General features: G+C 36.5%; 4 protein-coding genes across 4 annotated transcripts; 2 read left to right on the top strand and 2 right to left on the bottom strand.

Moving 5' to 3' along the window:
* Positions 1-981: 981 nt before the first annotated feature.
* Positions 982-22,867, bottom strand: PSMC6 (proteasome 26S subunit, ATPase 6). The gene is made up of 14 exons (XM_037054315.1): positions 22,722-22,867; positions 21,422-21,501; positions 21,292-21,331; positions 20,997-21,049; positions 18,836-18,903; positions 18,502-18,616; positions 16,759-16,846; positions 14,620-14,681; positions 14,409-14,532; positions 13,987-14,048; positions 12,489-12,609; positions 12,266-12,346; positions 4,770-4,841; positions 982-2,140 (listed from the first exon to the last, which is right to left on the bottom strand). Exons 1-14 carry the CDS (start codon positions 22,846-22,848, stop codon positions 2,022-2,024), a joined length of 1,212 nt encoding a protein of 403 aa, XP_036910210.1. The 5' UTR covers positions 22,849-22,867; the 3' UTR covers positions 982-2,021.
* Positions 22,868-32,152: 9,285 nt separating this feature from the next.
* On the top strand, positions 32,153-77,859 carry ERO1A (endoplasmic reticulum oxidoreductase 1 alpha). Its single transcript, XM_037054314.1, has 16 exons — positions 32,153-32,484; positions 41,968-42,087; positions 43,115-43,198; positions 46,915-46,953; positions 51,243-51,319; positions 51,409-51,482; positions 56,429-56,549; positions 57,663-57,709; positions 60,038-60,049; positions 67,129-67,155; positions 67,274-67,366; positions 68,201-68,447; positions 68,919-68,988; positions 73,421-73,507; positions 73,595-73,728; positions 74,934-77,859. The coding sequence occupies exons 1-16, from the start codon at positions 32,371-32,373 to the stop codon at positions 74,992-74,994; spliced, it is 1,407 nt and encodes a 468-aa protein (XP_036910209.1). The 5' UTR covers positions 32,153-32,370; the 3' UTR covers positions 74,995-77,859.
* Positions 77,860-78,804: 945 nt separating this feature from the next.
* GPR137C (G protein-coupled receptor 137C) lies at positions 78,805-124,702 on the bottom strand. The gene is made up of 7 exons (XM_037054313.1): positions 123,985-124,702; positions 103,614-103,657; positions 101,471-101,699; positions 83,940-84,089; positions 82,619-82,744; positions 82,140-82,258; positions 78,805-81,244 (listed from the first exon to the last, which is right to left on the bottom strand). The coding sequence occupies exons 1-7, from the start codon at positions 124,426-124,428 to the stop codon at positions 81,067-81,069; spliced, it is 1,290 nt and encodes a 429-aa protein (XP_036910208.1). The 5' UTR covers positions 124,429-124,702; the 3' UTR covers positions 78,805-81,066.
* A 356-nt stretch (positions 124,703-125,058) lies between these two features.
* TXNDC16 (thioredoxin domain containing 16) lies at positions 125,059-203,216 on the top strand. The gene is made up of 20 exons (XM_037054312.1): positions 125,059-125,221; positions 132,771-133,006; positions 134,022-134,104; positions 140,168-140,241; positions 141,325-141,399; positions 151,799-151,920; positions 155,497-155,587; positions 163,595-163,745; positions 167,168-167,334; positions 167,696-167,753; positions 169,233-169,356; positions 170,739-170,882; positions 171,387-171,446; positions 175,362-175,530; positions 175,876-176,012; positions 183,083-183,167; positions 185,046-185,184; positions 193,601-193,761; positions 196,424-196,614; positions 201,410-203,216. The coding sequence occupies exons 2-20, from the start codon at positions 132,844-132,846 to the stop codon at positions 201,673-201,675; spliced, it is 2,460 nt and encodes an 819-aa protein (XP_036910207.1). The 5' UTR covers positions 125,059-125,221; positions 132,771-132,843; the 3' UTR covers positions 201,676-203,216.
* The last annotated feature ends 27,064 nt before the right edge of the window (positions 203,217-230,280 follow it).

Raw genomic sequence — 230,280 nt, 5'->3', positions numbered from 1 at the left:
GGCAATGGAGCAATGGAGCTCCACCCTTTCCACGCAGGTGAGGTCTGTTTGGTACTAAGAATGGTCAAAACACCCTAGCCACCAGTAGCTGGCATCCGCAAGGAAAACTATAGTTTCTCCCTTCTCAGAATGCTGCGCAGTCTGAAGTGAAGTTATAACCGAGTGATGAGTGAAGCGTTCATCTTAAAATTGTTAGGCTACACGGAAAATGAAACATCCATCACTTCTTTGCAAATTTAAATGGTGGACTTGAGTATATGACAAGTAGAAAATCTCAAGAAATGGCAAATAAAAAAAGTCCTAAGAAACAAATGGAATTGGTAGCTCACTCAGTAAATTGTACATAATACTGAAGAAAGAATTCTCCCTTTAAGTTTATTCATATTTCAACATTGTGATAAACTACATGACTTTCAGTATCTTTTAAAAAGGGCTCAAGAGTTAATACTATATTATTAATAAAGATTAGGTATATGATGTTTTCTCTGGGCCTAGGGAGATACTATTACCCTTTTTGTTTAAATGGGTGAGGAAAATCAAGCATAGAACCCACACATAAACACTTAAGGTTTATACACCAAACTGATTCTTGATTGAAAAAAACCACCACCAAAGTAAAAAATAAAGCAAGAGTCGTTTATTAATTAAATTACAAATTACAGTGGATAAAGTAAAAAGAATTACATGGATATTTGACCTAGACCCCCACCTACAAATAGCCTATTATTTTTTATATTGTCATATTTATGAAATGCACTGTCAACATATTATAGAAATGGAACTGTTCAATAATTTGAGTAATAGGTGGCTAGTTTGAGTGGTCTGTTTTCTCTACCACTATGTAATCTGTCCTGTATCTTTTAAGGTTATGAAAAGGTATACAATACTCTGCTAGCAAGATTTTGAGGAATGATTGTAATTACCCAGGTCATTTATAGTTTGTTTTTTTAGTGTTTATGAACCTGAAGTCAAGTTTTTGTATTAACAACACCTTTAATAAGATAATTTTACTTGATGTCCAATGATGATTTCCTATTGTAATTTGTTAAAGCTTTAATTGCCACATGAGCAAGAATTGTGTACAGGTAACAGAATTTGTGTTGTGAATATTTCTGACATCAACATCTCCTACCTACATCAGACACTCTTACTCCGTATCCAGTTGATACCTACAGAGTTTATGGGTGAGCTTGGAAAATAATAAATCTCCTTAACTTTTAGTATTCACAAAATTGTATATAGTCATGTGTGAATTTTTCTGGGAAGAAGGTCCAGACCATAACATTCTAAAAAGGGAACTATCATCTCATATAACTTAAGAAAACCAAGTCACATTTATTAGAAAATATTACTTTCAATCATAATCTTAAAAGTTATATGTGTGCATGTACTATTTCAATTAACTGTTACACAGCCTAATCATAGTAGGTGGAAACTGAATACTTTATGGAAGGAGGAATATATACAGACATAGACATAAAAACACATAACAAGATACTGTTATGAAAACAGGATGGGTACTGTTTTAAATTAAAATTCAAAAGCCAACAATCTAAATATAACTTTACCTTGTTTATTAAATAGTTTACCTACTAAAAAAGGACTATATAGTAAATGTAGTTTTACAAAAGACAGTATGTGGAGAATTGAGTCAAACAGATTTTATTCAACTTTTTAGGATGAGGAAAACAAATGACATAAGTCATAAGAAATGCTCTTTGTACTACTACCTCAAATCATTTTCAGTGTTTTACAAAATGCCCACACAGCAAATACGAAAAGACACAACATACTCTTCTTTTATAACTTCTGCTGCAATAAATGCAGCATTAACAGATATACACATTTCTTCTGTACCAATCTTCAATGTAAAATTACTGAATTACTAATTTTTGTTATTCATCTTTTTATTCATACACTTTGAATGAGATCATTGCCAGTACATACATTATTTTCCTTCACTTCATTTTTACATTAAGCCAATGTCTGTTATGCACATCCATCAAAATCCTTACAGTATGTTACACAGGTTTGTAGTCTAATTTTGACTCTAGCTTCTTAGAATCAGCCACTTTTCTGACTGCTTTCATGAAATCTTCCTGTACTACAAAGTCATGATCAGCACGAATTGCAAACATACCTGTGGAGAACAAAACAACATAACTGCTTTATATAATATGTGGATTATGTATTATAAGAAAACTAAATAATGTAATTCTATGGAATAAATGTGAAGAAGCCTACATTTACTACTTCTGCATCAGTACTGATTTGTTAAAAATTCCTTTCATTGTTCAGTAAATTTCCATAGCAATCATAAGCATTATTTTCTAAGCCAAAAGCTAGAAAACAATGGGACAATTATCTGAATATTTAAAATCCAAATCACACAATCCCTGTATCCAGTGGCATCTTGAAAAAACAAAATCCAACTATAAACAAAATACACACACTTTAAGCATCCGTATCTTTTTTTCAAAATAAAGATTTTATTTATTTTTAGAGAGAAGGGAAAAGAGGGAGGAAAAGGGAGAGGAACTTTGATTGCAGGCCTTAACTGTCAACCTGACCTGCAACCCATGCATGTGCCCTGACCCAGAATTAAAACAGCACCTTGCAGGCCACCAGGGCTCAATCCACGGAGCCACACCAGCCAGGGCTGAGCCGTGGTTTAACTCTACAAGCAGCAGTTCCTTGAAAGGAAGGAGTGCACAAATGGTTTGGGAAAACACAAAATACCTTCAGTAATTCTGACAGCCCTTACTTGTTAATAATCAAAAGCATAGAGAATAGGACATTTTAAAAAGCCAAAAGTGGGCTTCAACAAAACTCAGTGCCATTATTCACATATTACAATCGCCCTATTTATATGCAAATTGACATTTAAATGACTTTCCTATTCAAGTATCACAATTCAATTTTTTCCCTTTAAAGTTTTTGATGTGACTTCAAATATTAATTGACAAAGGGATAAAAGTTTTTTGTTTGTGTTTTTCCTTTTTAACTTTATGCAGTTGTATCATGGATATACATCCCAGGTCTTCAAAGACTCCTAATTTCATGATAAGCTACAGCTGATAAGGTATCACTTTCTACTAATTAAATGCATCCTACTATTTTTATTGAGGATCTGCTTTTATTGAATTTTCACTAATATAAAATGAATGGGTTTGAATAGAAGATTTCAAGGGTTACTTCCTATCTTTCCTCGAAAGATTTCTAATTACAAGGAGCCTTGAAAACAGCTACTCTAAGTTGTCCTGAGAAATGAGAATAGAAAACTTTTAATGATTTTTTAATACTGTAGTTTTAAAATTTGTTTAGAAGACTACAACTAAATTAGGAAAGTTATTTTTCCGAACCTGTGTTTCCAGATTTAGTGAATGAATGAACCTGAGATACATACTAATCCAGAAAGCATGAAAATCTCTACATTTGAAAGGAAAATACAACTGTAACTGAATAGTGTTTTAACTCACAGAATTAACAAAAAAAAGTTTGAAGTCTGATTAAAAATTTTTTTTCAGCATGTCTCTAGATGTGAATGTCCCAACTAAAAAGCTATAATGCTAATCCACACAGAAGTTATAGTTCTTTTTTAGAAATACCTAAAAATAATTTTTATATATGTGGACAAAAAAAGGAGATCATCATAATTTTATGTTATCAGCCGCTGAGATTATGACACTGCTTTTGTTTGGGTTCCATTTTCACTGAAGCAATCTTTTTAATAATTAATTTTGTTGGTGTGGATTTCGGAAAGAAAATATCATAAATTATTTCAGGTAGTTTAAGTCACATGACAATTTACCTCTTAATATAATATTTTTGTTCATTAATAAGTCTTTGTGAGCATGATTTACTGATTCATACTGAGGGTTTCTAGACCTGCAGATCTTTGATTCAGATACTGAGTCACAACATACTCATAAAGATACTCCTATGGAAAAGCCATGCCTGAGGAGCCAGCCCTTTAAATACTATGTTGAATTTACCAGAAATGCTAAAATAAGGCCTAAGGTGATATGAAAAAGAGGAAACCACATATTGTAACCCTTATTGTAAACATTTTTTCCATTTTAAGATTCTGTGTGGAGGACAAAAACTAACTGACTCTATGTAGGGTTTTAAAGCCATTTGGTACCAGAAATAAAAATAAGGCACACAACCCATAGAGAACATTACATTTAGAAACTATTATATTTAACAAGTTGAATGAACACAAAATTCATAAATCAATTTTCAAAGCTTAGTACTGATAGGCTAGCATCAGAAAGCATGCCATCCACCTTGAAGCAGATTCCTCTGGTGCTGTCCCAGTCTCGGGTTCAGCCATGGGCGTGGATAAACAATTCTGTACAGCCTCACACTTATTTCAGGGAACCAGTATCCTATCGCATGTCTGTCTGTCCACATTCTACTCTAAGACGTCCAGAAGTGCAAAACAGTTAACATTCCAAAGAGCAAATCTCATCTAATGGGGGATGAGAGCTAGAAAATAAATGCCCATCTTCCATCTTATAGCAGGGTAATCACAAATGGCATTCTGTATGTTTCTCTGAGGGTCTCATCAAAATCAACACCCCCCTCACCCCCTGGTATACCCTTTCCCCATCTCACTTGCCCTGTTTTTTCCTGCTTTTTCGAAGCTGTCCCCCAAAACAAGTACTCAACTCCTTACAAAGCCCAGGCTCTGTTTTTAGACAAACTCAACACATTTTTGGCAATTTAAATAAAAATCAACAACAAAAATTACTTTAAAGACATACCTGCTTCAGTACAAACATTTCTCAGGTCTGCTCCATTAAAGCCATCTGAAAGCTTCACAATTGCTTCATAATCTGTTTAGGAAAAAAATACTGGAAATTAGTTTTTAAAGAGAGACCTCTTTCTGATTTATGCTCACATGAAAATTTAAACTGAAGAGCTTGCTTTCAATTTGATCAGCTAGGCCTCATCTCTGTTAATATTCTATAATATTAACCACCAAAAGCTATACTTCTGTTAAGTAAACCAGCACCAAGCAGAAATAAACGTACTTCTGAAACTTTAAAACCAAGAAATATGCTCAATATCTGAAAACATCTTAATTTTCTATGCAGTGAAACAGTTATGCCCATGTGAACTTCAGATTATCTGTCAAGTTATAACTCATTAAAACTGTAAACAAATCTTTAATTTGAATAAACCAAAGCATCCAAAACAAACTGTAACAACAGTGGAATTTAATCACATAAGCCAAATATAGATATACCAAAAATAGTCACCGGAAATAATTTTATCATGGAATTTTCAAATGCTGTATCAAGCAATGGGTAGCTTTTCTGGTTTTTGTGTAGGTTCTAAGTGGTATCAGATCTAATGATAATAATTATTAAGTGACCTTTCTAGTCACATGACAGACTTAAAGAACTGCTGGTTTGGGATAGCATTTATGGACTTGCTATAGACTGGGGAGAAAAATAAGAGACAGAATAAACCTCTACAATATAAGTAACTCTTGAGACATCCTTTATGAGACAATCCAGAGTGTGTCAATTTCTATTAGAATTCATACAGATATTAATTAGTCTTCATTCAGATTTCAATTAATAGTAAACTTCCTGAGATTAGGGATTCCCAAGGTTAACACACTATATGGCACCCAGCAAGAGCTCAGTATTGGAAGAAATCTATAAATGGACATTTTTAGTTCAACCCAGGCTTTCCAGCTCAAAATTTTCACATGAGTAATGAAAAAATTAGTGAGAGGCAATAATAAACTAATTATAATTGTTTTGAAAGAAAATATCAAAGACCATTACTTTCTAAAGGGTTTTTAAGAGTTGCTTAGTAATTATACTAGACTCCTTTAGTCCAGGGACCAGCCAACTTTCTGTAATGAGCCAGATAGTAAATATTTTTTAGGCTTTGTAGGCAATAAGGTCTCTGTCAAAACTACTCATTTCTGCTGTTACAGTGTGAAACCAGTCATAGACAAACTACAAGTAAATGTTTGTGTTATAACAGAACTATATTTACAAAAACAGAAGGCAGATAGCATTTTGCCCATAAGCCATGGTTTGTTGGCCTCTACCCTAGTCCAGTCTCTCAAATCTATAAATAACTATTTTATAATCTCTCCCCAGTCCTTAAATCTTTAACAATTCTTTCCCATCTTGACTCTGAGCTTGCTTCCTATTTCAATTAGAAAATAAAAGCATTCAGAAGAAAAATTCTAGAAGTCCCTGCCCTTATTGAGAACCTGTCATCATCAGCATCTATATAGTCTGCCTTCCCTCTTCTTCTTGTAGATGATGTCTATGTGTAACAGAGTGCAGCCAGGTGGACCCCAAAAAAGGATTTGTAATGGGGTCCAGGAAATATAAAAAAATATGTCCTCACCCCCACAAGTCTGAACTTGGGGATGGGACACATGGAGCAGGGCCATTGAGAGTTGTTCTGCATACCAACAGTTGTCCAACTTAACCTCAAGCATGGTCATTTAACATATCTATAACTTTTAACTGGTTTCATGGATATATTAAGTAGCTGTGGCCAAGCTTTGAGCCAAGGAGACAGGAGTGACTTTGACTAATGACATAACTGGGAGGCAACTCCCCCTGGTTACATCACCTGCATGAGAGCTCAGAGATGACTGGCTCCATGCCATACAGGGCCACACCTGCCCAGACTTACTATGGCAGCCCAGTAAAGCTGGAAAAATACGGGAATGCTGGCAGATGTAGCTGAATGTGGGAGGAGTCCGAAATGGGGCTGCAGAGGAACCTAGGTGTGGCAATTATGAAAAAGGGAGACCACTTGGCTTTTGGCAAGAAAGTGAGAGAAAGGGAGATCAGCGCAGCTTTGGGTCTCCCTTTGCCATGAAGCTCAGGTAGCCAGAAGGCGAGATGTAGCAACACGTAGAGCTCTCTCTTAGCAGTTTGGAAGAATGCAGGAGACGGTGCAGGAAGGAAAGGGGTGAAAGGACTCTTTCTTGCTGGTGGACCAGGAGAAGGTGCCACATGGTTGTAGATTAAGAACTAGAGATCCCAGCAACACCGCTGATGGTGCGGGGAACTGAGGGAGGCCTGCTAGCTAAGCTGATCACAGATTACTGGGAAGAACCGGTGACTACAGGAGCTATGGACTTCTATCTCTCTTTTTTTAACTTTCTTTTTTTAAATATTTTTTTAATTTATTTATCTTTAGAGGGTTCGGGAAGGAGAGAGGGAGAGAAACTTCAATGTATGGTTGTCTCTCGTGCGTCCCCTGATGGGAACTGGCCTGCAACCCACGCATGTGCCCTGACTGAGAATCGAGCCGCGATCCTCTGGTTCGAAGGCCCAGGCAGGACGGTCTTCTATTTCTTTTCCTAAGATATAGTACTCCAGACTGGGCAAAAGGAGGAATGAAGAACTGTGTGTGTTTGTGGGTGTTTTAAGGGACTTTGGGATTTTAATGAAGACTCTAAGTCCGTATAACTTTTTGAATAAATAATTCTGTTCCTTTTCACCAATCTCTGGCATTGAGAGCTACAATTCCCTGGCAGTGAGCAAGCTGAACCTAGTACAGGAGGACCTGGGGAGATGGGGGTCCATTTGGTAATAGTATATTTCCCCCCTCTATACATCTGTTCGGTAAGATATGCTAATAGACGGGGCCAACTCCTCTTCAAGAAAAGTGCATTTTCAATTTCTTGCTCTCCTACATTGTAGCATCAGCATAAAAATTAAGTTCTGTCTTAATGAATATTTCCCCAAATCCTTATCTCCATTTCTGCTACAGCTCTTTTTCTTGTCGTCTTTGCTATAGAACTCCTTTAAAGAGGAGTTCAGGCCTAGATGGAGGCATAGGTAGAAACCCTTCGCTTCTTTGCACAACCAAAATAAAGATAACAACCAATCTAAAAACAATGAACAACCAGAAGTGCCAGAAAATCAAACTCCATGGAACCCTGACAAAGAATTAAAAGAAATACTCAACCAGAGTATTTCTGGCAGATAAAGTGCTTCTCAGATAAGGTCAGGTTAAAGGAGTTCATCATCACCAAGCCCTTATTATATGAAATGGTAAAGGGACTTATCTAAGAAATTGAAGAAGATCAAAAATATGAACAGTAAAATGACAACAAAATCACAACTATCAACAACTGAACCTAAAACAACAACAATAACAAATACTAAGCAAACAACTAGAACAGAAACAGAATCAGAGAAATGGGTACCACATGGAGGGTTTTCAGTGGGGAAAGGCAGGGAAAGAATGGGGGGGGAGGTACAGGGTATAAGAAGCATAGTTGGTAGACATAAAATAGACAGGGAGAGGTTAAGAATGGTATAGGAAACAGAAATCAAAGAACTTATATGTACAACTCATGAATGTGAACTAAGAGGGGGAATGCTGGAGGGCTGAGAGGTGCAGGGAGAGGGGAGTAAAGGGGGAAAATTGGGAAAACTGTAATAGCATAATCAATAAAATATACTTTAAAAAAAGAATTCCTTGAAACAAATGTCTAAACTCAATGTCTCTCTTAATCTCTGTGAAACCCATTTGAAGTAGGCTTGCTTTCCCACCTCTCCAAAGAAATTGTTTTTGGTAAGTCACTGATGATCTCTATATAGTAAATCCAGAGATCCATTCTCAGAACCCTTATCTGACCCACTGTCAGCATTTGATAGGGAACTAATCCCTCCTTATAACAATGTCTTCGTTTGTCTTCTAGGATACCACCAGCTCCTGGTTCTACTCCTAACTCTGTGACTGTATTATCTCAATCTCCTTTTATGGTTCTTCATCTCAACTTCTTAATGTCAGAATTAGCTCATTTTTTTAATCTCTTCTCTATCCACATTCACTTCCTCAGAAATCTCATGTAATCTCAAGACTTTAAAAACCATTTTTGTGCTATTACCCATGTTTACATATCCAGCTTAGACCACCCCAACAAACTATTGATGCATACAGGATTACTAATCAACATCTACTTGTGGATATCTAATTAGCACCTCAAATTTAATATACCCAGAATCAAATTCCTTATTCCCTTTTAAAACCAAATCTTTCCAGTCTTCCCTTATTTTTTTATTGATAGTAACTTCATCATTTCAATTGTATGTCAAAAACCTAGGTCTTCCCTGGTTCTTTTTAGCTCACACGCTACATCCAGTTTATAAGCAAATTTTTTCACCTCTACTTTCAAAATATATCCAAAAATCTCATTACTTTAAAACACTGCTACCACTGTGGACCAAGTCATCAGCTTTGCCTGGATCGCTGAAATAACCTATCTAACTCTCTGGTTTCTTTTCCTTTTTCATGTATCCAGAATAATCTTTTAACCTAAGTGAATTTTAAAATATTTACAGATAAAATGAAACATTTACAACTATAATGCTGAGATTTGCTTTTTAAAAATAGAGGGATAATAAAGGGTTGGTGACATTACACATGAAAAGTTTTATCTATAGAGTTAATAATTATTGAGGCTAAGTGATGAGTGAGTACCTGGGGTTAGAAGTTCATTATACCCTTAATTCTACTTTTATTATTTCTAATTTTCTACAATAAAAACTTCAAAATAAGAGAAAGATCATTCCTTTGCTCACAATCCTCCAATGGCATCCATATCTTTAAAAATAAAAGTGGAAGTTCCTACACAGTGGACTTAATAAGGCTCCGCACAATCTGGTCCTCATTACTTCTATGACTTCACTTGCTACTCCCCCATTTATTCTGCCACTAACACCTTGGCCTCTTTGCTGCTCTAGAATGTTCCAGACAAATACTTTCTTCAAAGCCTTCTTATTTGCTGCTGCCTCTGTATAACTTCCCTCCAAATATCCACATTTAGCTCCTTCACCTTTGCAGGTCATTGCTTAAACATTACCCTCTTTGTAAGGCCACCCCTTTCCCACTTCCATTTATATTTATATAAATACACAGGCACACATGCACACATGCATACCCATCCCTGGCATTACCTAGTCCCCTTTTCTTGTTTTATTTTTCTCCATAGCACTTTCCACCATCCGTTACACTATATATTTTACTCACTTTATCTGTCTTTTCGTGACAATAATCTATATTCTGTAACAGCAGAAATCTGTCAGTTTCATTCACTGCTCTATCCCCAGCACTTAAAAAATTCCTAACATACAGTTGATGGCCAATAAATATTTCTGAACTAAAAACCAGATTTGAGGTATAAAGCACAACTTCTGGCCAAGAAACAACATAGATAAATTTACTTTGCCTTCTCATACAACCACAAAAAGGACAATAACCAATCTAAAAACAAAAAACAACCAGAACTGCCAGGAAATCAAACTGTATGGAAGTCCAAACCAAGGATTTAAAGAAGAAACATTCATCCAGACAGGTAGGAGGGGTGGAGAGGACACAGTGTGGTGCAGAGGTAGCTGGCAAAATGGGCAGTCCCACATTCACATGGAGCAGGGAAAAACCAGGAAGGACAACTAGGGAGTGAGCAACCCCAGCTCTGCGCCAGACTATGTAGCCCAGAGTTCCAACACCAGAATATAAAGCCTTATAACCCCTGGCTTTAAAAACCAGTGGGGGTTAGGGTGGCAGAAGAAACTGCCAGTCTCTCAGGAGAGTCCATTTAAAGGGCCCATAGGGTCTTAGAATGCATGCAAACCCACCCACTCTGGGAATCAGCACCAGGGCAGCAGCTAAAAGGGTACCAGCTGCTTTCAGGAAGTGGGGGACATGACTGGAAATGGGGTGAGAGCCCACCAAGCAGCATTGTTTCTTCTCTGATCCTTCCCCCACATACAGAGACACACAGTCACCAAGCAGGTTGCACCACCCTAGCAAATACCTAAGTTTCCACCCCTTACAATGTAACAGGTGTCCTGACACAGAGAGTCAAAGCAGCTCTACCAATACACAGAAACAGAGGGAGGCTGCCAAATTGAGAAGACAAAGAAATATGGCTCAAATGAAAGATGAGATCAAACCCCCCCCAAAAAAACTAAGCAACATGAAAATAGCTAACCTATCAGATGCAAAGTTCAAAACTCTGGCAATCAGGATGCTTAGAGAAATGATCAAGTATGGCCACAAAATAAAGGAAGAAGTAAACGCTATACAAAATGAAATAAAAATATTCACAGAACCAACACTGAAAGGAAGGAAGCTGGGACTCAAATCAATGATTTGGAACAAAAGAAAGAAAGAAACATTCAACTGTAATACAAAGAAACATGAATTTAAAAAAAAAATGAGGAGAGGCTTAGGAACTTCTGGGACAACTTTAAATGTACGAACATCCAAATCATAAAGGTGCCAGAAGAAGAGGAAGATCAAGAATTGAAAACTTACTTGAAAAAATAATGAAAGAAAACTTCCCTAATTTGGTGAAGGAAACAGACATATAAGAAAGAAGTTGAGGAAGCTCAGAGGGTCCCAAACAAATTGGACCCAAAGAGGGCCACACCAAGACACATCATAATTAAAATGCCAAAGGTTAAAGATAGAGGGAATCTTAAAAGCAGCAAGAGAAAAGGAGAGAGTTATCTACAAAGGAGCTCCCATCAGACTATCAGCTGATTTCTCAAAAGAAACCTTACAGGCAAAAAGGGATTGGCAAAAAATATTCAAAGAGATGGAAAGCAAGGACCTATATCCAAGATTACTCTATCCAGCACAGCTATCATTTAGAGTGGAAGGGCAGATAAAGTGCTTCCTAGACAAGGTAAAGCTGAAGGACTTCATCATCAACACCCTTTTATATGAAAAGTTAAATGGACTTACCTAAGAATAAGAAGATCAAAACTATTAACAGTAAAATGGCAACAAATGAAACAACTATCAACAACTGAACCTAAAAAAAAAAATACTAGGCAAACAACTAGTATAAGAATGGAATCATAGAAATGAAGATCGTGTGGAGGCTCAGCAACAGGGAGGGGGGAGGCGGAGGATGTGGGAAAAGGTACAGGGAATAAGAAGCCTAACTGGTAGGTACAAAATAGATAGGGGGAGGTTAAGAACAGTATAGGAAATGGAGAGGCCAAAGAACTCATATGTATGACCCATGGACATGAACTTAGGGGGGGACTGCTAGAGGGTATGGGGGTAACCAAGGTAGAGTGGAGAAAAGGGAAAAAAAGTGAAAAAAACCCAACTGTAATAGCATAATCAATAAAATACAATTAAAAATGAAAGTAAAACCAGATTGAATAGACTATCAATGATGTAAGACAGCATTTTGCTTCATTTACCAAATGTAAATACACATAAAAATAGGGTATTTCCTTACCTATTTCACCATGCTTTGTAATGGGACCTGCATGGATTTTCAATATATCTAATCTTGCTTGTTCATTTGGTAAATCAATATCTGAAAATAAGAAATTGTAGGAAATTCTTTTGTAGTCATTTTTTACTTTAATTTTTAAATAAAATAGGGAGTGAATAAAAGGTACGAAGATAACTGAACAAGGACAAAACAAATGCACAGCAGGTAAAAGGCCTTAACTCACGTATTTTTCTATCTAATCTTCCTGGACGGAGCAAAGCAGGATCCAGTGTATCTGGTCGGTTTGTAGCCATGATCATTTTAACTCTATGAAGAGTATCAAATCCATCCATTTGATTCAGTAACTAAGCATTTATAAATAAAAATCACAAACAGATTTTACAAAGCATCCTAGCCATTAAAAAATACATAGGTACAATTTTTATATGCCTAATACCATGAAATGTTCGCCTACAGACAGCTATGTAACCTTCAAAATGATCATTTTGTGGAATCCTGTTTTTTCTCTCTTATGTTAAGGAACCTACTATCCATCCTTTTTATAGCTAGCAGGTAGTTTTAATAAGTCTGAAGGTTTCCATCTGGTCAAAAATTATAAAACTAAACTATGTGAATCTGATTTCCAATGTTCAACTTTTTTTCATTACTTTTTTAAAAAAAAGCTAATAAAATCTAACATATAAAGTGCTTATGGTACGCATAACAAAATTTATATTAAGATAACCAGACACAATGATTTTTCTACAAATTTAATAATAAATCCATTAAATATCTTTTCAAATATTTCTACTATACATAGAAATAGTGAGACACTAACCATATTTCCTTTGCTTCTTACAGTTTTCTTGAAGTTTAAAAAACCTAACCACATTCAACAAACTCTTTAAAATATAGCTGGCCTCACATGTCTATTTCTTTCTCAAAATACATTAGCTAACATATCAGTTACATGAATAAAACTAGTATCAGTGTTGTCTTAAAATACTTCAATTTAAGGTCTCTAAGAGACTCTGTAACTAATTTTAAAACACCGCATGTTTTCTGAGCAAATGAGTATAACTTATGAAAGTAATTTTCAAATGCCCATACTCAGGCAGAATTTGACACTGTATTGCCTAGGCTACCTAGCTGCTATTTCCAGGCTACCTAGCTGCTATTTCCAGAAGTTGAAACCACAGTTGGGCTCTTGCCAGGACTTTCACAGATTTTGGAGGAGGGAAAGGCTTTATGTACATTCTGATATCCCAGCATTCATCTTCTTCAATTATCAACACTATTCAGTTTCCTCTCATTCTCAGCAATAAAGAAAGGAAAGCGTTAGTGATTTTTAGAGCAGCCTCATACATAACTCGTTTACTGCCACTAGTTTTACAATGTCCATTACTCATAAAATGTCTTAAAAAAACTAGCATGAGATCATATTCACACTGTAAGTAGTACCATGTACAATTTAAATAACTGACTGCTCTGCTCAAAAGACATGTAACAGCTGTACATTAAATGGGAATTTTGTAGATATGCCTATTATTTTCTAATAGTCATTTTCTTACTGGAGAGTGTGGTGGAGAAATGTGTTCATTACTGTCAGTATTTTCAAATTTCACAGTCAAGTATATTCTTCATTTAAACTACTGTACATATTTGACCTTCAAATATCTGGGTTTACTTCTTTATATTCAAGAAGCACTGATTTCTTCACAAGCCCCTTTACCATATATTACCTCCATTAAAGTTCTCTGAATCTCTCTATCAGCTGAAGTGCCCTCAGAAAACCGACGACCGCCTAAAAAAAATGACATGGAAGCTCATATGCATTATTCTTTCCCTCAATAATGATCATTTAAAAGACAGAATATGATAGTGTCTAGGCTCAAAAACATTAAGATGAAAATTAGGTATTAAGAATTATACTGACAAAATTAATGATTTTGGTATAATATTTTTTATTTTGTCAATGTCAAAGGTTACACATTAAAACTGGTTAAACTTTAAAATTTTTTAGAAAATAACGCCCAATTTATTTTGCTACTTCATATAAGTAGCAATTAGAGGAAAAGGGAAAAAGTTCCTTTAGATTTAAAAAAAAATTCCTAACACTATCAAGAAAAGCTTAAGACAAAAGTTTAAAAGATGTTACTCTTACCGATAGCATCTATTTCATCCATAAAAATGATGCATGGTTGATGATCCCTAGCATAATTAAACATTTCTCTGATCAAACGAGCACTTTCACCAATGTACTTGTCTACAATAGAACTAGATACAACCTGATTAAAGAAAAAACATTAAGGTAAACATAAGATAATTCAAATAAAATTTAATCTCAACATCTACAAAAAGAGTCTTCCCTTTACCTTTAAGAAATTGCAGTCTAGCTGGCTAGCAACGGCTCGTGCCAAGAGTGTTTTTCCTGTACCTAGGAATGACAAAAGAAGTCCTAATTAGATGGAGAATAAAAAACTTTCAAAAGCCTTTTGAGAATATAATCCTTTGGCTAGTAAATTCTGCAAAATGGAAGCTAAATCCTAAACAGAATTTCCAGTGAAAATTCCACTGTACTTCTACTTTCAATTTTAAATTTTATTCAAAATGGTCCTTGTAATCTTATTTTAAGCATACTAAATATAACTTTAGAAATACATCAAATCCTATGTATAAATAGACTACAATAGAAACTTGTTACATTAAAATCCATTAATCTGTTCTGTACACTAAATGGTTCTTTTATCCATGCATGACATTGTATATCAAGTATTGATTCTTTGGAAACTACTACTTTAGTGAGTTATGGAAATCTTCAAAATGTTGTTATTTTTCATTATACATTATTTAAAAATCACACTTGTTAGTACCACCACCAATCTCATCTTTTTAAATGTTAACATAGTAGAAAGCTATCAAGCTCACAGTGTTGGATTAAGTTTTCAAGAACTTTAATTTTTCCTTGAAAGGTCCAATTTTATCACTGGCTACAAATGGTGTCAGTTGTTTTATCACAACAGGCTAACTTTATTCATTTTTGAAAAGCTTGTGCCAGGTAACCAATATCAGTATGAATAACCAATAACCAGTCTGATAACCACAGACTACCTGTAAATTATCCTTTTAGCTAATTCGGCTAGCAACTGAAATAACTGCACAAGAGATTAATTATCCTGTTCAATACACAACAAAAGTACTTTATATGTATCTTCCATTCCATCGCACAGTGTAAAGATTTTATTCAAGTATCAAGATTTAATAATACTAGTCCTGGCTGGTGTAGCTCAGTGGATTGAGCGCGGGCCTGCGAACCACACGATCTCGGTTCAATTCCCAGTCAGGGCACGTGCCTGGGTTGCAGGCCAGTTCCCAGTTCCCGGCAGGGGACGCATGAGAGGCAACCATACTTTGGTGTTTCTCTCTCTCTCTCTCTCCTTCCCTTCCCCTCTAAGATAAATAAATAAAATCTTTAAAAAAATAACACTAATAATTTTGCCCTAGCTGGTGTAGTTCAGTGGATTGAGTGCCAGCCTGTGAACCAAAGAGTCGCCCATTCTATTCCCAGTCAAGGCACATGCCTGGGTTGCAGGCCAGGTCCCCAATAGGGAACACGTGAGAGGCAACCACACACTGATGTTTCTCTCCTTCCCTTACCATCTCTCTAAAAATAAATAAAATTTAAAAAATAATAAAATAATTTTTACTACTTTACCAAGGACATTGTAAAGTGAAACTAGCTTTAAAAAAATATTCCAAGTGAGTGGTCAAAAAAACACATTGACTACGAGCACCACTTCATGCCACTGACTTAACTGATTCATGCTACGGCATGAGCAGTTTTACCACATTGGGTTTGCAAGATCAGCACAGACACCAACAAAGTAAAAGAGCAACTAACATCTTAGCATTATGAAAATAAGTTTTGACCTTGCAGATTCCCTGAAAGTGTGTCACAGACACCCAGAGGTCTGTGAACCACGTAGGACCATTACATTAGAATCACATGGCATGTTATGTAGTTGTCCCTTGAACAACATAGATTTGAAATGCACAGGCCCACTAATATGTGGATTTTTCCCAATAAATATATGTACTGTTTTCAGTCCACAGTTGCGGGTTTGCACATGTAGGGGGCCAACTGTCTGCACTGGTCTAGCCATTTTATGTAGGGGACTTGAGCATCCACACAGATTTTGATACCTCTGTGGGTCCTAGAACCAATCCCTGAGGATACTGAGGCGAGTTAAGTTTTGGGGGAATCGTAGGTTACATGTAGATTTTTTACTGTGAGGGGGGTGGCCAGTGCCCCCAACCCCATGTTGCTCAAGGGTCAACTATATACCCCATAAGGCACTAGAGGATGGAGCATGCTGAGAGAACAGCACACACATCTCTTATCTCATCTCACTCTGAACAATGTGGAGGGGGGAAATGCCCAAGTTAAATTTCTAACATATTTTTTTATTCCTTAATTCATTCATTAGTGAGGTGAACATGAATTCAATACCAACCTGGTGGTCCATACAGCAAACAGCCTTTTGGAGGTATTATTCCTACACGCTGGAATAATTCTGGATTTGTAAGAGGCAATTCTATTACCTAGAAAAGAAGTTGCACACTTCTTAAACAGATGGTAAAGATTCTGATGTACTTTCAAATATTTTAAGTAAAATATCAGTATAGTAAGGTATACACATCATAATTCGTAATAGATCTAGAATTCCATGTTATGTAAAGCTATATTAGAGGGTTTTTTTCAGATATCTCTTGCATCTAAAAATAGTTTAATGTTTTTAGATTAATTAAAAACTGTGTGGTTACTTAAACAAACCATACACTTGACTAGAGTGATGGTTACACAGGCATATAATCTGTCAAAACATTTAAATTGTAAACTTTAAATCTATGCATTTTAATGAACATAAATTATGCCTCAATGAAAAAATTAGACCACAAAAAATCAGTTATTCGAAAAATAAAAATCAAAAGATAATACTATTTTGCATTTGGGAATACAACACAAATTATAAAATGGGGAAATATGGTGTTAAAACCACCACTATGAAAGTATATAAAATTGTCACCCATTGGCATTTTGTCATAGCAGACTTAATGGCATTTTGTCATAGCAGACTTAAAAGAACCACATATTCTGCTTTCAAGGTCCTAACACTGACTCAAGGAAAGAAAATGAGAATAGAAAAAGTGAGAGTTTGATTGCCTAATTTAAACTCTTTATAATGCCAACTTGGAGATCAACTTCTATTGCATAGTTGAGTGCAGAAGGTGTAAGACAAGCTGAAAGTGTGAGAGATCAGTATTCTGAAGTGTATGCAGATGGAAAAGGGTACCGTGTGCACATGTGGTCAGTGTGCGTGAGAAAGACAGAGGGAGGGATTCTTTCTGCTCCTGTGCCTGATGCGGCAAATCACTGTCAAAGACAAGGTTTTACTGTTCCACAAAGCACTTTTCTTCCTGTGTTGACCCTTCATTAACTACAGAGTGAGAATAGGCTTTAATTTATACTCAGGCCAGTGCTTCTTCAATCTTGGTCAAAAAACAATTTGGTTACATAAATACCTGGAATGCTTGTTTAAATGCAATTCATTTGTCCCATCCCCAGTCTACTACATCAAAACCATGCAGAGGGCCTAGCAATCTGTATCTTTAGTAAGACTTACAGTAAATTTAATACACTGAGGTATACTGACCCAAGTAACCTATTATGATAATCAAAATCACAAATGTCATGGGCACTGTGCTATACCAATTATTCTTAGCTATTTTCTTCTTTGTCAAGAAGAGCCGGATTTCTCTAACACCAAATTATCTCCACATTAACAAACACCTATAATTTTCACAGCAAGATACTTAGTGCTATTCGTCTCTCGACAAGAATATTAAACGTATAATATTCAGTAACCACCATTTGGACAAAGTAATTTTTCATCATCTTTCTCCCTTCAGGAGCCTTTAAAAAAATTTACTTATTTATTTATTTTATTTTGAGAGAGAGGGGAAGGGAGGGAAAAAGAGAGAAGAAACATCAATGTGTGGTTGCCTTTGGCATGCCCCCTACTGGGGACCTGGCCTGCAACCCAGGCATGTGCCCTGACTGGGAATTGAACCACTGACCCATTGGTTCATATGCCTGCACTCAATCCACTGAGCTACAGCAGCCAGGGCCCCTTCAGGAGTGTTAAAAAAAATACTATTTATCGTTAAGTTCAGAAAACAAAGCATACGCCACCAACCTCTCTCAATTCCCGAATCTGTTCTGACAGCCCTCCAATCTCGGAATAGGAAACATTCCCAGGGTCTTCATGAGACATGTTGTAAACCAGTGGATCCACCTCTCTTGGCAAATATCTGTGATGACAAGTATTTCTCTTTCAAAAATGTATTTTTGCTCAGCCTACAGATAGTGTATAAATGACCTGATTGAGCAAACACCTGTTGGTTATTTTTATAAAAATACATTATTTGAATTAATTAGGAATTAGTAAAAGACAAAAATGACAAAATATTCAGTGATCTCAAATATATCTTTCCTCTCAAAAAATGAACTATACAAAATAAAAAACTTACCTCATGATGGTTAGTGTAGTCATATCCAAAGCAACTCTTGTTCCTGGCTTCAGCTTACTTTTGTCAAGCTAATTTTGTACAACAAAAGGAATTACATAAACACTTAAAAAGGGGAATAATACTCTAACAAGAGCCAAACATTTAGAAGACAACCCTTCAGAGAAAACACTAATATTAGGTTATAAACACCACGCCAATGGAGGGTATAAATGTTACAATTCAATGTTATTTCCATCTGCCCATTTTGCGCAATCGCAGCGTAAAATGTGAAATCACTAATACACAAAGTTTGAGGTGGCAATGACCTTGTTTTTGAGGAAGGAATGGCCTTCAGTATTTTACCTTCAAAAGCTCACTTTTAATATAGTTCTGCTCTTTATTTCAATGCAGGCAAGTAATTGTAGTACAGCAAATTTGGCAACTGGTGCCAAAGCAGTTATACAGAAATCTGTTAGGTGAGCTCTGGCCAGGTATCTCAGTTGGTTAGAGCATTGTCCCAATACTCAAAGGTTGCAAGTTTAACCAGGTCAGAGAACATATAAGAATCAACCAATGAATGCATAAAAAAGTGTTAACAATGAATTGTATTTCTCCCTCCTTCTCTCTTCCTTTCTCTCTAAAATCAATAAATTAAAAAAAAGTTAAAAATAAAAAGCTGTGACCAGTGTGGCTCAGTTGGCAGGGCACTGTCTTGCAGGACAAAAGGTCACTGGTTCCATTCCCAGTCAGGGCACATGCCTGGATTGTGAGCTTGGTCCTGGTCAGGATCCCTGAAGGAGGTCATTTACATCTATAGGAAATATATACTCTGGCTTTTCTTTTTTTATTGTAGATTTAATTCACTTAATTTTAGAGAGAGGGGAAGGGAAGGAGAAAGAGAGGGAGAAAAACATCAAGGTGTGTGATATTTTCATTGGTTGCCCCTCACATGCCCGCAACTGGGGACCTGGCCCATAACCCAACCATGTGCTTTGACTGGAAATAGAACCAGCAACCCTTTGGTTCACAGGCTGGCACTCAATTTACTGAGCTAGAGCAGCCAAGGCTATACTCTGGATATTTTAGTATTTCCCAGTTTTTTGTATTGTTTTTATTTACTGATTTGAAAGAGAGAGGAAGTGAGGCAGAGAGGGGTGGGGGATGGATAAGAGAGCAAGGGGGGAGAGAGAAAGAAACATCAATTTGTTATTCCACTTATTTATCCATTCACTGGTTGATTCTTGCATGTGGCCTGACAGATGAATCAAACCCACAACTTTGACATATTGGGATGATTCTCTAATCAACTGGGCTACCTGGCTAGGGCCAAATTTTCCAGTTTTCAAATATTCCCTTGCCTTCATACAACCATTAAATATCTTGGAAAAGCCAACTTTTGGTACCCAGAGGACCCTATAAAGGACATAAAAATCTTGTGTCAGACTAGGCATCTAATACTTTGATTTGGAAAATGTCATCCTACTTATATGCTAGGCAAAAATCCTAAACTTAGAATTAGTCCCTTGGTTAAATTTCATTCTACACCCATGTTGTATCAATGTTTTAAAACCTAAACACGATATAACAAATACTCAAGAGAAAGCTCTTCCAAATGAACTTGTAAGTATGTCCGAAGGATACTTCCTAGAGAATAAATAGGGTAATACATAAATTGGATTCAGAGGCTACCAATAATTTAAAACCATTTGGTGGCATTTTTGATGACTGCAAAATAAAATGTGCAGTTATTTCAATTTGCCTATTCTAATTGTTTAATTAAACAATTGCTTAATTTAAGAAGTCTGTAAGTAAACAGTCTGTAAGTAACATTTCTGACTATTTAAATATAAAACATAGGTAATTGATAGGGTCTAATCCTTTTAAATCCCCTTCCAAAAAAAGACATTAAAATAAAATGATCTGAGATATTTTCTAGTTCTTAAAGTCTTTGATTTCCAGTTTTATAGAACCAACTGAGACAACTCAGTACACTGGAAAGTAGAGAATACTAAGAGTCAAACCCCATGGGTTGAGTTCCGACTTTGCTAACAGTTATATCTTAATAAATCACCTTTGTGAGTTATGAGCATAATACCTGACCTGCTTACCTCAAGAATTAAATCACTTATATAAAAGTACTTTTGCCAATTATAAAGTAACTATTACAAATGTTAAGTGTTACCTGTCGACGACAGCCCACAACATATCTTGGTCCATTTGTAGCTTTAACAATGACTAAAGAAAGAAAATGAAAGAAAAATTTAAAATAGCAAGTAAAAATTAAATATACCCACACTGATGGCAGGCTGAGTTTTATTTCTGTCCTCCAAGAAGATAATACATAGTTGAAAGAAAATTAAGTCTATGCAAGAATCGAATCTACCTTCACTATTGTCATTAGAATAATAAGCATTTCAAAAGTGGTGGTAGGAAGGAGTCCACTTTTTTCTTTACTAATTAACAATTAATACACTTACATTTTTCTTCAGTTAGCTGCTTAAGTACTTCACCCACAATCTAAGAAGAAGAAAAAAAGGATTACTTTTTGCCAAGAGCTAAAGAAGCAATTACCATTGCCCCTTATATCCGAGAAACTCCATTACCTACCTGCCCAACACTTTGTAGGGCCTTCAGATCATTTTCAGACTTTTCATACTGCTTGGTAAGTTCTTTTAATTGTTCCCTTACTGAAATATAATGTGAACATTTTTAATTAAACAATAATCTTAGTGAGTTAGTTACAAAGTCTTACTTAAGTTTTGTCTATTTCACTTTACATAATTTTTATAGTTACTATATCAAAATACAAAAGAAATTATGAGGTTTGTAGGTGCCATGTAAAAATGAAATGCTGTAAGAGAAAGCATCATGTTTCTATTTTTTAAATTGACAATACTTAGTTGTTTGAGTACATTTTAGGTTACAGTCTTGGAAGATACGACACTGACACTTCCGGATTTGTGATTACAAATTCAAATGATAAAGGTCCGACCTTTTCTTTTCTTTTTAAGATTTTATTTATTTATTTTTAGAAAAGGGGTGGGGGGAGAGAGAAAGACAGGGAGAGAAACGTCAATGTGTGGCTGACTCTCCAGGGCCCCCTACTGGGGACCTGGCCTGCAACCGACATGAACCCTGACTGGGGATAGAACATGCTATTCTTTGGGTCCCAATCTGGCACTCAATCCACTGAGCCACACCGGCCTGGGATAAATCTGACTCTTGCTCGTCTCTTCACCTACCCACATGGATTATTACTCTCTTACTTTCTACCCTAATAAGGGCAACAGGTGGAGTGCTCCGCAGTTACATGATTATTATGGTCTTCATTTAATTCAACCACTCAGGCTTTTCAAAAAGGTACACTATGAAAAAATATAAGTGCCCTTTCAGCTCAGCAGTTAAAGGAAACCTGTGTGCCTCATGCAGTACAACTCAAAGCACAAGAAAAGACGAGGAGCGTTATTATGACGGATGGACCCCTCAAGCTCCGTGGGCGGCTTTCCACTCCACCAACACACCCACTGCCCGAGTCTCATCTCTTGCTTTAACTTTCTCGACCTAAGTCTCTTCCCTTCTCCCGGTGCCGGGACTCCAGCAGCCCTGCCCTCTTTGCACCCCAACCTGGGAAGCATCGCTGGCCCGCTTCTTCCCCAAGCTTCCTCTAGTCCTCTTTTAATTCCATCTCAGGAATGTTCTTTCTGTCACCTGGCCAACACTGGGCCATCTTCATGCCGAAGGGGCTCTGCTTCCCAATCTCAGGGCCCGATGACAAAGCGCCTTGTCCCTGGACCGAGGCCTTCCCATCGCCAGAGCTAGGTTGCCGGGCTCCGCCAAAGGCCTCCGCTTTGTCAGGGACAGAAGAGGTTTCGGGCACGAGATTATGTGGAAAGAAAGATGCACTCACACTCCTTAAGGCGGCCGTCGATCTCCTTGTGCTCCAGCAACTTCTTGCGGTAATCCTGAAGCGCCTTATCTCTAGGGTCCGCCATGATGAGAAGCCGTCGCTCATAGGGGATGCCGGGAATGGCCATGGCCGCCCGGGCGGGGGAAGGGGCGGGGAAAGGGAGAAGAGCCTCCTTGGAAAAGGCGGGTTTGAGGACGATCCCGCCCTTTCCGGTTGGCTCCGCCTCTCTACTCCACCTCTCCCACTACTGCGTCTTCTTTTACGTAGGGCGTCTACGTGCGCCGAAGGAAGCCTCCCGCCACACTGCCCCCGGCTGGTGGGGCTGGGTAAAGCAGGGTGGTGGTGTTTCGGTCATTCTGAGAGACCTTGCTATTCTTGAGTCACCGGGGTCCTGGAACCACGAAACACTTTGTAACAAGCTAAAATAGGAGTGAAGTAGGGAATGTGCAATCTGTCTATACATAGAGCTTTGGTGGCCTAACGGCATAACACAATACTACTGTCCAGTACGTCCAGGGAGGTAGCCTAATCCACAGACGGATTAGGCTATCTCATTCATTTACTCTTTCAGTGATAGAGGTACAATCTAGTGGGGAGATTAAAAAAAATTTCAGAGTATAATAAGTACTATATTTTAATGAAAATAAAACATGGTAATGTTATAGAGCAAGGTGAGGAGAACTAATTTAGAACAGATATCTGAAATAAGGACCCAGTTGAGCAACAAACTGGAGAAGAATCTTCCAGAGGAAACAGCAAGTACGAAGATCATGAGGTGAAGAAGAGCTTGGCTCACTTCTAGGAACAGGAAGGAGGCCAATGACAGCAGAAAGCCATGGGTTGTGGAGATGTGGGCACAAGATAAAGAAGCTGAAGTAGGCTGAGTCGGGAATTTGAAGTCTGATAGTACTGTCTTACAGATTTCTGTACTTTTGGACAAATTACTTAATCTCTCAATGCTCTGTAAAATGAGCATAAGAATTGTACCTATCTCATAGGGATGTTATGAATATGAAATAAGATAGTGTGCCATAGCTGTTAACATAATGTGTGATACATAGTAAGCATTCAATAGTGTTATTTTAAATTTCTTTTTTGAAAATAGTCATGACCTCAATTTTTGCAATACATGTCCCTAATGTTGTACCATTTCCCAGATTTGTTCCTGGGGAGAATTTATCGTTATTCTAATAGAATCAGTCAAATTCCCTAAATACAGTCCATTTGATTTCATCTTATCCACTGGGCCTGAATGTTTTAGTTTAAATAGGTATATCCTATCTATACACATAAAGTGTAAATTTATGTGAATTAAGTTACCAAACTCACATAAACAGTGTCTTCAAATTTATTAGGAAAAAATCTCACGTGTCTTTGTGTGAATGTTCTATTCTGTTTTTCTAAATATAACTGGAAATTGCAGGTGACAATAAACAAGGAAAATGGGTTGAGCAGAAATAGTCCCCTTCCCACTCAGCTGCAACTACTCTGGTCAAAAGAGTCCATCTGTACCAAATACAGCACCGCTGACATCAAGAAATAACAAAGGGAGGATGAGGCAGAGGAAAAAAAGGCAGCTCAGTTTGGTTCAATTCAATAAGTATGTGTAAGCACATACTAATGTGTTATTTCAACATGACATACCAATATTTTAAACTCCCTTGATTCATGTTCTTTTTTCCTCATCTGGCAAAATTCCAACTGCAGATGAACCCATCTATTTTCCCCAATGCTGCATCAGAACAACCCTGTTTCTTCTTTATATGTACTTGTAAGACTGGATTCCTCTTCATCAGAAAATGTAATTCAGTCCTTAATTATACACTCATAAGTGTGATTAAATGATTAATGTCTTGCCCTGGTAGACTATAAGTTCCAGGAAAACAAGGACTGTGACTGTTTCTTGCTCATTATTGTATTCCCCAGAAGATGGTTTATATGTATATATACATATATATATAATTGAATGAGTAAATGTGTATATCAGACACCATGAGAGGGGAGCAGAGATTTAAAAAGACTAAGAAATGTCATTAGTACTCAAAAAAGTTATACCATCATAGAGTAGAAGAGATGTGAGAAAGTAGGGCTAACTTATTTGGGGGGTCATTAAAAGGTCATCAATGATGACATAGATTTAAATCTTTGAAAAATTATTTAAGGATAGTCTCCTAATCTACTTAACTATAAAATAACATTGATGGATGTTGTGGTTTTGAAATATGTACACAATTTTTAAAAATATATTTCCCACTTCAAAAAGTGGAGCTTAATTCCAACCCCCTCCCTCCACCCCCCAGATCTGGTGACTTGCTCTAGACAAACAGAATAAATTGGAAGTGATAGTATACAACTAGAGACTAGATCATAAAAGGCACTGGGGCCTCCTCCTCACTCTCCATTGGATAACTCCCTCTGGGGGAAGCCAGCTGTTATGTGATGAGGTCACACCAGCAGATCTATGGAGAAGCCCACAGGGCAAGGGACAGCCAGCAAGAAACTGAGGCCTCCTGCCAGCAGCCAGTGAGTGAGCCCTCTTGGAAGCAGAGCCTTCAGCTTCAGGCAAGCCTTTAGGTGACTGAAGCCCTAGTCTTGATTGCAACATCATTAGAAACTGAGTCACATAACCCAGTTCAGCTGCTTCTGAATTGCTGGACAACAAAAACTGAGACAATGTGTTTGTTGTTTGCAGCCATTAAGTTCTGTGGTAATTTGCTGTACAGTGATAGAGAACTAATCAGGCAGGAACTGATATTTTTCTAGATAGAAACTCGGAAATAGTAGCAGATAGGCAAGTAGCAACTACTTTTGCTCACACATCAGGCACAACACTTAAGTCTTCAGAAATTTGTCATCCCAAGTATGTATCCCCAAATATCTATCAGAATATACTTAATTAAATGCTTCTGTGGCTAAGCAGTAAGAAGATGTTGAGGTAGAAATAGAAGTTAGAATTCCTAGGCTTTTTGAATAACTCTACATTAATCAAAGTAATGCACAAAGATAATTTCTTAAAAAAAAAAAACAGTCCTACAAGGTCTAGGTTAAAAGAGGGAAGTCTACTACCCCACCCTATCTACACAAATCCCATTCCCCAATTCTTGAACATGTTTTTTTGTATTATCTCCCTATTTCTACATAATAGGCTTATACTGCTATTGCTTGATAGATCAATTTTAGGATTTATCTTCTGACTTCCTCACAAGGAAAATAAAGATTTAGCATCCCTGTGTCACTCCAGGTATCCACTTTCCCTACCTCCACCCTCCATACATACAATATATACAAGCTTTGGTTAAATCACTATCCAATATGTGTCTTACTGTGGGGTGATATAAATCAAGTAATATACTATAGTTAGATCTGCTTTATTGTAAAATTGTTTTGTACTTCCTGGAATGAAATCTGCCTCATTTTTAAAATGGGCTTTTTTTTTTCAACTCACTTTTTCTTCCCAACTTTACGACTGTAAATTTCCTCTGAAGAATGTTTTTCAGGAAGCCGGACCATCAGGTGTCCCTCCAGGGCCATGCCTGACCCAAAGACACTGCTCTGGGAAGCCTCAGTCCTCTGGCTCAAGTCTGGGCTCTCTGGGTCCGTTGCATAGCTCTCTTCTAGAACGTCTTTAACTCTTCTCTTGGGTGTTATGTGTGTTATCTTCGCTTTTCTGATACCCACGTCTCCTCATTTTTGTTTACTCCTTTGTTTGCATAATTTCCTCTCAGTAATTTTTTGAGAAAGGATTTAAAGGTATACCTTGTTTTTCATAGCTAACAATATTCTAATTCTATTCTCAACTTTTACCAATAATTTGACTGGCTATAGAATTCTCGCAGAGTTTTGAAGACCCTGCTCCATTGTCCTGTAGCTTTCAGTGCTTTTGTAGTTGGTTTTCTGAAATTGAATTCTTTGTAGGGACCACGTTTTTTGTTTTTCTTTCTGAAAGTTTTTATCTCTGTGAGGGGCATTTTCCCACCCTAGAATGGCACTCTGTGCACCCTACCACCTAGATAGCCGTCCTTCATTCTTGGCTATTTTCTTGAATTCTAAGATGATCCTGTCTTTTGTTCTCTCTTAGTGGTACTCTTATCAGTCAGACCCTGTTCTCCTTGAATTAATCCTCTATTTGTTCCGTCTCTTCTCATCTATTTCTATCTCTGTCTTTTTCTCCTAGTATCTGTGAGATTTCCTCAATATTTCTTCTAAAGTTTCTGTTGAAACTTTTTTTTATTTTGGCTATCATATATTTAGTTCTAAGAGCTCTTTCTTGTTCTCTGATTGTTCCTTTTTATAAAATCCTATTATGTTTTTGATTATATTGATTACAGCTTTTTGCTTGTCTTCTTTTCTTCCCTTTTTTGTTTCCTTTCTTGTTGCTTTTGGTCTCTATTTCATATTGGAGGCTTTCTCTAAAATCTGGCCAGCCTTGGTTTTCTGGTCAGAGAGGCACTAAAATAAAAATGCAGTAGAATTCTGAGTGTGCAGGTGGGAAGAGTCAGTTGTTTTGTTGTTTTTGATGCCACTGTTTATTCCTAGAAGAATTCTTCATCCCTTTTCAAATGGGAGAAGAGGGGTCAGGCCCAATGGGGGGAAAGCAGGTGTGTACAGTCAAGATCTGCAGTTTTGGAGCTGAGCCTTACAGGTGGTCTGCTGCAGGTAGGGGAGGAGTTTTGACATTCAGCATGGAAGGACGTTACTTAGTCCACTTTTATTTATTTCAGAACTCTCTTTCGCCCTTCTCCTTGGAATTGTGCTAAGTAGAGTACTTCCGTTTGTAGCCACTCTTGTTTCTGGACTAAATAATCCTGATCTTAAAATGCTTGCAAAATGAATTTTAGATAACTTTTATTTGTTTTAGTGAATCATCTGGTAGTTGTGCCCCCACTCTGTCATAGTTTTCCCGCATTCATACTTTTTGTGAATTTTCTCTTGTTGATTCCAGTCCTATTGTGTTCTCTCCCCAATCCACAATTACTTCTGCCCAAAATGATGGCTTTGCCTCTAAGCTGATAGAATTTGTTTGGATCATAATCACACATTGTCCTGTGACATCTCATGCTGTTATTATCTTTTCAAGTTTGTCAGTTAGCTAATTTACTTGTACACTCATTAATTCATTCAGAAGTCATCCTGTAAAGCACATACACAATGGGGAACCTGAAACTATCAAGGCAAGTTCCCTACCCATCTGCTGAATGGGGAAAACCTATACATAAACATAATATTTCTTTCCATGTGATAAAGCACAATTATGTGACCTTGTAGGAATCTAATCCAACTACAGAGGAGAGGTTAGGGAGGGAGCCAAGTGAAGTGAAGGTGATGGGTGTGGGACAGGGTAGAAAACATTTCAGGCAACAGGTTGAGCGAAGATGTGGAGGTTGGAAACAAGGTCCATACAGGACATTGATAACGGTCACTGCCTTGCAGTGAGAGGTGTTGGAGACGAAGCTGGGAGTGGGTGGGGCCAGAGCATGTGGACCTTGAATGTCATGCTGAAATTCTTAAATTTTATTCCTCAGGCAATCAGGAGCATTGAAAATTTCCAGTAGAGGTGTGATGTGGTCAGATTTACAGTTTTGATAAAAAAGGCTAGCATGGAGGCTGTTTTTGGAGGGGCACTAACCTAGAGGCTGAGTGATCAGTTAAGGAAATGTGCAGTAAATCAGGTGAGTGACAACAAGGGCTGAAACTAAGTCCTTGGTCGTAAAGATGGAAAGGATAGATAGAAGACAGAACTGGTAGAACTTGGTGTTCGACTAGGTCATGGGGGGTGAGAGGGAGGAAACTGAAGATGGCTTCCTGCTTTCTAGGTGTCTAGATGTAGATGGTGATGTGACTGAATATGTCTGAGAAAACCAGATGAATGTGTCCAATGGGTTGTTGGAGTTTGAAGCTCAAGGGAGCTGTCCGAACTGGAAAAACGATTTGGGAGTCATCAGTATAGAAAAGTTTCTTCAGGGGCAAATATAGATGGAGGAGAGCACGAAACAAAGGCTAGCATCTGGGAAACACTCCCATCTTAGAGGTGGGCTGGGCGAAAGCTTGGAAAAGAGAGAGTGAGATAATATCAGCGAGAAATGTAAGGAGAATCTGGAGTGTTAGGTACACAGGAAATTTAATTGAAGGAGGGAGGAATTGGTGTTGTCGAAATGCAGCAGACATGTCATGATGTCATGAAAAATGGTCATTAGACTTGGCAATGTGGTCAGGTGAAGAGGAGTTTCAGGAGGGTGGAGCTGGAAACCAGATTGCCTAGTGGATTAAGGTGTGAATGGGAGTTAGGAAGTGAAGTCATTTACTACGTATAGCTTGCTCTTTCAGGAACATCCCCTAAATAATGAAGGTAAAGATAGAGCTTAGGTGGCAAGTCTCTCCAACTCAGATGATCTCAAGCATCTTGAGAGAAAAGTAGAGCAATATACTATGTGTGTATTTATATTTAATAACTTAATTAAATAAGTAGATCTAATCAAATATCAGCACCAAACTTTCAGGTTTTTATTTAGCCTTTCTTCCTCTTTTGTGCCATAATATTCCTTTTCCTTGACCACCTTTTTTTTCTTTAAATTATTTCCGCCAAATCCATTAAATCCACCTATGCCTCCATCTTGGCGGAAGTCTCCCACACAAATCTTTATGTCTCATTTCAAGCTATTTCAAGCTTTGGTCATTAAAAAAAAAAAGCTGTTATTTGCACAGTAATCAGAATGCCATCAAGAAATGCTGTGTACGTTACATCTTATTGTTTTAATGACTAGCATTAGAATAACAAAGTTGTAGCCTTGTTTGTCTCTGAAAGATTTAATGTTGTTTGACAAAGTTATAATGGAAGGGAGGCTGGACTTGAAGAAATAAAAGATTGAACTATGTACCCTGTGGGTGGTCCTTAAAGAGTTATTGAATGACTAATCATTTATTTCATAGCCTCTAACATGAGCAAGATGAGATGGTTGCCACAGTAGGCACAGTTGAAGAAGTCAACTCATAAAAAGGTCTGACTTAAAGGATTCTCTGGGAAATGTCAGGGCTGGTTACAGAATTTGTATAAACTGTATTTTACACATTCTAAAATCTTTTCTAACTCTGAAAAGAAAAAAATATAATTATCAAGAAAATAAAGTAAGATCCAGCAACCTCACTTCTGGGTATGTATCCAAAGAAAACAAAACCGTGATCCTGAACAGATACCTTACTCCCCTGTTCATTGCAACATTATTCACAATTACATGCCAAAGCACGTAAACAACCTAAATGTCTGGCAATAAATGGATAAAGAGGCTGTGGTGTACACACATAAAATGGACTATCATTCACCCATGAGAAAGAAGGAAAGCCATTTGCTACAACAATGGGTGGAACTTGAGGGCCACAGGCTAAGAGAAATAAGCCAAACAGAGAACCCCCTCCCAAATATGACATGGTATCACTTACATATGGAATAATCACTTTGAAAAGTAGAAGTCATAGTAACAGAGTTGAAAGTGGTTTCCAGAAGCCAGAGGATGGGAAACAGGGAGAGGCTGGTAAAGGGTATAAACTTCCAGTTGTAAGATGAGTAAGGTGTGAGGCTCTAATGTCTACCATGTGACTATAGTTGATAGCACTGTGTTGTCTAACTGAAATCTGCTAACAGAGTTGAATTTAAATGTCCTCACCAAGGCGAGACTATGTTAAATATGTGAGATGATGGATGTGTTAATTAACTCTATAGGGGTAATCATTTCACTATATATGTGTATATTAAAATCACCACTATGTACATTTAAATAACTTACAAATTTGTCAATCAGATCTCAACAAAAAGCTAAAAAGGATAATAAAGTAAAAATGTTGTCTTATACGGTGATTGTTTCTGATTATAAGTTTGCTAGCGATTTGTTCTGGGAAAGAGAGTTTTATGGAATAGAGCTCTCATTCTGGGGACACTGATACTTTAAAACTCTTCCAGATTACAGCCTATTGCATCAGGGTGAAATCCAGAGCTGATTCATGTTTGGACTGCTTCCTTCTGCAATTTTTGGCTTTATTCGTTTAACTTCCTTTTTCATATTGTGTCTCATTTTGATGGCCTAATCTTCAGGTATTGAAACTGTGGCTACCTGAAGAACATTCATTTATTTTATAAGCATGTGCAGAGAATCTACTTTCAGTGGTTGACACATAAAGTAGAAAATTTCATGAATCATTACATATTAAGTTCCAAACTGGTTGAGGAGGAAACCAGGGAGTCCACGTAGAAGAGGGAGTTTGAGTTGGGCATAGCCCTAGAGGGATAAGTGGGATCTGTATACATTTATAATGAAAAAGAACTTTCTAGGTAAAGAAGGAGATTGTACTCATAAGTACCTACAGTGGCATGTTGTAGATACTAGAATCACAGCTTCTCAAGCCCACCAGGCTCACAGATGGGAACTTTTTAAACACATGTCAATCTGCTTGGCAGTGGTGGACAGAGTATAGGCTAGGGGGTTTAAGAAAGGAATATGTAATTTTCTATGCCTATTTCTCTCAGCTAGAAAATAGAAACAATACCTACTTGGGGCTTACTATATCCTAAACTATTCCATTAAATGATGGTTTTAAAAAAAAGGCTTAGCAAAAACAGATAATCTGAAATACTTGAACTCTTAATGTGTAAGATGTTGGAAAGCCTGCCAGTTTCACCTTAAAATTTTCTCCTTAAAAACAACAACAACAACAACAACAACAACAAAAAGCTAATAGACTGGTCTCATGACCCGGAAACAGAGTACCTGGTTCTACCCACCACCCAGCTCTCAGCCCTGGCTCACATCGTCTCACCTCGCTGGGCCTGTTTCCTCTTACAAAGTGAGAGCGAGCGTTGTCTCCACCCACCTTTGCTGTTCCATACGGAGCTATGTTTGACTATGAAATGTGGCTGGTTCGTATAACATGCACACCAGATTTTACAGATAAACAGAAAAAAATGAAAAATATTTTATGAATAATTTAATATTGAATATATTTTGAAATGTTTTGTGCATATTGCGTAAATCATTAAGAGTAACTTCATCTGTTTCTTTTGCTCTTTTCATGTGACGAGAACAATCTAAATTACACAGCTCTGGGTCTAGATAATCACAAACACCCCTTTCAGCCTCAAGACTCTGCCAGGGACACGTATTTATTACGGTTCGATTTCCTCGCATTACGATATCGAAGGACTGTCCCGGAGAGCGTGCGGTGGGGCGGGGCCCTGCGGGAAGACACCGATTCCACTGGGTCTCGCTCCCACACTTGGCAGGAAGGACCCGACAACTGCGCGGGGTCTTGGGGCGGGCCAGTCAGGCCTTGTCTCCAGGATTAGAACCGGAGGCGTGCGGGGGCGCGCGCGGAGGCCCGGCGGGACGATCCGGGAAGCGGTTTCATTCGTCAACCTCACGCGCGAGGAAGGAAACCGGTCAGAGGTCCCGGGTGCCGGGCGCGGGTGCCTCGGCACGTCCGCAGTCTCCAAGGCGAGGTGGCCGCCGCTGAGAGGCGGGAGAGGGGAGGGCGGGCTTGGGAGGTGGCCCGGAGGTGGGGCCCCGGCGGGGGCCGGCCCGTGCGGGCTTCATCTGAGGACTCACGGCCTGCTCCCGAATCCAGGGTTCTCCAAGGCGCACGGCTACGAGCAGCTAGAGCGGCTATGGGCCGCCGTTGGGGCTTCTTGATCGGCCTCCTGGGCGCCGTGTGCCTGCTCCGCTCAGGCCACGGCGGGCAGCAGCCCCCGGAGACGGCGGCGCAGAGATGCTTCTGCCAGGTGAGGGGTATGCGTGTTGCTCTTCCCTATGTTTCCTGGCCGGGTCCCGCGCTGTATCCCGCGCGCCCGGGCTGGTGAGTCGCTGGGGTGCATTTTTGCATCTCCATCTCTCAGAATGAATCCCATATGCCCCTGCTCCCTGGGTCCTCTGCGGTTTTCCTGGGTAGGTGTGGACTGGTCGTCTCCCATAGCGTGGACCTCTGCTTGCTCTCCGGGTCTTCGGATCAGGCTTGGGGCGAGGGGTGTGGCTATACGTTGTTATGTTTTTACTGAGTTGATTTATGCATCTTTGTTGGTTTTCCCTACCCAGAGAGGGTATGCAGAGTGTGCACGCACACTCAGTTTTTTTCTGTTTCCGCAGAACCTGGGTCTCACTTCTAACTTGGCCTGGAACTGTGTACGCTGTGCCTGTGCCGGTGCTTTGGCCGGCCTTTCCGGCCAGTACAGGCTTTTGTAAGGGGCGGGGTGGGGGTCGGGATGCGGCTGTCAAATCTCATTGTGTGTCAGGCAGGGGAAGAGCTTCGTGTGACTTTTCTATGTCTAAGCCCAGGGGCGCGTGTCTTTGGGGTTGTTGCACTTCTGTGGCTCCTTGCCCTGTGTGTGTGTTTTTTCATTTTCCTTAAAGCCATGAGCTTCTCTTACCGTGACACTACTGCAACTGGTGTAAATCGGGCGGATAACAAATTTCATATCAGGCATATTATGACCATTTGCTTGTGTTAGTAAGAGATGAGCAAAAAATTCAAAGAAACTTCGAAGTTTCTGGATCTACGGTTTCTCGTATTTTAATGTCATTACTCTTTAAAAATAAAAAAAAACATGATTATCGATTTTACAGAGAGAGGAAAGGGGAGAGAAAGAGAGACATCAACATGAGAGATGAAACATGGATGAGTTGCCGCCCATGTGTGCCCCAACCAGGGAATTAAACCTGCAGCCTAGATACGTGCCCTGACCAGGAATCAAACCTCCAACCTTTCTACGACGGGATGACTGCTCCAACCAAATGAGGCACACAGGGCTTCATATTATTGTTTTTATTTTTAAAGATATTTTATTTATTTATTTTTAAGAGAGAGGGAAGAGAAGGAGAAAGAGAAGGGGAGAGACAGTGGTTGCCCTGGCAACCCTTTAGTTCTTTGGCCCAAGCTCTGGGCTGCCAGGGCTAATGGCATTACTCTTAAAGTCAGCATTTGGTAAGGCTTCCACTGACAAAAATCATATTTGAGGATACAATTACAAAATTGAGGGTAGGCTTTCATTCTTTTAAAGTGGATTTCATTATTTGTTGTCAGAAATGACATTTTATGTATGTAGAGGCAATGATAGTACTTCAGAGAGGATACAAACACTTTAAGGATTATGAGAAGGAGAGATGCCTCTGTCCTCCTGGTTTATGTTCTTAGACTTTGTTGTTTTGCTGGGTGATTTGAATGTTAAGGTGTTGCCTGGAACCGTGTAAGAGAAGTTGTAAAGAAGTTGCTGCTTTATAAATAGCACACAGTACTTAAAAGGAAAAAGGGGTCATTTTCTTTCTGATTACAGACATAAAATAATAGAAAGTTTAAACATTTAAAAATAAGTAAAATAAGAAATGTCTTAAAATAGGACATTTGGTGTTGAAAGAAGATACCCAATATAACATTTTCAGCTGCATTGTAGAATTGGATAATGGAATAAAAGTACATGTTGAGCTTTTCATCTTTCACTTTTCTCCCCAATGACCTTTTCAGGTATCTGACTAACGTTGGGGAGCTTTTATATTGAAAAAGTTTGTTTTTCTTTTTTCTGATTTGAGTTTATGCTTTTTCTCTCCTTTCATGGTATTTTCAAGATTTAAATACTTCCCCAACAACAAAAATCTGTCAGGCCATTTCTCTTCCTTTTAGAACTAGAGAGACTCTCTGGTTTTCCTCCTAAGGTCAACTTTAAAAAATGTTGAGAGTCACACACTGAAAAACAATTTTTAGAAAGATTTAAAATGGTCTCCTTAAATGAACTTTAGAGACCATCAATCAGTTCCAATCCAATTAATGAAACAAAAGTATACTTTAGTTATGTGCTCGTCAGTGCTGAAGGGATTCAGGTAAAGAGAGAACAAGGGAGAGAGGATGGTGATGAAGAGACGTGAAGAGAAAAATGGAAACTAGCATACAAACACACATACACAAACAGAACCGGGGGGAGAGAGAGAGAGAAAGAAAAATGGAGAAAGGAGAGATAAGGTGAGATGAACATGCAACAAACATTTATAAACGCTGTGCATTGATCTGAGTGTTTGGAATACAGAAATAACAATAGCATGATCCCTGCCCTGAAGAACTTTGAGTTTAGGGAGTAATGTTCTTGGGGGCTTGGGGAGAGGCAGGGGTCCTAAGTGTTGGAAAAAAAAACAAGTTAGTAAATATTGATAGAAACAAAATTAAAAGCTAAATTTTCACCCGATGTTTGGAAATACCAGCAAATACCAGGTTCTATTTGCATTATCTGATTAGCTGTCAGGTCCTGCTGATTCTATTTTGTCATTGCATAGTCACATCCCTTTTGTCCCTTCCTGTTTACAGTTCCTCTTACCACTTCTTTGAGTTACCACATTATCACCCCTTACATCACTGTTGCCTGGGTACCTGGCTTGTAGTAGGGGGTCACCTAACAGAATATCAGCTTTTATTTGAGCCGCAGCAGCATGTAATTAGTTATTTGACCTTAGAAAGTCATTGGAGTCAAACGAACAAAAATCTACAATCAGGTTAAATTCAACAGGCACTTATTGAGGCCTACTGTGAACAAGCTTTGAAAAGTCTAAAAATGAATTAAAAAATTAAAAATGTAGTCCCAATTCTTGAATCTCCACAGTTCTGAGCCTGCTACATACTTGGTGCTCAGTGAGTTTTAGGGAAATTATAATTCAGGATGGGAACACCATGCTAGCAGAAGTACATTCTTCTAATTCTTCTGCCTAGCAAGCTATTTACATGTTATTCTGGAATTGATCTCTCAGATGGTTGACAGTTCCAAATGAATCTTTAAACGTAGTTACTGCAGCCCTGACCAGTGTGGCTCAATGCTTGGGCATTGTTCTGCAAAGCAAATGGCTACAGGTTCGATTCTTGGTCAGAAGACTTGACTGATTAGGTTGTGGGTTTGGTCCCTGGTTGGACACAAAGGAGAGGCAACTGGTGGATGTTTCCCCTGTCTTTTTCCTTCTCCCTTACTTCTCCTATCTATCAACCAACCAACCAACCAATCAATCTTTAAACTTACTATCTGTTAGTTGATATACCTGTTAGCTGACATCAAATCCCACTAAAACTGTTTTCGCTGTAGGTTGGAAGTTCTTTTGATAACAGTACTTTACTGTTAGTTGCTGGAAATATGTGATCAATTTTCTGGGACATATGAATCTTCCTTATACACAAACTTTGACTTGTTTTTAATCATTCTAGTTAAAAAAATTTTTACACAGAAAATTGGCCTTTTTTCTCCTTTTGGTGTACAAATCTATGTATAGTTTGTGTAAACAGCCCGTAATTAGGACCCACTCTTTTTAAAATTAATTTATTTCTTTAAATATTTTATTTATTTTAGAGAGGGAAAGGGAGGGGAAAGAGAGGGAGAAAAACATCAGTGTGTGGTTGCCTCTCATGCGCCCCTTGTTGGGGATCTGGTCTGCAACCCAGGCATGTGTCCTGACTGGAAATCCAACCAGTGACCCTTTGGTTCACAGGCCTGCGCTCAATCCACTGAGCCACATCAGCCAGGGCAGGACCCACTGTTTTAAAACAAAATAATATTTGTAGTATTTGTTGTAATAGGTGTGAGCTTGAAGTAAATGAAGACTCTTCAGAGTTTCTTACTTCTTTTTGCCAGTTATTGCCCCATTATGTTCAATGAATGAGAGAGAATGAATGTAACAGAACCTTAGTCCCAATTTATGGAATCCCAGGATGCATTTTAAGGAAATAACCTCATTAGAAATATTGAAGCTCAGATATGAGGCAGGACACCTTTATTGAAATTAATTATAAATGAGTTTGATAAAACATTTGACTACATAGGAGTTTGCAGTCTTAATATGACTAGTGCTAATAACACTCAGATCCACTTATTTGAGTGCAGTAAATCTCTATCAGGCTAATGAATGGGGAGTAGCTCAAGTAATCCAGAATGGCTACTTTGAAAATAGATTATTTTGCCCTGGCTGGTATGTCTCAGTGGATTGAGCGCAGGCCTGCAAACCAAAGGGTTGCTGGTTTGATTCCCAGTCGGAGCAGTGCCTGGGTTACAGGGCAGGTCCCCAGTAGGGGGCGCATGAAGGGCAACCACACTTTAATGTTTCTCTCCCTTCCCTTCTGTCTAAAAATAAATAAATAAAATATTGTAAAAAAAAAAAAAAGAAAATGGATTATTTTTTGTTTGGAGTACATTGTAGATACACCCTGCATACTTGAATTTCAGCAGATTTATTTGTCTAAGTGTCTTGTTTATGTCAATTTTAAAAATAGTTTTTAATTTGTTAGTAAGAATGGCTGGGCCTTGGAAGAGGCACTTGGTAATAATATGTGGGGGGTGGGTGGATATAAGCCCAGAATTAAAATTTTAGGTAGAGGGGTTTATGAAACAGGTCATACTAGAGAGCTGTCCACTGATTCTCAGTACTTGCCATATTCTAGGCTGTTCTGAACAAGGTGTGTGGAACAAACCCCATTTCACATTGGTTGATATGCTTTGGGTAATTTACCAATAATTTAAAGTTCTGGCAAGACCAGGACTTTAATGTAGAAATAGCTCTTAGCATTCATTCCATGTTCTTAGAATGGTACCAAGTATAGGATCTTTGGGGTTTTCATGATTCCATTACCAAGAGTTGTTCCAATCCACTCTGTCAAAGAATGAATACTTACATTCTTTTTTATGGACACAAAACAATGACATTAAATACAACTAAAGTTCTTTGCTAAATAAAGTGCATTTGAGCACTTTAAAAAGGTATTTCATATTTATATGGGTTTGAGGAGTATATTCTTTCAGTGCTTTGGGGATAACAGTGATGATAATCTGTGATCGGACTTTGCGTACTAATGGACACCTCTCACCCGAGGACAGTGAATGAGCAGGCCAGTGTTATTTTCTTTTCTCTGGCTTTTTCTACAGTATTTTGGTATTTGGTCCAAACCAGTCAGAATCAGTAGAGAAAGCAACTGAGGCTCCTTCTACAGCTGACATTTATTTATCTAGTTCTGTGTTCCATTGGGGCTGCAGATGTAAGATTTTGGGGAAATATTTAACTACAAACTTGGCTTTTTTTTTTCATTTAATACATGTCGTAGGTTGCTTTGGGGACTCTTGAGTCCCATTTCACTAGAAGCATTTAAGCAGTGGTAAAGTAATAATAATGATTATTATTTACTGGGCATTTTACTTGTCATTTTAATTTGTTATCAACACTTTGAGATGGGAGCAATTATTGTTTCTATTTTGTATTTAGGTAGGAAACGGAGGCCTGGAGAGGTTCAAAAATGTAGGCAAGGCCAACAATGAAGAAGTAGTAGAGATGGGATTCAACCCTGACTGTGCTCTAACAATTGTTACACGCTGCCTCCTCCTGGAAGGTGTATAGGAGGGAACTGCTATGTTGCTTGAGAGGTTGCAGTAGAGGCCTTCAAAGCCTTTCCAGTTCTTAAGGGATTAGGACTTTAAACTGGGTGATGTTATGTCAGGCCTATACTGGTCCTCATATCTACCATTCCTCAACGGGGGCCTTTTAATCATTACCTATTAAGTTGGGCCCCTACCCATGGCTGAGTGTCACCCGAAGCCTAGAGCAGTAAGCTTCAAGTTTTTTAAAAAATATTTTATTTATTCATTTTTAGAGAGATGAGAAGAGAAGAAGAAAGAGAGGGAGATAAATGTCAATGTGTGCTTTCCTCTTTCTCATCCCATACTGGGGACTTGGCTCGTAACCCAGGCGTGTGCCCTGACTGGGAATTGAACTGGTGACCTTTGGTTCTCAGCCCTCGCTCAGTCCACTGAGCTACACCAGTCAGGTCGAATTTTAACATGTATCAATCACTGTGTGTGTGTCTTGGGGGGGGGTGGTGTACATTGTTAAAAAATTCAGATTTCTATGGTATGGCCAGATTTGTTTCACTTTGGAAGACAGGGAGAGAAATTATTTACATAGCGTTAGTCCATTCTGAAGTACAGCATCAAGTCATCCTTGGTGTCTGTTGGCGCCTGCATTTTGGTTTTAGTTTAGGCAAGAGAACTTTACTTCGTTTCCAAGATTCTACCCTGGGTGTAGTAACCAGATTTCCACCTTAGCCTTTTCCTGAGGCCCTATTCTGGTAACATGCCTGGTTCTCTAGTTGCTAGAACTAGGCCTGGTGTTACACCACCAGATCTCCTGCCAGGTTTCAGGTTCTGCTGCCTGTTGTCAGGCTTTCCCAAAGGGTCAGATGACTTGGATTTCCAGACACCTTCCTGTCTCTTCTTTGCTGGGCTCTCTCCATTTATTGGAATTCCTGCCACCCTCATTCTACCTCCTTAGCTGTCCTGCTACCTGTTTTTGTAGTTGGGGGTACCTCCTGCTCAATTTCTGCTCAATGATACCTTTTAAAATCTACCATTGTCTTGCCTCATTTCCTTTTGAGGTCTCTAGGCTATAAGCCACCTTTGCTCTAGATACATCTTGCCTCCTTTTCTGGTTTGGGGCTTCTTATAGCTTCTTGTAATTAGAATGTGTATCGATGGGATGTTGAATGCAAAGTGTTATTATCTTTGCTGCTTGCTTTCCTTGCTCTGTGATTGCATTCCTGCCACTTGAGCTGGTGTGGTCTGGGGCACCATAGGTGACATAGAAGTACAAAAGTATAGGTAGTGCAGTACTGGTCTCCAGCGAGAGTGACAGTCGACAGCATTCATTCATTCATTTACCCACCCATTCCACAAACAGTTATTGATCGTCTACTGTGTGCTTTCTAGAAGTGCAGTAGTATTAAGTTCATACGAAGAAGAACAAACATTTCTTCCTCAGGGATTTTAAACTCTCGTGGGTGGGAGTGACCTAGATGAATTCAATACAGTGTTGAATTATTCGACCAGTCATGTAGGGGTATGTGGACTGTCACAGGAGAATGTAGGAGAGGCAGTTAACCCAGCAGGGGTTGCGCGGTACCTGAGGGGCAGCTTCCCAAAAGAGGCCATGCCTGACCTTGAGTGTTGAAGATAGATGCTTGCCTTAAAAAATAATTCGTCAGGAGGAAAAATGGATTGCTTCATACCCTCTCTCTCAAGTTTGTGTGTGTGTGTGTGTGTATGTGTGTGTGTGTGTATGTGTGTGAGACACTTATTATCTCTATCCGGCATGTGGCCCTTTAGCCTTTGCAGTCTTGGTACCACTTATCCTTGCCTGATACAGGGTCCAGCAGAAGTGTCGCCTGCTTCAGTGTGGTTGGTAGGGCGTGGGAATGTCTAGCACTAGATGGACAGCAATTTGAACATTTAACAAAAATGTCATACAGTGTGCTTGAGTGTGATACTGTTATGTTACAGAATTACATGTTTATGATTTTATAAGAAAACATTTTGTAATAAAAAAGGGGCATTATTTATACTGGACCCTGTATTTTGTATCCAGTGGCAGAAACAGTACTTACTCCATGTCTTCAGAAGTTCTGCTTTTAAGACATGAAAACGGTGTAAAAAAATCAAGCCATCTAGGTTAGCAGCACTTCTGTTTTCTTGGTACCCAGAAGTGGGACTCTGAGGTTACTGTATACTGGGTGGACTTTTAACAGGAAACAGAGAGATATTTGCATATGAAATGAAAATAGTACAGTGGCAAATATGTAGATCAGATGTCTAGAAACTAAATTAGTTATTCTAAAACAAATAAGACTAGGCAAATTTGTAAAAAAAATGTAGCTCTTGAATACTGCTGTCATTATCCAAAGTATTCTTATCTGGTAGGTGAAAAATTTTCATTACTGTTTTGTTATGTTCTATAATTAAAAGCTAGTGTAGGATTTTATATATTCCAAAAGGTGTAAACATCTAAATTTTAATTATTTCAATAAAGTAGTGTTTATTTGCTTCCTTACCATTAGACTAAAAATTTTTTTTTCTGTCGGCAACATTTCCGTAAAATATATACAAAAGTAGTTTATAATGCCAATATTCAGGCCAAAGTATAACAAGGATCTCTTTTCTGCAGCATACTTTACATTAAAAATATTTCTAAGTACTTTTTAAAAATCATGGTGTATTTGTTACTTTCTTATAGCAATGTTTACTTAATTACTAGGTGTTTGTCTAGCCCCAAATAAACATCTAAGAATTTTATTATTTAAAAAAAATTTATATATTGATTTGAGAGACAGACAGACAGACATTGATTTGTTGTTCCATTTATTTATGGATGCATTGGTTGATTTCTTGTGAATGCCCTGACAGGGGGACTGAACCTGCAACCTTGGTGTGTCTGGACAATGCTCTAACCAACTGGCCAGGGCAACATCTAAGAATTTTTGTTTCACATCTAATAATGCTGTCTGACTATAATATGACCTCCCACTATATCCTACTATAGGTACATTTAGTAGTTTGATTTAGTAAGTATAGTTAAGACATCATTTTTCAGCATTTGAAGATCCAGATTGGCTTTGTGGGCACTTTGCTCTCTCTCAATGTTGCTAATGATAAGTAATTTCTAGGCACCATTTCAAACCTACAAAAATTATTATGGCCTAGTGTTTAAGGGTTGTTAGATCCTTATAATAAATTATTGTCTGTCTCACAAATTCATTATCACTTCACCCATCTTGTCTTGGACCTACACATCCTGTGGGAAACTAAAATAAAGGAAGCAGAGACAATTGTATTATAAGGCTATGGAGTCTCAGGAAACGCAAGAACGGGAATGTAAGTGGGCCTGGGGGAAGACGGGTAGAAGTCAAGAAAAACCCAGGGAATCCAGGTTGCATATGTTTTCTATCTCTTATCTCTTTGTGTATCTCTTAACCTCTTCCCTTTCTCTGCTCACTGGTGATGTGCTCCTCAGTTCACATGACGGAATATAGTTTACTTGTTTACTGGTCTAGCCACAGGGAGAGACATCTCTCCCTCTTAATCTCAATGCCAGCTTCCTGGAGAAGGGAGCGTGACCTGGTTTAGGTCAGATGCCCACCCCTGGTCAGTCCTGGTGGGCAGGGTTACCAGGTGGCTGCAGGGGCCCAACTCTCTGAGTGTGTACATGTCTTTAATGAGCTCAGTACACCCTGGGAAAAGTGCCCACTGCATTTCTCTAGGTCTATAGTAGGAGTAATAGCATCACTAGATTATTGTCCTAACTTATCTCAAAAATTATGGGGAGGAGGGTGGATAAAACTTGGTTGAATAGAGTGCTTTCATTGTTACCATATGAGGAAAAAGAACTCTTGCATTTAAGAATTTTGATTTAGTATTTCATTTTCTTTGTAACAGGTTAGTGGTTACTTGGATGATTGTACCTGCGATGTTGAAACCATTGATAGATTTAATAACTACAGGCTTTTCCCAAGACTACAAAAACTTCTTGAAAGTGACTACTTTAGATATTACAAGGTATTTCTATTTTTAATTTTTTTGTATAAGAATACTTAAAGTTTAAATGGATAATTATTATGTTTTTTAAGGCATTGCTAAGCTTCAGAATTGTGGCTCTTGCTTGAAATTAATCGAGGCTATTAGGAAAATTCAGTTCACAGGAGTGAACCATGTGGTTTTGAGACTACTCATTGTATACTTTTAATTTTAATAACTGAGTTTTGCACTCAAGAGTTAGAAACTGGTTGGTTAAACTGAAGTCAGAAAAGAAACTATTATATGTATTATAATCCAAATTGTGAGTTGATCATAATTTTCTGTCAAATTTTTTCCAGTTAATCAATATTAAATTGAATATTTTAAAGAAGCATAACTTTATTTTGACCTGTATTATTTTAACTAGTCACTTGTCATATTTTTTATAATTTAAAAATTTTTATTTATTTATTTTTAGAGAGGAGAAGGGAAAGAGAGAGAAAGAGAGGCAGAGAAACATTAGTGTGTGGTAGCCTGTCACATACCCCCTACTGGGGACGCAGCCTGTAATCTAGGCATGTGCCCTAGACTGGGAATCGAACTGGTGACCCTTTGGTTTGTAGGCCAGCACTCAGTCCACTGAGCCACACCAGCCAGGGCTCATATTTTTTCTTGAGATAGCTACTGAAAGAGTATAGAAAACTTGATCATTAGATTATGTAGTTACAGTCTGAGCTGACAATTGTCTAACTATTCTATCATGTTAACTGTTACTTGCTTTAAAAGAATATGACTTGAGTAGCAGTGATCTGAGCTAGTTTGGCTGCTAGTTGCTCTCTGTTCAGTGTTTAGTGGCATCTGTGTCTTTCGAGCCAAGTCTACCAGTTTACTTACACCAGCCACACATTTATGTCATCATTGGAACTTGACAATTGGTAAGTAAAAGAAATAGAGTAACTGCAGCCAGTAACATGATCAGGATTTAGCATCACAATGTAACATCTGTCAGTTACAAACTTTTTCTATTTTTAGAGATTATTTTGAAACTTTTTCTATTATTATTTTACAGGTAAACTTGAAGAGGCCGTGTCCTTTCTGGAATGATATCAACCAGTGTGGAAGAAGAGACTGTGCTGTCAGGCCTTGTCAGTCTGTAAGAACCATGTATATATTTGAGAACTGTTACATTTTTAAAATAATTACAAATTTTTATAAGGGGTCGATATAACTAAAATGATATTTTAATTCTTAGGCTAAATATGATATATATTTACATATTAAAAACCTAAACTTACATTGAACAACAATACAACTTAAAGGTATTTTTTAGAAAACCCTAAACTTACAAATATAAAATATTTTGACTTGTACTGCCTTCATAATAATAGAATTAAAATTTTGTGGTTAATCATTTTATTGATTGTTGAGATTGATATAAATGGTCCCCAACTTAATTGATGGTTGAATTTATGGCTTTTTGACTTTATGATGGTGTGAAAGCTCTGTGTATTTAGTAGAAAGTGTAATTTGAATTTTGATTTTTTCCCCTGGGCCAGCGGTATGTGGTACGACACTCATGTGATGCTGGGCAGGGTCAGCGAGATGATTTTGCCCAACTGTAGGTAGATGTAAGTGTTCTGAGCACACTTTAGGCAGGCAGGCTAAGCTATGATGTTTGGTAGGTTAGGTGTATTAAATTTTGATTTCCTTCTGACTTACTATATTCTCAACTTACAATGGGTTTATTGGGATATAATGCTGTCATAAGTCAAGGAGCATCTGTAGTTCTTTTGGCTTCATATTTGTTTTTCTTCTTATGTCTTACCTGAACAAAGTTATGTTTGTTGTATAGTAAATGAAATTAATCAAGGTATAAACAAAATCCCTCTCCTTTTTTTGTGGGCGCATTATTTTCCTTGCATTTCCTTGGGTGGGGAGGGGTTGGACAAAATACCTGGTTTTATGTAGGATTTCTCAGAGCATTACAATTTGAAGTATTCTAATTTGAAAGTAGAGAATTTTACACTTTTCAATGAAGCCTTTTTTTCCTTTAAAAGTATATATTTTTATTCCAATTTTTTATTGTGGTAAAATATAAGTAACATAAATTTACCATTTTAATCCTTTTTAAGTGTATAGTTCATTGGCATTAAGTGCCATGATTAGACCCAGGATTTTGGAAAGATAATTGGCAGTATTGTGGAGAGTGGAGAGGAGGATGAGGGGATGGAGAGGAAGCAGGTAATGGAGTATCAATTAGCAATCAAATGTCATTTGGTTCTGTAGTGGGTACTTTTGGAGGGTCACTCACTGTGCCACAATCTGAATATGTAAGGTGAGCTTTTATTTTGAGGAGCTATGGTTTAGTAGGGAAGACAAACACTGAAAATTTCAGTACAAATGTGATAGCCTGATAATAGATGTACTGAGTGTGTACACACTGGGAACAGAGGGGAAGGCAGAGCAGAGGAGGGAGACATGAGAAACTCCCGTCGAAGAGACAGTGAGGGAATGAGCCATGCACACCCCTCTTAGGACAAGCCTGGGCTCAATTCCAACAGTTCCCAAATAGGGCAGTCTGTCAGAACTAAAGAGTGATTAGACATCCTTTCAAATACTTTGAAATACTTGCTTCAACTTAAATTACCACCTTTCGTAGCTAGTATTTATATTGTACATTACTGATATTTTGGCATTTATTACACTTCAGGCTACATCTTTAAAAGGACATTACATTATGGCACAGTGCAGTTATCACACCTAAAATACTTAATAATTGTTCCTTAATCTAATGTACAAGGTTAAATGCAGTTAACTCACAACTTTTCATGGTCTGTGCTGTTTTGTTAGGACCTTTTTGGGCTCAACAGGGAACCAACACCAGTTGCCTTTCTGTCAACACTGATTTCCTTTTTTGGTTCACTTTTAGACTTGGTTCAGGTTATATTCTGCGACCCAGAAGGAGATTGAAAAATAATAAAAATTAAAATTCTCTTTTTCAAACCTGGTCTTTAAAATCCATATCCTTTTGTTTGCACCCCTGATTCCAGATAACACTTCAATGTGGCTGGTGGTCTGCCCACAGAGGCTGGATTCTCTCTATAAGCTGAAACATCAGTTATTCCTTTTCCAATGAATCAAAACAATGTTCTTTCACCTCTATTATTAATTGGCCAACGTGAAAAAGAATTAACAATACCTGGCTGGTGTAGTTCAGTGGATTGAGCGCAGGCCTGTGAACCAAAGGATCATGGTTCGATTCCCAGTCAGGGCACATGCCTGGGTTTCAGGCCAGTTCCCAGAAAGGGACACACGAGAGGCAACCGTACATTGATATTTCTCTCCCTCTCTCCTTCCCTTCCCCTCTAAAGATAAATAAATAAAATCTTTAACCTCCCCCCTCAAAAAGAAAAAAGATTAACAATAGCCAGTGTTAGTCTGGCATTAAGAAATGATCACTCTGAATGAGCACTCTGGCCCTGGCCAGGTAGCTGAGCTGCTTAGAGTGTAAGCCCAAAACACCAAGGCTGCAGGTTCAGTCCCAGTCAGGGCACATACAAGAGTCAACCAATGAATGCATAAGTAAGTGGGACAACACATTGATATTTTTCTCTCTCTCTCCCCCTTTCCTCTCTCTCAAAAATCAATAAATTAAGAAAAAAGAGCACTATGGTGGTGAAATCTTTTCCGAGATCAATTTGGCAAATGTATCAAAAAATTTAAAAGGTATATATTCTTGGACCTAGCAATTCTATGAGTTTTACTTCCTAAAATAATTCAAAAATTTTTTATTTTTTTTGAGAATGATTTTTTGCTCAGTAAATGGATTTTACCTCCAACAAATCAGAATGAAGAAAGATGATTTTTCTGGAACATTTAAAAGACTAAGTACCCACAGTGCAAAGTTAAAACTGGTAAAGTGGAGAATGGCTAATATGATTTATGACACATATCCTAAAGCACAGAAGACTTGTGATGTAAAAATAGAGAGTTCACAGATCTACAAATAAAAAGTCTCTAACCAATAGCTGCCTTGCATCCACAAATGTTTAAAGATGACTGTAAAGCAGTACTGGACTTTGTAAAGATGTCAGTGCTGCTGAAATTAGTTTATAAATTTGACATGGTTTATTATATGAAAAAATTAGACACTGTCTAGCATATCAGGCCATAGAAAAAGAATATAAGAATATATGTTAACCTAGTTCAAAGCCTGAAAGGGTGCACAATAAAGTGGATATCTCTGTGTGGGCCCTTCCCTTTGAGCAGGCATGATCTAATTCAGTAATGTACTTAGCATTGGCCCCTGTAATTTACAGAGTTCCCCCACATCCACCAGTATCTGTACTCACACCATCACTTTGGCAGTAGTCAGATAGGTCCTATGGTTAGCAAGAGGCTCCATTGAAAACTGGTACCATTTTCCTCTGAAAAGAACTAAGGCTTCTTAAAAAATGATTGATTCCAAGACTGGAACAAGAAATATACTAGATGAGCTTGCAGTATCTGGTCATAACAGAAAACAAAAAATGCTGTTAAAGATTGTTAGGCCAATGGGACACAGGAGCAAATATTAGGTAAGCATTAGTGGGCCCCCTAGTGGCCAAATGTGGACAATTTGAGCATCAAAAGAAGCAAGAGCTAAGTGACTATTTTTACATTTCCATGCCATAGTGTATATATCAGCAATCCATGGAATAATGTTTTTGAATTTTTTGTTTACTTGTGGAAAATAATATAAAAACTGCCTACTTATTCTCTATAAAAATGTTAACTTTGTTTCATGAATTTTTCTCATAAATCTTAGAAATTTAAAATACTTTTTCAGTAGAATAAATGCCATGTAAAAGCATTTTTTTTCTTTTTCAGGATGAAGTTCCTGATGGAATTAAATCTGCAAGCTACAAGGTGTGTGTGTAGATATATATATATATATGTGTGTGTCCAGTATATTAACAAACTCAGAATACTCATTTCCCCTGTCAGCTACTACCCTACTTCTCTGTCCCCTTTACAGTGAAACTGCTTGAGAGTTACTTGTACTCAGTGGTTCCATTTTTTTGTTCAATCCTTTTATGCAAAGCATGAAAGAAAAATAAGAGGGGGACGCCCCCACCCACAACACGTACTTATTACATAGCTTCAGCAATAATCAGTGTATGGTCAATCTTGTTTCATGTCTGTGTACCACTTTATTCTCTCAAGTACTTTAAAACCAATCTCAGATAAATCGTTTTGTTTATAGATACTTTTATATGCATCTCTAAGACAAGAAGATACTTTAAAAAATATAACCCCAATCAGGCTTCAGATATCTCTAGTTGTTTCATAAGTGCCTTAATAGTCTGTTTGAAAGAGGGTTCAAATATATTCCATACATTGCATTTGGTTGATGTGTCTCTTAGGTCTCTTTTTCTCTCTTTTTAAATACTTTTTAAATTTTATGATACTTTTGGATTTACAGAAAAATTGTGAGGATAGTACAGTTTCTATATACTCCACACCTTGTTTCCTCTATGATGAACATCTTACATTAGTATGACACATTTATTACAATTGATGAACCAATATTGATGCATTATCACTAACTAAAGTTCATACTTCAGACTTCCTTGCTTTTCTACCTAATGTCCATTTGTGTTTCAGGGTCCCATGCAGGATAGCAAGTTACATTTAGGAGTCATGTCTCTTTAAGTTCCTGTTGGCTGTGACAGTTTTTCAGAATTTCCTTGTTTTCGATAAGCTGTTTTTGAGGAGTACTAGGCAGACATTGTAGAATGTCCCTCAGTTGGGATTTGTCTGTTTCTCTCATGCTCAGAGTAGGGTTATGTGTTTTGGGGAAGAAAACCACAGTCATGTGTGCCATTTTTGTCACATCACATCATGTCACATCACATCACATCATACACTATCAACATGATTTATCACTGTTAATATTAACCTTGATCACCTGGCTGAGGTAGTTTTAAATGAATTCACCTTTCTCACCCCTTCCATACTGTATTCTTCCATCCTGTATTCTTTGGAAGGAAGCCACTATGCATAGCCCACGCTTAAGGAGTGCTTCATCTCCTTGAGGATATTACTTGGAATCCTTCAGTATGGAAGATTTGTATCTTTTCCTTCTATTTACTTATTTACTACGGATTGTAATTTTGCTCATTTTTGATTCCATGTTTTTTTGTTTAGATACAAAGAGTGAAGCCATAGGCAATGTCTTGGCTCCGATGGCAGAACTTTGTACATAAATGATGCTATCGTTTTTTAGTGTGTGTTTTATTTATTTATTTATTTTAAGACAGCAGGGAAGGGAGGAGAAAGAAAGGGAGTGAAATATTATTGTGTCAATTGCCTCTCTTGTGCCCCATACTGGGAACCTAACCCACAACCCAGGCATGTACCCTGACTGGGAATCGAACCAGTAACCCTTTGTTTGCAGGCCAGCATTCAATCCACTGAGCCACACCAGCTAGGGCTCATTAGCTGTGTTAAATAGAAAATCTTTAAACCCAGAATCATTTTATTTTTTCATTTAATTGATGGACTCAAAGTAAACTTTTGGAAGCTTATTTTGCTGAAGGAAAACATTTGTTACTACTGTGAATGCTAGTATAAATTCATTTGAAGTTAAAAATTGAAGACAAAATATTTATTTTGTGGTGATAATTCACATATAAATTTTGATAAAAACAATGTTGTGGTAAAAACAGTGTCCTTAGCAAATCAAGAAATCTGTGGAGCAGGAATGAATTTGCAAGTGGTTAAAATACACACATAATTCATAATTGTGTCCAAACACACTGTGGTAGTTATCCAATTAAGATAGAAGTGGTAATTGTGAAAATATACAGGTTTTTGCATTTACATATACACACTAATAATGACCATAAAATTTTCGAGATGAAGCGAATGCTGGAAAAAAAAAAGAAACATTTCTTTGGTGTAACAGGAGTACATCATTTGCTGTCCATCATCAATTAGACTTTATCAGTGTTCGAGCCCATAAAAAACTACTTTGTAAAACACTCAAGTGTTCTGCAGTGGTACTGAAAAGTTTTTAGTAAATGAGGCCTCTAAATGTTGATTGCAATTCATTTAAATTCAGTGGAAAATCATTATTTAAAGTATCACTAACTAGAATGCTTAAAGGAAAAAACAAAATAAATTTTAGCTTTTGAAAGTTTAGCAAATTGCAGTTATTGTAGTAAAACTTGTAAACAAAGACCTTGACGTTTATTTCTACAAAAATGAGGGAGGAATTGAACATGCTAAGTGAGGAAATTTCAAATAATGTACTAGGTTTAATTCTGAAATTTTGTAATTGTCTTTACTTGTGGGAAGAGTCTCCTCCTGATGAAACTCTTGCTTTTAATCAGATAAATTTATGTTCTGACTCAAAATGAAATGAATTTAAGAAGGGTTAAAATTTTATAGATCTATATTTGGCAAAACATTTAAAATAATACAAAAAATAAGGACAGCTTTTTTGATGAGTTTTGTCTTAAAATGTTTATTGAAGAAATGTCATTGGCAAAAGAATAGAACTTGTAAAAATAATTGGGCTAAAATATTTTATTTTCCCATCTTTACCTGTAGAGAGAATATTTTCTCAATTAAAAATTATGTCTCCAGAGAAGAGTCAACTGAAGGTATTAGTTTCAAACTGAATAACCAAAACAATTAACTTTCAAGAAGGTCATGGGAAATTTCATGAAAATTTAATGATAAGAACAAGCCGCAAAAAGATGTTTCTTCAGAAAAATGCTAGTGACATAGTACGAGACAGATGTGACTTAATGAAGCTGATCAAATTATTAAATAGAAACTAAGGGTAGTTATTTTAACTTGTGTTTTAATGTTCCAATAGTTACGATAATAAAATTAAAATTTGTTTTGTATATATTGTCATATTAATATTCACAGGTATGTTATTTTCTTGAACAAATTTTATTGTTTGTTATTGTTTTTTTGTTATGTATTTTTAACTTACATTGAAGTAATTTCCGTCTTATAGAAAAGTTACAAGATTAGTATAAATGTATTTTATATACTCTTCATATGGATTCAGTAATTTTTAATTTGCCTCATCTGCTTTAAGATGCTTTTTCTACATATATATTATTATTTTCTGAGCCATTTGAGAATTGGTTGAATATATCACATCCCTTTACTCTTTTATGCTAATCATCTATAGACATTTATTTTAAAAACAGTTTTTGAATTAAGCTGTCTTTTAGATCAACCAATGTTTAAGAAAATAGAGTTATTGAGTAAATAAGTATTTCAAAAAATTGTATCATTTCAGCAGTTAGTGTTTTCTGTTATCCACAAAAGTGTCCTAGTCTGGACAGTCATTTGTATAGCCATCCTAACACTAAGGCTTTGTAGGCACTCAGTGTGTATTTGCTGCGTGATTGAATGCTGGCCTCCTGCTTTAGGTGTTGTTTTTCAGCTGTGTGGTGGTGAGGACTGTTGTGTTGTGAAATCTTAGCACCCATACTCACTTCCCCTGTGCCACCTACACATCGAGCAGGATATGTATATAAAGTGCCTTAGACATTGAGAAGAAATGTGGTTGTTAAAGAACATATTTTAAACATTTGAAGAAGAGAAGAAAATGTGGTTGAGAATTTCTTCTCATTTCATTGAGAAGAAATGTGCTTGTTAACATATTTTAAACATTTGAAGGTATTCCACTATATTTTATAAGACTTGACAGGCTTCAGGACATTTTTAGAAAGAATCACGACATTTAGAGTTGAGATGGACCTTAGACACACATGATCTAGTATAACCACTTTTTTCCTGGATGAAAAAACTGATGCTTACAATTAATTAATTAGGTCAGGAGAAAGTGGAACATTGCTTCATTGCTCCTTGCCTAGTGGCTTGCTTATACATCGAAGATTTTCTTAGTGAAAATTTTGGTGATGAGTTAGAACTATAACCTCTCTTGCTCGCTCTCTCTCTTTTTTTGTGAGCACAATAGTAAATGTGTTCTCCAATAAAAATAAGGGGCAAAGCCTTATACTTATTTTTTTAGCTTCATTGCAATGTGAGGGCTTACTTTTTTAAAAACTTTTGTAGCCACGGTGATGGTGCCAGGTATAAAAGAACTTCAGATAACTTCAAAATTCTTTTTAAAAGTTTAAAAAGTGTGGCAAGGTATATTCTATTTATTCCTCTTTTCATTTCAGTATTCTGAAGAAGCCAATAATCTCATTGAAGAATGTGAGCAAGCTGAACGACTTGGAGCTGTGGATGAATCCTTGAGGTTTGATTTTTCTTCAGCAGTATTTTTATATTTTTTCATGTGAAATGTTAACTAGAAAAAAAGAATAACACTATTATCTTTGTTTGAAGTGAAGAAACACAGAAGGCTGTTCTTCAGTGGACCAAACATGATGATTCCTCAGACAACTTCTGTGAAGCTGATGGTATAACTCTTTATAGCATGCATTTTGTTTAAAATTGCACCTAAGAAAAAAATAATTCTTTAAAAATTATTTTTAAAAACTCGTTCCTAATGGTTTGGCATTTCCTCAAAAAGCAAAACACGAATTAGCATATGATCCAACAAAAGAACTCCTAAGCAAATACATAAAAAGACTGAATACAGGGAAACATATTTTTATACCAATCTTTATAGCAGCATTATTCACAATAGCCAAAAGGTGAAAAAACCCAAGTTTCCATTGAATGGATGAAGGTATAAACAAAGTATAGTATTTATACATACAATGGAATACTATTTAACTCTAAAAAGAAATGAAGTTCTGATACCTACTACCATGTGGATTAACCTTCAAACCATAATGCTAAGTGAAATAAATTAGACAGAAAAGCACAAGTATCATGTGATTCCATTTGTGTGAAATATCTAGAACAGCTAAATTGATAGAGACCAAAAGTAGATTAGAATTTACCAAGGGTTGGTGGGAAGGGAGAATGGGGAATTACTGCTTAATGGTTATAGAGTTTGTATTTGGGGTCATAGAACAGTTTGGAAACAGTAGTGATGGTTGCACAACATTGTGAATGCAGTGCCACTGAGCTGTACACTTAAATATGTTTTAAATGGTAAACTTTATATTACATGTATTTTACCACAATAAAAATGTTTAAAAAGAAAACTCATTATTTTGCCCTGGCTGGTGTGGCTCAGTGGATTGAGCGCAGGCCTGGGAACCAAGGGATCGCGGTTCGATTCCCAGTCAGGGCACATGCCTGGGTTGCAGGCCAGTTCCCAGCAGGGGACTCACGAGAGACAACCATGCATTGATATTTCTCCCCCTCTCTCCTTCCCTTCCCTTCCCATCTAAAGATAAATAAATCAAATCCTTTTTTTTAAAGGAAACTTAATATTTTGAGTTTTCACTTCTTGAGTTCTATAGTTCTATTAATATAATTTATATAATATATACAGGCATTTTTGCATAAATAGCTAGAGATTGCAAAAAGCTGCTTCTGTTTTACTGGCATTGGATTTTTAAATATTTTCCTTAATGATGATCCATGTTATTTTGGAAAAGAGAATAATGATCCCTGATTTGTATCTGCTACATCTAGAGTTAAGCCAGAGGGCTGGGGCTGTTAAAATACAGGAGCTATATAAACCATTAGAACTCTTTGATCAAAATTTACGCATTCTTTAAATGCATAAATTCTTCTTTTCTTTTATTTCTTCTTTTTTTCTAGTGTCTCCCTTTTCCTAAGTTGAATTGTTTAGCCTTTTAATTGGCTAAACAACATCAAATCAAACTGAATTTGAGTATTCTTCTATGGTTCTTTTAGAGCAGATTAATGATCTTTTTTAAAAAAATAGTAAAAAGCCCTGGCTGGTGTAGCTCAGTAGATTGAGCCTTGGCCTGTGAAGCAAAGGGTCACTGGTTCGATTCCCAGTCAGGGCACATGCCTGGGTTGCGGGCCAGGTCCCCAGTAGGGTACACATGAGAGGCAACCGCCCATTGATTGTTTCTCTCCCATTCTTTCTCTTTCCCTTTCCCTCTCTCTAAAAATAAATAAATAAAATATGTTTTAAAAAAATAGTAAAAAGAAGCCCTGGCTGGTGTAGCTCAGTGGATTGAGCACGGGCCTGTGAACCAGAGGATCGCGGTTTGATTCCCAGTCAGGGCACATGCCTGCGTTGCAGGCCAGTTCTCTGCAGGCCAACTCCCAGCAGGGGACCCACGAAAGGCAACCATACATTGGTGTTTCTCTCCTTCTCCTTCCCCTCTAAAGATAAATAAATAAATAAAATCTTAAAAAAATTAAAAAAAATACAAGTACTTTTTAAAAAAATAGTAAAAAGAATAGTAAAAAAGAATAGTAAAAAGAAAGCAGATCATTTTAATTACATGTAAAATATGAAGCCTGCAATCCTCCCCCAAACTCCCCCAAAAAGAAAAAGAAAAATAGAAAGTACTTATTCTGAATTCTGTGGCCTTTTGGAGGGGCAAAAAAAGAGAGAATATTTGCTTTCCTTAATATAAAACACAACCATGTTTTTGCATATTAATGTCTATAATTCTTTATTCTTATTTCTAAATTCTGAAACTTTGAAAAGTATTTCCCCCCTAAGTTTAGCACAATTCATTGTGTAATTATTCATATTTGGTTGCAGAAATATTTATGTGTTTGATCAAAGGTCATTGCCCCAGTACCCGCTGGGCTAATATTTAATATATGCTGCATGTACTGTATTTTGGAAAATCTGAAAAGTTCTGAATTCCAAAACACATTGGGCTTGTGTTGTTGGAAAAGGAGTGTGGACATACTATGATTCAGACTAGTAAAGAAAAGAGGTAAAAAGCTCTCCCAACCCCCTAGCTTTGCCATCTTTCCACAAGGATTCTTTTGCTTAAACATTGCTGAGAGATAAAATTAAACCTATAATATGCAGTACTTTTTGGAAAAAAAGACTTTATTTATTTTTAGAGAGGGGGATGGAGGGAGAGAGGAAGAGACACATCACTGTGTGGTTGCCTTTTGAGCACTCCCTACTGTGGGCCTGACCTGCAACTCAGGCATATGCCCTGACTGGGAATAGAACCGAAGACCCTTTGGTTCCCAGTCCAGCGCTCATTCCACTGGGCCACACCAGCCAAGGCAATATGCAGCACTTTTTTTTAAGGCCTAAAACGTTAGAAAGAATGGTACTACCTCAACTTCTATTTAAAAAGTATCTTTTTGAGACCACATGCTTACATTTGTGTGGCAAGAATTTAAGAATCAATAATTCATTTCTGGTGTTCTGTTAGCTTGGGTGAATCCCTTGATGATTTGTATATTCTGTTAAAGAAGTGTGAATATTATGAAAAAGGAAAGCTTTATAACAAGTAAATAATGTATGTAAATGGTAAGTAGACTATAGAAGGTATTTGATAAATCCAAATTAGGAATTTGAACTTTTGACATCTGGCAAAATATAGTTATAGTAACATTTAAAAAAACAGAATTGGGAGAAATGAAGTATTGATCTTAAGTAAAATTATGAGGTGACTAATGTTTATCTCTAGACAGAATATAAAAAATTTAATCATTTCTTGGAGGTTAGTTTTCTGTCTTCAGTAGATACTGAGCATTTTAAGAATCACAGTCAATTACGAATTCATTATATTTTGCTATATTGTACATTACTTCTGCATTATACTTCAGTGATTTCTAGATGCTGTCACTGTGTGGCTTCTAGAAGCAAATTTCCCCATAATTTATGCCTCCAACATACTGTGAATTGGGATAAAAATAACCGTGCTTAATTTTAGTTTTATGTCTTTGTTTTGTTTGGGTTTTTTTTTGATAAGTAGTAAGTATTATTGAAACCTTGATGGACTCTCATAGCATCTTTTTGCTCATATTTTTGTCATTGATTTGGGTTGTGTTGAGGTCATTTTGCTCACTTCCTCATTCTTTGCTGGTCCATATTTTGTTAAGCTTCCTTTTTAAAAAATATTTTATTTATTTATTTTTTAGAGAGAGGGGAAGGGAAGGAGAAAGAGTGGGAGAGGAACATCAGTGTGTGGTTGCCTCTTATGTGTCCCCTACTGGGGACCTGGCCCGCAGTCCAGGCATGTGCCCTGACTGGGAATCAAACCAGCAGCCCCTTGCCTCACAGGCCCATGCTCAATGCACTGAGCTACACCAGCCAGGGCCGTTAAGCTTTCTTGATGAATAAAGTATTGCTGTACTATTAAATAATTTCCCGAAGCCACTGGAGGACTAGGGGCCTTCTTTATTTTTTGGCTTTCAAGTTATATATACAAATTTATAAAACATGAGAAAGCAATATTCCACCAGTTTTGGTATGCTTTATATATATATTTATATATATATATATATATCTGTAATTGACTTTTCTGTTTCTTTTCATTTTATTAGCCTTTGTATTTAATAGTTTTGACTGTAAAATACTCTATTAAGATAATATCATAATAAGCAAACCACTAATATTTATTATTCTCTTATCATTGTCCTAAGCATTCTACACATATATAAATAACTTAACTTTCACAATATCACTGTGAGTAGTACCCCCTTCATAGAAATGATGACACAAGCCATAGAGTATTTACATAATTTGTCCTGGATTCCCACCCAGGCACTCTGGCTCCAGAACCCATTCTCTGCTCTCTTGGGCATTTAGGTTGCTTCCAATTTTCCCTTTTATAAAGAATGCTAACACAAATGCCATCCTGCATATAACTTTTTGCACATGTAGGATTATACCTTTGGGACAGCTTTGTAGTGGATCCTGATGGTGCTCATGTAAGAAGGAAGTATCTGGTAACAGTGTATGGTACTAACACCTCATTTACCTCTAGTTACCGGTGGACTATTATGGTTAATGTGGAGGGAAAATATATAGTATATTCTTTGTCAATTTATGAGAATTGAATTACCATATTCCTTTGGTTCTAAAATTCACCTGCTCCTATTTTATACCATTTTTTCTTTTTTAAATTTTTATTTATTGATTTGGGGGGTGGGGGGAGATAGAGAGAGAGAAAGAAAAAAAGAGAGAAAGAGACTGACTCTGATTTGTTGTTCCACTTATTTACGCATTTTTGTACGTGCCCTGACCAGGGATCAAGTCTGCATTCTTGGCATATTGGGATGATGCTCTAACCATGTGAGCTATCTGGACAGGGCCATATTTTGTACCATTTCTAAAAGCAGGTTGCTTTGCCACCAGTGGGTACACTTAATGTGTTTTTATTGGTTCTTTCCTCCTTCCCTCTTATCTTTCTCCTGAAAAGTTGTTTTTAAACCCCTGAGGCATTGATACATTTATGATGCCTTAGAATCAATGGAATACAGTCTTGTATACTAGTTTTTAAAGGTAACTAAAGAAAACAAAGGTTTAATAAGACATTTTATTTTATAGATATACAGTCTCCTGATGCTGAGTATGTAGATTTGCTCCTTAATCCTGAGCGTTACACGGGTTACAAGGGACCAGATGCTTGGAAGATATGGAATGTCATCTATGAAGAAAACTGTTTTAAGTATGTGTCATTTCCATTTAGAAGTTTTTAGAAATGTAATGATTTCTCTTGATAAAAAACCAAATGACTTAAAAGTACAAATCAAATTTACTTTGTTAAGGGCTATATTGGCATATAGGAACATATGTATTCATTAATCCAGTTCTCTTCTGGGGAAACAAGTAGATACGTTTCAATGAATATATCTTTCTTCTTCTTTTTTTTCTTTATTTCCATTGTTGACACTGTTGCACATGTCCCTATTTCCACCCCACCTTTGTCCTCCTCCTCCCAGCCCCAGCTCCCCCTTCCCTGTGGTCATCATCACACTGTTATCTTTCTTCTTTAAAAGACTTAGAATAGTTTTCTCAGAATGTCTCAATTAAATAAAAATTTTTAAAAATGGGGGGGCAGGGCTGGGAATATAAGACAGAAAACTATACGTGAACAAGAATTAAATAAAAATTTTAAAAAACGAATGTCTCGACTTGTGCAAACAAAATTTAAATAATGGACATTAAAAAATCTATACATTTCACATAATGATGCTAACAAACATATATTTTGTGATTTAAAAGCACTTTAGTGACACAGTAACTCTTTTTTTTTCTTATTTAAAAAAACATCTTTTATTGAAAGCATACCAAACTTGATGGCCATAGGGCAAACTGATGTACCTAAGATTTCCTAAGTAGAAAATAATCTACCCACCCTGTTTTCCTTTTTAATTTTAATGCTTGTGTTGAGTATTTATATGTTTTGCTTGTTTTTCTTCCAATCTGGAGTGCACTTTGTGGTGCACACACATAGGTGTATGTGATGTATTTAAAGACATATTAGTGACTCTAGGAGAAGAGCTCCACTGGTATTTCTAATCCCTTTGAAGAAGTGATCAGGCAGTGACTTCCTGGCTGCGACCATGGGAAAAATCATAAACCATTGTCATTCAAACAAATAATCACCACCCTCCCTTAAAGCAGTTAGAGAAAACTAAATATTTTATAAGCTCAATAAAGCAGTTTAATTTGGGATACAGTCATTAAGAAAGTTTCTGAGATAATTTTACTTTTACTTAAATAATTATAACATGATATGCACCATTTATGTTTTATAATTTAATTCTTTTGATTCCAGGCCACAGACAATTAAGAGGCCTTTAAATCCTTTGGCTTCTAGTCCAGGTGAGTTATTTATTTGCACTGTTGTATGTCTCAGCCAGGTGAACTTTGAGTAGAAGGAGGGGGAGAGCATGTGAGGTCATATATTTCTTTTGCCATAGAAGTTGTGCCTTACCCTTGCAGAGAAATTGGGGTTTGAGATACACTTCAGGAAGGAGTATTTTTTTGTAATGAAGTTCATGGTATCAGACTACCATAGGATGAAGATTAGGTTATATAATACATATATTCTATGCATTTTCACAGAAAGTGCATGCTTAGTTTTTCTACTCTTTTTACTCATTTTCTAGTTAAATGAATATCCAAAAAAATCTGCCTCAGATCTTTCCCACCACTTGAAATTCTTGTATACAGTGGGAATCTGATTTCAAACTCACATGTCTTTATGTGGCATTAATATTTTTCATTTTCTTCTTACACTTAAGGTCTGGCCCAAATTATTCCTTTTTCCACAAAACTTTCTCTGATCCTCCTCACTGGAAGCAGTCTAGTCTCCTTGTGCAGTGTTCTTATGCCACGTTTTATTTCCCTTATAGACCTTTCCACTGTCTAGAATTATTTGACTATTATTTATATACCTATTGATCTAACCTAGTACTTTGGACATGTGGGCAACATTTATTGGTTTAATCTTTTAATATAGAGCCTGGCACAGGATGGATGAAAATTATCCTTATTTAATGATCTTGTCTATAATAGTAAAAATCACTTGTTCCTTCAACAAACGATTATTCACCATTTACTATGTGCTAGGCAGTATGTAGGTGCAGAGGGTATGTAAAATAGAAAATCACAAACCTTTATCCAATCTATAATAAGCAGTTATAATATATATCCCTATTCTCCAAATATGTGCTTACACCAATGAAATCTTTGATGTGCTTTTAGAAAATTGTGTAAGGTTGTAATTTTTTAAATTTATTTGAAAAGTTGCTGAACTCATACAGTCCATAAACATAAATTTCCTCCTGGAAAGCAATGGATTGCATCATTCCTTAAATGTTGGCAGACTACTCTTTCTTAGATTAGAAGTGAAAGAACATTTTTAAACAAGGCTTTTGAGTTTATGCAGCCATATGGTAACTCTGTGGAAGGTATTGATTTAATATCAGACAAAATGCAAATTCTCAGATGAGAGGGGATCTTCACTATGAACTCGCATTATGATCTGATGAATTAATTAACCACTCTCACTTACCTTAAAGATAAATGGGAACAATTTAAATGTTTGTCATTACAGAACTGGTTAAATGATTTATGGTAGATTCACTTAGTAGAATACAACCATTATAAATGTTGTTGGAAATCTGTATTCATTTGTATCAATAGTGATCAGTAGGATCCAACTGACACTAAAGGATGAATCACAGTTGTACAGAGAACCCTTCTTAGTGTTCAGATCTTGGAGTAGAATTTTAGATTCTTCCCTTTAAATGTCTGATTTGTTGTTTGGAAAAAATAAATGTTTTATTCTTATGAAAAAAATAGTGATCAATAGCATATTGGGAAAAAAACAGGTATCAAAACATTACAGAAGTACGTATAATACATTTTTGTAAAAATAGTTATAATATGTAAATATCTATACACGAAGAAAAAGAACATTTACCACAATATAAATGGTATTTATCTTTGGGCAGAAGGAGTTAGGGATGATGTTTTTGTATTTCATTTGTGTTCTCTTTTTTAAAAACACGTATTTGCAACGAGCCTATGTTACTTTAGTAATCCAACAATGATGGCATTAAATGAAAGTGGGCAAATGAAGATAATTTTTCAATAGTAAATGAGCAGCTGCATACAAACTGTTGAATCGTGTGTAATTTGAATCTAACAAATAGTCTCTAAAAATATTCCTGAATAGAGTAAAATTTTATAATGCCAGTGTGGAGCTTTCAAAGCAATAATACAAATTTGTAGCAGAAACTACATTGTAACTTTAGGATAAATAACTGTGGAAGAAGGCTCTGCCAGCCAAATAACCCTAAATCCTTACGATAATCCAGAGCACTCTCAAGTGATAGATTAGATTTTCATCTCCTGTTAGCCCATATTAAGTCCGTATGAGCTGGAAGAAACTACTCTGCATTTGGGCTCTTGGAGATGATGCCATTTAGTCCTATTCCTGGTAAGGCTGAAGCATATTTCAAATTTTGTTTATGTGGATGAACTGATGGACTTAAATTAACCATTTTATATTTTTAATATAAAAATAACCATTTTTATATTAAAATAACCACTATTTAATGAGCCTTATTTTCACAGAAGTGTAGCATTTTAAACGGGGCATCTGGAAGATTATAATAATAAACATTTTCTTTTGTTTTTCAGGGAAAAGTGAAGGTAAGTAGAATCTCTTTATCATACATTACATATATGAATTTGTTAAATATTGACACTTATTTGGTGTTTTTCTTTTCACTTCTAAGACTCAGAAGAGGTTAATTCTTATTTCCTTATCTAAAATTTGGGAGGCGAAAGCACAGGTTAAGGGAAAAAAATGACTATTTGTGCCTGGGATCAGGCAGTAGGAGACAGCCTGCCTCAGCCTCTAATAATTCACCCCTGCATTTCCCACTGCACATGGAAGCCAGACATTTCCCCCACCCTCTCTCAGGAAAAACACCCTTTTATTGGTTGAACTTGAGGATCTGCTGGGTCTCAAATAGAAAGGTTCTAGGCATGATCAGAGTGTTGTTTTACTGACTTCAAGGTTTATGCTGACTCTTGGGTGCAGGCATCATTGCCAACTCTTTCAGTTAATTGTAATGCTAAATTTTTAACACATTGTAGTTTTACTTCATCTTTATATATATATATATATATATATATATATATATATTATTAATTATACTATTACAGTTGTTCTATTCCCCTCTCATTCCCCTCCACCTGCACATTCCCTCCCCCACTATTCTCCCCCACTTAGTTTATAACCACGTGTCTCAAGTTCTTTAGATTCTATATTTCCCCTACTATTCTTGCCCTCCCCCCTATCTATTTTCTACCTACCATCTATGCTATTTTCTGTGCCTTCTCCCCGCTTCTCCTCCTCCCACTGCCCTGTTGCTAACCCTCCATGTGTTCTTCATTTCTATGGTTCCACTCCTGATCTAGCTATCCTCTTGGTTTGCTTTTGTTTTAGGTGTGGTTGTTAATAACTGTGAGTTTGCTGTCCTTTCACTGTTCATATTTTTCATCTTTTTCTTATATAAGTTCCTGTAGCATTTCATATAATAAGGGCGTGGTGATGATGAACTCCTTGAACTTGACCTTATCTGAGAAGCACTTTATCTGTCCTTCCATTCTAAATGAAAGCTTTGCTGGATAAAGCAATCTTGGATGTAGGTCTTTGGATTTCATGACTTGGAATACTTCTTTCCAGCCCCTTCTTGCCTGTAAGGTCTCTTTTGAGAAATCCGCTGACAGTCTGATGGGTACTCCTTTGTAGGTGACTGTCCCCTTATCTCTTGCTGCTTCTAGGATTCTCTCCTTCATTTTAATCTTGGCTAATGTAATTATGATGTGCCTTGGTGTGTTCCTTCTTGGGTCCAACTTCTTTGGGACTCTCTGAGCTTCCTGGATTTCCTGGAAGTCTATTTCCTTTGCCAGACTGGGGAAGTTCTCCTTTATTATTTGTTCAAATAAGTTTTCCACTCGTGGCTGTTTCTTTCCCCCTTCTGGTACCCCTATAATCCGGATGTTGGAACGTTTAAAGATGTCCTGGAGGTTCCTAAGCCTCTCCTCATTTTTTTGAATTCTCATTTCTTCATTCCTTTCTGGTGGGATGTTTTGTTCTTCCTTCTGGTCCATTCCATTGATTTGAGTCCCAGTTTCTTTTCCATCACTATTGGTTTCCTGTGCATCTCCCTTCATTTCAATCAGTTTAGCCTTCATATGTTCCTCTAATTTGTGACTATAATCAACCAGTTCTGTGAGCATCCTGATGACCAGTGTTTTGAACTGTGCATCTGAGAGGCTGGCAATCTCTTGGTCGCTTAGGGTTATGGGCTCTGGGGCTTTGAGGTCTTCTTGCGCCATCTTTTGGGCTGTTCGTGCCTGTTCCATAGCAGGATGGAGCCCTAGGTGTTCACCAGAGCAGGGCAACTCAGTTGCTAGGTTGTGACGCTATATGTGGGGGCGGGGCCAAAGAGGAGTCTGCCGCCTCCCACCGCCACTGTCACAGGTGCCGCAGCTGCCACTGTCACCTGGGCCCACGCATTTTGTCCCACTGCACAGGAGTGTGCCACCGCCATCAGCCCTCCACCACTGGGTTTGCCCCCTGAGGCCTGCGTGGTCTGTCTCACTGTGCGCAAATGTGCGACTGCGGTCAGTCTGCCCCGCACCCCGACTGAGTCCGAGCTGCCTGCGTGCCTGGGTTGGGGGATCTTTCCTGCCCGACCCAGCTCTACTACTGGCTCCGCCCCTCTTACCGTCCTGGTTGAACGGTTTGTAGTTGTCGGACTTCCGTATAATTCAATTTTCTGTTCTCTGGCTGTGTCTTTGTTCTCCAAACCTTTGTTGTATTCAAACTTGGTTGTGGGAGAAGGCACCGTGTTTCCACCTATGCCTCCATCTTGGCGGAAGTCTGGTTTACTTCATCTTTTTGAGAATCCTTTTGCTTTATGAGTCAGATCAAAATGGTTTTGGTCATTAAGGCCATGTGTTTAACACTATGAAAAGGCTAAGCTGTACTTAGCTTTAGTCCAGTTAGATGAAATTGCTAAATGTGAAGTATCACTTTCCTCTCCCTCACAATCTTCTGAACATTATTTTTATGAATTGCTTTTGCATTGTTTAAAAAATTATACTGAAGTCTGATAACATTGCTATTTTATTGTTATGCTTTATATTAATGGTAATGGTAGTAGCTAAATAAAATACTGAATCTGAACTGTACTATTTGGAAATTTTTCTAGCAGTAACATTATTTTTCCAAAGATGCCTTATATATTATTACCGTTAGTGATGATCCTATAATTCTGTTTTGAGTAGCCTTTTTCTACCATGGATGTCCCTACTTCTATGCTGTATTCCAGCTACATCAGAAGAGGCTGTTTTGCTTTTTTCAGTACTATTTGAAGATCTCAACCTCTCTCTCATCAAAGAAAATACTGTTAACCCATGGAGGCTATCCTTAGAGAAACTGTCTTATTTATGACTGTGTATAAGTATTCATTTGGGCCAAGTATGAAAAGGTTATCTCTGACAGCTGTCATATTCAGTGATTATCTAACTGGATCACCACCAAGTCAAGCTGAGAACAGCTACTTCAGGATCATAAAACCGAAAATTTTATTGAAGGCTAGGTCCCAAACAGCATTACACTCCTGCTTCTCGCCCCCATTCCTGGTCCAAAACTTGAAAGTAAGACTAAAGGTTTTTATACTGAAACACATCACTTGTAATCCCATAACTCCAAAATAATTGATAACGATAATGCTGAAGACAACATGCCAGTACTCTTCTAATAAATTTATAAATATGATTTCATTTAATCCTTCCAACGATCCTAGAAGGTATTATTTTTATTTCCATTTTATAGACAAGGAAAATGAGTTTCAGAGTTGTTTAGCAACTAAGCTAAAATTATATGACTTCTAAGTAGCAGAATTTGGATTCAGATGAGGCAGTTTGGCTCCGGGGGCCATGCTCTTAGTTACTATCTCATACTGCTTCTCTGTTAACATTGGGTAATTACTAATACATGTATGTTTTATAACAGATAAACTACTACAGTTTTGTATATTATTATTCCCATGACCACTTGCTTCCTAAGCCTATGTCTTTGTCAGTTCAGGCTGCTCTGACGAAATAGCACAGACTGGGTGGCTTAAACAAAAGACATGTATTTCCTAACAGTTCTGGAGGCTGGGAATTCCTAGATCCAGGTGTCAGCAGATTTGGTTTCTGGGGAGGGCCCTCTTCCTGGTTTGCAGATAACCCGCCTTCTTGCTGTATTCTCACATGGCCAAGAGAGAAAGAGCTTGGGTCTCTTCCTCTTATTCTGCCTTTTTTTTATTGTTCAAGTACAGTTGTCTCCCCACCCCACCACTCTCCTTCCTCTTCTTATAAAGACGCTAATTCCATCATGGGGACCACACCCTCATGACCTCAACTAAACCTAATTACCTCCAAAAGGTCCCACCTTCAAATACCATCAACTTCAACACACAAATTTTAGGGGGTAAACAAACTTTCACTTCCAAGAGCCTGTCCATTTCAAAGGATATGGACATTTTAGGCTTTTGATAACATATGACCAGATTGCACTGTCACTGAAAGCATGTGCTAATTTACACCCCTTCCTAACAATATACTAGCTAGTTTTACCTAACTCTTGTTAGCATGAAATATTATATATTTCTCTTAAAAGTGATACCTCTCTAGTTTTAATTTGTATTTTTTATTACTAATGAGACAGGGCAATTTTATCTATTACAGTTTGTATTTTTCCCCTGTGAATTCTCTATTCATATTATTTGCCCATTTGTAATGGGCACTTTAGCATTTTTATTCAGTTTATGACCTTTTTATATTTTTAGGATATTATCCCTTTGTTGTATTTGCAGCATCCATTTTTACCCAGTTTCTTGTTTGTATATTGCTTTTATTTGTGAGTTTTCTTACATGTTTTAAGTTTTCAAATAGTCTAATTTATTGCTTATTCTCTTTGTTACTTCTTCCATTACTTTTATGCTTGCTTGGTTCATTTTTAATATTATGATAAGCAACATTAGTCAAAAAATCTACATAGTACATTTGCCATTTCTAGCAAATGTATACTTAGAATCTTGACATAGCTACAATTATTTTATCTTTTTTATTATATATATTTTATTGATTATACCATTACAGTTGTTCTTTTCCCCCCCTTCATTCCCCTCCACCCAGCACACCCCTTCCCCACAATCCCCCCCCTTAGTTTATGACCATGTGTTTCAAGTTCTTTAGATTCTATATTTCCCCTACTATTCTTGCCCTCCCCCCTATCTATTTTCTACCTACTGTATATGCTATTTTCTGTACCTTCTCCCTGCTTCTCCTCCTCCCACTCCCCTGTTGCTAACCCTCCATGTGTTCTTCATTTCTATGGTTCCACTCCTGATCTAGCTGTCCTCTTGGTTTGCTTTTGTTTTAGGTGTGGTTGTTAAAAACTGTGACCACTTGCTTCCTAAGCCTATGTCTTTGTCAGTTCAGGCTGCTCTGACGAAATAGCACAGACTGGGTGGCTTAAACAAAAGACATGTATTTCCTAACAGTTCTGGAGACTGGGAATTCCTAGATCCAGGTGTCAGCAGATTTGGTTTCTGGGGAGGGCCCTCTTCCTAGTTTGCAGATAACCCGCCTTCTTGCTGTATTCTCACATGGCCAAGAGAGAAAGAGCTTGGGTCTCTTCCTCTTATTTTGCCTTTTTTTTTATTGTTCAAGTACAGTTGTCTCCCCACCCCACCACTCTCCTTCCTCTTCTTATAAAGATGCTAATTCCATCATGGGGACCACACCCTCATGACCTCAACTAAACCTAATTACCTCCAAAAGGTCCCACCTTCAAATACCATCAACTTCAACATACAAATTTTAGGGGGTAAACAAACTTTCACTTCCAAGAGCNCTAATTTGTGACTTTGTTCCTCTAATTTGTGACTATAATCTACCAGTTCTGTGAGCATCCTGATAAATAGTGTCCTGAATTGTGCTTCTGAGAGGCTGGCAATTTCTTGGTCGCTGAGAGTTATTGGCTCTTGGACTTTGAGTTCTTCTTGTGCCATCTTTCGGGTTGTTCGTGCCTGTTCCATAGCAGGATCAGAGCCCTAAAATGTTCACTAGAACAGGGCAACTAAGTCGCTGGGTTGTGACGTTGTATGTGGGGGCGGGGTCAAAGAGCGACAATGGCTCTCACCGGTATTGCAGGGCAGCTAAGTCGCAGGGTTGTGACGCTGTATGTGGGGGCGGGGTCAAAGAGGGACTATGGCGTCCTGTCCGCCGCCTGCCGCCACGGCCCTCACCGGTGCCGCAGCTGCTGCTGTCAGTCACCGGGCCCACGCGCCTCGTTACAGTGCTCGCGAGTGTGCCACCGCCGTCAGCCCTCGCCCCCTGGGGCCTGCGTGGTCTGTCTCACTGTGCGCGAATATGCGCCCGCGGTCTGCCCCGCACCCCAACTGCTTCTCGTCTGCCTGCGTGCCTGGGTCGGGGGCCCTGTCCTGCCCAACCCTGCTCGCTGCTGGCTCCGCCCCTCTTACTGTCCCCGTTGAACGGTTAGATGTAGTCGGACTTCCGTATAATTCAATTTTCTGTCCTTTGGTTGTGTCTTTGTTTCTCCAAACCTTTGTTTTATTCAAACTTGGTTGTGGGAGAAGGCACAGTGTTTCCACCTATGCCTCCATCTTGGCGGAAGTCCAATTATATCTTTTTTTTAAAAGATTTTATTTATTTATCTTTACAGGGGGAGGGAAGGAGAGGAGAGAAATATCAATGTATGGTTGCCTCTCCCGAGTTCCCTGCTGGGAACTGGCCTGCAACCCAGGCATGTGCCCTGACTGGGAATTGAACTGCAGTTTTTTTGTTCGCAGGCCCGTGCTCAATCCACTGAGCTACACCAGCCAGGGCCTATGTCTTTTAATATATTATTTCAAATAAACATTTTTATGTATTGTCATGTTAGTAGTTTTAGTCATTTTAGTAGTTTTATATCAGTCTACTATGTTAACTCGTTATGTAGCATTCTGTTATGTTAATTTAGGCGTTATTGTACCTTTTGATTATTTCCTGTTTTAGAACTTATATAACATAATCATCATAATCATCTACAAATTATAACCCTTCCCCATTTTGAGTTATTTCTTTAGAGCATAATTTTAAAAGCATAATTACCAGGTCTATGTATATTAACAGTGATCTTATTAGGTCATATAAGTGATGTTTGGTTTCTCTGACTTTTCTTTGCTCTTTTGAAATATTGAATACTGTATAATACCATGAGCTATATATAAATAATATACTGCAGTTCTACTTTATAGTTCTTATAAATTAAAAATTTATAAAAATTAATTTTAAAAGCATATAATGAGTTCTTAGTTTTCATAGTATGAACTGTTACAAAGGCTAAGTATTTTCCCATGTATTGATTCAACATTTAAATTCTGTTTTGACCTCCTACAAAACACCTTATCCAGAGAGTGACGAGATGGGCTACCTAGGGCGATGCTAAAGGTTCCTTAAAGACTGAGCAGGAGCTTGGTACTGAGCTCGCGTCAAGACTTCTCTCTTTCTTTTGGAGAAATTGCAAATAAAATTTGGACCTTTAGTTAAACAATCTTTAAATCACTGTTTGGCACAAATATGCTATTGTTTTAAACTTTAGAAAAACTTACCTTTGGGCATTTTTATAATCTTGTGATTTATTTTTCTTTTAATTTCAGAGAATACTTTTTACAGCTGGCTAGAAGGTAATTGAAAACTGTTAAGCAAATTTAAATGCTAATTTTTTCCTCATTTTTAAAGACATGAATTTCATAATCTTACAAGTTTAACATGAAATTTCTGTTTCCAAATTACTTTTTTTAGGCCTTTGTGTAGAAAAAAGAGCATTCTACAGACTTATATCTGGTCTACATGCAAGCATTAATGTGCACTTGAGTGCGCGGTATCTTCTGCAAGGTATGTGACATTCACTTTTATTCCCTTCACCATCCTTATTTTCAGGCATTCTTCACATTTTCTTCGTATTTACCTGAATGGAACAAAATTGACCTTACTGAATATTAGGCAGAAAAAATTTATTCTTAAATGGTAGTAATCAGGAATATAGGAACTATAGATACTCTTAAGGAGAAGTTTGGCATTATCCTAGCTCTTCACCTTCTTTTAAGAAGCTTCTCAGAACTTTACACATATCTTTGGAAATGTTCTTTTGTAGTGGAATCAAAATAGCCCCCAGTAGTACACTTCGTTATTTAGGTATGACTGTATCAGAACTCCTTTATCTGTTTGCCTGCTTCAGGCCTGGAGTTCAATGGGGGGAAAGCACTGTCTGGTGTTCCTTACAGAATACTGTTGCAAATGAGACCGTGGTTGATTTTAATCAATAACATATTTCCTCTAGAATTAAAGTATTTTTTATGTTTTAGAAATAAAATATAGTCACCGTAAGGCTTTAAATTCATTAGTAATTTCAGATAATCATTTGTAATTCTGTATTTTGGTTTTATGAATATGTTTACATTCAGAAGTTTGACTTTTTTAATTAGACTGGTTTCTCAGTAAAACATTTAATTTATTGTTCTTTTGTGGTTGGTTTCTAGAATATAAAATATTCATATAGAACTGTTAAGGGCTAAATTATGAAAACCAGTTTTCATGGTTCTATTATTATATACTTTAATATACAAAAGGAAGTTAACTCCTATAGGCTTAAACAACCTAATGAAGTAAAATGAAACTTACTTAATTTTAAAATTCAGTTTTTAATATTTAATTCTTCTTTCTTCTTAGATACCTGGTTAGAAAAGATATGGGGACACAACGTTACAGAATTTCAGCAGCGGTTTGATGGAATTTTGACTGAAGGCGAAGGTCCAAGAAGGCTTAAGAACTTATATTTTCTCTACCTAATAGAATTAAGGGCTTTATCTAAAGTGGTACCATTCTTTGAGCGCCCAGATTTTCAGCTCTTCACTGGGAATAAAGTTCAGGATGAAGAAAACAAAATGTTACTTCTGGAAATACTTCATGAAATCAAGTAAATTATGTATTAACAACTTATACATTAATAGAAGTATGACAATTTTAGAAGTGGTATCTAAAATTAGTTTCTTAAATATGCAGTATAGAGAAAGGAAAACTTTTAAAAATAATTCAAAGCTAATTTTGCCTGTAGGTTTTTAGAATCGATTTATGTTTTTTTTAACCTAGGTACTAAAAAGTATATAATTTTAATTTTAAGAGCCATTCTTTTAGTTTTTAGACACCTGTATCATTTTCACATTTAGTTGAAAAGGTTGGGTTTGTGGCCAAACTTCAGCTATATTTTATAGTTAGCCTTTGGATTTGAGGGTAAGAATTTATTTGGGGGCCTCAGAGTGTTAGTTCTACTGTATTTTCTACTCTTATTTCAATTATGTGATTCTTCACTGGTCATAAAAATGTTATATTAGCAGAACTTTTAATATTTTATAGTATATGAAATTGAATATTCTGTTTTAAAATGCAGGTCATTTCCTTTGCATTTCGATGAAAATTCATTTTTTGCTGGGGATAAAAAAGAAGCAAACAAACTAAAGGTAATTATTATATACTTTAATTTTAGATATAAACTCCTAGGTAGATATGAATATAAGCCCATGTTTTTATACTCAACAATAAATCTTGGTATATACATCCTGAAATTGTAAGAAAAATCAGAGTCATAATGTTTCTTTTCCTAAAACAACAGAAGTCCAAGGTAGGTCCAACTTATGATCTAGTTTGTGTTATGTTCAAAATAACAATGGCTGAAACCTGAGTGTCCCTGCACACGTTATAGATGGCTTCCATACTGATGGTCTCAGGTAATGAGAAGTTATCAATTAAAGGAAAGGGGTCTGGAGCACGAGTAGAAGTATTAGTCTATCTTTAGTTGAAGAGAATTCTGAAAACGTTTTTGGTTGAATTAAAGGATTCTCTTTAAGGGAAGAGGGCACAGTGTTGTTTTGTTTTTAGATTGAATTTATTTTTATTTTTTAGAAAGAGGGGAAGGGAGGGAGAAAGACAGGTAGAGAAACATCAATGTGCAAGAGAAACATTAGTTGGTTACTTTTTGCATGCTCCCATCTGGGCACCTGGCCCACAACCCAGGCATGTGCCCTGACTGGGAATTGAACTGGGAACCCTTCAGTTCATAGGCCGTGCTCAATCCACTGAGCCACACCAGCCAGGGTGCATTATTTTTTTTTCATTTATCTTATTCAGTGGGAATTAAAAGCATTTAGGAATGCCAGCATGTGGTTGTGGAAAGGACAAGACCCACAAAAATGGGGTTTGCCTCGCCTCTTTTTGTTTATTGACTTGTTTATATAGCATTAAAAATTTTCAACTGCAGATGACATACAGTATTGCATTAGTTTAGGTGCATAATTTGCCTTGCCTCTTAAAAGAGGTATAGCATCAGGCAACACCATCTTTGTGTCTCTTGCATTAAATTACTACAAATATAAAATAGTACTAGGAAGATTTTTTAAATGATTACTAATGTGGAGAGCATGATTTTTGTCATTAAAGGGAGAGACAAATTCTATCCTCAAGGGATTTCTAGCCTATCTGGGGACTCAAGTAAGATTATATTACTGTTCTCTGTTACACAGCTAGAGGTAAGTAGAGGCAGGTGGCCTTCAGGAACAATGGGCTTATTCTGATTTCATCAGAATATTTCATCTGATTTCAACAGTCTTCCTCTGTTTTATTCTTTGTTTCTTTCTGTAAGGAAAGAACCTGATTTTATGCAGCTTGCAAGCAAAATACTTTTTGCATTCAGTTTTTTCCTGTTAGATAATAGTTATTTCTGACCTCCCACCTACCTCCTACTTAAAGCATTCTTGCTAGAAATACATAACTCATTGCTTATATAACCTCCCAAACAGCTTCCAGGAACTTAGAAATGAGGGGGAAGATGCTGTAATAAGACTTTTTCCCCCTACTATTTTCAATATCTTCCTCATTTTTAGGATACTTGCTGTTTTATTGGAGAGTGTTTTGGCTTTTACTCTTTTTATATTTTGCAGATTAGAAATATTTTTCACAATGTTTTCATTTTATCAGAACTAAAACACTCAGGTTTGATGTCCTACCATGGCATTTAACAGATAATTTTTCTGAATTGTCTTATGAGAAAAGAGTAAAAAAACAAGAAAACTTATTAATATAATTTTTTTCCTAGAAAAAGTAGTTTATGGTGAACAGTCATTGGATTTGAACAGTCATTTATAAGTTTATTTAAAAATCTCATCTTGTCTCCTTTATACTCTGTCAGTGTTTGGTTAGAAATAGGGGACTTGCATGAAAGAGGATTGTTGAATGTTGAATTCAAACTAGAATATGATTCACTTAAAGGCTTATAATACATTTGAAAATTGGAAGAGAATTATTTTTTTTGGTCAATTAGTTTCATTGACTATAAATCGTAGTATATAACCACAACATGTTTTATTATTCTACCCACCAACTATAATTTTAAGTGTTGATCTAAACTGTACATAAGGAGAATTTGTAAGTGACTTAGATTCTGGTGTTTTTTTTTAAGATTTTATTTATTTATTTTTAGAGGGGAAGGGAAGGAGAGAGGGAGAGAGAAATGTCAATGTATGGTTGCTTCTCGTGGGTCCCCTGCTGGGAACTGGCCTGCAACCCAGGCATGTGCCCTGACTGGGAATCGAACCGCAATCGTGTGGTTCGCAGGCCCGTGCTCAATCCACTGAGCTACACCAGCCAGGTAGATTCTGGTTATTTTAAGGATCATAAATTTTCTAACTGGATATAACTTTGGAATATACTCAGGGTATTGGATACTGATTTTTATTTGTAGAAGTCACAAGGATATTTTCCTATTCTGAGCTAGTAAATTTGTAGCTTATTGATTTGGTTCTAGCACAGTAAGTTCACTTGAGCACTTGTGCTTGGTTTTCATTTTGCATTGCTATTTGGCTACTGTAAGAAACCATGCTTTCTCTCTCTATATGCCATACAAAGATTTACTCAAGAGCTGCCTCTTGCAAGTATTTGAGTCAACAAACATAGATTCAAATACTGAAGTTACACTGTTTACAATAGGCACAATCTTTTATAACAGAGGCTTCCATCCTTTACAAGTATGAGTCTCTCTCTCTCTCTCTCTCTTTTTTTTGGTTGGCAAGTGGCGTGGGTGCAGAGGTTAAAACAACAGAAATGTATTCTCTCAGTTCTGGAGGCCAGAAGCCTGAAATCAAGGTGACAGCACAGTATGAGTCTCTTAAAGTCAAAATCTTTCAGGGCCTTTCTTCATGACAGTGTTATTTTAAATATCATATAACTGCCAAAAAGGCACTATACTTATAGTAATATTCTTTAATGTAAAAATTACATTTTATTTACCATAACATTGATATCATTTGGAAATTTATAGTGCATACATGTGAGCTATTTTTTATTCTTTATGTATACAATGCTTGTCTACAAATGGATTTCATAGGCTGTGATAGCAACTATTAAGTCTTCTTGAGGTCAACACCTCATAGGATGGAACATCTACTTTAGAGTAATTTTACTATTCTGTTGTAAGTGTTAAAGCAAGATTTTTCTTTAATTCAAAGTCAAAGCATAAATTTAGAGGGGACCTCAAATCAAACCACCAAAATCATAAGAGTAATATGAGTAATATTACTGGGTAAATATTTCTTAAAAAGTAGATTTAAAATTAGGATTACCTCTTACTGAGCTCAACCCAAAAGGTACAGAACCATAAGATACAGAATATTGATAACATATGGTAATAACTAATAGTAACAGTTTTAGCTTTATATTAACAGAAAATTTGTATTAATAATGATAGAAGATCTGGGATCCTTTTAAAGATCTTTCATATGTTACGGCTGTTTCAGGGTCTCAAGCTGAATGAAACATCTGGGGACAGACTGAATTGAGTAAATTAGAGTGAACTGAGGTCTGCTTTGAATAGTGGGTTCCAATTTTTGTTGATTGATTCCCATTTTTAGATCTTTGGTCCTGTTTTTTTCTGCTTGAGTCCAGTATGTGATTTATTACATTTAAAAAAAAGGGAGAGAGGCCCTGGCTAGTGTAGCTCAGTGGATTGCTCATGGGCCTGCAAATCAAAGGATCACAGTTTGATTCCCAGTCAGGGCACGTGCCTGGGTTGCAGGCCAGTTCCTGGCAGGGGATGCACAAGAGGCAACCATACATTGATATTTCTCTCCCTCTCTCCTTCCCTTCCTCTCTGAAGATAAATAAATAAAATCAATTTAAAAAGCTTTTTAAAAAGAGAGGTAGAAAACACTAAACACCATATGCTCCCCCAGTAACAGGTCAGTTGGTATACTGGATGTTCCATTTGAAATGTATGTCAGATTTCCTGCCTACAGTACTACAAACTGATTCTAGTATAAATCCCAGCCAGAGGGAGTCACTTGGAGGATCAGTTAATAATTGTGCTTGGAGTAAGTGAAGGATGTGTGCTTGGCTTCTCTTCTTTGTTCCTTATTAGTTAAGGACATATACTGCTTGTAGTGTACTGCTTTTAGAACTGGATGCCTGTTGCCCTATTATAAACAATGTAATACCCTAATGTTCAAAGGTATATACACGTATCTATTAAGAGTATCTATTAAGAGTATGAAAGCAAAGAATTCAGAATGTTCAATTTTTTTCTAATAGTTTCTTTATAAAAGTTGATGAAGAGTACATGGATGTTCACTATATTCTATATATTTCTGAATAATAATAATAATAATAATAATATCTGATTGTTTCACCTGATAAATACCAGAAAGAGGGCTTTAATTTAACTATTATGTAGTCAAAGGTTTTTATTTTCTCTTTTCCTCTCTATTTTTCTGGGGTGGGGTTAATGAGGCCATCCAATCCCTGTCTCCCATCTCCCAATATTGACATAATAGTTAATAATCACTTCCAATAGAACACCTCATAGAAGGCACTCAGAAAATACAATTTTATCAAATTGCTTTTTAGGAGGAATTTCGACTGCATTTTAGAAATATTTCAAGAATCATGGATTGTGTTGGTTGTTTTAAATGTAGACTGTGGGGAAAGCTTCAGGTAAGCAAATCTATCTCAATTCTATTTTTCATTTATTTTTTGCACAAAGAATTTTCTGATTTTCCTTTTTTTAAATTTCTGTTGTAGACTCAGGGTTTGGGTACTGCTCTGAAGATCCTGTTTTCTGAGAAACTGATAGCGAATATGCCAGAAAGTGGGCCCAGTTATGAATTCCATCTAACCAGACAAGAAATAGTATCATTATTTAATGCATTTGGAAGGTTAGTCTAAATATGTTAAAATTGTTTCTGCTAGTCATGTAAGTCTAATGCAACATGTATACTTTCAGATAAAACTGGGTAAGGAATATTCTTTATGGTAAAATTATCTCACTGCAGAATTCTATGATCTTATGAACTACCGTAAGTAGGTAGACACAGTCATTACATGATATTCTTTATTTGTACCTACTGACCTTTATAATCATGATTAATTTGCTGATTGGACTTCAATATTCATCTTCCTAAATTTGTATATTTTTTCTAATTATCTGAAAGTAGTTTTTTGCATTGCCCAAAATTTTTTAAAGATCCTGCAAAAACTCATGTTGTCTAATATAGATGTACATGTAAAATTTCTTTGTGAATTCATCATTTTGTAAAAAGGTTAATAATTCTTTAAAAAATAATTTTATAAAAATGATTGGAAGATGAGCTTGAAAACAGGCCACTTACATTATAAAATTTAAGTATAGATGCATTTCCTTCTGGCCTGTCATATGTAAGAATGCAGAGATTTATAAAAGCTAGTCATTTCCTAAGGACTAACAATTATGATTTAATATCTTGGGTTCGACATAATATACCTTCAAAATTATCCTTTAGTACACAGAAGCTTGACAGTTACGTTCATTGAGTATCCTGCTACATCTTTCATGGTGGAGAGCAGAGCTAAACTACACTTAACATAATGAATAAACTTTACCTTTTGTAAAAATTAGTGAAAACAATTTGATCACGCATTTACTATTCTCATTCTTTAAAGTTGAAAAGCTTTGGTTCTTTCTATAATTACTAGATATATATTGATTAGTTTTTAGTACTCACATACTCATGCATATTTAAAATATGTATTTTAATGCTTATGTACTTTATATATTTCAAACACTAGGTGTATGAATATACTTATAAATACTTAAAATACTTAAGTATTTTAACATTTTTATACTTGGTAGTTCTGTAATTTAAAACTTTAATACTAAGTTATAAATACTTAAAGGTAACAAATTCCTGGGGAATGTTATCTTAGTTTTACCACATCAAGTAAAGAACTAAAGTACATCAAAATATATTAAATGATTTATGTACCTTTAAGTTTGTTGAAACAAATTATTTAAAATTGTTTTTTATGCTCTAAAAATGCAAAGTTGAATAACTTAGAAAAGTTATCTAAGATAGTTTCTGAATGAAATTTTTTTTGGTTACAGAATTTCTACAAGTGTGAAAGAATTAGAAAACTTCAGGAACTTGTTACAAAACATTCATTAAAGAAAAGGAGTTGAAATATGCCTGTTTCTGGACAATGGAGGTCAAAAAGTAGAATTTTGTTCAAAGACATAAAAATGACAGTCTTAAGGCGAATATTTTATAAAGCTGCTTTTGTAAAAGGAGACATACTGTTTTAAGTAAATATTTTTTAATTGTGTTAAGTCTATGTATAATATTGTGAGTAAAAGTTATACTTTGGTAATGTACAAATTTTGAAGTTTGATATTGAATAAAATCAGGATTATTAAATTCAGGTATGGTAACATTAAGTACATGATGTTTTAAGTCTCTCAAACTAGAATTTTATGTAAGATATAATATAAATAAAACTATGGCCATTGTGATAAGTGTTTAATAGAAAAATGCTAAGGAGGCTCATGAATAACCCATAATTAACAGCCTAAAATTCTTCAATGCATTTAAAGTTAACTGGTAATAGTAAATAAAAATACAGAATGACCAGTTAAATTTGAATTTCAGATAAACAGTTTTTAATATAAATGTGTTGCATGCAGTATTCGAGAAATACTTATACCAAAAAACTCCTTCTTATTACAGTTCAAATTTAACTGGTAGTCCTGTCTTATCTGGCAACCCTAAAATACATTGGTATGAAGAAAAGTTACTTTTACAATTACTATTTTGATTGGCTTGTTTTGGTTTGTAGAAAGATACAGTGAAAATTGAAAGGCATAGGGGATTTCTATACATTGTGAAAATTGAATAGATTTATATATTTATTCTCATAATATTTTACCTAATACTGAGTAAAATTTGGGAGAAATTTTTTATTTTTATATAATTTCAAATTTACAGAAAAGTTTTCAGGATAGTACAAAGAACTCTCACCCAGATTTACTGATTTTTCATACTTGCTTAATCATGACCTTTGAAACTTCCATACTTTAGTGTGTAATACTGAATGATTAAAAATAATTTCAGAAAAAAATCTGGAACTATAATAGAATAAGGAATCATTTCAGTTTAACCTAATGTTTTTTAGTTTTGCTGCCCTTTTAATGTTTGATCTGTAAACTCATAATATATATAATTTTTTGTTTTTTGTGTTCATTTCCTTTTTCTCCTTAAAACTAAACTGTAATTTTAGGAGGATTCATTAGTGGAAGCTCTTCAATGACAAAAATATTTGAAGGGGTTTAGGAATTTATATCGCATGATAATTGTAGGGGAAAAACTGTATACCTCAAAATTATGTGCCTCTTTATATGCTTAGCAGGTTAATTATGTTGAGATGTCACATTATTAATAAAACAGGGTTTATTTATATAACGGTTTAGAAATGCCATTTTACACTGCTGTATACTTTTTCTTTTCGGTGTCCCTACGCCCTGGATAGTGCCAAGCACATAGTGGATATCCAGTAAATACTTGTTGGATGAATGTATTAATATACATTCAGTGTATTTTAAATGAATAATCACAGAACTAAGTATAACAATGTGTTGTATTTTCCTTTCCCCCTCATTTGAATAGGGCAGGAAAAGAAAGACTTTAAGCTACTAGTTAAGTCTATACTCTTGGAGATTCAAAGGACTATGAAATAAGCACCATATATAAAAGTTTATGGATTCAAATGGTAATCTGTCTGTATACCTCTCATGCCTCTACCCCTTTTTTCCAACAGCCAGCTTTTTTTGAAAGAATAATCTTATCTTCACTTTGTCACCTCCCACTTACCACTTACCTAAAATCTGGCTTTTGGCTCTGTAGTCCTTAACAATCTCTTCCTTTGAAGTCTAAAACCCCAGTTCTAAATCCACAGTTCAGTTCACGAGGCATTTCTTATTTGACTTTTTTTCTGCATTTGATACTCTTGACAGTTCTCTCTTTAAAAATCTTTTTTTTAAACCATTGATTTCCTTGTATTTCTTCACTTAATCCTGGATGCTTCCTTTTTTAGCTTCTTTTCATTTATTCCTTAAGTGTTATTCCTCAGGCTTTCATTCTTGTTCTCTTAACCACTTCTCACTTTTGGGTAATTCCACTTCAATAATTTCTAAGTCCTTATTTTTAGCCCAGACTTCTCCATTCATCTATCTACTAAAAACCTTTACTTGGTTGTCCTCCAAGATACCAGTGTGTATTTCTTAAAAGAATCATTCTCCCCCAAATCTACTCTTATGCCTATGTTCCTTACTCTGGTTAAATTCAGAACCATTATCATCCAAATTCTCTAGGCTCACTCCTCTTCTCCATCTTCCTCTGATCCAATCAGTGTCTAAGAGCTATGGATTTGATTTCCATCTCTCTGCTACATCACTGTCTTCCCATATTCATTGCTCTTAACTAAAGTACCCTAACCTGTTTGCTTATACCCAGCCTGTGTCCTCTGTATTGCTCTACGATGCTACCAGAGTGGGTTTTCTAGAAGCGCTCTAACAAGGTTCTCTGATGCAGTCTCCCAGTCCCACTCCCCCCAACCCCTATGTTCTGAGAAAATGGGCTTAGAGTTCTTCCAATGCACCATGGTCAGTCCCCCCACACCGTGGTGCATGCTGTACACTTTGCATCAAGTGCCGTATCTATCCTTCCCCACCTGGAAAATTTCTATGTATCTTTGCAGGCCCAGCAAAAGCATCATCTCTGTGAAATCTTCCTTGTTGCATCTAAGGAGGGCCACAACTAACTTCCTTTTTTGTGTGTTACCACTGCAATTACAACCTACCTCTATTGTGTCACTTATTGTACTGTATAGTTTTTGTTTTTTTAAGCCTCCTGTACTAGAATGTGAGCTCCTCAAGGGCAGGAAAAGGAACTTGATCCATTTTTGCATTTCCACAGCATAGTTTTCTGCATATGAACACTTAATAAATGTTTGTTGAATAAATTGCTTTTAAAACTTTGTTTTAGAGGTTTATTAGAGGTCATAATTTCACTCCAAATTTACAGCAAGAGTCAGTAGACTCCCAAAGATTTGTGGACTTTAGGACATCAGTAAAGGTCCTGAAACTGTATTCAAAAGCAGTATGGTTTTGGCAGGTTATGAAAGGGGTCTGTTATGGAAAAAATAGTAAGACTTCTTCTTTCAGGGGAAAAGGTAACATCAGTGAGGAATTTTTTAAATAATCAAAGAAAAGCTGCCCAAGATTATGGGCCAGATAAATTTATTCCTATTTAAGATTCTAAGGGAATGGAAAGAGATGTTATAAATTATTTTATATGAGAGTTTCTAATATTTGAGTAAACATGTACTATATCTAATGTCGTATTGTTATTTTAAAGTAAAGTGTATGGCACTTCCTATGAAATTAGTGTATAATACTAAGGGACATGATAACTAGGTGTAATTATAAACTCAAACAGTACACTATGTTTGTAATTTCTATTTTTTCTTTGGTAGCACTAGGGTTCTTATTCTTATAAAAGAGAAACTCATTTGGTATAGTTTGTTAAGAAAGATTAAGAAAACCAGACCTCCAAATAAAAGCACAAACACTTTTATTTTAACAGGAGTGTTTTGTTACAATTTAGTGAGACAACAAATAAATACATTCGTTGGCCACAGCTATACTTTTACAACCAGTTTGAAACTGATTATATAGCTGGGAAACACTGTTAAACAATAAAAAAGTCAGCTATGCATAAAAAAGCCACTAGCTATAAATTACATCTTCCATAAAATTACAACCAGCTATAATGAGTGGTAAGAGTTTCAAAATTAATGGCCACCCAAATGAAATTATAAAAACAAGTACTGCTAATCACTGTAGAATTAATTACACACTTAAGCAATGAAACACACCGTTCTAATTAATAAACCAAAAAGGAAGGTTTGAAATTGTCATCATGTGCTTCAGTGCAGGATGAACAGGGAATCGGTAGCCCTTTGATTTTATAAACAGTTCCTTTCAAGACCAAACTTAAAGTGCTCCTAGTGCTTTGGAATTTTCAAGCAAAAACTGGGCCAGAAGCTTATTTTTTGTTGTCTTTGGTGATGTATTGTGGGAGATGTGTATAAAGAGACAAATGTAAGAATTCAGGTATCCTAGTCTGTGATAAGAATGAATTTATAAATCTCAAATTTGGAAGAATCAACTAATGCATCTGAAAGAACCAAGTTTCTTTATCTGAAATATTTGTTAAAAGTAGTCTTTGCTTATCTGGTCAAATAGGAACATTATCTAGGGAAACCTTACTAGGAAAAAAATTTATTTGAACCCAAAGATTAACAAGAAAACAGATTTTTTCAGATAGCTATAGAAATTAGATACCTAACATTAGAAAAATAAATAATTGGCATTCTGAAAAGAAATCTATCAACTGAAGTTGTAATCAATATTCTCAGGTGCATAATACACTGTCATGTAAATACCAGGATTAACTCTGTACTATTAATCTTTAAATAATTTGGTTACAATAAGACCTTGCAAATAAACCTAAGAAACATAACTACAGATGTATGCTTCTGACTGAATTCAGTCATTGTTTTATGATTTAAAGAAAGTTTCTTTGGCTGTGTACCAGCCTCCCAAAAGATGGAAAGCATTAAAGTTTTCATTTATTCCTTGGGGTTTCACCTACCATTATAGTTTGTGGAGTTACTGCATCAATTATTAAAAAGTTGAAAGCTATTTTAAGCAAGAGTGGAAAGGAAACATAACTTTCTAATCAAAGTAGGAGACAGAAAAAGACAGTTGTCATAGTTCTAGTTCTAAAGGAAGAGATCAGCAGACAATTGTAGAAAGTTAGGTGTCTTTAAGTACGTTGTGACAACTTTCCAATGGTGCCTGTTCCCTTGGTATCTTGAGGTATTCAGCATCTCCTTCTTTCAATATAGACACTGGTAGAAAGTGCATTTTAAAATTCTGTTACCTTAGCCTACCATATATTTTTTTTAGATTTGAGATAGGACATTCAAGACATTTTCAATATAATTCATAAAGTATTCCAATATTGTTAACCACTGGTTTTATACTTACCTACTTAGTACCTTCATATCAGTTTGCTTATTTATCTAGTGCTGGAATTAATTTAAATTAAATATAATTTGGCTTTGCCCATATACAAGATGAAAAATGTGAAAACTAAAGGTCTTATGTCCTATTAAGTATTGCACTTGAGTTCACTGCAATTATGTATCATGATTTAATTTACCTGAGGACAATCCTGATTTTTAGGTAAAATCAGCTATATCTTGTTTCACCTAAATCAAATGCTTTTGAAAATTTAATCATGTTTTAACTAAGATTGTATATTTTGTGAATAATTCTTAAATGCATCTGTAAACTTGTTTAGTCCCAAGAAGTTTCTACCAAAATCTCCCTATGCAAAAACCACTATTGCTTTCTTGAAGAATCATGCTTAAGCTACTATATATATTTTAGTCATACAAAATAACCACTTGACCAGTTCTACTCAAAGTAGCCACATAATTTTCAATGGTATACTTTCTTCTTGAAGACATAACTGTGGCTTTCCAAAGAACACTGCTCCTCATAACTGTTAAGGTTTACTAGCATTTAAAAAATGATTGAATAATTTCAGTTGGCATTTTATGATCATGCTTAGAAGAAGTATCTTCAAATGATTACATGTTTTTAGCATATTTTTAAAAGAATAATACATTTTTATGCCTTAATTTTGTGCACTTTTCACACTAAAATTTTTATTGGGTAAGAATGCCATATAGAGTACACCGCTGATTATACAGGCTTTAATTTTAATAGGAAACCACCTCCTAATTGTTGAACAACATATCCCAGGGTGAACACTGGAGTTATGACTTTGGGTACTGCAGTGTACTCTTCAGAACAAAGATAAAAGTGCAAATATGCAAATATGCATTTGATGTTCCAAAGTCAGGATGTATGGAGGCCATCAAGTGCCGTAAGATCTAATCTCTTGTTTCTCCCACTTCAAACGTTCCAGTTAACTTCATTTTACTATGAAGAGGTCAAAGTAATAGCCGTGTCCTCTGCTGAACACAGCCACATTTCCAGGTGTTGTTTTCAGTTGCAAATGATAATGGAATGTTTATGTAGATGGCATTTAAGCATGTTGAATATATACACTCATGAAAAACAATTGGAGAATCACAACTTGGAAATGCTGTCAGTTTTGTGGTGTTACATATAAGCCACGGTGATTGTTTAAATCTAAACTACTACAAGTAAAGAGCAAAGGAGCAGTATCTGTCATAGGTCCATTCAGGTGGGGAGAGACTGTGTAACTGTTGCTGCCACACCCTGTCATGGTGCCATACCAGCCCAACCCTTGTGAATTTGATAAACTGCAACAACAAAAGAAAAAGCCATAGGATTGTGATCAGTATATAATAGGTCACATTGGCATTTTTAGTTTTTTCAATGAATTTTATAATACAGTTAGTATCAAATATTGAAATAGCACAATGACTTTCTATAAAATTAATGACTTTAACTAATACCTTTGATTCTGTATCATATAAAAGAATGAGTAAATATCACAACTAGAACCTGTTTACCAGGTAATAATAAATAATAGTGCATATTATATACTAGGCTCTAAGACATTTGGTATACACATGTAGAATTATGTATACATACACATACTCATTAAATCCTCATAACAGTCCTACAGGTTCTATTATTCCTACTGTACAGATGAAAAACAGGCTAAAAAATTGGGTTATGTAACTTGTCCAGATGAAGTGAGGATTATACAAAATGCTCTATCAAGCTGAAAGCATTATGTAGGTGTGTATTATGGCTTTCATTTTGCCCTGACACACAGCTATCGGTATGGATTTGCAATGATTTTGGAATAAGGAAGTCACAAAAATATTTCCTATGGCATCTAATGTTCCCAAGAGTTTTATTTATGGTTTCTCTGTGGATTTTGCATAGCATTATAGATAAGGAAACACACAATCACTACAACTGTATTTCTTCCTGCTTACCAATGATTGCCAGCTTCAAACCAATGAGGGATCCTGAAATGAATTGGTATCATTTTACCCCCAAGGGTTAGAGTCCAATGGGAGATCATTATAGTACAGGTCCTATCATGGGTTTAATAACTGCTCTAAGCTTTAATATTAAATGATTTTATTTATTGATATATACATCACCAAATCACCTTTTTCATATTTGGGTTAAAGCTTAGATTTTTTAAAATCTACTTCAGTATTAATTCACTTCATATACCTTCCTTCTCTTGAACTTCCCAGTCTTGGCAGGTCATCATCACTATCATATCGTCTTGGATTGTCAAAAAAGTAAGCTCTGGAACTATAACTGTGACTATTTATCATGCCAGCAGGTGCCTGTGGAAAAAAGTGTTAGATAGCATATGAAGATTTAGTTTTTTAAAACAACTTTTTATTTATTGATTCTAGAGAGGGGTAGGGGAGAAAGAGAAACATTACTTTGTCCACTTATTTATGTATTCATTGGCTGATTTTTGTATGTGCCCTGATGGGGGAATCGAACCTGCAACCTTGGTGCATCAGGACGACACTAAAATCAAATGAGCTCACCAGACAGGGCCTGAAGATATACTTTTCAACTACAACAGGAGGTTGGGATCTATTTTATAATGCTTTGCCAAAAATAGAAAATCATTATAAACATTCCATTACTTTTAAAAGTAAGAAGAAGAGGCATTAGGGAATAGTATATCTTACCAAATTCTGGTTTAATCGTTGTGCCCGGAAAAACAGTACCACTGACCATGCTGGCACATGTTCCCACAGAAAGAGGACCATTCCAAATACTATATACTCTTCTCCAGTTACGTCTTGTATGTGCGCCTGTAAAATAGAGCATGGCAGAGCAATTTTGAAATCTCTTTTATGTATAATCAGTCACCCTCCACAATTAACTTGCTTCAAGTAGGGTAAGTTAAAATATCAAATACAAACATAAAACTCAGATTTTTCATATCTGTGGTTTCTAATGTAGTGATATTTACCTAAAGGATATAAAAGTGCACTGATGTTAAGTAGAAGAAACAGCTATTAAGTTTCAATGCATCAATATATAAAAACATTTTTAGATACAGATAATATGGAGTGATCTCATTTTTAGTCCCCATAATTGGAAGAGGGTTATAAAATAGACTACTGGTTCCAGCTGCTCCATGGGCAAATAGCACCCAGAGTCACACCTTAAGGAATGTAATATGTAAGCTGCTCAGGTCTTCCACTTATAAACTCCATATTCAGTTTGTTTCTACTCCGCTAGATGTAGGGAGAGAGGAGTGGCAAATAGACTGAAGAGAATCTGTCAAATACCAAAATTCCTTTTCTGTAAAAAGGTAACTGAAATTTTGATATAAGGGGATTCCAGGATTTCTTAAGTTCAGTACAAAGTTAAATTAACATAAATAAAAGCTGTAACATGTAGCCTTGTCAATATGTACTTTTAAGAAGGGTATGGAGAACGATGGAAGGTTAATAAATATGCATAACTAGAGTACTAGGAATTACTATGGCAAACATCTGGCAACCAAGAACTATGAATGCTCTCCCATTATCAAGACTGGTAATGCCGGATTTTCAAAAAAAGTTATTACTTAAACATCTAAAAATGAACAAAATATTTAGGTTATATATACTTCTTGGGTAAGAGAGAATTAATTATATCCTAACAAATTAAAGACATACCCATATTCACTAGCTAATGACAGGCAATCAATTTATCTATAGATATTTAAATACAGTCCTTTAAAAATTAGTAAAATACATTTATGACCAATAGATTTATGGCACTATTAGTATTATTTACAAAAAGAAAGACACATGCTCCTTTGGGAGTTCTCTCTGAAGAATAATTTCAAGTGCAACATCTGAATGAGGATTTTTAAACATAGAATTTTAAGTATGGTTATTCATAGTAGTTAGAGATTCCATAAAAGTGTTTGTAAATATCACTTAAAATACTTCCGTACTTAAAGCTAACTATATTATCCTATAGTTAGATTGGCAATACATGGTAGGTACTTACCTTAGCTGAAAGATTATCCCAGCCATAATTAAATGGACTTTCTAATGTATCCTGAGATATGGTGATCACCACCAAATTATAACATGCTCTTGAAGAATAGAGAAGAATGACTACAGAGCCTACAACAACAGTCTGGCACAGAGACATACCCTAAAAGAAATAAAAAAATCATCATCACATCATTATCTACACATTTGTCATGGCGAGCTAGTCACCTACCTATAATAGTATAGCCACCTGTTGCAATGCACTCCTAGAAAACACTGATGAGTGAGTACCTTTGAAATAAACTCTTTATTATCTTGCTTTACAATTTCTACTATTAGGACCACTTGTGTTTAAGCTACCCTGTTAATACAAGTAAATTCTTTGTCAACTTGTTCAATGGCATGTGGAGGAGGATTTTTTCCTGTCACAATTACCTCACTCCCTTAACTAATGCATAAATAAACAAGTTGACAAAAGATCTAAGCCATGACTGATATTAATCAGAGAGGTAGTTTAGTCATATGAGTAAAGAATGAGGAATAGAAGAAGTATGAGCCTATTTGACACACTTAATTTCCAATAAGATAGAAAAATAGAAATACAGTTCCTATGCTATTTTTTCATTCTATTAGTTCATGTTAGTCCCCTATTGATACAATTTATGCTGAATATAAAATGATATAGGTACCAAGTGTACTTTCAAATCCATAATACTAAGGCTTTTCACCAGTTCCCCAAATATAGAAAGCCATTTTACTTAGTGGTTCTCAACTGGAGTGTGTATATTGGGAAGGGAGAGTGGTATCAACTTTTGCAGGGCTCTTACTTAACCTGGGACCTGTATTTCAATGCAATTGGTTTATATTGTAATCCTATTTATCTTATGCATTAAAAACATTATTCTGAGAAGTGACACAACTGCCAAAGAAATACATTGCAAAACACCCAATCTGGTGTTTTGGAAGGTTGTGTTTTGGTTGTTACAAAGATTAAGGGACAAGGATGGCATTTGCACCCAAGGGCCAGGGCTGCTAGATGACTTTCATACTTTTCATTGTCCTCTTGGACATTCACAAAGATGAAAAACCTGTTTTTAATGATCTGAGTCAAAACCTAATTATGTTATAGTATACATACAAAGTTTATGTTTGCATAGTTTAAATGCCAACATATTCAGAAACATATAAACATGTAAATTGAGGGAAATACGTCTTTTGTTCAGAACTTTGTCAAGAATGGTAAAATATTTCAGAAAATCATCAAACTGCAGCAATACTGCTGGTGGTATATAAGGCACCAATGCAATATACATGTAACAGTATGCATTTGTAGTGGTCCCATTCACAGTTTCTATGTATAGATACAATCTGAGTACTACATTATGCTGCAAAATTTACTGTTAAAATATTTATTAATCACTTCTTTTATTTCCTCTTTCTATTGCAATTAGGGTAATGACACTGAATTTTTGAGGTTATACATGTAGGTAGGTTAAACATTCTATTAATTTCAGGATAGAAACAGGTTATTAAAAATATTTGTGATTAGAAGGTTGCAGTGGGTTTAGTAGGATTAAGAACCATTATTATAAATAACTTCCTTATAAGACCATTGCATTTTAGAAGCGTAAGAAGAAAAAGAATTAAAAGATGAAAAATATCTTAAAAGATTTTGGAATAGTAATAGAGTACCTTCTTTGAGCTAACCCACTCACATTAACAAAAAGTATGTGTGTGTGAAAAGAGCTAAAACTCTAGCAATCTTAAAATTTTTATAAATACAGGGTAAATTTTTATAATGTGCATTTTTATTTTTGTGAATCCAAAAAATGTTAATAGCTAATCTAAAACTAATCCAGACTTAATTTTAAAAGTACATTATTAAAGAAAAGTTAATGAGAAAAGTCAGAATATTCTAAGCATTATCATCCTTTAAAATAACCACAAATTTACATAGTCACTGCTTCAAGAAATAAGATGCTAAAAAATGTAGTACTTTTAAAGGACATCTTATGATATGAGAGACTCTGCTTATACTTGTAAATACTGTAAAAACTTTAAAAACAAGTTGTGAGAAAAGAGCAAAAACCAGTGATACCAAAGCAATTATTAAAACGAAATTGCAGCCAAATTACATACATATAACAATAAAAGAAGCTCACTGATTTAGAAAACAAAGTAAAATTCTTCCTGCAAAACAGAAAATTACAAAACAAAAAATGGGGAACTAGCAACATGGAAAGTGTTGTTAGAAGGTAAAGAAAATCTTCGTAAATGAATAGCCATAACAAACAATTCTACTCAGAAGCAATCCACAAGGAATAATTCTGCCTTCTTCCATCTCTGACAATAATATGCCATTAAAAAAAATTTCATACTTGACAAGTTAGAGTTACACTCATTCTAGTACACATATCATTAACATTTGTTTGCCTGTCATTAACTAGAGTTCAATATTCATTTACAGGTTTTTAGAATGCAGATAGACAGAAACCTCAACCGACCATTTTAGTTTTGACAAATGTGTACACTTGTGTAAATCATATTGCTGCCAAAATAGAGAACATTACCATTATTCCAGAAAGTTCCCTCATACCCCTTCCCCAAACCCTAGACACAAATAATCTGCTTTTGTTTTTACCACAACATAGTGCTGCCTGCTTTAGAACTTCATATAAATGAAACCATAGAATATAAAATATTTAGTAGGTTTCATTCACTTAGCACAATGTTCTGAAATTCATCCATGCTGTTGGATGTATCAGTAGTTAGGTCTTTGTATTGCTGACGTGAATAATTAGAGTGACCAACTCCTAGATCACTCAAGAGTCTTGCAGTTTTAGCACTGAAAGGCCCACAACCCAGAAAACTTCTTAGTCTTGGCCAAACCAGGATAGTTAATTACACTACTTCTACTGTATAATTATCTGCTTGTTTATATGACAGTTAATCCATTTTCATGTTGATAAATGATTTCTATGAACGTTTTTATACAATTATTTTTGTGGACATGCTTTCACCATTTTTTTCCTCGGTAAATACCTAAGAGTGGAACTGCTGGGTCACATGGTAATGATATAAGTTCAGCTGCATAAGAAACTACCAGATTTTTCCAAAAATGGACATACAATTTAACACTTCCAACTAAGTATTAGAGTTCCAGTTGCTTCACATCTTAGACAACATTTGGTGTTGTCACTCTTCTTAATTTTAGAAGGTGGGTGTGTAGTAGTATCTCATTTTGGTTTTAATTTGCATTTCCTTGATGACTAATGATATTGTGCTTGTTGGCCATTTGTATACCTTCTTTGTGAACAATCTATTTATATCTTTCACCACTTCTAAATTGGGTTGTCTTTGTCATTGATTTGTATTTTTATGTATTGCGATCTCTGTATAAACTGGAAATGAGTCCCTTGTCAGATATATTTTGTATTGCAAGTATTTTCTTGATGTCTGTGGCTTCCCTTCAATTTTCTTAATCTTGACTTTTGATGAGAAATTAAAATTTTTAATTAATTCTAATGTACTCTTATGTAATTATTTGCTATGAGCTGTCTAATAAATCTTTACTTAAACTCAAAATGTAAAGAAAGATATTTTCATCTCTGCAAGAAGTTCTATTGGAAAAAACTATTTTTTAAAGTATTTAAGGTCCTTTGCATGTCCATATAAATTTTAGAATCAGGGTGTCAACTTCTATTTTAAAAACCTCTCTGTAGAATTATGAGTAGGATTACATTGTATCTATAGATCATTTTAGGAAGCCCTGGTATCTTAATACTGCAATTTTCAATGCATGAACAATGGTCTTCATTGTCTTGAGTCTTTAATTTCTCTTAGCAATATTTTATAGTTTCAGTATAGAGGTACTGCCTGTTGTTTTGGAAAATTTATCCCTAAGTACTCTATTCATGACACTATTGTATGTAAATGGAGCTATTTATTGAATCTCATTTTTAATTGATTGTAACTGTTATATATAAAAATACAATGTAATTCTATATTTTGACCTTGTATCCTGAGAACTTGCTTAATTCACTTATTAGTTCTTGTAGTTGTTTAGTAGAGTCCTTAAGATATTCTACATAAGCAATCATGTTATCTGCAATCAGAGACAGTTTTACTTCTTAATTTTATACCTTTTGTTTCATTTTTCTTCACGGGAATATTGAATAGAAATGGCAAGAGTGGGCATCTCTGTTTTGTTCCCAATCCTTGAAACACTACAATCAGTACTTTAACTATGACAATAATTGTAGGTCTTTTATAGATTAGATTGAGGAACACTCCTTCTATACCCTATCAGTTGGTTCATTGTTTTTTAATCATGAAAGGTGCTGGATTTTGTTAAATGTGTATTCTACATCTATTCAAATGATTATTTTTCTCCTTTGTTCTCCAAAGGAAGTGAATTATATTGATTTTTAAAATTTCAAACCAATATTGCATTCCTCAGAGGAATTCTTCTTGGTCATAATGTTTTATCCTTTTTATATATTGCTTAAATTCTGTGTCTCTAAGTATAAGGGGTACTAGTTTGTACTTTTTACTTGTTTTGTAATATCTGTCAAGTTTTTGTATCAGAGTAATGCTATTCTCATAAATAAAACATGTTAGGAACTGTCCTTTGTCCTCTACTTTCAAAAGAGTTTTTATACATTGATGTTATTTCTTCATTAAATATTTGAAAGAATTAATCAATGAAACCACCTGGGTCCGGGTGTTCTTGAGGAAAATTTCTGATAAATTCATTTTTTAAAAGTAAAGGGCTATTCAGATTTGTGTTATATCTTCTATCGATTTTGTTACTCTTAAAGAAATTTGTCTATTTGAAGAAGGAGCTCCTACCCTTTGCAACATCATGGATAGAACTGGAAAGCATTATGCTGAGTGAAATAAGCCAGGCAGTGAAAGACAAATACCATATGATCTCACCATTAACAGGAATCTAAACAATAAACAAGCAAGCAAAATGTAACCAAAGACACTGAAATACAGAACGTGCTGACAGGGTCCAGAGGGGAGAGTGGAGAGAATCACAGGGGAAAAGGGGAAGGACTCACAGGAATAAGCATAAAGGACACATGGACAATAATGAAGGTGGGGGCTGGAAATGGGAGGGAGGTGGGGAGCACTAGGGGGAGCAGGGCTGGGAATACAAGACAGAAAACTGTACTTGAACAAGAATTAAATAAATAACTTAAAAAATAAATTTGTCTATTTCCTCTAAATTGTCAAATTTACCCAGTTGTTTATAATATTCCCTCTTTTTTCCCCAATATCTCTAAAATCTATAGTGATAATCCCTCTTTCATTCATGGTATTGGTAATTTGTGTTTTCACTCTGCTTTGTCCTGCACATCAAATTTATTGATATATTGAAAGGATTAACTTTTGGCTTAAATTCTCTATTGTTTATTTTCTGTTTCATTGATTTCTATTTTTATTTTTTATTATTTCAGTCCTACTTATTTTGGACTTGCTCCTTTTTAAAACTTTTTCCTATTTTTCCTGACTTTATTTTTTCTTTTAAAATAGAGCAATTAAAGTTACACTGTTCACTTCAAGCACTATTTTAGCTGCATCCTACAAATTTTGGTATATTTTATTTCATTATCTTTCAGTTTGAAATATTTTCTCATTTCCCTTGTGATCTTCTTTTTCCTATGCATTATTTGAAATTATGCTGTATAATTTCCACATATTTGTATTGTTTTAGATGTCATAGTATTATTGATATTTAATTCCATTATGCCCAGAGATTACTCTCAGATTCCAAGCTTTTAATTGTATTGATACTTGTTTTTGGTCCATTTATGGTTTACTTTGATGACCAATTCCATGTTCAGTTGAAAGGAATGTGTGTTCTCCAGTTGAGAGTTAGTTATCTCAAAGGTTGTTGACAGTGTTGTTCAGATTTTCTATGTCTACTTATTTTTGTTTGTTTTATCGATTGCTAAAGATGGGTGTTAAAATCTCTATGATAGTGGAGATTATTTTGTTTCCTTTTACTTCTAATTATTTGGTAAGGCCTTCCTACCCCTTCATTTCTTACTATTTTGGCCTCATGTACACACTTATGATTTTTATGTCTTCCTGATTAAATGTACCCTTTTATATTTGATAATATTTTTTGCTTTCTGACAAAAGGTACCTTTTCATATCTGGAAATACTCTTTGTCTTGAAGTCTACTTTACCTGTCATTGAAGTGCCTTCTTCATAATCTATGCTCTCACAGAATTTATGATTAATAGTTAGTAGATAAAGTAAGATGGTTTCCAGTAGTGATAACAGACATGGAGAAAATAATGAGTAGTATGATAAAGAGCAAACAAGGAGAAAAGAAGAGTTGTTTTGATAGAGTAGTTAGAGAAGGCTTCTCTGAGGAGGTGGCTTTTGAGCTGATACCTGAAATATGAGAAAAGAGCCACTCAAAATTCTAGATTCCATAGTCTGTAAGATCTTTGTTGGCAGCTGGTGCAAAGTCCATGGGCAAAATGAATTCATCTTGTTTGAGGGACAGGAAAAAAATGGTGTGATTGAGGCAGAGGGGAGAAAAGGAAGCTGGAGAAGAAAGATCCTAGGATAGGCATATCCTATCAGCTATTGAAACTCAAGGTACTGAGCTTATATTTCTTGCTTATTAAAATGAGCAATCACTGGACGATTTAAGTTAAAAAGCAATGTGATCTGATTCACTTTATTACTAGTATGCAGTCAATTTGACCTACATCCTAAAAAAAGTATGTTCTTATGCTTACTGAATACATAGTATATTAGCTTCTTCCTATTTATTGTCAACTTATATTTGTCTTATATTAAAGTACATTCTGGAAGCCAGTCTAACATTTAATATAATTAATGGTATGTTTGCATTTAGATCTTACATTTTACTATTTGTTTTGTTTTTGCCCTTCTTGTGTTTGATTGTTGCTGTTATTTGTTGTTTCTCGATCCATCATTTCCTGTATTCTCTCAGGTTAACTGAATACTTTTTAAAATTCCATTTTAAGCTATCTATCGGACTTTTAACCACACTTGTTTTGTTTTTTGCCTTAAGTGGTTGCTATAGTGAAGCAGTTCTTAAAGCACAGTCCAAGGACCTTACTGATCAAAATCAATATGATTTAAAAATACTAAGATATTATTTGCCTAGTACCCTCTCATTCTCTTTTGAATGTACAGGAGGGTTTCCAGAGGCTACATGCTATATCATGATGTCCACACTCAGTGTGCATGTGTATTCTTGTGTTTTGTATAATTCCTATAATAAAATTATGGTATAAATATGTACATTTTCAGAGATTAACCCTGCTTATTATCTGTACTCTTACTGGGTTCTTGCTACTTTTTTTGGATTATGCCTCAATATCATATCATCCAATTATGGATGATATTATGCCTCAAAACCTCAATATCATCCAATAAGCAGTTATTTTGAAAACCTAAAATTTTCCTTGTAACCCACATGTAAATTACAAGAATGGATATACCTTGTGCATTTGTGGTTTTAAAGAATATTCTCCAAAAACTTTTAAAAATCTTAGTTTGATATTAAACTCATTTTATAAGTTAATCATATTTTACTGAGTTTTTTCCTATTTAAGAATAGATTATTGCTTAGGAGTAGGGAGTGATTGTTTAGTGGACACAGTTTCAGTATGAAACAATGAAAACAGTATGGAGATGGACAGTTGTGACGGCTGCACAACAAAATGAACGTACTTAATGCCACTGAACTATATACTCAAAAATGGTTGAAATGGTAACTTTTATGTTATATGTATTTTAGCACAATAAAAATATCTTTCTCAACACACAGCTCCCCTGTTTACTTTGAAGATGATGGGGAAGATGAAAGTGTTAGAATTCTCTGACTCAACAAAGAATCACCTCAAGGGACTGGATGAAACTGATTTTTTGTTTTATAAAATGAAATATAATAAAAACTATCTTTCAGTGGGCTTTAATGTTAATAATTTACCTTTTGTGTCTTCTGCAACAGAACATCTGTAATAACACTGTGGTCCAACGATCATTTTGAGACCAATCATCATTCACAATTTAAAGCAAAGGAATTGAAGCTTTAAATGTAGGTGTGGTGTTTTTATAACTGTCCATAGTGGAAATAAAAAAGCCATTCAAACATTTCACAGACTAAGTTATTATACTGTATTGGCTATTAAAGTACAAAGAATAACTGAGAGACCAGTAAAGCCTTACATGGTTGACATTACTAAATACCTGGTGGATGGAAGGTCCATAAAAGAAATTATGGCACTGACAATTTCCAATAATTCAAAAATTTACTGATTTAAAAATTTAACTGAAAATGTAAAGCGTGATTTAATATTTTATCTACTGAATTACATTTTTGCCTTATAGATAAATGAATCTGATATAGCGGGACTAATTTTGTTTATATTCACCTGGTGTCAGTACCAACTAATCATTCAAGAAGATATTCTTTTGTGTCAATGCCTGACAGATACAACTGGTACTGAAATAGTCAAAGTTTTGAAAACTCCTCTGCTTGTTCATCCTGGGCTGTGTTAAAATTTTCACTAATGGTACAACTTCTGAACCTTAGCATAAATCAAGGCAGTGGCACCAAAGTGCATTCATTGTATTCTTCACTACTACACATTTCCAGTTAAAAAAAGGTCAGTTTCACTTAAGAAGATACTTGATTGTAAAAATATTTTTAAAATATCAACCCTAGAGGATGTGTTTATTTAATACACTGTGTGATGAGATAAGACATGCACTTAAAGCAATTCTGCTGCATACTGAAGTAAACTGGTTGTCTTGAAGAAATGCACTTATGTGATAAACTTGTAAGCTGAACTTATCACTGTGTTTCATGGAATACCAATTTTACTTAACAGCTAACTATGGTCAACAAACAATGGTTATTCACACTTGGTTACTAGGTATACATTTTTAAAAGAATAAATGAAATGAGCCTACCATTTTAAAGAAAACACCTGACAATATTTATTGCCAATGATGAAATATAAACTTGCAAGTGAAAAAAAGAATTTTTGAAAACTTATAAGCAGTTGTACCCACTGTAAGACTGGCAGCATACCAAAACTTAAACACTTTTCTAATGACATTGCTGGTGATATTAACAAATATCATTTTGGATATTGTTGGTGGAATGAATCAACATTTTGAAGATCTGTGACCACTGTTTTCCAATTATCAATGCATGATGTTACAAGATCATTCAAAGTGCAAGGCAGACCAATGAAGACTACAAAAAGTTCACTAATATTGTTTTAGGTTCCACATGGTAACTAACTTTTAATAAACCTCCACTTCAGAGGTCTGGTATAGAATTAAAGAAGAATACCCACATTTATCTAAAAGACTATTGAAATTCTCCTTCATTTTCCAACTACATCTGTGTATGAATACAGATTTTCTTCATATACTTCAACCTAAACAACGTATCACAACAGATACGCTGTGATCTGTTGTGATAGATAACAATTACTGGGTACACATTTTTAAAAATTAAATTAAATGAGCCTACCACTTTAAAGAAAATACCTGCCAATATTTACTGCCAATGATGAAATATGAACTTGCAAGTGAAAAAAAGAATTTTTGAAAACTTGTAAGCACTTGTACCCACTGTAAGACTGGCAGCAACACTTCAGCTGAAGCCGACATGAAAACCCAGCTGTCTTCTACTGTCAGACATTAAAGAAGTTCTCAAAATGTAAAACAATGTTCATCTTCTCAGTAGTTTATTTTTGCTTTGGAAAAGATAATTATTTTTCATAAAAACATTTTATTCATGTTAGCATATAATAGACTTATTATTGCTACTTTAAATTAATGAGCAGTTTTAGAATTTCTCAAATTTTAGTTCTAAAAATGTATACACAGGTAGATTCAATCTATACAGACAGAAGCTCTCTGGAGTCCTTGATAATTCTTGTGAGTATGAGGTCTTGAGACCAAAAGTTTGAGAACCACTGTCTAGGGATTATAATATATATTCTTCACTTTTCAGTCTAAGCAATATTCAATATTATATCACTTGATGTAAAATATGTAATCATATGGGTGCATTTATCCTCATTCTTTATACTACAGCTGTTTATTATATATAGAATTATACATTATATCTACATATGTATGCCTCATAATTTTGCTTTGCATTTATTTTAAAGAAATTAAGAAATTATATTTACCCACATATTTACTATTTCTTGTGTTCCTCATTCTTTCCTGAAGAGCTGAAATTCAAGCTGCTTTTATTTTCTTTCAGTGTATAGAATTTTCTAATCATTTCCTATATATAGGTCTGTTGGTAACCAGCCTTCTTTGTTTTCTTTTATCAGAAGACACTTTTATTTCTTCACCAATCTTGAAGAATATTTTCACTGGATATAGATTTCAGAGTTGACAACATTTTTCTTTCAGTATTTTAAAAGATCTGTTTCCATGTCTTATGGCCTCCTGGGTCATTTTTCTTTGCTCTCAAGGTTTTCTTTTCTTTTTGGTTTTAAGCACTTTGACTATAATGAACCTAGATGAGATTTTCTTTTTCTTTATCCTGATTGGGGTTGCTGAGCATCACAAAAACTTTACATTTCTGTCTTTCATCAACACTGGAAAATTGAGGTCAGTATTCTTCAAATATTTTTTATAACCATATTTTAGCCCTCTTTTTCTTTGGGTATTACAATTATATATGATTAGGCCTTGAGACTCTGTTCACTATATTATCATCTGCCCCTACTCTTCTCTGTTCTTCAGACTGAATACTTTCTATTGATTTAAATTGACCCTTCTTTCATTGTCCATCTCCTAGGTCGAACTAGTGACTTATAAGTTTTAAATATTGAATTTTTAATTCTAGAATTTGTGTTTTTCACAGTTTCCACATCTCTTGAAATTTCCTATTTACTCATCCAAGTATATTTTCCATTACATCCTTGAGTATATCATAAAATCTGTCTGATAAATCTAGGTTCTTTGGGGAGGATTGCCTCCAATGATTACTTTTGAATTTTGCTTTCTGATTTTAAATCTGAATTAAATTGTTTCTGTTTCTTCAAATATATAATGGATTGTGTTCTGGACATTGTGAGTGATGTTTTAGAAAATCTGGATTCAGTTATCTTCCTTATAAAAGTTTCCATTTTTTTTTCTTTCTCTGTCTTTTTAAGCATAAAATTTGGGTAGGCTCAAATCCCAAACTGTTACCCATGCATGAACAGCAGCTGAAAGGAAATTTCAGTTCAATTCCTTTATCCATATCTGTGCTACTTAGAATCTGTCCTGCACATACATAGTTCAGGTATCAGATAAATGTGGGTAAATTTTGCATAGTTTATAATCAGAATTTGGGGTTTCTTCTATCTGGCTGCCTTCTTCCTAAGATTTCCCACTCACTTTCCATCTGTGGTAGTTACTTGAATTTTGTCTTCTGAATTCTTCAAGCAAGTAAAACATCAGGTTGCTCTCCAGGTTTTGGCTGTCCCATGGATGGGAACTCACCTCAGGCTACAGCTGTAAAAAACAGGAAACTCACTCAGTGTCATTTCCTTCTTCTAAGTGGTTGCTCTCCAGTGCCTTCAGTGTTTTTTTATATTTTGTCCAGAATTTATCATTGCTATGTGGAAGGTTGGTCCAATAGAAGCTACTCGGTCATTACCAGAAGCAGACACCTGCATGTATTTTTTGAAACCATATCACAAATGCTATTTCTATTTTGAAATTAAAATGGTAAACTAAGCACCAAAAATAAGAAAACAATATATATTGACAATTATAGAGCCTAAACAGTTTTAAAAATAGTTGGAACCTTTTTGTGCTGATAAATTATTTTTTCCATTAAAAAATGCATGTCATCCTGGCTGCTGTGGCTCAGTGCATTGAGCACCAGCCTATGAAATGAAAGGTCACTGGTTCGATTCCCAGGCAGGGCACATGGCTGGGTGGTGGGCCAGGTCCCCAGTTGGGGGATGTGAGAGGCGATCAATTGATGTATCTCTTACACATTGATGTTTTTCTCCCTCTCTTCCTTCCTCCCTTCTCCTCTCTCTAAAAGTAAATAAATAAAGATAAAAAACAAACGTCTTCTATATTCTTATATTTTTGTTTTCTGAAATGCATATGGATATTCCAATAAAAATAATTTTATCAGTATGCATTTTTAATGTTAAAAGTTATAATTCTGATAAAAAGTAAATAAAGCAGATGCTCAATGCCACTAATCATCAGAGAAATGCAAATTAATACCACAATGAGCTACCATCTCACACCTGTCAGAATGGCTATCATTAATAAACCAACAAACAACAAGTGCTGGTGAGGATGTGGAAAAAGGGGAACACTTTTGGCGGGAATGCATATTGGTGAAGCCACTGTGAAAAGCAGTATGGAGATATCTCAAAAATTAAAAAAGGATCTGCATTTTGATCCAACTATCCCACTTCTGGGAATATATCCAAAAGAACCCAAAACACTAACTCAAAAGAACATAAGCACCCCTATGTTCATTGCAGCATTATTTGCAATCACCATGATGTAAAAGCAGCCCAAGTGTCCATCAGTAGATGAGTGGACAAAACAAGTATGGGACATTTACATGTGGAATACTACTCAGCTGTCAAAAATAAGAAGATTTTACCCTTTGCAACAGTATGGATGGACCTGGAGAACATTATGCTAAGTGAAATAAGCCAGTGAGAGAAAGAAAGACAAATATCATATGATTTCACTCATATGTGAATGAGTGAATCTAATAAACAAACTGAACTAAGGAAAATAGGGACAGACTCATAGATGGAGAGCAGAATGACAGCTGGGAGGGTGGGAAGTTAGCAGGTGGAGGAATTGAGCAAAAGGGAAAAAGAACTCATGGACATGGAAAACAGTGTGGTGATTGTTGGGGGGAGGGGAGAATAAGGGAGATAAATGGTAACAGAAAAAAATACAGTGAGGATTAAATTAAAAAATAAAACTAAAAAAAGGAAATAAAACAAAATGTACCAAGAATCATATAAATGAAGGGAAGCAAACAGCAATAAAAAAACGAATGAAAGAAAAGACCAGCACTAACAATTTCAATAAATATATAAACTATTTCTTTACCCTATAGTTTATTTTTAAAAATAAAATAGTTTCCCATGAAACTCTATCATATTTTGTCTGACACTTGAAATCTTAACAACAAAAAGTACTGTTTTATACCTGTGCACACAAAACTGAGATTATAATAAATAATATCCTAGATTTCAGAATAAAAATACCTATAATTAAAAAGGCCATTACATAATTTCAACAGTATTTGTTCCAAAAATTTCTAAGGAAAAACTAGTTAAATAACAGATGAAATGTAATTTGTCAGAGATATCAACCTTTATCAAAGTCTGTGTGGGATGGTACACAAATGAGGTAAAATAGTCAAAATTAAAATACAATGTTTAAAAGAGAACTCTGGTCTTCAGTGGTTCCTATTTTTTTAATCATTGTTCCTTTTGAGAATTTGAAAATATATACATATATATATTTCATACATATATATATTTCATACACATATATTTCCTCTCCAGATAAATTTTGCCAACAATTTCAGGTATTCAACAACCTCTTGAAGCTACATTACCATTCCCTAATACACATTAGGATCATAATAACTAACATTTATAAGCACTTCCCAAGTGCTAGACATTACACTAATAACTTTATATGCATTTTTATTTATCTTTTATAACAACCTTATAAGGTAGATACTACCCTTACTCTCAGAACAACCTATGAGATCAACACTATCATTATCTCCTCTTTATGGATTGGGAGAGTATAGCTTAGACAGGCTGTTACTTATCTAATGCCACACAGCCAATAAGAAGGAAAGATGAGATTTACATCTTATCTCTCTGATCCCAGGTTTTCAGCCTTAATCACTATCATATACTACCTTTCAATAAGGGCTTTCCAAATTAATTTTAAAAATCAATATATTTGAAAAAAGAGATATAAACATATCCAATAGTATATCTAATCCCATTCCTTATTTATATCACTCACATTGCAAAAGAGAATTTGGTTACAGAAATACACACAAAAAGAAAACTGAATGTAGAAATGACAGGGGGTAAGGGAAGTGGTAGTAAAGAAGTGAGAAGAAACTAGAGGTAGAGTCAGAACCAAAAACGTGTATTGTAGGGTTATTTATGATTGATGAGCCACATAATTGTTCTGAACAACATAGTAACTGGAGGAAAGAAGGATGTAATCAATAATGTTTTACCTGGTACTTGGAGAAAAAGATATTCTCTGGGGAACATTGTTTGGACAATATCCTCCACAATATTATATAATAATGATTTTAAGATGTTTTGTACAAAAATATCTTACATATTTCTTGATGTAGATCAAAGCATGATGTCAAAGTCTAGGTTGGAAAAGATAACTCTATCCAGGGTACAATGCAGTCTTAGCACAAAATTTTATAATGATTTGGATTGGGCTGAGGGTAAAATGTCTATAATAGGGAAGTGGACAGACTGTACATCCTTTAGGTAATCTTTATGACAATTAAGTTTTTTTAAAAATATATTTTATTGATTATACCATTACAGTTGTTCTATTCCCCCCCTTCATTCCCCTCCACCCGGCACACCCCCTCCCCCACCATTCCCCCTCTTTAGTTTATGACCACGTGTCTCAAGTTCTTTAGATTCTATATTTGCCCTACTATTCTTGCCCTTCCCCCATCTATTTTCTATCTACCGTCTATGCTACTAATTTTCTGTACCTTCTCCCCCCTTCTCCTTCTCCCACTCCCCTGTTGCTAACCCTCCATGTGTTCTTAAATTTAACAGTTGAAGAGTTTATTTTCTCTAACAATGACCTGGAGTTCAGAAATGCTAGATTCTATATAGTAGGCCTGATTCATATGCATGAATAATGAAGCAGAGAGTAAAACTGATAACTTCTTAAGGAAGTTAGATGGCCTGAACTGGATAGATGCCTGAATTTTAGACTTTCTGCCAAAGTGAATTGAAGGAAGACCTTTATAGAAAGATAATATGTAATTCACACTGATATGTAAATATGTAATGTTTGAGACATGGTTGAAATCTAAACAGCCAATGCTCTTTGTTTTTGTTAAATAAGAGCTTGCTACAATATAACAGGATTATAGAAAAGTACCAAAGCAGTTGCTGTAAATACCTATATTAGTTTATGAAATAAATATTAAATATTTATATAAGAACCTAAACATGGAACAAAGTAACCTTAAATGTGTAAGAAAATTAAAATAATGAAAAAGCAAAAATAAATTATTTAAATTGACAGTAACATTTAAAAAACAAGCTAGAATCATTACTTTGGAAAAGTGTTCTAGCTGGTAAAAATAAAACAAAATTTTAAGATAATGTAAAGAGTTATTTCTAAATTTTGTTTTGGAGATGAAGGAGAATGTCTAAAGAGGGGAAACATTAGAGTTATGCCTTTAAAATTAGGTATGATAAGGACAAACAGGTACAGAGCACTGGGAGGGAAAAAGGCATTCCTGGCAGAAGAAAACGGCCAAAGGATTTAGAGACAGGAAAGCATACTATGTGCCATTTACAAATAAGGTAGGCCTGAGTGCTTGAGAAAAATTATGGAGGATCTCATTATCACTAAATATGTACAAGGAAGGAAGGAAGAATAAAAAGAGAAAAACAGAAGACCAAAGTCTGAGCTTTAGGGAAATGCTCTTAGAGATAGCAAGAAACTGTCAGTGAGGAGGTAAATGGCTCAAAAGACATTTGTTGATTGAATAAAAGAAATGGCCATTACTGTAACTGTTATACGATTTTAAAAAGAATGAGTCTAGTGATTTTACAAGGAGAACATAGAAGCAAGATGATATATTCTTTGAATAAAAAAGTATATAACCTAGTTAGGAAAACCAAGAACTACATAACAATACAATATAATACAAATAACCTAGTATCTTATGTTATATCTATTTACCTTTATAGGTATGCATTTTAACATGAGTCTATAGTGTTCCTAGATAATTCTGAATTCATACACCTTTTATATTTAAGAATTAAAAAATAATAATAAAGTGAATACCTGTCACATGATAGTTAGGGAAAGATGTTTGAAATAATTCTGAAGGAATTATCAGATGAACTTTTCTCCTCAGATTGGCAATTTTACTATATTCAGAGAATTATGTATTTCAAAGCAAGTAAAACCAAACTTAGAAAGGTGCTTGATATCCAAAAAGGAAGCCCTTTAAAATCAACCACATTTATTCATGCTTTATTACTAGACAAGCAAGAGGTATAAAATCTATGGTGATGTTACTACATTAAGCAAAGATACTATTATTATACCAAAAGATTATGTACCATAATAGTGACAATATTATTTTTAACACGTAAACTACAGGTAGAATTAGCTAAAATATTTCAAGTTTAGGAACTAATGTCTCAGAACACAAGTTGAATAAAATAATTTTCCAGGTATGATTAATAGGTTTGAAAGTCTAAGTTAGTCTCTCTCCCTTCCCCCACCTCTCTCTATATGTAATATTATATATATTTCTATATTTACTCTGCACTCTACTGATACAATTTGAAAGGTAAAATTAAAGTCCCCACCTAAATTTAAAGACAAGTTGATGTCATACATTTAATAATATTTCACTTTACTAGGACTGTATTAAGTGTAACAACAATATAGAAGTCCAAAAATATTTTGGAGAACTGTTCTGTTTAGGACACCATCTTGCTTATCTTCAGTGAATAGGCAAATGAAAGCAAGCTCATGCACTCATATACAACCATACTCCAATAACCACACATCTATACTCCCACACTCAATGCCACTGTGATGACTGATTCATGGCATTGAATAATCAGCAATAATCAGACATTGTTAATCAGCAAGAAAAACTTCCAGGGTTCTTTGTTAATGGGTTAGCATTTGATTTCCTTTGCTGATCCAAAGTATAAGGAAAGGAAGAAGCAAGGCATTTATTTATAAATTTAGTTACATGACTAGCTGTTTCATGTATCATAGGAACTTCATATTATGGGGTGAAATAACATTTTCTAAACCTTTATACAAATAAACACCACTTTACCAGTATGAAATCTTAACACTGCTAAACCAAATGTATGTATACATAATCTGGTAAATTTGTTTAACGGTAATACTGCCACTCTTACTGAGGCAGTATTAAGTTATTACTGTGACTTTAAGTATTAGGCTATTTGTAATATACTGATATAAATTCTGTTTTTTTTCATTTAATTTGCCCCCAATGCAGAAGATATAAGTCATAGAAAATATAACACGCTCAGTATAAACTTTTAAAAAATCATTGTTTATTAAGTACCAAATTTTGAATACTTTTTAATTTCTAGTGACCATTCTTTCATGCTAAAAAGTGTACTTGACATTCAAAATAAATTTAAAAATATATAAACTTCCCTTAAAATATGCTTCATAAGATGATTTGAAGTTAGATTTTTAAGTGAAAATATAAGAAACATACTTACCTTTGATTCGAGGTAGACATTTGCTGATGACATTTTTGTAATTTTGCATATGTAACTAACTAAAGAGATGGCACAAAGAATAAAGAGGCTATCATTAATTAATGCTCGAACAAACACAGTCCATTTCAACTGATTTTCTGGGACATCTCCATGGACTAGCATTGCACAAGTCAAGTTCACCACTAAAAAGATAAGGCTCGCCAATATAAAGCCCAAATGCAATAGAATTCTGAAAGAAAAAAAAAGTTTATTAGATATTTATAAAACTAATAAATTAAACTTATTAGTGTGTTACTTTAGATATAATAATTCCTTCAGTTTAAAATGTTTGTAATTTCAGCCCTGGCTGGTGTAGCTCAGTGGATTGAGCACGGGCCTGAACCACACAATCGCAGTTCGATTCCCAGTCAGGGCACATGCCTGGGTTGCAGGCCAGTTCCCGGCGGGGGACTCATGAGAGGCAACCATATACTGATATTTCTCTCTGTCTCCTTCCTTTCCCCTCTAAAAATAAATAAATAAAATCTTAAAAATAAAATAAATAAAATGTTTGTAATTTCATTAAATATAAATTCAACAATCACTCAGAATAACTTCAGCTATCTTTGCTGTTATAAAATTAATATCTAAGCCATTTAAAAATAGCATTAGAGTTTAAAGCATTAATTTAAAAATAATCTCATAAGCAGCTGAATTCAATTGCCTCCACCAGGAAGAATGTAGGACTATTTTAACATTAATTCAGATAATCCTCAATTTTTCATTTCTGTAACTACTAAGCATATTTTCATTGATCTTTCCATTTCAATAAATCCTTGGCTTTTATAATTTGCCTGGAAAATTAATGAACTACCTAAATTTAAATTGATTACTAGTATTGATTTTAAGAAGAAAGGGAAATATGTTTTAAACAACATTTAATTTTATGAACTTCTCATTATCCATAGCAAACATTACTTTCAAACATGACTAAAGAATATAGGGAAAGTAGACTTTCAAGCACTTATCAACACCTCATCTTCTTATGAAGTTGCACACTTACTATGCACACAGAGAAAACTGTGAAAATGAAATGGTTAAAAATTTGCCCCTAAGAAAAATTAGACTACCTCATAAAACTCTTCAGGGTAAGGGCTGGCTAGCCATATCAAATAGCTGTAACAGCTATCAATATGAAAGTAGTCCCAGTTCAGGTACATTTATACTAATAATTAACTGGATCCAGAAATTAATTTGGCACACTAATACCTTCTACTTGGAGTCACTTTCAATAGTGGAAGTCATAAAACGTTGTCTGCCTTCAGCTATACTTTATACATGGTAAATTGAAGGTAATGTGTGATTTGTAACAAGTGATCTTTGATAAATGTACATGCAAATTACAAAGATTTTTATTTTATTTTTATTTTTTAAAGATTTTATTTATTTATTTATCTTTAGAGGGGAAGGAGAGGGAAAGAAACATCAATGTATGGTTGCCTTTCATGCATCCCCTGCTGGGAGTTGGCCTACAGGGAACCAGCCTGCAACCCAGGCATGTGCCCTGACTGGGAATAGAACCATGATCCTCTGGTTTGCAGGCCCGTGCTCAATCCACTGAGCTACACCAGCCAGGGCACAAAGATTTAAATTTAAGTTTAGATCTTAATATTATCATAGATTAAATAATTAAATAATAATTATATGGTTCAAAATCCAAAGCAGATCTTGAAATTATCCATATAGCCTGGGGATTATAGCAGTTTAGGAAATCAAAGCAAAGGTTAGCAAGTTAGCAGGAGAACTGGTCTGAAATCCAAATTTACTGGCTCAAATTTTTGAGGTTAATCAGTACTGAAACATTACTTATTTCATGGAACTATACAATATAATCTTTCCCCAAGTAGCATAATCTAACTTTAGTGCTTGTGGACTCTGTGAAACTACATTTGATACCTGAAGGACTATAGCAGGGCAGCAAAAAAGAAGCGTGGTAGGCAGCAAGATGGCTGTATGTCTATGGGTTACTCAATTCACTTCCTATGAACTAATCTAATGATCTGATTTTCTATAGAACTGCTAAGGTATCCTCAACTACCATGTCCTTAGACCTTGAGAAGTCTACTGTGAATAAAATTTAAATCTTGCTACTCATGAAACTTACCTGTGTTTGTCAAGTTCAGTGGCACATCTGACTTTACATATAACCTATAAAGAGAGTACAGAAGTTTGAAAATGTGTAATAAAATATTCTTAAATTTGTTTTTACTTTGTGTTTCAAAGCAATACAACTACCAATAACAATAGATGACATGTAAAATTCAAATGTTAACAGCAAAAGTACCATGAGGTAAAAATAGGCAGGTTTTCCAAGGCTTAAAATAATAAATTAATAATTTTATAGTCCTAAATTTGTCTTTAAAAACGTACACAGAATTAATTCAGTTTAAACATTTATTACACTTTTATTACGAGCCAGACATTGTGCTGAATGGCATGCCACTTATTTTAAACTTACTACTTACACTTTGTCTTAAAATGGAACTGCTTACTATATGAATATGTCTGAGTGTTCTCCAAAGATTATTTTGGAGGTAAACTGAAGTAGTAAGAGGAAACAAGGGACCAAAAACTGAACACAAAGCTAATGAGTAATATACCATACATAGTAAACTTCTCCTTTCTCAAAGCCTTGCGAAGCAGATCCTCAAATGCTTGTTAAACAAAGTTAAGAAGGTAGGCAAGAAGAATTTGAAATAAATATAGAAAATTTGGAGCATAGTGTGGAAGTTTTCACTTCCTTACTAGTGAATTTGGGCTTTATTATTTAGATAATTAAAAGATATTGAAGGTTTTTATGTAGGCACTCTAAATACTGAATTTCATTAATCTGGTGCCAGTGCCACTATAAAGGGACTACAGACTAGAAGTAGGAAGACCAGTTATAAGACTATTGAAATAGGGTATGAACTTTGGGAGTCTGGAAAGAAAAAGGAAAGTATAAAATCTTATAAAGAAAAATACTGTAATGTATTTGATAACTTACTGATTCCAATCATTTATTTATGAGCACACACTATGAAAGCTGTCATGGATTCATAAATGTTGTACATAAATTGTTTCTGCTCTCAAGGAGCTCAGTGTATAAAAGAAGTACTGTCTATTTTGACACACTGTGATATCCGTTCAAAAGACACTATCACAACATCTGGGAAGGGAGGTCTATTTCAGTCTAGGAAATGCTAAGAGGTAACAGGAAAGGAGAAAGACTGTGTAAAGTGTGAAGAAAAGAGATGGGCAAGGGAGACAGACCTAAGATTCAAACTAGTCAAAGAAAACAGCTGAGTAGTTTAGAGGTAAAAGAAAATATAGCCCTTGTTAAATAATGCAAATGTCAAGAAGAATTTTAAAAAACCATTGATCAATTTACTAGTATATCACTGGTACCTTGAAGATAATTGTTTTCAGTGGAGTGACAGAGCAAAAGTGCAGAGTCAACAGAAATGACAAAGGCAGTGATAATACTCTGGCAGATATTCTGAGGTACATTTGAAGAGACTACACTTGGGAAAATTTGTTTTGGGAGACAAGTCTCTATGAATAGTGCATGTTTCTGCACAGTCCAGGTCTTTTGAGTGAAGGGGTTTGTATAACAAACATCCTTGAAAATTAGAGATAATATCTACCTTAAGGTCAGAGGGAAGATTTGTCTCCTATTATAATGAAGACAGAGAACATCTCCCTCCCTGGAGACATTCCAGGGGAGTATTCTCTTTCTCCCTCCTTGGTGAAAAATTTGCTTACATTTAAGAGTTAAGATAATGTGTGTTTGTCTCTCTTCCTTATTTTGGAGCTTCTCTTCTGTAACATGCCCTGCTGCATGCACCGGTAACATGTGGCCCTAACAGTGTTGTCTTACAGCACTTAGGGCTTGGGACATGATGCAAGACATTGCTTTGGTTGTTTTTGCCATGAGTAATAAATGGTCTTTTTCTTTGACCCATGACTCTTGTGTTTTTTGTCAGTATACGAATCAATATATAAAATTGTGGCAGGCTAACAAGCTTTCAAGGAGAGTAAAATCTCAGACCCTTTAGTTTCTGACTTAATCATCCGCTGGTCAGAAATAAACTAACGTGCAGTACAGGGAATTATTGTCAATATTATTGTGATAACTATGTATTATGCCAGATGAGTACTGGAAATGTCACGGGTAACACTTTGTAAAGTATATGATTGTCTAACCACTATGCTGTACACCTCACACCAATACAAAATAATATTGAAAGCAAACTGTAATTTAAACAATGAACTAGAGAGGGTGAAATGGTAGAGGGAGAGTGGGAGAGAAGGGACAGTTCAATTGTTAAAGAAGGCTTTAGATGAGGCAGGTTACCTCTGAAAAGGAAGACACATACTTCTGAGTAAACAGCAAAGGAAAAGATGGTTAAAGGAAAACACGGAGGCTTGCACAGAAAGTTTAATCTACAAACCCCTTTGTTAAAATAAATTTGGACATAACATGGATACAGACATTCTGATATAGAGAAGATAGATAAGAACTTGGCAGATAGATTTTTTATAGTAAGTAGGAGGCAAGGTCATATCCTTGGAATGGATGTAGATTTAAGCAACTGGAATATAGAAAACATTTTGAACACATGACTAGAAGAGTTACATAAGAAAATACTTTAATGAGAAGCAGAGAGGTCCTGTTAAAGTCAGGCAGTTGACAGTGGATTTTAAAATCAGTCAAATTTCCTGACTTTAAAATTGAAACACTCTAATAGAAAAAAATGGATGCCATTATAAAAAGTTCCAATAACGAGGTTGCATTTTTACATAATAATTTAGAACTGTAACATGCAACTAATGTAGAGAAAGAAAAAGTAGGCAAGGAAACCACAGCAGAAAGTCAAAGGATGAAGCATACTAGACTGACCATTGGTTCTAAGTGCAAACAATAAGAGAAGGGAGCTAATAGAGTGGGATAAACAGAAGGAGTAAAGTAATTCAAATATAGGATGAGAGTGAAAATCAGATAAAAGGATAAATTAAAAATGTATAAGGAAAAAGGGAACACACTAGTCAGGAAGAACTGCTTCATTCAAAAGCTGATCCAAGATGTGGGCATGCTGTTGGGTGGCTCAAATAGAAATGGAGAAAACCTAGCTCTGAGAAGCCACTGAATTGAAAGACACTGAGTGGGTTATCAATATGAGCTCTAAAAAAGATCTATATAACAGAACCAGCCCAAAAGAAAGAAAAGTGCTGATTCATACAGGGAAGTGGAAGTTATTATTACAGCCAAAGATGACCTAATCAGATGGCAGAGATTTCAGAGAGATGATGATGGTGTAACACCAGTAAGTAGTACTGGGAAACATAAAATAGGCTGATTATTCTTCCCACAAATTTAGACAGAGGGTTTATAAGGCACAAAATGTCCCCTGGAAAAATAGATTTCAGGGAAAGCATTTAGAAGGTTCAGATGAAAAGAATGGGGACACGGTGGGAAGTATAATCCATAAATCTTGGGATGAAATTATAGGTCTTGGGATGAGATAAATAGTGAGTGTGAAAAGGAGCTGAACCAAATAAGGAGATAATTAAAGGTCAGCTATCATCCAAGATTTGCAGAATATGTTACAATGCAATACACAAACACAACCTGATGCTTTAGTTATTTTTAGATTACAATAAGGTTAAAAACAATGATCTGTTATTAGTAGATTCCAAGTATTTTGTAGAGTTTAGCTAATAGGATATGATTCTGAGTAAAAAAAGCTAGTAATACAAAAAATGTCAAGAAATGATTTATTATTTAAGACAGTGAAGAATAGTTCATGAAACATAACATGTTCTTTATGTAAATTTTTTGGAGTCAATGGTAAATAACATACAACTGAATGACTTTTCTGACGTGAATTTGTATCACAGGGGCCTTATCTTCCCAAGTCTCTCTTAATACCAGAAAAACTGAATAAATGGGCCATTCATAAAAATATTATTATAAAAGTATGAAGAATTATGTGGGTTGATAGATATCCAATGTTTTTCATCATATATGAGGGGACACAAAAACCCAGAATTTATAAAAAATGGTGTATTTATACTTACATGTTTAAACTTCGGTCACCTTCAAAGAACTTTCTATTGAATGCAATACACCTATCAAAACATGTTTTCCACTGCTCAGAACAGTTTTTCAACCAATCAATTTGGATACCTTTTAGTGCTTCAACTGGTTTTTGGTTTCACCTCTTACACATTAGCAAAACATTTCCCTTTGAGGAGTTTGTCCATCCGGGAAAACAAAAAAAAAGGTTGCTTGGGTTGAGATTGGTTGAATTGGGGGGAGCATGGAGGTCATGCCATTATTGGTCAAAAACTGCTGAACACTCAGTGGTGTGGGCAGGTGCATTTGTAAATCACTCATCATGAAATGAGCAAACATGTTGAGTCTTCAAATGAAGAAGAATTCACATGTTGAGAATTCAATGAAGCTGAATGCAGTCTCTCACAACAATACCAGCTGGTATAGATACAGATGCATTCTTAGAATACCCACCTAGTGGGGGAAATCTGTACTACAAGGGCCTGCCCTCAAGGAGATAATTGCAGTAGTTTTTGGGTCACCCCTAGTAATCTACCTTTATCTCATGTGCAAACTAGCACCCCTTAATTTAAAAAATACTTAAAAATTTTGAATTAATAGAGATTGAAAATACTGTTTATCACTAAAATATTTTAAAATTTGAACCTATTTATAAGTAATCTGAAATGATTTTCCATTTAAGAATGCAGACTTCCATATTTTGTTTCCCTATTTAGTTCCTCAAAAATTATGACAAACTTTTTTTGTAAATGTTACCTAATATAAGTTTAATTAATACAAGTATCAAAAGATTTGAGGTAATTCTTCCTCAAATGGAGGAAGAGCTGTGTAAAATTTGTTGTCCCCCATGGCATGTAGGCCATGTTGCTTGAAGATGGTAGGTACCAGAATACTTATTAAAACTGGTGCTTTTCTATAGAATTTTTGGTTGCCTAGTTGATTTCTTGCTTTTCAAAAATTTTAAATATAAACTTAATTGGAGAACATAGGTATATAAAATTCAAAATTGATACAAAAATAAATTGTGGTGAACATAATCTCTTCTCCATGGTGAATAGATAGGTATATATACCCAGCTATGTGGATTGCTTTACAGAAGCAGTTATCCAGTTTCCATCTCACTTGCTTAAGTTGCTATGGAGAGTAGTCCACCACTCCCAAGCTTACCATTGCTGCTGCTTACATAGAGCAATGAGGCTTTTAGCTACTTTAACTATAAAGAGCCAGACTTTTCTCTGATGGTCTCTTTCAATGCCTATCATACATGCATTTTTAAAAGCTCATTTTAAATCTAAATACAAGTATGTTTTCTTTACAGCAGCCATTTCTTCTTTCTAGGACATAATATATTTTTTTTGTCTCTCCCTCTTGGAATACACACACTTTTTTTTAAAGTTCCTTCTCTCTGCTTAGTTGTTTTCTTTCAAGTTGCTTAAAAGTGTTTTTTACATATCTAATTTTTTCTCAGCTGAAACTCCACTAAAGCATTATGAAAGGGATTTTCCTAAAAGGAACAAAACTATGTTTGAGTAAGTGAGAAAAGATATAAAAACAAAATGCTGGAAGCCCCAAAAGCAGACCTATGTGTGTGCAGAAAAGGCCTGCATCATAGCAGGCCTGAGACTGCTATCCTTAGAATAGCTGGTAAGCTTGGTCCTTGGCTGGCATTGGGGAACTTGGATTTTGGGAGGATTCCCACTTCTCCCTAAATGATAAGGGTGTTTCACTGTGCCTAAACTGTTTATGCAAACAATATGGTTTATACTCAACACCTGCTTTCCTTCTGGGAGTTTAGAATTTGGGTATGTATTAGGTAGAGAGTGCTTACATGACTAAACCCCAGTAAAAACTTTGGCACTGTTTCCAATAAGCTTCCCTGGTAAATAACATTTCACATATATTGCCACAACTTGTTATAGAAAAAATTATGCGTATCCTGTGATTCCACTGGGAGAGGACTCTTGGAAGCTGATTCCTGGTTTCCTCTGGACCTAACTTTCTCCTTTTCGTCTTCTGATTTCACTCTATCCTTTCACTGTAATAAACTCCAACCATGAGTGTAACAATTGTGAGTCCTTCTAGCAAGTCACCAAGGCTGAGGGTAGTCCTGAGGATCCCAACACAATGTGTGATTTATCCAAGAAAGATGAATCCCAAGCCAGTCATGAGGAGGGTTGAGAACCAACCTGATATATTTTGGAATATCTAAAAGGTACAGAAACCAAGTGTCATTCAAAGCAAGAGGAGGAGGTGGCTAAAACAGGAGTAGAAAAAGCTGTGTAAGATCAGTTAAACCCCTAAATCTCTTGCCCTAGTCCATGTCTATACAAAAAAACCTAAACAAGAAAAACCCTATCCTCATTAGAGTCAAAGAGATAATATACTTCACTCATAAAACAAAAACAAGATGCTATTAATAAAAAAAATTCAGAAAATAAGAAAGAGCTAAAAGAAGTGAAACATGCTAGTAGAAATAAAAAAGTGGAGAGAAGGGCTAGAAGTTGGGAAAATTTCAAAAAAGTTTAGCAAAGAGACAGATGCAAAATAGGAGAAAAGTGATAAGAAAAGGATCTGCTCTGTAGGTCCAACATTCAAATGTTAGGAGTTCCAGAAAGGGAAGACAAAAACAGAGGAGGAGAGAAAAATCAATGAAAAATTTAAGAATATTTCCCCAAACTAAAGGATACATGTGACTAAATTGAATGGGCCTGTTTAATGCCCTGCAAAATGGATAGAAAACAGACCCATATGAAACACACCATTTCAGAACACAAGGTCAAAGAAAAATCTAATAGCTTTCAGTAAGGGAAGAAAACAAGTCACACATAAAGGATCAAGAATCAGAATGGCTTTCAAACTTAACAACACTGGAAGAGGAGCAACACCTTAAAAGTTGTCAGGAGAAATTATCTTCAACCTAGAATTGCTGCCTAAACTATTAATCAAGTATGACACAATTAAAATATTTCAGACAGAAAAAAAAACCCCTCAAAAATTGCTTATCAAGCACCTTTCTCAAGAAGGTACTAAAGGATTACTTCACTGAAGCAAGGTATGCAGTGAAGGATTAACTCAGCTGGCCTGAGCTGCCAAAACCCTGTACATTCCTAAGAAAGATCTGGCCCTTTCCTGACTCTGGGAAGATAATTTGTAAGACCTTAAAACACCCTGCCTGAGAGTATTTTTGTTTGCTGAGAGCTTTGGGTCACACCAAAGTCTATGCTAACAATGTGATTTATGGTGGAGGGCCGGGACCATGTGGTTATCATTTTGACCTTTGAAGAGGCTATAGACTGAATAACTAAAACCAGCCATGAAGGCACTTCATGCCCATATGACTAATCCCCAATAAAAATCCTGGACACCAAGTCTCAGGTAAGTACTCCTTCTCGGCAATACTTTACAGGTATTGTCACATATTATTGCTAGGAGAATAAGTGCTGTGTGTAAGACTGCTGGGAGAAGACAACAGGAAGCTTGCCTCTAATTTCTCCTGGACTAAGAAAAACCTTAGACATTTAATTTAATAATATAATTTTAGAAATAACAAAGCTGAACTTTAGAGAATAATTTAAGTGGATTGTCCAGGAACACACAGGAAACTGAAAGGATTAAAAGCCAGGTGTCTTTTCTTGACTCCTAATTTAAGCCTCATGAGAATTCTGGTTCTCTTTGATATGTTTGTACATTTAAATCTTTGATGGTATACAGCTCAAGTTAATTCCCTAATTTTTAAGGTGCAAATACTGCTTTATTAATAGTGTCATCTATATGTCACAGCTACTACTTGTTATTTCAAAATCTGTAAAGTTAACATACCCAATAAAAATGTACTCAGAAACCAAATTATCTGTTTAGTAAAATGTAATGACCTAGAAACAATAACACCTCCATTTTATGTTGTTTTGCAAACTATCAATTATTTTTAATTAACTAGAAGCATATTTTAAAAAATGATAAATAACTAAATTATTCAGGAATGAAGCATTAATTTTATGAGTGACAGAAAAATTTGTGAGCTTCATTATTGAATATCACCCTGAAATATAGCAGATTACTATGGACTGCTCATTAGTTTACTATGGACATTCTTTGAAGATAAGCTAACATATTTTATGTTAAAAAATATACAGAATTTATTTCTGAACTGAGTCTCATACATTATAGATTTAGACTCCTTAAGAAACTGATTTAAATTGAATTTGTGCTGAAACTGTGCTATCCTTCAAAGTTTTTCCAACATTAAATCCCTCATTGTATATTACTGATTTTTCATAAAACCTTTCATGCTTTTGAACTAGGATGATAACCGGGTTGCTTTTGTAAAGATAGACAGAGAGCCCGATACATCAGAAATATCTGACTAATGGTAGAGAAAAAAAAGGCAGAATGTTTCAGAAAAAGTAACAGAACATCACAAGAGAGAAAGAAGCAGAAGAATGCTGCTTACTTTCTTTTCGTCTTGATTTCTTAAGGACAATAACAGTTTGAACATAATCAGCAATGATGGTCATACACATTAGCTTAAAAGCTGCTAATTCCATGGTATGACAGAAAAGTTCCCTAGAGTATACAGTATCACATCAAATGTGCCCAAGTCATTCGATCGACAATTACACAAAGTTCTACACAATAGCTGAGGAAAGAGCCCAGGGGTTTAAGAAAATATTACTTAAGCATTTTTACAGTGAGAGATTTAAGGTGAAAAAATTGGCATGATCAATCTGCTAATGAAAAACTGCAGCTATAATTGAGGTTTTGCAAAAAGATAGAACATACAGTTTTTAAAAAAAACACCCAGCTTTGACATACCCAGTTACATTGTATCTTAGAACACAGATGATTCTAAATATTTAAGTATTTGTGTTTATTTATGTCCTAAACTTAACTTTGATTAGTTTTAACATGACATGTACCTTTTAAAAACTGGCATTCATATCTCAGAGATAGAATCCACAGGCAGTGTATTAGATTTCAGAACTAAGCCATGAAGAAGAGCTTTTCTCTTTCTTAACTCTCAATTCTAGTTTGCTTTATTACTGTCAGACCAATAGAATTTAAGGTGTCTCGAATGTCACTGAGACTAATTTTACTAAACAACTGGCCTAGAAAAGTAGTGATTTGATAGATATCTATTAGCCAAGTAGAACTGAATTTCGACTACAATTCAGATCCCCAAATTTCTAGTTCAGAGCTATTGCTGAAATTATACTACTTTAAACACACACCTTAACAAAGTTAAAATAAAAAGATACAAGGACACTTAATTTATACAAGTTTGTCTTTATTTAAACTAGAGTACATACAAAGTTCTAACTGCTTTGCAAAGTTAGACATCCTGATTTTATTTGTGGAGGTGGAGGGAAAAAAACACATCTTTTAAACCTTTTTACTTAACTGTGAGTTTGCTCAACCATTCAAATCATTAAGCATTGACCACACCGATAACAATGCCAGGTGCTGAAGATTATGCAAAATTTCCTTCAAAATAAATGTAACATATAGTAGTTGAGCTAAAACAACACACAGGGTAGTAGAGGAAGGCAGAATCAGTAGTATATCATGTGATATATGGTGCTTTCCTTATATTTGGTTGGACTTAGAACACCATAAATTTCCCGTAACTTAACCTGCTAATTACTCAGAATTCACTTAAAACTACCATTGATGGGTATTAAATATAATTCAGCTTTGTTATATGGAAATTATAAAAAGATTGTATTAGTCTGTTTTACTCCTTCAGGGAACATAATACAGAAGGAGAAAAGGAGAAAATACAAATTAGTAGTTCCTGGTTGGGGTTTGATCCACAAATGTTTTTAGTATTAATAATACTTTAATACCCTGTCATTAAGTTTCTAGTTTAAAAAAATCAAATCAGAATTTCTGATTTCTCTTAAAAAATCAGGTGATTTGGCAATGGTACCTTGCAGCTAGACTGAATTAATGTGACTGCCCTCTTTAGCTATGTGCTCTTTAGTTCATCACAGTCTTCAAATGGTAGTATGCAGGGCCCTCCGGCATCTGAGTTTAAGATCCCTGTTTTAAATCAAGCATTCTTTTTGACAGGGAGAGGGCAAATAAGTGGGAAAAGAGAAAGAAAAGAAGGGTGGAAACTAAATTCCCCTGTGAAATGATATATTTAGGGATTTCCATACCTCATGATATTTGGGATATGGTAAACAAGGGCCTTGTTCATTCTATAAATAATTACTAAACATCTGATACATGCCAGGTATTAATCTAGAGATATACAGCAAGATAGACTTGGTCCCTTTTCTTATAATGCATACAAACTAGTAAGGTCCCACAAGGAAATCACACAAACATAAAATCGCGTTGAAATAACATGAAAGAAAGGAGCATAATGCTCTGAGTCTGTAATTTTGAAATCCAACCTAAATGTATAGTTGGATGAAAGCTTTCCTGAAGAAGGAAAGAGCATTCTAGGCAGAGGGAAAAGAATATGGAAAAGCTCTGTAGCAGAAGGGAAACAGCAAGTCCAAAGAACTGAAAGAATGCTTAGTGTGGCTGGAGAGGCAAAGAACAAGGAGGAGCACAGTAGGAGATGAGATGGGAATCATGAAGTGCCTTGTAGTATGTATAAGAATTAGTCATTAGCCTGAGTAATCACAGTCATGGAGGAATCTTGGAGTGCACAACAGACCTGGGGGAGCCAGAAGTTAACAGACAACAGCAAGTAGGCTAACCGACAGACTAGGCAATAGATGGAAGTAGCTTGGACCAGGCATTGTAGACAGGGAGGAGCAGAGTTAAGAGATGTTAGGAGGTAACATAGGCAGGACTTGGTAATGAAGTAAATGTGAGGTATGAAGGAGAAGGCAGCATCGACACATAGGTTTTCGAATTATATAAATAAATAAATAGCAGTGCATTACAGAATTGGGTAACAAAAGAGAAGGATCAGGTTTTGGGGTAGGCAGATGTGTGACAGGGAGGGAGGAGGAAAGATCATGAGCTCAGGTTTGGATATGTTGAATATGAGGGCTTCAAATATCCTTGAGATGTCAAATAGGTGTAAAATATAGAAAGCCAGAGCTAAGAGGAACAGTCTGTGCTAGGATACGTGTATGAGTCATCTGCTTTTAAGTGGAATGAAGCCACAAATGTAGATACAATTATTGGGAAGAACAGGTAGCCTAGGCTTAGGTGTTCAGCAACTTCAACTTCTGATGACAAGGGAGAGGCAGATGAGCTGGAAGAGAAGCTAGATGGTTATAAAAAAAAAGTTAGGACATTGTGCTAGCCAAAGTGCTATCCAGTATGTATTACAAAGACAAAATATGGAACCTGCTGCTGCTGTGAGATTAGTTTGGGTGAAGATAAAAAAAAATCTAATGAACTTGTTGACATGAAGGTTACTGCAAGCCTTAGGCAACAGCTATTTTGGTAGAGTGGTGGAGCAAAGGCAGATTACAGTGGCTGGAGAAGTGAGATGTTGAGTACACGTTTGGTCACCCTGAAATCTGGTTATGAAGAAAGGTCTGGGGTAGCTTTTGGCTTTGTCAAGTCTCTTTATTGTATATTTTCTATTTCATTAATTTCTACATTCACGTCCTTCTATTTGTTTCCTTTGGTTTATCCTATTTTTCTTTTTCTAACAAATTGAATCTTAGCTTGGAAATTACAGGCTCTTCTATAATTGAAACATTTAAAGTTCTAGATTTGCTTCTGCATGCCAACTTGGTTGCTTCTTTCAAGTTCTGATAAGTATTTTTATTACCAAATACTAAGTATTTTTCAAATTCCACTGTGACTTCTTCCTTTATGTACATGTTCATAAGTGTTTTAAGATTTTCCAGATAAACTTTCATGTTATTTTTGTTACTGAATTAAAACACTGCTTTCTCAGTGAGAGAAGGTAGTCTATGAAATCCCAATTCTTGGAAAATTTCCAATTCTTTTCCAAGAATTTCCAATTCTTGGAAAATTACTCTTAATAGGTAACAATCAACACTATATGCCACTACCTCTAAAGATTTTATATAAATTATATAATTCAGTCCTCACAATGATTCTGTGAGGTAGGTACTATTATTCTCATTTTTATAATTGGGAAATAGGCACAGAGAGGTTAAGTAATTTAACTTTATCAAGTTACACAGAGCTGATAACTGATGGGGTCACACTTTTTAGACCTCTTCCCCACTTAAGATTTTATTCTTGGAATAACTGCAAACACAGTTCTGTGCTTTTTTTTTTTTGAAGGGACAGTCAATTTTATTGAGGTATATGTACTACATACCGCATGCATTTAGGGTGTAAAATTTGATGAATCTTGTAATATGTATACAATCTGTGAAACCACCAGTAAATAAATACACCCACTCAATTTTACCCTGTCCCTGTGTTGTACATCCTCTCTTTTGCCTAGGCTCCAAGCAACTGGGGATCCACTTTTTGTGATTGTAAGTTAGTTTGCATTTTCTAAAATGTAATATAAATGGAATACTGTGCAAGCTCATTTTTGTATGGTTTCTTTTATTTTGCCTACTAATTTTTAGATTCATCCATGTTGTGCATTCCATCGGTAGCTTTTTTTTTTAACTGCCAAGTTGTACTCCTCTGTATGGATATATCACATTTTGTTTCTCCCTTTGCTTTTGGACTTTTGAGTTAATTTTGGGCTATTGTGAACAAAGTTACTAAGAATATTGATATTAAAGTTTATGTATGGACATGTTTTCCTTTCTCTTTGATTTCTAAGGCTATAATGGCTGTGTTTTATGATAAGCCTATGCTTTACTTTTTAAAAACGATCTGTTTTCCAATGTGGTTGTAAAATTTTACATTCAGTGTATGTGTTCCAATTAATTTGCATCTTTGCTGACACTTGGCGTAGCCTTTTTAATTTTAGTCTTTCTAGTCAATGTTTAGTGGTATCTGATTGTACCTTTCACTTTCCTGATGACTAATGATCTTGAGTATCTTTACATGTCATGCATGTATCTTCTTTTGTAACATGTCTGTGATGTGTGATATAAGAATCAATAGGTTGAATGTTCCCAGAAATTTATCCATTTCTTATAGATTATCCAGTTTGTTGGTATATAATTGTTCATGGAGTTGTAGTATCTCCTTTGATTTCTGATTTTCTCTTTTCCTTAGTCTAGTTAAGAGTTTCATTTTGTTTACTTTTTCAAAAAAACACCCTCTTAATTTCATGGATTTCTATTGGTTTTCTATCCTCTAGTTTATTTATTTTGGCTCTGATCTTTACCTTCTTTATTATGCTAACTTAGGGTTTAGTTTTTAGTTTTTTTTTTCAGTTCCTTGAGATGAGAAGTTAGGCTGTTTGTTTGAATCTATCTTATTTTTTAATGTAGGCATTGATCACTATTCTTTTAACAATGCTTTTGCGGCATCCCATAATTTTTGTCATGTTGTGTTCTCCTTTGTCATGAGGTGTTTTCTAATTTCGCTTTTGATTTCTTCTTTGACCTAATGATTTTGCTATTTATTTTCCACAGTTGTGAATTTCGCAGTTTTACTTTTGTTATTGATTTCTAGTTTCATTCCATTGTGGTCAGACAAGATACTTGGTATGACTTCAACTTTCTTAAATTTGTTAAAGCTCATTTTTGTAATTTGACATGTCATGTACCCTGGAGAAACACCCATGTGTGCTTGAAAAAGTGTACTGTGCTGCTGTTGGGTGGAATGTTCTGTGTAAGTCTGCTAGGTTCATTTGGTTTATAGTGCTGCTCAAGTACTGTTTCCTTACTGATTGTCTGGATGTTATATCCATTATTAAAAGTGGGGTTTTAAAGTGTCTTATTATTGATATTACTGTGCATTTCTCCCTTTTGTCAGTATTTGCCTGTGTATTATCTTTCCCAATGAGTTTCATATTTATGCTGTTGTGTTACTGTTTAGTATCCTTTTTTTCAAGTTCAAGAACTCTCTTTAGCATTTCATGTAAGGCAGGGTTAGTGGTGAAACACTTCTTTAGCTTTTGTTTATCTGGGAAAGTCATTATCTCTCCACTTTCGAAGAATAGTTTTGAAAAATATATTACTCTTAGATAAGTTTTTTATTTTAAAATGATATACACTTCAGTTTTTGTGTTCTTCAGGTCTACAATTTATGTTTTGTACTTCTGAGTATTTTCCATCTCTGCTGAAATTCTCACGCCTTGCTGAAATTGTCTATGTTTTATTGAACACTTTAAAGTAAAATTTCAAAGTACCTTTGTCAGCAACTTTTATCTATCTGGTTGTTTTAAAAATATTTGTGTTTGGTATTTTGAGGTTTTACTCTAAGTAGTTCATTTTCATTTAACTTGACTTGAATTTATTGGGCTTTCTGAATCTGAAATTTGATGTCACTTGTAAATTTGGGCAACCTTTAAGTCATTAATCTTTTGAATGATTTCTCTGAAACTCCAAGTAGATATAGCAAATAATGCCTGTTTCTTTTATTACAAAATCATAAGCATATAATTCTGTAACATATCACACTCAAGCATACCATATGACATTTTAGGTGAAATGTTCAAATTAAAACTATAAATTATTAACCTATGTTATTACCTTCCCAACCACACTTAAGCAGGCCTTAATTCTGCTGGATCCTGTATGTTGAATCTGCTCATTATATCTTAATTCTCTTTTAACCCCTTATCCATATTTTTCATTTGTTATCTGTCTGGACTATATTCTAGGTGATTTTTTCTCAGATCTTCTAGTTTACTAATTTTTTAAGCTGTTTATTCTGTTGTTTACCATCCATTTCAGTTTCTAACTTAGTTTTCATTTTTAAATGAGATTTATTTCCAAATGTGCCCAGTTTTGATTATTTCTTGATCATATATCTACACTGCTTAATTCATATATATGAATGTCTCATACTATGTATTTGTTAATTCTGACATATTCAATCTTGGTAGGTAAGACTCCTTAGTGTAATTTTGCACTTTGAGCTCATGTTCTTTAAAATTTTACCTGTCAGGATTCTGGTTTTAATGTATACTCCTCAAAAGATAATTTGCATTTGCTCTTTCCAGGTGCTTGAGGTTACTATCAAGTCAACGTAACTACATTTTCAGGTTATTTTCTTCCTCTAAAGTCATAGAAGTGGTGTGAATTTAGGCTTCAAACTTGTGTGAGAGCTTTATGAATTCTCATGGAAGGCTTTTCTTCCCCTAATTTGTATCTTCTTCACTCAGAGCCAAGGCAGAGATAGGCACAAATCCTACTAACCTCTCAGGATCTGCTTATTTTCCCCCTAATCCACTGAAGATGTATACTATAATGATTCCTTCCAGATTAATATCTGGAAGGAATGAGATTAGAACTCACTACAAGTGAGTATTGCCTCAAATGTCACCTCCCCATACCACCAACACAAAATTAAAATCCAGGCTTTAGGCTAGCACAAAGCAGCTAAAAAGTACCCCAATCCCAAGACAAACATCTATGTGATACTTTATCACTCTATACTCATATCTTCTTTTGTGGTTTCTTGCCTCTGAGGAATTTCCTCACTTATCAGCTCAATCATTCATTGAGATAGATTAAATGCTCTCTGCAGCATTTTAAGGCATTTCTCTGAAATCTGTCCAGTGATATGACTCTGGTTTCTACTTTTTAAAAAAGATTTTATTTATTTATCTTTAGAGGAGAAGGGAAGGAGAGAGGGAGAGAAATGTCAATGTATGGTTGCCTCTCATGCATCCCCTGCTGGGAACTGGCCTGCAACCCAGGCATGTGCACTGACTGGGAATCAAACCACAATCCTCTGCTTCACAGGACCATGGCTCAAGCTACACCAGCCAGGGCTCTGGTTTCTACTTTTATAAACTAGGAGATGAGAGTCATATGCTGAGTATGAAGGGGGAAGAAGATTTCTGGAGAGTGAAAAAAGCTTGAAGTGGTAGAATATGGAAAGTTAAATAATGAAGTACTAAATAATAACATGTTGATAGTATCCAGGAAAGTTCATTGGGAGAGATCACTTGATAAGACTTGATTGCCCCTGCCTATAAGGTAGTCTCATATTTGATACATATTAGCCATATAACCCTGGAGAAGTTATACCCCATTTATTTCTACCTATGTCATGGGGATTGTGAAGACAAGTGTTATAAAGCACTTTGAAAATATTAAATCACCCAAAATATAAGATATTGTAACCACATCTTCTACTACAGAATTATATGTCAACAAACTCTTACATCACAGATGATCCCAGGAAAAATAGAACCAAGTTAATGGATAAAACCGTTTAAGAGATTCAGACAAAATCACGATAAAAATCCAACACTGAACTAAACCACTATTTCAGTAAATAGTAACTGATTTCATGATGTGAGATGTATTTGTTTTACTGGCTTCTCTATTTAATATTTGTTGAAACCAAATTACCAAAGCCCTAAATACCATGGGCCATTTGCCATCATATAAAAATAGTTTTGCTAAGCAAAATCTCATAATATATAAAGTGATTTCATTAAGATTTACCTATAGTAATCAAAATTAAATTTATCTAATTAAACCAAGATAATCTAAGAGAATCTTAGCATTCATATCATAAGCAATCTTTTAGGCAAAAAAATAGAGAGATCTCAGAAAGTACACAAATATTTTCCCTCAAGTGTTCATCAAAATTAACTCCCAAATTTTTGATGGCTAAATACTTTCCAGATTTTCGTCTTTTCAAGTTTCTCCCTCAATAATATATTCCTCATTGTTCTTGTTGCCATGAGAAAAATATATGATGAAATAACTTATCCTTAAAGGAGTTTCCACCTTAGGTGGTGACCCTTTGGCACAGAGATTTTCAACCTTTTTCATCTCATGGCACACATAAACTAATTACTAAAATTCTGCAGTATACCACAAAATATATTTTTTGCTGATAACAAAAAAATAGGTATAATTTTGACTCATTCACACCAGATAGCTATTGTTGTGTTGGCTGTCATATGTTTCTAAAAAATTTTAAGAATATAAGGGAAAAGCAGTAAGTGCCCCTGACTAAATAGTCAGGTGTTGCACTGGGGGTGGGGTGGGGTGGCAGGGCTGGGAATATAAGACAGAAAACTGTACTTGAACAAGAATTAAATTAAAATAAATAAATAAATAAAATAAAATAATAAAATAAAAATTCTTGCAGCATGCCTGTTGAAAATCTTGGTCTAAGGTATCCATGCTGTAACACTGACCCACCTATTAGTCATTTAGTAGCAGTCTTGGTTATCAGATTGACTGTGGCAGTATCACAGTGCCAGTGTTCAAGTTACTCTTATTTTACTGAATAATAGCCCCAAAATGCAAGAGTAGTGATGTTGGCAATTTGGATATGCCAAAGAAAGGCCATAATGTGACTCCTTTAAGTGAAAAGCTATGTATATACTGGAGAAAACATAGTATATATAGAGTTTGGTACTATCCATGGTTTCAGGCATCCACTTGGGGGTCTTGAAATGCATCCCTGTGGCAAACAGGGGCCATTGTAATCTGTTTTAAAAACTAAAGTCTTCTATGCTATAAATACAAAAGTGTGAACTTTTTTCTGGTAAGGTAAAGTTCTATGGATAAAAGTCTAATTATTTCAGAAAGTGCTTTTATCTCAATTCTATTCAAGTACAGTCAACAAAAGAAAGAATGGTTCAGGCAGTCTTAACTTTTTGAAGACATAATGAGTTTTAGAGGAACCACCAAATATGTTCGAAGTAGTAATGGCTATTTTACTAACTTTACTTCTATACTGCTCTATTGTTCTTTGTAACTAAGTCCATAAAGTTAGACTTTTTAATTAGTGAGAAGTGGATACAACAAATGCTTTAAAGAGATCAACAGTAAGATAAAATTGGTATTTAATGAGACAGATAGTGAAGACAGAGTAATTTGGTAATCAAGATGCACATCGAAAACGGATACAGGACCTTTTGTTTAAAAAAATCAGCTGGTTTGTAAATATTTGTTACCACAGATTTTTCCTATTGCTCTGCTCACCAGGAATACGAATAACTCACTGAGAAAGCTTCATTAATTCAGAACAATCAATGGAAAGTGTATTTCCAATACCTTGAAATTGATATAAAAATTTGAATTAAAATATTCTTTTAAATACATATTCTTCTAGATTTTTTCTAATGAATAGGGAAATGATTTCTGTTAAAATACCTCTTTTTAAACAGGTTAAAAATTTGTTCTTTTACATACAGTGATGTGTCGTAACATTGTTGATTTGATTATAAAAAGACAAGCATGGACAACCAACCTACGTTGTTTTTAAGAGAGTACAAAAGGAAAAAGCTTTAGTCCAGTTTCCTTCCAAATTATATTTTCTAGGTTAATAGAGTTCTTTTGCTTTTTAAAAATTACAATACACAAACAAGACTGATTTAACAGGAAGATTTTAGACATTTAAGTTCTTCCTCACTAGCTAGGAATACCATCAATTAAAAATAAATCTGAAAACCCAATCTAGTTATTGTGTAGTTTATGCTGAAGAAGCATATGTTCTAATTTTGAGCTTAATTATAAAGCCTTCCCCCACCCCCCATTGTGATAGTGTTTAGCCACTTTGTGTTTAACTCAGGGTGAAAGATAAGACTGGCAGAGGGCACAAGGAAACCATCTGGGGCACTGGAAATACTGTGTATCTTAAATTGGTGGTAGTAACATGAATGTATCCATATGTAAAATTTCACCTAGCTGCACATTTAAGATTTGTGCACGTTATGTTATGTATATATTTGAAGAGTAGAGTGTTTAGCTACATTATGAAATGCCCACCAACTATTTTACAGTGGATCATTAATATAATTTTTGTAAGTCTACATGTATAGATAGGGTAACTTATTTGTTGCTATGGCAAAGGATTGCTAGTCATGTTCAGGTAAATTAACTATATCTGAAGCTAGAGTAAAGCTTCCATGAAAGGAGGTCATTGGTATTATACCAGAAATGTCAGGAAGAATATATGCATCAGTTTAACTATAAAGGAGAGAAGTGTAATTAAAGTTTAAACTAGAAGATCAGAACATCGTCAAATAGTGATGTGACTGTGGCATGATAATTTGACTTACAATTACCCATTCTTTTTATTTATGCTTCTTATTGTTTGTTTTTTAGTCATTGTATTGCTTGGACTTCCAAAGGGATGAGAAAGGAAAAGAATTAAAGTTCTGTTACTCATTTTAAACTGTTGTTTTCAGCGTGCTAAAAACCTGAAGTTATGACTGGATTTAAAAATTGTGCATTCTACTTCCTTTCTACTAAGCGAGAAAACAGTTGGTTTATGTATGCAGGAAATATAAACACTGATTCTGCATCAAATGTTTTTACTTTTCCTGATAGCTATGTTAATTCTCATCACCTCCAAAAGCCTTTGAGAGGATTAGCTGCAGAGACCAATATTGTTCTATATTAGTATTAAGTATATGATGTCACCTTGTTTCCTCAAGAGATTTTTTTTTTTTTGCAGGATGGGAGGGGGATACTTTTTGGACAATTCTCAGAATTCCGTGGCTCAAATACCACTAGCTGATACACTTGATTGGCAACCTTACATTTCCAAACCTGTATGAAATGGGTCAAATACCTAAGCTCCACAGAACAATGCAATCCAACCAGTAATTCCTCATAAAAAAGAAAGGGGGTGTGATTAGCTTCCAGCTATTAAGCAAGTTATTGCAAAAACAGTTTAGTGGTTTGTTTCTGCAATAGGCACAGGTTAAGCTAGTATTTTTCTCTTAATTAGCTCGAGAAAGAGAGACAGACAGACAGACTAGGATGTAAGAGGTAGGAAAAACAGCCAAAGCACGAAGCAACTGGGGCAAACATTAAGGGCTTTACAGAGGTCTTCCTATTGACCCTCGGTATTGGTTATCGATTATTAACTCTGCGGGAGAACTATCGAACGGAATTTGTGCGAGGCTTATCGAGCCACAGGAAAGGGGATGCAGGAGGGAATATAAGCTTCTAATAAAAGAAACGCAGCAACAATAGCAGAGGAACAGCTCTGCCTGGTGACGTAATGGCTGGCAGCAGTCCAGCTTTAGCAGAGCTGCTGCTACCTCAGCATCCAACCTCTCTCAACACAGCCCAGCTTCGGCAGCGCGACCAGGGCTCGCACTTCTTGCGATGCCAGCAACACCTTACCTTAGAGGGCTAGAACGCCGAACAAAGGGTCGTCTTGCTGTTTTAAGTTGTCAGAACACTCTCTCTCACTCACTCACCCCTCAAGTCCCTCAGTAACCGAGTCAATCGGCTTCTCAAGTTTAGGACGAGCACCCTGGCGCGCCCTCCAGGTATGCCTCAGTTTCCCCAGGCTGGTCTCAGGTCCGCCCATCACCCCCCTCCCCACCCCCCCCGTCCACGACAGGAGTTGATCGCAGCGGCCCCGCTCGCCCTCCTGGCCCCGCAAGCCGGTCCTGCCGCCTTACCTCCGCCAGGTAGAGGTTGAGGAGACAGAGCGTGGAGAACTGGAGACAGGAAGGGAAGCAGTAGAGCAGCCAGTGGGGGAAGAAGTGCAGGTGAGCGGGCGGCCGGAGCAGGGGTAGGGAGCCGCTGAGCGAGAAGGCGGCGGAGAAGAGGGTGGTCCTGAGCGCTGCCCACAGGAGACAGAGGAAGAGGCAGAGGCTCTGGTAACTCAGCCGCCGCTCGCGGTACAAAAGCAGCCTCCACAGCTGCAGGTAGGCAAAGGCGAAGAGCGCGGCGTAAAGCAGGGCGTGCAGGACGCTCAGCGCCAACTGCACGGAGCCCGGCACCGCCGCGCCTGAGGCAGCAGCGACGGCGCCTTCGCCTGCGCCGCCTTCGCCCGGCGTCGAGGGCTCACGGCCGGCCGCGGGAGCGGCGGCGGCCACGGGACCCGACTCGGACACCCTCATGACGGGGCCTGGGGGGCGGGCGAGGGAGCGCGGGAAGGAAGGGGCAGGGCTCGGAGCCGCCGTCGAGGAGAAGGATTTGTGCCTTACCCCCCACCCACCCCAACCTTCAACCCCAGCAAGCGCCGTGACAGGACCCAGAGCCCCGCACAGAGCAGCCGCGGCTCCCCCGACCCCTCCTCCTCTCCCCGCCCCCCGGGGGGTCTCGGCTCCTCCTGCTGCGGCTTCGCTCGGTAGCTGCAAAAAACAACTCTCGGCTGGAGACAATCAGCTGAGAAACCCGAGCATTTGAGGCGCTCGCTCCGCACGGTGGACTCGCGCGGATTGGGCCAGGCGGGCACGCCCCCTGCGCGCCGCGCTCGGAAGTCCACAGGCCGCAGGACCCGTCGCTCCAGGGCTCCAAGATCTGATTGGGCGTCCTCTGTCTCTGCTTTCTCCCTCCCTGAACTCCCCACCCACGCTGCTGATTGGCCCAGCTACTGCACGGCTCTCTTGCACCGGCGGGAGGACTGGGTTGTCGCTTGTCTCCGGGGGCGGATTTCGCTCCGCCCACTGCGCTATCAATTGGTTGGAGAGGTCGCACGTAAGGAGCACGAGGAGAGGGAGGAGCCTTGGATTTTTTTTTTTTTTCTTTTGGCTCGCAGGCGGGTTCTACACAGCGGTGGCCGCCGGAGGCGGCTATTTTTCGCGACTAGGCTTAGAGGTTCGCGGTGCGGGGCGAGCGGGTTGTGTGGAGCGAGGACCCGCCTTGAGTCTCTCCTTCAGGTGGCGGGACCTGTCGGAAGCGCCGAAGCAGGTGGGTGGCAGTGCGGATCCTCGGCTCTAGGGGCTGTGGTCTCTGCCTGCAAGGATGGGGATTGAGACCAAGCCTCTCTCCCCAAGCGAGGGCCGCACCGCTGAGCTCTGGAGATTGCTTTAGAAGGGGCCTCACTTGGATTCTTCTGCGGGGCATTTTGCTTACTTCTTTCCCAGCGTGAGCGGCGAGAAAATCCTGAGCCCTTGGAGGGGAGAGGGAATGGAATGAGGCGAAGGGTGAACCGAAGTTCTAAGGAAGACTCTTCCCTTCCTCGGGAACTGCCCCTGAAAGAGGAGTGGTATTAGGATGAGATATAGATCCAAGCGATATGAATAGGTGGAATGTGACCCTTTGAAATGTAGAATTCGGAAAGATGCTCTCGGCATGAGTTTAGGGAAAAGGCAGAACTAGAATTCTGTTATTGGTGAAGGTCTACAGAGGAAGCAGTAGAATAGTCTGTGCCCCTAAAATCCCACATGTAGTCTTCAAACCTTCCTTCTGTCTGTGGTAAATGGTGGCGCCAGCGGTCTGGGGCTGATAGACACAAAATAAAAGCTTTGTTACTGCTATAAATGAGTAGAGAGTAAATAAATTTCCCAACGTGTATGGGACTAACATAACATTTGTTGACTTTTGTGTGTGTGTGTGTGTATTTGGTAATAAACAGAATAGTGCAAAATAATGAGAAAATAATTCGTGTTTTTCTTAGAATGAGCCGCACACCACAAGTTCAGTATCTGGAAGACTTGGGCGCATTTACTGGCACAGCCAACACCCAACCTTTCCTAACTCACTATCTTTCGCTCTAATGCTTTGCCCAAAAAGAGTGTTTATACCTTTTTTTTCCTAGCTAGTGATCCATAGGGAACTTTAAAGTCAGTTTTGTACTCCCGATTCTGGAATGGTAGTCCCTGCAGGCCCCAGATGCTGGTGGGTTTGGGGTTCTTTTATGGGTGTGTTAATAAACTGTGATAGATATTGAGGCCTAGCACTGTTAGGTGGGTATCAGGTGAAACGTCAGCTGAGCAGTTATGCAGTGCAGCCTATGTATGGTACCATTTGCTGTAAAGAAGTTAACAGACCTAATCCAACAATGCTTTCGAAAAGGATCTCATGTTCATTAGAGTGTAAGAAATTCACCTAATGGATTCCTAGAGCATGTGGTTAGGGCTGTACACAGTTCTACTTGAAAAGGGACAGAGTGCTCATGGCAACAGTGAGTTAACTAATTGCAGTTATGTGCTTAAGCACACAAATTAAGCATGAACTCAAAATTATGTGATTTGAGGCACTTGGCAAAATCAGTAGACCCTCCTGTTCTCTGGCATGTTCACTGTTTTTTATCTTCCATTATCAATGAGGTGTAAAATTTAGGTCATGAATAGATTTTCTTCTCCATGAAGGTTTTTTTCCTTTTTCCCTATACTCTCAAAGTGATAGTTACCATCTGGATAGTACTCAGACTAGTTTTAGGTTTTGCTTGTAAGACTTTTTATTCCATTGTCATTGCAAGTCTGGATAGCCTTCTGTTTTCTTTGGGGGGGGGGTGTTTGTTGCAGGGTATGGGTGGAGAGAAAGGATTTTCCCCCAACTGTCTTGAAGGGGCTGTAAAATAGATGCTGATGCTGTTGACTCCCTTTATTGCCACCTTCGGGTCTTAAATGATAAGCTGTAGTGAGATATAATCGACGTTTTATTTGAGGCTAGTTCAGTGAGCAGGTTCTGTTCTACAGGAGCAGTGTTAAACCATAAGTAAGCTGATTTTTGACAGAATACTCTTACAGAAACTTAGTAAGCATTAAGTGCCCCATTTGTTGCAAAGTGTGAAACGTGTCTTTCCCCAGAGAATGATGCCCACAGATTTGGTATAATTTATTTAATGTTTACAGTTGTTAATTTCCTCTTTTTCTTAAGAGGGAAAACCATTAGTTTTACAGTTAATCGTATGGCAAATTTAAGCCTATAAAGGGGAACTGAATCAAGGGTATTCTAGAAAAGCTTGTTGCTAGATATTTTAAAATTAGAAATGTGTCCAAATACACAATGACTGGATATTGTTGTTCTAGGAGAGCAGATTACTTTAGTACAATGGTTTTTCAAACATTTAAAGCCGAACTGTTTACCAAGTATTATATACTGGACCCAATCCCAGAGTAGGATTGCTCTAGCTGAAGAGGACCAACAGCTTGCTCCATCTGTCCAGAGAATACATAAAGGAAAATCCTTGCCCCCTTCTCTCACTAGCAGAAATGTCTGTGTTTTTCCCTTGAAGTATTTCTTCCTCATTTTCCTGTAAGGAGTCTCTTAGTATTTTGGTGCCAAACAAAAACTTTTGTTACACTTAAGCATTTTATTTGCAACTGTGTGGAATTGCTATAAAAGCTTCTAAACATTCACACTAAATTTCTGTGTTCACCTTATTATCATAGACCAGTAACAGTTCATATTCTGGCACATGGTCTAGAGCATAGTTCTCCATGGACCTTGGCTTTGCCCTGCAAGAGGTCCTTTTCATTTTTTTATTCTTTTAAAAATATATTTTGTGGATTATGCTATTACAATTGTTCCATTTCCCCCCTCCATGCCCCTCCACCCTGTACACCCTCTCCCACCCACATTACCCCCTCTTTAGCTCATGTCCACATGTCATAAGTCCTTTAGCTTCTCCATTTCCCATACTATTCTTGCCCTTCCCCTGTCTAATTTCTACCTACCGTCTATGCCACTTATTCTCTGTACCTTCTCCCCCCCCTCCTCCCACTCCCCTGTTGCTAACCCTCCATATGATCTCCATTCTGTGGTTCTGTTCCTGTTGTAGTTGTTTGCTTAGTTTGCTTTTCTTTTAGATGTGGTTGTTAATAATTATGAGTTTGCTGTCTTTTTCCTGTTCGTATTTTTTATCTTCTTTTTCTTAGATAAGTCCCTTTAACATTTCATATAATAAGGGCTTGGTGATGATGAACTCCTTGAACTTGACCTTATCTGAGAAGCACTTTATCTGCCCTTCCATTCTAAATGAAAGCTGTGCTGGGTAGAGCAATCTTGGATGTAGGTCCTTGTCTTTCATGACTTGGAATACTTCTTTCCAGCCCCTTCTTGCCTGTAAGGTCTCTTTTGAGAAATCAGCTGACAGTCTGATGTTAACTCCTTTGTAGGTTACTGTCTCCTTATCTCTTGCTGCTTCTAGGATTCTCTCCTTCATTTTAATCTTGGGTAATTATGATGTGCCTTGGCGTGTTCCTCCTTGGGTCTGATTTCTTCTGGACTCTCTGAGCTTCCTGGATTTCCTGGAAGTCTATTTCCTTTGCCAGACTGGGGAAGTTCTCCTCTATTATTTGTTCAAATAAGTTTTCCACTCGTGGCTGTTTCTTTCCCCCCTTCTGGTACCCCTATAATCCGGATGTTGGAATGTTTAAAGATGTCCTGGAGGTTCCTAAGCTTCTCCTTATTTTTTTTTAATTTTTCCTTCTTCATACTTTTCTGTTTGGTCATTTTTTTCTTCCTTCTGGTCTACTCCATTGATTTGAGTCCCAGTTTCCTTTCCAGCACTATTGGTTTCCTGTTCGTTTTCCTTCATTTCAATTAGCTTAGCCTTCATTTATTCCTCTAATTTGTGACTAAAATCAACCAGTTCTGTGAGCATCCTGATCACCAGTATTTTGAACTGTGCTTCTGATAAGTTGGCTATCTCTTTGTTGCTTAGAAGTATTGGCTCTGGGCTTTGAGCTGTTCTTCTTGAGCCATGATGTTTTGGTCTGTTCCTGCCTCTTACGTATGAGGAGCGGAGCCTTTGGTGTTCACCAGGGAGGGGTGATCCAGTCACTGGGTTGTGACGCTGCATGTGGGAGTGGGGTCCGAGAGGGGCAATGGCGTGTTCCAAGCGCTCTCTCTCAGATTTCGGGCCCCTCTGCTGCTTCCTACAAGCAAACTGGGCCTCCCTGGTGCCCGTGTGGGCCTATGCACCCTCTAGGACCCTGTGGGTCTTTCCAACAAACAGTCTGTGAGCCTGGGAGCTTCTCCTGGCACCTCAACCCTGAAAGTTTTTCCAGTTGGTGCTTTTAGGCTTTAATTTATGTCGCTGGGCCCTAGCCTGTGCAGTTTGTCTCACTGCTCCCTCCTTCACCTGGTTTATCTGAGTGTGAATGTGTGACTGTAGTCATCCAGCCTCCTTGCGCCCCCAGTGGGTCCACCTATTGCCACCCCACACCTGGGATCTGCCAACTGCCACCTGCGTGCCTGGGTCAGTCTGGCCACTTTTTTCTGCGAGACCCCTCTTCGTCAGCCACTGACTTCATCCCTCTTACTGGTCTGGATGAATGGTTCATTGTTGTACAGTTCAATTTTCTGTGTTTTGGTTGTGTTTTGTTACTAAAACTTTGTTGTCTTTAAACTTGGTTGTGCGAGGAGGCACAGTGTTCCACCTATGCCTCCATCTTGGCCGGAACCAACAGCAACTATCACACAGTACTCATCTTCCCTTTTCTAGCCTTTTCTCTTAGGGCTATAAATAACTCCTTTAGCCACCTAGATACATACTCATAAATTCATTATGAGTATGAAAGGTACAAATTCATTATTCATTATGAAAGGTACATGCCCCTTTCAAATTATTCTAGTGACAGTTTCATCAGATATTTTGCCACTTCTTAATGTGGATCATTTGCTGAGCTCGTATCTCTGATAAGTTTTCTTGAGAAAAAAGTTTTCTTGATTAGGCCCTTGCTGCTTAATCCCTGATGTAGTATTTTAGAGTTCTTGTTAAGGTAGCATCTCATTTCTGGTTTTATGCCTGTGAAGCTAAATTAAATTGTTCTGCAATTATAACTCCTCAAATCTCAGTGGCTTAAGATAACAAAGTTTATTTCTTCTATGTCACATGCTCATTGCATGTCAGCTACAGGCTCTCTTTGTTGCATTCATATGTTGATAAACGTATGAACCTACGTTCATAAACAGGGACCTACGTTGGTAAGCAGCCACTATTTGAGCATTTTTAGTGCCTGTGACAGAAGAAAATAAAGCCTGGTATATTACACAGTAGCTGTTAGAACTATTGCTTAAAAGAGACATACCACTTTCACTTAGAATAAGTTGCCTGGTGGCCTCAGACTTCACTGGAAGTGGGTGTTTTCTTTCCCCACCACTCACCATCCACACTTACCTTTTTAAGATCTTTTTATGAGGAGACCATGTCCCTAGGAAAATGCATTTTATTCATGTGAAATGAACAGTCTTTGGTGGCCCCTTAGGGTAGATTGGATTGATAAGAGTAGAAGCTGTAAAAGATTTCATTACATATAAGTAATTTCTTTAAAAAGCAAAGTGAAAGGTACACTGTTTAAAGAGTCAGATCTTTTGATAGGGTTTCAAAAGCTCCTTTGGTATCTTCCCCCTCTTCAATTTATTGTTCCTTAAAGGCAATTACTTTTAACTGCTCCCTGTTTCTTTTGGCATTGATATTCCTGTTTCCAATAAACTTGGCTTTTCGTCTTGTGAGAGATGAACATTTAGCTCTCTTTTATCCCCTTTTCACCCTGACTGCGTGATTCCTTATTTTTTGTCTCCCCATCTACTCAGCTGTGGTTGTCATAGGTTTGGTTAAGTCATCATTCAGTGTTTATTTTATTATGATCATGTAACCTCTATTTCTAGCTGACCTGTGCAATATTCTCTGTTTTAATTCATTTCCTAAATAATTAAACTGATCAAAGATGGAACAAACTGCAGAAGTTACTATTTAGTTCCCATTTCCAAAAAATGTAAGAATAACCACCAAAATCTCCAATTGACCAAATGCAAAGTACTTTGAAATGTATAACCTCATTTGATTAATGAGAGAGATGTGGGAAAGTATTCAAGTCTTGAATGTACAGTTAGAACTTTTGGTGTTACAAAATACATTCTAGGGGAAAAGAATCGTATGTTAACCCCAATGTTCAATTTAGTGCTGAAATAATTGAATTGTAAGCACAAAGACAGGAAAAGTGATACTTTATATTTGAATCTTACAATTGTACTTTAAGTATTTTACCTTTTAATTAGGTTGGAATTACTTCATTGGTAAAAGATTTTATATAGCTATTCTCTTAGGCTCAAGATGTATGCATTTTCCCCACCTCCAGAATATAAATAAAATCTTGGATGACCTATTTTTAAACCATTCCTATTAATATAAAGTGGCTTTAAAATATGCTGGCTTAAAATGGCTATAATGTATAATCAATTTTAATGTCAAGGATATCCCTTAATTATATCATTAAAATTATTTTTTATATACCTCTCACAGTCCTCACTCATCATTCTACTTGAGTTTTTGAACTCTAGGGGACTTATTATTAAAAATTGATGGTAAATTAATTCACTGTTTGATATTAATTAGCTGTAATGAAAAGAATATCAGGAAGTAATCACAAGTGATTAGCTCCTTTTTTGATATACCTACTCTTTAGGGAGAGGTGTTCTATGCTTATTGATAATATTGAAAAAGATGAAATACCAAATTTAATATCATTTTTTCTAATTTTTAAATTCTTTTATCATTTTATTCTTTACTGAAAAATTCTACCCCTATGTTTCTGAGTAATTTTTGCTTCTCCTCCCCGCACACAGCTGTCTGTTGTTTTAGGGTAGTGATTGTTTGAAAAGATTCTCACCTATACCTGTGGGCATATGTTTACCTTCTAGAAGTATATTTTTGTATTATACAAATTTTCCTAACTGTATTCTTTTAAACATAATAATATAGATTGTTAGTACAGAAACTTCCTGAAAGAAGAAATTGTTTAAGAGAAATATGAAAGTAGCAAAACGAGAATTGAAAGCAGATGCGGAGGACAGTGTGGAAGTAAGAGGAGCATGAAAGATGAGAGGAGGATAATCTAGAACAAATCTGAGATCGGAAAATAGAACTGAATTGAAAAGATATTTGAATGTCTTAGTTGTATGAATAAATCAAAGTCTTGAGCATTAAAACTGTATTAAGAAAATGTTCATAAGTAGTTTTAATAACTATCTTCTAGGGACTTTAAAGTAAAAAAAGTGTAAACATAGTAGATAAATATGCGTATTTTAATCAGCTTAACAATAACCCACAACCTTCGGACCAACTAAATATGTGTATTTTGAACGTGTCACTTCCATGTTAATGGTATTAAATAGCTGTTTGTGTATTAATTGTAAATATACTCCCAGTAGAGAAGGGTAAAATGGTCAATTTAAAAAACAAATTGGATGTTAGAGAATAAATTTTAGAGCTTTTAAAAATGACAGTTAGCTTCACATACTCCAGAAACTACCTGTTAAACTTGAGATACTTAGTATTGCATTTTCCTGACTGTCTTTTAGAAGTATCAAAAATCAATAGCATTATTAAATCAATGTCATTATATATCATCCCCTCTCGAATTTTTACTAGAAAGAAATAATAAAGTGCTGGGAAGATAAAATGTATAAGCAATGTCTTATATTATTCTTTTTTGCATAGTTTACTCTAGTCATTTATTTAACAAATTCATTCAGCAAAACTTTTTTGAACCCCTACTCTTACCAGGTATTGTCTGAGGCAACAGAGCACAGCAGTGAACAAACAGACACAATCTCCTGCTTATATACAACTACAGCCGATGATGTCTTTCAGTTTCACTGTACTTAGAATTGGCATCTCTTTTGTCATCATGTGTTTCGTTTATAAGGCAGCAGTCAACTCTCTACCAGAACTGAGTCCTCAGCAATATTTCAGTACCTTGCAAGCAGGGAAAGCCTCCTTAGCTTATTTTTATCAAGCTGGTAAGTATTTTTTATATTCTGATTTTATGACATTTCTATGGCTATTTAATCAGTATGCTCACTGAGAGCTTACTGTTGGGATTAATGTGCTACAATGCTTCTACTACAATATGCCTGCCTGCCTCAGTTTAAATCCTGATTCTGCCACTTGACCTGTTCTATGACCTTGGTCAAGTCACTTAACTTCTGTCTTTTTTGTCATCCACAAGGAGGAAATAGTACTTGCTTTATAATTTGTTGTGAGGATAAGGATAAGTGACTTTACTCATGTACTAGTCCATACTAAATTCTAGATAAAAAGGAACTGTTAAGATAATAGCATCAATTTTACATAGTCATTTCTGAAAGTATGCTCTTTCATATTTTTAGCATGTAAATATTTTATTTTTTTATTTTTATTTAATTCTTGTTCATGTAAATATTTTAAAAGTGTTTTTAAACTTTAAATGTAGTATTAGAGATGCTTTAGCTATACCATAAGATAAATTAACTAATGTAACTCTTAAACATAACTGATAATTGTAATGGTTTCATTTTAGTCTTCATGCATAAAAAACATGCTATTTTGCAATTAGTAAGTGAACTAAATCCACATTTCTATTGGTTCCCTTATAATTATTATTTGAAAATTATATTTAAAACCATTTTGAAAGTTTTATGCATGTATACATGTGTTTTTTTGTATATGGTATTAAACTTGGTAAAATAATGCCAAATATTAGGTTTAAATTAAATATTTATTTACCCTGTTGTTTTAGAAAGTTTTTAAAGTTACTTACAAAGTTAAAATATGTCATTATAAAGACATTATAAATAAGAATAATGAGGCTTTGGAAATAAGGGTATAAATATACTATAACTAGGTATATTTAGTTACTGCTTATTTGTTGTTGCGTACTGGTTGGGCAAACTAATATATTTCTTTTTACTTATGCAGCTTTGGACTTTAATTTTAAGATTTTATCTTTTCTAAGGTGCAATTCATTAAAAATTCATAAAACTTTTTTTATTTTAGATTCTTCAAGTACTTCTATATTTCTTGAAGAACTGAGTAAGGCTGTTAAACATCTCCAAGACTATGGAATTTCTGTTGCAAAGGTAGAAAGATATTCTTGTTAATAAATTATCAGTGACAGACATTTTACATTTGAGTGACTGCGCTGAATATCTAAAAATGCTTATATTGTTTTACTTCTTTTTCCAAACTGTAAAAAAAAATTGCTACCTTTTTTGTAAGTGTAAACAGAAACACAAAAAAATAGTTCCAGATCAATTTAATTTTGTAAATTACTCTCTTGTGGCTTTGGTGTCATTTTTCAGTCCTATAGTTAGACTTTTATTTTGTTTTGCCTGACAAACATGTTACAATTCAATTATTTATTAATAAATAATAATAAATTCTACTAGCACAAATGGAGGTACCAAAATTGAGGTAACTGAAGTACTTTTTTTTCTGTTATAAGTTTTTAGAATTTCTTATGCTGTAGTTTTATTTATTTTTAGAATAAGGTTAAAATAACCTAACTTAAAATTATATATTCTTTTCTCAAAAAGTTTTCAAACTTGCCATGGAAAATTTCCGCAGGCATCGTGGATTAGATAGCTACATGAGCCTTATACTTATTTTAAATTTAGAATTGGTACCTCAGAAAACTGAATGAGGAGTAACCCAGGGATTATTAAATTGTTTCAGATTAGTGTGTACCTAACTTTCTGTTGTCAACATAAGAAATGTCCAAACCTGTAGAGAATATTTGTAAGAGCTTATTTGAGCCAAATTGACAACATACCCTGTGGAATAAGATTTCAAATGATCTGGAGAATAACAGTTCCCTTCATGCATTTGAAATTAAGGAGGGAATTTTAAAATGATTACATGGAGATGGGAGAAAGTAAGGCCAGGACTGGATACAGGATAGTTAATATTATGTGCTCTTACCCCTTTAAAAGGAGGGGTCTGAAAAGGTGTCACATTAAGGTCAAAGTGTGCTAACCTAGGCACACAGAAACGAAGATGAGGCTTGCTTAAGGCAAAGATAAGCCTTTTACTAAAGTTATTTGCCTGGGGCATGACTACTCATCATGACTTCCCCAGTTAGGAATTTACGATCAGTTTATCCTGTGAGGTTACTTTCCATACAATTCCTTTTACTTCTACACTACATCTATTTGTTCTTGGTTCACTAGTCTTCCTTTTCCAAGAGATGGCTATTGTCCCTCTTGGTCTCTGCAGCTAGTTCCCAGGGCAGGAAGCACAAAGTTTAACTAACCTTGTCTATTAAAAGGATATTGTTTCCTCTACCCATAGGACACTTCTGACACCAAATGTGTGAGTTTTCCACACCAAGCAATTCTGACACTAACTGCCCAGAGTTAGCACAGACCCCACAGGTTAAGGGTTCGGTGTTATAAGACCACCTGTCACTTCATTTGCCAGGTACAAGTAGTGTGTCTCCAGGTTACCTATAATTGACTTCTATAGGACTTGGCTACAAATTGGGTGTTCTCACCTTCCCCTCCTAAGCTTTGATAATTTGCTGTAATGGCTCATAGAACTCAGGGAAACTCGTTACTTGCTATTATTGGTTTATCATAAAGGCTACCTCAGGAACAGCCAAGTGGAAAAGATGCATAGGGTGAGGTCAGCAAGTCTCAAGCCTCCGTCCTTGTGTAGTTTGGGGTGTGTCGTTCTCCTCAGGTTTGGATGGTGTTCATCAACCCTGAAGTTCTCTAAATCTGTTATTTGGGGTTCTGTGAAGGTTGCCTTATGGAGGTATGACAGATTAAATCATTGGCCATTGGTGATTAACAATCTCCAGCGTGGAGGATGGGAGGTGGGGTTTAAAGTTCCAGCCCTCTTAATGATTGTTCTGTCTTTCTGAAAACCAGACTGTATCCTGAACCTATATAGGAGCCCCAGCCACCAGTCATCTCTTTAGCATAAAAAAAGACAACTCGGGTTTTAGAAGCTCCTATTTCAGGAACTGGAGTTAAAGGCCAAATATTAGAGGCCCAAATAAAGGCCAGAAATGCTCCGAGTATTCCTGTCACTCAGGAAATTACAAGGGTTTTAGAAACTCTGTGTCAGGAACCGGGGACAGAAACCAAATACATACTTTTCTGTCATGGTTGTATACCTTACAAAAATAATTCAATTCTGTTTGTATAGAGGTGTCAGCTAACTTTGAACAACTCATTACACTCTAGAATGATAATGGTACTCATCTCTGAGGAGATCTGAATAACATTTCAACCCAAAATTTAGAAATTAAATAATATGTACGTATGATAATCAAAAAGGATAATTGTGTTGTATAACTAGTAACTAGTAAACTATATATCTAATAACTGGTGTAGAATATTGAGGTTCATACTGGGGGTATCTTTATGGGCTGAACTTGATTTTATGGTTGAGGATGCCAAACTATATGGAAGGTAGACCGGTGAATAAGAGACCTATATTGAGTATCTAGCTCAGCCCCTTGCATATAACAAATACTCTGTAAATGTATATGAGATTAAAATTAGCTTAGTAATATTTAGGCTAGTGAACAGAAAGATACCTAAGACCCATTCTATTTCTTTGGATACTTTATATTCTAAATAGGGAGGATGAAAGAAATTCACAAATTCTTTTAGTAACTAGCAGAACCCAGTATTAATGTGATGCGAATAAAATGCCATAGCAGTTACAGGGAAAGAGAGTGCATATCTGATTGTTGGGGTGGAAGGTCATGTATGGTATTGGGGAAAGACTACCCAAATAGGAGAATTTTGATATTATCTTCAAACGTTAAGATTTCAGGAGGCAGAGATAGATGAAGAAAACAGTAATGTAAACGGATTAAATGTTCCAGTGAACATAAAGATTGTCAAACTATGTATAATAACCAAACCCAACTGTATGCCATTTAGAAATGCATCTTTAAAGGGTTCAGAAATTTTCAAAACAAATGAAGGAAAAAATATGCTGTGCCAGTGATAATTAAAAGAAAGCTGGTAAGGCAGTATTACTATATCAAGGTAGATTTTAAAATAAAAAGACTTTGAGTCATCCTTGACTTGTTCTATCACGACCAATCCATCAGTAAGTCCTTTAGGTTCTACTATCAAAACTTTCCAACTCTGACTACTTCCTGTACCTTCACTTTTACTCCTGTCTTGTCCAAACTATCATTTCTCATCTGGGAAACCACACTAGCCTTCTAATAATTGGCCTTTCTCCTTTCACTTTTGTCAACTAAACTCTCTCTGCATGTAGGTGAGATGGGTCAGATAACATTGCTACCCTTTCAGAAAGGCTTCCCATTACAGTTATGATACAATCTTGTGAACACTGGCTTCCTCCCTAATCTCATTTTCAGTTCCTCCACTTTCCTCAGTTCTTGACACATAATGGTCCTCTTTCTGTTACTTGAACCTGCTGTGTTATTTCCACAAGACCTTTGCAGGTATTTTCCCACTGTGCTTAGAACTCGTGTCTTCCACATATTTCTATATTTGTATGTTTCACTCTATTACTTCAGTTGTTTGTGCAAATGTCACCCCCTCAGAGAAGCCTTCCTGGATCCCTAAAATTCTTTAATATTTTTAATAACATTATATATTACTTAATTTTTTAATTATCTGTCTCTATTTTTAGAATGTGAGTTCTAAAGATAAAGTATTGTTATTTGGAACTTAGTTGTATCCCCAGTGACTAGAACAGTGACTAAAATATAGTAGGTGTTCAAATATATATTGAATGGATAAATGGACAAATCTATTGTCATAATGCCAACCATTCATTATCCTCTGACTTTTAAAATTACACACACTAAAATTTAGGTTGTTTTGGTTATGACTATACTATGACTTTTAATTCTAATTCTCTATTTCTGATATCCTTTCTGAGTATCAGTTCTCCTTTTGTAACATTTTTTTAAACAATGTAGCTTCCCTAATTGTTATTCTGGTTCCTCAAATTCTCTTAAAATTAAATTGCATATTAAAAACTCACCTAAAAAACCCAAACTTACAGAATCCAGAACGAAGTAACTATTCTTTTAGCCTTTGTTTTGGTCAGTTATGTTGGTGGCTGCCTGTCTTCCCCATCTAGTAATCTCTTTATTCTTATCTCATTCCTTCCCCACCTCTATTTCATGCTGCATTTACATGCTCAATTTTCTCCCTAATTTTACTTAGTGTATTTGTGAAAAGTCTCTTGAATCTTTTTGTTCTTTTCTGTTTCACTTCACATCTCAGTCATCCTTAGCCTATATTGATGTGATATTCTTTTAACCTCCCTCCTTATCTTTGTGCTCTGATGCCTTTCATTTTATCTTCATGTTGCTGCCAGGATTGTCCTTACACTTTTAATGTAGAGTCCTGATTATAAGCTGTTTGTAAGCTGATCAAGGGCTGTTATGGCTGCTGTGACATCATCAAAGACTTAGGTTCATTCTTTCTGAGGCACCATCCTTAGCAAGGGTTTCTTTAAAGAGACCTCAGGATCCCTGATTACTGTTGGTGTTGTAGCTATCTTACCTGTTTTGTCAGGAAGAAGTGGGAAGAATAAGTGTATCAGTCAGCCACCTTTTAGGAGTCTTCTAAGAATTCCAACCAGCTGACTTCTCCTAACACTGTTTAGCCATCCTTGGCTGTTGGGAGTCTGGGGAAGTCTTTTAATGGGGAATTTGCTTTTAGTGAAGTTCTGTCAGTAAAATCAAAGGGGGGGGTGGATTTTGGATGAGAAACCACCACTGTCTGCTATACACGTGTGCCCACTGTTGAGATGGTTTTATGGTTCCCGCTTACCACTCAACTGCTGTGCTTCCTAGCCTTTGCTCATGATTTTTATCCTGCTTTAATTGTTTCCTTCCTTTTCATTTTTTAAATTTTTTTATTTTTTAATATATTTTATTGATTATACCATTACAGTTGTTCTATTCCCTCCTTCATTCCCCTCCACCCGCACACTCCCTCCCCCACCATTCCCCCACCCTTAGTTTATAACCACGTCTCTCAAGTTCTTTAGATTCTATATTTCCCCCACTATTCTCGCCCTCCCCCTATCTATTTTCTACCTACCATCTATGCTATTTTCTGTGCCTTCTCCCCTCTTCTCCTCCTCCCACCCCCCTGTTTCTAACCCTCCATGTGTTCTTCATTTCTGTGGTTCCACTCCTGATCTAGCTGTCCTCTTGGTTTGCTTTTGTTTTAGGTGTGGTTGTTAATAACTGTGTGTTTGCTGTCCTTTCACTGTTAATATTTTTCATCTTCTTTTTCTTAGATAAGTCCCTTTAGCATTTCATATNTCTTGCACCATCTTTTGGGCTGTCCGTGCCTGTTCCGTAGCAGGATCAGAGCCCTAAAGTGTTCACTAGAGCAGGGCAACTAAGTCGCTGGGTTGTGACGTTGTATGTGGGGGCGGGGTCAAAGAGGGACAATGGCTTCTGGTCTGCCACCTGCCGCCGCATCCCCCACCGGCGCCGCAGCCACCACCGTCACCAGGCCCACGCGTTTCGTTCCACTGCACTCAAGTGTGCCACCACCGTCAGCCCTCCACCACTTGGTTCGCCCCCTGGGGCCTGTGTGGTCCGTCTCACTGTGCGCGAATGTGCGACCGAGGTCAGTCTGCCCCACACCCTGACTGGTTCCAGGCTGCCTGCGCGCCTAGGTCAGGGGATCTGTCCTGCCCGACCCAGCTCTGCTGCTGGCTCTGCCTCTCTTACCGTCCCCGTTGAACAGTTCGTAGTTGTTGGACTTCCGTATAATTCCGTTTTCTGGTCTTTGGGTGTGTCCTAGTTCTCCAAACCTTTGTTGTGTTCAAACTTGGTTGTGGGAGAAGGCACAGTGTTTCCACCTATGCCTCCATCTTGGCGGAAGTCCCTTCCTTTTCTACCTGGTTACCTTCTACTCACTTCTCACATAAAAGTCAGTTAAATGTAAACTCTTTGGTATAATTAAATATTATGATTAGGTGTAGAAACAGATCATTTTTCTGGGTTACCTGGAGCACTTGAGTAAATGAGCAATTATGGGATTCAAATCAGAAAGAAAAGTAAAATAAAAAATATGATATGGAGACAAAATTATAGCATTTAATTTTATTTCTTGTTTCCCAAAGCAAGAAAATTCACCTTTTGATATACTCTAAATCTTAAATGTAATCTTTTAAAGGTTAATTGTATCAAAGAAGAAACATCAAGATACTGTGGGAAAGAAAAGGATTTGATGAAAGCATATTTATTCAGGTAAACTATTTTGAGTGTGATGGACAAATATAAAAGTATACTTCTAGAATATGCAAGTATATAAAATATCACTAATCCAGAATAAAGTTGTATGCAGTGGGGGTCATATGAAGCTTAGCAAAAAGTCCAAGTAATAGATTTGTTACCTGTACCTTAGCTCCCTTCTCTATAAAATAAGAATAATACCTACCTCACAGGGTTGTTTTAAATATTACATGAAAATCTTATGTAAATTCCTATTACAGCCCTGGCTGGTGTAGCTCAGTGGATTGAGCGCGGGCCTGCGAACCAGATGATCGCGGTTCGATTCCCAGTCAGGGCACATGCCTGGGTTGTGGGCCAGTTTCCTTCAGGGGCCAGTTCTCTGCAGGGGATGCACGAGAAGCAACCATACATTGATGTTTCCTTCCTCTCTCCTTCCCTACCCCTCTAAAGATAAATAAATAAAATAAAACAAACAAAAACACAAAAAAGAAATCAGTGAAGTTTACTAAAAAAAATAATAAATTCCTATTACAAATGCCTGGTAAGTAAGCACTAAGAAAATTCAGTGTTTAAGTGAATATGTCAGGTTGTATTCTGGTGTGAAACAAATGTACTTTATTTTCAAGGGATCTGCCAATGTCCAGGTTCCAGATTCCAGGGCAGTTGAGTCTGCCAACCTATCTGAGGTTTCTCAGAATCTTTTCTCAAACTCTTGGGATTTGACCTAGGAAATGGGGAGAGATTCTGTCTCCTCAGAGACCTCCTGCTGAGGACATTTATTTCTCCTACTTGCCTCCTTCCCAACCCAGTTTGGAGAATCTGCGTGTATGCAACAGGGACGTTGGTAGGAAGCCCTGTTTGCACTTTTCTTCTTCTGGTGTTTTTGCTAGGTCCAGAGTCTAAGCTTTTCAAAGTTGACATTGTTATTGAGTCTTTATTCAATAAGCATTTGAATGTATATTATGGCCAGCACTTTGGGATGTGCATGGGGTAATGGATAAGACATAGGCTCTAACATTATAGCCTAGAATATCAGAGGAACAAGTAAATTGGGTGCTAAGGAAATATTTCTGTAACACTTTTTAAAACTTTTTACAGGGGCAACATACTACTCAGAGAATTCCCTACTGATACCTTGTTTGATGTGAATGCCATCATTGCTCATGTTCTCTTGTAAGTACAGGGGTTACCATTCTTTACTTATTATTTATCTAGTGATTTCATTTTAGGCAATCACAATCAATTAAAATATTTTAGAGGTTTAACATTATATTTGTAGGCATCAATTTCACATAAATTCCTGGTCTATCTTCCCACATAGTGGATCTAAAATGTCTTAAATGGCAGATAATGCAGAAACATATAGGTACTCTGTATTAAAATAGTAGATAGCGCAGCATGACTACATGGGTCATGCTATTGTGTCTAGCATCCTTCTCATCCAGATGATTTTTTTCTGGCATCTGTAGCTCTGTGCCTGCTCCGTAAGTACAGGAACAATTAAAAAAATCCCAGAACATACCCGCATGTTTGTTGAGAGAGAGTAAGTGAATTTAATTGAATTTCCCTGGTATGGAATCTTTAAGCCTGGAAGTCAGGCCTGTCTAAGGTCCATTCATGCACTTTACCTCTGAATAAAGTCTAGTTATTCTCTTTGATGAAAAAGCTATAAACTATGACTTGTTAAGGACATGAATTGATATGGACTTTCCTGATTTAACATTATTGTAGGTTTGTTTCCAACTAAGACCTTTGCTGACATCGACTCTCTTTGTCTTCTACTTGGCTCCCCACTTCCTTCTCTTCTCTTACTGGATTCCCAGAAAAATTGGGTGAAAGTTAAATTACAGAAAACTTAAAACATATTGGTGAAAAGTTGTGTTTATCACTTTGAAAGTGGATACTTTTAAATGTTCCAGTACTAACAATATATTAATGAAAGGCCTTTAGAAAAGATCCTGACAATCAAGGATCCTGAGGCCTATAGAGTAAGAAGCCAATTGTAAGGAATGAAAGGTGCCTTTTGAAGAAGGAATTCCAAAGAGCCCTTGGACTTTCTTAGATGCCCTTTCCTGGGTTAGAGAAGGGGTGGCTGTCCTGGGGTGCGGGTTGGCCGTAAAAGGCTTAGCAAAAAGTCCAGGTAATAGATATGATACTTGTTGTACAGTGGAAACCTGATGCCTGTCTTTGACCCAGAAATGACAGTGAAGGAACAAAGAAGATTCTTTGAGGAACGGGGGAAGGGTGATTAAGATCGTCTTTGACAAGTCTGACAGCAGATCCTGGAGCGGCATGTCCCCCTCCGACAACCTGATGATAAGGTGGTTTTCGAAGCAGGCCTTAGATGTGGAGTGGCTCTCAGTGCTGGGGACTCTGTTCTCTGAACTGGCTAGCCTGTGGAGCTTGTGTCGTGCACTCCTGCTGTGGCGGTGTCCTGGTTTTTGTGCTGTGCTAATGCTGGTTTGTAGAACCCTAGTTCCACAGAGAATGTTCCCCCCATTCCTCCCATGTGCCAGATGCCTGTTAGGTACTGGGGATTCAAAACAGAGTAGGATGTGGCTTCTGTTCTCTAGGAATATAGGGTTTTGTTGCACAGACAGATAATATGAACAGAAAATATTATGTAGCAAGTAAAATAGAAGTATGTATACGGGCTTATGGACCCACGGGGTAGGGAATAGTTCCTATTGGGTCTAGAATGAGGGTGGATATTTACTAAGAAGTCTTCCTGAAGGAGGTGACATGGGGATGATACTTAAAACATAAGTGGGCATTTGCTTGGTAAAGAAACGGAAAGTGGGTAAAGCAGTGGGATCTATGTGAGCAGTGGCGTGGAGGTTAGAATAATTTGGAGAGGGTAGTTTTTTTTTAAGTTCTTTTTAAAAATGATTTTATTTATTTATTTTTAGAGAGAGGGGAAGGGAGGGAGAAACAGAAGAAAAGAAGCATCAATGGGTGGGTACCTCTCACACCCCCTACCAGGGACCTGGTCTGTAACCCAGGAATGTGCCCTGGCTGGAATCAAACATGTGGCCCTTTGGTTCACAGGCCCACACCCAGTCTATTGAGCTACACCAGTCAGGGCATGGAAAGGGTAGATTTTACCAAGAGTATCAAATGTGAAGCAGGAGATGAGGGCAGAGAAGGTAGGCATGGGGTCAGATGAAGGGAATCTTTGTTTACCATGTGAAGAAGTTCAGACTTTTGGGTAGCCACTGATGGTTGAGGAGTCTAGCTCCACATCAGAATCCTTGTGTCATCTTTTGGGCCCAACTATGGCAATTACAAGGTTTTGCCTGGCAGGCCTCATAGTGGGCAGGTACCTCCTTCACACCAGACTTGGTGGGCAGCCAGCACATTGCAATTTTTTTTTTTTTTAGAGAAAATGGAGGTCAAGAACTCAGGTCCCTCCTTTTTCCTAGTTCCTTAAGCCAAACATGATCAGGCATACACTTGCATTTTTAACTCAGTTTTCTCCATTTTGAGGCCTCATTATTAGAAACCTTGGCTGGGTACCTCACAGGTACTTCTGATAAGACCCTCTTATCTCTACTTTGACTCAGTCCCTTTCCACTCCTAGCCCTTCTTTCCTTCACCCCAGCCCACCAGTTCATAAAAAGCCGGGAGCCTTTTGTTGGGTGCTCCTTGGAATGCAGTGATACCTTACATCTGTGCCTTGTGCACCTGACTCTCATCTGGGGCTATTTCATGGCAGGGAAAGGAAAGAAACTTTCTGGAACTGATGCTTGTCTCTGCCTCTTGCTTGCACTGTAGCAGTAAGTGATCGAAGGCTGGATTGTCACTTTCAGTTGGGCTTGCTGTCATAATTGACCAGCACAACACCTGATTGCTCAATAGAGGGTTGCTGGCAGGCAAATGATGTGATTAATTTAGTACTAGAGAGCTCTTTCTGGTGGATGTGACAGTTTTGTGGGGTCCAAGAACATGGAGAAACCAACTTCTGGCCAAGGTGGAGGCGTAGGTAGATATACTTTGCCCCTTGCACAACCAAAAGAAGGACAACGACAAATTTGAAAATAAAGCCAACCAGAACTTCTGGAAAATTAAACTTCATGGAAGTTGACAACCATGGAGTTAAAGAAGAAACATTCATTCAGACTGGTAGGAGGGGTGGAAAAGGACAGCTGGGACAGAGAAGACATGTGGCAAGGTGGCAGACAGAGTACCAGGCAGGTGAGGAGGTGGCTGGCAGTTCCACATTTACATGCATATAAACTGGAAAGAACAACTGGGGAGCAAGACTGTGCAACCTGAGGTTCCAGCATAGGACAAGAAAGCTTCAAAACCACTGGCTATAAAAATCTGTGTGGGTTGCCATGGCAGGAGAAACTCCCAGTCTCATAGGAGAGTTCATTGGAGAGACCCATGGGGTCCTAGAATGTACACAAGCCCACTCACCTGGGAATCAGCACCAGAAGGATCCAGCTTGCTTATGGGTAGCACAGGAAGTGACTGAAAGCGAACCAAGAGGTGAGCAAGCAATATTACTCCCTCTCGGACCCCTCCCCCACATACAGTGCCACAACACAGCAAAGTAGGTTGCCTCACCCTGGCGAACACCTAAGGCTCTGCTCCTTACAACATAATAGATGCACCGAGACAAAGAAAATGACCCAAGTGAAAAACAAATCAAAACTCCAAAAAAGGAACTAAGTGATAAAGAGATAGTCAATCTATCAGATCCAGAGTTCAAAACACTGGTAATCAGGATGCTCACAGAAATGGCTGAGTGTGGTTGTAAAATGGTGAAAAAAGTAAAGGCTATGCAAAGTGAAATAAAGATAAATATATAGGGAACCAACAGTGAAGGGAAAGAAACTGGGACTCAAATCAATGATTTTGAGCAGAAGGAAGAAATAAACATTCAACTGGACCAGAACAAAGAAACAAGAATTCAAAAAAATGAGGAGAACCCTGGCTGGCGTAGCTCAGTGGATTGAGCGCGGACCTGCGAACCACACGATTGTGGTTCGATTCCCAGTCAGGGCACATGCCTGGGTTGCAGGCTAGTTCCCGGCAATGAACACACCAGAGGCAACCATACATTGATATTTCTCTCTCTCTCTCTCCTTCCTTTCCCCTCTAAAAATAAATAAATAAAAAATCTAGAAAAAAAATGAGGAGAGGCTTAGGAACCTCTGAGACAGCTTTGAATGTTCCAACATCCAAATCTTGGGGGTACCAGAAGGAGAAGATAAAGAGCAAGAAATTGAAAATGTATTTGAAAAAGTAATGAAGAAGAGCTTCCCCAGTGTGGCATATTGTTACAGTTGATGAACTAATATTGACACATTATTATTAACCAAAGTACACGTTTGTTTTGGGGTTCACTCTGTTGTTCAGTTCTGTAAGTTTCGACATGTGCCTGTATCTACCAATACAGTATCAGCATGGTTTCACTGACCTAAAAATTTTTTTGTGCTCCACCTATTCGTCCTGCCCTTCTGCTCCACAACTGCTGATCTTTTTGCTGTCAACATAATTTTACTTTTTCCAGAATGTCATATAATTGAATCATATAGCATATAGCCTTTTTAGATTGATTTTTTTTTTTACTTAGCAATATGTCTTTCAGGTTCTGCCTTGTATTTCATGGTTGGATATCTCATTTCTTTTTATCAGTGATTGATATTCCATTTTATGTATGTACCATTTATCCATTTACCTATTGAAGGACATCTTAGTTTCTTCCGTGTTTTGGCAAATATGAATAAAGCTGTTACAAACATTCCTGTGCAGGCTTATGTGTGGATGTACCATTATTTTAAACTCCTATGGGTGAATGAATGTGATTTCTGGATGATATGGTAAGGCTGTGCTTAGCTTTGTGAGAAACTGCCACCCTACCTGCCAAAGTGCCTGTACCACTTTGCATTCCCATGTACAGTGAATGACTTCCTGTTGCTCTACATCCTTGTCAGCATTTGGCATTGCCAATTTTCTTAGCCATTCTAATTGGTATATAGTGTCTTCTCATTGTTTTAATTTACAGTTTTGCAATGACATAATGAGGTTGAGCACGTTTTCTATGCTGCTTTTTAGCCATTTGTATATTTTCTTAGGTAGGGTATCTGTTAAGAACTTTTGCACATATTTTAATTATTTTTTATTGATGAATTTTAAGTTTTTTTGTGTGTATATATTGGATATAAGTCCTTTATCAGATACATGTTTTGCAGTCTTTCCCCCTAGGCTGTGGCTTGTTTTTTCATTCTCTTAACAGTTTCTTCTGCAGAGCAAAAGTTGTAATAATAACGAACTCTGACTTAACATTTTTTCCGCATGCTTTTGGTGGTGTATCTAAATCATTGCTATATCCAAGGTTACCTATTTTCTTTCATGTTATCTTCTACAGGATTTATGGTTGTACATTTTACATTTAGGCCTGTGATCCATTTCAAGTTAATTTTTGTGGAAGTTGTTAAGTTAGTGTCTGGATTTATTTTTTTGCATGTGATGTCCAGTTATTTTAGCACCCTTTCTCCACTAAGTGGCTTTTCTCCTTTGTCAAAGGTCAGACTCTTATTTTCGTAGGTGTATTTCTTAGTGTTTTCATGGTTTCAGTTTTATATTTAAATCTTTGATCTGTTTGGAATTTAACTTGGTGAATGGTATGAGGGATGGATTTAGCTGTCTAAGAGCCAATGGCTACATAGTTGTCCCAACACAACTGAGATTAATCAGTCTCTTCACTACTCAATGTGCCATTATTTATACTAATCACTCATATATATTTGGGTCTATGTTTTAACCTCATATTTCAATTATCTATTTGTATACTAGTACCATTGCTTTAGTTATTGAGGTTTTATAATACCTGAAAGATCCAGGTCCATTCATATTTCTCTTTGAAGAATTATAATGGGGAAAGTAAGGGAAAGGTCATCAAGGACCATGTATAAAGGACACATGGACAAAGTCAAAGGGGATAGGATTGAGGATGGGAGGCACGGACGGATGGGGGGGAAATTGGAGAAAAGTGTACTTGAAAAACAATTTAAAAAAGGAAAAAAATAAAATAAAAAATAAAATTTTGTAACTAAAAAAAAAAAGAATTGCTTGTTTGTTTCATTTACAGATAACATTAAAATTTAACTTGTCCAATTTATTCCCCTCTCTGACTAAATCCTACTATCATTAAATTTATAAGTTATTTTAGGGACAGGTGACATTTTTAGAGTAAATCTTATCATCCCAGTACCTGAAGTCTTTTTATTTGTTCCAGTTTCTTTTGTGTCTTTTACTAATATTTTTTAAGATTTTTATTTATTTATCTTTAGAGGGGAAGGGAAGGAGAGAGGGAGAGAAATATCAATGTATGGTTGCCTCTTGTGCGTCCCCTGCTGGGAACTGGCATGCCTGCAACTCAGGCCTGTGCCCTGACTGGGAATCAAACCTCAATGCTCTGGTTCCCAGGCCTGCGCTCAATCCACTGAGCTACACCAGCCAGGGCTCTTTTAGTAATATTTTAATGCTTTCTTCATATATGCCTAGACACTTAAACTTATTACAAGGTATTTAGTCTCTTTTGTTTCTATTATAAATGGGATTTTTCTTACATTGTCTTCTAACACATCTATTTTAATGTAAAATATAGATATATTTTATATATATAATATATACATACATGTATATGAAAGATATTGATTTCTTTCTATTAAATTTGTGTCCTTTGACCTTACTGAACTTCTGTTATTTAGAACAACACTGGAAAAACAAAACAACAGTAATTAGAATGTAGTAATAATATTCATATTGTAGAATGCATGAGAAATTTTATTGCATCATTGGGACAAGAAAAGAAAATCCCAAGACAGACTTCTTTAACCCATTTCTGTCAGTATTTCTCCTCTTTGAGACTGGAGTGAAGTAGCACAGGTTTGTAGAAAGGATCCTAGAGATCCCTAGGTATGCTGTATTCTGGAAGTTAACATTAAAAAATAAAGTTAGGAAGCCATTGGGAAAAATCATAGAGATCATTAGATAGAATATCATTAGTTTTGGTTTATATTACCTCATGGATAATGTCCACTTAATGAGCTTTGGGACATTAGGCAAGGTAACCTCTCTAAGCCCCATGGGCTTATCTGTAAAGTGGAGTTCAAGATGGCACTATTCTCAGATGGTTGCCGTGAAAATTAAAACAGTGCATTGCCAAGCATTCTTAGTTAATAACCCTAGAATCTGGGTCTGACTGGCTTAAGCAGAAAAGGATTTGGAGCAGATATATCTCAGACTTGTTAGAAAAGCTGGAGAACTGACTCAATTTATACAGCTGTGAAATAGAGTCAATCAAGATCATGACACAGAACTAGTCTGGAGGGGATGGCTGCATTACCGAGGTGATGGATTAGAGAGCTTGCATCTCCTGTTCTGGGCTGTCATCAGTACTGTTCTCACTGCTGCCTTGGAGCTGACTGTTACTGCTACTGCCTCTTGAAATAGTTCTGCTTTGTCCCCAATTCTTTGTATCACTAGCTCCTTGTCCAAAATGTCAGACAAGTGATTCTGGGTCATAGAGCTGTGCCTTGCAGCAGAGAACTTGGGAAAGAAGTTTGCTATAATATTAGATTTTATGAAGGGATTCAGCCCTATTATGAGGAGGCCTCTGCTTACCACAAAGACTTAGAAAACTGGGAGTTCTCAAAGCAAAAGAGAGGAGGTGTTCAGAGCTGGGTAGTCTGAAATCTGATTAACTGCCAGTACTATAAAATGCTTAGTACTATGCCTGACATGGGGCAAGTGCCCCCCAAATGTTGGCTTTTATTAATTTTTATTTGCCAGTGCTTATCTGAGAAAAAGGTTTGGGAAATATCTTCTCCCAGATCTGATTTTCCAAGCACATACATTAGGGCTAGAGCAGTAAAAGTTAAAGGGTGGGTATAATTTCCAAGAATTTGGAATTTAATTATAATTTCCTAGAATTTACATGGAAGTCCATTAAGTTTACTAGATGGCACCTCCCAACTGTTTTTGAAGTAACTCAAGAGTAATTCTGGACTTGTTAGCCAAAACATATAAGCCACCAATAGTCTGGAATGCCACTGAGACTCCCCTGCCATTCCTTTATTGCCTGCCTTTCTGCCTGGTTTTCATTTACAAGAGTGGTCAGTAATGTAGTTTACAGGTCCTGGCTTTAGTGTCAGAAGGCCAGCTTAGTGTCAGCTCTACCAGTGACTACCACTATGATCTGGGGCAGAGTATGTAATCCCTCAAACTGTTACCTGTATGTGTATGTTAAAAAAGAATGTTCCAAGATTATTGTTGAGGATTGAAATGAAAACGTGACAATACCGCACGTAGAGTGAGTACTACTCTAAATATTTCTTTAAAAGAACAAAACAAGAGCCCTGGGAATTGTAGTAGATCACATTTTACTTTTCTTTTAAAAAGTTGAAGAAATCTTTAGTAAGTCAATATTTAAGCCATTGTAATTTAGGGCAGTAGTTTCAGGGTGTTCATGCAGTCACAATACTTTTCTAATAATACTAACACATTATTTACTTTTTTCCACTTTTATTCTTTTAAGAGTGCAGTTTCCACAGGCTACTGATGTGTTGTGTGATGTCAGAACAGATTGAATGCAAAAGCAGCTATGAGAATCCAGCTGTCTTTTATTTAGTTGAATATTAAGAAGATTTGCAGAAATGTAAAACAACGCCATTCTTTTCGCCGGTTTTCCTTTTGTTTTGAAAAATTGCTTTTCTTATGAGAAAGTATTATTTATATTAGCATACTATGGTGTTTATTATTATTTTAAAAAGAATTAATAAACATTTTTAAATTCCTGTTTTAATTTCTATTTTGGCAACTATTGATAGATGTAACCGACATAAAGAAAAGCTCTTTGAGGAGCTGTTTGTAAAGCTATTAAGGTATCTTGAAACCAGAGTTTAAGAACTACAGTATTAGCAGAAAGTCCCATGTTTTCCATTATAGGAAAACAATACTTGACTAATTTGTTGGAGACAGTTGAGCAAACTTTTGCTTAAGCATGTGGACTTGGAATGACTTTCAAGAATCCTTAAAGTTTGCCTAAGAAAAATACACATACATGCACACAGAAAAGTGAAGTGACTTATTAGAGAATTTATATAGAAGTAGAACATTAATAAAGATTCTTTTGGATGAAGAAATATGATTAGTTAGTCTAACACACTGAAAAGATGATTTGGAAGAATTGCGGTCAAGTGGAAAGATTACTGAACTAGGAATAAGCCCTGTTTTGTGTTCTGTTCCTGGCTCCTTCATTTAGTAAATGTTGTCAACTAGGTAAGGTTTTCAGTGTTTGAACTTGTTTGCAAGTGAAGAATGGGAATAAATAATTTCTACCCTACTCTTCCTTTTATTCATTCAATAAATATTTATTACTTACTATATACTATGCTCTATTTTAAGTTATTACAGAAATAGTACAAGGTACCTGCCTCAGGAAGGTAACAGTTCAATGAGAGAAGGGATAAACCAGTATATAAGTGTATAAATATTTGTAAATTGTGATAAGTACTAGGAAGGAATCAAATAATGTAAAATGAAAGAGAAAAATGCTACAGACCTATTTATATAGGACCAATAGAGAAGGTTTCTCAAAGACCAGATGTCTGAGAAGGAGCAAGGGACTAGCTTTCAGCAAACAGAATTGTGCTTGCAAAGGCCTGAGGTGAGCCTGAAGTATGGTATACATGAAGAATGGCAGAACAAAATGAGGCTGGAGAAGTAGGCAAGGTCTAGGTCATCCAGGACCTTACAGGCCATGGAAAGAAGCCTGCATTTTAAATGTGTGAAGGGATCAAATGTATTCAAGCTGAGAAAATAACTGTAAGGGATTATTTGACCAGCCTAGGACGTTAGTGAATATAGCTTAAATTCATTGAGGTGGTTGTGATGGAGAATGAGCACCACTACTCACAACTGTCTCTGGGTTGATGCTCTCAGGGACAGACTAATGATTTAGAGAGTGATTTTAGTTTAGTATTAAAATGCTTAAGTTCTTGCCCTGGCCAGGTAGCTCGGCTGGTTGGAGAGTCATCCCAGTAGGCCAAGGTTATAGGTTCAATCCCCAGTCAGGGCACATACAAGAATCAACCAATGAATGTATAAATAAGTGGAACTACAAATTGATGTCTGTCTCTCCCCCCCACTACCACCCTCCCCCCCCCCCCGCTAAAATCACTAAATTAAACATAAATAAATAAAATGTATACATTCTTACTAAATTTTATTAGTAGTTTCTTTAATTTAAAGTTATACCTTGATATTCATCTTCAGAACTTGTCAAACCCTGTACTCCCAGCATTTTGATAAGAAAAAAATGTTTTAGCACTCAATGCTTACTCGCCACTCAGTGCCCTTCTTTCATGATGAAACAGAGGTCTGACATATCAATCTCATGGTAGCTCGCAAACAGTTGGGTACTCATTGATTTTGACACTCGACATGAGTTCTGGAATGAATTAATGACGAGTACCGTGGTACTATGGTATTTAACGAATACGTATTAAATAACTAAGCTCATACAGTTTTTTCTAATTAACATCTCTGTTTATTTTAGTGCCCTTCTTTTTAATGAAGTAAAATATATTACCACCTTGGAAGACCTTCAGAATATAGAAAATGCTCTGAAAGGAAAAGCAAACATTGCATTTTCATATGTAAGAGCCATTGGAACACCAGGTATTTATTAACTTTTACTTTAATCTTCGTGGTGTCTGTACTTGTGTGAGTATATTAAAGATATAAAATAGTGTATTTTGACCACAATCTTACTATTTTAAAATACATTTAAAGCATCTTTACTATTATGTTTTCTGTTTTCAATTGGCAGCATAACATAGTGGTTGAATTGATCTCTGGAGCCAGCCTGCCTAGATTAGACCCCTTGCTCCATTAATTACCTATAGTATGACCTTGGACAACTTACTTAGGCTGCTTCTTATTCACTAAGATGGTGAAAAAAAAGTGTCTACCTCTTAGTGTTATTGTAAGGACCAGATGAGCTTGAGTAATTAAAATAATGTCTGGCATATAATATGTACTCTATGTTAGCTGTTATTATTTTTTATTTCTTTATAGTCCTCATGGTACCTGGTATAGTAGTTTATAGCATTTGGTGAATGTTGTTGACTGACTAGCTTTCTTTTTAGGTATATTGGTATTTGCTGTTTATAAGATATTTTTCTTGATTTTTCAAAAATCTAACTTTGACAGAATCAATTTGTAAGTATAGACTAGGCATTATGTTTGATTTAACCTGGATTGTGTTTAGGCCAGACAGGCAGAGGACTGTTTCTAAAGATTGACTGTGGAATTTAAGCTGAGTTAAGAGAAAAGAGAGGATTTGAGAGGGTGACTGAAAGTGAAAAGTGGGTAGCATTATAGGTCCTGGAGGCTTAGAGTTCTGTACCAGACTGAGTGACCTAGTCAGATGGAGGGGTGGGGTGGAGGGGGATCATGCTAGACATTGAAGTCATGGAGGAGTTTGCAGTAATCGCTGACTAAAGGCCTGCAATGGGACCAGAGCACTGAGTGGTCAAGGTAGGATTAAAGAAAGATTGCTGGAGTCTATAGACAAGGCCAAGGATTTTGAAAGGATCATCTATGGGGATAATAAGATCACCAAGGATTGTGACAGGAGTAGTACTGGGGAAAGCGACAATGTGACAGGAGCTACAATCTTTTTGTAATGAGGGGGAGTGACCCTAGCTGGGGAGGTAAATGACTCCAGCAAAGGCAGCATGGTGAGTGGAATAGTCTGACGATATGTGATACAAGTGGTACAAGATTAGGTAGTGGAGGGGAAGGTAACTGCCTGGAAAGGATAGTGAGGAAAAGGGGGAAAATAAAATATGAAAAGGAAGAAATCTTCAAAGAAGCACTTTAAGAAAATTTCCCAGAACAGAAGGATTCAAGCTTCCAAATAGAAAGAACCTACTGAGTCCCAGCATAGTGGATGAATGTAGATCTACACCAAACCATCTCATTTGGAAATTTCAGAATATTGGGAACAAAAACTATTCTCAAATATTCCAGAAAGAAAAAAGTTTGCAGTTAAAGGATCAAGAATCATAGTGGCACTGGACTTCTCAGTTGTAGCCGTGAAAACTGAAATTCTCAGGAAAATGACTCAAACCTTGAATTCTATAAGCAGACAACTATAGTTATATGAAAGTAGAATAAAGGCACTTCCAGAAGTGCAAACTTGCAAAAAAAATGTGTATTCCATATTTCCTCTCATAGGAAGTGCTAGAGAATGGGAATAAGGGGGGCAAGTCAGTCAGGAAGACATGGGTAACAGGCCAGCGGAGCTAATAAACGAGAGAGAATGAGATCCCTGGGATGATGATGAAGTGAGTTCTTGGGATGACAGTCGCATAGCAGGTCAGGTAGCAATAGTCTCTAGAGGGCATTTCTGCAGAAAAGGGAATAGATGGTATACTTGATATATTTGAAGTATTAAGAAGGTTAGGCAGTTGTGCAAGAATTTAGGAATAAATTAGTAAGAAATGTATACAAAAATAAAGAAAAAATAGGTATAACTGTGGGGGCAACTTTGCCAGCAAGTCTCCCCGCCCACCACACATGAAAGTGAAACTACCAAGACGTGATCTGCTTGGGGAGGAGAGGTGGTCAATCTCTCAGAGGAGAAGGACCAAGAACCTCTTCTTCAATGGCTTTTATTAGGTTGTAATACAGAGGAATACAGGTAAAGCTCATCAGTCAATGTCAGGCAGCAAGAATCAAACAAGAGATAACATTTCAAAGAAATCTGAGGGCTTAATCTGAGTCAGTGTCTGTCAGGTAAGGGGGTTGCAAACACTTTGGGAGATATACTCATTTCCTGCTTGGGTCCTTATCAAAGCACTCTTAGCAAAGCAGGCCTCACAGGACTTTAGGAATTCTTTCTTATGCCTGATCACCCAGAACCTGCTCTAGCCTGCAAAGTGCTGCACCACCTTCCCAGTCCTAGGTTTTTAGGCTTAAGTGGATTAGAGCCAGGAAGCGCTTCTCCCAGAGGAAATGGGGACTCAGGCTATGTCAGAATAGCCAGGGAGCGAGGGTCCATCACTCTCTCTTTGCTGCAACCCCCGAGTCCTTCCTTGAGAACCTCCCAAGTGATTGTGTCTGGCTTAGGTTGCCCCCGCTGAGGGGTCTGACCCGTCTCTGACTAACCGACGATGCGTTGGGGGCAGGGGATGAAGCAGAAGCAGCGCTGCTGCCAGAGATAAGCTTTGTCTCCTTAGTGGCTCGAAGTCTGGAAGTCACTCACTCAGTCTTAGCCATGGGGGGCGGTTACAACTCCTGAAACCAGGCAGAGCAGTTCCCAACATATAGCTGTAGTGAAAAGAATTCAGTAAAGGAAAAGTGTTCATTTTGTACTGTATGGCTCATTTGTAAATAGTATTTACTGAATCATAACAATATAAATAATGACTATTGATTTAGTAAAAATTAGAACTATATTGGGAAAATTAAGGGGATAGAAATGTGTACATTTGTGGAGTTTTGGAAAAAAATAGCTAATTTATCATCTTCACCTGTGGGAAATCAGTAGATAAGAATAACACAAAAAATTAGAAAATAAGAATATAACAATCTAAGTTAGAGTCTTAGAGTAAATGTCTAAAGAAACAATAAAAGAGTTGAAAGTAGTTGTCCCTTGGAAATTGGAAATAGGATGGAAGGTAGAGAAACTCTTTTTCTTCACATGCCTGAGGAATGATAGTTGTCTCTTTAAACTATATTCAAGAATAAGTTTGATTACAAAAAAAAACTTAACCAAGAAACAATACACAGATATAAAACATGTAAAAGTTGTATGGTGGATTCATATTCTCTTTCCTTCTACTAGGAACAAGCTATCACAGATTTTTCGTGTTACATTGTCAAATACAACTCTTTTTATGATCCTTAATTCTCCTCTTACTTTGAATTAAGTAAGCAGGCTTTTCATAATTTCTTTAACTGCTTGCATTTTCCCAACTGGGATCCCTACAAAGGATTTTTCTTTAAATGTAATAGAACATAACTATAAAGGACACATGGACAAAAACTAGGGGGCAGTGAGCTGGAATGGGAGTAAAAGACAGAAAACTGTACTTGAACAATAATTAAAATAACATAAATAAATAAAATAAAATAAAATAAAATGTAATAGAGCATAAAAGGATATAGGGCAATCTAGAGAGTAGAAGTTTATGTAGAGTCACACAAACTAACTCCTCTCTCCCAACTCTCTTACTTCTTCTTCAGAGCACAGGGCAGTCATGGAAGCTGCTTTTGTGTATGGGAACACATACCAATTTGTCCTAACCACAGAAATTGCCCTTTTGGAAAGTATTGGGTATGTATAAGTGGCATAGGTCAACAATTTTAAGTTTATTTATTTCACAATAGTTATTTATTATTTCCATTATACTCTCACAGCATGGACTTGTCTAAGAGAAATTGAAAGCAGATGTGAACATATAAATGAAATTTGAAATCACCTTCATTACTATTATCCACTGTACTACGGTCTGAAAATGAATTTAAATATGCAGAAGTAATGTTAGACTAAGGTGAATGAAGAGAGTATGGATAAGACACAAGATGTGATCCTGTGAGTTTCCAAGTGTATTCAGGAATAGATCGCCCACAGCAATGAGATAGGTGATAAAATAACAGCTTTCATAACTAAGCTCCACAAATTCTTTCTGAGGATTCTATAACTTACTTTCTCATAATCTTGAGTATATTCAAGTACAGTTTTTGAATAGAATGTTTTAGATGTTTACATTTTTGTCTACTTCCTAGCTTACAATTTTAGGTAGAGGCCTTCTTTTGACTGTTGTCTGGGTTACATAGGATTAAAGTTTTTCTTTTTAGTATTTAGGGACACAAGGAATAGCCAGTGCATTTTGAAGACTAAAATGTTCTTTTTGGCTTTAAAATATTCCTCAGGAAAATTAATCCAAAGCAGGGCCAAATGGTGATCATGTGACCTTTTTATACCTCGCTAGTTTTTGAGTCTTGCCGACTGTTTTGTTAGAAAATAGTAATTAGAGGGGACTCTGGCAGCCAGGCGTGTGGGCGAGGTTGGGTGCTTGGGCTCACTCACTGCTCCAGGACTACGCAGAGGCTTGCGGGGATGCGGCAGCGGGAGTTGGCCCTGCTGTGCCGCAGTGTAGGTAGGCTTGCTGGGCAGCGTGGTGACCCTTCACTTGCCAGCACATTTGCCTGTTGGCCTGGGGCCCGTCAGCTGCATTTGGAAGCCAGTGAGCGGCTCTTTGATGAGAAGTATCAGCCAGTGGTACTCACCAATGATCTGGTGATCAGGTGGATCAGGCGCTATGGGAGGAGCAGGTCTTGCAGAAGGAGGAGGAGGGCAAGCTGGCCTTGAGTCAGGCCGAGTCTCTGATGGGGAGGGCCTGAGATGAAACCCAGTGAGGCCTGGATGCAGACCCAGCTCCGAGCCCTGGCAGACTATTTGCCCAGAACTTATGCAGTTGGTGTGAGTGAGCCTCAAGTGCAGAGTGACCGAAATAAGTTATATGCAGAGTGTTCTCATTGGGTTTTCACAAAACTGGGGAGTCTTTCTCCCTGTCACATTTTCCTAACGCTGAAGCTAACTCAGCCTTTTTGGTTCACAGACTGGCGCTCAATCCACTGAGCCACACCAGCCAGGGCTTAATTTAGAGCCTTTTTGGTCTAGGAGTTGGGGAGAGCAGAAGCGACAATACCATATAATGTTAATCACTGCCAGAGTTAGTAATGGGCTTTATACTTAAGTAAGCTTTTTTTATTAGGCCTTGTGGCCCCCCTGACCGAGGCATTAGTTCTTTTTTTTAAAATATATTTTATTGATTATACCATTACAGTTGTTCTATTCCCCCCTTCATTCCCCTCCACCCGCACACTCCCTCCCCCACCCTTCTCCTCCCCTTAGTTTATAACCACGTGTCTCAAGTTCTTTAGGTTCTATATTTCCCCCACTATTCTCACCCTCCCCCCTATCTATTTTCGACCTACCGTCTATGCTATTTTCTGTGCCTTCTCCCCCCTTCTCCCCCTCCCACCCCCCTGTTTCTAACCCTCCATGTGTTCTTCATTTCTATGGTTCCACTCCTGATCTAGCTGTCCTCTTGGTTTGCTTTTGTTTTAGGTGTGGTTGTTAATAACTGTGTTTGCTGTCCTTTCACTGTTCATATTTTTCATCATCTCTTTCTTATATAAGTCCCTTTAGCATTTCATATAATAAGGGCTTGGTGATGATGAACTCCTTGAACTTGACCTTATCTGAGAAGCACTTTATCTGCCCTTCCATTCTAAATGAAAGCTTTGCTGGATAGAGCAATCTTGGCTGTAGGTCTTTGGATTTCATGACTTGGAATACTTCTTTCCAGCCCCTTCTTGCCTGCAGGGTCTCTTTTGAGAAATCCGCTGACAGTCTGATGGGTACTCCTTTGTAGGTGACTGTCCCCTTATCCCTTGCTGCTTCTAGGATTCTCTCCTTCATTTTAGTCTTGGCTAATGTAATTATGATGTGCCTTGGTGTGTTCCTTCTTGGGTCCAACTTCTTTGGGACTCTCTGAGCTTCCTGGATTTCCTGGAAGTCTATTTCCTTTGCCAGACTGGGGAAGTTCTCCTTTATTATTTGTTCAAATACATTTTCCACTTGTGGCTGTTTCCTTCCCCCTTCTGGTACCCCTATAATCCGGATGTTGGAACGTTTAAAGATGTCCTGGAGGTTCCTAAGCCTCTCCTCATTTTTTTGAATTCTCATTTCTTTATTCCTTTCTGGTCGGATGTTTCGTTCTTCCTTCTGGTCCATTCCATTGATTTGAGTCCCAGTTTCCTTTCCATCGCTATTGGTTTCCTGGACATCTCCCTTCATTTCAATTAGTTTAGCCTTCATATGTTCCTCCAATTTGTGACTGTACTCTACCAATTCTGTGAGCATCCTGATAAATAGTGTTTTAAATTGGGCTTCTGAGAGCCTGGCAATCTGTTGGTCGCTTAGAGTTATTGGCTCTGGGACTTTGAGTTCCTCTTGTGCCATCCTTTGGGCTGTTCGTGCCTGTTAAGTAGCAGGAACGGAGCCCTAGGTTTTCACCAGAGCAGGGCAACTAAGTCGCTGGGTTGTGACGTTGTATGTGGGGGCGGGGTCAAAGAGGGACAATGGCTTCCCTCCGGTGCCCGCCGCCGCCGCGACTCCCACCAGCACCGCAGCCACCACCGTCACCAGGGCCACGCGCCCTGCTCCACGGCACGCGAGTGTGCCACCGCCGTCAGCCCTCCACCACTGGGTTTGCCCCCTGGGGCCTGTGTGGTCCGTCTCACTGTGCGCGAATGTGCGACCTTGGTCAGTCTGTTCCGCACCCCCGACTAGTTCTGGGCTTCCTGCGCTCCTAGGTCTGCCCTGCTTGACCCAGCTCCGCTGCTGGCTCCACCTCTTACCGTCCTCGTTGAACGGTTCGTAGCTGTCGGACTTCCATATAATTCGGTTTTCTGGCCTCTGGGTGTGTGTTAGTTCTCCAAAACTTTTGTTGTATCCAAACTTGGTTGTGGGAGAAGGCACAGTGTTTCCACCTATGCCTCCATCTTGGTGGAAGTCCCCGAGGCATTAGTTCTGATAGGTACTCCCAGGCTCTTCTAAAACCATTCAGATTATTGTTTTAAATTTTAAGCTGCAATGTTTATACTCTAATTTTCATGAGTAGCATTTTTGTTTTAATTTGCTTTGAAATAATTACAGTACCAGAGTAAACTGGAAAAAAAATACAGGGCACCCTTTGTACTCTTTGTTCAGTTTCCCCTAAATGGTAACATTTTATACAAGCAGTACCAAGCTAGAGATTGACATTGGTATGGCTTTGGCTTTTACAGAGAAACTTTTTGCAGGACAACCTCCTTTTACCATTTCTGTATTAATAGTGATGTTAAAGTGAGTTGGAATGATAAAACATTTTCTGACCTTGAAATCTATGTGGAATCATAAATTCTGGTTATGTTATACTTCAGAAACCTTTAAAACACAGAATCCTATGGAAAGGAACATGTTAACTGACATGTTAGTTAGGTTAGTTAGCTGGGTTATGGTAATAATACTCTAAAAACTAAATGTACAGAGTGAGACTAACTTTCTCACCTAGGTGGCCTACGGCCAGTTTCTAAAACCAGGAGGTAAAACAGCCAGCTTGGTTGTGATGTTGTCTTGTGCTTTGCTTCTAAGTTTTGGTACTTAGACCTTTTACTTGTACGGCGGGTGTGCTGGACAAATGGTAATTTTTAAATCCTTGTTTTGGGGGCAAAGACGCATCTCAGCCTGCATTACCATTTTCCTTAGAAAAAAGTGCGGGTCAAAAAGTTTTATTTTTTCCAAGACGGTGGCAGAGCCGTGATTCAAACTAACTCCCAGCCCTGTCACTTAATTCTGAAACATATGGCACCATCTTTGATCCTAACCACATCCTGTCAGAAATTATTAAATACTGTTATCAGTAAACACAAATAAAACTGGAATACAGAAATAAATTAATTCTAAAATGCAATGAAAATGATACTAAATTTTAATCATACAGGGTCTGGCACAAATAATGCCCCCTTTTCATTACAAAGGCAAAAGCATGTAGTTCCGTAATATAATATCACATTCAAACAATTCCATATGACATTTTAGGTAAAATGTTCAAATGGAAACTATAAATTATTACATCCATATTATTACCCTACCAGCCATACTCAAGTAGGCGTTACTTCTGCCAGACCCCTGAATACTGTTACCTGCTGAAGGTTCTGTACCCCTAAATCCTGATGATTTTGTTCAAGAGAGAGATTAGCCAACTTCAGGGAAGGATTTAGTGAGGCTTGCTCCTTCCCATGGTCAGAAGTATGGAAAGAGGACTGTACATCTTCACTGAGTCTAAGCGGTTACTAAGTACCACTTCCAACTTCCTGCCAGGGTTTGTGCCATGCAGACACCCTGTAGCTGTGAAGCTCAGCAGTGGCTGACAACAGACCGCATGTAAACAACTCACAGTGTATTCGTAGGAAATGAGGGGCTTGGTATAGTCTTGATGTTGGTGTGACTTTGTCTTTGGTGGGAGGGTTGACCTTTCCCTGGGGAGTAGTACCCTCCCTAGTAGCCTTGGCCTCCTGAGTTTGATGTAAGGCATGTGGACTGGACAAGGGGCTGGGTGTTCATGCTCTGCATCTTGGGGCCAATACAGGACAGGTCCAGGGCTCCTTGTTCACTGCCAAGCTCCCAACTCCCCATAGTTTGGACTCAGCCAAGTGTGAGCCCCAGCAAATGTGGAAATCCTTAGATCACCCCTGAAATTTACATCATTTTGTTAACCAATGTCACCCCAGTAAATTCAATAAAAAATAAGACTTGCAAAAAAAAGAAAAAGAAAAGAAAATAGAAATTATTTGATATACCACACACAAGTAATTAAGTCCCAGACATTTTACAACTCTCTAAATTCAGAGATTAATGCATAGGAGACTGATAAAGTTAAATGATGTAAGGGGGTGGGGAATAGGTTGGCAGAAAATAAAGTTCCTGCACAGAGAAGTTGTGTGTTTATTGCTGTCTTTATGACAGCCAGCATTCCTTTTCCACTCTTCTCTTATTGAACTGTCGTTCTGCTGGTTCCTTCGTCAATGAGTTAAATAAAACCTTGACACATGTTGAATTCTGGCCAAGATGGAGTCGTAGGTAGATACACTGTGCCTCCTCGGACAACCAACATAAGGGCAACAACAATTCAGAAACAAAGTAACAACCAACGCTGAAATAAAATTGAACTATATGGAAGTCCGACAACCAAGGAGTTAAAATAGACACATTCATCCAGACTGGTAGGTGGGGTGGAGTCCAGCAGCTGAGCGGAGAGGGGTTGTGGCACAGGAAGCGGTGACACCGGACCTGCAAGGCACCCCAGGCACGCAAGGTGGCACTGGGCAGACCCTGGGCACCCAGGTGGCGACTGGCAGACCCCGGACATGGGGTGGCAACGGGCAGACCCAGCGAGGCCACGATTGAGGAGCGGGGCACTATGCACAAGGTGGCTGGCAGACTGGGCAGTGGTCCCACATTCACCCTCAGATAACTGGGGAGCGAGACAGATCGCGCAACCCAGGGTCTGAGTGCCAGGAAATAAAGCCTCAAAACACCAATTGAAAACACTTGTGGGGGTTGAGGCGCAGGGAGAGACTACCACCCTCACGGGAAAGATCGTTGGAGAGACCCACAGGGTCCTAGAATACACATAAGCCCACCCACACGGGAATCAGCACCAGAAAGGCCCAGTTCGCTTGGGGGAAGCAGCGGAAGGGCCTGAGGTGCAACAGAGAGCGGAGCAAAGCACCATTTTTTTCCTTCTCGGACCCCGCCTCCACATATAGCATCACAACCCAGTGACTGGGTAGGAACTGCTCCTTTCTTTCTGCTGCATAGTATTCCATTGTGTAAATGTATCATAGTTTTTTGATCCATTCATTTACTGACGGGCACTTAGGCAGCCTCTAGCACTTGGCTATTATAAATTATGCTGCTATGAACTTTGGGGCGCATACATTCTTTTGAATTGGTGTTTCAGGATTCTTGGGTGTAGTCCCAACAGTGAAATTGCCACTTCAAAAAGCAGTTCCATTTTTAGTTTTTTGAGGAAATTCCACACTGTTTTCCCCAGTGGCTGTACCAGTCTGCATTCCCTCCAACAGTGCACTAGGGTTCCCTTTTCTCCACAACCTCGCCAGCACTTGTTTGTTCATTTAATGATGGCCATTCTGACCTGTGCAAAGTGGTATCTCATTGTGATTTTAATTTGCATTTGTCTGATGGCTAGTGATGCTGAAAATCCTTTCATATGTCTCTGGGCCCTTTCCATGTCCTCCTTGGAGAAGTGTCTACTCAGGTCCTTTGCCCATTTTTTAACTGGATTGTCTTCCTGGAGTGGAGTTGTGTGAGTTCTTTATCTATTTTGGAGATCAAACCTTTGTTCGAAGCAAATATGTGCAAATATATTTTCCCATACAGTTGGTTCCTTTTTCATTTTGCTGATGTTTTCTTTAGCCATGCAGACGCTTTTTATTTGATGAGGCCCCATTTATTTATTCTTTCCTTTATGTTCCTTGCTCTAGGGGACATAAGGATAAAAATATTGCTACATGGAATATCTGAGATTTTCCTGCCTGTGTTCTCCTCTAGGACTTTTATGGAGTCACAACTTATATTAAAGTCTTTTAGCCATCTTGAGTTTATTTTTGTGTATGGTGGAAGTCAAGTTTCATTATTTTGCATGTAGCTGTCCAGATCTCCCAACACCATTTGTTGAAGAGGCTATTTTATTTTATTTTATGCTTCTGCCCCTTTTGTCAAATATTAATTGACCATATAGACATGGGTTTATTTCTGTGCTCTCTATTCTGTTCCATTTATCTATGTGTCTGTTCTTATGCCGGTACCAGACTGTTTTGATTACTGTGGCCTTGTAAATATAGTTTGATATTAGGTATTGTGATCCCTCCTACTTTGTTCTTTCTCGAAATTGCTGGGGCTATTCAGGGTCACTTATGGTGATCATTTCTTTAATCATTGAACCTGTTAGAAATTGCTTTATAATGAAATTTGAAATCAGTGAACCTTGGAGCTCAGTGTAAGCATGTATCAAGAATTAAAATAACATTTTAAAAATAAAATTTTGAAGTATTTTGCCAAAGCCTTCTAATGCCATATAGAGATTTTTTAAATGTTATTTTAATTTTGACAAGTCCTACCTAAGTTTATCTTTGAATTCTCACATTGAAGGGAATGCCAAAACTCAAATTATATACCATATTTGCTGAGTTTTGTAATATTTCAGATACAAATTCACAAACTCCCACAAAGTGGCACATGGTTTCTATCTTAAGGCATGTGTTGGCTGAAGTTTATTCAAAACAGATTTGGGTTTAAATTAAACCTAGAAAATTTGTGTTACAGAGCTTTATTTAGCAAATTTCTAGAAAAGAAACTATATTTAAGGATAATCTTATTGTCCTCAAGGTGACAGCCTTTAAAAAAAACTTATGTAGACCTGCCTATAACCTAGTTTAGAAGCTACCATATGAAAGAATTCAGGGGAAAAATTGCTTATTCAACTCAGGTGGTTTGTTAAAAATACTACAGTTAAAGGTTTTCTTTAATATTCTATATCTTTAGCTTAGGTCCACTTTATTTTAATGTTATACTCTTTTTAGGCTTCTACTAAAACATTTATTAAAAAACATGACACTTTTAAAGAAATTTGCTATGTCTTTCTGGATGGTAGAATGACCACACATTGAACTTCAAGTGGGTCTGTCCCTGATTTTTAATTTGCAGATTGGAGGATATACAATATGCACATCTCTACTTTTTTCATTGTAAACCAGTCTTGGACTTGACCCAGCAATGTAGAAGAACACTAATGGGGCAGCCATTGACTACCCTGAACATTTATCGATTTATTAAGTCACTGGAAGCACCACTTCTGGTATGTGCCTTATTTTAATATATTAGATAGTCTATTTATTAAATTTATTGTTTTGATTCACAGATACTCATTTCACTTATATGAGCTATATATTTTACCCTTTCCTTGGACATATGTCTTGAATTTAGGAGTATTTAAAGGTAGAGAGATGATAGACTGGTCATAAAATGATCATTTGCCCTGGCTGGTGTAGCTCAGTGGATTCAGCGCGGGCCTGCGAACCACACGACTGCAGTTCGATTCCCAGTCAGGGCACATGCCTGGGTTGCAGGCCAGTTCCCAGCAGGGGACTCACGAGAGGCAACCATACATTGATGTTTCTCTCCTTCTCTCCTTCCTTTCCTCTCTAAAGATAAATAAATAAATAAAATCTTTTTAAAAAATGATCATTTAATGTCTTAAAGTATTGTTGTATTAAAAGTCAGATATAGCCTTGTATATTAGAAATAATTCTGTGGTGGTTATAATGAACTGTAACTACTCTGAGCTCACAAAGACCACATCATGGTCAATAAAAGACCCGTTGTGACTATTCTGACTACTGTTTTAAAAGTTGGTAAGTATTGGAAGAATAGCATTTCTAGTGTTCCTTTTTTCTTAGTATTAGCCTGGGAGAGTTTTACAGAGACTCAGTAGGTGTCGTTGACCAGCATGCTTTTCTCTCTCTCTGGAAGTTTGAAGGGTTGTGCTGAGCATTTGTAAAACCTTCATTAGGCCTTTTCATTCAGTATGTCCTTCTTAAAATAAAAATGGTGCATGTATATTATAAATAATTCAAACAGTGGAGAAAAGTGCAAAGAAGAAAATTTAAAGCTATGTAATTCCATCACTCTGAAATGAACTGTGAGGGGACCATCACAGGAGGTCTAAATGCACCATAGAAGGAATGAATAGATTAGTGGATATATTATATTGCCTATGCTACTTTATGGTAAGAAGTGTTATATTTGATCTTATTTGAATTTAATAGAAGAAAAAGAAATTTATATGAAACTAGAGGGATTATAGGACTTTTGGTAAATCATGTCTTCATTAGAGGCCTCAGGAAATATTGTCGTGTTGTAAAAGATTATGAAAAATTAGGAAATTAAATTACTATGTTTTAAAAACTATGTTTTCATTTAAGATAGGACTGACTCACCCCTTGCTGTAAAGATGAGAAAAGTAACTTCATTCATTTATTTCCATCCCAGATTGTCTCACTCTGTTGATGAGTATTATTAGTTTTTTTATTTTTACATTATTAAGGATTATGGTATTTATATTGTGTTTTATAACCATAATTCTCACAATTAAAAAATTATTGCTTCTGCCCTGACTGGTGTAGCTCAGTGGATTGAGCATGGGCTGTGAACCAAAGGATCACCAGTTCGATTCCCAGTCATGGCACATGCCTGGGTTGCCTGACAGGTCCCCAGTGGGGGCCAGGTGAGAGGCAACCACACATTGATGTTTCTCTCCCTCTCTTTCTCCCTCTCTTCCCCTCTCTCCAAAATAAATAAAATCTTTAAAAAAATTATCACTTCTACATTTAAACAGATTCAGAACTCTCCACCCCCAATTTTAATGGCCTCATTCCTGAGTTCTTTGAGTCAGTTGTTGGTTTGGTTTGACTTTGGCTTCAAACAGTTTTTTTTAAAGTGGTATATTTCCTTCCCCTTCAGATGGAGGAAGAACATTTATCTTATTTCAATGGGGAGAATACCCTGTGAATTTGTTTTGCTCTCCTGTTTTAGCATAGAGCCCTGAAAGAGAGCTATCAGTACTTCACGATTTCTCTCCAGCTTCATTTTCTTTTCTTCCAATATTGAGATATTAAGCATTCTCAGGATTTTTGTCTACTTGTCAATACTGTTTTTGCTCTTGGGGCAGGATTAGGACTCAGCCCTAACTTTACTAAAAATGTGTTTTCTGAGCCCTGGCTAGTGTAGCTCAGTGGATTGAGCGTGGGCCTGTGAACCCACACACGATCATGGTTCGATTCCCAGTCAGGGCACATGCCTGGGTTGCAGGCCAGTTCTCAGCAGGGGACACATGAGAGGCAACCATACATTGATATTTATCTCCCTTTCTCCTTCCCTTCCCCTCTAAAGATAAATAAATAAAATCTTAAAAAAAATAAAATAAAAATCTGTTTTCTTCTTTGGCTACAACATTATGACTTGAAGTTATACCCCTTTCCTAAAATTTCTGTTCATGAATTTTTTCTTGCTGTTTAAAAAAACAACTTTTATTTTAGGGAGGTAATGAAGAGGAAGATAGATCTTATTTCACTTTGTTATACTTACTAGGAATTATATAATTGTAATTTTGAAATCAGTGCGCATTTGGAGAGCCAAGCTGAAAATCTTCACCTTGGTGTCAGACTAGAAAGGTTTGGCAGTCCAAGAAACACAGAATAGTGGACTCAGGGTTCCTAAAGAGCCTCAGAAAAAGATCTTCCAGTCTTCTGCTGGAGGACAGAAGTCTGGCTGCTAGCATTCTGGGAACTGAGTGGGAAGGGGGTTGGGGAGCAACTCAGCATTTGATTACTTAATTCCCCTGCTTTTTATACACACAGTCAGCTGTTTCTGAAGTCCCCCAGATTTTCCTTGTATGGGAGAGTTCCCCCTAGCTTCCCTGGTATGAGGGAGACAGTTGGCTATTATGGAGTTGGGGAGGGGAAACTAGGGAGGTAACTGCTCCTCCAAAGCCTTTACTTATTCCTTCTTTTAAAAAAGACTTTCTGCCATTCCTCCTCCATTATTTCTTTTCCAGTTCCAGAGATACCAGGCACTGACAGTTCCTGAGCAATTTTAGGATCTATTCCACAGTTAAAATCGAATTGTTTCTTAGCTTTCATTCGTGGCTTAGAGTTTTGTTTTGTAGTCTGTTATCCTGACTGCAAATGTTTTCCAGCATCAAAAATGTTGCTGCCTTTTCTGTTTCCATTTCTTTACATATGTAGGTGTATCTCTTCTAAAAAGTCCTACTGCTGTAGTTGTCCTGGGATTTGTGGAGACAGTAAAATTAGATGTGTGTTCAAGCCGCTGTCTTAACTCAGATGTTCCTCATTGTTCTGTAATGTATCATTATATGTTAAATTCTAACACGAAAGAATGTATTTCTTAGTTATCTGTTCTATTTTATTTGAAAATCTATCAGTACCCTGCTTTTATTTATTGATTTTTCCTTTATAATATGCTTATTCCTTATCATTGTAATTTTATGTTTAATGCCTAATAAAATGTGTTAGTTTTATAGTTCTTAAACTGCATAGGTATACTGGAAGCATCAAACTTAGAAATCATGAGGCTGTTTCTGGTAATGTTGGATTTATTTCACAGACTTGTACTTATACTCACGAGTAAATAAGAATTAGCAGGGTTTGAATCCAAATGTTGGAATAGTATTATCACATCTTGTTCTTTTTACAAATGCAGACTGAAGTTGCTGAAGATCCTCAACAAGTTTCAACTGTTCATCTACAACTAGGATTACCACTGGTTTTTATCGTCAGTAGACGAGCTACATACGAAGCTGATAGAAGAACCGCAGAATGGGTTGCTTGGCGCCTTCTGGGAAAAGCAGGAGTTCTGCTCTTGTTAAGGTATCTTAAATGTGAAATATTCACTATATTTAGTAAAACTAATATTTTCTCATATTTAAATGTGGTAATATGTTCACTTGTAAATAAACTCATATCTAACAGAGCAAATTGCTGAGCTAAAGTCTGTATTTTTAGCTTGTTTAAAATTTAGACCTTAAAATTTTTCTAAATGAAGGTAGAGACCAGAAAATTGTCCTGTATTTATGTGTAAAATTTCTGACTCACAAAATTTTAATCTTTTTCCATAAACTTTTTTGTTTTTTAGTATGAGAACTTAACAGTTGTTTTTTAGATTGACATCCTGGATAACTATTATCCTTCAGATTAGCAACATAAAACTTCTATTTCCATTTTGAAAAAGGGACTCTTTGGAAGTGGACATTCCTCAGCAAGCTAATGTGGCCCTCAAAAGAGAAGAGGTTAGTCATTTCGTATATTGGTCTACAATGTCTGCTTACTTAAAGTTAATACATGGGGTCATACAGTAATATATACTTATTATAGAAAAATTCTGTAAATTTTCACTATTCAAACATAATTGCTGTTAACATTTTGGTTGTTTATTCCTTTGTCTCTTTTTCCATATTCACATACATATTCATATGTAATATTTGAATATATATATAAATTCAGTGATTATTGTGCTATGATGCCTGCCTTTGTATATACTGTTTTGAACATCACGGATTTCTTCCTTTTGGCTAAATATTTAGAAGTGAAATTTTTAAGGCTTTTAAGATACATTGTCAAATTGCCCTCCAGAAGAGTTGTACTTTGACTGAAAGGGTTTGGAATTCTTTGTTTCTCATACATCTTTGCCAATACTGAGCATTAATCTAAAAAATATATTTTTTTCATAGGCAAAGAAAGTTCTTGTTTTTAATTTGAATGTGTTTGATTATTAGTGAGGCTGAACTTTTGAAGGTTTATTGGCCATTTATTTTTAATTTGTACATTTCTATTGTATCTTTTTTCTTAAATCTTTAAAAAAATTTTCATAGTTATTAAGAACTCTTTAACTCTGAAAATCTAAATATTATATACATATGCTAAAAATTGATTGATACATTTACAAACTGCCAGACAATTTAAACTTAAGTTCTTTTGCCTATGTGTATGGCAGAAATAACTAGAGAAAAGACTTGGATTTTGTCTCTTTTAGTTCTTGGACCAGATAAATGAATAAACTTTTTTAAGCTCAGTTTTCTCATTTTGGAATAATCATAGTAGTCATTGCATCTGTGTAGTATTCAAATAATTTTGATTGGGTTTGTTTGCAATTAAAGTGTCTAGATACCATTTTATATGGTAAAAATTACCATTTTTATTGAAGTAGAATTTACTGTTATGTGTGAAATGTTTCAGATCCAGTATAATGTAATTGTGAAAAGGAGTGAGACAGTCTTTTTTTTTAATTACAGTTCACATTCAATATTATTTTGTATTAGTTTCAGATGTACATCATAGTGATTAGACAGTCGTGTCCTTTATAAAGTGTTCCCCCCAATATTTCAGGAGCCCACCTGGCACTGTACATAGCTATTACAATATTATTGACTATATTCTCTAAGCTATCCTTTACATCCATAGGACTGTTTAGTAACTACCAATTTGTAGTTCAACCTTTTACAACTAGCCCTCAATCCCCCTCCTGTCTGGCAAGCGAGACTTTCAATTTCTCTTTTTTGCCATCTTTTTCAGCAGTATACACTATCTTTACGTAAAGTATGCTTTGGTGACCATAGTGACCATAGTGATAATTTTCCTTTTTGTTCCTTTTATTTAGTTTAAACTGTAATTCAATTGATTTAACTTCATTTTAGTATCAACAAGTAAAATATTTTTATATTAAAATGCTTTGTTATAGTTTAGTTATTTTTTTTTTTAATTATTTGTAGGGAATGCCAGTGGAATTTTTGGTGTTACATGATGTTGATTTAGTAATATCTCATGTAGAAAATAATATGGACATTGAGGAAACAGGAGAAGATGAAGATGATGACGTGGAAGGTCCAGATATGGGTAATCTGTTTTGTGATGCTCTTCCCACCCATTCCTGCCCAGCATCCACTAGTTTAGGGAAATTTCAATGAATTAACTTTCTTATGGAATGAATTCATATTCAAGACTATGAAGAAACTTGAAGAAATTTATTTTGAATTACATTTTATCAAGTCAAAAGATGTAAGGATGCCTTGCCCCCAAGATATTTTTCCTGAATTTTTATCCACCACATGTGGATGTGGGACCAGCTTCTTTCATGTCTCCTCCACTCCTATCAGTCTGGACAGATGTGGCTTCTTTAATTTCATAGTTGTTAGACTTCCATTCAACTCAATTTCTGATGGTTCTGAGTGATGGTTCTATATTTTAATTGTAATTTTGATCTGGTTGTGCGAGGTAAGCCATGCTTACCTATGCTGCCATCTTGACTGGAAGTCCTCAAATTTTTCTCACCTAAGTTTTATTTTCTTTTAGTAATCAGCTAGTGTCAGTTCTTTTAGGAAGATTCAGTTGTCTCTGTAATCAAGTTAGGTGCTTCTTCATTGTTAGCATGCAACCTACACAAACTTTCAACACAATATTTATGAATTCAAAATGTGTTTTTTACCATGTACGTGGATGGACGGATGGATGGATGGATAGATCACTTGGTTGGTCAATTTGTCTGTCTATCTAAATTAATGATACATCTTTACATATTCAGAATTCACCATAACTTGATACAGAGTAAAATTCAAAATCCTTGGCTCATATGGTCTTTTATGATCCAGCCACTGCTAGCCTAGAATTTTCTCATACCGTTCATTACTTTAGCTTACCTTGTTTCAATCAATTTTGCCTGCCTTTTATACCTAGTATATGCTAAGTTATTTTATGTCTCTGAGCCTTTGCATATGCATAAGTTACTCTTCTTGCCTCCCACAGTTTTTTCTTAATTCTCTACCTTGAAAACTTTGGGTCTCCTAATCTAACTCTCTCTGTTATAATCTTTTATTGTATCTTTTTCCCTTCTTAAACTGATCACAATTATTATTATGTATATTTACTCAGTAATATCATTTAACCAGGTTATTTATTGGCTGACCTTTCTGTAGATAAGAGTTCCATCTTGTCATAGACTGTATCCATTTTGTTTACTATTTCCCCTAGTGTTTATCACAGTCCTTATCATATAGTGGAAGCTAAATAAATACAACCTTTTGAGTCAGTAGGCATCTCAGAGTCATTTAGGATAGGAAGTCATGGAACTATAAAGTTTTCTAAACATCATGCCTTTTTAACTAATAAAATAGTCTGAATTCAGAGGTTTTTAATAAAGTATCAAATTTCCATACCTGCAAAAACTTAAATATTTTAATTGTACATTTGTGCATACATTAATTTCTTTTCAAACATTTTAGGAATTCAAGATGATGAAGTGGCAGAAAGTGTTTCCAGAGATAGGAAGAGACAGTTACCTTTGGAACTCATATTGGAACTAACAGAAGAGACGTTTAATGCAACAGTAATGGCTTCTGACAGCGTAGTGCTTTTCTATGCTGGTTGTGAGTATGAATCTTTAGGGGAGACTGTATTACATATTAGGAAATTTAAAGTAGGCAAATTTTATTTTTGCATTCTGTATATTGTACGTTGTAAGATGTCATAGCTTTCTGATGTCCCAGGTAGACTACACATAAGGGAACATTTACTTCTAGCTGATTCTGGGGTTATATATCTGACTTACAAATTGAAGGCTAATAATTAAGTTAGATGTTCAATTTATTAATTCAGAAAAGTTATTGTAATTCAAGCTAATGATTTTAATTAACAGTACTTATAGGTTTATAGGAAGTGTATTGCTTTTATCATCAAATAATAGCCATTCAACTATATTCCTTGCAGTATATGAATGCAGAAAACGAGTTGCATTTGGAACCTTCTTAAATGTTTGGAACAATAAATAGCAATTTTGGGAACCCCCATAAATCTGTATATTTCTTATGTATAACTATGTGTGCTTTGGAGATGTGCATGTTATAATACCTGTTGAATTTTTTTTAATGCAGGGCAGGCAGTATCCATGGCATTTCTGCATTCCTACACTGATTTGGCAGTTAAATTGAAAGGTATTGTGCTGTGGTGTGCATGCTCATTTTCCTGATTCTGAGCTGTAGCTGTTTGTAAAACTGTCATGCTAAAGAGGAAGAAAACTGCAAAAATTTCAGGTTATTATGTTTTTGTCTACAAGGTTAGGTTAATTAGCCATGATCTTCAAAAATGCTTAGAAGCATTCATTTTGATTGTCTTCATGGAACTGTCTTTAGTAGAAAGTACAGAGCCCATGTATTAAGGACTTGCCGCCACATAGTTAATCCATAACCTTTTTAGCTGAATTCAGTCATTCAGTAAGCATTTATTGAGTGCCTACTCTGTGCCAGTTACTATTAAATATTATTAAATAAGTACTAAATGTTATTAAATATACACTTGACAGATAAGACCCAGTCTTACAGTCTAATCAAAGACACAGGATCTCATTGTCTTGAAGCTATATAGTTGGCTCCTCATGGATCTTTTTATTTTAACTATTCTGTGAACCTGACCCAGTGGTAGGAAGATAAGAATCCAAGGAATGGACTTGAACTCAAAATGCCTATGCCACCGTCCCAAGAAAGATACAGAAAGGTTTGTTAGTGAGAGACACAGAAGAAGACAGAGAGGGAGAGTGGGTTAGGATAATCTTTTGCCATCATTTTAATGCCATGCTTCATATCTGTAATATGATTTTTTCCTGTTGCTTTTCTTTAAATAGAAGCTGTTATAGTTAAATAGGCTTATTCTTGGCTACTATAGGAATGAATCCACTATTTACCTTTGGGGAGGTAATACACCTTATACTGAGCTTACTGTACTTAGTGTGCTATCTTACATTGCAAAATATTTGATTTTTAATAATTGTTGAATAAAGGAATAACCAAATATAGTAGAGCTTCATAAATTTTCTTTTATTTAGTGGAAAATGTGTACTGGTGCACAACTTATTTATATATTGGAAACTTTTGTGAACCCAAGAAATTGATTTCAGAAAGTTAACCCTAAATATAACATGTTCTATAGTAATAAAAACATCGAGGATTTTCAAAATCATTTTTGAAGCATTTCTCTAGCATTTTCCTAATCACATTTGATTCAGATTTGATTATTTCATTACCCAAGTGAAGAGGTGACTAAGTCTTTAGATACTCTGATTCCTAATCTTTTTTTTAAAGCAAATCCCATTATTCTCTTTCAGTTTATCCTTGATTTAAGTTTCTTTTTTTTAGATTCTTCAGCCTTATTGGAAAATTATTAGAAGAAAGGAAAAGAAGGGTGATGAAATATAAGCCATAGTAAAATAGTAATTGGATAATGTCCTGAATAATAGAATAATCTCCTTAGCCTATTTGGTTTATTGCAAAAAGACAATGGAAAAAGATTTCCTTACCTTCTTTTCTATTAATGACCAACTAGAGAGATTATCTGATCTTTCAATGCAAGAACTCTTGAGTTGTATGAGTTTGTAGAATAAAAAAGCATATTACGAACCCAGAACTGATTTCCTTTTTCATTTAGTTCATTCTTAATGAGTAACAATTGCTTTAGTAATTAGGTATCAAATAAATGTACTTTTAGAAGTTTAGGGGGCTAATGTAGAAATGTATTAGTATAGTTAGCTGTAGTGCTTTGTGTCTGTGTTGAAGCCAAAACTGTGACTTTATAAATTAGGAAAATATTACACTACTTTGGGCATTTAGTCCTGTAAATACTGCCCTACTTTTGGGCACATTGACTTGACCAGTACACTTCATTTCTTAATCCAAGACAATGAAAATTATTTTATACTCAGTCACAAGGTGGCAGCAAATGTCAAGTTTTTATACTATCATAGCATCTGTAGCTAAGAGAATCTTTTTTCCCCTTTAAATTAAGAACCCTATTTGAAATTACTACATTGATAAAATATATGGGATATAATACTCCAGGCATATTAGAATATTAGACTATTCTAATTGATACATGATTAAATATTGAAACCATTTTATAGGAAAGAAAAAATTTTAAGTGCTTAATATAGGTAGCCTTACAATGTTTAATGATATGTATCAGTATTCTTTCTTCAGTTTTAAAGGTAACATCAAAGATTTCAATTTGGACTACTAATATCTTTAGTATTAGGGACAATAATATTTTTAGCCATGGTAGACCTGTGGAGGATGCATATTGAAGGAAAAGAGCTGCATTTGTAGCAGCAGTATAGTCCCGTACTTGAGTATCAATACATAATATGGTACTCTATATCAACGACCATCGCTAGATATTTATTGAGTAAATAACTAAAGGATAAGAACTTTGTAGAGAAGTCACTTAGCAGATATAATTTTAGAAGGAATAAAGGTTTATTTATGTATGCTCATATAATATTCAGGTATTAATATATTTGAGTATAAAATTTAGAATTTGTTCATGAAGAAACATTAGGATACATTCCAGGAATTTTTAATGTGTACATACTGTGTAACCAACATCATACTAGGCAAAGGAATATAGTGGTGAGTATGACAGATTACACCATGCCTATATTATCAAACAGGTTGCTAACATTAAGTCAAGTGATAAGTTATCACGTCTATGTTGTATAATTTAGAATCATTTAAAATATAAAAGGAGATTTTTAGTATTAAAAACTTTTGGTGATAAAAATATCAAAATATTGCATTTATAGTTTTATAATATTAAAGTTTCCTTTCACAGCTGAATTGTGTGGTGCTTATTTTATTTGGTTTTTGATCTCTTCCTACTTAATGATATACATATTTTGGAGAACTTTACATATATTATTATAGAACAAGTGGGAATTTCTCTTTGGGTTTCTACTATGTGTTTTCTTAGGCTGAAAAGAAATTAAAGTGTTTAGACAGGATGGATCCCTGAAGCCCTGGATGAGTTTCATGTGTGTCACTTATTCACACCCGTATTTAAGGTGTTTCATGTGCAAGGACTTCTCTAGACACTAGAAAATCAGTGATGAGTGAAATAGACACAGTCCTTATTCTCAGGAAGCTTTCTTGGTACAAACAGACTTTAATCAGATAACCATGCAAATGAGTATATAATTACATAATGAGATAAAAAGCTCCTGTTCCAGGAGCATAGGAACATAATGTAGATCAGTGTGTCCAAGAGGGCTTTCTTCAAGTAGTCACCCATGCAGAGACACGAGGGATGAGACTCACCTCTGTAACAGTTGGGTGGGCTGTTAACAAAACAGATTTGACTTCTGAAAAGGTGCTTTTAGTTTCAGTGTAGACATACTGGATTCAGGAAGATTAATTATAAGCCTATTGTTATCCAGGGAAAATAATGACTAGAGTAGTGGTAGTAAAGAGGAATGGACAGAAAAAATAAATATTTAAAATGTAGGTGTTAAAATTGACAGGATAGCAGATTGATCTGATTAGACATAGGGAAGTAAGGAAGGGGAGGCATGGAAAATAATACTTTGTTTTCTGAGTTGTGCAAGAATGGCAGTGTTCATCAATATATTCAGCAAGGAAGCCATATTTAGTTTTAGACATACTGGGTTTGAGGATGTTTCCTTTCAAATGGAAATAATTATGTCAATAAGAATACATGGGTCTGGAGCATTCAGGAGGAGCATGGGCCAAAGATAAAAATTTAAGATTCATTAGATAGGTGATGATTTTCAAGATTGTCTAAGACGAGAGTGTAAAGCAAGTAGAGAAAGCAGCATAAACTGATCCTTGAGGAATCCCACCTGTACTGGCATAAGAACCTGCCCAAGGAACCAAAAGGAGCAGCAGGAGAGCTGGGGGGAAGCCAGCAGGGGAAGGTGTGCAAAAGTCGAGCAAAGAGAGTATTCCACAGCACTGTTGCGTGGTGCTGAGAGGTTAAAAAAAAGAGTGGGATATACAAATATTGAGAATTCTCAACTGAGTTTTCTACATTAATATTTATAAAATGTGTGTTTTCCTTCTACTTAGGTGCATCCCCTATGCTGCTTACTAGAATAAACTGTGCAGATTGGCCTGATATATGTAATAAGCAAAATGTGACTGAATTTCCTATTGTAAAGATGTACAAGGAAGGTGAAAACCCAGTATCTTATGGTGGTATGTTAGGAACTGAAGAGCTCCTAAAATTTATCCAGCTGTAAGTATTCAGCTTCACCCTAAGATTTTAAGCGTTTAGGTCTGTAAGACTTCTGATTACCATATGTTGTTGACACACTTTTGAATGGTTAGGAAGGATACTAGAATTGGGATCTCGAGATGAGCTGTGGTAGAGCTCATCCATCACTTGCCATCACTTTGGGGGAGACCGAAATTTTGTTTAATGAGGCTGACTTTTTTCTTGTTTAGAGTAGTATTTTTCTTTATTTCATTGGAAGTTTATCTTGAGGCATATGGTCTTTTCTAAGATCAGTATTTTTATTATTTTACAAACTGAAAAGTATTTAAAAATTAATTTTCAATATAATTTTATATATTCATCTAGCAACAGGATTTCATGTCCAGTGAACATAACCTCTGTGCGAGAAGCAGAAGAATATTTAAATGGGCAGTTACAGGAAGACCTGGTCCTCTATTCTAGTGTGTCAGCACTGGGACTGTTCAGTCCGACCATGACGACAGGTAAGTGGAACTGAAATTTTAAATGATATAATATATAGTTAAAAACTCATTTCCTGGTTTTTAAAAAAGAATTACTGTTTTTTTGAATGACAGAGAACTCAAACTATAGAGAGTTTTGAAAACACAGAAATTTGAATAAATACAGATTTATAATCTAATTAGAGTTGTTAAATTTTAATGTAATTTCTTCCCTCTTTCTCTGTATGCCTGTGTATTGCATATTTACATATGTTTTAATGAAATTGGGCTAGTATATGTATCCAAGTTAGATTCTTGCTGTTTTTATTTGAAATTACATGGGTGCATTTTTTCAAGTAAGTAATATTCTTCAGAAACATCATGACTGAATATACCATAATGTATTTAACTATCTACTAACAATATTTGTTGTTTTCTTTTTTCTTTTTGCCATATGAAAACAACATTTTTATTTATGAGATTTTGTGAGGATTTTAGACTGTTTAATGGGTATAGATTCCCAGTAGGGGAATAACTTTGTCTTCTATAAACTGTATGTGTTACTCATTTTTTAAAATGGGGTTTTATTGCTTTTCTAATGAATTACTATGAAATTTTTACATATTAAGGATATTAAGCTTTTGTCATTTTTTTCAGTTATATTCCCTTAGTTAGTTGTTTGCTTTTTGGCTTTGTTTAATAATTTTACATGTAGCAGTTTAAAATTGTTTTCAAATTTATTTATTTTAAGATTTCTTCCATTGCTTTTAGCTATAGAAATCCTCTATTATCGTTATCAGTTAATATTCACCTGTATTTTCTTCTTGCTTTATTTATATTTTCCTACACTAATTTATATTATGTTTTTGCTTTGAATATCTTTTTTAAAACTATGGTAAAATTTATCATCTTGACCACTTTTAAGTATATACATAGCTAGTGTTAAGTATATTTACATTGTTGTGCAACTAATCAACAGAACTTTTTCATGTTGCAAAACTGAAAACTATACCCGTTGAATGACAACATTTTTGCTAGCCCCTGAAAACTACCATTCTACTTTCTATCTCTATGAATTCGACTACCCTAGGAACCTCAAATAAGTGGAATCATACAGTACAAGGGGGGGGACCCAAAAAACTGGAATTATCTTCTGGAGGGTAAGCCCTTATAGTATATAGACTTCTGCTAAGTAGTGTTTTAGGAACCCATCTGTATCAGTGTACCAATTGACATTGTTGTGAGAAGCTGCATTCAGCTTCAGTGAATTTTTTGTAGACTTTTTTAATGTGTTTGCCCATTTCATGATGGGTAATTATAAGCGTGCCTGCACTGAGTGTTCAACAGTTTTTGACCAAAAACGGCATGACCCTTATACCCCACCCTCCCTATTCACCCAATTGACCCAAGCAAGTTTTGATTAAAAAAAATTCTCAAAAGGAAATGTTTTTGCCAATGTGGAAGGAGTGAAACAAAAAACGAAAGAAGCATGAAAAGACATCAGAATCAGTGAATTCAAAAACTGTTTTGAGCAGTGGAAAAAACGTCTTGATAGGTGTATTGCATTAATTGGAGAGTACTTTTAAGGTGACTGAAGTTTAAACATGTAAGAATAAATACACAATTTTTTATAAATAAATTCTGGATATACTTGGGTCCTTTTTCATACTTATCCTTTCTGATTGGCTTATTTTACTAAGTATAGTGTCTTTAAAGTATATCTATGTTGTAGCATATTGTCAGCATATCTGTGTTAGCATTTCCTTCCTTCCAAAAACTGAAAAATATTCTGCTGTATTTTTCAGCAATATTCAGCAATGTACGGCAATATTCTGCTGTAAACAACCAAACAACAACATTTGGTTGTTTCCACCTCTTGGTATTATGGATCATGCTGCTCTGAACCTGGATGTACAAATAATCTGTTCAGGAGCCTGCTTTCTTTTGGATATATATCCATAAATAGAATTTCTGGAACATATTGTAATTCTATTTTTAATTTTTTGAGGAACTACCATACTGTTTTCTATAGTGGCTATACTGTTTTATATTCCTACCAACAGTATAGAAGGGTTCTAATTTCTCTACATGCTCACCTGCACTTGTTATTTTCTGTTTTTTTTTTAATGATAGCCATCCTAATGTGTTTGAGATGATGACCCATTGTGGTTTTGATATGCATTTCCCGAACTGTGTCATGATTAGAAGTGTTGAGCATCTTTTCATGTGCATGTTGGCTATTTGCATATCTTCTTTAGAGAAATGAGTATTCAAGTCCTAGGCCTAGTTTTGAATTGGGTGGTGGTTGTTGAGTTGCAGGAATTCTTCATATATTCTGTTTATTATTTCCTTATACGATTTGCAGATATTTTTCTCCTATTTCATAGGTTGCCTTTTCACTATGTTGATTGTGTCTTTTGATTTTATTTTCCTTTCCAAAAGTTTAGACTATTTAGACTATTTCCAAATAGTTTAACTATTTAGATCTTTCCATGTATGGTATGAGGTTAGGGTCCAACTTAATTTTTGTCTAAATAGTTAACAATTGTTCTTTTTGTCTGCCTTTTTTGATTCTACCATCTCTTTTTGTGATCCCACCATTACCATATTAAAATCCACATCTATATGTATGTATATATCTCTGTTCAAATGTTTTTTATTTTGTTCACTTTACCTATTGGTACTTAATATTAGTTTTATAATACATGTTGAACTTAGTTTTAAAACATGATTGGGTAAAGCCTTTTGTTATCTTTTTATGTGTATTTTTTTGCCTATGGACTCTTCAGGTGGACTTTAGCCATTTACATGTATTCTCTACACCTACAATATGGATGCCTGTTATATGCTCCATTGATACTTCTTTAGTTAATTTTTATTTATTTTTCTGTATTCTGTATACGTCTTTGGTTTTATGTTCCCTAGGGCTAAAGATGTTTTCTGAAAAAACAAATGAAACCTATTGGAATCTGTACAATTGAAGACCATTTCAATGATTTTGAGTCCCTCTTGCAGAAGATGAGGATGCTTTTAATTTCTTCTGTGGTCTTTTTCTCTATATCAGCCTCCATGCTCATATTATAGGCTCAGATTATCATTATTGATGAGTTTTTATTTCTTTACGTATTACTCTTTTAGAAATATTTATAAAAATAATAGTATGTTATTATTTGGTTGCCATTGATTAGTTGCCTTCTTGTACATCCCTAACAGGGGATCATACCTGCAACCTGGGTATGTGTTCTGACCAGGAATCAAGCCCATGACCTTTCAGACTATGGGATGAAGCTCCAACTGAGCCACACTAGTTAGGGTTATTTATTTATTTATTGAGAGGGAGAGGGAGGGAGGGAATGAGAATAGAGAGAAACAGAAACATCAGTCTGTTGTTCCACTTATTTCTGCACTCATTGGTTGATTCTTGTTTGTGTCCTCACTGGGGATCAAACTTGCAACCTTGGCATACGGGGATGACGCTCTAACCAACTGAACTATTTGTCCAGGACTTTTCAGTAACTTTAAAAGAAAGGGTACCTACACATAGGGAATTTTTTCTGATCCATAGTACTGCTTAGAACGTTATTCTCTTGTCTTTGCATATGGATGGCCTCTTGGCTGGGTCATGAAATCCTTAGCCTTAGTGTTTTCCTCACATACATTTATCATTTATTTAGTGAGTCTTCCCCCTTACTCCTCTTTCATTTAAAATGTATTTCAAATTGTGAATGAAATCTTTTAAGGATATTTGTATGGGAAGAGGATTCCCATGTTTCGCATTATATTTGTATATGATACTATTAATTACTTACTAAATTTTGCTTTGTGCACATGTCTGTCTAGTACTTATTCCCCTCCAGTTTGACTTCAAATTCTTTTAAATTAAAAGCCAAAAGAACTTATGACAAAGAAATGATAAGAATGTTAATGTGTGTGTTGTGGCTTACCATGTTGAAAGCAAAATCCTAGAGGGCATAGCTTTATAGTTTGTGTTTTCTTTATGAAGAATTGTGAAGTGAATGAGTCTGTGTTTTATTTCTTCATTTTTCCTTTTCTAATGTTTTTGCCCCCACTGTTGACTTTGTCTCCTGCCTACCTCAGGTGCCTGGTGCCCTGAAGTTCTCATTTATTACTTCCATTGGGCCTCCTTCCAAAAGAGTTAGTCTTCAGATAATAAAAAGCACAAATACAATAAAATCATTAAAAGCATAAGAGTTAAGCAGTAAAAGTGTAGGGGATAATTGTGTAGAACATCTAAGAAAACACTGCAGCTGATCATAAAACTTAACCCTCAACAATCTGGTAGCAGAAACAGTAAGGTGAAATTTTTGCCATTTCCTCAAGTTAGGGTGTTGATTCATCCATAGAGAAAACTTTTTCTTGATTGTAAATGCTGAGAGGAATTTTTCATTTATACACATAAGATCACTGTAAGGAACCGTGTACTTGATTGCATTTCTATACAAGTGATGATGATAATTTATATGTAATTATATCTCAAAAAAGTCAAAAGTGTATTGTTAAATTATATACAAGTAGTTCTGGTGTGCCAGAATGATGTGATCTGGATGTGATAACTTTGTTACTATTTCACTGGATTGATTATTTTCAGTCTTTTCAGTCAGGTATTCATTCCTTTTCTTCTTCTTCTTTTTAACTTACAAAAGTCAACTACTGACATTTTCTGAGCACTAATTTTGTATCAGATATTAATTTGTTGTTTATATAGATTCTAATGATTTGAAGACTAAAATGATGTGAATTTCCATGAGGGCGAAATTTCTCTCTTGCCAGGTCCCTTTACTGGAAAGATGCTATTTTTTTCCTTTGCAGATAATAAGTATCTTATGGGGATATAATTTAAAACTCTGTAAATGTCCTATTTTTCATTATAATTTTGCACTTCAGTTTTAGGATTGAAAGTGCTATTACTGTGATTGTTCCCAAGTGGAAAATTTCTAACTCCATTATTCTTTTTACATTTATTAGGTGAAAGAGCTTTCCCTTCTCATTTATCAGTGTGGGCACCTGAGTTATTTTATTTAACGGTTTATAATCATTTACTGTCATTAGTTTGCTCGAATTTGGTCAGTAGGAGCCCCTTCAGTCTGACTCGTGCCTTTCTGGCATGTCTCCATTGTGCTTTGAGTATGTCCTTTTGGCACAGTGTGTTCCCAGCCCCATTTTTGGAATCGGCCATTTCTCCAAGGAGTCCAGGTTCCTGTTAGAGGAACATTGAATTTAGAAATCAAAATCTAGCTGTCAGGAGTGCTTTTACTTACTGGAGTGTTCTTCTCAACTCTTGCTGACAGAGTTAAAATATGTATGTGTATAAATATAGCTAGTCAGTAAAGTGTAACAGTGCAAAAAAGCAGCATTGCTAAATTATTTATTTTATGCAATTAAAATGTGTTTACAGTTAAACAAGTAAATATTGTAGGTCACCACAATATTACATCTCAAATATATTTATAGTAGTTAAAATGTTTTATTTAGGTAACTAATTACTTCCTTATATTTGGAGTTGCCATATACTCTGATATATGTGCAGTTTTCACCACGGAGGAGTAAATGTCTGGTTTTAAACATTCAGAGGAAAGTTTACACTCTGACTTGTGGAAATGGATGTATAGCTGAGGTCTATATTCTCAATTGCTCCAATAAACAAGAAACTTAAGATTTGTGAAGAAATGAATTCATAAAGTGCCTTTCAAGAAATATATTTATGAGCAGAGAGGCTTCTGTTGTGGAAATTACATGGGAACATTAGTATAATTTCCCAGTGTTACTTTTCAAAAGAGAAAAGAGGAAACTTAAACAGTTCCATTATATCATTGCTTTAGGTAATGATCAGTTAATGACCAGAATTCATTCTTGTTTTCTCTTAGAATAGCAGTATAGTCAGTCACTCAGTCCTTTCTAGTTGTTTAGTTTTCTTATGAAGCTTTTCTACATGGTGTAGTACAGGCTGAAGGAAATATTTTAATGGATTATTAGTCCTTGTTAAAATTGTGATTGTAAGTGAGCTCTCAATGCTCTCTATTGGCTGACTGTGCTGCTCTACAAGACAGCGTTTTCCTACGAGACAGTGTTTCTAAATCTTGTGGAAAGTATGCATCATTTTTTAAAGAAAATGATCTTGTGGTTAACTGATGTTAACAGTGTTGGTGCTTATATCCTGAATATAGTGTTGTATGCTAAGGTACAGATCTTTTGAGTTCAGCATATCCAACTTGCTAGGTGCTTTATGACTCAAATCTTTCATTGTTGTTTTGCATTTGAACTACTCTGAACTAAATGATAGTAGCAGGCTGAGCTATCATTTGGCCTCCATTTGGAAAGAATATGTCACTTGTGTAAGTCCACCTCCACTCTTTAGTTTACAACTTTAGTTTCTCATTAGTTTACAACTTTTTAATTCAGACTTGCTTCTTGGTTATCAGATACTCATTAACATGATCCAGAATATGCTGTTATTTATGAAAATATATTCAGAAATCTATAGACATAATAGCTTTAATTTTAAATAGCCTAACAAATAAGAAAAAACAAATTAATCAAGGTTTAAAAATAACAAAGATTACAGAAAATACAGGAAATAAAAAAAGACACAAATCCCCCCCTAATTGCAGAACTCTAACACAGATTCTGTTAAGAGGACTACAATTTCCAGTCTCCTATTACTGGTTATGCAAATAGGTTCTTTTAGATTGTGTGATTATAATGGATAATGTGTATATTGTTTCACATATTTGCTTCTATTCCCTGGCTATGTACAGGGTAGCTGTCTCTGTTTATTCTGCTTTAGGAATATATTGAAAAAAGCAAAAAATATTTATCCAGTAAATTTGTATGATTAGAATGCTATAAATCTTATAAATTTAGAGTACATTTTTTAGAGAATCATTGTTGCATTGCATCAATTTACATTTCTGTAATCAAATGTCATAAAACAGTACACATTTATTTTAGAACTACTAAGTTATATGAGGTCTACATTCAAATATTTATAATTAATGAATAACAAATCACTGTCATTTATAAATCTGTTCATCAGTTGAATAGCACACATACTTTTAAAGATTTCATTTTTTGTCTCATCTGTGTATTTTTAGCAAAAGAACATTTCACTGAAGCAGGAAAATTGCTTAAAGGATATGTTACCACTGGAATTTATTCTGAAGAAGATGTTTTGATACTGTAAGTTTATTGGTGTTCTAATTTTAGGGAGGAAGAAGCTTGCAAAATTATACATTGCTTGTCTTTACACAGTTGACGAAGAAGATAGGGCAGCAACACAACAGTTTTTAATTTTCTTCTAGGAAGATATGGGAAGTACCACCTGGCTATTTAGAATTTTTAGGTATTCTTTTACTTCAGGCTAGCTCCCCCAAAGGGGCAGCCTTGGATTCATATTATTTCATCTTCCTATAAAAAACTTTTCTCTTTGGGTTCAATTACCTGCAGTTTTGATTCTTTAGAGTTGTCATATTTTTTAGCGTGGAGGATTTTACTTCCTGGGTGTCTGGATTTTGATTTGCCTCCAAGATATTTATAAAAATCAAAGTTTTTCCAGATTTCTTTCACAGTTTTAATTGATGGAACTATACCTGATAGTTCTACCTGATTTTAAATTACTGTTAACATACTCTAATAGTGGCTTTTTAAAGCCACTTAAGTTGCTCTATTTGTAGAATTCGGGGCTTCTGTGAACTACCAAATATATTATTAGCTGCTGCAGAATGAAGGACTGAAGTGAAAATTTAGGGGTTATCACATTCTGCATAATGGCTCATTTTCAGGTGCAAGTGACGTTGTTAAGCCCAGTGGTTTATCTTTCTTAACTTCTGACTGTAATATTTCTAATAGTGGTTTCTGAACTTAAATTTTTTATGCTGAACACTGGTGACATATGCTCTTGATGATCAAGCTCCTGTTCTACCCATGAAATCAGTAATTTTTTAAAAGTGCTGAACTCCACCTGGCTGGCATAGCTCAGTGGATTGAGCGCGGGCCTGTGAACCACACAATCACAGTTCAATTCCCAGTCAGGGCACATGCCTGGGTTGCAGGCCAGTTCCCAGTAGGGGACACACCAGAGGCAACCATACATTGATATTTCTCTCCCTCTCTCCTTCCCTTCCCCTCTAAAGAGAAATAAATAAATAAATATAAAAAATAAATAAATAAAAAGTGCTGAACTTCAGATCTTTAGGAAATATGAGACCTGTTCACCTGACACATATAAAGTTACCCACGGTCTTCTCTGCTTTCTTTGTGCGTTTAACTATGGTCCAAAAAGCAAGGTGAGTCATTTTCAGGGTATGTTTTGTTTATAATCCACTGGTCAAACAAGAGGGTTTTGCAGGTGATCTGAAAACAGGCCTCTCTACCAGTGCTCATAGTGTTATAATGCCTATACTTTGTTTTAACATGAATTAAGTTTTTACACAGTATGAATGCGACTATATCACTGGTAATTTCACACAAAATATTTGTTCCTGTTACGTTTAGTTTAGCAAAAGTAGTGACAGGAGGGAGCAAGCTTGAGCTCTGTTTCAATGGAGAAAGCACAGACTGTATCTGGAGTACCTCAGCTTGAATTCTCTCTCAGCTGTTTATCACTCTCTGAGTCCTGGTTTCCTCTTCTGTAAGATGGAGGTGGTAGTGGCTACTTTATAGGGCTGTTCTTAGGGTTAAATGAAAATATAACTAAAAGCACTTGTCATAGTGCCTACAAATAGTAGGTTTCTAATGAATGCCCATCTCCATGCTTAGCATATGGTGAATAGTTCAGAAAGTTGAGAACTATTCAGTGTGTTCCTAATCCTATTTAGACATTATCTTGGTGAGTAAATTGTCTAGAAAAAAATCTGGGTAGATTATTTTCTGTTTCTTTTAATGTAGGTTGTCAAGGCTACAGAAGATATATTTCTATGTAAATTTTGTTCATTTTTTCCTTGGTAATACAGGGCTTCCCATTTGTTGCCTTTCATGTAGCCTCTTGGCCTCATTGTTTATGTTTTTGATGACTTACTATAGTTTAGTTGAAAAATTTAAATACATCTTTCTCCATAGGTCAAATAAATATACTGCAACTCTTCCAGCCCTGCTGCTTGCCAGACACAGAGAAGGCAAAGTAGAGAGCATTCCATTAGCTAACACCCATGTGCAAGAAATGGTTCAAATAATAACAAATGCATTACTGGAAACATTTGTGAGTATATTTTGTAATAAGGATGTTATTTGAAATAAGGATATCTAAATCAGTTAAAGGTAGTTTATTTTAATCTGTGATTTTCCAGCTTTCATTGGCATAGGGCATGGTGTTTGTGAGCTGAAGATTCATTGGGTTGCTCTGTTTTCTTATTTAGTCATTATGCATAAGCTTCTCTAGTCTACTGCCAGAAGTTTACATGCCTTTGGATTATTTTTATTGCTGAGACTAGTGTGGCTGATGGCCAGTTGAAGTACTTAATCTAGGTTCAAACTTGGCATAAAGCAAATGGAGTCAGTCTTCTCAATTTCAGATCCCTGCTTGATTCCTCACCAGCAGTATGTTAACTTCTTGCTGTCTCACTTTTCAAAGTGTAAAATGTAGGTGATAGTAGTGCTGCAGAGTGTTATTGTAAGAAATGAGATTTGTATTCAGTGTTTGGCCCCTGGTAAACATTCAGCTAATGTTTTTATTATTTATTCAGTTTTAGATCAATATACCAATTTATGAACAAAGGCCTTTTTCAATGCTTTGTATAATAGTGGATTCAGGGGCTCAAGATGTAATCTGCATTTCTTGATTTCACTTGTTTTGTATTTATATGAAATGTAACTAGATTATTATAAGTTTATGCCTTTCTCCAATCATAAATTAACATAAGGCACACTTCTATCAGATATGAATACTGAACAAATATCTTGTTTTTAGTTGTCATGATGATCTAAATAACATTACATTTCAGGATAAAATAAATGACTGTAGTTTTAATTATTAAATCTTTTTGTCACCTTAGTTATGTTCCTCACTGCTCTGCTCTCCTTCAATTAAAGTTAAAGGTTATAGTTAATTAAAGTATTAATATTTTAAGATGTAGTTTTCTAAATTATTTACTAAAGTTACAGTTTTTTGTTTAATAACATGTTGTTAAATATTTCTTTAGCAAATACATCATATAATATTGTTGGGATTATTATAAGCCCTTAACTGTTTTTTTCCAGATAATATAAAAAAACTATAAAGAAGAAAATTAGAATCAACCTCTTTAACCAAGTTTAAATTTGGGGATATATTACCCCAACCTTCAAAAAATTACGTGTGTGTGTGTATTTATATAAATAAATATATATATATTATTTAAATAAATAAATATATATTTATTTATTTTTAGAGAGAAGGGAAGGAGAAGGCGAAAGAGAAGGAGAGAAAGATCAATGTGTGAGTGATACATTAATTGGTTGCCTCTCACATGCCCCCAGCTGGGGACCCGGCCTGCACCCAGCCATGTGCCCTGACTGGGAATTGAACTGGGGACCTTTCACTTTGTAGGCTGGTACTCAATCCACTGGGCCATACCAGTCAGGGCAGCCATATTGGTTTTTTAATATTCTGTCATATTAAAAACAATTTATTTAATTAGTTTTCTATTGAGGAATATTTAAGTTGTTTTTAATTTGTTGTTTTACTCAGGGATCATCCTTATAGATAATGTTTAGGTGTTTCCGTGATTACATACTTATGGTGAATTCCTAGAATTTTAATTGCTATTATAAAGGATAGTCACATTTTTTAAGGCTTCTGATACTTACTGTTTTGCCTGACAGAAGATTCATGTCATTTTGCTCTTTTTGCCTAACTGATAGATAAAAATTAGTATCTTTTTTTTCTTTAAGATTATAATCATTAAGGCAGAGAAACTTAGGGAAAACTTAACTATCAAAATCTGTTTATAGTTTAGGCAAACATGATAAGCAATGTGGCTGTGTTTCAGTACAATGTTTTGGTTTGTAGTGTTGTACTAAATACTTGAAAAGCTATAATAAAAATTATTTTGCTTTTAGTTTATGACCTTTCCATAAATTAAAAAGCCCTCAAATGGTTATTAAATTTCCTAAAGTTTCTCTGTATTGGAGGTTGAAGTCTGAAGCATGTAGTGACTGCAATAGCTAGCAAGAAGTAAGCTCATCTTTTGGCCTGCACTAAGGTACTAGAAAGACTGTGGTTCTTTCATCTGGATAGGAAAGAGTGGGTGACCATAGGGTAAAAATTTTTATATGGCAGCAAATTTTTGTATTAGTGGATCTGTTGAAAATTAACTCAAGTAAATAATGCCCCAAAATGAAATACACCATAATGATATAAGTAGTGGTATATTCCAGACTGTCACACTTAGAACTACTTGTTAGGAAATGTGTTTGGTACATAACTCCAATACATTAAGTTCCTTTGTATGCTTTTACTATGAATAAGAATACCACAGACTTCCAGTCAAGATGGAGGCATAGATAAACATAGCTCATCTCCTCACACAACCACAGTAAAAATTACAACTTAACTACAAAACAGCTATCACCCAGAGACATCAAAAAATCAAGCTGTATGGAAGCCTGACAAGCAAGGAATTAAAGAAGTCACATTCATCCAGACAGGTAGGAGGGGCGGAGATGCAGAATATGAGGTCCCACACCTACATGTGGTGGATAAAAATTGGAGGGATACCTCAGGAATGGGGGATCCCAGCCCCATACCAGACCACCTAGCCCAGGGTCACAATAGCAGGGTGACAATACCAGGAAGATAATCCCCGTAACTTCTGGCAGTCAAAACCAATGGGAGTTGGGGGTGGGAGAAACTGCAGTATTCTCAGGTTTCTCCTCTTAAGGGGCGTGCAATGGACTTGGGACTTACGCAGACTCACTCCCTCTGGGCTCCAGCACTGGGGTAGCAGCAGGAAGGATGCCAGTGGCATATTGGGAGAAACTAAAGTGTCTGGCATTGGGGTGACTGCCAGGGGATAGGTTCCTCACAGACAAAACTCCAGAGGCTAGGCAGTGACCATTGTGCATTTTCTGAGCCCTCCCACAAAGAGCCACAGAGTGGTAACACCATACTGGAGAATCCAGCAACCTGGTTCTCACAGGTGACCCCACCTAGGCAATTACTCAAGGCTCTACCCTATCCAACTTAATGGTGCACTTTTTACAATAGGCCATGCTACTGAGACAGGGAGTCAAAGCAGTCCTACCTAATATGTAGAAACAGACAAGGGGAGCTATCAAAATGAGGAGACAAAGACATGTGGCCCAAATGAAAGAACAAAATAAAATTTCAGAAAAAGAACTAGACAAAAAGGAGATAAGCAATCCATCAGAGGCAGAGTTCAAAATACTGGTTATTAGGAGGCTCAAGGACCTCAGTGTGTACTTAAACAGCATAAAAGCGACCTAGACAGAAGTGAGGTTACACTATGTGAAAAAAAATTTACAGTACCAATAGTGGAGTGCATAAAGTCAAGAATCAAACCAATTATTTGGAATGTAAGGAAGAAAAAAAAACATTTAATCAGAACAGCAAGAAGAAAAAAGAATACAAAAAAATGAGAATAGGCTAAGGAGCCTCTGGGACAACTTAAGATGTACCAACATTTGAATCATAGGGGTGACAGAAGTAGAAGAGAAAGCAACAATTTGAAAATTTATTTGAAAAAATAAAGAAAACTTCCCTAATTTGGTGAACGAAAAAGACATACAAGTGCAGGAAGCACAAAGAGAGACCCACACAAGATGGATGCAAAGAGACCCCACTCTAAGACACATCATAATTAAAATGCCAAAGGTTAAAGGTGAAGAGAATCTTAAAAGCAGCAAGAGAAAAGCTGTTAGTCACCTACAGGGGAGTTCCCATGAGACTGTCAGCTGATTTCTCAAAAGAAACTTTGCTGGCAAGAAGGGATTGGCAAGAAATATTCAAAGTCATGAAAAGCAGGCCTCTATACCCAAGATTGCTCTACCCAGCAAAGTTATCATTTAGAATTTAAGGGCAGATAAAGTGCTTTCCCAGACAAGGTAAAGCTAAAGGAGTTCATCATCACCAAGCCATTTTTATATGAAATGTTAAAGAGACTTATTTAAGAAAAAGAAGATCAAAACTATGAACATTAAAATGGCAGTAAATTCACAACTATCAACAACTGAATCTAAGAAAACTAAGGGAACAACCAGAACAGAAACAGAATCATAGATATGGAGACCATTTGGGGGGTTATTAGTTTGGAGGGGGAAAGAGGGGAATGGGGGAAAGGTGCGGGGTTAAGAAGTACAAATTTGTAGGTGTAGAATAGACAGGGGCATTTTGAGAACAGAATAGGAAATGTAATAGCCAAAGAACTTACATGCAAGACCCATAGACATGAACTAAGGAGGCAATTGCCGGAGGGAATGAGGAGTGCTAGGTGGAGAGGGGTAAAGGGGGAAAAATTGGGACAACTGTAATAGCATAATCAATAAAATATATTTAAAAGAAGAATGCTGGAACCCATACAATTATAGCCTCTTATATACTCAAAGAGCTAAAGGTTACCTTCCAGTTACCACATTTGATGACCTTTTCTGTTTCTCCTTAGCTTCTCAGCAATAAAAACTGTTAACCGTGAAAAAAAAGAGAGCAATGGGAAAGGTACAGGGCATGGGAAAAAATACAAAACTGTTAACTCTGCTATTTTAAAAATTCTCTTTTCCTCTGGCTTCTGTAATTCAGTCCTCCCCAGATACTCCTTCAACCCTCTGGCCACTCCTGAAGTACATCCTCAACCTTTTCTTCTTCTTTGCTGTTTTCATTCTTTGGGAAATTTTATTTATACAGTTAAATTCTACCATCATTATGCCAGCTGATGATTCCTAAATCTGAGTTTCTAACCTTAACTTCTAAACTCACAGAACTCTGTTTTTCTTTCCTGACATGGAAAGAGCAGAGCCCATCACTGGTCTGTCTCTCATACATTCCTATTGGAGTCACCCATCCTTCTAAAACAGGCCTAACCATTTTACTCATTTGATATAAAATCTTCTCAGTATTCCCAGAAGCTAGCATACCTATACAGTGATTCTCCCATCTCGTCTGACAGCTACATTTGCTGGGGGCAGGGAAAGTGCCTTATTTCTTTTTAATTCTGTACCCAGCATAATATCTTGAACTTTGTAGTTGTCAATAAATGTTTGAATTGAACAGTGGTGGCTTCTTGTCACCTGATGTTTGAATCTGCTCATTGTAAAGCCTGCTAGCTTAATAAAATCTGTCAGTTTTAGGAAGGGCATATAACTCATGTAGAAGATTAAAGATGATAGTTAACACAAAGACAGCATAGGGGAATTTGGAGAAGAAGGGATCTAAGACAAGGGTCATAGAAGGAGAAGGTGTGCAATAGGATTTTGAGTGTGAAAGGGAAAGAATTTGAAGGGAAAAAAAAGAATTGGCAAAGGAAAGTGCCTTTGAAAACATAATAGGGAAAAGTATATACCAGATTTTGATGTTTGAGGATAATGAACCATTACTGTGTTCAGAAATGGTTGGCACCATGAAAAATATAAAATTGTTCATTTGAATTTCTAGTGTGATCAAATGAAATGTGCAGGTGATGAGCAGGATGCCTGGACACTAGTTTCAATTCTTCCTATTAGCTGTGTGACTTTAGCAAGTCAGTTTCTCTTCATTGATTTCTTCATTTGTCAGCAGGTCATTATTTATCTGATAGAGGATGATTTAATCTAGTTCAGGTGGATCCAGATGATGGAATAATAGATATGGAACTAAATATCAAAAATGGTAAAGGCGTTAATATTTTAGGTCATTGCTATTTTTAAAAAAAATATATTTTATTAATTATGTTATTACAGTTGTCTCTTTTTCCCCCTTCATTCCCCTCCACCCTGCACACCTTCTCCTACCCACATTCCGCCCCCCTTTAGTTCATGTTCATGTGTCTTAAGTTCTTCAGCTTCTACATTTCCCATATTATTCTTGCCTCCCCCCTGTCTATTTTCTACCTACCATCTATGCTACTTATTCTCTTTAACTTCCTGCCCCTCTCCTTCTCCCACTCCCCTGTTGCTAACCCTTCATGTGATCTCCATTTCTGTGGTTCTGCTTCTGTTCAAGTTGTTTCCTTAGTTTGTTTCTGTTTTTGTTTTAGGTGTAGTTGTTAATAATAGTGAGTTGCTGTCATTTTACTATACATGCTTTTTATTTTGTTTTTCCTAGAGAAGTCCCTTTAACATCTCATAGAAAAAGGGCTTGGTGATGATGAATTCCTTGAACTTGACTTTATCTGAGAAGCACTTTATCTGTCCTTCCATTCTAAATGAAAGCTTTGCTGGATAAAGCAATCTTGGCTGTAGGTCTTTGGATTTCATGACTTGCAATACTTCTTTCCAGCTCCTTCTTGCCTGTAAGGCCTCTTTTGAGAAATCCACTGACAGTCTGATGGGCACTCCTTTGGAAGTGACTGTCCCCTTATCTCTTGCTGCTTCTAGGATTCTCTCCTTCATTTTAGTCTTGGCTAATGTAATTATGATGTGCCTTGGTGTGTTCCTTCTTGGGTCCAACTTCTTTGGGACTCTCTGAGTTTCCTGGACTTGCTGGAAGTCTATTTCCTTTGCCAGACTGGGGAAGTTCTCCTTTATTATTTGTTAAAATAAGTTTTCCACTTGTTGCTCTTCCTCTTCCCCTTCTGGGACCCCTATAATTTGGATGTGAAACATTTGAAGATGTCCTGGAGATTCCTAAGCCTCCCTCATTTTTTTTTGAATTCTTGTTTCTTCATTCTTTTCTATTTGGTTGTTTCTTTCTTCCTTCTGGTGATTTGAGCCCCAGTTTTCTTCCCATCACTATTGGTTCCCTGTGCATTTTTCTTCATTTCACTTAGTGTAGCCTTCATTTTTTCATCTAATTTGCAACCAAATTCAACCAATTCTGTGAGCATCCTGGTCACCAGTGCTTTGAACTGTGCATCTGATAGGTTGGCTATCCCCTCATCGTTTAGTTGTATTTGCTCTGGAGCTTTGATCTGTTCTTCCGTTTGGGCCATTTTTTTTGTCTTGTTGTGCCTGTTATGCATGACTTAACCAGGGTGGGGCAACCCAGTTGCTGGTTTATGATGCTTTATGTGGGGGCAGATCCAAGAGGGAACAATGGTGCTTGCTCCACTCTCTGTCAGATTTCAGTCCCTTCTACCACTTCCCCCAAACAAACTGGGCCTTTCTGGTGCTGATTCTTGGGTTGGTGGGTTTCTGTACATTCTAGGACCCTGTGGGTCTCTTCAATGTGTGACTGCTGAGTCAGCCAGCCTCCTTGTGCACTGTGTCTGGCTTCACAATTGCTGTGTTGCTGGAGTCTGCCCGTTGCCACCCTGTGCCCAGGGTCTGCCACCTGCTGCCTGCACCCCCAGGGTCCACCTGCTGCAGTCTTGCACACCCAGGGTTTGTCGGCTGCTGTTTTTCGTGCCTGGTGCCACCACTTTTTTTGCTGCAACCTGCTTTTTTTGCTGTGACCCCTCTCTGTTGGACTCTGACTCCACTCCCTCCTACCAATCTGAATGAATGTGTCTATTTTATTTCCTTGGTTGTCAGACTTCCATATAGTTCAATTTTCTGTCAGTTCTAGTTGTTAATTTTGTTTCTAAATTGTTGTCCTTATTTTGGTTGTGTGAGGAGGCACAGTGTGTCAACCTACGCCTCCATCTTGGATGGAAGTCAGTCATTGCTATTTATAATCTTAAATATGTTAACATTGTTTGATGCTCTTATTCTTATTAATGATAAGAGCATCTTATCATTAATGATAATTCTTATTAATGATACATTGCCCTTTATTTTTTAAAAAAGTTTTAAATTGTATTTATTTATTTACCTTTAGAGGGGAAGGGAAGGAGAGAAGGAGAGAAATATCACTGTATGGTTGCCTCTCGTGAGTCCCCTGCTGGTAACTAGCCTGCAACCCAGGCATGTGCCCTGACTGGGAATTGAACTGCGATCATGTTATTCACAGGCCCGCGCTCAATCCACTGAGCTACACCAGCCAGGGCTATACATTGCCCTTTAAAAGTATATAAAATGATATTCTCTTATAATTAATAAAGAATAAGAGAGTATATTTCATCTTACAAGCTTTTGTTATTTTAAAGCCCAAATAAATGAGACTGCTTTTTATTTTAGTATATTTTTGATTATTTTAATTATGCTGTGAAGTCATAATATTGAAACAAAATAAGATCTTTTTAAATAACCATAAATGTTAAATGATTATACCTTTAAAGCTCAGTTTATATTTTTTCAAAAATTTTATGTTAAAGAAAAATGTAACAAGAATTTTATTTGTCGATAAAACTCAGCATTGTAAAATAGGATACTCTTTTAAGTTAGTTTATTTTCAAATTCTAATAGTAGTTTTGTTTTGAATATAACTTTGTTACTATAAAGTGGGATTAAATAAAAAGTACTCTTGAAATTTATAGGTATTAGTCATAATAGCAAATCACTTAAATGGTAAATGTTTGGATTATATCTGAAAAACTAAAATTGTAAGAGTGATTTGAACATTATTTTCTGCTTATACATTGTCATTCTCCTTGTTCTTTTCTTAACAGCCAGAAATCACTGTGGAAAACCTTCCCACTTACTTAAGGCTTCAGAAACCATTGCTTATTTTATTCAGTGATGGCATTGTAAACCCTCTGTATCCAGCAGCAGTGTTGGCAGTGGTGAAGGAGAAACACCTGGATTCAGTTATCCCCTGCTGGTTAAATCTGTAAGTGTATTTTTATCTTTTAATATTTGCAAGGTAAAAAATGTATAATTATTACATTTATTAGGAAATAAAACTCTCTGGCTCTACTTTTGGAGTTAATATTTTGAGACCAGTGTATATATCATAATATTTTAGTATCTCTTAGATGCTCTAAAATGACCTTGTTTCTAATTTAATTCTATTCTATAATAATTTTTGTGTATTTTTCAGCTTTATTTAGGTATGATTGACAAAATTGTAACATTCAAATTTACATTATGATGATTTGATATATGTATACATTGTGGAAGGATTCCTCCATCTAGTTAATTAATTCATTCATCACCTCTCCTATTTATACACACACACACACATACACACACACACACAAATGGGGGGGAGGGAAAGAACATTTAAGTTCCATTCTCCTAGCAAATTTCTATTATACAATATAGTGTTGTCAACTATAGTCATCGGATTAGATATTAGACCTTCAGACCCTATTACAGCTGAGTGTTTACCCTTTCCCACCAGCCTCTCCCTATTTTCCCAAACCTTGGTCGCTGGCAACCTGCTGTTCCTATGAGTTTGACTTCTTACAACCCCACATATAAGTGGTACCGTGTAGTGTTTGTGTTTCTCTGATTTATTTAATTTAGCATAATACCCTCAAGTTCCATCCATGTTGTAGCAAACGGCAAGATTTCCTTCTTTTTCATGGCTGAGTAGCACACATTTCATGGCACACATTATGTGTGTGCATATGTGTATGTGTATGTGTAAGTACTTGAACACATCCACACACGTTTATTCATTCATAGTGCTGCACTGAATATGGAGATATCTCTTTGGTGCCATGCTTTTATTATTTTTTTGGATAACTACCCAGAACTGGATTGCTTGCTGGATCATAGGATAGTTCTAGTTTTTCAATTAATCTATTTTTAATTATTTGAGGGACCTTCATACTGTGCCATTTCACCAACTTACATTCCTACCAACAGTGCATAAGGGTTCCCTTTTCTCTATATCCTCACCAAGACTTGTTATCTCTTGTCTTTTTGATAATAGCCATCCTAACAGGTGGAAGGTGATAGGTCATCATGGCTTTGATTTGCATTGCCCTGATGATTGGTGATGTTGAGCGTCTTTTCATGTACCCTTTGACCTCTGTGTGTCTTCTTTGCAAAAATGTTTAATCAATTCTGCCCATTATTAAATTGGATTGTTTGGGGGTTCTTTGGTTATGTTGTATGAGTTTTTCAGTTATTTTGGATCTTACTCCAAAATATCTTACCATATGTGTTCTACAAATATTTTCTCCTATCCTGAAGGTTCCCTTTTCATTTTGTTGGTTTCCTGTGCTGTGCAGAAGCTTTTTTTGATGTAGTCCTGCTTGTTTATTTTTGTTTATGTTGCCTTTGCTTTTGTTGTTATACAGTAAATTTTTAAAAACAATAATTTTTCTGATTTTAAAAGCAATTGATGTCCATTGAGAAAATGTTGGCAAATACAGAAATATAAACACTGTGGTATTTGGCATTTTTCTTCAGTTTCTTTTTTTTACTGCTATATTTTTGAAATGCAGCCCAAAAGTTACAGAAGTTTTCGGTGCATTCACAAATAGTATTTCCTGGTGTGTGTCCTAGATGGCATGTGTGACATTAAATGTTTGTGAATACAGTTCACATATATACACACTATCCATTCTTCAAATTCATTTGATAAAAGACATTTTATTTTTGTCTCATTTGAAAAATTACAAAAATGGGGCACTGTACATTTTTGCTGTTGAAGAGTTCTCTATACTACAACCTACTGCTGGAGACAGATTTTTTTAGGTAATTATTCCTTTGAGTATCTTAGAGTACAGGAGTATTTTTTATTATCTAGAATGTGCTATATTAGGAAAACTATTTTAAACTTACGGTTTCCTTGTATAAATATAATTTAAAAATCTTTTTAATTTAAAGTTAATCTTCTTTTTTCCTGAGGAAGGACACTTTTATCTGGAAAAAGAAGTATTTATTACAAGTATCCTGGTATTTTATAGTTTGTAACCATATAATTTTTCAACTGCTGTGATGAGATACTTGGCTAAACTTGAGAAGGAATCTATTGATTACGTTAAGTTGAAATTGTCAAATCTTTGGACTATGCCTGTTTTTTATTAAAACTCTCATTAAGTCCTGACTGGTGTGCTAAACTGATTGGGCGTCGTCCCACAAAGTGCAAGGTTGCTGGTTTGATTCCTATCAGGGCACGTACCTAGGCTGTGGGTTTGGTCCTCAGTCAGGGGTTAGAGGGTGTGTGAGAGGCAACAGATGGATGTTTCTCTCTCTCTTTCTCTGTCCCTCCCCCTCTCTTTAAAAAAAAGGAAAAAGAAAAGAAAACAATGCCCCATATTAAAAGAAAGTTTTTAAGGCTCTGATTACTAATAACATAGTTACAGACCTCATGGTTTTTAGGACATCTTTTCATAAAATAAATTTACTGTGTTGATACTATACTTAAAGATTAATATTTGGGGGATGGGCTGGGATGGAGGAAAAAATAGAAAACTGTACTGAACAGCAATTAAAATAAAATATTTTAAAAAGTTAATATTCTACAAATTATTATTTTCATTGTAGTGTTATAGAAAGAAATTTTATTTAGCATGTTCAATTGCTGTCTTTTGTAGAAAGAACACTCCTGTGGGGAGAAGAATCTTGCAAGCGTATTTTGATGTTTTACCTCCCCTTCCTCTTCTTACTGTGGTGAATCTGCATTCAGGTGGCCAAGTATTTGCATTTCCTTCAGACCAGGCTATAACTGAACAAAACCTTCTATTGTGGCTTAAGAAATTAGAATCAGGACTAGAACATCCTATCAGTAAGTTTTCTCTTTTGTTTAATGTACATAATTATGTATTTTGTTTTATAGATTTTTAAACCTGGATGGTAGCTAATGAACACTAGAATTAGTTGAATTGTAATGTTTGTAAGTTTCCTAAATATTATTAATATGCTGATAGCATGGGACAATCTTCTAAGTAGTGGTAGGTATTGTTACCCACAAAAATTAAGTATGTTTGTATTAAATTTAATAGTAATAGGTAACATTTTTTGAGTGCTTACTAGATGTCTAGCACAATGCTGTTATTTAAGTGTATTGTCTTAGCTCATTTAATTCTCACAAGTCATATGAAGTATTATTATCTGTAAAAGAGTTAAGTAACTAGTTAAAAGTCAATATAATTAACTAGTAAATGAGTAAGCTTGGATTCCACCTGGATCTCTTACATTCCTGGACCACAAGAAAATAGATGTTGGCTTAGGATTTATGATGCTGGTTTATGACATGAGATAGTTTCTACTTGTCTAAAATGTGAATTTATACTTGTGGGATGGACATATATCTTAATTTATATAAAATTATGGCAACAACAGGACTGTTGCTATAATTTAAATAAGTTAACTTGTAATAACGTAGATCATTAGTATATTGGGAAAATAGTGTGAAATTTGCTGTAATGAAAGGTTTCCTAAGGTACTATCCAAGGATTTTGTTATTATGTATCAGACATTATAATAGTATTTTGGCACCACTCCATGATAGGATCCTAAAATAAGGGGTGTGTCTGTATATGTGAATATATATGTATATGTGTATATGCACAAAGTTGTGGTATACAGACTCCAGTGTTGTGTAGTCTCTCAGCCAGCATGCATAGTGTAAATATACTGTTGTGCATATTTGTTTATATTTAATTAGGTACTTGAATTTATTTTGTGTCAGCCATTGTAGCACACCTGTTCTTCCCAAGTGGCCTGCTTCATTTCTGTTAAATTAGGTAGTTTAACTAAATTACTACGTCCAAATATCCTGTAGATGGTTTTTATGTTGAAATATAATTCACATACCATAAAATTCCCCCTTTAAAAGCCTACAATTCATTGGTTTTTAGTATATTTGCAAGGCTGTGCAAACATTATTACTGTTGAATCCTATACTATTTTTATTACTCCAGAAAGAAATCCTGGACCCATTAGCACTCACTCCCCATTCTTCTCTCCTCCGACTTCCTGACAACCACTAATTTGTCTTTATGGATTTGCCTGACCTGGACATTTCATATAAATGAAATCACCATAGGTTTTCAAGGATCATCCATGTTATACATGAATCAAGAGTTCATTCCTTTTTATGGATGAAATATTCCATTGTATGGATATATGCCCTTTTGTTAGGGCATTTGGGTTGTATTCAGCTTTTGAATATTATGAATGATGCTGTTCTGAGTTGACGTATGTGTTTTATACCTGTCTGATACTCAGGTGCCTTCTGATGTTACCACACTGTCTTCAATACTGCAGCTTTGAAGTAGGTTTTAAATTGGGAGATTTGATTCCTCCAACTTTGTTCTGCATTTCCACAATCATTCGGCTATGCTGGGTAGTTTTAGATGATATTTTAAAGTCAATTTCCTGAGATAACTTTAGTTTTAATATTTTTGTAGGAAATATAAAACATTCATTAAATTGTCTTGTGTAAGTCATAATCTAGAAGGAGGCCTTTATGTGGTTATTACTCATTTCTGACTTATTCATTGTACCTGCAGAGTATAGGGGTCCTTTCCACGGTAGCTCTTGAACTCTTCTGGTAGTCTGTGCTCACTTCTCAGTCTACATTGCTATTGCAAAAAATCAGAGGACTGTTGTCATACAGCTACCAGGACACTGAGGCCCCATGGACTCTGACTGAGTCATATAGGATTTTAAAAAAAAATTGTGGACATACTTTATTTTTATTTTTAATTTTTAAATTATTTATTTACTTATATTTAGAAAGAGGGGAAGGGAAGGAGAAAGAGAGGGAGAGAAACATCTATGTGTGGTTGCCTCTCACATGCAACCCTGACTTGGGACCCAGACTGCAACCCAAGCATGTGTCCTGCCTGGGAATCAAATAAGTGACCCTTGGTTTGCAGGCTGGCACTCAATCCTCTGAGCCACGCCAGCCAGGGCAGTCAAATAGGATTATATGTAGCTAGGGCCAGGGTACCTCACAAATGGAATTGCTTTAAAAAAAGAGGTGATTTTTTTGTTTTTTTCTCTTTAAGATTTTATTTATTTATTTTTAGAGGTGAAGGGTGGGAGAGAGGGAGAAAAACATCAATGTGTGGTTGCCTCTTGCATGCTACCAATGGGGACCTGGCCCACAACCCAGGCATGTGCCCTGACTGGGAATCAAACTGGTGACCCTTTGATTCACAGGGTAGTGCTCAATCCTCTGAGCCACACCAGCCAGGGGAAGTGGTGATATTTAAAAACACACAAACCTGAGCTTATGATGAAGCTTCCTTAATTACTGTGTGTCTGTAGGCAAGTCCTCTTTTTTTTCCTCTAAAACTATAAAATGAGATTAATAATTCCTACTTTATGTCAAAAAATTATTTTAAAAAATCATATAAAATTATGTGTGCAAAAGCACTTTGTAAAGTATAAAATTTAAAGTATTACCACAATTCATGTAAAGATCCTTTCCTACAAAGAGCCTACCCAAGGGGCTTTGATTCCTCAATTCAAGTCATTACCAAGAAGAAAGACTCAGATTTATTCTTCTAAGTTTCCCGAGAGACTGGTGTATCTCCCATTGCAATTTTGTTCGTGAATGCCTTTGCCAACTTACTCTTTGGGGGGTTTCCATTATTTCTTTGTCTCAGTGCTCCAATTATTAAGTTACTCCTGCAGCCTCCGCAGCAGGAAGAAGCAAAATGAGCCATATCGTCTGTACTGAGTCCTGTCTTCTGTGCTGCCAGGAACTGCCCTCACCACTCTCTGGGAGCAGGGGTCTGGGCGGGGCAGGGGGTCTTGCAGCTACTCTTGGAGCAGCCTGAATCTGTAAAGATGCCACTGGTGTCTGCCTCCCCTTGCTTGCTGCATGTCTTAGTTTCTGTGAAATTGAGACCACTGGTTGCTTCTATTTGAAATTAACACTTCGGTCAAGTTCTCTAACCTTTTTAGGCCTTGGTTTCCTCATCTATAAAATTGGGATATTAATTGTCCTTACCTCATGGAGTTTGTAAGGATCAAATGGATAATGTCTGATATATAGTAAATGCTCAGTAAATGTCAGGCTATTACTGTCACTTCTAATTTAATAATAATGTACCTATTATCCATATATAATGAGAGTACAGTTTTATTTACAAGTGAAAGTATTAACACCTTTGCATTGTCCCCTCAGCAAATAATTAGCAAAATTGTGATACCCACTTTTAGGCATTTTATTTTCATTTCAGACCACTAAGGTACAGTGTTTACTTTTTAAAATACTGCTAAATATGTGCTATGCTTTAAGTTGAACTTTTCATAAAGATACTTTAATATCTTTAATAAAGATACTGTATTTGCATATTGCAAACTACAGTTATTCTTCCTTCCTAATCATTATATTCAAGAAAACAGTATTATCTGTCACTTTTATATCTGCTAACCTGGCAACAGTAATTTGAAACATCTATTACAGGGGTAGCCTACACTTAATATCCCGCTGATGGTCCAGGTTCTAGGATTTTATGTAATTCAGTGAGTAAAAAAATTATATGTCAGTGAGTATAGACACACTTAATGTGCATTTGTGCAGCTTTAATCTACTCTAGGAACTTAGAATTTAAGTAAATTTTCTAAGCTTTTAAAGATATTTAGTTGATTTATGAGAAATGCTTAAGTTTGTATTTTATGGACTTTTTTTTCAGGTACCACTTCATTTTTTCATGTAACATTATATCACTGAAATTTATTTTTAAAAGGTTTCCTTGGCATAACTCCTTATATCATTTATGTCTCAAAAATATTTTAAATGGGCAACTAAACTCTAAAATTCTTTTGTAAAATTGGTCTACTAAATGGAGAAAAGTTAGCTAATTTATCTCATACAAATGTTAAAATATATATTGTCATCACATTAAGCCTAAATCAGTTTTCTTTTTCTGATGACCAATGTTTTAAAGTAGTGTTAAAGCTCATTGCTATGAAGCCCACCTAAGAAATTATTCAGTCTGTATCTGTTTATAATACAGTTGACTCCATAGCAATTTTTAATTATCCCCATCTGTAATTATTTTTATAACATGAACTTGTTTTCATGAAGTGTGTACAACAGATTTAAAAGTGTCAAAAGCAGAAAATGCTTTAAAATGTTAGGAAATACTTGTCTAGATAATAAGTAAATATGTATGGGCCAAAACGTTTTTTGTTTTTTGTGGTTTTTTTGAGTGATTCGTAAGAAGCAGTCCCAGTGTTCTGGGAGAAAGACAGCGGCAGGGAGGGAAGCAGGAAACTTTCTCATTTTAACTTACACCTGTTTGTGTGGTAATCTCGTAAACATAGTGGTGTCTTCTGAAACCTCAGTAAGATTAATTGGCAGGAGACCTTTTGCTTTCTTCCTATTTATACTACTTTTATTTGGAGTATAATAGCTTACAAATATAAAAATAAAAATAATAATGAGAAATACATCAAGTTTTGTAAACAATGTAGTAAAAAATAGTTTTGCTTAATAAAATGGATAAAGTCTTCCTTTCTACTCGTATGTATTTCTAAATAAAACATTTTCTAGTACATTTATGGGATGATTTTTCTTATCTGTTCATCTTTAACCCTTGTTTGCATCTTTTTTCTAGCAATTTTACCTGCTCAGGAATGGAAGCCTCCTCTTCCCGCGTACAATTTTCTGCGTATGATGGATGCTGCTGCAGTGTCTCAGCCTCCCGCTAGGAAAGATCCTGAGTGTAGGAAAGAAACTGATGTTCAGGAGAGCAATAAAGAACAACATGAAGATAAATCAGCAGTAAGGAAAGAGCCGATTAAAATGAGAATAAAGAACTGGGAGAGGAGGAATGTATTTAAAGCAGAAAAGTCATTTAGGCATGATAATAAAGAGTTATGATGCTCAGAAGTGAGCTAATTTAATAAGGCTGTGGAAAGCTTTCCAAAGTCTTCTTGACTTGATAGACTTAAGAATTTTTTTTCATTAAAAAACAATACTAAATTATTTAAGGCTTCTAAGCAAGTACTTTTCAACAGAAATATAATGTGAGCCATGTATGTAATTTAGAATTTTCTAGTAGCCACAGGTGAAATTAATTTTAATAATATATTTCACAAAGTATACCCCAAATAGTTCAGTTTACATAAAATTAAATATTTTATATTTTTTTCATATCAAGTGCATATTTTATACTTACTGCACATCTCACTTTGGAGTAGCCACATTTCAAGTGCTCAGCAGCAACGTGTGGCGAGTAACTACTGTATTGGACAGCTCAGCTCTGGACAGAAACTGCTATAATTAACTTACTTTAGTTCTAGCCTCTTACATTTTGAACTAAAATATAAATGTAACTCTAGTTTAATCACAGATGACTCCACAATGGAATCATATAACTAGCAGTTGTATTTGTTTGCTATCATGATGTTAAAATTAGTGTTTCTTCTCCGGGGAGCAGTTTTGCCCCTAGGGGATTTTTGGCAACGTCAAGAGACATTTTTGATTTAGGGGTGTTACCAACATCTAGTGAGTAGCGGCCAGGGATGCCGCTAAACACCCTGTAACACATTGGACAGCCTCCCACAGCAAGGGCTTATCCTGTCCACGTGTCAGTAATGCCAAGGTTGAGTAACCCTGTGTTAAACTAGCCAATGGCAGAGTGGGCTGCTTGAAATTTCTGGTTCTACTCAGTCTTTCAAAAAATCTTGGATATTAAATATTGGGTGGTCTAATCTTGATTACTATCTGGACACAACCTTATCTTTTGTTATAAATTCTTTCTATAACATTTTTAAAAAGTAATAGATAACCCTAACAAAGACTCAGAGTGAGATATATTATACATATCACAATATAATATATATTGTGTTAGTATATTATATATTCTATATGGAGAGAATCACATTATATAATAGAGTATATGACAATTATATATAATAATTCTCATGTATAAAATGTATATGTAAAAGAGAATATTAAACCTTTTATTTCTATAAGTCATATTGCTAAATTTGGTTGATAAGAATTACTGTTCTGTCATTCTCCTCAAAAAAAAAGAGAGAGAGGTTCCCTCTTCTGAATCATGTGTGAAATCTGCCTTTGTACGCTTTGGACAAACCAGTTGATCTCCCTGGGCCATCGGGCCTCTTTTATATAACAACAGGGCAAGATTAACCAAAAATTTTTTTCATTCAGACAACACGTGTCGTGCTTATCTGTTTGTAGCAGTTGTTTGTTTCATTTTTGCTCTGTGTGTTTTTTGAGATTTGTTGAGACCATCCTATGTTCTGCTTCTCTGTACTTCTTGTTATATCTACTTGGTATATCTTGTACTTGAAATTTTCTCCACATATGGTTTGCCTAGTACAAATCACTTTCATAACTGGAATGAAAAAATTATAAAGAGCTAAATTTCAATAAATGCATATGTTTCATTGTAACATAGGTCATTTGTTACTCTAGTACCCCGTCCCTCCCTCCCCTGATTTTTCTCATCCCATGTAATGTGTATTATTTTAGTTCAATCTCATTTTTTAATTATTACTGTTTATTTTATTACTGTTATTCCAATTTTTACCCCTTTGCCTTCTTCTGCCCAACCCAGCCCACCCCCACTCCCACAGTCAGTCCCCATACTGTTGTTCGTGTCCATGGCTCATTCATACGTGTTCTTTGGCTAATCCCTCCCCCTTCTTTCCACCATTACTCTTCACCCCCCTGTTTTTATTTCTAACATGGGAGATATGAGAGTGAACTCTAGATATAGCTTGTAGGGGTAAAACATTGTCAGCCTAACCATTAGAAAATGCTAATTAACTATAAGCACAAAGAAACATGAAATGAATTAGTCATTGTACAATTTTGACAGTTATTAATACATGTTTTTTTAAATAATTTTTAAAAAGTATCTGGATTTCAGGCTTCAAAGGTTTCTTTGGCCTCGGTCATGGCCTCTACTGGAACTACATTCTCTGTTTCAGTTGGGTTTCCTTGGTTTCAAGCAACACAAATTCAACCCTGGTTAACTTAAGCAAATTGGAATACAGTCATCCCTTGGTATCTGAGAGGGATTGGTTCTAGGATCCCCTCCCCTTGGATACCAAAATCCGAGGATGCTGAAGTCCTGTGTATACAATGACATAGTTAACTGTACATAATTTGCATATACGCTATAGCCGGGTATGCCTACACATCACTTCATTCATGTGCGTTCAGCATAGTGCTTGGCATGTGGCAAAGACAAGTGTTGTTTTTTGGGACTTTCTGGGTTTTTAAGAAAATATTTTTGATCCGTGGTTGGTTGATTCCATGGATGCAAAATCCATGGATATGGAGGGCTGACTGTTTTGGGTAATTCACAGAGTTAGAAGAAAAGTTACACAAAAATAGGAATTAAGAAAAGGTAGGAAACAAGGATTGATGTGTCAAGAATTAACAGCTCAGTGTTGAATTAGTTCTAAATATTTCTGTAATCTTTCATGATTCAGGGAATCCTCTCATTTTTGAGAGTTTCAAGAGCCCTCTCTACCCTGAAGTGGTTGTAGTTTTGCTCTGTGTCCCCAGACCCTCTGTAAGACTTGTTTGCCGTGCATACATTCATTTTACATAACATCTCATCTGAGTCAGATCCTTTCACTCTCTCCTGCCTCAACTGCTGGAAGATAAACATCCTGGGTCCATTGCTTCCAGCCATTGTGTTGAAATTTTCCCTCAGCTGTTTCCCCGAAATTCCTGGAGTTTACTCCCCAAGCTATGCTTCTTTAAAAAACTAATTAAACATGTTTATATGCTGAACAATAAGAGTTTGCAGGTCAGTAAGTGCTCGTCTTTGGTAATAGAAAGTTGTCAAATAGGTATACCTCAGGACCTGTTTCCACTTAACATGTAGAAACCTGCAAGAGCATATAACTCTCATCTTAACAACAAGAAAAAAGTCATAACTTTTCTTACACGCATCAGAGAAGGCATCCAAAGGAACTGAAATCCAGAGTGACAAGTTCTGTGGAGGAAAGACAAGACAAATGAACTGCTTCACCTTTGTCAGAGAATCAGAGGCTGTGAGTAAAGCAAGTAAGAAAAAATTATCAAGAATTTGAAAGAGTTTAAAATTTTACCCTACCTGCAAATTCTCTCAGCTTGCCAGTTTCCTGAATCTGAGTCAGAGGACTTGGTGACACCCTGAAAATGCTGTTACAGCGATGAACAATTTGTGCTGGTTCTCTGACTCCCATCCTACTGTGGGTTGCATTATAGGGAAGGAGCCCTGAGCTCAGGGAACCTAAATATCTGGTAATGGGTGTTAAGCACACCTACCCTTTGCTCTGAAGGGAGACACATTTGTTATTGTGGAGAGGAATCAAACCTGTCTTCTAGAGTGAGATGCTATTTTCTCAGGCCGAAAAGATCGTCCAGAACAAAGGCAGTCAGTGCCTTTATTCACAAATCATGCCAGGCACATAAGAGACCCAGGAAGAATTGTCTCCCAACAGTAATCAGCTAAAATTCTAAATAATTCTTTAATCTGTGGACTAAAATATTAGCTGAGAAGAAGTGGGAACCCTGACACAACAGTAGTTCTCCTTCACTGAGGAGTTCCTTTCCCCCAGTATCCACTGGGTGCTAATGGGAGAGATTGGGACAGGAGCCTGGTGAGAAGAAGCCCCTAGGTGACACAGACATGCAGGTAGTGGTTGATAGAATGGTACTGGGTGGCACATGTGAAACAGTCTACTTTCCAGGCCTTTCTCTTTTATGAATAAAAGCCATTAGCTGCTATAGAAGGGAGGGGAACCTGCCTCCATTGCCCAGGCAGAGCCACTGCCTTGCAGGGGGTAAAAATGTAAAAACCTTTGACCCCTGAGGAGAGACAGAAAACCCTGGGCCCAGGATCCTGCACTAATCCCAAGCAGAGATCTGCAATTACAGAAAGATATACAGGAACATTTCCCCTATGAGAAATGGCCGTGCTTGGCTGCCATGGGGACGACATAGAAATTCTGAAAGGCCCCACTCTAGGGTCCAGGTGCACAGGCCCTACCTGCGTCTGAGAATGCACAAGGAGAACCAAGAACTTCACCCATCATCAGCTCTGTATCAAATGACAAGCAGCAGCAGTATACTGCTGTGGGAGTCACAAGGTTCTGAATGACACACGTAAGAAGGACTTGCTCCAGTTGAGCACAGAGCAGGAAAACAAACCCTCTGGCACCCAGGCCCAACTCTTAAGTAAAAGGTAACAGCCAGTCCCTGGAGGAACTGTTTTGGGTAATTCACGGAGTTAGAAGATGTACCTTTGGTCCATCACACAAGCTGTGATGGACCAAAGGTAAAAATAACAACAAAATCTAAGCCTGTTTTGACTGAATAGATTTTACTCAGTCCCTCACATGGCCGGGCCTAAGTATCATTTATCTGTCTCTACTATTCTCCATAAGATATGTGGCATTAAGACTAAAATTCTGAGACTTAAAAAAAAATCCATTGTCAAGAGAAACAAGTGACAGGATGAAACTCAGAGATGATCCAGATATTGGAACTCTGAGACAGGCTTTAAATAACTATCATTCATGTGTTAAAAGAGTTGGTGGAAAAGGTGGGTAACCTATTTGAACACCTGGGCAATTTCAGCTGTGATGGAAATACTAGAAATGAAAAAGAAACAACCCATGCCAATAGCAATGAAGAAGCCTTTGGAGGGTTCATCAGTAGACTTGGCACAGCTGAGGAAAGACTGAACTTGAAGAAAGTCAATAGAAATTATCCAAAGAGGAAAAATGAATAAATAAAACAAGACCGATGATTCAAAAGCTGTGGGGTAATATCAAACTGTCATACCTGTAACTGAAATTCCAGGAGGAGAGAGAAAACAGAAATACTTGGAGAATAATGGCTGAGGAGTTTCAAAAATGAGTGAAAGAAAATAAATCACAGTTCTAAGATGCTCAGAGAAGCCCGAGTAGGATAATTTACAAATGAAAATACCCAGACACATCACAGTCAAATTACTAAAAAACAAAGATAAAGACTATTGTGAAGATAGCCAGAGCAAAGAAACAGATTCTCATTCTCTCTTGCTTATTTTCTGACTCTCCCTCCATTCTTTAGCTCCATTCTTAGCTCAAGGGTCATACAACCCAAATCCAGCCCACAAACTTGTGGGCTGGCCATAATTTTCCAAACCCTCATCTAAAGCTAAGTTGGACTAATATATTATGAGATTAATATAAATTTAAAGGTAAAAGTCCATGACACTAACAAATAACAATAAGGGAGAGCATGGAAGTAATATTGTAGTAAGGGTCTCAATTTATGTGAATTGGTACATCACTATTTAGAAATAGGAAAATTGTGATGTTAAAGATGGATGCAGGCCCTTCGTTAGTCATCACTAAAAATAGAAGTACAGCTAGTTAGTTAATAGCAGATATAAAATGGAATCATAAGAAATAAAAGAAGGCAAGACCGTGACATGACAAACATGACACAAAGAAGAAGCACGCAGCAAAACGGTGGGCTTACCCCCCCACACCACTGCATATATGGGTGTGAGTAGTCCACGCACCCCTATTAAAAGGCAGAGATTGTAGATTAGATTTTAAAATTAAGAATTGTACTCATATACTGTAGCAACCCCCCCATAACTTTAAAAATAAAAGTGTAAATAGATTAAAAATAAAAGGATGAGAAGAGAGAGAACTCACAAACACAAATCAAAAGCTAGCTGGAACCCTAGCTGAGTAGATTCTGTACCCTGACAAGTAACCTCAGGTGTAATAGCATAATCAATAAAATATACTTAAAGATCTAAACATCATTAATAATCCAACTTCCTTCACCAAACTGCAGAATGCTCATTCTTTTCCAGTACACATGGAACATTTATAAAAACTGACATGCTGAGCCACCACACAAGTCTCAATAATTAAAGGACTAAAATAATACAGAACATGTTCTCTAACCACAGTGCAATTAATCTAGAAATCAGTAACAAAATGATAACTAGACACATAGCATTAAGGATCTGGGTACAGCTTGAGATAAAAATCTGGGAGTCATGTAGCTTATTAATGACAAAAACTGGATTTCAGTGTGTCTCCTTCATGTCCTTTTTTTAAAAAAGATTTTATTTATTTATCTTTAGAGGGGAAGGGAAGGAGAGAGGGAGAGAAATATCAATGTATGGTTGCCTCTTGTGAGTCCCCTGCCAGGAACTGGCCTGCAACCCAGGCATGTGCCCTGACTGAGAATCGAACTACAATTGTGTGGTTTGTAGGCCTGTGCTCAATCCACTGAGCTACACCAGCCAGGGCTCCTTCATGTCCTTTTTAGTGAGGTGGTACTATAGAAAGTCCTTTCTGTTCATAACATGTCTTTTTGCAATGAAATTTAAATATATGCAATATGTAAAAATAACACTAAAACAACCTATTACTAGATTTTTGAACAATCAGAGAATTCAAATATTTCTCCCATTTAGAGCTGATTCATGTTCTAGCACTATGGTTCGCTGGTTGTAATTTCATAGTCTCTTAAATAAGCCTTATTTTTTTCTTTTAATAAGATATGTTAATAGAAGCTTATCCAAGATTTCACTTGGATAACCCAGAATCAAGTCCTTATATAGACCTCAAGAGCTATTAAAAAACATGTAGAATCTGGGTCTTGTAAAATATTCCAGACAGCCCTCCTGACTTCTAGTAGGCGAAATTTCACATCAGTCTTTCATCAAATAAAGCACTTATTTCCTCTGACAGATTTTCTGTTTCTCATGGGGATATTTTATATAGTTATGAAGGCTGTTTTTTAAGAAGTTTGGTTTGTATTTGACCTTGTAAATATTTCACTTAATCTTAGGGTTTGAGATGTCTATGTCAGTAAATGTTTTTTTATTCAATTTACTTTTTCTTTCCACATAGAACATTAAAATTGTCCCTTCACCTTCTGGTGTTAATATCTGGTATTTGCACTGAGGTCAGTAAAGAGAGGTTGTGGAAGAATCTATCCCATTTGGTCATTAATGTAGTCTGTAGTTGCTCTTTTTTTAATACTGGGGTTTGCTCTTCAAACCTAAACTTTTAAAACTAATGTATTTATACCTACTGTGTCCTTTGTTTGGCTGAAAAGAACATCCCCCGGGTGTCCCAGAGGACAGCACTTGAGAGCACTATTCAGTACTGAGCAGCACCTCACCAGACGTCCTGCTGAGGGCTGCCTCCCTCGTGTGTCTAGGCATCACTTATGGTTGTAGTGTAGGGGTGTCAAACTCATTGTCGCCGGGGGCAACATCAGCCCTGCAGTTGCCTTCAAAGGAGCAAAATTATGTTAGGACTGCATAAACATAACTACTCCTTAACTGTTGAGGAGTTGAAATTACATTCAGCCCTTTGAATGTAACCACGAAGCTGATGTGGCCCCCGGCGGAAAATGAGTTTGACACCCCTGTTACAGTGTCTGAAGAGTATGATTACAGGTGTGAAATTTGTATCAATAAGGATGTTTTAATTGCATGTATCAGATAGTCGAATGGTAACTTAAACATACAGGGCTTTTATTTTAAGTGACAAGAACTCTGCAGATGTACCAGCTCTGGGATAGTATTAATGTCCTCGGTTCTGTATTTCTGCTTTGCCATCCATGATGTAATAGCTTGTTTACTCTTGATTGCAAGATGCTTGCTGAAACTCAGGCAACTAGCATGTGTTCAGGGCAGGAAGAAATGAGGCTAGATATGCCTTCATTTTACAAGGAAAACAGGGCCTTCATTAGAAGCCCCCTGGGAGACTTCTGCTTGCATATCAGGCTTGAGCTAGAACTGAACAGGATAGCCACTGCTACCTGCAAAAGAGCTGGGGAGCAAGTACTGTATTTGTTTTTCCAACCCCTGGGGTAGGAAACAGAATAGAGAAGGGTATAAGTGGTCCATAGCCTCTGGCACAGGAGGGGCAGTGGGAGATGAAGGGCTGGGCTCTAACTATTCTGTTTAGTTTATCTTTTTGGTACTAGTACGAAGACATGTCCCAGTCACAGCCCTGAAGCTGACTTACAGGCCCACCATTGAGACACTCCATGCCAAGAGAAGGCCTGGGTTTCTCTAATTGTTTCAGCTGTTAATGACCAGCTCTTTTAGTTTATACACAGCTCCTTGCCTAGGTTGCCAGTGTGCCCTGAAGCTAGGTTGAGGCAGTTCTGGCCTTTGCCATCTCATGACTCAGGATCCCTGTTGTTCTTCTCTTGTCATCTTAGTCCTGGGTTCAACCAACAATTTTAGTACCTTTTTATCCTTAAGGTTTATTTTGGGGACTCTGTTGTCATTCCCTAGGCATGGTTCAGGGATGCTCACCCACTCAGAAGTTCTTCCAAAGTCCAGGGATCCTATGCAAGTAGGTTCACCCCTTCTTGGATTTTTGCATGCCATAGTGGAGTGGCTTCCATATGGTATTTTCTATAAGCAGTGGATCTTGGTCTACATTTGCACAACATATGAGAATGATTCACGTGACTCTTTAATGAACAAGGAAAATCACCCATGGTGACTCCTTGCATTGCCTACTTGCTTACCAAAGAGGTAGAGTTCACTTTCTTCCACTTAAAAAAAAACTGGCTATGCAATAAATTCGAAAATATGTAGTAATTATAATACTTGCAAATGGTATAGTCGATTCTCTGAAGTTTCATGTTACATATCTTTAGACCACATCATTTAGTCACTTACAGCGCATTCATTTCTTTGACCCACAAACACCTGTGGCACCTGTGCAATGCCAGACCCTAAACTAAGTGTTGTGGATACAAAGTCAAATCAGACATGGTCCATTACCTGAAGGACCTTAGCATCTAGTGTGTGGGAGAAATGCAGAAATCATTTTTGCTTGTTATGTTATATGGACTAGGGTAGAGGGGTGCCTGGGATGGTAAGGAATCCAGAGGAGTAGCAGCTAAATCTCACTTAGGGCCAGACAACCTTTTAGGGTAGAGGATGCTTGAGCTGAATTTTTAAGTTTGACTAGAAGTTGCTAAAGAAATTTCTAGGGAAAGAAAGGGCATGTGTGATGGTAGGGTGCTCATGTGTGACCTGTTTCTGCATGCAACAGGTCAAGAGCAAGAGTTCTGTGTGGAATGAAAAGTATTGGGAGGAAAAAAGTCTAGGGGGCCACAGAGGAATGGGAACCAGATGCTGCAAAGCATTGATGAACTAATCAGCTCGAACTATGGATCATAGGTTATTCATTTAAATTAAAACTTATTAGGTGATTACCACCCCCACCAAGAGTGTAAAAAAACTTCTAATATTTCTACTTTGATGAAAGAGGAAAATTGAACATTCATGATGGATTGAGTGTAGAGCCAATGGTCTTTCCAACATAATAATTACAATCACTTTAGAATAATAATCCCTTTCTACCAGCCTCTGCTTGTATTGGCTTAAGTAGATGAAACCCTCTGGAGACCTCAAAGTTGTAGGTGAAAACTGTATCCTGGAAAGTATAACAAATTAGAAACTGTCTAGGGCTAAGTCATTTCCTGTAGTCATTTTCCCAGGCTATTAGAACGCCATTTATTCCCCAGCAATATAAAATGCCTAAATGGGGACTGAGTGAGTAAACCTCTCTTAGATTCTCATTTGTTACAGCTCCAGGAAACAACTCAGGTGTGAGAAAGACAGAGACCAATATTTGCACATCAGTTTTCTTTCTTTAGTTTGGCTTCAAAGAGTTCCAGTGTTTCTCTGTTTTTCTAGGAGATGGGTCTTTGAGAAGCCACAACGCGTCTTTGATTCCCACAATGAAATCTTAATGTAATTCAAGAAGTCAGAAAGGGTGAAGTTTATTTTCACATGTGTTTTTAAATATTAAAAATGCAGTAAAAACATTATGTCTGTTGTTTTCAAAAACACTTTTATGTATTTTAGTTGTGTTCTGGTATACCCTGAGATTTAGACTCAGACATTTCAGAAGATCCTCAGAATTGATATGCTTGTCTCTAATTCTCTGTGTGTGTGGCAGTTGTTGCAGAATCATCGACAACGAACTGATTCTCTTCTAAACCCCACAAAAATAATGACTCATAATACCGCGTATTGTACTGGGTTTTTTGATGTATAATGCCTTTTTCCATACATTGCCTTATTTAACCTTCATGATGTCACTGTAGAATTGACTCAGCACTTTACAAGCTGGGAAAGTTATTCAGAGGTTCTAGCAAGTAAATCCCAAACTTAAGTCTTCATTCACATCACCTAGGAGAGCTGTCATGGAATAGATTCATGAGCTTCACTTCTTTTCTAAACCTCCAGGACTCTGCATAAAAAGTAAAAGAGCTGCCCAGATGGTGCTGAGACAGTGACCCCAGTTGGGAACCCCTGTTTGAGGAAGTTTTTCTAGAGCTCTTAGGAAACAGAGTCTGAACTCAAACCAGAGATGCTGACGCAAGTCAAAGGTGTTTCCATAGTTCACAAGTCAGGTGGAAGCTGTGGAGGAGAGACGGGGTGAAGGACGGATGTAGATGGGTGTGGATTGATAATAAAAAGATAAATCTTAGAGCAATTTTCCTTCAAAAAAGCACTTTTAAAAAATGAAGATGATTGTTCTCTGCCAAGGCTAAAGATATCACCTCAAATGCAATTATTGTAAACATACAAGATATCATGTCTAACACTGAGAACATAAAATTTTAAAAGTGAAACCCACCAAAAAGAAAAGTCCAATACCTATCATACAGTAATCTCTTTGTTTTCCTTGTTCTACTCTTCCTTCTCATAGTTATTGACATGCATGCATTATAAAAAGAATTTAAGTGTTGGTGGGAAAGAATTTGAGAGTTATTTCTAGTAATTCCCTTGCTCCCTTAATGGTCTGGTATCAGAATTTTTTAAAATGTGTATGTGACTTTATTTTGTTAACACTTGCTCAGTCTTAACGTCATAAGTTGGAGCTTTTCCATCCCCAAGAATACAGGAGGAAATGTGAGAGTTCAGGCTCTGTGCATTGCTGTTGGCCCCCCTGAGAATTTTTTGTAGCTTTTCGTCTACTAGAGAAAATAATGATTTTTATGGCTCTCAAATGTCTTCTTAAAATAAGGATTTCTTTTCTTTGATGATATATTTCAAGTCACATTTTATATATCCTGAATGAGTAGTCTTGTGGGTAAATACCCTTTCACACAAATACATGCATGTAGGCACATAATTCCAGAAGTCAGAAAGGGTGAGATTTATTTTCAGATTTTTAAAAATTTTAAAATGTAGTAAAAACATTATATCTGTTGTATATGTCTATATGTGTGTATATTTGTATGAAATGACCTTTACATACATCAACAGACAAAACTTCTAGTTAAACCATTTTGTACCTTTTAAAAAAAATTAAAGATTGCTTTCTAACTGAAACCTCACCTAAAAATTCTTATATTATGTGTTTGGATTTTCAAATCTTGCTGTCTTTTAAAGAAAATCACAGTCTTAACATTCAAAATATATATTAACAGAAATTCTTTGTATGTTCAGGTAATTTCCGAGCCTAGCTATACATGCCTGCGTGTGTGCTTGTGTATGTGTGTGTATATATATATATATATATATATATATATATATATATATATATGGAACTGTGTGTCTATGTGTATTTCTGGTACCAATTTATTTAAGAAAGTATTTTATAAGAAAAATACTCTTAATTAGCTTGCCTATATTTTATTTGTATTTTATGGAGTTTAACACAATGAGTGGTTTGTTCTGTTTCTGTTTTAACTTGTTTTGCTTGTCATTCCTGTTCTCTCATGGTTACCAAAAGGAATATTTGTAAATATTTGTAACATCAGGAATCTTGTTTCATCTTTGGCTTAATGGTCTAAAATTCTTTAGCATACAAAGAAAAATCCCAGAACATTTAAGAGTGTTGAAGGAAGGGCAATTAAAACAGTAGTTTGGACCTAGGACCTATTTTACCTGCACGCGTACACCGCAGGCTGCAGATTGCCCACTGACCTGCCTGTGATCAGGGTCGCGATGGAGTGCACGTACTTGCTTATGTGCACCTCCATTCCACAATACTGTGTGTGACTGAGGGCTTCTTTACTGGTAGACAAAATGGAGTGTCTATGTCCATATATGCATTTTTCTGGAGGTCAGATTCTTAGCATTCTTTAAATTGTGTAAGGATTTCATAGCAGAAAACTACTAGGTGAAAGAATTACAAGATGACTGTGTCCAATGCACTCTGCAGTTCAAATTTTCTAAATATCACTTATGTATCAGTCAGGGTTCTCCAGAAAAACAGAACCAGTAGGATAAAATAATGTGTGGACATTTATTATAGAAATTATATGTATACATAATTTTGAGCATTCTAATAATTAGAAAGGAAGAATTTTCAATTTACCACACACAACGTAATATACCTAATGCAAATTAGAATTGTACTAACTTGAAAAGGCTGGCGTTAAAAGTTCAATAAAGTTTCTATTTCAGTATAAAGTTTCTGTATATACTATATATGTAGAGTTGTGTATATAGGAGGAGATTTATTAGAGAAATTGATTCACATGGTTACGAAGGCTGAGAAGTCCCTTGATCTGCAGTCTGCAGGCTGGAGAACCAGGACACTGGGTGGCATAATTCAGTCTGAGCCGCAAGGTCTGAGAATCAAGATCAAAGGGCTGATGGTGTACATCCCAATCTGAGTCCGAAAGCCCAAGAGCCCGGAGTGCCTGCCTATGTCTGAGGGCAGGAGAAGCCGGACATCTCAGTTCAAGTGGAGAGAGTGCCGTTTGTCTGCCTTTACGTTTTACTCAGGTCAGTGGATCCCATGATGGCCACCAAATCAAATTAATGTCTTCCCTCACAGACACACTCAACAGTAATGTTGTACCAGCTATCTGGGCAGCCCTTAGGCCAGTCAAGTTGACACGTAAAATTAAACATCACAACTTAATTGCCTAAAAAAATTTATCTGATTTTCTCTTCTGCCTCTTAAGACCTAGGTTCGGTACAGGCCTATGACTAAAAGAAAGTAAAATACAGCTTCATCCTATGAAAGCGATGTGTTCCTGAAGACTTGGCAAAATTCAAAATTTGCATATTTCATGGCTAAATGCTCCTATAGGACTGACAAAAATGTTTACTAGTGAGAGTAGCCAAGACATATGCCAATAGCATAGACATAGCAGGTAATTCGTTTGCTTCTTCTCCATCTTAAAATTATAATTCTTTTTTTAATGATAACTTATTTTTATTTATTTAACTTACTTAAAAACATATTAAATAATAAACATCATAATTTAGAGGAGAGGCTGGAAAACTGCAGCCTACTGACCAGTCATGTGTTTTTTATTAATAAAGGTTTTTTAAATATAATTATTTTTCAAGTACAGTTTTCTGTCTATTACTCCCATCCCATCCCACCCCCCCATGCTCCCCCCTCCCATTTCCACCCTTCTCAGTTGTTGTCCATGTATCCTTATATTTGTTCCTCTAAATCCCTCCCCTATTTCCCCTGAAATTGACCAGAGGGAAGAGGGGAGGAAAAAATTATAATTCTTTAAGATTAAAAAATATTTCAAAAATTATACAGATACATGCAGAAAAATGAAAACTAGACCACCTTCTTATGCCACACACAAGAATAAATTCAAAATAGATTAAATATTTCAATGTTAGATCTGGAACCATAAAAATCCTAGAAGAAAACACACAGAGTAAAGTCTTGGACATTGCTCATAGCAGTATTTTTTCTGATATATCTCCTCAGGCAAGGAAGGCAAAAGAAAAAACAAAACAGGGACTACATCAAACTAAGATGTTTTTGCACAGCAAAGGAAATCATCAGCAAAATAAAAAGACAACCTACTGAATGGGATAATTTATTTGCTGATACATCTGATGAGGGGTTAATATCCAACATTTATAAAGAACTTATATAAGTCAACTTAACACCAAAATAACCACCCCCAAACAATCCAATTAAAAAATAGGCAAAGGACCTAAACAGACACTTCTCCAAAGAGGACATACACATGGCCAATAGACATATGAAAAGATGTTCAACATCACTGATCATCAGAGAAATGCAAATTAAAACCATAACCAGATATCATCTTACACCTGTCAAAATGGCTATCCATAAATCAACAAGCAACAAGTGCTGGGAAGCATGAGGAAAAAGGGGAACACTTTTGTACTGATGGTGGGAATGCAGACTGGTGCAGCTACTGTGGAAAGCAGTATGGAGACACCTCAAAAAATTAAAAATGGATCTGCCTTATGATCTAACTATTCTGCTTCTGGAAATTTATCCGAAGAAACCCAAAACACTCATTCAAAATAATATAAGCACCCCATTGCATCATTATTTACAATTGCCAATATATGGAGGCACCCCAAATATCCATCAGTAGATGAGTGAATAAAACAACCTTGGGATAGTTACACAGTGAAATACTACTTGGCCGTAAAAAGGAAGAAAATGTTACCCTTTGCAACAGCATTGATGGACCTGGAGAACATTATGATAAGTGAAACAAGCCAGTCAGAGAGACAAATAAGTGGAATCTAATGAACAAACTGAACTAACAAGCAAAATAGACACAGACTCAGAGAAAGCTGACGGTTCTGGAATGGGGTGTGGGGAGGTTAGAGGTAGAGACATTGAACAAAAGGATAAAGAACGCTTGGACATGGACAACAATCTGGTGACTGCAGGGGAGAGGGAGGTGTGAGGGGGAATACATGGTAATGGAAAAATACAATAAAAATATTTTAGAAGAACAATTTATAAATTAGTTCTGAAATTGAAACCTTATTGATATTTTAAGGTCAGGCTTTTCAAGTTAATATAATTCTAATTTACACTAGTTATGTTACACTATATGTGATAAATTAAAAATTCATCCTTTTTAGTTGTTAGGATGCTCAAAATTTCAACTCAGTTTTACTGCTTGTAACATACCATTCACAAATAACTTTACACAATTGGTAGTGGTACTAATACCACTGTTGGTACAATTGCTGTAATTAATGGCTCGCCCAGTCTATAAATGGAAATAAAATGTTCTCATTGTGTTGCTTTTATACCCTGTAGCAGTATGACAACCGAGGAAACTCAATTGGAAGGAGAGATAGAGCCAAGTAAAATACCAGTTAAGAGCAGGTTTGAAAACATATAGATCCAATTATGGTTTTCGTGAAGTGAGAGTACGTGTATATGTATGTGTTTAATTTTCTTTTTTTTTTGCAATTTAAATTATTTTATTGTTGTTCAATTACAGTTGTCTGTATTTTCTCCCCACTGCTCCCCCTCCAAACCCACCTCCCTTCTGTGCTTCCACCCTCCCCCTTTGTTTTGTCCAGGTGTCCTTTTTTTTTTTTTGTATGTGTTTAATTTTCATTTTGTTCAGCCTTCTGTGGAAAAGTTAAATTAGCATTTGAAGGTGGTTTGCAGTACAGTGAATTGGGGTCATTCACTTTGATTCTTGACTCACGGTTTCCTGTCTCTACTGGCAGGGAGGAGAGTAAAAGTTCTCCTTGGTTTGTCTATTGCACATCAGTCATGACTTGTGTGAGTTAAATCTTTCAGCACTAGAAATAAAAATTAGATGAAATTAGTCTTGCATTTGAGAAATTTAAATTTTAAGGATACTATGAATTCTCATGAGCCAACATTTTGGCTTTTAGGTTGCTTTGGCCTTAATGTGTGAAAGCTCTTTCCTTAACAAGTAGTTAACCAAAACTGGCATGTTTAGTTTTCAGATTACAGGGGACATGGACTATCTCGACTGCCATAAGAAGAGAGGTGTCTAGGGCCTCTTGGGAACCATGTAACAGCCACAGGACCGGAGGTAAAGACAGCCATAGACAGACATATCTGGGCTATAGAGCAGTCACAAGTAGTTTGAGAACCAGAAGGTTTATATTCCCCAAGATCCAGTTCTAGCTTTAGGGAGCCATCATGTCACCCCCTCAATGGTAGACGTCCATGGAGCATCACTGCAGTGCTCAGCTGCTACTCCTCCTCTGCTCTTGGTGTGGTCTCCTCCAGGAAGCCAACCTCAGTCACCTAAGTATCAACCTTAGGCACTTCGACTAAGAGGTGCTTAGTCTAAATACCTCTTCTTTGTGTTCTCAAAGCGTTCATTGTGTCTAGCTATGGCAATATTTATCACATTGTACTCTAAGTCTCTTTTCTTGTCAGACAGCTTTATTAGGTTGCAAAATCGTGTTTGGTCACCTCTGTATTCTTATCTCCTGGCTTGTCTCTGTGTTTTTAGTCTTTTTTCCTATCATCAACTACTTTTAACTGACTTTTTTTTTTAGGATTCAAAGCGCTCAAAGGGAGAAGTATATTTGTTGCTGCAGCAACCGTCTTCTCTGTGAGGTGGGGCTTTTGTGCCAGGTTACTTCGTAGGCTATTGACACACACAGTGTCTGCCCCAATCCAACAGCAAGGGCACACTGATGAGGTGGTAGCAGCAGAGTGATTTATGTCGTCAAGTTTGGTAGTGGGGGCGAAGGGGGCGCATTCTGAGACTCGGGCTGTGTAGTGCATGAGATCCCAGTTTACACTTCCCAAACTTGTTGCGTGATTAAATGCAGTTATCATTCAGCCACTTATTTAGGAACTACTTTCTTTTAGATTAAAGAGCTAATATTCCTTTTGGGAAGGAGCATGAACTCAGCTTTCAATAGGCAAAAATTTCATTTCCTTCATTAAAATCCCTGGTAACAGGAACCAGTTGCTGAGAAATACGGCACAGTTATGCATGAAACTCCAATCTGCTGGTGTATCAACCTCAAAAGTTAATCCATTTTAAATAAAATGTTTTTAGTTTTTTGGCAGACTTTTGGTGACTATAATTTGTTTTTGAGAGGAGCCAAATTCACCGAAATTAGACCTGCTTGACCCTACTTTTCTTGTATGGTACTTGTTAGATCTCAAGTTACATTCCTTTCAAATAAGCATCTTTTAACCACATTGGCACTTCAAGATTTTTATTTTTTGGTCTCTGATCACTCAGCACTTCAGAATCTTTCTTATTACTATAGGAGCTAGGAAACAGCACAAGGCTTTTTGGGTACTGTAATGTTTCATTTATTTGTCAAATTGGCTAGTCTATGGTGCCTGGTGGTTTGGTCAAACACCAGTCTTGATATTATGCAAAAGCTACTTTTCAGATGTGATTAATATTTAAATCAGCAAACATCGAGTAAAGCAGATTATCCTCTGTAATGTGAGTGGGTCTTATACAATCATTTGAAAGCTTTAAGAGAAAAGACTGAAGTCCCTGGAGGAAGTAGGAAGCTCTGCCTCCAGATTGCCTTCAGACTAGGGACTGCAACACCAATTCCTGCTGGGAGTTCCAGGCTGCTGGCCTGCCTGCAAACTCCAGACTTGCCAGCTCCCAACAATCGTATGAGCCAGTTCCTTAAAAATAGAAGCACACTGTGGTCTGGTGTAGCTCAGTGGATTGAATGTGAGCTTGCGAATCAAAGGGTTGCCAGTTCAATTCCCAGTTGGGGCACATGGCTGGGTTTTGGGCCAGGTCCTCTGTAAGGGGACGCACAAGAAGCAACCACCCATTGATGCTTCTTTTCTTCTGTTTCTCCCTCCCTTCCCCTCTCTCTAAAAATAAATAAATAAAATCTTTTAAAAAAATCTCTTCCTCTATGTATAGGTATATATTACACACACACACGTACACTCTATTGGTTCTGTTTCTCTGGAGAATTCTAATATATCTACTATCAGCTTTATTAATGAAGTGGGATTATTCACACCTACTGGGAATAAATTAGATCAATCATTCTAAAACAGTGGGCCCCTGGAGGGAGGTGTCTTACTGACTGCCAAAGGGGACAGAGAGACATGACTTTTATTTATTTTATATGTTAGAAGATGGTGTCAGCAGTACTTTAAAAATTCCACGGCTAAAAATAAACAGAAATTAGAGGGTTATGGTTAGGATGGACCAATTTCTCAACATTTATATATGTATGGTGTCTATGTGAGGTTCTTAATAAAAAATTAGTGTAATATTTGACCGATGAAGAGGTAATATCTTAAAATGTATCCAATATATTTTTGTAACCTACAATGATATTTCCCCTCTAACGAGGATTTGTCAGGACATATCTCTCTCCAGGAGCTTGATTCTATCCAGCTCCATAGTTCTCTAAATGGGTTAGAAAATAAATGTAATTGATGTTGCTTCCTAGACGAAAGTCCGTCTTCTAGAGTGGCCTTTCATTAGAGCAATAATCTCTAAAACTATGAAAGGCAGGGAAATGTGTATTTGGTATCATATTCCCAATGTGTTTCTACAGGATTAGTGAAAATACCAAACCAAAATGTGGGCACAGGATCAGGGGTTGGGTGGACTCTTCTGGCTGCTGGGACGGACGCGCTGGACTGGTGTTCATGAGGTTCTAAGGCGTTTGCGGCAGGTGTGACGTGGAGTCAAAGCCTCTGCTGTTGTGGATGGAAGTATTGATAACATTGTGATAGCAGAACACAGTGGTGGGCTTAAAGGAATTTGATCTTTCAGCTAGAATTTTCAGCAGATAATGTCAGAATCCTCCTCATCGTGTAGAAGCACTGTTTGTTTGGGATTAGTATAGATACACTCTGTCATGGAACTGGCGTTCCAGAAATAGCTGATAAGCTGGGCCCCTACTAACTATTGTAATATTGCGTGGCCCAGGGAACCATGAAATGTTAAGATTTTTCTGAGCTACAAGGTCGTGTTGACTTTGCTATAGATGGGGAAGGGGATTTGATGAGTAAGTAGGATCCTGAGAAGAGATAAGTTGGGAGAAGGGGGTAGAGGGAAGGAAGAGAGAAGGGGGGAGAGTGAAACTTGTACCCTTGATTACTGGGACCATCTGTCTGATTCACAGAGAGTATGTGGCTCTGGCTTAGAGTAAAAAGCTTCAGGTGGCCATCTGGTAGTAAAAAGATTCTTTCAGTGGCATCTGTTCTTCATTCTCTAATTAATCACAGAATTCCAGTGCAAATCAAATAAACAACACAGGGTTTTACAGCAGGCTGCCTTCTATTCTATCCACTATAGCCACTTTCTGTAGTGTGCAGGCCTACAATAAGGGGCTTTATATGGTTAGCGTGGCAATGTCTGGCAGGTGTCACCGTTAGCCGTTCCTCAGTTGAATAAGGTACACCCTTATGGTTATTACTTCCTTGTTTTGTTTTATATGGCTTATAAGGACCATTAATTTCACAGTGAAAATTGTAAAGCAGGTACTTTGATTTGTAGACTACTTTAAATAGTATTAAGGCTTTTCCGTTTTCCCATTTCCTCTGTCTAGCCTCAAGATTTACTGTTCTTTTCCAACCATGGCCCCGTTTAGGTTAAAACACATTAGCCAGGAGAGAACGGAAAGACCACTCAGTCTAATCCTCTCATTGTACTGATGCAGAGTAAAAGTGATTGTCCTGTCACAGAGCCAGTCTGAATGGATCACTGGCACCACACCCCCGCCCTCACCACTGCACCATCCTGCCCATTATCATCCATTTGAGAAGCCCCATTCCCCATTTCAAATTCTACTATTCCTGAAGCAAAAATAAAATCAGTTACTCAGCCCGTAAAGGAGGGTAGAGTAGATTTGAAGGTAAAAATCCAGGAGCTGCCTTGCAAAGGTGGGTACAATTTATTACTGCCAATGATAAAACCACAGGTAATGTTCACTGAGGGTCTGCTGTGTTGCAGGCACCCCACTAAGTGATTTACATGAACTATCTCATTTGATCCTTGCAACCACCCTGTGAGCCGGCCTATTATTACTCCTAACTCCCGGACTGAAAACTGAGGCTTGAAGAGTAAGTAACGTGCCCCAAACCTACACTGGGAGAACCAAAATCGAAGCACAGGCCCTCTGATTCCAGAGCTCATGCTCTTCACTGCTACACGAATGGAGTAAAACCAGACAGAAATTCCAGTCTGGTTGCAATAGTGACTAAAGCAAAAACAATTGCTACAAAAGGTAACTAACGAGATAGCAAGACACCCGTGGACACCTCCTCCTGCCTTACCTCGTGCCTGTGAAAATCCGGGTGTTGTAAGGGGTTGGTTGGTGTCTGTATGATTTAACTTCATATCTTACTTTATAAACAAATTGCATAAACTTAGGATCGGAAGGAACCACTGAGTTTACCATTCAGCTTTACCAGATAAACAGAACTGCCCTTCTTCAAGATCCTGCTGAGAAGCACGCGGTCTTGGTTGAAGACCAGCCTTCGACAGAGGGCTTGCCCTTTGAGAGTTCCCTGGGTGGTTGCTTGTTCTCTCATCCTGAGCCAGATGGAGCCCACGTCACCTGTCCCTCTTCCCCCCAGTCCTGCTCTCTGTTCTGTGAAGGAGAGGGAACAAGCCTGCAGCCTCTGCTCTGTGAGGCCTTGGAAGGACTGAAGATCACATTTCTCCCAGTCTTTGTCCTCCTCAAGTTACACATCCCCAGAACCCCTTTGACCTCAGTGTTTTCCATTTGTTTGGTCGCTTCTTTCAGGACATAGTCTAGTTTTTTCCCCCTACATCTCCCTCTGTGATATTACATAAGATGATATCTCATCAGTGCTGACTGCTGGGGGATGTATTACTTCCTGACTTCTCGGAATTATGCTCCTGGTAATACTTAAAATTAAGCCGAAAAGCAACCACACTTTTTCCCAACTAATTTTATACTTGTAATTAACTGTATACTCATATCTATTGATTTGTAGCCCCAATTTTTCTATCCTGAGAATAAATGTAGAGCTTAACAGTTAATATTTATTTAAAGTGATTATTATTTAAAAACATTTATACAGTATTCTAGCCTGTCAGGGTCATTTTGAACCTATAGTTGTGTGTGTGTGTGTGTGTGTGTGTGTGTGTGTGTTAATCAATTATATGTAATTTTATTTCATATTACTTATGGAAAATATTGCACAGCAGAGCCAAAGACAAGCACTGGGTAAGTGGTGTGCCATTAAGGGAACATTTTCAGAGTCAGTAAATCAATATTCTTTCAATGTATTTTTCAGTTGGCTGTGCCTCTACATACGCAGTACAATAATGTTAGCTTTCATCATTCTGTCCATAAAAACACCATGAGAACCTCTGTCAAGTGTTTTGTAAAAATTAAGACAGTATATTTAAGATATCCCATTAATTTCCAAATTGTTTTAAAATATGGTTACGAAATTTTAAAAACAAATCAAGCTTCCAGTTTTCAGAATTATGGTGAGTTCTTAGTCCATGCTAATGCGCAGGGACCACTGATTTTTAATCCCCAGGAAGAATGGGCAGTACCTCACCCAGGGCCTCAGGATATAACCAGGGGCAGCAGGAAGGCTTTGGAAAGGTGGAAAACGAAAGCCAACAAGTGTTAGAGGGAAAAACCTGCAGACCCAATTTTCAGGTGTGAAAACTGAAACTGTCTTAAAGTCACCTGCCCACCCCACATACACACATATGTACATAACCTTACATATATAAATATATACTCATATATGTGCCTTTTTAAGGGTGGTAACTATATGTGGTAGTTTGTACTCTTCGATAAAAGTTTTCATTGAATAATTGCATTTTTATATTAGGCCATATGACCATAAGTAAGATCCCTTCACCTCTTTTCCTGTGGCAGGACAGGGGTTGTAATTAAAAGAAGGGCATCTCAAATGGAGAAAGGAGTCACCTAACTCCAAGAAGTGCCACCTCAAAACCACAAACGTCTGTCACAATAGAGTGGGCTTTGTCCCAATGATGTTAGTAAGTTTATGAGAAATTCCTTACAACAAATAACAGTTTGCCAATAATAGTTCCCAACACATACTTTTCTCTGTGTCCATTTGTATAAACAATTATTCGTGTAACTTACAATGTCTAATGTTATTGAAAGCTTGCTTTGTGCCATGCTCAACGCCAAGCACTCCACATAGATGATCTCCTTGCATCTTCCCGTGACCCTACGAGGTGTAGGTATGCTTCTACCACCCTCTTCTGGCAGAGGAGGGACTGAGGTCCTGTGGTTGTATAGCTTGACAAAAATTGTCCAGCTGGTGCAGATTCAGAGCCAAAACTTGACACCATGCCTGCCTCGTGAGGGCACGCGTGTTGTCAGTAATTTCATGCTGCCTCGTGGAATCTTGGGTCCTGATGTGTTGCTGGACAGTTTGTGTGTTTTGCTTTGTTTTTTTTTCCAACCAGATTGTAACCTTTCTAAAATCAGATAGATAGTGTGATTCATTCATCTTGCTGTTTTCAAAAACACCCAGCATGCCATCATCTCAAAGTAAAAATAAAAATAAAAATGTACTGATTGAATTGAACATTATCCCTCAGACTTAATGGGCTCACATCACCACTTTTCCTCTTTGGGGGACTAGGTGTACATTGCCTGCATGAAGGATGGAGGGAGTACAAAGGTGTTTTTTATTCCATAGATATTTTTCAGAGGAGTAGGCTCCTTCCTGACTATAATAATTTAACTATAGCCTTATTTGAGGTAAAATATATCAACATTATTATTGCATTTGCTTGCTACTATATTTTATCACTTTGTTCCTCCTCTCCAAACACCTAGTTGAGAAGCATTAGTCATTTGCTATATATAATTTGAATTATTTATGTCCTATTTTTATTTCTCATGGGGGATTTCCTATAAACCATGTCTAGCCCATAAATTTCTCTTTAGCACCTCCAACCTTCTAAATATATATTTCCCTTCTTTGAATTTGTACCATGTGGTTTACCACAAGTATAAAGTAAGGGTCAAAAGAAGTACAAAGCGTCTTTAGGTAAAAAAAAAATCACATTTGCCATAACATGAAATGTTACTTTGAATGCACAGGGAATTTAATGTATAGATAAGTACAGTCAATGGAATAACAGAATATTATAAAATGTAAACTCTGGTGGCTATTTATCATTTATTGACTTAAATTCACTATTCAAGTAGTTATAGCATTCTTAGGTAATGATGTAGAGTATCAGTATCATTTTAAGCATTACTGAATTTGTACATATGATATTTATTCAATAGTTAAATATTTATTGAGCACCTACTATGTGCCACGCATAGTGCTCTGAGATTACACTGGTAACCAAGATAGACACAGACTCTGCCCTTATGGAACTAGCATTCTAGGAAGAAAATAAAGTAACCAAAGTGACATATAAATGTAAGTTATCAGATATCAACCTCCCAGCCCTTTGACCCTCCCCTGCAGACCCTCAATATAATGGTTTGACCCCTCTCCCCCAAACAAAGGTGTGTGTATGTGTGTATACACACCCCACAAAAAGGATGTGGTATGTATAAAGACATCGAGGCACTGAGAGAAGCCTGGTGTAGTTCAAAAAAGGTGAATAAAATGAGGAGCCATGGTCACAGATGAGGTTGGTGAGGTGGGCAGGAGCTGGATTGTGAGGGGACTTATGAGTCACTGAAAAGAAGTTTGTATCTTACTCTAACTACAACGGAAAGCCATTGATAGGTGCTCACAGGGACATGAGAAGATCTAATGTACTGGCTCAGGAGGATACTCATTGGAAGAGGCAAATGGATTTATAGAGGAACAGGGAAGACACAGGAAGACGTTGGGAAGCCTCTCTGGTTCTTGAGGTGGGAAATGGTGGTGACTTGGACCAGGTCACTAGTAATGAAGGTAGACAAAAATGGGTGGATTGGGCCCTGGCTGGTGTAGCTCAGTGGACTGAGTGCGGGCCTGCGAACCACACGATCAGGGTTCCATTCCCAGTCAGAGCACATGCCTGGGTTGCAGGCCAGTTCCCAGCAGGGGACTCACAAGAGGCAACCATACATTGATGTTTCTCTCCTTCTCTCCTTCCCTTCCTCTCTAAAGATAAATAAATAAAATATTTTTTTTAAAAATGGATGGGTCAGTGGTGGGATGATGGTGGAGGACGAGTTATAGAGGAATGAAGTTTGAATCAACTTTTTAACTTGAGACAAATGTAATTGAATGTGGGAATGGGGAAGAGGTTTTATAGGAATGGATTCTGTTTTGAACATGTGAAGTTTGAAACGTTTGTAAGGTATCCAAACAAAGATGTCAAGTTGGCAGGTGACAAGCTTACTAGTTTGAGCTCAGAGGAGGGGTGCCAATTAGAACTATAGCCTGGGGAGTAATGAGCTTCCAAACAGTATTTAAAACTCTGGGAATGGGTGAGATCACCTAGGAAAAAGAATTCAAAGAGAAAGAAAGAATATCTAGGATTCAGACATTGGATAGGAGTAAAGGAACTTGCACAGAGCCTGGGGAAAAAGTGGGGAGAGAGGCAGAAGAAAAACCAGGAAGCCCCCCCAAAAGAATAATGTTAAGTAATCAAGATTTGGACAAGCAACTTCATCTTTCTGTGCTTCTGTTTCTTCCTCTCTAAAAATAAAAGTCTATAAAATAGATTTATAATTTTTATTAAATAAATTATAATAGTGTATTAGTTTTCTATTGCTTTTGCAACAAAATGCCACAGACTTAGTGTCTTAAAGCAACAAAAACATATCACTTACATATTTGGGGGTCAGAAGTCCAAAATAAATTTTTGCACCAGGCTAATGTCCATGTGTCGGCAGGCCTATGTTCTTTCTGGGGAAACTGTTTCATTGCTCTTTCTAGCGTCTAGGGACTGCCCGTATGCCTTGACTCACTGTTGCCTTACAACCCCAGAGCTGGCAATGGTGGGTTGAGACGTGACATTACTCCAACCTTGTTTCCATGATCACCTCTCCTTTTGACTCTGCTTCCCTCACCCCCTTCCAATGTTCACACTTGTTTCCTCTGTCTAGAACATCTTCATGCTCTCTGCCAGGTAGAAGTCTGTGCACATACTTTTTCAGCCCCATGTCCAACACCAGTCTTCTCAGAAGCCTTTTTGACCCTGGCAACAATGTCTTCTCTCTCCCTTAATATTGCTGTCCTGTTGATGTCCCACAGATGCACCTGCCTTGTGAGCATGCCTGTATGCGCTTTATTTCTCCCCACCAGGCTCTGAGCTTGTTCAGGGCAGTGACTGAATTTTCTCTCACTCACAAAGACTCCAGATCCTGGGTTTGAGTCCTGAATCTGCCCCTTTCAAGCTTGTGGCTTTGAGCAAGTTACTTAACCTCTCCAGGCTTCAGTATCCTGATCTGTTAAGTGGGGTTAATGATATTACTTAGTCAACAGGGTTATGGCAAGGATTTAAAGAATAAAACACAGAAGCTAGCACGTGGAAGCACTAATTAGCATTTGTTGAACTTTGGCACATCTGGTTGATTGTGAATTTGCTATTACCATTTCATTTGGGAGAAGAGAGGTTTAAGTGTTACATGACTCTCCCCAAATTGGAGAAGAACCAGGTTCAAAAGTTTTATCATATCAACTCCACTTCCCAAATACCTCCTGCTCCTCAGTTGGAAGGAATATATTTATTTTATTTGAGTGTTTTGTCTTTTTCTTAAGTAGAAGCCCAGAGCTAGGTTACCTAATTTTACATACTCTGGCTTTAACGTATGGGAGAGTATTTAGGCAAAATTCTCATCCTGTAAAACTTTTCACGTTCTGTATCACATCTGGCCAACCCCCAAAGTCTCAGCTGTAATCTCCTTGATTCTAAACCCACAAGCTACTTGAGAGCAAGCTACCAATTTCTCTCAGTTACGTGAAATCCCTGCAGTATCCAGGAGCCTCGGCTACTCCTGAAAGATCCTTGACATTATTCCCGGTTGCCTTGCTCTTTTATTTTGATTTGTACTTGCTAGAGGCCTGGAACGTAAGTCTCCAAAGTGCCTGAGCTGATCCAAATATCTGTTTTAAGATTTAAGGAAAAAATTAAATTACTCCAGGACTGTAGCTGGCTGAGAGCTGTCAGAATGTACATTGAGGTTTCAAAGTTTGGTTCAACTGTCATCCTCTTGGGGCAGAAATGGAAACCTCAGTGGCTTGAGAATCCTTCTTTGCTTCAGGAAACCACAAATTGCAGTGCAAACCCTGTGACAGTATCGCTGGAGAAGTAGGGCAGAGAAATTCTGGCAGCCTGAGAAGAGGCAAGGCACTTCCACACCCCGCTTGAACTCTGCCCTGGTTGCTTTTGCAAGAGAAAAATGTTCACATCATTCTCTGGCTCAAAAATTTCAAATGCCTCTCTAATGCCAACAAGATGAAGCTAGACTTGTTGGCCTAGCCTGTCAGGCCGGCCACAAACTAGGGTCAATGTACCTCTCTGGCTTTCTGACCGTCTCAGCCCCGCCAGCAGCCGCGTGATTCATTTCATCATTCTTGGTGTCCAACCGCAGCCTGCGGGCCACCTGCGGCCCGGGATGGCTATGAAGGTGGCCCAACACAAAATCATACATTTACTTAAAACATGATGAAATGTTTTGTTTTCATTAGTGTTTATGTATTTAATGTGTGGCCCAAGACAGCTCTTCTTTTTCCAGTGTGGCCCAGAGACGCCAAAACATTGGACATTCCAATACACATATGCTGTAGTTTCAATGAGATGATGCTAAAATGTGATTTCTTAGAGGGGGGAAATAGTAATATTTCACTTCTATATACCAAGCATTGTACAAAAAACACTTTACACACGTTAGCTTATTTTAATCTTCATGACCCAATCACCATTACATTTTACCAATAAGGAAACTCAGGTGTCAAGAAAATTGTCCGAGTTCTATAGTTAGAAAATGGTGCAGCCAGGGTTCCCACCACAGCCTGGCTTCTTAACCACATTCTGGAAAGACTTGTTCCAGGGGAGAGATTGTGCTCTTGACATTTGAATGTCCAGGAACTATTACTGCATCTGCTGGCTTCCACTGACTTTATAAGATGTTGCTGACTTGAAACTGAGCCTTACAAAGGAGAAAATGGACAAAACCTTCCTAAAAGCCAGTGTCTTCCTTAGAGCCCCAGTGTGTATCATAATCTGATAATTTTCTCTGTTTTTTCTGCAAAGGACAAAACAAAGCTTAGGGTTTCTCTGTATCATCTTCCTTGCTGAGAACCCTTACTGAATTACAAGTTCATAGGAGAAGTGTTTATGTGAGCTGTATAATTTAACTAAACTTTCCACAAGAATGCACTGAGTTAATGGATAACAGCTGTGGGTACTGTGAAAAACAACTTGTCTGTACCTGGAGTGCCATCATAGGGCTTCGCCACCCTGGCTGCGTGTTAGAATAACAAACGAAGCTTTTAGAAATACCAGGTGACTGGGCCCCTCCCAGACCGCGGATTGTATTCCGGTCAGTGTGGGTGAGTGGACAGGCATCAGGAGGTTTTGAAATCATGCCAGGTGATACCAATGTGCAGCCAGGGTTAGAACTCATCGGCTAGAAGAAAAGGTGTGTGTCTATATATTTGTTTGGAGTGATCTGCAATCCTTTATGGTGATCCCAATCTCTAATTTACTTAAACCTTGAACTACATGGCTCTTTTCTAACTGTCCAACATGTATTTTTAAAAATGTGAACATTAGCAGTAACTCTGAATATATAAATGAGTTAATGGAACACAAAACATTTCCAGATATGGGCCATCTCTTGAAGCCTTTAAAAAATTTTAAAATCTATATTTATTTACTTTTTATTTTTTGGCATTTTTAAATACATTTTATTGATTATACCATTACAGTTGTTCTATTCCCCCCCTTCATTCCCCTCCACCCTGCACACCCCCTCCCTCACCCTTCCCCCCCTTTAGTTTATAACCACGTGTCTCAAGTTCTTTAGATTCTATATTTCCCCCACTATTCTCGCCCTCCCCCCTATCTATTTTTGACCTACTGTCTATGCTACTTATTTTCTGTACCTTCTCCCCCCTTCTCCTCCTCCCACCCCCCTGTTTCTAACCCTCCATGTGTTCTTCATTTCTATGGTTCCACTCCTGATCTAGCTGTCCTCCTGGTTTGCTTTTGTTTTAGGTGTGGTTGTTAATAACTGTGAGTTTGCTGTCCTTTCACTGTTAATATTTTTCATCTTCTTTTTCTTATATAAGTCCCTTTAGCATTTCATATAAGGGCTTGGTGATGATGAACTCCTTGAACTTGACTTTATCTGAGAAGCACTTTATCTGTCCTTCCATTCTAAATGAAAGTTTTGCTGGATAAAGCAATCTTGGCTGTAGGTCTTTGGATTTCATGACTTGGAATACTTCTTTCCAGCCCCTTCTTGCCTGTAAGGTCTCTTTTGAGAAATCCGCTGACAGTCTGATGGGTACTCCTTTGTAGGTGACTGTCCCCTTATCTCTTGCTGCTTCTAGGATTCTCTCCTTCATTTTAGTCTTGGCTAATGTAATTATGATGTGCCTTGGTGTGTTCCTTCTTGGGTCCAACTTCTTTGGGACTCTCTGAGCTTCCTGGATTTCCTGGAAGTCTATTTCCTTTGCCAGACTGGGGAAGTTCTCCTTTATTATTTGTTCAAATAAGTTTTCCACTCGTGGCTGTTTCTTTCCCCCTTCTGGTACCCCTATAATCCGGATGTTGGAACGTTTAAAGATGTCCTGGAGGTTCCTAAGC

This window comes from Sturnira hondurensis, unplaced genomic scaffold (assembly GCF_014824575.4).
Source record: "Sturnira hondurensis isolate 20B ecotype Veracruz unplaced genomic scaffold, ASM1482457v3 Scaffold0008196, whole genome shotgun sequence".
NCBI classification, from domain to species: Eukaryota; Metazoa; Chordata; class Mammalia; order Chiroptera; family Phyllostomidae; genus Sturnira; species Sturnira hondurensis.
The sequence above is the reverse complement of the archived record's forward strand: the minus strand, read 5'-3'. Positions and strand labels throughout refer to the sequence as shown.

Coding starts and splice junctions, on each gene's coding strand:
- PSMC6 (XM_037054315.1), bottom strand. CDS start 22,848: ATGGCCATTCCCGGCATCCCCTATGAGCGACGGCTTCTCATCATGGCG. Junction 12,347..12,488: donor AAGATTAGATAGAAAAATAC/GTGAGTTAAGGC, acceptor TCTTATTTTCAG/ATATTGATTTACCAAATGAA. Junction 2,141..4,769: donor AAATGTTTGTACTGAAGCAG/GTATGTCTTTAA, acceptor TGTTCTCCACAG/GTATGTTTGCAATTCGTGCT.
- ERO1A (XM_037054314.1), top strand. CDS start 32,371: ATGGGCCGCCGTTGGGGCTTCTTGATCGGCCTCCTGGGCGCCGTGTGC. Junction 56,550..57,662: donor TATGAAGAAAACTGTTTTAA/GTATGTGTCATT, acceptor TTTTGATTCCAG/GCCACAGACAATTAAGAGGC. Junction 73,508..73,594: donor GACTGTGGGGAAAGCTTCAG/GTAAGCAAATCT, acceptor TTTCTGTTGTAG/ACTCAGGGTTTGGGTACTGC.
- GPR137C (XM_037054313.1), bottom strand. CDS start 124,428: ATGAGGGTGTCCGAGTCGGGTCCCGTGGCCGCCGCCGCTCCCGCGGCC. Junction 84,090..101,470: donor ATGTCTACCTCGAATCAAAG/GTAAGTATGTTT, acceptor TATTTCTTTTAG/GGTATGTCTCTGTGCCAGAC. Junction 82,259..82,618: donor AACGATTAAACCAGAATTTG/GTAAGATATACT, acceptor TTTTTTCCACAG/GCACCTGCTGGCATGATAAA.
- TXNDC16 (XM_037054312.1), top strand. CDS start 132,844: ATGATGTCTTTCAGTTTCACTGTACTTAGAATTGGCATCTCTTTTGTC. Junction 170,883..171,386: donor AGTGCTTTTCTATGCTGGTT/GTGAGTATGAAT, acceptor TTTTTAATGCAG/GGCAGGCAGTATCCATGGCA. Junction 196,615..201,409: donor AGGACTAGAACATCCTATCA/GTAAGTTTTCTC, acceptor TCTTTTTTCTAG/CAATTTTACCTGCTCAGGAA.